Source organism: Myotis nattereri (assembly GCF_964212035.1).
Source record: "Myotis nattereri genome assembly, chromosome: X".
Classification (NCBI taxonomy): domain Eukaryota; kingdom Metazoa; phylum Chordata; class Mammalia; order Chiroptera; family Vespertilionidae; genus Myotis; species Myotis nattereri.
Window position 1 is genome coordinate 54,894,224 of NC_138078.1, and position 288,358 is coordinate 55,182,581.

Here is a 288,358-nt window from a genome sequence, read left to right on the forward strand (position 1 = left end):
TTGCTTTCAAATGGATCACATTTACTTTTTAAATTATACTTTTAGATGATCTAGTGGCATTTGATTCTTATTCTAAGCAGCATACATTCTCCCCTTTCCAAGAAGCAACTCCTAATATTCACTGAATAAGTACCTTTTTCTTCTCTTAGTGTATTGTTTTTTATGGAATTGACACCATTCTCATGTGCCGGGGTGTGCACACATCCCAGGCATATTCAATAAGATTGTGGCATTTCCTGCCTCACTAAGAAAAGTTTCTAGAATAAGCAGGTGTCCTGGCCTGATGGCTCACTTGGTTGGATGAGTCATCTTGTACATAAAAAGCTTGTGGGTTCAATTCCCAGTCAGGGCACATACCTGGGTTGCGTGTTCGATCTCCATTTGGGGCACCTATGGGAGGCAATGGATCCATGTTTCTCTCTCACGTCAATGTTTCTCTCTCTCTCTCTCTCTTCCTCCCATCCTCTTTCCCTTCCTCTCTCTCTCTAATATCCTTGGGTGAGAATATTTTTTTAAAAAAAGGCCCTGCTAGTGTTGTTCAGTAGTTGAGTGTTGACCTATGAACCAGAAGGTCATGGTTTGTTCCCAGTCAGAACATATGCCCCATTTGCAGGCTTTATCCCCAGTGTGGAGTGTGCAGGAGGCAGCTGATCGATGATTCTCTCTCATCATGGATGTTTCTATCTCTCCCTCTCCCTTCCGCTCTGAAATATCATATATATATATATATAAAATTTTTAAAATAAAAAATAAAAGGAATAAGCACATGACCCAGATAGTCATTAAGAATGAACTTTTTGTTGGAAATGCTAAGAAAATAAAATTTACTCATGATAATGGGGTTGCTGTGAAGAACCTGGAGCTTCCAGCTGATATCATGTACCAAAAGGAATAAAAAATTGCCTGACTGGTGTTGTTTGGTGGATTGAGCATTGTCCCATGGACCCAAGAGGCCCTGGGTTCGATCCTGGTCAGGGCACATGTTCAGGTTGCAGGCCCAATCCCCATTAGAAGGAAGCCCATCAATGTGTCTCTCTCATCGATGTTTCTATCTCTCTCCCCCTCTCTATTTAAAAATCAATAAAAACATATGTATTAAAAAATGAAAAGTTTCCCCATAAAAGGAAAGAAAAGCCAAAGATGGAAGGATCAAGACAAAACCTTCATGTCATTAACTGAGCACTTGAAGCAAACTCTACTACTGGATATTTTACTCATAAAGGTCCCTTGTAGGTGGACCATCTGATAAAGTTGTTGGTAAAGACAAGAAATAACTCTAACTAGCAAATTGCATGGTTCAGGTTATGGCTTTTTTTTTTTTCTATAAAGGGTCAGATAGTAAATATTTTAGTTTTTGTGAGTAATATGATCTGTGTGATAACTACTCAACTCTGTTGTTCTAATATGAAAATAGCCACAGACAACACATAAATGAGTGTAGCTGTGTTGCAATAATTTTATTTATGAACATTTTTTTTTAAAGTTACACTTCCTTTCTGTTATTTTAAAGTTGAAATGACCTCAGATGGTTAAACCTGTGGCTGCTTGCCTCAGGTCCCTATGCATCATATGGAAAGAGTTACCCATAAGGGAAAGAAAAGCCAAAGAGTGAAGTATTTTGCTGGTTACTACTTAAACAGTAGTTTCCCTTTTTCACCACTCAGGATTATGCTAGGAGGAGATACTCCCCTTAGCACATCAGGCAGAAAATCACATAGCCTACTTTATTTTACATCCACGCCTACTTTTACTATTCTTGGAGGTTGCTAAATTATCATTTTTAAATCATGTTATTTCTTGTGTTTACTGGCAAAATGTGTTTTTCTCAGCTTTCCCAATTCCAAATTCTCCTACAGTTCAGCAACACAAATTACTTTTAGAATCATATATGCCTTTTCAGCACAGTGTATATGCAGACATACAGATGAGCAGATTTGACTATACTTGAAAATTTCTCCAAGCCTAGCACTACCCTGAACTGCTTTGTCCTTTTGACATTTGACTAAATAACATGAACCTCTTTCCATTTTGACAGTGGAATTTCCTTCTTCCTGTCCTTCCCTCCTAGTCCTCATAACCATCATTTCTTTACTTTTACCATAGTACCAGTACCTTATCACAAAGCCCACCCCTTATATTCATTTCCCTTTCTTTCCTTCGAGTATCTTCTTCTAGCATAATCCTGAATGGTGAAAAAGAGAAACTACTGTTTAAGTAGTAACCAGCAAAATACCTCACTCTTGACATTAACTTAGTGGGCCTTTATAGATAATGTTTAAAAATTTTTAGTAACGCTTACAGCTTTTTTGTTTTTTGAAAGAAAAGAACTGGTACAGAATATTAATTTGATTTTAAGTCTAAGGTATGCCAGTCCCATAAACAAAATATGACATGTTATTTATTAATACCTAAGAAAGGCAGCTATATCATGTATGTCTTACCAGAAGGCTATTACAAAATATCTTAAGGTTCCAACTTTAATTATAATTTCTGCTTAGCAGATAAATTCTCTATACTATAAAAAAGTTATTTTTCTTTTGCTTAGTGATAGTGTTACAATTAATTTTTTAGTTACTTTTTTTCCTGGAGGGTAAACCAGCAAATTTGTAATTGAATTTACTGGGGTAACATTGATTAATAAAATGTTACAACTTGAATATTTTTTAAAATTTTTTATTGATTTTTAGAAAGAGGGGAAGTAGAGAGAGAGAGAAACATTGATGTGAGAGAGAAATCAATTGGCTGCCTCCCACACAGGCCCTGACCTGGGCTTGAACTCACAACCTGGGCATATTCCCTAAATGGGAATCGAACTGGCAACCCTTTGGTGCACAGGACAACACCCAACCAAATCACACCAGCTAGGCTTACAACTTAGTTTTAAAGTTCTTAAATAATCAAGCTTTTGAGTACAGCACAACTTTTTTTTTCATTTTGATAACACAAACTCCTCAGTAATGATAATGGTTTGATCAATGCCTCTTATACAACTAATTTCTTCCACCTTCATACATCCTAAATGCTTTGTTTATACTGCTATACTGCGTGACTATATCTGTTTCTCCAGTCTAATTGGGATGCAACTGTAGTGCAGCAGAAAGAGCAGTGAAGTTAATATCAAATACTTGGATTATAGTATTTGTTTTATAACTTAGCAGATGTGTGCCTTTAGTGTCCCAATGATCCCTGAATTATGACATGGAAGTATGAAATAGTTTGGGACAAGGATTGGAAACTCAAAAGATGTGTCTCTACATCATTTTAGTGGGTGTGAAGATAGAATATTTGAAATAAAAAATTTTGGACAAAAGGTCACCAGACCTTAAGAAATTATTTAAACGTCCTGAGATTCTGTTGTGCCATCTGTAAAATAGATACAATGATGCTTACCTCACAGGATTGTTTAAGGATTGATTGAAATACTGTATGTGAAAGAGTGTAGCTCAGTCTCTGGAAAATGTATGATGTTAATCCCCTTCCCCTCCACCATCACCCAAAAAATCTCCAAAATTCAAACATCTTTCAAGAAGCAGCCCAAAAGGCACTACTCTGCAAAGCCTATTCAAACAATTTCAGTCCTTTGGTTAATAGTACTGGGCTTTGGAATCAGAAGAGATCCACAAGTTTAAAGTCAGAACTGCCATTAATTAATAATTCCATGACATTGAAAAACTTATGTATTCTCTCTGCATCTAGGTTTTCCATCTGTAAAATGAGATGATCATGGTACATACTTCATAAGGTTATGAAGTATTAAATGAGAAATGTATATTCGAGTACCTAGCTTAGAAAGTCCTCTATAAGTATTACACAGTATGAATAGAAGTAGTAATAGAAAGTTTCTTTTCAGTAAAATGTGAATAAAAATACCTCTAGAGTGTGGCAACGTTCTTATGCGAAATTCTTTTAAACTATAATGCTGAACCAACGTAACTAATTGGTTTGTACCTTGAGATATTTGGGGCAAAGCTCAAACCCCACTTTTATGGAATATGCTTTCCCTACAGTGGGGGTTGGGAGTGGGCAATAATACTCACTATTAATTAGTAGAAAGTAAAACTAGAAGATAAGTCCTCCGGATACAAGCAGCAGAAGACCAAAGAGCAGTATTAAGATCAGCACTAGAAGACTGGACCTCCTTAATTCCCTGGCGTTCACCTCAACGCCCCTCTTTGCTTAGAGCTGCGCAAGCGTACACTGATTTGCTCTTTTCTCCATCGTGCCCCCGCCTCCAAACCCCATCCTGTCTACCATAATACGCAGGCGCATCTCCTCAAACCCGTTCCCTGCCATACACCTCTCTCTCTTCATTTCTTTCTCCCTGAACTTCCAGCATCTCAGCAAGTTCAAACTCTCCTGCGTGAGGGTGGCGGCGATCGAGAGGTCACGTGATGAGCATCTTGCTGCCCAACATGGCGGAATTCGACACCATCTCGGAACTGGAGGAGGAGGAAGAAGCAGCTACGTCCTCGGCCTCGTCGTCGCCGTCGTCGTCATCGTCTGTATCGGGGCTCGAGGATGACGAGGGAGATGAGGAGGAGGAAGAAGAGGAGGAAGAAGAGGAAGAGGAGAAGGAGCAAGAGGAGGAGACGCCGCCACCGCCTCGGGTAGTGAGCGAGGAGCACCTGCGGAGATATGCCCCCGACCCTGTACTGGTGCGGGGCGCCGGCCACATCACCGTGTAAGCGAGAGGGGGTTATGGGCTTTTTAAAGGCTGAGATATGGCGACAAATGAGAAGGTGATCAAGGGGCCAGTGGAGTAGGGGCTGCGGCGGGGCTTACTGAAGCATACATTTAGGAAATGACACCTGATGTAAATGGAGAAATCTGCGAGAGGGAGGTGTATAGGAAATGAGAATGCAAATGTGATGCACCAAAACCAGGTAAATAATGAGCATAGGACAGGGGAGTGAGGAGTTTGGGATCCAGAAGGTGAGTGTCCTTGCTTCTCTGTGTACGCTGGCAAGTGAATACTCTTTCAACTGCAGGATGTGTCAGATTATTTGCTGCTAAGATTGGTGTCTGGTGGAATACAGTGACTGCTGCGATATTTGACAAGACCTAGACTTGGTTTCTTCAAAACAGAAATATGACATAGAATTCCCACCCACCTACATAATCATCCATTCATTCTTCCTATCCAGTCCTTAAATGAATAAATAGTTATCCTTTCCATGTCTTGATCACTCTCACTCTCTTTCCCTAAATATCACACAATTAGAGGTTTGGGTTGAAAGAAAGCTATGAAAGAGGTTCAGGTTGAAAGGTAGCTATGAAAAGTAGAAAGAGTAATGGATTGAAAGTGAGGGCTCTTGGTTGTTAGTCCCAGCTTTGCTTCTTTCTAACCCTGTGACCTTGGTCAGGTTACTTACCTTTCTGGGCTTTTATTTCTCTGTCTGTAAAATTAGGGTTTTTGGATAGATGGTTTCTAAAAACTTTCAGCTCTGAGATAATTTAAGATACGTACTTGCAAGAGATTTTGTATGCCAGAACGTTAAATATGCAAACATTAAATATATATATGAAAATTAGTACCTCAGAAGCCTAGGATGATATTGTAAAAACTAATGCAAAATGACTTTTTTAATGAAATTTTAGGTAATATTTGAGAAAATAAAAAGGGGAACCTCATACCATAATAGTTGCAAAGTAAAAGGAAATGTTAATGCTTCTCTGGGCTTTGAAGACTTCATTCTCATTTTTATGTGCTTGGGTTGTAAATACTTGAAAGTTTGAGTACTGGGTCATGTTCATGCTCTTAACTATGCTATCTTATACTGCATTTTCAAATAGAGCTATTATTTATTTATTTTTTTTACTATCAAGTCATGCTGCCTCTAATTTTGATAATGGCTCCCCTAGCCTTTTTGATTTTCAACTGAGTTTATATTATCTGAAATCATATGTTATAACATACATATTATACCACCTCCCTCCATCATGTTAGCTTTTTTTTCTTAATCCTCACTCGAGGATATATTTTACTGTTTTGAGAGACAGACAGACAGACATAGATGAGAGAGAAACATCGATTGGTTGCGTCTTCCACAGGCCCCAACTAGGACAGAACCCGAAACCCAGGTATGTGCCCTGACCGGGAATCAAACCTACAACCTTTCGTTGCATAGGAGAACACGCCAACCAACTGGCCAGGGTCCATCATGTTAGCTTTTGATTTTAACAAGTTGAGTGTTTTCTTTGTAATATATTTCTGTGGTCTTTGCATGAAATGTATTAAGAAAGATTTTTAAATTCAGGATGAGTTTGGAGATATTTTTACACCTGCTTCTTGGTTAGGCAATTTTAATAGTTTCTCTTGGTCCAAGAATTTTATCAATAGACTACAATGGCCAGATGTCAGCTTTCTGCACTATTTTAATTTCATCCCTTTTATCACTAGGGAGACTTTTTTTTTTTTTACCCAAACTAATTATGGTGCAAAAGGTTACTTTCATGCAGATTATTTAACATGACTGAACAGAAAAAGGGTTTTTATTCCAGGCTATATTTTATATTCCAGAACTCCTCACCCTATTATTTTCTAAAGTTCAGAGAACAGACAGGAAGCAAGAAAACAGAATTTAAGTTCCCTGAAACTCACTTGTGGTTCCATTCTACCCTTCACACAATCATGGTGAAGTACTTACCAACCTATTTTTAATTAAAAGCAAAGCGCTGACACTTGCCATGTGGTGGTCCTTGTTATAGGTATAATATTCCTCCCAGTTTAAAGACTCTGGAATTAGGAGTATGAAATGGTGGTGTTGGTAGCAACTGTTGGTATTAATTAAAACCAAAACCTGAAAAGCAGCAAACCAGTTTTGAATTGCTAACCAATGCATATAGTTTGGAAAATTACTTTGTATTGTACACATTCTCTCAACATTTGACATCAAATGTCTGAGATTTGATAAAAGATTAAATGTTTAGGAGAACATTTTACTTGATCTGAGACTCTGGTCTGTCAATGGTAGGAAAACTTTTTTTAGTAGCTAAAGTAAGATCCTTAGGAAATAGTTAATTCTGAGACATCTAAAATATCAGGTTCTATTTAATTTTTTCTGGCATAGGAGTGTTAGAGTTGCCCTATATGAATGAAATATTTCTTATTCTGTCTCACCTCTTCTTTTTTCCATTCTCTGTCCAGTCATCTGTTTTGTAGAGGACTTAGCTTTTTTTTCCCAAAACTTAAATTTTGAGAACCATCACTTCAATCTCAGTATACTTTAAACCTAGCATTTCCCCTCCCAAGATTGGCTGTGCATTCCAGTTGCCCCGTTTCTGACCCTGATAACACCATTCTAATTTCCTGGGGTAATATTTCAAATTCTTAAGTCATTTTACCTTTTCATTCTTTTTGAATGCTCATCTGTCCCAAAATTATGTCATCATGCATTTTGAAATGTCTGTTAGATTTTTAAAATTTTATCCATTTCTACTGGCACCACTCTAGTTTGGGTTGCCATTATCTCCTGCTTGAATTATTGGCACAGACAGCCACCTCTCCCCACTCTAATCTATCCTGCATGCTTGTGCCAAACTAATTTTCTTAAAACATAGTTTAATTATGTCACTTTTTCCCCCTGCGGTAAAACCCGCATTGGATCTTAATTAGGTCTGAATTCCTGTGCTCACTTCTTCCAACCTCTGAGGTCAAGGAGTCTCTCTACTTGCCCAAAGCTCAACCCTCTACTTGTACCTTCCATAGCCTTCTCTCAGATAATGCTCCATCAGGCAGCCCCTGTCTCTCTAATACTCCTCTGCTTCTCTACTGGCTTAGCTTGTAAACATATTAAGAGAATAATTCTTTAAACACAAAATAAAACTAAAGCCTTCCTAGACCTATATTTCCCCTCTAGTTACTGTCTAGTCTCTCTTCCTTCCTTTTCCAAATTTCTTAAGTGTTGCTACATTCTCCATATCTATTTTCACCCCTCTATAATCTGGATTCTGCCACCATGACCACAGATGAACTGACCTTAAGATCACCATGATCCTCTTTTTTAAAAAAAATTCTTTATTGGTTAAGGTATTACAAATGTGTCTTCATCCCCCCATTAACCCCCAACCTCCCCCCCCCCACTCATGCTCTCATCCCCCTGTGATCCTTTCGTTGCTAAATTAGTGGGCATCTTTTATTCCCTTTCTGGTCCTCATGGCTGCATATGATAATTATAATGACTCCCTTTCTTGGAGGCTTCTACTCTGGGAGTCACAAGCACACAGGCCTTCAGAGGCAAGATAGGTCACAGACAATGATGCAGCATGAGTAGTGATGGGGCCTTACTTGAACTGGAAAGTATATGTTTTGCCTAAAGGTATTTAAATCCTGATTTAAAAAAATTTTTTTCCAGCCAAAGAAACCCCAGAAATTCCTTGGTCACTTCACTCTCCTTGTATTTTTGTGGCTAAATCTTACCTGTCTCATTCATGGGCCTCTCTTCCTCTCTTGCCCCTTGAATACCAGTACTACCCAGGGTTTTGTTATCAGCCTACTATTCTTCTCATTCTTTGTTCTCCTTAGATGATCTCATCTTGACTCTTCATGGTTTCAATTATCTGATGTCCCCCAAATATGTATCTCTGTACCAGACTCTGCTCAGACCGTTATCTGGTTTTTCTTACCTTATGACCCATCCTTATCTTAAATTCAACATACTCAATACAGAACTCATTCCACCCACACACACACTCACACCCCTGTCCCAGCCCCTCAAAAAATCTTACCTATTTCTGTATTCTCCATCTCAGTTAAATGTACCTCTATGATCTTGTTATTCATCCTTTGTTCCTCTTTCCCACTCACAATTTTCACAACTAAGCAATCAGCAAGTATTAACAATATATGACCCAAACTTTTATTATTCTCGTCCCTACCACCACTTCCCTGATTCAGGCCTTTTTCATCACACTAACTAGTTGTCTTGCCTTCATCTTTGTCACCTTCACATCCATCTCATCCTGTTGCTAGATTATGACACCACTTTCCTGCTTAAGACTATTATGTTGTTTTTCTTTTACCTACAGGATAGAATCTAAGCTCCATAATGTGACTATAGAACTGGACCCTGCCTATCTATCAGCCTCAACTCCTGACATTTCCCCTTACTGCTTATATTTTCCTGTTAACAGCATGCTATTTCTTATCTCTTTGTCTCTAAGAAGGGGCCTTCATCTGGTATTCTCACTTTAGCTCTCCATATGTCACCAACTCCTGAAAGTCTTCTCTACCCTCACTACATTATAAGCTGCAATGGCAGGAACAATTTCTGGTTCCCCCTTGAATCCTCAGTGTGTGCCCTAGAGTAGGCACTCAATAAAAGTGAGGTGAATGAGTATTGGTTCACTTCAGTAGCACTCAATATTGGTTCACTTTAGTAATATCATAGTGCATACTATATTATAGGCCCTCAACAAATACTAGTTAGTTGAATCATGCTATGGATAGTACCTGTGTTTCTGAGCGTAAGTATATATGTATACAATAATATCATCAGTGATGGGGATGGGGATATGGAATGGCTTTACCTCTGAAAGTTTTATTAAGCAAGCCCATGTGTCAGAATACCCATCTACTTGTATCTTCCTAATATATTGACATTTAGTTACTTTAACAAGATATTAATCTTTTAACATGTGATTAATTATAATTTTTTAAGAAGTAGTATGACTTAAACATACTAATTGTAACTCCAATTCTGAGGTGATGATCATAAATGGATATTTGGGGATCTTTTTCAAAATTTCCAAAAAGATATGGCTAAATTAGCACTCACTGATTTGAAGTTCTAGAAACAGAAATAATGAAGTGTTTCTTGAAAGTATTAAGTGTTTCAGAAATTTTATACATCTGAGTGGTATGATTTAGTATCTATTACTTTTCTTCTTGATATTTTTAGAATAACTATTTGTATCCAATATATTAAAATACAAGGAAAATTCTATCTCATGAGATTTTCTTTCCTAGTTGTAAACATTACCACATTCTTTATATTACGTAAAATATGTAAATACTTACCCTTGATGGTACCCCTGTGTAGAGGTTAGTAAAGATGATAGGTCACCAATTCTCAGGTATTTATAAAATTATCTCATTAAAATTAATCTAAAAGAGTTGAAGTTATTACATATAGAATTGAAAAAGGCCAAATTTGAAACACAGTGCATTTCCGCAAAAATTAGAGAGCACTACAAATATTAATAATTCTCAAATCAGTGAATGGAATGCCTTTTCTGTTAATAGATGTCTTTTGAGAAATTACAGTGATGCATTGTTAATTTGTGTTTGTATAAAGTAAATATTTTATAAAATTTTAGGCTTTGAGAATACGGAAGCTATGGTAACACCTACCATTTTACAGTGTGGCAAGACATGATTGTTTCCATCTAAAAGATTAAAGAAATTTAACAATATATTTTTTAAATCTTTTTGAATTGTGTGGCATAAATTTTACTTTTCCTTGGTATAATAAATAAAGTTCAATGCACATGCTCTAGAACAGCCGTGGGCAAACTATGGCCCGCGGGCTGGATCTGGCCCGTTTGAAATGAATAAAACTAAAAATAAAAAAGACCGTACCCTTTTATGTAATGATGTTTACTTTGAATTTATATTAGTTCACACAAACACTCCATCCATGCTTTTGTTCCGGCCTTCCGGTCCAGTTTAAGAACCCATTGTGGCCCTCGAGTCCGAGTCAAAAAGTTTGCCCACCCCTGCTCTAGAATCAGAGTTACTATAAGTGCATAGTTTTCTAGTTAAATCATGTTTCTTGTTAGCAGAATTTTACTACGCTTTGATTTGTTTTCCTAAAAAACCTGAGCACATGAACTTCAATTTGTGCAAGGTTTTCAAAGGCTGATATATAGCCATTTTCAAAAAGATTATAAACAGGGGTATAGGGAAGGAGGGAAGAGGGAAAAGCATCTAAGAGGACCCATCCTTCTTTGCCTTCCTCTAAAGAATTGTCCAAGAAATTAAAATTTGAGCCCAGCCACCATGGCTCAGTGGTTCAACATTGACCTATGAACCAGGAAGTCACAGTTCGATTCTTGGTCAGGGCATAAGCCCAGGTTGTGGGCTTGATCCCCAGTGTGGGATGTGCAGGAGGCAGCCAATCAATGATTCTCTCTCGTCATTGATATTTCTATCTCTCTCTCCCTCTCCCTTCCTCTCTGAAATCAATAAAAATATATGTTTTAAAAATTTGAAGCATTGAAGGCATTTGACAAATAAAATACAATCATTAGGAACCACCAGCTGGGTCCATCTCAAACACATAGTAGGCTCTATATTTAATGAAGCCAATAAAATGACAGCATGAGCAGTTCCCAAGTACCTATTTCTTAATGCTAAAGAACCCTATAACTGATCATTAATGGGTAGATGAGCTTCTCTAACCATGAGATGGACTCACGGTTCTTAATGGTTTGTTTATGAAACAGGTGAGGTTTTTATTCAGCAGCAGCCATTTCAACATTTTTTAATAGCTGCTAAGTGAAATGTTGTGCTTAAGGTTATTTCAGTTAAGTAGTCTTTTAAAGTGCTGAGACTCTAATAGAGAAAGTTATGGAAGAAATCTCTAGTAGGCAAGAACAGGACTGCTACTACCTTTTAGCTAAAATTGTGAAAGTATATTGGGCCTAGTTTGCCTATAAATATACCATTTTGAAGTAGATGTATGTAGGGCATAAAACAGTGTTTTAAGAAGCAAAATGCTGCTTTCCTTACTATTTCTAATATACTTTTTATATTTTAGAAAAATGAATTCCTTTCTATATTAGAATAGAAACATAGTAATTTGAATATAGCAAGTATTTCTTGAGAACTTGAGCACTGAGCTAAGCACTGTGGAGAATACAGAAAAACAAAGTACAGACCTTGCTTTAAAAAGCTAACAGGAGCCCTAGCCAGTTTTGCTCAGTGGATAGAGAATCAGCTCACGGACTGAAGGGTCCCAGGTTAGATTCCCATCAAGGGCACATACCTCAGTTGCATGCTCGATCCCATCCCTGGCCCCAGTCAGGGCATGTGCAGGAGGCAACCAGTTGATGTTTCTCTCTCACATTGATGTTTCTCTCTCTCCCTCCCTTCTACTCTCTCTAAAAATCAATGGAAAAAAGTATCCTCAGGTGAGGATTAACAAAAAAAGCTAACAGAAAAATTGCCTTTAAGATATTTTTAAGAAATAAAAAGAAATTAATTAACTGTTGAATTGTATAGTACACATAAGTGACTTTGAGTGTTCAGAAAAAGGGGGAATCCATTAAAACTTGAGCATTCAAGGCATTGGCACTTGACTTGAGCCTTGAAGTCTGAATAGGATTTAAACTAGAGAGAAGAAGCAAGAAGAACCACATGAGCAAAGACAAGAGCCAACATAGCAGTGGCACTGGAAATGGAGGAATCATTATTGAATGATTTCACTTGGAACCACCTGAATAAAAGTAATGCAAAAACCAAACTAGAAGGAAGGTGCAAAACCTATACCAAAGTCTAGGTTAAAGAGTGTCAGTGTGCCATTGATAGAGATGAGGAATTTAAAAAGGGCAAGTAGTTTCCAATAAAAGATAACATTTAATTTTAGACATGTTTGACTTGTGGTATTATTATTTTGCAGCAAGATATCCAAATGGAAATTTTCAGTGTTCAATTAGAGATGAGGGACTAGAACAGGTTGGAAAATATAAAACTAGCAATATAGATTTGATTGTTATCAACATAGAAGGAATTGTCAAAGCTATTAAATATAGATAAATTGGTATACTTTCCTTAGAAAGAAAAGCAGATAATTAAAAGCTAAATTTTGGGGGAAAGCAAGAGTGTTAGAGGAAAGGGAAAGAATGGAAGAGTGTTAGGAAGGGTGTGATCAACAGTGTCACAAGCTGCAAAGTCAAAGGGGAACGTTCTGAGAAGAGGACACTGAATTTGGCAATAAAGAAGAAAAGATGAACTGGAAACTGGAAAGGAAAGTTCATTTGTCTTGTGATAAATGCAAAGAGAGAATAACAAAACTAAGAATTTTTTAAATAATAGAAATAATCCACACATTTTGGGGGTTATATATGTCTATATCCTCTACATACTTGATATCTAGTAAAAGAATGGCAGCTGGAAAAAGTTAAAATGACAGCAATCTAATGGAGGTAGGAACATGTTATTGACATTGCATCTAAAAGGCATTTAGCTCAACAATAAAGATTTTTTAAACAATAAAAGACATTTAGACAAGATATGGAAATAGAGCTCTACTTTAAAATGTATCATGTCTACTTTCTAAAATGAAACCTGTATATATTCCACAATATGAATTTACTCTTTGTGGAATAAAAAGTTAAATTATATCTTTTTGACTAGTGATAAAGTCACTATTTAGCTACATCTGATTTAAATGAAATGTTTTTTGCTCTACTAAATATTTGTCATGTTATTGATTTCTGAGTTAGTAGATAATTGAAAATATATATTTAATAGTAAAATGTCAGTTTCTCAAACAGCATCTGAAAGTTGCTATAAAAACAGAGTGTACTATCTTGTTTTTAAGTTTGGCTATGCTCCTATGTCTATGTATAGATTTAAAGGGAATGTTATTATGAGAATGTTATGTTCTCATTATATGTTGTACTGACACCTGGAAAAGTAATGAAGTATTTTTTTAAATAAAGTTAAATTCTGTTTTCACTTGCTAACTAATTTTCTCCACTGTTTTAAAATACAGAATTTATTGTTGTAAAATACATTGTAAACATACAGGTATAGTATATTTATGCACAGATATGTGCCTTGCTACTAGATATGTGCTAGTAGAGTCCTTGTGTTTGATTGGCTTGTGTCCTTGAAAATAAGCTATTACCATAATAATATGAGGAGAATATAATATTCTCACATAGAGTTTTAATAGGACATTGGATTCTTAACGTCTTTTAAGTGACCCTACGACCAAAGTGCCATAAATCAGTTAAATCAAAAAGTATAGTAGGTTATTATTCAAAAAACTTTTATTAAACATCTATAAAATAACATTATGCTACTAAACATAATGGAAGATAGCAATATAAATAAACAGTAGTTTCTGTTTTCTAGGAGCAAAAACAACGAAAAGATTGGCATTTGAATTTTGGTTCACCCCTTAGTATTTATATAACGTTGGGCAAGTCATTTAATTCATTACTTTTTGAAAAAAAAAATATTTCTGAGTGTCAGCTTCCTTATCTGTAAAGCCAGGATAACAATACCTCTCCTGTAGAGTTGTATAGTCTAGAAATAGTAGTCTATTTACCTAGCATAGTATCTAGCTCATGGTAAGTTCATAGTTACCAGTAACTTTCTATTATTGCCTACTTCTTAAAGGGTTCTCTATAAATATTAGTATCTCTTCCTTTTTGCTTACACCCATCAATCACTAACAAAAATTGTGGCCACTATGATATATCACTAACATGCAGGAAGTAACCTTTGTTATATCTTCTGAAATCAAAAAGTAGGTGAACCAAGGCCTATAAATTTCATTTTGACTTCCTAGTACAGATTTCAGTGAGCATACTTAAAGAGAGTCAAGAGCTTTCAAGGCTGGGATCTGTTTTCTTTTTCTTTTTTTTTAAATATATTTTATTTATTTTATTGATTCTTTACAGAGAGGAAGGGAAAGAGATAGAGAGTCAGAAACATCGATGAGAGAGAAACATTGATCAGCCGCCTCCTGCACATCCCCCACCGGGGATGTGCCCGCAACCCAGGCACATGCCCTTGACGGGAATCGAACCTGGGACCTTCCAGTCCGCAGGCTGACACTCTATCCACTGAGCCAAACCAGTTCCGGCAGGATCTGTTTTCTTAAATGGGTTGAACATATACATAAAAGCCATTCATTAGGATCAACCTTTGAGTTTCTGAATAGTAACTGATTATAAGTTGTCAAAGTCTATGGCCAAAGGTTTTCTTAGTTTTTATTAGGAACGTTTTCATATATACACAAAAGTAGAAAGAATAGTAAAATCCACTCTCCCATACATCCATCAGCCAATCCCAACAACTATCAACTAAAATGTTATTTTTGTGTTTTTTAAAATATATTTTTATTGATTTCAGAGATGACGGGAGAGGGAGAGAGAGACAGAAGCATCAATGATGAGAGAGAATCATCAATCGGCTGCCTCCTGCATCCTTCCTCCTGGGGATTGAGCATGCAACCCAGGCATGTGTCCTGACCAGGAATCAAACTGTGACATCCCAGTTCGTAGGTTGATGCTAAACCACTGAGCCACACCAGCTGGGCTAAAATGGGTTTTAACAGAACCATTTCAGTAAAAAATTATATTTCCAGCTCTTTATCAGTGTTTCTCTAAATCATTATTTTTAATCCCATATCATGAATCTAGTTAGTTTATTAATAGTCAAATATTTATTTTCTATAAATATAAAATTTTTTTAAGACATGTTTTAAAATCACAACATCCAAAGAAAAATGCATGGCTTTTTTTTTTTTTAATGGGAGAGAGTTAAATATGCTGGTAGAATATATTTTGTTCTGTCTTTGTTTTTAAGGTTTGGCTTGAGCAACAAGTTTGATACTGAATTTCCCTCCATTCTAACAGGGAAGGTAAGTGAGAGTTTGCTTTGAACTTTCCAATTCTTAAAACATTGTTTTATGATGTATTTAGTGTTATGAAAAATGTTTGACTCACTGGCAATGAAATCTCATAGTAAGAGGCCTGGGTACTTGGAGGCTGTGCCATTAGTGACTGAAGGCTATGCCTATGACCAGTTATTTTGTTCATTGTCCATTAATGCCAGCCATCATTTACTTATTTGTTCAGTTTTTACAGTTTTGCTGTTTTTCTCAGCCCTGGTAGCTATAACTGTTTTCATTTAGGTCAGTAATTTCCCATGTGTTTGTGTGTGTGTGTGTGCATGCGTGCGTGCGTGTGTGTGTGTGTGTGTGTTTTGTTGTTGTTGTAAGCGGCAGGAACGATACTGGGTGTTAGACTGATGGGGTCAGAACTGACCTGGGTTCAACAACCTCGGTACTTGAGTTCTGGCTAGGAAAGAATTCAGAGCCAAGATTCAAATGAACACTCAGTGAACATTTATTTGGTAAATGGTGGAGGTAGAAAGAGTAATTCCTAGAATAAATGGGCTTAAGAAACAAGTTATAGAGGTAAAGCAAGGGCCCTTGGATCTTGGGAATAAGGAAGGAAATGGCGACATGTGTGTGGGAGAAGGAAGGGGAGAGAAAGGGAAGGAGAAGGGAAAGGGAAAGGCACTGCTGTGCTTTCAGGAGGGAGGGAAGAAAGAAGGGAGAGTGTGCTGGGTCCTCCATCCTAAGGGTTTTAAGGGTGAAGATTTGGGGGGAGGTCCTAGGGCAGTGATGGTGAATCTATGACACGTGTGTCAGTGGTGACACACGAACTCATTTTTTTTTGGTTGATTTTTCTTTGTTAAATGGCATTTAAATATATAAAATAAATATCAAAAATATAAATCTTTGTTTTACTATGGTTGCAAATATCAAAAATTTTCTATATGTGACACGGCACCAGAGTTAAGTTAGGGTTTTTCAAAATGCTGACAAGCCAAGCTCAAAAGGTTCGCCATCACTGTCCTAGGGGAAGATCTTAATAGAATATTTAGCATCTTTCCAGGTGTGTCCTTTCAGGGTCTAAGTCTCCACTGATTGATTGGTTGATGCCAGGGCAGGGGGTCATTATCCAATACAGCTGGTCCTGAGGTCATCCATGGGGTCACTGGTCTTGTTTTGTTGTTTTTCTGGGCCTGGAGCTGAAATACAACTGAGATCTAAATGTTATCTCTAGGGAGGAAAGGTCAGGGGGTCCAAACCACTTGACCAGTGATATGCTAGGGGAGGAAAAGTCACCCTGGGGGCTAGGTCCCACCCTACAATTGTCCTTTGCTAGGCCCCTGGGCTTTCCACCCTGATGACTTGTACCTAGCCCATCGTCCTTGCTCTGCTCATGTCTGTCTAACTGCCTACCACACTTTCAGGCATTTCTTTTTATTTACTGGTGTGTTTTTTCCAATGCAAATCAATTCCATAAAATGAGAAGTTACTATGAATCAAAGCATAAATACACAAACAATATATAATCAAAAATAGATGTACAGCATCTACTCTAATAAAAGAGAAACATGCAAATTGGTGTCACTCGGCTACATCTACCAGCCAATCAGGGCGACTATACAAATTAACCCAACAAAGATGGTGGCGGCCATGGAGCTGGAGGCTTGGGTTGCCCCCAGCGATGGAAGAAGCCAAGCTTCCTGCCCACCCTGGCCGCCGCTCAAGGAGTGGCTGGGGGCCTGGGTTGCCAGGGGTGACCCAGGCTTCCAGCCTGCCCTGGCCGCTGCTCAAGGGAGAGAACAACACACAGGCATGGCCAGGAACCTGAGAGATCAACACAGAGGGTCGCTTGCTCCGAGCCTCCGATGCAGCTGGGGGCAGGCCCCCAGCAGGGACACACACACACACACACACACACACACAGGGGCACCTGCTCCGAGCCTCTGCTGCCAGACTGTGGCTTAGGCCAGCTCCCCTAAGCCATCAGTAGGACATCCACTGAGGGCTACTGGACTGTGAGAGGGGGCAGGCTGGGCTGAGGGACCCCCAACCCCCAGTGCACGAATTTTGTGCACTGGGCCTCTAGTTTAGGTATAAAACAAAGGGGAATGTTCATTCACACATGGAAACTTGAGATATTTGGATATGGTGTTGTTAAGTAGGTTTCCAAAGATGGAAAAAAATTACTATGGTTATCAACACTACTGTGGCCCTATTAGATACTGGAACATCTAAACATCAGTGTGTGACCATGCAAAACAAGACTTTAGAGAATGTCTATTTTCAAAACAGTTTCTGTGCATTGAGGCAATTGTGAAAATATTTACTTTCCAGAATCAAGCCCACATTAGGCTTAGGATCATGTTCTAACTATATAAAAATATTGACCAATAAAAGAAAGTGTTCCAAATGTGGCTATTCTGATTCATAGTTTTTTTTTAAAGTATGTACAGAAAGTATAAAAGTTTTTTTGAATTTAGTGTAACTAAGCTTCCAGTCTTTTTTTTTTTTTATTGATGCTATTGGGGTGACATTGGTTAATAAAATTATATAGGTTTCAGGGTTATAATTCTATAATACATCATCTGCATATTTTATTGTGTGTTCACCAACCCCAAATCTCCTTCCATTACCATTTATCCCCCCTTTACCCTCTTCTACCTCCTGTCACCCCCCTTTCCCTCTGGTAATCACCATACTGTTATCTGTGTATAAGAGGTTGTTTTCCTTTGTTTAATCCCTTCACCTTTTTCACCCAGCCCACTATGATTTCATTTATATGTGAAATCTGGTGAACAAAATAAACTAACAAAATATAAACATATTCATAGAGAACAGACTGACAGTTGTCAGAGGTAAAAAGGGGGTTGGCGACTGAGTGAAAAAGCTTCACATATTTGCCTTTTTAATTTTAAGATTTGTCGATTTTACCTTCAAAACAAATCATTTCTTAAATTGTAAAAAGTATTCAATATATGCAGAAATAAAAAGAATTTTGAAATTAGTTGAGGTTCATGTACTTCAACTCTTTGGAATTAGTTTAGCAAAATGAATCTGGTACTCTTGTTGAATAGGGGAGTGGTAAGTATATAAGCAAAATTTACTCATTATAGTTGAATTTGGAGTATATTCCAATACATCATTGACAGATTCTGGAATGAGATGGGGAAGGAGGGAAAAAAGACCTATAAATATTGGTACATATCAATTACTACATAAAAAGTCAAATGCAATGTCAAATCAAAGAGTTCAGTGCCTGAGAGAATAGTGATAAGTTAACAATATAAAACTTTATCTAGAGTTACATGGACATTAAATTAGTATTGTGAAACAATACATTGAGGATTTATAGGAATACCTGGAAATTCCTACTAATGTACATATAAATAGAACCATGGAAACTTTTTACATTACCCATTTTATGGCCTTATAGCTTTAATGAACCAATTGAAATCTGACTCTGTTCCAAATCCCATCCCTTATCTCTAGATAAAATAAAATCTGTCCATTTTCAAAATAGAATTTTGTGTGTTCATACTTAAGCCACATTTAAGGAAATCACCTCTGAACTAATTTTGGATGTGTCTCTTCATCTTGTACATGAAACTGCTACAGATTTAATATCAACATTCATCATCTAGTCAGACCCTGTACATGTTCTTTATATCAATCAAATATGGGATCCTCAACATTTTCTATGTCAATAAAATTAGGTGTGGAATTATCAGATTCAATGAAGACCTGTTTTTTCTCTGTCACACTGGATGTCTAGATTCTATTTAGATTGGGTTTGGAAGATGGAGAAGTATAGACGTTTCTTGGCCTGAATCTTTTAACAATAGAGGTGTAGAGATAGAACTAGATTGCTGAGAGGCTGGCTATTGACTGCAAAGCACTGCCACTTGCCTTAGTGGTGGTACTCAATGGATTTGGAGTAGTTAAGGTTTTGTGGGAGGGATTACTGGAAGGTGATAAAGCAATTGTTTGATTTGAATAAATCTGCATGGGTAGGAGCAACACCAGAAGCAGCAGCCCCAGTTGAAGCCTGGCTACATCACTTTGCCCATGTCCTCTCTGTCAGTGTGTGGCTGCATCTCACTTTGGATGTGGAGTGGGTGGGGAACCTGCGGCTCCAGGCAGGAGCAGGCAAGGTTTAATATCCGATGTTTTGAACAAAGTTACCATTTTTCAACATTGCATCACTCTTTTTTAAGCTATCTTGTGATCTGATTTTGTTATATATCAAAAGCATCAAATTTTTGGTTATTTTTATACCATTTAGATAGTTTGAATTTCTAAACTTGGATTCTGCAATAAATTATCTTTCTGTTCCCTCATTCTCTATATTGAGTAGTTTCTTCCAATATGGAGATACATTAGTCAGAGAGTTCCTTACAGCAGTAATGCTAACTTTTCAGCCCAAAGGCTAAGTCTCTGACTAAGGCAAAAGATTATTTACACATTTTTGTTACTTGAGAAATGTAGATGAAGAAAGAGGAAAGCTGTTATATTATAAAATACTTAATAATTTCCAAGTGGTTAAGAAGTGAGTGATTGGGGCCAAAATGTTGATTTGGGGTTAAAAATAAGTTAACTTTTTGTAGTTAGAAACCCATAATTTAATATCATTTTGTTTAATTTTACTATTAGAATAATGCTATTTCTTAGTATAAATTTTGGTCATACTTTAAAATTATTTCATTCTCCAAAGAGCTTTAATATGCTATTTTAGTGTTAATTTTTCTCCTATTGTAATTGAGAAAAACAAGGTTCAAGTCACTATGTATAGTGTGTATAGTAAAGGGGAGAAATAAGCATATTAATAATTATAAGAAGTAATTCTAGAAGGATACACATGAAAATAATACAAGTGATAACTTTCATGGGAGAAGAAATGAAATGAATGGAAGCAAGGATAAAGATGAAACTATTTTCTAAATATCACTTATTATTGAAAAATTGATAATAGCAATTAAAAGTGGAGGCGGAGTAAGTGCAAGTTCACAGACATGCTCCCAGGACCAATTTGTGATTATAACTAAAATTAAAAAAAAACTCACCCTGAATAATCAGCTGAAGACTAGCTGGAGACAACCCTGATAACCAAGGACAGAAAGTGGAGACCACATAGAGACCGGTAGGAAGTGTGGAGGCGTGAAATGGCTGGCCAGGCTTCCACAGACAACCGCTGAAATTCTGGAGAGATATTTCAGCTGTAGGGAGTTGTCACTGAGAACTCTGGGGTCTAATCCCTAAGCTGTACCTCTACCTCCCAGCACAGAGCACCAGAACTGAAAAAGGTGCCCTCATAACATCTGACTGTGAAAACCAGCAGGGTTGCTGTCTGCCAGGGAGAGATGGCTGGAAGTGCAAGCACCCTCTTAAAGGGCCAATGCACAACACTCACCTTGGTCTCTAGCAGAAGGAGGACAAAGTGACCTGGAATTGTATAAACATAAGCCAGGGCTGGGGGATCTGGGGTTAGAACTTGGAAGGCAGACACCCCAGTTTCCTGTGCTGCGTCATTCCCTCATGTTACACAGGGCATCTCTCAAGCAAACCTTTGCTATTCTGCAGTTTTGGCCAGGGAGGAAGACAGTTGACCACATTATTGGAAAAATCCCTTGTTCCACCCTGTGGAGTATCTGAGACTGAGAATAAGAGTTAGCCTCCAGGCAGAAACAATCGCCCCAACCTGTTGAAAAACCTCTTGCTCAACCAGTGGAAGACTGATTGAGGCTATTCCAGACTGAATCTAATCAGTCTGCAGCCAGAGGCAGGTTTCTGGGGGCTTTGAACCTTTGCCTGATCTAATTAGTCGGAAACAGCAGTTTGGATCCCCACCAAAGAAACCATCCTGGACTGCTCAGGGAGGCAAAAGCCAGTGGGATACCAAGTGCCTGCAGCTGACACCTGCAGGATCAGCTTCATGGGAGAAGGGAGTATAGCTCAGAACAGTGTCAATCAAGGTATGAGACACAATGCAGATTCTGACCACTGGACTGCTAAGGGATTCAACCTCTCAGACCTCAATCAGGTCACCCAGGGCCAGAAAGAGAAAGGGACTCACATTCAGCTGCACTAGAGAAGCTTCCAGGAGGCCCCGGATAAACATACCAAGGGACCAAATTCAACATTAGAGCGAAATCCAACAAGCCCCACAAATAGCAGACCCAAAGCACCCATATAACAGCTGGCATGACCACATTGGGATTGAATCTCACTGGCAGCAAGTCAGAGGGTAGATCCTTCCTACAAATGGGATATCAACACTCAAGGCCCAACTATAATAGAAGAGCACAAACAATGCACCCAAAGGTCATTCCTAGAGCATCCAGCTCAGCTGGACAAAGATACTACACCACCGGACTCCTCAGGACACTTTCTGCATAAGGCCATCCCACAAAGACTGGGAGGCATAACAATTCTATTTAATACATAGAAGCAAATACAAAGCGACAGGTAAAATGAGGAGTCAAAGAAACAACCCCCAAATGAGAGAAAAGAAGGAATTTCCAGAAAAAGAACTAAATGAGATGGAGGCAAGCAACCTATCAGACATAGAGTTCAAAGCAATGGTTACATAGATGTTTAAGGAACTTAGTATAAATTACAATAACATGAAAAGGGAAATCAAAGCCATGAACAAGAACCAGACAGAAATGAAGAATGATATATCTGACACCAAAGAACACACTGGAAGGGATTAAAAGTAAACTGGATTAAGCAAAGGATCGAATCAGCAATTTGGAAGACAAGGTAGAAATAAATACTCAATTAGAGCAGCAAATCAGAAAAAGAATTAGAAAGCAGAAAAATAGCTTAAGGGAGTGCTGGGACAACATGAAAAGTAATGACATCTGCATTGTGGGAATACTAAAAAGGGAAGAGGGTGAGCAAGGAACAGAGAAGCTGTTTAAAGAAATAGTGACAGAAAACTTTCCCAACCTGGTGAAGGAAAATGTCACACAAGTTGAGGAGGCACAGAGAGTTGTAATGAACCCAAAGAGACCCACAAATAGACACATCATGATTAAAATGGCAAATATTAAAGACAAAGAAAGAATCTTAAATTTAGCACGAGAGAGACAGAAAATTATCCAAAAAGGAATTCCCATTAAAATGTCAGCTGACTTTTCAATAGAAATACTTCAGGCCTAGAGGGAGTAGCATAAAGTACGCAAAGTAATTAAAAGCAAGACCCTAAATCCAAGACTACTGTAGCCAGTGAAAATATCATTTAAAATTGAAGGTGAAATAAAAAGCTTTCCAGACAAAAAGAAGGTTAAAGGAGTACATTACCACCAATGCAAGAAATGTTACAGGGCCTGCTTTAAGAAAAAGAAAGAGAGAGATAGAGAGAGGATCATAGGCACAAAGAAAATGAAAATGGCAACAAATAAATACCTATAATAATAACCTTAGCCCTAGCTGGTTTGGCTCAGTGGATAATGTTTTGGCCTGGGGACTGAAGGGTTCCAGGTTCCATTCTAGGCAAAAGCACATGCCTGGGTTGTGGGCTTGATCCCCAGTAGGGGTTGTGCAGGAGGCAGCCAAGCAATGATCCTCTTGCATCATTTATGCTTCTATCTCTCTCTCCGTCTCCCTTCCTCTCTGAATCAATAAAAATATATTAAAAAATAATAATGATAACAACCTTAAATATAAATGGATTAAATGCTCCAGTCAAAACACATAGAGTGACTGAATAGATAAGAAAACATGACCCATATATATGCTGTCTATAAGAGACACACCTGAAAACAAAAGATATACACAGACTGAGAGTGATGAGAAGGAAAATATATATTTCATGCAAATGGAAAAGAAACAAAAGCCGGAGTAGCAATACTTATATCAGGGAAAATAGACTCCAAAACAAAGGCCATAACAAGAGACAAAGAAGGCCACTTCATAATACTAAATGGAATGATACAACAAGAAAATATAACCCTTGAAAACATATATGCACCCAATATTGGAGCATCCAAGTACATAAAAAAACTCTTGATGGACTTTAAGGGAGATATCAACAGCCATACAGTCATAGTAGGGGACTTTAACACCCACTGACATTACTGGATAGATCTTCCAGACAAAAAAAAATGAACAAAGAAACAGAGGCCTTAAATGACACACTAGACCAGATGGATCTAACTGATATTTACACAACATTTCACCCCAAAGCAACAGAATATATATTCTTCTCCAGGTCATATGAAACATTCTCAAAGATAGACCACATGTTAGGGCATAAAACAAGTCTATACAAATTCATGAAGATTGATATGATACCAAGCATTTTCTCAGATCACAATGGCATGAAGTTAGAAATCAACTACAATAAAAAAAAAAACCTCAAAAATGCTCAAATACATGGAGGCTAAATAGCATGTTATTACACAATGCAAGAAATTTAAAACTTCCTGGAAACAACTGAAAATGAACACACAACTACCCAAAACCTATGGGATAAGGTGAAAGCAATCCTGAGAGGTAAGTTGATAGCACTACAAACCTATATCAAGAAACCAGAAAAAGGACTAATAAACTAACTCAGTGGTTCTCAACCTTCCTAATGCTGCAACCCTTTAATACAGTTCCTCATGTTGTGGTGACCCCCAATTTCATTGTTACAAATTGAACATAATTAAAGCATAGTTATTAATCACAAAAACAATATGTAATTATATATGTGTTTTCCAATGGTCTTAGGCGACCCCTGTGAAAGGGTTGTTCGACCCCCAAAGGAGTTGTGACCCACAGGTTGAGAACTGCTGATCTAACCCTACAACTAAATGACTTAGAGAACAGCAGGAAAAGCCCATAGGAAGTAGAAGGAAGGAAATAATAAAGATCAGAGTGGAAATAAATGACATATAGACTAAAAAAAAAGTTTGGTCAATGAACCCCAGAACTGATTCTTTGAAAAGATAAACAAGATTGATGAACCCCTAGACAAACTCATCAAGAAACAAAGAGAAAGGAACCAAATAAACAAAATAGAAAATGAAAGAAGCAATATAACAATGGATACCACAGAAATACAAAAGGTTGTAAGGAAATACTATCCTATCTAATAAAAGAGAAACATGGTAATTGGCGTACGACCGCTACCCTTCTCATTGGCTAATCAGGGCGATATGCAAATTAACTGCCAGCCAAGATGGTGGCCGGCAGCCAGGCAGCTTGAAACTAACATGAGGCTTGCTTGCCTCAGTGACAGAAGAAACCAACGTTCCCCGCCTGCAGCTGCAGGCCTCTGAGCCTGCAGTTTCAAACATTGTAACAAATTAGAAGTTAAACAAAACCTCAGAAACCTGCTTTCAGTGAGCCGAGCTGGGATCTCAGAGCTGGAGTTGATACAGAGTTTCGATTGTAGAACCGAAACAAACCAGATACCTGCTTTCAGGAGTGGAGGCCTAAGAACTGGGGCCTCAGAGCTAAAGCTGGCCCAGAATTAAAAAAAGAAAAAAAGGAGCGGTTGGGAGCTTCCGTCACCCACCAGCCTGAAAACAGCCCTCAGCCCCTCCCCCAGACTGGCCAGGCACCCCAGTGGGGACCCCCACCCTGAAGGGTGTGTGACCAGCTGCAAAGAGCAATCATCCCCTCATTCAGGCTGGCCAGGCACCCCAGTGGGGACCCACACCCTGATCCAGGACACCCTTCAGGGCAAACCAGCCGGCCCCTACCCATGCACCAGGCCTCTGTTCTATATAGTAAAAGGGTAATATGCCTCCCAGCACTGGGATCAGCGGAGCCGTGAGGCCTCCCAGCTCCGGGATCAGCGTGACAGGGGGCAGCGCCCAAACCCCCTGATCACCCTGCGGCTCTGTGTGTGACAGGGGGCGGGGCCACAACCTCCCTATCCGTCCTGCTCTGTTCCTGACAGGGGAAGGCGCCCCAAACCCCTGATAGGCCCTGCTCTGTGCCTGATGGGGGGAGCTCCCCAACCCCCTGATCGCCCTGCGGCTCTGTGTGTGACAGGGTGTGGTGCCCCAACCCCCACACCCCACAGGCCCTGCTCTGTGTGTGACGGGGTAGAGCCATAACCTCCCCATTGGCCCTGCCCTGAGAGTGAGAGTGGCGGTGCCCCAACCCCCTGATCGGCCCTGCTCTGTGGGTGATAGAGGGTGGTGCCCCAACTCCCCCCCCCCCCCGCCACAGGCCCTGCTCTGTGTGTGATGGGGTAGAGCCATAATCTCCCCATCGGCCCTGCCCTGAGTGTGACAGTGGTGGCGCCCCAACCCCCTGATCGGCCCTGCTCTGTGGGTGATAGAGGGCGGCGCCCCAACCCCCAGATCTGCCCTGCTCTGTGTGTGACAGGGGGGAGCTCCTCAACCCCCTGATGGGCCCTGCTCTGTGTGTGACAGGGGGGAGCTCCCCAACCCCCTGATGGGCCCTGCTCTGTGCATGACAGGGGGGAGCTCCCCAACCCCCTGATGGGCCCTGCTCTGTGTGTGACAGGGCGGAGCTCCTCAACCCCCTGATGGACCCTGCTCTGTGTGTGACAGGGGGGAGCTCCCCAACCCCCTGATGGGCCCTGCTCTGTGCGTGACAGGGGACAGCGCCCCAACCCCCCTGATGGGCCCTGCTCTGTGCATGACAGGGGGTGGTGCCCCAACCTCCCCATCGACCCTGCCTTGAGTGTGACAGGGGCCGGTGCCCCAACCTCTCAATCTGCCCTGCTCTGTGCATGACAAGGGGTGGCGCCCCAACTCCCCAATCGGCCCTGCTCTGAGCCCGACCAGGGTCTGCGCCTAGGGATTGGGCCTGCCCTCTGCCACCTGGGAGCAGGCCTAAGCCAGCAGGTTGTTATCTCCCGAGGGGTCCCAGACTGCGAGAGGGCACAGGCCGGGCTGAGGGACTCCCCTTTCCCCCCGAGTGCACAATTTTTTGTGCACCGGGCCTCTAGTTAATAATATATGCCACAAACTGGACAACCTGGGCTAAAAGGACAAATTACTAGAAACATACAATCTTCCAAATCTCAATCAGGAAGAATCAGAAAACCTGAATAGACCAATAAGAACTGATGAAACTGAAGCAGTAATTAAAAGACTTCCAGCAAACAAAAGTCTTGACTGCATGGATTTACAGGTGAATTTTATCAAACATTCAAAGAAGAACTAACACCTATTCTCCTCAAACTATTCCTAAAAATTCAAGAGGAAGGAATACTTCCAAGCTCTTTTTAAGAAGCCAGCATTATCCTCATTTCAAAACCAGATAAAGAAACTACAAAAAAAAATTACAGGCAATATCCCTGATGAACACAGATGCTAAAATCCTAAATAAAATATTAGCAAATTGGATTCAGCAATTTATGAAAAAGATCATACACCATGATCAAATGAGATTTATTCCAGAGATGCAAGGCTTCTACAATATTCACAAATCAATAAATGTGATACATCACACAAGTTGAAAGATGAAAATCACATGATCATATCAATAGATGCAGAAAAAGCATTCATCAAACCCAGCACCCCTTTTTGATAAAAATCCTCAACAAAGTGGGAATAGAGGGATGGGACCTCAACATAATAAACCTACAACCAACATAATACTCAGTGGGCAAAAACTAAAAGCCTTTCCCTTAAGAACAGGAAAAAAGACAAAGATGTCCACTTTCACCACTCCTATTCAACATAATACTGGAAGTCCTAGCCACAGCAATCAGACAAGAAGAAGAGATAAAAAGCATCCAAATTGGAAAGGAGGAAGGAAAACTATCAGTATTCACAGATGGCATGATATTATATATAGAAAACCCTAAAGACTCCACCAAAAAAGCTACTAAACTTAATAAATGAATTCAGCAAGGTAGGAGGATACAAAATCAACATCTACAAGTCAATGTCATTTTTATACACCAATAATGAACTCTTAGGAAGAGAAACTAAACAAACAATCTCATTTATCTTTGCAACAACAATGCAAATAAGATACCTAGGAATAAACTTAACCAAGGAGGTAAAAGACCTGTACTTGGACAACTTTAGGGCATTGAAGAAAGTAGTAGAGGAAACTACAAACAAATGGAAGTTTTTACCATGTTCATGGATTGGAAGAATTTACATCATTAAAATGTCTATACTAGCCAAGGAAATCTACAGATTCAATGCAATTCCTATTAAAACACCAATGGCATACTTCACAGAGCTAGAACAAATACTCCAAGAATTTATATGGAACCATGAAAAACGCCGAATAGCTGAAGCAATCTTGAGAAAGAAGAACAAAGTAGGAGGGATCACAATACTAGATATAAAACTATACTACAAAGCCATTGTAACCAAAACATCCTGGTACTGGCAGAAGAACAGGCATATAGACCAATGGATCAGAAAAGAGACCCCAGAAATGGACCCAAGCCATTACACTCAATATTTGACAAAGGAGGCAAGAACATACAATGGAGTAAAGATAGTCTCTTCAATAAATGTTGCTGGGAAAACTAGACCTACATATGCAATAGGATGAAACTAGACCAGGGGTGGGCAAACTTTTTGACTCGAGGGCCCCAATGGGTTCTTAAACTGGACCGGAGGGCCGAAACAAAAGCATGGATGGAGTGTTTGTGTGAACTAATATAAATTCAAAGTAAACATCATTACATAAAAGGGTACGGTCTTTTTTTTTTTTAGTTTTATTCATTTAAACCCAGGTACATGCCCTTGACCAGAATCGAACCTGGGACCTTTCAGTCTGCAGGCCTACGCTCTATCCACTGAGCCAAACCGGTTTCGGCTAGTTTTATTCATTTCAAACGGGCCGGATCCGGCCCGCGGGCCATAGTTTGCCCACGGCTGAACTAGTCCACCAATTTACACCATACACTATAATAAACTCAAAGTTGATAAAATATTTTAATGTAAGTCATGAAACTATAAAAATCTTAGAGAAGATAGGCAGTCAAGTGTCAGACATCTCACATAGCAGTATGTTTACTGATACATCTCCTAGGGCAGTGGTCGGCAAACTGTGGCTCACGAGCCACATGTGGCTCTTTGGCCCCTTGAGTGTGGCTCTTCCACAAAATACTGACTTCTGCACATGGGCCACGAAGTTTCAGTCGCACTATATGTGGGCACCCGCACGTGGCATTGTGTGGAAGAGCCACACTCAAGGGGCCAAAGAGCAGCATGTGGCTCATGAGCCGCAGTTTGCCGACCACTGTCCTAGGGCAAAGGAAACTAAGGAGAAAACAAACAAATGGGACTACATAAATAAAAAGCTTCTGCACAGGCTCTAGCTGGTTTGGCTCATTGGATAGAGCATCAGCTTGTGGACTGAAGGGCCGGGCCCCAGTTCGAGTGCCCTCAAGGGCACATGCCTGGGTTGTAGGCTCAATCCCCAGTAGGGGGCATGCGGGAGGCAGCCGATCAACGATTCTCTCTCATCGTTGATGTTTCTATCTCTCTCCCTCCCCCTTCCTCTCTGAAATCAATTAAAAAATATATATATATATATTTAAAAATGTAATAATCCTATGTAATAAAGAGCTAATATGCAAAGGGTCATCATGCCCTCATGCTGCCACACCATAACAGCTCAGACACTCAACACTGGAGAGACAGGAATGGGGACCAGCCAGGAACAAATGAGCTCATGATAGAGGAATGGGGACCAGCCAAGCTGCACACCCCACGGTCCTGGGCGCCAGCAGCTGCACCTGCTCTTGCAGCCTGGGAGAGGGACAAGCTACCCGCCCCTTGGTCCCTGGCACCAGCGGATGGGACTGCAGCCCAGGAGAGGGAAAAGCTGCCCGCCCCACAGTCCTGGGTGCTAGCGCATGTGGCTGTGGTCTGGGAGAGGGACAAGCCATTCACCCCATCATCCCGGGCACCTGCGGCTGTGGCCCTGGTGAAGCTGCCTGCCCACAGTTCCCTGTGGCTGCGGCCAGCCCGGGCAAAGCCGGCTTGGGTCCTGTGTGCTTCTGACCGGCTGGAGGAGGGAATCCTGTGTCCCGGGTGCGGGGAGAGGCAGAGGTGGTTAGGGACGATCAGGCCAGCAGGGAAGCAGTTAAGGGTGATCAGGCAGGCAGGCAGAGATGATTAGGGGTGATCAGGCAGGCAGAGGTGGTTAGGGGCAGCAATCAGGCAGGCAGGCAGGCAAGCAGTTAGGAGCCAGCGGTTCCGGATTGCAAGAGGCAGTCAGACATCCTCCAAGGGGTCCTGGATTGGAGAGGCTGTGGGCCGGGCTGAGGGACCCCCCCCCCATGCACAAATTTTGTGCACCGGGCCTCTAGTCTATATATATAAAAGCCTAAGCAACCTTTACGACCGAACAAGTGGAACAACCAGTTGACCAGTCACTATGATGCGCACTGACCACCAAGGGTAAGATGCTCAACACAAGAACTGCCCCCTGGTGGTCAGTGCACTCCCACAGCCAACATCCTATGGCTAGCCAACCTTCCCCGGCCGGCAAACCTCCCGCGGTCCCTCCCTTTGCCCCTTCCCTATCCAACAGGCCCCCTCTGGCAGGCCCCATCCGGCGGCTGGCAGGTCCCCAAGCCCCAGCCAACAGCCAGCAGGCCCCAGCTGGCTCGGCCCCTATCGGGACTGGGCAAGATGGTCCTGATAGGCCCTGATCACCAGCCAGGCCTTGGGACCCCACCCATGCACAAATTCTGTGCACCAGGCCTCTAGTAATAAAATAAATAAAAAGCTTCTGCACAGCAAAAGAAACCACCATCAAAATGAAAATGGAATTTATGAATGGAAGAACATATTTGCCAATGATACAACTAATAAGGGGTTAATATCAAAGTATATAAAGTACTTGTACAACTCAACAAAAGAAAGAAAAACAAAGCAATTAAAAAATGGGCCAAAGACCTGAATAGACATTTCTCTGAAGAGAACATTCAAATGGCCAAGAAACACATAAAAAAATGCTCAGTCACTGATCATCACAGAAATGCAAATTCAAACCACAATGGGATATCACCTCACACCTGTCAGAACGCCTATCATCAACAAATCAACAAACAACAAGTGCTGGCGAGGATGTGGAGAAAAGGGAACACTAGTTCACTGCTGGTTGGAATGCATATTGGTGCAGCCACTATGGAATACACTATGGAGTTTCCTCAAAAAATTAAAACCTGAACTTCCATTTGACCCAGCAATCCCACTTCTGGGAATATATCCTAAAAGCCCTCAAAACACTAATCAGAAAGAATATATACACCCCTATGTCTGTCAGCATTATTTACAATAGCAAAGTTTTGGAAACATCTCAAGTGCCTATCAGTAGATGAATGGATAAAAAAGCTATGGTATATTTACACTATGGAATACTATGCAGCTATAAAAAGGGATCTCTTACCCTTTGGGACAGCATACATGGATTTGGAGAGTATTATGCTAAGCAATATAAGCCAGTCAGAGAAAAACAAGTATCATTATTTGTGGAATCTAATGAACAAAATGAATTGACCAACAAAATAAGACTCAAAGCATAGAGGCTTTGAATAGACTGACATATCTCAATGTGGGTTTGGGGGGATAAGAACAGATAAAACAAACATGGACAATAGTGTAGTGAAGACTTAGAGTGTTGGGTAGGTGCTGGGAGGAGGGGGGAGAACAGGGGTAAATGGGAGATATCTGTAATACTATCACCAATAAAAATATATTTATAAAAATAAATATCTTTTAGTATCAGTTTGATTTTTGAACTGTGTGACTATATTGCCTATTTTTAAACCTTAATATACTTTTCTTAAATTTTTATTGAAAATACCAGGTGACATTGGTTAATATAATTATATAGTTTTCAAGTGACAGTTCTGTAGTACATCATCTGTATATTATATTGGGTGTTCACCACCCAAAGTCCCACCTTTACCCTCTTCTGCCTCCCCCCACCCTCCTTTCCCTCTGGTAAACCTTAATTTATTTTTAATTTATCCTCTCAAACCAAACTCTTCAGGAATGAGATAAAACACTTATACTAATATTGGCTTCTCTTTGTCATGATAAATTTTCCATCAGCTTACTCTCTACACTTTTCCTATTCCCATTCTTCTCCCCAGCCTCATTTGGGTGTTGGGGGGCAGAAAAACACAGCAGACCTATTTCTTTTTTCAAGGATTACCACTGCAATCATAATAAATTCTTTGTAATTTAACCCTAAAAAGTGTGTGTTTTTTGTTTTTATTTATTTTTATTTAAATTTTTTGTTGTTGACACTATTGCAGAGAACTCCCATTTTCTCCCTTTTGCCCTCCTCCACTCAGCCTTCATTGGCCATCACTCCACTATTGTCTGTCTATCTGGAAAATGCATGTATGTTTTTTAACTAATCCCTTCACCTTCCTTTATCCGGTCCCCCTCAACCACCTCCCCTCTGACATTTGTAAGTCTGTTCCATGTATCCATGCCTCTGGTTCTATTTAGTTCATCAGTTTATTTTGTTCATTATATTCCACATATTAGTGAGATCATATGGTATTTGACTTTCTCTGACTGGCTTATTTCACTTAGCATAATAATTTCTAGGTCCAAACATGATGTTGCAAAATTTAAGCGCTCCTTCTTTTTACAGACATGTAGTATTCTATTGTGTTCACATACCACTGCCTTTTTTTTTTACAGCTTTTTTATCCACTCATCTACTGCCGGGCACTCAGCCTATTTTCAGATCTGGCTATTGTAAATAACCCTACTATGAATGTAGGGGTGCATATTATCATTTTGATTGGCGATTAGGGATTGTTAGGATATATACTGAGGAGTGGGATCATTGGGTAAAAAGGCAGTTCCATTTTTTATTTTTTCAAGAAACTCCATGCTGTTTTCCACAGTGGTTGCATCAGTCTGTATTTCCACCAACAGTGACGAGCATTCCTTTTCTCCACATCCTCACCAACACTTGTTGTTTGTTGATTTATTGATGATAGTCAGTCTGACAGGTGTGAGGTAATATCTCATTGTGGTGTTAACTTGCATTGCTCTGATGATTAGTGACACTTAGCATCCTTTCATATTTCTGTTGGTCATCTGTACGTCCTCTTTGTAGAAGTGTCTATTCAAGGTCCTTGGCCCATTTTTTAATTGGATTGTTTATCTTCTTGGTGTTGCGTTGTATAAGTTCTTTATATATTTTGGAGATTAACCCGAAATCAAATGAATCATTGGCGAATATGTTTGCCCATACAATGGGTTCCCTTTTCATTTTGTTGATGGTTTCTTTTGTTCTACAGAAGCTTTTTTAAAATATATTTTTATTGACAGGAAGGGAAAGGGAGAGAGAGATAGAAACATCAATGATGAGAGAGAACCACCAATTGGCTGCCTCCTGCACGCCACTCATTAGGGATCTAGCCCACAACCTGGGCATGTGCCCCAACTGAGAATTGATTGAAATGTAACCTCCTGGCCCATAGGTTGATGCTCAACCACGGAGCCACACTGGTCAGGCTGTGCAAAAGCTTTTTAGTTTGATATAGTACCATTTGTTTATTTATCTTTTAAAAATATATTTTATTGATTTTTTACAGAGAGGAAAGGAGAGGGATAGAGAGTTAGAAACGTCCATGAGAGAGAAACATTGATCAGCTGCCTCCTGCACACTCCCTACTGGGGATGTGCCCACAACCAAGGTACATGCTCTTGACCAGAATCGAACCTGGGACTCTTTAGTCCACAGGCCGACACTCTAGCCCAGGGGTGGGCAAACTTTTTGACTCGAGGGCCACAATGGGTTCTTAAACTGGACCGGAGGGCCGGAACAAAAGCATGGATGGAGTGTTTGTGTGAACTAATATAAATTCAAAGTAAACATCATTACATAAAAGGGCACGGTCTTTTTTTTTTTAGTTTTATTCATTTCAAATGGGCCGGATCCGGCCCGCGGGCCGTAGTTTGCCCACGGCTGCTCTAGCCACTGAGCCAAACTGGTCAGGGCACCATTTGTTTATTTTTTCCTGTGTTTCTCTTGCCCTCAGAGACATACTGGCAAAAATATTGCTCCGAGAGATGTCTGAGATTTTATTCCGTTTTCTTCTAGGAATTTTATGGCTCTGTGACTTACATTTAAGTATTTTATAGATTTTTCAGTTTATTCTTGTGTTTGGTGTAAGTTGATGGTCTAGCTTCCTTTTTTTGCATGTTGCTGTCCATTTTTTCTGGAAACATTTCAATCTTGTTTACCTTTATAAAGAACCAAGTCTTGGTTTTATTGATCTTTTGTATTGTTCTTTTAGTCTCTATATCATTTAAAAGGAAAGCAATAAAAAAGAAGACACAGCCCTAACTGGTTTAGCTCAGTGGATAGAGTGTCTGCCTGTGGACTGAAGGGTCCCAGGTTCGATTCCGGTCAAGGGTATGTATCTTGTTTGCAGGCACATACCCAGCAGGAGGCTGTTGATCGATGTTTCTAACCCTCTATCCTTCTCCCTTCCTCTCTGTGAAAAATCAATAAAATATATTTTTTTAAAAAGAAGACACAAAAAATTATGAAACGGTTAAAAGGAGAGAAAGATAAAGTGAAAGAACGAAAATAAATAAAAGAGTAAGAAAAAGGAGTCAAATAAGAGATATGAGAAATACCAGGGACTCCAACATGGCTCCTAGCAGGACCAGAGTGAGGGTGAGCGTGAATGAGGAAGTGAGTGAGAGGGTGAGTATATCGATGTGGGTGCATGTGTGTTCATATGTGTGGGAGGGGTGGGTGTCAGGTTGTACACAGGAATCTCAGGGGCAGGTGATTCAAGCTCTCCTGGCTGGGGAGCCACTACTACTGCCAGAGCCATTCCCTGGACATGGCTCTGGCTTGGAGACTGTGCCATCTTAAAAGTTTTATAAGGTCCTTCTTGGGATGAGGCTACGGGGAGCAGCAGCTGCGAGGCACCCAGCCTTGCTACCACCCAAACTTGCCGCAGCCAGTCTGAACCCATGCGCACCCTGTCCCAAACCCCGTGCATGGCCAAGGACACTGTTTGGACCTGCACGACCACCACTGACTCAACAAGACTCTCAACACTGCTGTGGATTTACCTATGGCTGTCCCTACTGTGCTGCCACAACTGCTCTGCTCCACTGCCAGGGCTCTGAGGAAGGAACTGTGCTAAAATCGGGAAGATGGATGTAGTCTCCTCTTCCTTTGACCTACTATAACTGAGGACCTGAGGATACTGAAGAGGCTGCATATCTGTAGGAACTCATTCTGGTGAGTAGAAAGGGGACTGGACAGTAGGACAAGGAAGGAGGGTCAATCCTGCCCACCTGAACACAGGGGAGGTGCTCTCTTTTCCTCCGGCAAAACAGCTGTTTCTGACCCAACCTGCAGCGACCTGAAGTAAGGGGGAACAGCTTGGGGCTGGAAATCTGTGCCCCTGAAGGTGGCGGTGAGGAGTAGCCAGCAAGCCAGGCAGAGCTAAGGCAGTGGAAGGAGAGGAAGTGCCTGCTCACCCCCACAAGCTACTGGCACCACTCCCCACACTAGTCTGATCAAATGATCCTGGCTAACACCAGGATATCCCTGCAGAGGCCAGCTCAGTCAGGGAAGGGAGAACAGCTCAGAACAGAGTCACTTTAGGCATGAGACTCAAGTAGACCCAGCCTCTGGGCTAAGGAAGCCATACCCGCTGGACTACTAGGGACTTCAACCTATAGGGCCTCAATTAGGTTGTCTAGGGCCAAAAAGGGACAATGGTTCACATTGCCTTCCTTGCACCAGAGAAGCTCCTAGGAGGCCCAGGATAGACACACCACACCAAAAAACCAGATTCAACAACAGCAAAATCCAGTGAGCTCCACAAATAACAGATTCTAAGATTTTTGAGTTTGTGAGTGTATATGATTTTGGTTTTAGGTGTGTGTGTGTGTGTGTGTGTGTGTGTGTGTGTGTGTAGTGCCTCTTGTTTTGTTTTTGTTGTCTGTTTGCCCTCTTTTTTCTCTTTTTTTGTTGCATATCTTTATTTTTTCTTTTGATTCTATTATCTTTTTGTCTCATTTTTTTGTCATTTGATTTCATTTTTCTCTTCTCTATTCTTTTTCCATTTAACTTTTCTTATCTATATATTAATATATCTATTATTTTTTTAATATTTTTTATTGATTAAGATATTACATATGTGTCCTTGTCCCCACGTTACCCTCTACCCCCACCCCCCCGCTCATGCCCTCACCCCCCCGTTGTCCGTGTCCATTGGTTAGGCCTATATGCTTGCATATAAGTCCTTTGGTTGATCCTTCCCCTTTGCCCCCACCCTCCCCTACCTTCCCTCCAAGGCCCGACAGTCCAATCAAGGCCTCTCCGTCTCTGGATCAGTCCTTGTTCATCAGTTTATGTTGTTCATTATATTCCACAAATAAGTGAGATCTTGTGGTATTTATCCGCTCTCCAGTTCCATCGATGCTGTGGCAAATGGTAAGAGTTCCTTTTTCTTCTTCCTCTTCTTAAAGAATACCTTTCAGCATTTCATATAATGTTGGTTTGGTGGTGATGAACTCCTTTAGCTTTTTCTTATCCGTGAAGCTCTTTATCTGACCTTCCATTCTGAATGATAGCTTTGCTGGATAAAGTAATCTTGGTTGCAGGTTCTTGCTATTCATCTCTTTGAATATTTCTTGCCACTCTCTTCGGGCCTGCATGGTTTCTGTTGAGAAATCAGCTGACAGTCGGATGGGTACTCCCTTGTAGGTAACTGACTGTCTTTCTCTTGCTGCTTTTAAGATTCTCTCTTTATCTTTTGCTCTTGGCATTTTAATTATGATGTGTCTTGGTGTGGTCCTCTTTGGATTCCTTTTGTTTGGGGTTCTCTGTGCTTCCTGGACTTGTAAGTCCATTTCTTTCACAAGGTGGGGGAAGTTTTCTGTCATTATTTCTTCAAATAGGTTTTCAATATCTTGCCCTCTCTCTCCTTCTGGTACCCCTATAATTCTGATGTTGGTACGCTTGAAGTTGTCCCAGAGTTTCCTTACACTATCTTCATATTTTTTGAGTCTCTTTTCTTTTTTCTTTTTCGGTTGGGTATTTTTTGTTTCTTTGCATTTCAAATCTTTGACTTGATTCTTGGGATCCTCTTGTCTGCTGTTGGATCTCTGTAAATTATTCTTTATTTCAGTCAGTGTATGCTTAATTTCTAGTTGGTCCTTTTTCATGTCCTCCATGGTCTCACTATACTCCTTGAGGGATTCATTAAATTTATCGGCGGTTTCCATAAAATTCTTGACAAACCTTATAAACGTGGCCTTGAACTCTATATCCAGTCGTCTGCCCTCCTCCATTTCTGCCAATTGTGACCTGTTTCTTTGTCTCCGCATTTTGGCTGCTTCCCTGTGTTGATAGAGTGGCCTGCGCTCCAGGTGTCCTGTAGGTCCCAGTGGCTCAGCCTCCCCAGTTACCTGGGGTGGACACTCTTGGTGCACTCTTGGCGCCTTGGTTGTTGTAGGATCACTGGGAGGAATTGACCTCCAGGCCAATTGGCTGTGGGAAGCAGCTGTGTCTGAAGTGGGAGAATGGACCCCCTCTGACCACTGGGTACAGTGGCTCCTGGATCTAAGGAGGTGCTAATTCAGCCCCTGCCTGAGGCCACACAGCAGGAACCACGAAGAGGCTCAGCTGTGAAGCAATGCAAGCCGCTGCGGGGCCTTGGGCCTTCTCTTGGAAGTTCCGGGTCTGCTTGGCTGGGCTGTAGTTAGGTACATTCACATGCAAAAGCCTCTGCTGCAGCCTGGGTGGGGCGGGGCCTCAGGGAGTCAAAAGGGAGGAGAAAGACGCTATGGCTGATTCTCCGCGCCCGGAGTCGCGCGTTTCAGTGTCCCGGTAACGGCTGCAAGCACCTCTGAGGGAAATCCACCCTCAAGTTCGCCCGCTGCCGCCTGACAGACCAGCCTCTGCCCGTATGAGTCCTGGGTCCCCAGAGACTTCCCGGAACCAGAGTTCAGAGCAGTCGGGAGCTTGTGATTCAAAAAGACAGCCGCGTCCTCAGATGCCACCCCCTTTCCGCGCACGCGAGCCACCGCCATACCTCTGCACTCAGCCTCTGCAGCTCCTCTGGCTCTCAGCGTGCTTTTCTTTTCTTCTAGTTGTAGAAATTACACTCAGCCAGCCTTCCTGTTGTTTTGGACGATGTTTGCTCCGTCCTTTGGGATAATTTTCAATTGTTGTGTGGGGCGACTATTTCCCGGTGTTTATCTATGCCGCCATCTTAGTTTTCCATTAATATATCTATTATTATTACATTTTAAATTCATTATTATTGTTTCATTTAATTTCAGTTTCCTTCTCTTTTTCATTGCTATACTAATTAATATTTTAGCTTCTTTCTTGCTCCCATATTGCCAGTTTTCTTTTTCCCCCCTTATTCTTTATATGCCTTCTAAGTCATTGGTCTCATGTATTTTAGTATTTTTTTTTTTAGTTTGTCTTTCCTTTGCTTTCTCTTCTTTTTCCTTAGACTTTACTGCTGTTGTTTGCATAGTTTGATTTTTGTGGTGTTTTTTGTTTGGTCCTATTGTGTCTTGTTCTGTTCTGTCAGCACCTGTAATGATGAGGTGAAATGATGAGGTTGGGGCTGAGCTTCACTGTCAGTAACTCAGAAGGAAGATCCCTCTCACAAATTGGATATCACTGATCAGGGGAGCCCAAATAATGCACAAAAGGGGCAATCATAGAGCATCCAGCTCAGGAGATCAAATAGACCACCATTGGACCCCTCAAGACACTTTCTACATAAGGTCATCACACAAAGAATGGGAAACAGTTCTATCTAATACATAGAAACAAATACAGAGACAGCTAAAAATGGGCAAAAAAACAAGCCCCAAATGAAAGGAAATGAGGGGTGTTCAGAAAAAGAACTAAATTAAATGGAAGCAAGCAACCTATCAGATGTAGAGTTCAAAGCAATGATGATAAAGACAGTTAAGAAACCTAATGCAGGTACGTGCTGCCAGACTCTGTAGGTACGTACCCTTCTGCAGAAATAAAGATATTTGCCTTGGTATCTGGCTCCCAAGTATGTTTTGTGTTCTACCAGGGCCCCTGATTTGGGGGGGGGGGGGGACTCGCTTGATTTCTAACAATTTGGGGGCTCATCTGGGATTCTGTTTGTCGCAAAGGGGACATTAGAACTGTCTCCTGGGCATACCCCACTGCCACGTTGCAGTGGCCTCAGTGAGGAGGAAAAGCCATTACCTACTGGCCAACTATGAGCTCGGGATCGAGAGTCAGCCAGCAACACAGGAAGGGCCCAAGCAAGCAAGAACCGCCGCAATCAGATTAAAGGGCCTCCTAGCTCAAAGCCCTCCTCTTGAGTTTCTGGTTCACTGCCACCTGACTGGGAGACTACATTTGTTCTAATCAAGACTTGGAAGACAAACAAGTTGGAACCCTCCTGGGAAGGACCACACCTTGTCTTGCTTACTGCTGTTCGGATTGTAGAATGAAGTTTGACCTATCACACACAGGTTAAGGGTGGACTACCAGCTTCTCCAGGTGGAGACACTCCAACTTGGATGGCTATTCCAGGGCATAGCCCCTTGAAATTAACAAAAAAAACCTGTGAGTTGTCTTAATAACCATCATGTACTGGGTTGTCTGGAAAATTACAGGGGCTTACAATGTGGGCTGAGGAAATGTGTACAATCCAGATCATGCTTACCCAGTTAAGTTATTGATTAATGTAATTAAGGGAGATAATCCCATAATCCTTCAATTGGATGCCTGCCAAATTACATTATGTGGAGATCTAAACCATCATAGGCAGCTACAGGCCTGCTCCATTTACATGTGTCCTGATACTTCACTGGGAGTGAATGGTGCATCCCCTTATCCTACCTGGAATGATGTATGGTGGACCATCCAATACCAGAGCTGGATGGCTATACCACGACCAGCAGATAAAAAGTTGTCACCTAAAGGCTAGAATCATCTGTATAGAGGTACTCCTCCCAATGCTTACCAGAATTTACAGTGTAATCCCTTGCTCTAACTATAGATAACTTGAATGACTTGGATATTCAGCCTTTAGGCCAAGAGATTGGCTAGGACTAGGTTTAAGAGGAGATGTCACAGGATAAGATCCCCTAGGAAAGTTTGCCCTGAGACTGGTAGCCCCACCCAAGGAAATTGACACTGCCGCCATCATAAAAATAGATAAGGAAATGAATGCCTGGGTGGAATGGATTAAATATTCTGCATGTGCCCTAAATAAAAGTGACTGTTACACTCGCATGGCAGGAAGGCTAGAGTCTCAAGTGGTCCCATTTCCATTCGGATGGACTTCAGACAGTAACAGGGTGAAATGTATGCTTGCCCTGTATCAGGAGGAAACTGCCTGGGGAAATTCTTCCTGTAAGACTCTCTCCCTGTTGTTCCCATCCAACAGAGGTAAAAAGCAAGGATCCCCAAAATGATCCGACCCTCGTCCCCTGATGTAAACTATACCTCCCACGTCTCAATGTGGGAGAGACAGTACTCGGAGGTTATGGTAAACGGCTGAGTATCCTCAGAAGCCAATCATTCTGTGCTGTCGATACCCTGTGCTGATGTCTGGTGGTATTGTGGGAGACCATAAATTGTGGCCTTGCCCAGCAATTGCAGTGGAACTTGCATTCTGACGCAATTGGCTATCCCTTTCACTTTGCCATATTGTAAACCTTTTTCAATGGACAGACAGAAGAGAGGGAGTCCAGGGGGCTCCTTTGATCCCCATCTTTAAACAGATTCCATTGGGGTTTCAAGCAGAGTGCCAAATAAGTTTCAGATTGCTACAGGATTTGAATCTGTCCTTTTCTGGTAGTCTACTATAAACAAGAATGTGGATTGGATTATCCTATATAATAAAAGGATAATATGAACATTGACCCTAACAGTGGAACAACCAGAACGACCACTCAACCAGTCACTATGAGGCGCATTGACCACCTCTCGGTCCCTTTCCCTGACTGGCAGGCTCCAATCACCAAAGGCAAGTAGGGAACTGGGGGTGGGGGGGGGGAAGCGGGTGGCACCAGCCCAAGGCCCCAGCCCCGCCAGTCACCCCACACACAGAGGGCAACCCATGGTGGGGGTAGGGCCAGCAAGCGGGCGGGAACGGCCAAACTCTCAGTCCCTTCCCCCGACCATCAGGCTCTGATCACCAATGGCAAGTGGGGAACTAGGGTTGGTGGCAGTGGGGGGTGGGGCCAGTGAGCAGGTGGAACAGCTGACCTCTCAGTTCCTCCCCCCAGCTGTCAGGCTCTGATCGGAGAACTGGGGTGGGTGATGGCAGCAGGTTAGGAGTTACAGTGATGGGATGTTATATCATCCCATGTATGAAAGGTCTTATCCAAGTGTTAATTGAAACCATATTGACCAAACAGCAAAATAATCTTCTCCTAGACGCTGCAGAGCAGGAAAGTCAATGAATGTTAGCCGACTTTGAAGAGTTAAATAAGAAAAGGGGGGAATTGTGAGAATAAACAAGAAATCTATTCTGTCAAAGGGAGTTTAGGCAACCTCCATTTTGGCTCGAGTGACTTGGCAGCTACCATTTTGGCTCATACGACTTGCAATTCCCCTGCGGGCCACCATTGTGAAATGGAAAAGGTCAACTCCTTCCTTTAAATTAGCCAATCACGCAAGAGTGTGAGCCTAAGCTCTTCCAATCAAGAGTGAAGAACAGATCACGTGCATCAGGCATAAAAGCCTGAGCGGAATGCCTGTTCAGTATACGTGCTGCCAGACTCTGTGTTGGTATGTACCCTTCTGCAGAAATAAAGATATTTGCCTTGCAAAAAAAGATAATGGACACCATAAACAAGAACCAGACAGGAATGAAGAATAATATGTCTGACGTTAAGAACACACTGGAAGAAATTAAATGTAAATTGGCTAAAGCAGAGGACTGAGTCAGTGATTTGGAAGTAAATATAGAAATAAATATCTAATTAGAGTAACAAATAGAAAAACAATTAAAAAGCAGGAGGATAGCTTAAGGGAGCTCTGGGAAAACACAAACGCAACATCTGCCTCATAGGAATACGAGAAGGGAAAGAATGTGAGCAAGGAACAGAGAACCTGTTTGAAGAAATAGTGACAGACAACTTCCCCAACCTGATGAAGGAAAAAGTCACACAAATTCAGGAGGCACAGGGACTCCCAATCAAGATGAACCAAAGGAACCCAGCCAGCGTGACAAAGCGGTTAAGCGTTGACCTATGAACCAGGAGGTAATGGCTCAATTTCTGATCAGGGACAATGCCCGGGTTGCAGGCTTGATCCCAATGAGGGGTGTGCAATCAATGATTTTCTCTCATCATTAATGTTTCTGTCTCACTCTCCTTCTCCCTTCCTCTCTCTGAAATCAATAAAAGTATTTTTAATGGCAAATGTTAAAGACAAAGGAAGAACCTTAAAGGCAGCAAGAGTGAGACAGAAAATTACCTAAAGAGGAGTTCCCATTTAAATGTCATTAGACTTCTCAATAGAAACACTTAAGGCCAAAAGAGAATGGCATGAAGTATTCAAAGTAATGAAAAGCAAAGGCCTGAAGCCAAGACTACTCTATCCACATAGGCTATCATTTAAAATTGAAGGTGAAATAAAAAGCTTTCCATACAAAAGAAAAGCTTAAAGGAGTACATTACCACCAAATCAGCAATGCAAGAAATGTTCATGGGACTGCTTTAGGAAGAAGAAAAGGAGAGAGAGAATAATAGGAATAAAGAAAATTAAAATGGCAATAAATAAATATCTGTCATTAATAACCTTAAATGTAAATGGATTAAATGCTTCAAAAGACACAGGGTGACTGAATGGATAAGAAAACATGACCCAAATATATACTGTATATATGAGCCACCTCAAAACAACAGTAACACAAACTGTAAGTGAGAGGATGGAAAAAATATTCCACACAAATGGAAAGGAAAACAAAGCTGGGGTAGCAATACTGATATCTGACAAATAGACTTCAAAACAAATGGGAATGATTCAACAAGAGAATATAAACCTTGTAAGCATATGCACCCAATACAGGAGCACCCAAATATATGAAAAAAATCTTGATGGACTTTAAGGGAGACATCAACAGCCATACAGTCATAGTAGGGGACTTTAACACCCACTGACATTACTGGATAGATCTTCCAGACAAAAAATGAACAAAGAAACACAGGCCTTAAATGACACACTAGATCAGATGGATCTAACTGATATTTATAAAACATTTCACCCCAAAGCAACAGAATATACATTCTTCTCCAGGTCATATGAAACATTCTCAAAGATAGACCACATGTTAAGGCACAAAACAAGTCTATACAAATTTAAGAAGATTGATATACCATGCATCTTCTCAGATCAAATGGCATGAAGTTAGAAATCAACTACAATAAAAAAAAATCAAAAACGCTCAAATACATGGAGGCTAAATAGCATGTTATTAAGCAATGAATGGGTTACCAATGAGATCAAGCAAGAAATTTAAAACTTCATGGAAACAAATGAAAATGAACACACAACCACCCAAAACCTATGGAACACAGCGAAAGCAGTCCTGAGAGGGAAGTTCATGTCATTACAGGCCTACTCCAAGAAACAAGAAAAAGCACCAGTAAACTATCTAATCCTACAACTAAACACATTGGAAAAAGAAGAGTAAGAAATGCCCAGAGGAAATAGAAGGAAGGACATAATAAATATAAGAATGGAAGTAAATGACATTGAGACTAAAAAACAGTCAAAATATCAATAAATCCAATAGCTGATTCTTTGAAAATATAAACAAGATTGGTTGTGCCAAGCCAGCACAACCATGGGTGAACCTGAGAGGGAGCGGTGAAGGATTTCGAAAAGACAGACAAGTGAAAAACGTTGGGCCTGGGTAAGACACTGCTCTCTGACACAGGTTCAGACCATAAGGTCAAGCTTACAGCTATAGCCTTTGGCTATAATTTTGCTGGGACTTACACATGGCTTTGCCACAAGAAGATCATGCCCTCTCATTAGTCCCAGGCTTGAACCTGTCCAAACGCTGTAACCACTCTCCACATCTCCCCATTTTTTCTGTTTTTAAACATTTCCATTTACATCATCAAAAGCTCTAGGCAAATTATGCAGCATAACCAAAACTCTGGCTATTAACAAAACAATAAACACAGTAATGTTAATGTAATGCAGCAACAAGAGAGAACAAAACTCTGGCTATTAATAAAACAGCAACAATAAGAGAAACCAAACTACAGACATGTTAACATTTTCAGGATATCTTACTCAGAGTCCTCAGATTTGGCTGCACAAGACTTTACAGAAAACTGGCAGCTCGCCAACGCTAGCATAATCAGAAACATAGCTTCCACTTCTTGCTTTTTTAACATCTGCTGGGCCTCAGTTGCTAGCTTCTTCAGCTGAACCCATGTTGGCACCTCGATCCCTTGTGTGTAGCCTTCATTATGTTCTTCTGAGCCACAACTTTCAGTCTTTTGAATGGAGGAACAAAGAGCTTCTCTGGGTCCATTGCGGTGATGCACATAATGCTCTGGCACCCAAATTGGCCACACTGCTCTCTCTAGAAAGATACAAACATCCTCTTCTCCACATCATTACTGGACCTGGCAAAACCATTGTCTGGTTTGTGCATCCTTCCACCAGGCCAACTCGGCGGAGGCTATTGCACTGGAGGTCTGATGCCCTTTGGTTGCCATACAACCCTCTGCAACATAATTCAAAAGATTTAACAGATAATATCCTTCTCCCCCTTTTTGTTTTTGTAGAGAGTAAATATTTGTGTCACCTCAGGGCCCTTGAGATGTCACAAAGCTGTCTCTCAGTTAACTTCCCAAAATACCACACCTGGAAAAGCTGTCAAACATACCCAATTTAAAAATTTTTTTTCTTTTTCTTCTCATGCCTTGCCCCAGGCGGGGAAAACAATGGCCTGTTAACTGAACCCGCAAAACCCCATGAGGTCCAGTGCCCATGAGCAAACAAATTATCTGTACTTTCCTCTACTTCTAGTCTTACACTTAATCTGTATCTTATTTTCTATCTTCTACTTAATCTATATCTTATTTTCTATCTTCTACTTTACTATTTAATCTATCTTCTATTTTTCTACTTAATCTGTATCTTTTCATCTTATTTTCTATCTTCTTTATTCTATTTTCTACCATTTATTTTCTACTGCTTGTTTTCTACCACTTATTTTCTCTACCGCTTATTTTCTCTGCCGCTTATTTTCTCTACTGCTTATTTTCTCTACCGCTTATTCTCTACCGCCTATTCTCTACCACTTATTCTCTACCACTTATTTTCTCTACTGCTTATTTGCTACCACTTATTTCTATCACTTATTTTCTCTACCGCTTATTTTCTCTATTTCTTATCTTTGCTACCAGGATTTCCATTTTTTGCTTTACAGTTCCTAACAAAACATAAGAAATTTAAAAAATACTTCAGTAACCATTGTCTTAGGGATCCCCATCCTGAGATCCTGAATTTCCTATGTTTTACAACCAGCAACTACCAAACCTCGCTCCCTACCTTACTTTTGCTTTCTGCACTTACTTTTGTTTTCTGAGTGCACTTCACTGGAGCCTCCTTTCACCTTCCAATTGTAGTTCCCCTGTATTCAGGCCCCACATAGGGCACCATATGTGCCGAGCAGGCACGGCCATGGGTAAACCTCAGAGGGGGCTGTGAAGGATTTAGAAAAGACAGACCAGAGAAAAAAGTTGGGTCTGGGTGGGACACTGCTCTCTGAAGGGGAGACAGCACCATGGCCTGCAAGACAAGTCTTTATTTTATAGCCATTTTCCATGAGGCAAAGTAAGGGCGTGATTACAGCGTTCTTGTGGGTTTCAAGTCTACTCAATTACATGCACCTGATCAAGCTTTGCTTACTTGCTGCACCTCCCACGGCCCATATCACTCAGCCATGTAGGACCACAGGTGTGGACCATAAGGTCAAGCTTAAAACTATAACCTTTGACTATAATTGTGCTGGGACTTGCACATGGCTTTGCCATGAGAGGATCGTGCCCTCTCATTAGTCCCAGGCTAGAACATGTCCAAATGCTTTAGCCGCTCTCCACAATTGGTGAACCCCTAGCCAGACTCATTGAGAAATGAGAGAGTACCCAAATAAATAAAATCAGAAACCAAAAGGGTGAAGTAACTACTGACACCACAGAAATACAAAAGATTGTAATCAAATGCTATGAACAACTATATGCCAACAAACTGAATAACCTGGGTGAAATGGACAAATTCCTAGAAACATACAACCTTCCAAAACTCAATCAGGAAGAATCAGAAAACATGAGTAGGCCAATAATAACTGATGAAAATGAAGCAGTAATTTAAAAACTCCCGACAAACAGAAGTCCTGGACTGGATGGATTTACAGGAGAGTTTTACCAAACACTCAAAGAAGAACTAACACCTATCTTCCTCAAACTATTCCAAAATATTCAAGAAGAAGGAACACTTCTAAACTCTTTTTACAAAACTAGATAAAGACACTACAAAGCAAGAAAATTACAGGCCAATATCATGAATTAAAATACAATCTAAAATCCTCAACAAAATATCCTTAAGAAAATCTGATCCAGCAATATAGGAAAAACACCATACACTATTATGAAGCAGGTTTTATTCTGGGGATGCAAGGCTGGAACAATACTTGCAAATCAATAACCTGATACATCACACACAAAATGAAAGATAAAAATCACATGATCATATCAACAGATGCAGAAAAGGCATTTGACAAATCCAGAACCCCTTTTTGATAAAAACTCTCTGTAAAGTGGGAATAGAGGTATCATACCTCAACATAACAAAGGCCATATATAACAAACCTACAGCCAACAACATACTCAATGAGCAAAACCTAAAAGTGTTTCCCTTAAGAACAGAAACAAGGAGAAACCCAGATAGCGGCATAGGTTAATGCCGGAGTTTGCTGCCTTGAACAACCACTTCAAAAATACAACTAAAAGACGGAACGGACATCATCCAGAACCACAGGAAGGCTGGCTGAGTGGAAGTTCTACAACTAGGAGGAAAGAGAATAGCATACCGAGACTCAGAGGAGGCGCAGTGCTGAAGTAAAATACTAAGGTGCGGAGTGCATGCGGAGCGGGCTGGCGGTGGAGGGCGCGGTTGTCTGTTTCAATCGGGAGGGAGTCTCAAACTCTGAGCTCCAGATCCGGGCAAGTCTCTAGAGACGCAGACTCAACGGGACTGTCTGGCTTTGGTCGGAACTCGAAGGCAACTTTCTCTCCGAGGTTTGCAGCGGTTGCTGGGACTCTGAGAGGCAGAGCCCCTGGGGACGGGACTGAGAGCAGCCATAACTGCTCACTCCCCCTGCCCGGTAGTTCCCCCGGGACCCGCCCCGCCCAAGCCCTGCACAGAGGCATTTGCGGGATAACCTTAGGCAAAGGCTAGATTAGCACCACCCTAGAGATCCAGCACAGATGTTCTCCCACTGCAGACACAGCTGATTCTCATAGCCAATTGGCCTGGAGGTCAAATCACCCCCAGTATTACCGACAACAATCAAAGCTTAACTACAACAAGACTGCGCACAAAGACCACAAGGGGGTGCACCAAGAAAGCATAAAAAATGCGGAGACAAAGAAACATGACAGAAATGGAGGATATAGAGCTCAAAACCGCACTTTTAAAGTCTTTCAATAATTTGCTAGAAACTGCCAATAAACTTAATGAGATCTACAAGAAATCAAATGAGATGCTCGATGTTGTGATAAAGAACCAACTAGAAATTAAGCATATACTGACTGAAATAACGAATATTATACAGACTCCCAATAGCAGACCAGAGGAGCGCAAGAATCAAGGCAAAGATTTGAAAAGCGAAGAAGCAAAAAACACCCAACCGGAAAAGCAAAATGAAAAAAGAATCTGAAAATATGAAGACAGTGTAAGGAGCCTCTGGGACAGCTTCAAGTGTACCAACATCAGAATTATAGGGGTACCAGAAGATGAGAGAGAGCTAGTTATTGAAAACCTATTTGAAGAAATAATGACAGAAAACTTCCCCTACCTGGTGAAAGAAATAGACTTACAAGTCCAGGAAGTGCAGAGAACCCCAAACAAAAGAAATACAAAGAAGACCACACCAAGACACATCATAATTAAAATGCCAAGAGCAAAAGACAAGGAGAGAATCTTAAAAGTAGCAAGAGAAAGAAACTCAGTTACCTACAAGGGAATACCCATATGACTGTCAGCTGATTTCTCAACAGAAACTTTGCAGGCCAGAAGAGAGTGGCAAGAAATATTCAAAGTGATGAATACCAAGAACCTGCAACCAAGATTACTTTATCCAGCAAAGCTATCATTCAGAATTGAAGGTCAGATAAAGAACTTCACAGATAAGGAAAAGCTAAAGGAGTTCATCACCACCAAACCAGGATTATATGAAATGCTGAAAGGTATCCTTTAAGAAGAGAAAGAGGAAGAAAAAGGTAAAGATACAAATTATGAACAACAAATATGCATATATCAACAAGTGAATCTAAGAATCAAGTGAATAAATAATCTGATGTACTGAATGAACTGGTGATTATAATAGAATCAGGGACATGGAAAGGGAATGGACTGACTATTCTTGGGGGGAAAGGGGTGTGGGAGATGCAGGAAGAGACTGGACAAAAATCGTGCACCTATGGATGAGGACCATGGGTGGGGAGTGAGGGGGGAGGGTGGGGTGGGAACTGGTAGGAGGGGACTTATGGGGGGGAAAAAGAGGAACAAATGTAATTATCTGAACAATAAAGATTTAATTTCAAAAAAAAAAAAGAACAGAAACAAGATAAGGATGTCCGCTTTCACTACTCTTACTCAACATAGTACTGGAAGGTCTAGTAAGGGTGATCAGACAAGAAGAAATAAAAGGCATCCAAATTGGAAAGGAGGAAATAAAACTGACATTTTTCATAGATGATATGATATTGTATATGGAAAACTCTAAAGACTCCCCCAGCAAACTATTAGACTTAATAAATGAATTCGACAATATAGCAGGATACAAAATCAGCATCCAGAAATTGATGGCACTTTTATACATCAACAATGAACTTTCATAAAGAGATACTAGACATCCAGCTTCTCTCTCCTCAGATCCCAAGCTGTAAGGGAGTAGCATGAATGGCCACCTCTTCAGAAACATGGCATCCCTTTCCCTTGCACCTGTCAACATCTTCAAGGCTGCTGCTGATGAAGGGAGAGCAGAGACAGCTTGTCTGTTTTTCTTTATTGGTGCCATCACTATTGGAGACTTGTAAAGAGCACCTTGAGACCCAAAGGCATGGACAAAATTATGTTAAGCAGTGGACAAGATGCCTCTCTTATGATGACCAATGATGGTGCAACTATTCTAAAAAGCATTGGTGTTGATAATCCAGCAGCTAAAGTTTTAGTTGATATATCAAGGATTTGGGATGATGAAGTTGGTGATGGGATTACCTCTGTTGCTGTTTTATCAAAATTCCTAAGGGTAGCAGAATCTTTAATTTCTAAAAAGATTCATCCTCAGACCATCATTGCCGGTTGGAGAGAAGTCACAAAGGCATCAAGGCAGGCTCTGTTGAATTCTGCAGTTGACCGTGGTTCTGATGAAGGTAAATTCCGTCAAGATTTAATGAACATTTTAGGAACAATATTATCTTCAGAACTTCTTACTTATCACAAAGATCACTTTGCTAAGTTATCTGTCAAAGCTGTTCTCAGATTGAAAGGTTCTGGTGATCTGGAGGCAATTCACGTCATCAAGAAGGTAGGAAGAAATCTGGTGGATTCTTAATTAGATGAAGGCTTTCTGTTGGATAAAAAAAATTGGAGTATCCCTGACCGGTTTGGCTCAGTGGATAGAGCATTAGCCTGGGGACTGAAGGGTCCCAGGTTTGATTCCAGTCAAGGGCATGTACCTTGGTTGAGGGCACATCCCTGGTGGGGAGTGTGCAGGAGGCAGCTGATCGATGTTTCTCTCTCATCTATGTTTCTAACTCTCTATCCCTCTCCCTTCCTCTCTGTAAAAGAATCAATAAAAATATTTTAAAATATTGGAATAAATCAACCAAAGTGAATTGAAATGCTAAAATTCTTATTGCAAATACTGGTATAGATTCAGACAAAATAAAGATATTTGATTCCCATGTAAGAGTTGATTCTACAGCAAAGGTTCCTGAAATAGAAAAAGCAGAAAAGGAAAAATTGAAGGAGAAAGTTGAATGTATTCTTAAGCATGGGATAAGTTGCTTTATTAACAGGCAGTTAATTTATAATTATCCTGAGCAGCTTTTTGGTGTTGCTGACTATTGAACATGCAGATTTTGCAGGTGTATAACGCCTGGCTCTTGTCACAAGTGGTAAAATTGCCTCTACCTTTGACCACCCAGAACTAGTGAAGCTTGGAAGTTTCAAGCTTATTGAGGAAGTCATGATTAGAGAAGACACATTCATTCACTTTTCTGGGGTAGCCCTTGGTGAGGCTTGCACTATTGTTCTTCTTGGTGCCACTCAACAAATTTTAGATGAAGCAGAAAGATCTTTGCATGATGCTTTTTGTGTCCTTGCACAAACTGTGAAGGATTCTAGAACAGCTTATGGAGGAGGCTATTCTGAGATGCTGATGGCTCATGCTGTGTCACAGCGAGAATGTTGCCTACTATTATAGCTGACAATGCAGACTATGACAGTGCAGATGTGGTGGTACAGCTCTGAGCTGCCCATAGTGAAGGCAGTACAAATGCTGGACTGGATATGATGGAAGGTACTATTGGTGATATCGCAATACTGGGCATAACAGAAAGTTTCCAAGTGAAGCAGCAAGTTCTTCTGAGTGCAGTTGAAGCAGCACAGGTGATTCTGCATGTGGATAACATCATCAAAGCAGCACCAAGGAAATGTGTCCCTGATCACCACCCTTGATAAGCATTCCTGTATACTGTTATGCTCTGGCCTAATTCATAGCAAAGTTGTTTGAAAGACGTCAATTTCTTAAAGAAGATTGTGGAATCAAATTTTATCTGTGGTTCTTATGTCCTTAAGATTAGACATTTAGCTGACCTTTTATTTTAACATGGGTCTAATTTATTTGCTGTTCATTTCCCATAAAATTCAGTTGTTTTTCAAGTCAATTTCTCATATTTTGCATAAAAATAAAAACTTGAACAATTAAAAAAAAAGAAACTAAAATATCAATCCATTTTGCCATTGCAAAAAAGAATAATAAGATACCTAGGAATAAACTTAACCAAGGAGGTAAAAGACCTGAACTCGGAAAGCTATTGGACATTGAAAAAATTAATAAAGAAAGATACCAAAAAATGTAAGAGTATACCATGTACATGGAAGACTTAACATTATTAAAATGTCCATAATACCCATGCCTATCTATAGGGTCAATAAAATCCCTATTAAAATGTCAACAGCAATACAAAGTAATGCAATGCAAGGGACTGAATCCAAGAATACTATACTCAGGGGAGAAACCAAGATGGCGGCATAGGTAAACACCGGAAATTGCTGCCTCCCACAACAACTTCAAAAATACAACGAAAAGACAAAACGGACATCATCCAGAACTACAGGAAGGCTGGCTGAGTGGAAATTCTACAACTAGAAGGAAAAAGAAAAGCACATGCAGACTCAAAGGAGGTGTGGAAGTAAAGTGCAGACATACAGAGGCTCAAGCACACGCGGAAAGGGGCTGCCACCTGAGGACATGGCTGTCTTTTTAAATCGGGAGGGAGTCACAATCTCCTGACTGCTCTGAACTCCGGTTCCGGGAAGTCTCTGGGGACCCAGGACTCATACGGGGAGAAACTGGACTGTCTGGCAGCAGGCAGAACTCGGAACTTGAGGGCGGCTTTCCCTCAGAGGTGCTTGCAGCAATTACCTGAACACTGAGACGTGGGGCCCCTTAGGGCAGGGCTGAGGATCCGCCATAGCTGCTTGCTCCGCCCTTTGATTCCCTGAGACCCCGCCCCACCCAGAGCTGAGGATCCGCCATAGCTGCTTGCTCCACCCTGGCTGCAGCAGAGGCTTTTGCATATGAATGCCCTGGCACTTTGCAACCTGAAAATTACCTAACAAATTGCAGCTGGGGCAGACAGACTCAGAACTTCCAAGAGAGGGCCCAAGGCCCCATAGAAGCTTGCATTGCTTCACAGCTGGGCCTCATCTGGGCACCTCCAAGCTCCAAAAAAGGAAGGGGAATCTGCATTTCTCTTCGTAGCTCCTGCTGGGTAACCTCAGGCAGAGGCTAAATTAGCACCTCCTTAGATCCAAGAGCCAGTTTACCCAGTGGTCAGAGTGGGACCATCCAGATTACAACTCCTCAGATCCATAGGGGACACACTCATGGGGAAGACTCAGTGAGCACCAAAGCCCCACTGAAGCAAGTCTTTCCCCAGAAGGGTGTCTTCAGCACAGTTCTCCCACTGCAGACACAGGTGATTCTCACTGCCAATTGGCCTGGAGGTCAATTCCTCCCAGTGATGCCAACAACAATCAAGGTTTAACTACAACAAGACTGTGCACAAAGCCCACAAAGGGGTGCACCAAGAGTGTCCACCTCAGGTAACTGGGGAGGCTGAGCCACTGGGCCCTACAGGACACCTAGCACACAAAACCACTCTACCAACACAGGGAAGTATAAAAATGTGGAGACAAAGAAACAGGTCACAAATGACAGAAATGGAGGAATGCAAACTACTGGATATAGAGTTCAAGACCACGTTTATAAGGTTTTTCATGAATTTTATGGAAACCGCCGATAAATTTAGTGAGACCCTGGCGGATATGAAAAAAGACCAACTAGAAATTAAGCATACACTGACTGAAATAAAGAATAATATACAGAGATCCAACAGCAGACAAGAGGATCCCAAGAATCAAGTCAAAGATTTGAAATACGAAGAAACAAAAAATACCCAACCGAAAAAGAAAAAAGAAAAAAGAATCCAAAAATATGAAGATAGTGTAAGGAGCCTCTGGGACAACTTCAAGCGTACCAACATCAGAATTATAGGGGTACCAGAAGAAGAGAGAGACAAGATATTGAAAACCTATTTGAAGAAATAATGACAGAAAATTTCCCCTACCTGGTGAAAGAAATAGACTTACAAGTCCAGGAAGTGCAGAGAACCCCAAACAAAAGGAATTCAAAGAGGACCCCATCAAGACACATCATAATTAAAATGCCAAGAGCAAAAGACAAAGAGAGAATCTTAAAAGCAGCAAGAGAAAGAAAGTCAGTTACCTACAAGGGAATACCCATATGACTGTCAGCTGATTTCTCAACAGAAACTTTGCAGGCCAGAAGAGAGTGGCAAGAAATATTCAAAGTGATGAATAGCAAGAACCTGCAACCAAGATTACTTTATCCAGCAAAGCTATCATTCAGAATTGAAGGTCAGATAAAGAGCTTCACAGATAAGAAAAAGCTAAAGAAGTTCATCACCACCAAACCAGCATTATATGAAATGCTGAAAGGTATTCTTTAAGAAGAGGAAGAAGAAAAAGGAACTCTTACCATTTACCACAGCATGGATGGGACTGGAGAGCATTATGTGAAGTGAAATAAGCCAGTCAGAGAAGGGTAAACACCACATGATCTCACTCATTTGTGGAATATAATGAACAACATAAACTGATGAACAAGGACTGATCCAGATACAGAGTCATTGATTGGACTGTCAGGCCTTGGAGGGAAGGTAGGGGAGGGTGGGGGGTAAGGGGGAAAGATCAACTGAAGGTCTTATATGCAAACATATAGGCCTAACCAATGGACACGGACAACGGGGTGGTGAGGGCATGAGCCGGGGATGGGCAGGGGGTAGGGGGTAACGTGGGGATAAGGACACATATGTAATATCTTAATCAATTATATATATATATATATATATATATATATATATATATATATATAGAGAGAGAGAGAGAGAGAGAGAGAGAGAGAGAGAGTATTATACTCAGCAAGGCTATCATTCAAAATTGAAGGTGAAATCAGGAGCTTAATAGAAAGAAAAAGGCTAAGGGAGTTTATTACCACCAAACCAGCAATGGAAGAAATGCTAAAGGGACTGATATAAAAAGAAGATAGAAATGGAAGCAGGAACACAGGCATAAAAAATTAAAATGGCCGAAACCGGTTTGGCTCAGTGGATAGAGCGTCGGCTTGTGGACTGAAAGGTCCCAGGTTCGATTCTGGTCAAGGGCATGTACCTGGGTTGCGGGCACATCCCCAGTAGGAGATGTGCAGGAGGCAGCTGATCGATGTTTCTCTCTCATCGATGTTTCTAACTCTCTATCTCTCTCCCTTCCTCTCTGTAAAAAATCAATAAAATATATTCAAAAAAAATTAAAATGACAACAGACAAGTACCACAATAATAACCTTAAACATAAATGGACTAAATGCTCCATTCAAAAGACATAGGGTAGCTGAATGGATAAGAAAACATGATCCATATATTTGCTATCTACAAGAGATCCACCTCAGAACAAAGGACACACAGACTGATAGTGAAGTGATAGAAAAAAAATTTTCAAGCAAATAGAAAGGAAAAAAAAAAAAAAAGCTGGAGTATCAATACTTATATCTGACAAAATAGACCTCAAAGTAAAGGCCATAACAAAAGATAAAGATGGCCACTTCATAATATTAAAGGGAGCAATTCAACAAAAGGATATAAGTTGGTAAACATACATGCACCTAATATAAGAGCACCCAAATACATAAAACAACTTCTGGAAGATATAAAGGGAGAAATTGACAGCAATACAATCATAGTAGGGGACTTTAATACCTCATTGACACCACTGGATAAATCCTCTAAACAAAAAATCAGGAAAGAAACAACAATCCTAAATGAATCACTAGATCAGATGGACTTAATTTACATCTTCAGAACATTTCACCCCAAAGCTAAAGAATTTATATTCTTCTAAAGAGAAGCACCAGTAAACTATCTAATCCTATGCCACCCACCCCCAGTTCCCCACATGACATTTTCAAAGATAGACCACATATTGGATCACAGGCAAAGTCTCTTCAAATTCAGGAAGATAGAAATCTTATCAAGCATCTTCTCACATCACAATGGCATAAAATTAGAAATCAACTATAATGAAAACAATAAAAAAAATCAAGCAATTGGAGGCTATATGGCATGCTGTTACACAATGACTGGGAAAAAAAGATGGCGGTTGGCAGGATGAGGATGAGGGATAGGAAGCGAGTAATTGAGGGGATGAAAGGAGAGTGTGTGGATGTGTGTGGTGTGTGTGTGAGTGAGTGAAGGACAGTTAAATCCAGCAGGAGCAACAGAGGCTGGCAGACCAGGCTCTCTTGGACAGGGAGAGACTACCACTGCTGCAGGCACTCCCTGAATTGCAGCACTCAGCATGGATCCCACATTATCATGAAGGGGAGAGCGGCCTATTCTAGGAACTCATCAGTACCACCACCCAGACAGGCCTTGGACACTGCCCAGCAGCCACTCCAGCCAAAATCCTGATGCCCCACCCACAGACCCGCGGACCCTGGGACTTCCACCTCCAAAGTTGCACCACTCCCACAGCAGTAAGTGCAACACCCCCCTCCCCAGCAGCAGAACTCCAGACACCACATTCAAGCACTTCCAACATTCGCATGTTTCCAACATTCACCCATTTCCAGCGCGCAGACTTCCAGGGCACACCACTCCATAGACAGCTCTTGGAATGCCACTGTGAACTCCTGCTGGGTAGGATTTTGAACAGAGAAGGGTATGCTGCCCCACAGTAGAAATTCTGAATTCCCTCTTCCTGAATAACTTCCCACAGACAACCCAGCTACGCATCTTTAGGTCCAGGGCCCCTCAGAGTGAGTTAGAATTCTGTGCCAGCAAATGCACTGCCACAGTCGTGCATTTCCAATGAACAGGCACCCAGAGCCCATCTACACACAGGACGCTTGTGGGAGCCTCTGCAAGCCCGTGCTAGGTGCGATCTTGGACAAACAGGGACACACTCCTCCCGGCAGTAGAAATTCTGAATTCACTCACCCTGGATACCTATCCACAGATGCCTCAATTACGTAGCTTCAGTGCCAGGGCCCTTCAGAGTGCTTCAATACACCACGCTGGAAAACGCACTGCTGATACCCCTGTGAGCCGCCACTGGGAGCACGTGCCTATCCAACACAGGTGCAGCAGCAAAAACTCAATCTTCCCACCCCACAGCTACAGAACTCAGGACACTACAGTTGCATGCTTTTTCAGTGCTACTGTGAGTCCCTGCTGGGCATGCGCGATTTCAACCAAGGGCCTAAGACAGCAAAAATTGGGACACCCCCCTCCATGACTGCTGCTGACTTCTAGACACTGCAGATGCTCATTTCCAACTAACAGGCCTACATCAAGAGAACCCAAATAGCACAAGAAGGTAGCTACGCTAAACTACCAAGCCCAGGAAACCTGAGAGATCACATCAGTACCACCATCCCCAAAAGAACCTGGGTAGCAAAGCAATCGGATCTACAATTAAAACATTACAGATAAACGTGGAAGAAACCCTAACAAGATTGGCTCAGTAGATAGAGCATCGACCTGTGGACTGAAGGGTCCCGGGTTCGATTCTAGTCAAGGGCATGTACCTTGGTTGCAGGCACATCCCCAGTAGGGAGTGTGCAAGAGGCAGCTGATCAATGTTTCTCTCTCATCGATGTTTCTAACTCTCTATCCCTCTCCCTTCCTCTATGTAAAAAATTAATAAAATATATATCTTTTTAAAAAATTGGAAGACAAAAAAGCAATCCCCAAAGAAAAGAAAAATAAGAATCATCAGAAAGGGAGTTAAATGAAACAGGCTAGCAACATATCAGAGAAAGAATTCAGAGTAGTGGTTAAAGCAGTGATGACGAACCCTTTGAACTTGGCATGTCAAAATTTTGAAAAACCATAACTTAACTCTGGTGCCATGTCACATATAGAAATATTCATAATTTTTTTTGGATATTTACAACCATAGTAAAAAAAAAATTATATTTTTATATTTATTTTATATATTTAAATGCCATTTAACAAAGAAAAATCAACCAAAAAATATGTATAAAATGAACAAAAACAGAAAAACAATGTACATTTATGAAAAAATAATAATAAAAAAATGATAAATGGTACGAAAACTAGAAATTAGTGACTTTTTGGTGCTGAAGTTGGTCTGCTAATTCTTCGATTGCAGGTTCATACTTGGTGCACTTCAAGGCCAAGCAAGCGCCACTAACTTTATCTGTTAGCCGGTTTCTTTTGTTCGTTTTAATATTATTTAATGCTGAGAACAAAGTCTCACAAAAATATGTTGATGAAAAAATTGTTAGCAAAGCCATCGCTAGATTTTTTATGTCACTAAAAGTGTCAGGTACTCTGTTCCAAGCACTCAAAATTTCTTGTTCATAGTTGCACTCTTCTTCATTATTCAAATGATTTCGTTCCAGATTTTCAAGTTTTGACCTTAAGTCGACAAACACATGAGTCCAAATGCTACCTTGAAAATCTGCAAGTTGCATCTCTAAATCATCAATTTGCATCCATTGGAAATCCTTTAATTCCAAAGTACTGTAAACAACTACTTCCAGATACTTAATTATTTTAATGGTCTGTTCTAGGCTTCTAAATTGGTGAATCTTTCACTGAACTGTTCAAATAACGAGTTTGCTATATTCTGGTACATAAGTATGGACTCCATTATACTCATTGTAGTGGCCTTCTCGAAATACTTTTTTATCCGAGGAAAATACTTATAAGTTTTAGTTTCAATATCTCGCTTGAAAATTTTAAGTTTACTTTCAAAAGATTTGATGTATCCAAACATAACGTCAATACTTTTGCCAAAACCTTGTAATTTTAAGTTCAGTTCATTCATATGAACAGAGAGACCTGTAAAAAACATCAAATTGCTGACCCACTTATGATTATTGATCTGAGGAAATTTTGCCAGATCCCTATTCTCAATAAATACCATAATTTCTTCAAAGCACTCCACAAATCACTCAAGTAATTTACCTCGACTCAGCCATCTCACATTATTGAACATCAGTAGTCCACTGTAGGTTGAATCAACTTCCTGTAAAAGTGCAGAAAATTCTCGTTTGTGAAGGGGTCGAGAAGCTATAAAATTCACAATTTTTGTTACAACTGACATTAAATCATTCAATTCTGAGAATCCCAATTTCTCACACAACACCTCCTGATGGATAATGCAATGAAAAGGTAAAAGTGGATATCTAATAGCTTCCATAAACAATTTCAGGAATCCCACATTTTTTCCCACCATATTTGGTGCCCCATCTCTCGTGACTGACACAATTTTAGAGATATCAATGTTTAGGTCACTGAATGTTTTTATAACAACCTTACATATTTCATTTCCTGATGTACTTATTGGCACTGATTCTAACTTTATCAACTCTTCTCTCATTCTGAGACAATCAGAATATCTAGCAATAATGGCCAACCGAGCATTTGATGTGACATCAGTAGTTTCATCAAGAGAAATTGAAAAATATTTACAACTATTTAAGTCTTTTTTTAATTGCTGTTGTACGTTTTTGTTAAGATATATTATTCTGTCTTTGATAGTATTTCTACTGAGTGGTAACTCAGAAATTCTTTTAATAATATCATCTTTATTTTTCATATCATGAAATAGAGCTGGTTCACATCTTAGAAATGTTTCCTTAATAAATTCTCCATCACTGAGGGCTTTTCCATGCTGAGCTATGGAGTGAGCAATACAGTAACTTGCTGATGTTAAATTTGTAGAGCATCTTACAAATTTAATGATGGAATTTGATTGACTTTTATAGAGGTATAGCTGCCTAGAAATGCATTCCTTCCTTTCATCGATACTTTTTTTCAAGAGCTGACAATGATTAGTTTCAAAATGTCTCTTTACATTCCACATTCTGCTTACTACCATTTCATTACACAGTATGCACAATGATCTGTTGTTTCTGTCGACAATCCCGTACATCTTGGTCCATATGTCTTCAAAGGGTCGGCTGCTGCTACTTCCACTTCCTTTATCATTCAATATTGCTTTTTTATTTTGTGATTCTCCATCACAAGGCTGCAAAAATAAACAAATATAAATCACGGTGTTTTTTTATAAAAGGTTGATAGGTTTCTTACCTATTAACTTTTTGTAGTGTTGTTGCACTGACTCCTGGTGCAAAACAATTCAAAGATAGTATGTATAACCAACAAATATATGGTGCTGTAATCAATTATCCAACACGCAGAATGTCTCATCAAGCACTGTTGCACTCTATATCTTTTTCTTCTAACCCTCCCACTCCTGTCTCCTAACGAACATGGCAATCAAGTGTGTCCATTTGCCGAACGCACAGGAAGCTTAACTGAGGCACATGTTGACAATAACGAAGCCATTTCCAGAATTGGGCATTTTGTCACTCGAGTAAAAATGAAATGTCGTAAGTAAACATTAATCTCTTTACAGTGCAGTTCTTAACCTTTTTATATTAATGTCAATATTGGAACAATTTATCTTGGATGTTTTCACTATGTATCTTTGCTACGCAACACTGATGTATATGCTTACATCAGGTTTTAGAATTGCATGATTGATCACAAGTAACGTGAGTAATAATATTACTCAAGTGATGCCCAACTCTGGCCATTGCAAGAGACAAATATTTGAATTATGCAATTTTTTGTCTCTGTCAATGCATGTCATCTAAAATGAGTTCGTGTGTCACCTCTGACAAGCGTCTCATAGGTTCGCCATCACTGGGTTAAAGTATGCTCAAAAAGCTGGATGACAAATACACACAACTCAATGAGAATTATAAGGAGCTGAATGAGAATGTCACCAGCATGAAAGGAAACCAAGAGTAGATGGAGAATGAAATAGTTGCAATAAAGAACACAATGGAAGGCTTAACCAGTAGACTACAAGAGGCTGAGGACCGCATCAGCGAATTAGAAGACATGTTAGGAAAAATCACACAAACACAGGAGCAACTGGAAAGAAGATTTAAAAAGCAAGAGGAGAGCCTAAGGGAGCTTTGGGACAACACAAAATGAAACAACATTCACATAATGGGAGTACCAGAAGGAGAGGAAGAGAAGCAAGGAATAGAAAACCTGTGTGAAGAAATAATGACAGAAAACTTCCCTGACATTGGCAAGACAAAAACTATGCAAGTGCAAGAAGCACATAGAGTGCCAAACAAGATGAACCCCAAAAGACTGATACCAAGACAATCATAATTAAATTGGCATACACCACCGACAAAGTAAGAATCTTAAAGGCTGCCAGAGAGAAACCGAAAGTTACTTACAAGGGCGCTCCTATTAGAATATCAACTGATATTTCAACAGAAACACACCAGGCAAGAATGGAATGGAATAAAATATACAAAGTGATGCAAAGCAAGGGAATGAATCCAAGAATACTATACCCAACAAGGCTATCATTCAAAATTGAAGGTGAAACAAGGAACTTCACAGACAAAAAAGGGGCTAAGAGAGTTTATTACTACCAAGCCAGCAATGCAACAAATGCTAAAGGGACTGCTGTAAAAAGAAGAAAGAGAAAGACAAGAAGAAACACAAACATTAAGAATAAAAATAACAACAAACAAGTACTTATCAATAATATCATTAAACATAAATGGATTAAATGCACCAGTCAAAGGACGTAGGGTAGCTGAATGGATAAGAAAACAGGACCCATATATTTGCTGTCTGCAAGAGACCCACCTCAGAACAAAGGATTCACACAGACTGAGAGTGAAGGGATGGAAAAAATTTTTCAGGCACATGGAAATGAGAAGAAAGCTGGGGTTGCAATACTTATATCTAACAAAATAGACCTCAAAGTAAAGGCCATAACAAGAGATAAGGAAGGACACTACATAATACTAAAGGGAGCAAATCAACAAGAATATATAACTCTGGTAAACCCAATACAGGAGCACCCAAATATATAAAACAACTTCTGGAATATATCAAGTGTGAGATCGATAGCAATACAGTCATAGTAGGGGACTCTAATAACCCAGTGACAACACTGGATAAATCCTCTGAACAAAAAAATCAGCTAAGAAATAGCAATCCTAAATGATTCACTAGATCAGATGGACTTAATTGACATCTTCAGAATATTTCACTCCAAAGCTACAGAACATACATTCTTCTCTAGTGCACAAGGGACATTTTCAAAGATAGAGCACATATTAGGAAACAGGCAAAGTCTCCTCAAATTCAAGAGAATAGAAATCATAACAAGCGTCTTCTCAGATCACAATGGCAGAAAACTAGAAATCAACTACAATAAAAACAATGAAAAAAATGAAACACTTGGAGGCTAAACAGCATGCTATTAAACAATGATTGGGTTACCAAGGAGATCAAAGAAGAAATAAAAAGCATCCTGGAAACAAATGACAGTGAAAACACAACAATCCAAAATCTATGGGAAACAATGAAAGCAGTCCTGAGAAGGAAGTTCATAGCTCTACAGGCTCACCTCAAAAAACAAGAAAAACTGGCAATAAGTGATCTAACCCTACAATTCAAAGAGTTAGAAAAAGAGAAACAAGAAAAGCCCACAGTATCCAGAAGGAAGGAAATAGTAAACATCAGAGCAGAAATAAACAACATGGAGACCAAAAAAAAAAAAAATACAAAATATCTATGTAAACAAGAGCTGGTTCTTTGAAAGGATAAATAAGATTGATAAACCTCTAGCCAGGCTCACCATGAAGCAAAGAGAGAGGACCCAAATACACAAAATTAGAAATGAAAGAGGTGAAGGAACAACTGATCCTACTGATATACAAAGGAATGTAAAAAGATACTATGAACAACTCTACTCCAAAAATACTGGACAACCTCAATAAAATGGACACATTCCTAGAAAAATACAAGCTTCCAAAACTCAATCAGGAAGAATCAAAACCCGGGAATAGTCCGATAACTGCTGATGAAATTGAAAGAGTAATCAAAAACCTTCCAGCAAACAAAAGCCCTGGACCAGATGCCTTCAAAGGGGAATTTTACCAAATATTCAAAGAAGAATTAAAACCAATCCTTCTCAGACTATTAAAAAAAATTCACGAGGCAGGCACACTTCTAAGCTCTTTCTATGAAGCCAGCATTACCCTAATCCCAGAAGCAGATAAAGACACCACAAAGAAAGAGAGTTACAGGCCAATATCCCTGATGAACATAGATGCTAAAATCCTCAACAAAATTCCTGTTAACTGGATCCAGCATTACATTATAAAAATTATACACCATGGCCAAGTGGGATTTATTCTAGGGATGCAAGGCTGGTACAATATCTGCAAATCAATAAATGTGATACATCACAGAAACAAACTGAGAGATAAAAACTACATAATCATATCAGTTGATGCAGAAAAGGCATTTGACAAAGTCCAGCACCCTTTTCTGATAAAAACACTCAGCAAAGTGGGAATAGAAGGATCATACCTGAACATAATAAAAGCTTATATGACAAACCTACAGCCAACATTATACTCCATGGGCAAAAACTAAAACCATTTCCCTTAAGAACAGGAACAAGACAGGGATCCCCGCTTTCACCACTCCTGTTCAACATAGTACTAGAAATACTAGCCATTGCGATCAGACAAGAAGAATAAATAAAAGGCATCCAAATTGGAAAAGAAGAAGTAAAATTGTCATTATTTGCAGATGACATGATACTGTACATAGAAAACCCTAAAGACTCCATCAAAAAACTTTTAGACTTAATAAACGAATTTGTAGCCTGACACAAAATTAATGCCATGAAATCTATGGCATTTTTATACACCAATAGTGAACTTACAGAAAGAGAAATTACAAAAACAATCCCATTTACCATTGCACAAAAAAATTAAGATACCTAGGAATAAACTTAAATAAGGAGGTAAAAGACTTGTGCTCATAAAAGTATAAGACGTTGAAAAAAGAGAGCGCGGAAGGCATAAATAGATGGAAGAACATACCGTGTGCATGGATTGGTAGAATCAACATCATTAAAATGTCCATAAAAAAAAAAAACTAAGATGGCGGCATAGGGAAACACCGAAATTGCTGCCTCCTACAACAACTTCGAAACACAATAAAAAGACAAAACGGACATCATCCAGAACTTACAGGAAGGCTGGCGGAGTGGAAATTCTACAACTAGAAGGAAAGAGAAAAGCACATTGAGGGTCAGGAGCTGCGGAAGTAAAGTGCAAAGGTACGGAGGCTCGAGAGTGCGCGGAAAGGGGCTGGTACCTGAGGACGAGGCTGTCTTTTTGAATCGGGAGGGAGTCACAAGCTCCCGACTGCTCTGAACTCCGGTTCCGGGAAGTCTCTGGGGACCCAGGACTCATACAGGGAGAAACTGGACTGTCTGGCAGCGGGCAGAACTCGGAACTTGAGGGCAACTTTCCCTCAGAGGTGCTTGCAGCAATTAAATTATCAGGACACTGAGACGCATGCAGCCCCTTAGGGCAGGGCTGAGAATCCCATAGTTCCTTGCTCTGCCCTTTGATTCCCTGAGACACTGCCCCACCCAGGTTGCGGCAGAGGCTTTTGCATATGAATGCCCTGGCCCTTTGCAACCTGAAAATTACCTAACAAACTGCAGCTGGGCCACAGACACAGAACTTCCAAGAGAAGGCCCAAGGCCCCACAGCAGCTTGCATTGCTTCACAGCTAGGCCTCATCAGGGCACCTCCAAACTACAAAAAAGGAAGGGGGATCTGCAGTTCTCTTCATAGGTCCTGCTGGGTAACCTCCAAGAGCCAGTGTACCCAGTGGTCAGAGTGGGACCATCCAGATTACAACTCCTCAGATCCATAAGGGACACACTCAGGGGGCAGACTCAGTGAGCACCAAAACCCCACTGAAGCAAGTCTTGCCGCAGAAGGGTGTCTTCAGCACAGAAGTTCTCCCACTGCAGACACAGCTGATTCTCACTGCCAATTGGCCTGGAGGTCAATTCCTCCCAGTGATCCTACAACATTCAAGGCATAACTACAACAAGACTGTGCACAAAGCCCACAAGGGGGTGCACCAAGAATGTCCACCTCAGGTAACTGGGGAGGCTGAGCCACTGGGCCCTACAGGACACCTAGCACACAAAACCACTTTACCAACACAGGGAAGCATAAAAAATGCGGAGACAAAGAAACAGGTCACAAATGACAGAAATGGAGGAAAGCAAACTACTGGATATAGAGTTCAATACCACGTTTATAAGGTTTTTCAAGAATTTTATGGAAACCGCCGATAAATTTAGGGAGACCCTCAAGAAATCTAGTGAGACCCTCGAGGTTATGAAAAAGGACCAACTAGAAATTAAGCATACACTGACTGAAATAAAGAATAATATACAGAGATCCAACAGCAGACAAGAGGATCCCAAGAATCAAGTCAAAGATTTGAAATACAAAGAAACAAAAAATACCCAACTGAAAAAGAAAAAAGAAAAATATTCCAAAAATATGAAGATAGTGTAAGGAGCCTCTGGGACAACTTCAAGCGTATCAACATCAGAATTATAGGGGTACCAGAAGAAGAGAGAGTGCAAGATATTGAAAACCTATTTGAAGAAATAATGACAGAAAACTTCCCCTACCTGGTGAAAGAAATAGACTTACAAGTCCAGGAAGCGCAGAGAACCCCAAACAAAAGGAATCCAAAGAGGACCACACCAAGACACATCATAATTAAAATGCCAAGAGCAAAAGACAAAGAGAGAATCTTAAAAGCAGCAAGAGAAAGAAAGTCAGTTACCTACAAGGGAGTACCCATCCGACTGTCAGCTGATTTCTCAACAGAAACCATGCAGGCCAGAAGAGAGTGGCAAGAAATATTCAAAGTGATGAATAGCAAGAACCTACAACCAAGATTACTTTATCCAGCAAAGCTATCATTCAGAATAGAAGGTCAGATAAAGAGCTTCACAGATAAGAAAAAGCTAAAGGAGTTCATTACCACCAAACCAGCATTATATGAAATGCTGAAAGGTATTCTTTAAGAAGAGGAAGAAGAAAAAGGAACTCTTACCATTTGCCCCAGCATGGATGGAACTGGAGAGCGGATAAATACCACATGATCTCACTCATTTGTGGAATATAATGAACAACATAAACTGATGAACATGGACTGATCCAGAGATGGAGAGGCATTGATTGAACTGTCTGGCCTTGGAGGGAAGGTAGGGGATGGTGGGGGTAAGGGGGAAAGATCAACCAAAGGACTTATATGCAAGCATATAGGCCTAACCAATGGACACGGACAATGGGGGGGAAGGGGAGGAGGGCATGAGTGGGGGTGTGGGGGGTAGGGGGTAACGTGGGGATAAGGACACATATGTAATATCTTAATCAATAAAAAATATATTTAAAAAAATAAAAATATAAAATGTCCATACTACCCAAAGCAATCTACAAATTCAATGCACTCCCCATTAAAATACCAATGGCATATTTCACAGATCTAGAATGAACTCTCCAAAAATTCATCTGGAATAAAAAAATAAAAATAGAATAGATGCAGTGATACTGAGAAAGAAGAACAAAGTAGGGATCTCAATACCATATATCAAGATTATTACAAAGCCACTGTTCTCAAAACGGCCTCGTACTGGCACAACAGACATATAGACCAATGGAATAGAATAGAGAACCCAGAAATCTACCCAAACCACTATGCTCAATTAATATTTGACAAAGGAGGCTTGCCAATGTACAATGGAGTCAGGACAGTCCCTTCAATAAATGGTGCTGGGAAATTTGGTCAGACACATGCAAAAAAAAAAAAAAAAGAAAGAAAGAAACTAGACCACCAACTTACACCATATACAAAAATAAATTCAAAATGGATAAAGGACTTAAAAGTAAGATGGGAAACCATAGAAATACTAGATTAATCCACAGGCAGCAAGATCTGAGATATATGCCAAAGAAATATCTTCATCAACATAGCTCATAGGGCAGGGGTGGGCAACCCCTGGCACATGTGCCAAAAATGGCACTCCAGTAACTTTTGCTGGCACTCGAAATCCTCTCTTATAATCTTCCGTTTACAATTTTTGTGAACATTTGAATGACTTAAATGTTAAATTACAAGGAACTGGCAAGGTACTTGATGTTATGTTTGGTTACATAAAGGCTTTTGAAAAGAAACTGGAAGTCTTTAATAGGGATGTGGATGGTGAGAGATTTAAATATTTCCCAAAGCTCAAGAGGCACATCAGAGACCTCCCAAACTATGACAGAACAGACTGTCGAAGCCTTCAAAAGCTGTTTTTAAACATCATCGAGTCAACTATTGAGTAGTTCTTCTCAAGATTTGTGAAATTCAGAGAACTGGAAGAGACAGCAAAATTCATGAGGTTTCCAGACAGCATGCAACTGGAGGAACTAAACTTACAAATGTTTTCATGTATAGACATGGCTGACTTTGAAATGCAGTTGATTGAATTTCAGAGTATCTCAATTTAGAAGCAGAAATTTATTGACCTTAGAGTTGATTTGGAAAACATTGAAAAAAAAGCAATTACAGACAGGAGTACCAGAGAGAAATGTCGAAAATGAATTATTGAGGACTTAGAAAAGCATTCCAGAAACTTTTTTTTGTTTAAAAAACTTTGCAACAGCATTACTCTCCATGTTTTCATCCACATACGCTTGTGAATCTTTGTTCTCAGTAATGAATTTTGTTAAGTCTCGTAATAGGAGTAGCCTGACAGATGAAAGTAGTAGCTCGTGCATATCTCTGAAGGTCAAGAAATATAAACCTGATGTAAAACCTCTGTCATCAGTGATGCAGCAGCAAAAGTTTCACTGATAATATCAAACGGAGCCATAAAGTTTTCTGTCGGACTATCAGTGTACATGTATACATTAAAAAACAAATGTAGCCCCAACCTGTGTTGCTCAGTGGATAGAGCATCAGCCTGCGGACCGAAGGGTCCCAGGTTCGATTCTGGTCAAAGGCATGTACCTTGGTTGTGGGCACATCCCCGGTGGGGGGCGTGCAGGAGGCAGTTGATCAATGTTTCTCTCTCATCAATGCTTCTAACTCCCTATCCCTCTCCCTTCCTCTCTGTAAAAAATCAATAAAATATATATTTTTTTAAAAAATAAATGTATTTTTCATCATCATATACTGTGTTTTTGTCGCTTGAATGAATTTTATTATTTCTTCAAGGTTCTTCACATACGTACACCTTAAGAGATATCAAGTAGGTGTAACATGTTCTCAAAAAATTAGGGTTGGCTCCCAGAAGAATTTTGAGTCAGAGATTTTGCTGGTTTTGGCATGCACTCACAAAAAGGTTGCCCACCCCTGTCCTAGGGCAGTGGAACCTGAAGGAGAAATAAACAAATGGCATTACATCAAAATAAAAAGCTTCTGCACCTCAAAAGAAACCATTAACAAAACAACAAGAAAACCCACTGCATGGGAGAACATATTTGCCAATGATATCTCCAATAAGGGCTTAATCTCCAACATTTTCAAGGAACTCATGCAACTTAACAAAAGTTAGACAAACAACCCAATCAAAAAATGGGCAATGGATCTAAATAGACACTTTTTGAAAGAAGACATAAGGAAGGCCAAGAGACATATGAAAACATGCTCAAAGTCGCTAATCACCCAAGGGATGCAAATTAAAATGACAATGAGGTGCCATCTCACACCTGTCAGAATGGCTATCATCAACAAATCAACAATGACAAATGCTGACGAGGATGTGGAGAAAAAGGAACACTCGTGCACTGCTGGTGGGAATGCAGACTGCAGCAGCCACTGTGGAAAACTGTATAGAGTTTCCTCAAAAAACTAAAAATGGAACTTCCATTTGACCCAGTGATCCCACTTCTAGGAATATATCCCAAGAAACCAGAAATGCCAATCAGAAAGGGTATATGCACCTCTATGTTCATAGCAGCACAATTTACAATAGCTAAGATTTCAAATAAACCTAAGGGCCCATCAGAAGATGAGTGGATTAAAAAATTTTGCACATCTATGCAATGGAACACTCTCTCACAGTAAAAAGGAAGGAAATCCTACCATTTGCAACAGCATGGATGGAGCTGGAGAACATTATGCTAAGTGAAATAAGTAAGTCAGAGAAAGAGAAATATCACATGATGTCACTCATTTGTGGACTATAATGAACAACATAAACCAATGAACAAAAACAGAGGTAGAGACAGAGAAGCATTGATCAGATGCTCACACCTTAGAGGGAAGGTCCAGGAGTGTGGGGGTAAAGGGGAGAGATCAACCAAAGGACTTGTATGCATGCATATATGTATAAGGGATGGACACAGACAACAGGGAGTGAGGGTGAGGGCAAGACTGGGAGGATGAGGGGACAATGGGGGGATAAGGACACATTTGTAATGCCTTAATCAAAAAACAAAAACAAAACAATGACTGGGTTACCAAAGAGATCAGAGAAGAAATAAAAAGCATTCTGGAAACAAATGACAATGAAAATACAACAATCCAAAATCTATGGGACACAGTGAAAGCAGTCCTGAGAGGGAAGTTCATAGCTCTACAGGCCTACTTCAATACCAAGAAAACCTGGTAACAAATTATCTAACCCTACAACTTAAAGTATTAGAAAGAGAGCAACAAGAAAAGCTCAGTGTAAGCAGAAGGCTGAAAATAATAAAGATCAGAGTGGAAATGAATGACATGGAGACAAAAAAAATAAATAAAAATTCAAAAGATTAATAAAACTAAGAGCTGGTCCTTTCAAAGGATAAACAAGATTGATGAACCTCTAGCCAGGCTCACCAAAAAACAAAAAGAGAAGACACAAATAAACAAAATCAGAAATGAAAGAGGTGAAGTAACATCTGACCCTACAGACATAGAAAGGATTGTAAGAAAATACTACAAACAACTCTACTCCAACAAAGTGGGCAATGTAGACAAAATGGGCATATTCATAGAAAAATACAGTCCTCCAAAACTCAAACAGGAAGAATAAGAAAAACCTAAATAGGCTGATAACTACCAATGAAATTGAAGCAGTAATCAAAAACTTCCATCAAACAAAAGCCCAGGTCTGGACAACTTCACAGGAATTTTTCCAAACATTCAAAGAAGAACAAAAACCTATCCTCCTCAAACTATTCTAAAAAATTCAAGAGAAAGTACACTTCCAAGCTCTTTCTATGAGGCCAGCATTACCCTAATCCCAAAACCAGTTAAAGACACTTCAAAGAATGAGAATTACAGACCAATATCTCAGATGAATATAGAAGCTAAAATCTTCAACGGAATTCTAGCATATCAGATCCAGCAATGAATCAGAAAGATCATACCCCATGACCAAGTAGCATTCATTCTGGGGATGCAAGGCTGGTATAATAGCTACAAATCAATAAATGTTATATATCCCATAAACAAATTGAGAGGCAAAAATCATATAATCATATCAATTGATGCAGAAAAAAAGCATTCGACAAAATCCAATACCCTTTCTTGATAAAAACTCTCAGCAAAGTGGGAATAGATACTTCAACATAATAAAAGCCATATATGACAAACCCACAGTCAACATCATACTCAAGGGACAAAATTGAAAACCATTTCTCCTAAAAATAGGAACAAGATAGGGTAGCCCACTTTCACCACTCCTGTTCAATATAGTACTGGAAGTGCTAGCCATAGCAGTCAGACAAGAAGAAGAAATAAAAGGCATCCAAATTGAAAAAGAAGTAAAACTGCCATTATTCTCAGATGATATGATATTGTACATAGAAAATGCTAATGATCCCAACCAAAACTACTAGACTTAATAAATGAATTTGGCAATGTAGCAAGATACAAAATTAACACCCATAAATCCATGGCTTTTTTTATACACCAATAATGAACTCATAGAAAGATAAATTAAACAACCCCATTTACCATTGCAACAAAAATGTTAAGATACCTAGGAATAAACTTAACTAATGAAGTAACATACCTGTACTCTGGAAACTACAGGACATTGAAGAAAGAGATAGAGGAAGACATAAACAAAGGGAAGAATGTACCGTGTTTGTGGGTTGTTAGAATAGACATCATTAAAATGTCCATACTACCCAAAGCAATCTACAGATTGAATGCAATCCCCATTAAAATACCATTGGCATATTTCACAGACCTAGAACAAACTCTCCAAAAATTCATATGTAATTTAAAAAAGACCCCAAATGGCCACAGCAATCCTGAGAAAGAGCAAAGTTGGAGGGATCTCAATATCACATATCAAGCTATGTTACAAAGACACTGTTCTCAAAACTGCCTGGTACTGGCACAACAACAGACATATAGACCAATGGAACAGAACAGAGAACCCAGAAATCATCCCAAGTCATTATGCTAAATTAATATTTGACATAGGAGTCAAGAGCATACAATGGAGTCAAGACAGTCTCTTCAATAAATGGTGTTGGAAAATTGGACAGATACATGCAAAAAATGAAACTAGTCACCGCACATAAACTCAAAATGGATAAAGGACTTAAACATAAGACAGGAAACCATAAAAATCTTAGAAGAATCCATAGGCAGCAAAAAACAGACATATGCTATAGCAATGTCTCTACCAATAGGGCAATGGAAACTAAGTAGAAAATAAACAAATGGGACCACATGAAAAAAAAAAGTTTCTGCACAGCAAAAGAAGCCATCAACAAAATAACAAGAGAGCCCACTGCATGGGAGAACATATTTGCCAATGTTATCACCGATAAGGGTTCAATCTCCAACATTTACGGGAACTCATACAACTTGACAAAACGAAGATAACAACCCAATCAAAAAATAGGCAAAGGATCTAAATAGGTACTTTTCAAAAGAGGACATACAGAAGGCCAAGAGACATATGAAAACATGCTCAAAGTCACTAATCACCTGAGATATGCAAATCAAAATGACAATGAGGTACCATATCACATCTGTCAGAATCGCTATCATCAACAAATCAACAAACAAGTGCTGGAGAGGATGTGGAGAAAAAGGAACCCTCTTGCACTGCTGGTGGGAATGCAGACTGCAGCAGCCACTGTGGAAAACTGTATGGAGTTTCCTCAAAAAATTAAAAATTTAACTTCCTTTTGACCCAGTAATCCTACTTCTAGGAATATAGCCCAAGAAATCAGAAGTTCCAATCAGAAAGTATATATGCCCCCCTATGGTCACAGCAGCACAATTTACAATAGCTAACATTTGGAAACAGCCTAAGTGACCATCAGCAGATGAGTGGATTAAAAAATGGTGGTACATGTACACCAAGCATGTCAAACGGAAAGGCTAACATGGGCCAAATAAACAAGGTTTAAGTTTATGTGGGCTGCAAAAAAACAAAAGCTTCAATTTTCATAGAATGTAGGTTTATTTCAATAGAAACATGCTGAATACAAAGGGCTGAAATAAAACAAAAATCATTAACATAAAATAATAGAACATTTAAATAAAATTAATATTTTTTCTTGAACGTTAACTTATCAGACACTGATTAACTGCACAAATTATTACATGTAACACAAATAGACCCTTTTTTCTTGTTCTCTAAAAGTGAAATATTTCCTGTTCTGCACACCAAACAAGACTAATGATGTGGCAATCAACTGCTAAAATATTCGCTGCTAGTGTTAGTGAAGAAAAATGGTGCCCCTGCATGTAAGGCTCGTATGGGAAATGAATGCAATACGATTATATTAATCAGTCATTAGCAAAGGTTGTAGTTCATTTTTAATAATTATGTATAACAGGATCTTGTAAAAATTAAGCTATGAAATTTTTATTAAAACATTTCTTACATACCGTTATATTGGCTGGGCCGCAAAATTTTTTGTTGTGGGTTGCATGCTGCCAGCTGGCCACAAGTTTGACATGCTTGATCTACACGATGGAATACTACACTGCTGTAAAAAAGTAGGAACTCTTACCATTTGCAACAGCATGGATGGACCTAGAGAGCATTATGGTAAATGAAATAAGCTTGTCGGATAAAGGTAAATATCACATGATCTCACTCATTTGTGGAATATACTGAACAACACAAACTGATGAACAAAAACAGATCCAGAGACATAGAAGCATCTAACAGATTGTCCAACCTCAGAGGGAAGGTTGGGGGTGGAGGGTAAGAGATCAACCAAAGGACTTGTATGCATGCATATAAGCCTAACCCAGTGGTCGGCAAACTGCGGTTCAGGAGCCACATGCGGCTCTTTGGCCCCTTGAGTGTGGCTCTTCCACAAAATACCACATGCGGGCACGCACATACAGTGCGATTGAAACTTCTTGGCCCATGCACAGAAGTCAGTATTTTGTGGAAGAGCCACACTCAAAGGGCCAAAGAGCCACATGTGGCTAGCGAGCCACAGTTTGCTGACCACTGGATTAACCCATGGACACAGACAGTAGGGGGGTGAGGGCATGTGCTGATGGATGGAAACAGATGGGGAGAGTTCAATGGGGGGAAAAGGATACATATGTAATACTTTAAACAATAAAGAATTTAAATTAAAAAATAAATACTAACAGCATACTTCACAGAACTATAACAAACTCTCCAAAACAGACATATAAACCAATGAAACTGAACAGAGAACTACATTAAAATAAAAAGCTTCTGCACAACAAAAGAAACCACCATCAAAATGAAAAGGAAACCCACTATATGGGAGAACATTTTTGGCAATGATACATCTGTTAAGGGGTTAATCTCCAAAATATATAAAGTACTCATACAGCCCAATAAAAGGAAGACAAACAATCCTATTAATAAATGGGCACATGACCTGAGTATACTTTTCTCCTAAGAGCACATACAAATAGCCAAGAAACATGGAAAAAATGTTCAGAATGGCTATCATCAAAACAAAAAAAATATCAAACAACAAGGTTAGGATGCAGAGAAAAGGAAGCACTATGTCACTGCTGGTTGGAATGCTGATTGGTGCAGCTACTATTGAATACAGTATGTATTTTATTCAAAAAATTAAAAATAGAAATTCTGTTTGACCCAACAATCCCACTCTGGGAATATATCACAAAACCCAGAAATACCAATCAGAAAGAATGTATTCACTCTTATGTCCATAGCAGCATTATTTACAATAGCTAAGCTCTGAAAACAGCCCAAATCCTCATCTGTAGATGAATGGATAAAAAAGCTGTTCAAAATTTACACAGTGTGATACTATGCAGCTGTAAAAAATAGCGATCTGTTACCCTTTGGGACAGCATGGACTTACCTGGAGATTATTATGCTAAGTGAAAAAAATCCAGTCAGAGAAAGAAAAATATCGCATGATCTCACTTATTTGTAAGAATCTAATGAACAAAACAAATTAACCAATAAAATAAGACTTGAAGCATGGGGGCATGGAATAGAGTGACATAACTCCATGTGGGGGTGTGAAGACGAAGAAAGATAAATCAAAGTACTTATATACTTACTAAAGGCCTGGTGCACAAATTCGTGTACTGGTGAGGGCTGATCGGGGCTGGGCCGGCTGGGGGAAGGGGCCGTGGGCTGTTGGCTGGCTAGCCCCATCCCCAATAGGGGTGTGGGGCCAATCAGGGCCACAGTGTGTGTCAAAGCAACCAGTCATTCTGGTCATTCCAGCGTTCTGGTCACTTGGCTTTTATATGTATAGACTAGAGGCCCTGTGCATGAAATTTGTGCACAGGTGGGGGGTTCCTCAGTCCGGCCTGCATCCTCTCCAATCTGGGACCCCTCAGGGGATGTCTGACTGCCAGTTTAGGCCCGATCCCTAGGACATCCCTCTCGCAATCAGGACCGCTAGTTCCTAACTGCTCACCTGCCTGCCTGCCTGATCGCCCTAACCCCTCTGCCTGCCTGCCTGATCACCCCTAACCCCTCTGTCTGCCTGCCTGATCACCCCTAACCGCCTCTGCCTGCTGGCCTGATCATCCCTACCTTACCCCCCTGCCAGCCTGATCGACCCTAACTTGCCCCCCTACCTGCCTAATCACCCCTAACTTGCCCTCCTGCCTGCCTGATCACCCCTAACTTGGTCCCCTGACAGCCTGATTATCCCTAAATGCCTCTGCCTCAGCCCCCAGTCTGGCCTCCTTCTGTGAGAGGCCACCTTGCAGGTCATGGGAAGGCAGCACCCCCATTATCCTGCTGCTGCTGCTCCTGCCACTGTCAGCCTGAGCCTCGGCCCTCGCAGCCGCTGCCGCTTTGTCAGGAAGGACGTCCAGAAGACGTCCACTCTAATTAACATATTACCCTTTTATTAGTATAGATTTGGGGACTATTACAACCACGCAGAACTTAAAGAAAACACATGGCCCTGGCCAATTTGGCTTAATGGAGAACGCATTGGCCTGTGGACTGAAGGGTCCCAGGTTCGATTCCAATCAGGGGCACATGCCTGGGTTGCGGGCTCAATCCCCAGTAGGGGGCTTGTGGGGGTCAGCTGATCAGTGGTTCTTATCATTGATGTTTCTATCTCTCCCTCTCCCTTCCTCTCTGAAATCAATAAAAAAATATTTTTTAAAAAAGAAAACATGATCTTCACTTTGGGCTTTCTCATTTAACAATATCCTTTGTGCAGTATTTTAACTTCCCTCAACTTTCCTTTACTCACCCTTAAAATGCAATCTATTTTGGGAAAAATGATCAGGAAAGTGATTTTAATGGGTAGAAGTTTTTTTTTTTTTTTTTGAGGGGATGGGGTCATGAAAATATTTAAAAATTGAGCATGGTGATGGTTGCACCACTCTGAATTTACTTTAAAAAACCAGTTCATTGTACACTTTAGGTGACATGTACAGTATATGAATTATATCTCAACAAAGCTGTTCTCTTATTTTTAAATAAAGACCAGTCTTATAATCAATTGCAGATGTTTTCAGAGGCCCCCCAGGATTTGCTTACCGCATCCCAAACCACAGCTGCGACTCTCAGTTGCCTCCAGTCCTGGCAGATATGGATGGTATAGTTTGCGAGGGAGAAGGTGGCCAGAGGCTTTTGGAATTTCTGCAGCCCCATTCCCATGGTCTCCTTATAGGGCACCAGGGCCATTTCCAATGTGCCAGCTCCTTGCTTCCTTTAACCTGTTGAGCAAAAGAATCCTGCATGTTCTGGCCAGAAAGTGCATTCTCTCTTAGGTGGCCCAAATGCTTTTTTTAAGGTCGTTTTATGGATTCAAAAGAATAAACAGAGATGTGGACAGCTTTTGTCAAATTCCTTTTACATGGTTCTTCCAGTCTCATGGGAAGTGAGATGTTGCTCTGAATTCATCCCAAAGGATGTCTTTGGACAAAAGTACCCAGAACGGCACAACTCCTGCAGGATGCCCTACACACTTTGCTGTCAGGACTCAGGTGGGCTTGAGGGTGAGCAAGGCTGCAGTGCCAGCACAGGACCCTGGAAAAGGTAGTGTTTTCTACACTACCCAGGCCTGCGTGGATTGCAGTTGCACCCACCAAGGTGGGCAGGGTGTTTCTGCTGTTTTGCTTTGGTCTGGCTTCCACCCCCTCAGCCACCAACCCGCGCCTGCACTAAGTTTGTGAATGGCTCCATGGTCCTACTTTTTGGTGGATGGTGGACGCACTTCCACCTCCTGGAGACTGGCAGTTAGACACTGGCAGCTTCCTAGTCACTCACAGGGAGAGCGTGGCCCTAGGTCAGTGATGGCGAACCTATGTCAGAGGTGACGCGCGAACTCATTTTTTTGGTTGATTTTTCTTTGTTAAATGGCATTTAAATATATAAAATAAATATCAAAAATATAAGTCTTTGTTTCACTATGGTTGCAAATATCAAAAAATTTCTATATGTGACACGGCACCAGAGTTAAGTTAGGGTTTTTCAAAGTGCTGACACGCCGAACTCAAAAGGTTCGTCATCACTGCCCTAGGTCCAGAACAGACTCGAGCGTCCGTCTGTAGCTAAGAGGCCTCCCCAGGTTCCCCCAAACCTGTCACTGCCCACCCCTCTACAGTGCCCACAGGTGTGCACTTCCTTCCTGTAGGCCCCAGAGCTCCAGGAATCAGGGTGGAGATGGGAGGTGGCAGACAGATCTGCAGGGCCCTTGGGGACCCCCAGCTAAGCGGGCCGCCCACCCACCCTGGGGTGCTGGGAACTGCCTAGAGAAGGGCCAAGGACACGCCAGGCTGCCCTCAGCTGCCTGAGCCTGGGCCCTTTGCAGCCACTCACGGCTGCCCTCACAGATGCTGTGGCTTTGTCCGGAAGGACGTCAGGAAGGTCATCTGGAAGACATCTGCCCTAATTAGCATATTAACCTTTTATTAGTATAGATATGCATAGCCAATAGACACAAAGAATCAGGTGGTGAAGACCTGGGGTGGTGGGTAGAGGTGGAGCAGAGTTAAGTAAAGAAGGGAAATTGGGAGACATCTGTAATACTGTCAACAATAAAATGACATTTTAAAAAGATATGAAAGAAATGAGAGAAAATAACAATAATAATACCAAAGCAATAAAAAAGAATAATGAAAAAAATACCTAAAAAATACCAACACAGTGAAGTTCATCCAGGCAGATTTTAGTGCCTGCTAGGTTTTCCCTTGGGATCCTTTCCCTATGTTTTCTGATGCTATTTTGTACACTGATTTCGGGCCTCTTAGGAGGTACATTTGTGCTAGCCAATTTCAGAAGCTTTCCTTGTTTGGCTCGCTGCACTGTGTTTGAAAGTTCGAGAGATCCACAGGGAAATAGTCTGGATACACAGCCATCATTGGCCAGGTGGAATCCCTCATAGGCGTGCTGGTGGGGTGTGTTGGAAGCCAAGAGATTCTATCAGCATTCTTGTGAGAGGAAAGCAGCACCAGCCAGGTTCCAGGGAATGCGAAGGGAATGGCCCTGCCCAAAGCTAGCCAGTGATGCTCCCTGAGACTGCTGTCTCAGCAGGGTCGAGATGAACTGTGGGGTGTGCTGGATACCAGAGGGTGGTTTGAGCCGGAATCCTTAGGGTGGGGCAAAATGTATCCTGGGTTTTTTGTCTTTCCCCAAGGCTTCCGCTTTTGGGAGTGGCTTGTGACTTTCAGGGTGGGGTGGGGGGATGGCTTTAGCAATATCAGCAGGGATTAGTCAGCACAGATATCCTGGCTGCAGCCCTACAACCTCTCTCCCCAGTGACTCCTACTCTTGATACCCTTCAGGCAACTCCAGTCCACATTGCCGTCTTCCTGCCAAAGCCCAGGGTGAATGACTGAGAACTAAAATAGTGTGCTCTAGCCCTTCAAAAAAATGTAGCTTTATCTCAGGCAGGCTTGGCCTCTCCCTGGTGGATAGAAGCCCTGTCACCTTTCACCACTGGATGCTGTGTGAGCAGCTATTCCTGGCTCTGGCGCTCTGGGCTGGAGAGCCCAGCCTGGGTTTTAGGCCTCACTCCTCTCAGGGAATCACCTACAGCTGAGATATCCCTCCACCCACCAGGGGAGTGAGAGCTGGACCCTGCCCTTCCTTCCCAGTTTCAAGGTGGTTTCTACCCTTCATTGTTTAAAAATCTCCTCTTCAACTAGTCTTCTGTTAGTAATTCAGGGTGAATGTTCCCTAATTCAGTTTTATTTTCAAGTTTAGTTCTGTGAGGAGGTGCGAGAAAGATCCACTTACTCTGCTGCTGTCTTGAAAAACTTCTAAAAGGTATTTTATACTTTACTAGAGGTCCAGTGCATGAAGTTCGTGCACAGGGGGTGGGGGGTGATCCCCTCAGCCCAGCCTGCACCCTCTCCAATCCGGGACCCCTCGGGGGATGTCCGATTGCTGGTTTAGGCCCAATCCCCAGGACATCCCTCTCATAATCTGGGACCACTGGCTCCTAACTGCTCACCTGCCTGCCTGATCACCCCTAACCGCCTCTGCCTGCCAGCCTGATTGCCCCTAACTGACCCCCCCTGCTGGCCTGGTCACCCCCAACTGCCCCTCCCCACTAACCTGGTTGCCCTCAACTGCCCCACACACCAGCCTGGTCACGCCTAACTGCCTCCCCCTGGCCTGGTTGCCCCTTACTGCCCCCTTCTGGTGGCCTGGTTGCCCCTTACTGCCCCCCCCTGCCAGCCTGGTCACCCCCAACTGCCCCCCTGCTGGTCTGGTCACCCCCAACTGTTGCCCTCTGCTGGCCTGGTTGCCCCCAACTGCCCACCCCACTGGCCTGATCACCCCTTACTGCCCCCCCCTCCAGCCTGGTCACCCCTTACTGCCCCCCTGCTGGCCTGGTCACCCCCAACTGCCCCCCCCACTGGCCATGTCGCCCCCAACTGCCCCCCCCCGCCGCTGGCCTCATCGCTCCACGCAGCCTGCTGTTTAGTCATTTGGTCATCCCTCACTAACTCCCCTGCTGGCCTGGTCACCCCACACAGCCTGCTGTTCAGTCGTTTGATTGTCCCTCAAAAACTCCCCTGCCGGCCTGATCGCCTCATGCAGCCTGCTGTTCAGTCCTTTGGTCGTCCCTCACTAACCCCCCTGCCGGCCTTGTTGCCCCATGCAGCCTGCTGTTTGGTCGTTAATGTTACTGTGATGGCGTCCCGAACAATTTGCATATTCCTCTCTTATTAGTATAGATTTGCTTCATTCTCCCCCTAAAACATGGGAACTAGCTTGAGACGGTACAGAGTAATTAAACAAGCTTTCAAATTAGATCTGGGTAGGAATAGAAAGTCTGTAACTCACTGGCTTTGTGAGATTAGGCAAGCTACTTCTCTGAGTCTCAGTTATGTGAAAAGTAGTAATGATGATAGTACTTAATTTCTTGTGTGAAGATTAAATGAGAGAGTATATATAAAATTTGTACTATATGGTCAGGTACTTATTAGCTTCCCAATGTAAGTTTGTGGTTGTTCATGACCACTGTACATCCATATATTTCAGTTTCACCCAGATTGTTTAACCCATTTTCTCTATTCACCAGCTTTTAATTTTTTTATTTAATATATTCGTATTGATTTCAGAGAGGAAAGGAAAGTGAGAAATAGAAACATCAATGATGAGAGAGAATCATTGATAAGCTGCCTTCTGCACGCCCCCCACTGAGGATTGACCCTAAAATCCTGACATGTACCCTGACCGGGAATCAAACCGTGACATCCTGGTTCATAGGTCGATGCTCAACCACTGAGCCATGCTGGCCAGGCCACCAGATTTTAATTTTTAATTGCTTTTACTACTTTTATATTCTTCATCTGAGTAATGGTTCATTCTCTGATCCCACCAATAATTTGTCCTCTTGACCTTAGATCTTTTATATCTCTCCTAAGAGGTGACAAATCATTGCATATAACAATAAGCAGGTAGAGATAGTCCCTGGCTAATTTAACATTAGAAAATACACTGAGTGGCCAGATTATTATGACCACCCCATCAGTACTTCATTGGGCCACTTTTTGCCTTCAATGCTGCGGCGATTCTTCTTGGCATTTGCTGGGGTCCGACCCCAGCTGGTCCAGGGGTCCCCAAAGGTGTGGACAGAGTCGGCGAAGAAGGAATCCTGTTCCACGAGATGTTGAAAGGTGATGGCGCGGAATCTGACACCATGCCTGATGAATAGCACTGTCCAGTTCTGTGAGATTTGATGGTTGTGGAACCAGCTGCCTGATGGCTCTTTTAACTTTGTCCCACAAATGCTCAATTGGATTGAGATCTGGTGATTGTGGCGGCCACCTAAGCAAGGTAAAGTCTCCCTCATGTTCTTGAAACCACTCCTGCACAATACAAGCACCGTGGCATGGTGCATTGTCTTGGAAGAAGCCATCTCCATTGGGATACGCCATCAACATGATAGGATGAACTTGATCATCAACGATACTTAGGTATGTTGTACTATTCAAACGTTGTTCCACACGAATTAAAGGGCCCAAATCATGCCAGGAAAATATGCCCCAAACCATTACACTGCCCCCAACAGCTTGAAGGGTTGTACTTATGCATGTGGTGTGCATGCTTTCATGCTGTTTCCGCCAAATTCTCTGCCATCTGCATGATGCAACTGGAAACGTGATTCATTGGACCACATGACTTTTTTCCAATGTTCGACTGTCCAATCCTTGTGTTCCTGTGAGAATTGGAGACGTTTTATCTTGGTAACTGTAGACAACAAAGGTGTTCAAACAGGCCTTCATCTGTTTTGCTGATACTTGCTCCATGGCTCTGAGCACCAACAATCATACCATGTTCAAAGGCTGTTAAATCGCATTGTTTACCCATATCTTCAGAAAAAACTCACTTCTACTGTCATGGTAAACAACCTGATTCCCTATTTGTAATGGTCTGGCTCTCTAGCAACTTCGGCAAGAAATTATAGCTAATTTGCCTACAAACGTCAGGTGGTCATAATAATTTGGCCACTCAGTGTATGTGACCATATAACTTTCAGGATACAAAAAGCCCTTTGGTGTGAGATTTTGGCCTCATTGTCGTACCTTCCTATACTGATCATTTAGAATAATTCACTTGAAGCAGCAGTCAGGCTTGGAATTGTTTTATATGAATTAATCATAAATGTCTTCTTCAATTGAAAGAAATTGCTATGATAAAAGCTTCTTAAATGATAATATGTTTGTGGAAAGGTGGCAAATTCAATATTAAAATTAAAGAGAATGTGAATTAAAACCTTTCCCATGGAAAACGTGTTCTTTTTGTTTTCCTTTGCCAGTGGAAATGGGGTCCTTGTGGTGTTGCAAGTAAAGCATTTCAGGAATCAAGCAGTGTAATTATAAGGTTTATTAAAGCTGGAGGAAACACAAATGACTGTCCCAGGTTCATCCTGCTGTGGAAAAAGTCAATTCTTGTCTTCGTCAGGCCCAGAAATAGTGTCAGTGTCCAGAAATTCTGTGCCATTGGTTCAGTCCAGTTCAGTCCTTGTCCTCATCCAGCTAGCATTGTCTATGTTCCTAGCTGCACTCCAGCTGGATAGCACTGCATTTGTGGTACCCGGGCTGTGCTTGGAGTCCACACCACTGAGAACGCAAGAACAAAAAGGATGAGTGTGTGTTACTGGGAGAGAGAGGAGAAAGAGAGAGAGAGAGAGAGAGAGAGAGAGAGAGAGAGAGAGAGAGAAGAGAGCGAGCTTTGTTAAGTTTGGATTATATTCAGGCTTGGGAAGAACCAGGCTCTCCTTCAAACTAACCAATCAGTTTCCCAATTCTACATAGGCTGGTGCTAGATCTTCCTTAACCAGTCCATTTGCTAGATCTTGCAGGGTTCTGTGTCCCTTATCCAGTCGGATCCCTTTCTTAGGCCAGAATCTTCCCTTATAGTTACCATCTTGGCTCCCACTGCACATGCCTCAAAGTGGAAGTACCTCTCCCTGTGCTGTGTTGGCTTTTACTGGCATGTGCTCAGTAGAGTAATTTCCCCTTTACTATTTATTTCTTCCCCTCCTAGTCTGGGTGAGTGGATCGGTTATACCCTGGGGAGATTGAAAGCCAATTCTTTTTCCCTATGGGGGTAAGGGGTGTTAATCCCCTTGATGAGGCAATGTTGCAATCCTCTGGGGTGCCTAATAATGCTGCAGTTTCCTAGCAAAGCAGGCTTATTTATCCGATTCAGCTCCCTAGTTTATTATGCTAAAGAATGTCTGATTTTTTTTTGTTCATTTCCTTTATTAATATCTAGCTACCTACTCTAACACCTTGATGCTGTTGTCTGGGCAGTTAAATCCAGCTTTATTCTGGTTAATTTTTTTTAAAGTTTGAATTACAAGTTTAAAAAATTCTAGAAAAAATAAATAATCAAAAAAGTGTGTCAGGAAAAAAGATGGCGGCTGGCAGGACGGAAGTGAGTGAGTGAGGGGATAAAAGGAGAGTGTGTGAATGTGTGTATTGTGTTTGTGAGTGAGGGAGGGATAGTTAAATCCGGCAGGAGCAGCAGAGGCTGGCAGACCAGGATCTCTGAGACAGGGAGAGACTACCACTGCTGCGGACACTCCCCGGATTGCTGGACACGGGCACGGGGCCCACGCCATCTTAAAATGGAAAGTGGCTTCTTTTAGGAACTCATCAGCACAACCACCCAGACAGGCCTTGGTCACTGCCCACGACCTGGCAGCCACTCCAGCCAAAATCCTTCAGCCACACCCGCAGACTCTCAGACCCTGGGATCTCCACCTCCAAAGGTGCACCTCGCCCACAGCAGTAAGTGCAACTTCCCCCTCCCCAGCAGCAGACCTCCGCCATCGCATTCCCATGTCTCCAGCGTGCAGGTCTCTGAGGCACACCACTCCATAAACTTCTCTTGGGAGTCACTGTGAGGCCCAGCTGGGTGTGATTTTGTTCAGACACAGGCGCACTGCCCCCCAGTAGAAATTCTGAATTCCGTCTGCCTGAATAACTGCCCCCACACACCCAGCTGCACAATTTTAGCACCAGGGCCCTTCAGTGCCAGGGCCCCTCAGATTGCGTCAGAGCTCAGAGCCAGGCAAACGCACTACCACAGTTGCTCATTCCCCCTGAGCCCATCTATCCACAGGGCACTTTGGGAAGCCGCAGTGAACCTCCACTGGATCCAATCACTGACAAATAGGGATGCACTCCCCTGGGCAGCAGAAATTCTGAATTCACCCATCCTGGATACCTGCCCAACGACGCCTCAATTAAGCATGCCAGGGCCCTTCAGAGTGCTTCAGTGTGCCTGCGCTAGCAAACTCACTGTGGGTGCTCCTGTGTGCCACCACTGGAAACACGCATCTGTCCACCACAGGTGCATCAGCAAAAACTGAGTTTCCCCACCCCACAGCTGCAGAACTCTGGACACTACAGTTGCATGCTTTCCAGCGTGCAGGTCTCCCAAGACCACCACTCCACAGGCAGCCCTGGGGCCCCACTGTAAGCCCCCTGGACACGCACTTAAACAAACAGGAGTGCATTGCTGGGCTGTACAAACACTGAATTCCCTCTTCTGGGATACCTGCGCACAGACACTGCAATCCAGTGACTTCAGTGCCAGGGCCCTTCAGAGTGTATCAGTACACCCTGCTGGCAAACACACCACAGGTGTCCCTGTGAACTGCCGCTGGGATCGCGTGTATCCAACCACGGTGGCAGCACCAAAAGCTGAGTCTTCCCACCCCACAACTACAGAACTCTGGACACCACAGTCAACCTTTCTAGAACGTGGGCATCCTGAGCCCCACCACCCCAACAGACGGTTCCTGGGTGCCACTGTGAGTCCCCGCTGTGCACGCATGATTTCAACCAAGGGTGCAAGACAGCAAAAATTGGGACACCCCCTCAACGGCTGGTGAGTTCTAGATACCTCAGTTGCGCCTTTCCAGCTCGCAGGCCTACAACAAGAGAACCCAAATAGCTCAAGTAGGGAACTACACTAGACTGCCAAGCCAAGGAGACCTGAGAGGTCACACCAGTAGCAACATACCCTAAAGAAACTGGGTAGCAAAGCAATCAGAGCTACAACTAAAACATTACAGCAAAACATGGAAAGATAAAAAAGCAATCCACAAAGGAAAGAAAAATAAGGATCACCAGAAAGGGAGTTAAATGAAATTGAGGCTACTAACTTATCAGAGAAAGAATTCAGAGTATTGGTTATAAGGATGCTCAAACAGCTGGATGACAAATACACACAACTCAATGAGAATTATAAGGAGCTGAATGAGAATGACACCAACATGAAAAGGAACCAGGAGGAAATGAAGAACAACTTAGCTGCAATAAAGAACACAATGGAAGGCTTAAAGAGCAGACTAGAAGAGACTGAGGACCACATCAGCGAATTAGAAGACAAGGTAGGAAAAAAACACACACACAAAGGAGCAACAGGAAAGAAGATTTAAAAAGCAAGAGGAGAGCCCAAGGGAGCTTTGGGACAACACAAAACGACACATTTATTTAATAGGGATACCAGAAGGAGAGGAAGAGAAGCAAGGAATAGAAAACCTGTGTGAAGAAATAATGACAGAAAACTTCCTCGATATTGGCAAGAAAAAAACTACACAAGTCCAAGAAGCACATAGAGTACCAAACAAGATGAACCCCAAAAGACTGATACCAAGACACATCATAATTAAATTGGCAAACACCAACGACAAAGTACGAATCTTAAAAGCTGCCAGAGAGAAACAGAAAGTTACATACAAGGGATCTCCCATTAGAATATCAGCTGACTTCTCAACAGAAACAAACCAGGCAAGAACGGAATGGAATGAAATATACAAAGTGATGCAAAGCAAGGGAATGAATCCAAGAATACTATACCCAGCAAGGCTATCATTCAAAATTGAAGGTGGAATCAGGAGCTTCACAGACAAAAAACGGCTAAGAGAGTTTATTACCACTGAGCCAGCAATGCAAGAAATGCTAAAGGGACTGCTGTAAAAAAAGAAGAAACAGAAAGACAAGAAGAAACACAAACATTAAGAATAAAAATGACCACAAACAAGTACTTATCAATAATATCAATTAACATAAATGGATTAAATGCACCAGTCAAAGGACGTAGGGTAGCTGAATGGATAAGAAAACATGACCCATATATTTACTCTCTGCAAGAGACCCACCTCAGAACAAAGGATTCACACAGACTGAGAGTGAAGGGATGGAAAAAAAAAATTCAGGCACATGAAAATGAGAAAAAAGCTGGGGTTGTGATACTTATATCTGACAAAAGAGACCACAAAGTGAAGGCCATAACAAGAGATAAGGAAGGACACTACATAATACTACAGGGAGCAATTCAGCAAGAAGATATAACCCTGGTAAACATATATGCACCCAATACAGGAGCACCCAAATACATAAAACAGCTTCTGGAAGATATAAAGGGAGAGATCAATAGCAATACAGTCATAGTAGGGGACTTTAATACCCCACTGACAACACTGGATAAATCCTCTGAACAAAAAATCAGCAAAGAAACAGCAATCCTAAATGACTCACTAGATCAGATGGACTTAATTGACATCTTCAGAATATTTCACTCCAAAGCTACAAAATATACATTCTTCTCCAGTGCACATTGGACATTTTCAAAAATAGACCACATATTAGGACACAGGCAAATTCTCTTCAAATTTAAGAGAATAGAAATCATAACAAGCATCTTCTCAGATCAAAATGACATAAAACTAGAAATCAACTACAATAAAAACATTGAAAAAAAATAAAACACTTGGCAGCTAAATAGCATGCTATTAAAAAATGACTGGGTTACCAGAGAAATCAAAGAAGATATAAAAAGCATCCTGGAAACAAATGACAATGAAAACACAACAATCCAAAATCTGTGGGACACAATGAAAGCAGTCCTGAGAGGGAAGTTCATAGCTCTACAAGCCTACCTCAAAAAAAAAAAAAAACAACAAGAAAAATTGGTAATAAATGATCTAACTCTACAACTCAAAGAGTTAGAAAGAGAGCAACAAGAAAAGCCCACAGTATCCAGAAGGAAGGAAATAATAAAGATCAAAGCAGAAATAAATGACATAGAGACCAAAAAAAAAAAAATACAAAAGATCAATGAAACCAAGAGCTGGTTCTTTGAAAGGATTAAGGATTAACAAGATTGATTAACCTCTCCCCAGGCTCACCAAGAAACAAAGAGAGTGGACCCAAATAAACAAAATCAGAAATGAAAGAGGTGAAGTTACAACTGATCCTACTGATATACAAAGGATTGTCAAAAAATACTACGAACAACTCTACTCCAACAAACTGGAAAACCTCGACGAAATGGACACATTCCTAGAAAAATACAAGCTTCCAAAACTCAATCAGGAAGAATAAAAAAACCTGAATAGGCCAATAACTACTGATGAAATTCAAACAGTAATCAAAAAGCTTCCACCAAACAAAAGCCCTGGATCAGATGGCTTTACAGGGGAGTTTTACCGAACATTCAAAGAAGAACTTAAGCCAATCCTTCTCAGACTATTCCAAAAAATTCAAGAGGAACGTACACTTCCAAATTCTTTCTATGAAGCCAGCATTACCCTAATCCCAAAACCAGATAAAGACACCACGATGAAAGAGAATTACAGGCCAATATCCCTGATGAACATAGATGCTAAAATCCTCAACAAAATTCTAGCAAACCTGATCCAGCATTACATTAGAAAGATCATACACCATGGCCAAGTGGGATTTATTCCAGGAAAGCAAGGCTGGTGCAATATCTGCAAATCAATAAACGTGATACATCACATAAAGAAATTGAGAGACAAAAATTACATAATCATATCGATTGATGCAGAAAAGGCATTTGACAAAGTCCAATGTCCTTTTCTGATAAAAACGCTCAGCAAAGTGGGAATAGAGGAATCATACCTCAACATAATAAAAGTCTTATATGACAAACCTACAGCCAACATCATACTCAATGGGCAAAAACTAAAAGCACACACAGAGGGAGTGCTCGGCCCCTCCAGGAGGGCGGGCATGACACCCAGGCCAGGCTTTTCTTCTATTTTATGTCTGTCTTTCATTTATTTCTCAATCCCGATAGTGCCTCCTAGATTGCATGGACCGGTTTAAGTCTCCTTCTTCGTGCGGGTACGGGAAGAAGACAGCCCCAGGAATCGACTTAAAGCCTCCAGTGAAGTAGAATCCGTAGACCTTCCAAACTGCCACCTGATTAAAGGCATCGAAGCTGGCGCTAAAGATATTGACATCCTTCCTAATGGTCTGGCGTTCCTAAGTGGGGGTCTAAAATATCCAGGACTCCACAGCTTTGCACCAGACAAGCCTGGAGGAATACTAATGATGGATCTAAAAGACAAAAACCCGAGGGCATTGGAATTAAGAATTAGCTGTGGGTTTAATTTGGCTTCGTTTAATCCACATGGTATCAGCACTTTCATAGACAGCGATGACACGGTTTATCTCTTTGTTGTAAACCACCCAGAATTCAAGAATACAGTGGGAATTTTTAAATTTCAAGAAGAAGATAGTTCTCTTTTGCATCTAAAAACAGTCAAGCATGAGCTTCTTCCAAGTGTGAATGATATCATAGCTGTTGGACCTGCACATTTCTATGCCACCAATGACCACTATTTCTCTGATCCTTTCTTAAAGTATTTGGAAACATACTTGAACTTACACTGGACAAATGTTGTTTACTATAGTCCAAATGAAGTTAAACTGGTAGCAGAAGGATTTGACTCAGCTAATGGAATCAACATTTCACCTGATAAAAAGTACATCTATGTAGCTGATATATTGGCTCATGAAATTCATGTTTTGGAAAAACAGCATAATATGAATTTAACTCAAGTGAAGGTACTCAAGTTGGATACACTGGTGGATAATTTATCTATTGATCCTCCCTCGGGGGACATCTTGGTAGGCTGTCATCCAAATGGCCAGAAGCTCTTCATTTATGACCCGGACAATCCTCCTTCCTCACAGGTTCTCTGCATCCAGAATATTCTCTCAGAGAAGCCTACAGTGACCATAGTTTATGCCAACAATGGATCCGTTCTCCAGGGAAGCTCTATGGCCTCCGTATACGATAGGAAGCTGCTCATAGGCACTTTGTACCACAGAGCCCTGTATTGTGAGCTCTAACGTGGACTTTGGGTATCCAAGTGTGCTCACTTCTCTTAACAATTAGTTTTCAATGAATGGCTCATTCTGAGGGAATTTAACTAGTAAAGCTGAGCCAGGATGTATGACGTGTATAGTTCATTTTATTTCAGGCATGAAAGGCCCCTTCAGTCCTTGTTGCACTTTTACCATAAAGGAAAATGAACAGGTTTTTGGTGTTTTTTTTTTAAAATGCCAAGTAAAGGAGAGAGAAGAAAGCCGCTTTCAGTAAAATGAATATACTTTGCACAAAATAAGCCTCACCTCCTTCTTCCAACTGCCAGAGCATGAATTCCACTGAATCAGGGTAGATCCCATTTCCTTAAAATGTGAGTGACCCCTGCTCTAACAGTATGACCCCTGTGACTGTTTGGAACTACTGATAGGTAACGTAATTATAAAAAAAAAAAACAACAACAAAAAACTAAAACCATTTGCCTTAAGAACAGAATCAAGACAGGGATGCCCACTTTCACCACTCCTATTCAACATAGTGCTGGAAGTGCTAGCCAAAGCGATCAGACAAGAAGAAGAAATAAAAGACATCCAAATTGGAAAAGAAGAAATAAAATAGTAAAATTGTCATTATTTGCAGATGACATGATACTGTACTTAGGAAACCCTAAAGACTCCATCAAAAAATTATTAGACCTAATAAATAAATTTGACAATGTAGTAGGATACAAAATTAATGCCAAGAAATCTATGCCATTTTTATACACCAATAGTGAACTTACAGAAAGAGAAATTTAAAAAAAATATCCTATTTACCATTGCACCAAAAAAATTAAGATACCTAGGAATAAACTTAACTAAGGAGGTAAAAGGCCTCTACTCAGAGAACTACAGGACATTGAAAAAAGAGATAGAGGAAGACATAAACAGATGGAAGAACATACTGTGTTCATGGATTGGTAGAATCAACATCATTAAAATATCCATACTACCCAAAGCAATCTATAGATTCAATGCACTTCCCATTAAAATACCAACAGCATATTTTACACATCTAGAAAGAACTCTCCAAAAATTCATCTGGAATAAAAACAAAACAAAACAAAACAAAAAAAACCCTGAATAGCTGCTGTGATCCTGAGACAGAAGAACAAAGTAAGAGGGATCTCAATACCAGATATCAAGCTGTATTACAAAGCCACTGTTCTCAAAACTGCCTGGTCCTGGCACAACAACAGACATATAGACCAATGGAATAGAATAGAGAACCCAGAAACCTATCCAAACCACTATGCTCAATTAATATTTGACAAAGGAAGCAAGAATATACAATGGAGTCAAGACAGTCTCTTCAGTAAATGGTCCTTGGAAATTCGGTCAGACACATGCAGAAAAATGAAACTAGATCACCAACTAACACCATACACAAAAATAAACTCAAAATGGATAAAGGACTTAAACGTAAGATGGGAAACCATAAAAATATTAGAGGAATCCACAGGTAGCAAAATCTCAGATATATGCTGAAGGAATGTCTTCACTGACACAGCTCCTAGGGCAATGGAAACTAAAGGGAAAATAAACAAATGGGACTACATCAAAATAAAAAGCTTCTGCACAGCAAAAGAAACCATCAACAAAACAACGAGAAAACCCACTGCATGGGAGAACATATTTGCCAATGATATCTCTGATAAAGGTTTAATCTCCAACATTTATAGGGAACTCATAAAACTTAACAAAAGGAAGATAAACAACCCAATGAAAAAGTGGGCAATGGACCTAAATAGACACTTTTTGAAAGAGGACATACATAAGGCTGAGAGACATATGAAAACATGCTCAAAGTCACTAATTATCCAAGAGATGCAAATCAAAACGACAATGAGGTACCATCTCACACCTGTCAGAATGGCTATCATCAACAAATAACAAATGCTGGCGAGGATGCAGAGAAAAAGGAACCCTCGTTCACTGCTGGTGGGAATGCAAACTGGTGCAGCCACTGTGGAGAACAGTATGGGGTTTCCTCAAAAAACTAAAAATGGAACTTCCATTTGACCCAGTGATCCCACTTCTAGGAATATATCCCAAGAAACCAGAAACACCAATCAGAAAGGATATATGCATCTCTATGTTCATAGCAGGACAATTTACAATAGCTAAGATTTGGAATCAGCCTAAGTGCTCATCAGCAGATGAATATATTAAAAAAAACTTTGGCACATCTACACAATGGAATAATATGCTGTTGTAAAAAGGAAGGAACTCCTACCATTTACAACAGCATGGATGGAGCTGGAGAGCATTATGCTAATGAGATAAGTCAGTCAGAGAAAGATAAATATCACATGATCTCTCTCATTTGTGGATTATAATGAACAACATAAACCGATGAACAAAAACAGATGTAGAGACAGAGAAGCATCCATCAGATGCTCAAAACTCAGAGGGAATGTAGGGGAGGGTGGGGGTGAGGGGGAGAGATCAGCCAAAGGACTTGTATGCATGCATATAAGCATAAGCGATGGATGTGGACAACAGGGGGTGAGGGTGAGGGCAGGATTGGGGGGATGAGGGGACATTGGGGGGATAAGGACACATATGTAATATCTTAATCAATAAAGGGGGGAAAAGAATTGAAAAATATTCTAAAAAAAAGTGTATCATAGAAGTGTTCCCAGGCATAAGAATTATGTTTTTGAAATAGGCCAGTTGTATGTGCATGAGGAATTCAGAATATTTCTTCACACCTCTTCATTTCTTTCCAAGCCTTCTAAAATTAAAAACTGTGCCATCCCCAAAATACAGTTTTTAAACTAGAGGAGTAAGAATTTCAAGCTATTGTTGTATGCTTGCACATAGCTTGAATGATCTGGACATGAGCTATGCTTAAAGATATCCATTCTTTTCACATGACCATTTTTTATGGCACATATTGTAATGATTTTATATTTTATCCTAGTGTGCATTATTTAAAGTGCACAAAATTTCTCATATATTGGATAAGGCATTAATGATACTCTGATGTTATTCTTAGTTTAGTGCTTGGTGATGAAAAAAAATACCAAAAGGAATTCTGAAAGTCTGATTTTTAATATATTTTTATTGATTTCAGAGTGGAAGGGAGAGGGAGAGAGATGATGAGAGAGAATCATTGATTGCCTGCCTCCTGCACATCTCCCACTGGGGATTAAGCCTGCAACCCGGGTATGTACCCCTGCCCATAATCGAACCCAGGACCCTTCAGTCCACAATCCAATGCTCTATCCACTGAGCCAAACCAGTTAGAGCATGAAGGTCTGATTTTTAAAAGTTACATGTTGGTAACATTAGCTTTATTCATTTTCTCTTTAATGAGATAATTTTTCTCCAGTAGGCACTATTTCATTTGTGTAGGTTATTTTGGATTAAATCCTTCTATAACTGGTGGGGGGCGGGGGGGGGGGGAGGGTAGCTGAGAAGAATTTACATTTTTCAGAAAATAAATTAAAAGAAAAAAGTCTGAGTTCCAGATTTACCAGACTGTGTAAAAATATGTAAAATGAATAAATGCAGTAGCTAAACTAGAAAAATCTACCTTTTAGAAAATCTGTCTTCCAGCATGAATGGGATTCTACATTGCTTTTATGCCTCAACTAAGCAAAATCGCATAGAGTGCATTCTGAAACCTAAAAAACCATTTTGACAAGCTTTGTGGTTCAATATCAATTTTGTGCTTGTTATGTGTTAATGCTTTAAATATAAATAAAACATAAACTTTTATATTAAGTGCCAAAAGATTGTTTCCACCATTTCACTAAAGATAAGTCCTCCTGTCATGTTAGGACATTGTCAAGCAGGTATATATGCACAGATTCTGTTGACCAGAAAATGAAAGATCTTTGGGATTTTTAGAAAAGAAATAAAAGCTCCTGATCCTCAGCTTGAAACAATTAAATGGTGTTATGGGAAGATTAGTGTGCAGTATTAGGAACCATAAGCCATAATATTGACCTTTACTTTTGTGATGCAAAAAGTAAATTGACTGATAGGGTTGTGTCCCCCAGGAATGAAGGAAACAATCACTTCTGCTGGGTTTTACTTAGATTTTCTTCTGTTTGCAGTGTCCCTTGTATCCTGTTATAAAATATTATGACCCTTTTCCCACCTTTATGATGTGGTTTTCTGTTTTCTTTGCAAGAAGATCAAAAAGAATTAAATGTGACTTTACATCTTGCCATTTGGCTAGAAAATGAAGTGCATCCATATATCCTTTATTACTAGAGATACTCAATTATATGGAAGTAAATAAGTAATATTTTATGAACTCTGATTCCACACAGTTAACAGTTTTTTCACATTGTTGGATTTAGTAGTTAACCAGTTCTCATTTCCTATACTTTTATATCTGTTTTATTATTTTTATTGTTACTAAATAGATACTTTTCAAAAACAATCCTGTCCTCTTTTTTTAAGTCAAAATGCAGATTTGTTTATTGTTTGAAATTTTAGTAAGTTATTTTTAATATATTTATTTTATGACTTTAAAAAAATCTGATGGTTGAGATGAAAAATGGCAGCAAAGTAGGAGGATGCTGCACAGACATGCTCCCAGGAACAAGCTGGAATTACAACTGAAATACAGAAAGGTTTCCTGAATAATCAATGGAAAACTCACAGAAGAGAACCTGATACCCAAGGACCAAAGGTGGAGACCTCATAGAGACTGGTAGGAGGGGCAGAGGTGAAAAAGTACTGGCCAGGTACCCACAGAATTCGGGCAACTGAAGTCCCGGAAAGAAATCTAAGCTGTGGGAGGTGCCACTGAGAACTCTGAGATCTAATCCCAAAGCTGGGCTCCCCAGCGGAGAGCACCAAACTGAGGAGGGTACCCACATAACATCTAGCTGTGAAAAGCAGTGGGGTGCTGTCTACCAGGGAGTGGCAGCTGAAAGTTTGGGCACCCTCTTAAAGGGCCAACACACAAAAATTCCCTGTGGAGCCACCCACCTTGTGCTCTGGCAGAGGGAGTGTAAAGTGGACTGGAGCTGTGAGAGCAGAACCCAGGACTGAAGACTCGGGGGATAGAGCTAAGAAGATAAACACCCCAAGTTTTCTGGGCTGAGTCATGCCCTCACACAGCAGAGAACATTTTTCCCACACAGACATTTGCCTTGCCTGGGGGGAAGACAGCTGACACACCCTATTGGAAAACACCTTTCCCTGAGGCCACTTAAGAGATTAAAAGTAGCAATTAGCCTCCAGGCAGAAGCAACTGCCCCACCCTGTTGAAAAAACTTTTGCCACACCTGAGGACGATTGCCTGGGGGCCAATTCAAGTCGAAATCCTAGTAGTCTGTAGACCAGGGGTTCTCAACCTGCGACCCCTTTGGGGGTTGAATGACCCTTTCACAGGGGTCGCCTAAGACCATCAGAAAACACATATATAATTACATATTGTTTTTGTGATTAATCACTGTGTTTTAATTATGTTCCATTTGTAACAATGAAAATACATCCTGCATATCAGATATTTACATTACGATTCATAACAGTAGCAAAATTACAGTTATGAAGTAGCAACGAAAATAATTTTATGGTTGGGGGTCACCACAACATGAGGAACTGTATTAAAGGGTCATGGCATTAGCAAGGTTGAGAACCACTGTTATAGACAGAGGCATTCTCTGGAGGTTTTGAGTCTTTGCCTGATCCAATTAGTCAGAAACAGCCTTTAACACTGTCCTACACTAAAGATTGAGAGGTGTAGAGGATTTACCTAATACATAGTCACAAACCCAAACAGACAACAAAAATGAGGAGACAAACAACCCCCAAATGAAAGAATTAGCCAATTCTCCAGAAGAAGAGATAAATGAAGCAGAGATAAGAAATTTATCTGAAACAGAGTTCAAAGTAATAATGTTAAAAATGCTGAACAATATGAGAAAAGATATAGTAACTATGAAAAAAGAACAGTCTGAGATAAAGAATGACATAACACAAATAAAGAACACATTGGAAGGAATACAAAGCAGATTAGGAGAAGCTGAGGATCAAATCAGTGAATTAGAAGACAGAGTTGAAAATATCACACAATTAGAGAACCAAAAAGAAAAATAAAATTAAAAAACAGGAGGACAGCTTAAGGGAGCTGTGGAACAATGTGAAACGTAACAATATTAGAATACAAGGTGTGCCTAAAGAGGCAGAAAGGGAGAAAGGAGTAGAGAAGGTGTTGAAGAAATAATGGTAGAAAACTTCCCTAACCTGGTAAAGGAAAACGTCACACCAGTTCAGGAGGCACAGAGAACCCCAAACAAGAAGAACACAAACAGACCCACCCCCAGATACATCAAAATTAAAATGCCAAACATTAAAGACAAAGAGAGAATCTTAAAGGCAGCAAGAGAAAAGAAAACTGTTACCTACAACGGAGTTCCCATAAGGCTGACACCTGATTTCTCATCAGAAACTCTACAGGTCAGAAGGGAATGGTATGAAGTACTCAAGGTAATGGAAAGGAAGGATCTGAGACCAAGATTACTATATCCAGCAAGGCTATCATTCAAAATAGACAGTCAAATAAAGAGCTTCCCAGACAAAAAAAAAAAAAAAAGGCTAAAGGAGTTCATCACCACCAGGCCAGCATTACAAAAAATGCTAAAGGGATTGCTGTAAGGGATTGCTGAGAAGAAGAAACAGAGAGAGAAACTTAGCCATACAGAATTAAAGTGGCTATAAATAAGTACCTCTCAATAATAACACTAAATGTAAATGGATTAAATGCTCCAATCAAAAGGTGTAGGGTAGCTGAATGGATACAAAAACATGACCCAACTATACGCTGTCTACAAGAGGCCCACCTCAGAACAAAAGACACACAAAGGATGAAAGTGAAGGGGTAGAAAAAAATATTCTATGCAAATGGAAAAGAAAATAAAGTTGGAGTAGCAATATTCATATCCAACAAAATAGACTATAAATGCATCATGCTAAGCAAAATAACCCAGTCGGAGAAAGATAAGTATCATATGATCTCACTCATTTGTGGAATATAATGAACAATATAAACTGATGAACAAAAATACAGCAAGAGAGGAAAAATATTCTAGAGTATAATAGAAGTAATCCTGTTATTTGCAGATTTTTAATATTTTTATATCACAACTTTTGTGATATCACACTGTGTTAGTACAGTTTGGGTAATATTATACCTAAAATCCTTTTATTCTTGAAATATTAATGTTTATTGCATGTAATATTATTATATGTAAGATCTTTTTTCTAGAATAATTGGTGTTTATTGCATGTAACATTATATTTAAAATTGGTTTTCTTGAGGTATTAATGTTTATTGCATGTAACATTATTATATTTAAAATAGTTTTTCTTGAAATAAAAAAAAAAAAATCTGATGATTGCCAGAATAGAGTAGGATGAAGAGGTGGGTGGAAAAGGTGAAGGGAAAGGTAATCGATAATGTGATAACTTTGCATGGTAACAGATGGTTACTAGACTTAATGTGGTTGGTGATCACATTGTAAAATATATGAATGTCGAATCGCTATGTTGTACACCTGAAACAAATATAATATTGTATGCCAACTATACTTAAAATTTTAAATATCCTAATACTCATTTTTAGTAACATGAGAATTCTACTTTTTAATTTGCCCATGGTAAAAGAGTATAAATTTAAACTAGCATGTGTTAAAAGTGGAAAGTATTGGTGAGGAAGAAGGAAAATTGCCACATTTTAGAAATGGTTTTATTAATTCATTTCCAGAAGCATGTAATGAAAGACAAATTTTATATACCTTAAATTTTACTTTTTTAAAAATATATTTTATTGATTTCAGAGAGAAATGGAGAGAGATAAAAAAAAAAAATCCATGATGCGAGAGAATCATCAATCAACTGCCTCCTTCATGCCCCACATAGAGGATCAAGCCTGAAAACTGGACATGTGCCATGACAGGGAATTGAACTGTGACCTCCTGGTTCATAGGTCAATGCTCAACCACTGAGCCACACCAGCTGGCCGGGCTAAAATTTTACTTTTTAAATAAAAATTTAAATTATAATTATAAGCCCTTAAATTTTAAACGGAAATGAGGCAGGATAGTAAGAAGTTAGAAAAGAAACCACGTGGACACATGGGGGGCTGCGGGTGCGCGGGAGGGAACCCCGGTCGCCACCGCCGCTGTCGCCGCTGCTGGGTGTGTGACCCCGCGCCTGTCCGAAGTAGCCTCACCCCAGGCGCCCACGCCTGGCGCCGAGTGCGCACATGGCGACTCAGGCGCACTCCCTCAGCTACGCGGGCTGCAACTTCTTGCGCCAGCGTCTGGTTCCATCGACTCTGAGCGGGCGCACGGTCAAAATCCGAAGGATCCGGGCCAGAGACGACAACCCGGGCCTCCGAGGTAAATGGGGACTGGCAGCGCGAGGGTGCGTGCGGGGGGGGGGGGGGGGGGGGTCCCGGGGAGACCGCGCTGATGTTCTGGGGGCCGGCGCGTGGGGAGCCTCAGGGTCCCGCGGGCGCTTTGGGGAGGGCGGGTGGCGGGTGGCAGGTCGCCCCCAGTCACGAACGAACCCGAGGCGGTGGGGAGGCGGGGTCGGGCCCGAGGGGTGAGCTCGGAGGGGTGAGCTCCGCCATGCACCGCGCTCCGCGTCTCCAGGGCGCTGGTTGTAAACAGGTACACGTTTTCCAGCATTACGTGTTGCAGCAAATCCCAGGGTTCGCTCCCTCTCGTGTCTTCAGTCCCTCTTGCTCTCTCCATACACGTCTCAAGGGAGAAAAACAGTTTGTTGGACCGAAATGTGGTGACTGGGCAGATGTCAAGATGGAGGGGGATTTGGAGCGAAGAGTACCACCGGTTGGTTTCGTGCTCTGTCCCAAAACGGGTCTCAGTGGCAGCTGCCCCCTTGGACAGCGGCTGTCCCTGTCGCCATGATTTCTCGCCTGCCCTCACACCTTCCCCTGCCCGTGGATTAAAGAATCTTTGAAAATGCAAAAAAAAAAAAAAAGAAGAAGTTAGAAAAATTATTTGGCAAGCAGAATGGGGAAACTGAGACAGCTGATTCAAGCTGGCCTCGTCCAGCACCCTGACTCACCTGCCTCCTTCTCCCTTGCACATCCACTCCCTTAAGCATTAAGCCCTCAAGACAATGAGGTTCTGATCAGCATCAAATAATCTTGGGAAAAAAGCATCTGGTCTGTTGACCACAGAGACAGGGTATGGTCATACTAGAGATAACATCTAGGCATCAGTTGTGTTTCAACTCCAGGCACAGCAAAAACAGATGAAGCAATGACATGGCTGACATCAGGACTAGATGCAATAACTAATGACTCCCTGCCATGGTGCCAACCAATCAGTAGATACCATAGCCCTGAAAGAACATACCTGGAAAGCTGGTGGATATTCTATTGAGATCCTCCCCTAAAATTCCCACCTTTAGAAAACAGATAAAAACCCTTAAGACAGGACCCAGTGCATGTTCTCTCTCTAAAACACTCCTTCACTTTCTTCAGGGGTGTATCTTTCCTTTATTTCTCCTGAACTGTAAGTGTCCCCATGAGACTTAAAACCAGGGGAGCAGCAGGCAGTGGCAGCTTATCCCTGGCTAATCACCTGAACCTGTCTCCAAGGGCCCTCTTTTGCCTCTGTAACTTGTTTTCTGAGTCCATGTATCCCAACTGACTCACTTCTTCTACCTCTGTGACTTTTTTTCTAAAAGAACAAGACAATTCTCTGAGCAGCCCACTTGAATCTTCTCCTGATTGTACTTTCACTTTGTATACTAAACTAGAGGCCTGGTGCACTAAATTTATGCATGGGGGGTCCCTCAGCCTGGCTTGCACCCTCTCCAATCCGAGACCCATCAGGGGATGTCTGACTGCATGGGATCAGGCCTAAACCAGCAGTCGGACATCCCTCTCACAATCCAGGATCACTGGCTCCTATCCACTCACCTGCCTGCCTGCCTGATTGCCCCTAACCACTCTACCTGCCTGCCTGATCACCCCCTAACTGGTTCCCTGCCAGCCTGGTCTTGCCAGATCTCACCCCTAACTACTTGCTCCCACACACAGGACCCTACTGCTTGCTATTCCGAGCCAGTCTGATCATTCCTAATCTCACCCCTAACTGCTTGCTCCCAGCACCCCTAACTGCTTGCTCCCCTGCTGGCCTGATCACCCCTAACCACCTCTGCCTCAGTCCCCACCACCGTGGCTTTGTAAGGGAGGAAGTCAGACGTCCAGAAGATGTCTAGTCATCCAGTCTAATTAGCATATCACTTTTTTATTAGTATAGATAAACTCTCTTGTGCTAGAATTTTTGGCTCTGAATTCTTTCTTTGCCAAACTCAAAAACCAAGAGCCAACATTGCCGATAACATAATGATAGAGGGGACGGAAGATGGCGGAGATATAGGCAGACGCGTCCCAGGTCGTCTCCTGGAGCAAATGGAGTGAGCAGCTGAAACTAATAACACCCACACCGAATTGGCGAAATTGCTCGGCTGGTGAGACGGTTTGCAGCCGGGAAGAGCAGAACTCCCCTGGAAAGGTAAAAAAAACCAGGGATTTGGGCAGGAAAGTTTGCCAGACCTCTGAGCCCAGAGAGTTGGAGGGAGATGTGTGGCAGAAAGCCGCGTCCCTTGGGACAGGCACAGCCCCTGATGGGGGGAAAGGAGAACTGCGGGATTCCTGGCGCCGCCGGGGGAATAGAGAGCTGGGTTCTGTGATCACAGAGGACTGAGCCTAAAGGTGGCAGCCTGAAGAGCTGACCAGACCATGCAGTCCCGGTAAGAGAAGAAGCTTACACAAACCAAGCCTTCCCCGTTTCCGTGGCCGGCGTTTGTTTGTTTGTTTACACAGAATCCTGTTCATGGGACATTTCGGATACAGATACTCACCTGTGCTGAAGAGAGGGAGAGTGTGCGGAGGAGTGGAATCTGGGGAGAGACTGAGGAGAGAAGGGGGGCCGGGAGAGGTGGCAGTGAATTGAGTGCTGAGACACCCCTGAGCCCAGGACTGGGGCAGCCATTCTCTCCAGAGAGTGAGACTCCTCCCCCCTGCCCACAGGCAAGGAGCACAGCCACACCCAGATTCCACCCTGTAGGAGATCAAGGATTAAAATAACCTGATCAGTCCCTGGGAGATAACAGGGTCTGGCCTATAGAGGGATTTTCAATCCCAGCAACAACACAGCGCCGGTAACTAACTATTACGCAGCCAGCTCTGGGCAGTGAACGTCCACTGGACAGAGAGGCCCTATAGCCTCAGAGGCCAACCCCAGAACACTGCCACCCAGAGGCTGACCCACAAAGTGACTCTTTGATAAACACAAAATAAGGCAGTCTGGGAAACAAATGCGGCTTGCTTTAAAATAAGGACTGTGGTTTACAAAACAGAGGAACAGTGTATCGCAGGGAAACTCAACACTCTCCTGAATACCTGGCAGGTCCAAGGCCAGCCACACTGAAGAATAGAAGAACCGAAGGACCTTCACTACTGCAATTTTTTTTTCTTTTTTCACCTTTTAACTAAGAAAACAATTTTTTTTTCTTCTTCTTTTTTTTTCTTCTTTTTCCATCACCTGATTTTACCCTTTTAATTACTACCTTCTTATTTTTAACCAGTATTATTACTGATACCATTTTACCATTTTTTAAAGTGCCATTTTATTTTCTCTTTATTTTATTTTGGGATTAGTGTTCTCCATTCTATTTTCATCATTATATTATTGGTTGTTTCTAGTTTGCATTCATCTCAAGGGAGCTGTTGCTGGAATTTGTTGGGATTAGTGGCTGTTCTATAGGAGTATTCTCCTCATGTAAAAAGTCTCTTCCCCTTTTCCACTTCATTCTCTCTTTTCGCTCTTTTTTTTTCTTTCTTTTCATTTCTCGCTTTGATTTTCCCCCCTCCTTTTTACCAATTTCATTTTTGCACTCCTTTTTTTGGTCCCTACTTTTCTTTTCTTTTTTCTCTTTTATCTTTTTCTCTTCCTTCTTCCTTATCCCCTAATTCTCTTAATTCGGGTGGTCACCTTTATTTGGGGTTATTAATATCGTGAATATATTTGTGTATAGTGCCTGGTACGTGGTGCCTTGTTGTGTTGTATTTTGTGCCTTTAAATCAACGCAGCAGATCCAAGCAACAGCAACCTCCTGAGCACCACACCCTCTGCTGAGGAACAGCAGCTGTACGTGAAACCTTGCCCCACCAGCCAGAAGAGCCACCACAGCTGTGAACAGCACCCACCAGAGGAGCTGCTGCCAACTGAAGAGCAGCTGCTACCGCAACTGCCCGAAGAGCAACCAAAGACCAAGGAGTCACTGCCACCAAGGGAGCAACCACTGAACGACTCAACGTCTAGATATGTCAGTGAGATCAAACATGGGTAGACAAAGAAACCCCCAAAGGAAAGAGAAGGAGGACTCTCCAGAAAAGCAGCTAAGTAATACAGAGGCATGCAACATGACAGAAAAAGAATTCAGAATAAGGGTCCTAGAGTGCATAAACCGGATGGAGGAAAAAATCGACAACTTATGCAAGAAGCAAGAAGAAACAGATGAAAAAATCGATAACATATAGAAGAAGCTAGAAGAAACAGATGAAAAAATCAACAACTTAAGTAAGACCCAAGAAGACATGAAGAGTGATATAGCTGTAATGAAAAACTCCATTGAAAGTATCAACAGTAGACTAGGAGAAGCGGAGGACCGAATTAGTGAATTAGAAGACAAGGAAGCAAAACACACCCAAAATGTACTGCAATTGGAGAAAAAAATTAAAAGACAGGAGGAGAGCCTAAGGGAGCTTTGGGACAACATGAAACGAAACAACATACGAATAATAGGGGTACCAGAACAACAGAAGGATGAACAAGGATTAGAGAACCTATTAGAAGAAATAATATCAGAAAACTTCCCTGAGGTGGGGAAGAAAAAAGTCACACAAGCCCAGAGAGTCCCAAACAAGGTGAACCCGAAAAGACCCACACCAAGACACATCATAATTACCATGGCAAATGTTCAGGACAAAGAGAGAATCTTACAGGCTGCAAGAGAGAAACGGAAAGTTACATACAAGGGATCTCCCATTAGATTGTCAAATGATTTCTCAACAGAAACACATCAGGCCAGAAAAGAATGGACGGAAATTTACAAAGTGATGCAAAGCAAAGGACTGAATCCAAGAATACTCTATCCAGCAAGGCTATCATTCAAAATTGAAGGGGAAATAAGAAGCTTCACAGACAAAAAAGGCTAAGGGAGTTTATCACCACCAAGCCAGCAATGCAAGGAATGCTAAAGGGACTGGTATAAAAAGAAGAAATAAAAAGCTCAGAAAGAAAACAGCCACACAAAAACAGAAATGGCTACAAACAAGTACCTTTCAATAATAACTTTAAATGTAAACGGACTAAATGCTCCAAACAAAAGACATCGAGTACCTGAATGGATAAAAAAACATGACCCATACATCTGCTGTCTACAAGAAACCCACCTCATTAGAAGGGACTCACACAGATTGAAAGTGAAAGGATGGAAAAATATCTTTCAGGCAAATGGAAAGGAAAAGAAAGCTGGGGTAGCAATACTTATATCGGACAAAGTAGACCTCAAAGTGAAGGCCATAACAAGAGATAAGGAAGGCCACTTCATAATACTAAAGGGATCAATACAACAAGAAGATATAACCCTGGTAAAAATATAAGCACCCAATGGGGGAGCACCCAAATTCATAAAAAAACTCCTGGAAGATATCAAAGGAGAGATCAACAACAATACAATCATAGTAGGGGACTTTAATACACCACTGACAGCACTGGATAAGTCTTCTAGACAAACAATCAGCAAAGATACAGCAATGCTAAATGACTCACTAGATCAGATAGGCTTAATAGACATCTTCAGAACACTTCATCCCAATGCCACGGAATATACATTCTACTCAAATGCTCATAAGACATATTCAAAAATAGACCATATATTGGGTCACAAGCAAAGTATCCCCAAATTCAAGAAGATTGAAATCATAAAAAGCGTCTTCGCAGACCACGATGGTATAATATTAGAAATAAACTACAATAAAAACAACCCAAAATACTCAAACACCTGGAAGCTGAATAGCATGCTATTAAATATTGATTGGGTTACCAATGAAATCAAAGAAGAAATTCAAAACATCCTGGAAACTAATGACAATGAAAACACAACAATACAAAACCTATGGGACACAATGAAAGCAGTCCTGAGAGGGAAGTTTATAGCTCTACAGGCCTATCTCAAAAAACAAGAAAAAATGGTAGTAAATCATCTAACTCTACAACTCAAAGAATTAGAAAGACAGCAACAAGAAAACCCCAGAGTGAGCAGAAGGAAGGAGATAATAAAGATTAGAGCACAAGTAAATGACATAGAGACCAAAAAAACAATACAGAAAATCAATGAAACCAAGAGCTGGTTCTTTGAAAGGATAAACAAGATTGACAAACCTCTAGCCAGACTCACCAAGAAGCAAAGAGAGAGGACCCAAATAAGCAAAATCAGAAACGATAGAGGCAAAATAACAACAGACCACACAGAAATACAAATGATTGTTAAAAAATACTATGGACAGCTCTACTCCAACAAACTAGACAACATGGAGGAAATGGACAAATTCCTAGAAAAATACAACATTCCAAAACTCAATCAGGAAGAATCTAAAAATCTCAATAGGCCAATAACTATGGAAGAAATTGAAGCAGTCATCAAAAAGCTTCCAGCAATCAAAAGCCCAGGACCAGATGGCTTCACAGGGGAGTTTTACCAAGCATTCAAGGAAGAACTTAAACCTATCCTCCTCAGACTACTACAAAAAATTCAAGAGGAAGGATCACTTCCAAGCTCATTCTATGAAGCCAGCATCACCCTAATACCAAAAGCAGGTAAAGACAGCACAATGAAAGAGAATTACAGACCAATATCCCTCATGAACATAGATGACAAAATCCTCAACAAAATCTTAGCAAATCGCATCCAGCAGTACATCAAAAAGATCATACACCATGACCAAGTAGGATTTATCCAGGGATGCAAGAATGGTACAATATCCGCAAATCAATAAACGTGATACATCACATAAACAAATTGAAAGAAAAAAACCACATGGTCATATCAATTGATGCAGAAAAATCATTTGACAAAATTCAACACCCATTTTTGATAAAAACTCTCAGCAAAGTGGGAGTAGAAGGATCATACCTCAACATAATAAAAGCCATATATGACAGGCCCACAGCCAACATCATACTCAATGGACAAAAACTAACACCATTTCCCCTAAGAACAGGAACAAGGCAGGGATGCCCCCTCTCACCACTCCTGTTCAACATAGTACTGGAAGTGTTAGCCACTGCAATTCGGCAAGAAGAAGAAATAAAAGGCATCCAAATTGGAAAAGAGGAAGTAAAACTGTCCTTATTTGCAGACGACATGATATTATACATACAAAACCCTAGAGACTCCATCAAAAAGCTCCTAGACTTAATACATGAATTTGGCAATGTAGCAGGATACAAAATTAACCCCAAGAAATCTGAGGCATTTCTATACACCAATAGTGAACTTTCAGAAAGAGAGATTATAAAAACAACCCCGTTTACCATCGCACCAAAAAAATTAGGCTACCTAGGAATAAACTTAACTAAAGAGGTAAAAGACCTCTACTCAGAAAACTACAGGACGTTGAAAAACGATATAGAGGAAGACATAAACAGATGGAAGAACATACCGTGTTCGTGGATTGGTAGAATCAACATCATTCAAATGTCCATACTACCCAAAGCAATCTATAAATTCAACGTGCTTCCCATTAAAATACCAACGGCATACTTCAGAGATCTAGAACGAACTCTCCAAAAATTCATCTGGAATAAAAAAAGACCCCGAATAGCTGCAGCAATCCTGAAAAAGACCAAAGTAGGTGGGATCTCAATACCAGATATCAAGATGTATTACAAAGCCACTGTTCTCAAAACTGCCTGGTACTGGCACAAGAATCGGCATATAGATCAATGAAATAGAATAGAGAGCCCAGAAATCGGCCCGAACCAATATGCTCAACTAATATTTGACTAAGGAGGCAAGAACATACAATGGTGCCAAGATAGTCTCTTCAATAAATGGTGTTGGGAAAATTGGACAGATATGTGCAACAAAATGAAACTAGACCACCAACTTTCACCATACACAAAAATAAACTCAACCTGGATAAAGGACTTAAATGTATGACAGGAAACCATAAAAATTCTAGAAGAATCCAAAGGCAACAAAATCTCAGACATATGCCGAAGCAATTTCTTCACTGATACAGCTCCTAGGGCACTTGAAACTAAAGAGAAAATGAACAAATGGGACTACATCAAAATAAAAAGCTTCTGCACAGCAAAAGAAACCATCGAGAAAACCCACTGTGTGGGAAAACATATTTTCCAATGTCATATCTGAAAAGGGACTAATCTCCAAAATTTATAGGGAACTCATACAACTTAACAAAAGGAAGATAAACAAGCCAATCAAAAAATGGGCAAAGGACCTAAATAGACACCTTTCAAAAGAGGACATTCAGAAAGCCAAGAGACATATGAAAACATGCTCAAAGTCACTAATCATCAGAGAGATGCAAATCAAAACAACAATGAGGTACCATCTCACACCTGTCAGACTGGCTATCATCAACAATTCAACAAACGACAAGTGCTGGAGTGGATGTGGCGAAAAAGGATCACTTGTGCACTGCTGGTGGGAATGCAGACTGGTGCAGCCACTATGGAAGACAGTATGGAGTTTCCTTAAAAAACTGAAAATGGAACTCCCATTTGACCCTGTGATCCCACTTCTAGGAATATATCCCAAGAAACCAGAAACACCAATCAGAAAGGATATATGCACCCCTATGTTCATAGCAGCACAATTCACCATAGCTAAGATCTGGAAACAGCCTAAGTGCCCATCAGTAGATGAATGGATTAGAAAACTGTGGTACATCTACACGATGGAATACTATGCTGCTCTATAAAGGAAGGAACTCCTACCATTTGCAACAGCATGGATGGAACTGGAGAGCATTATGCTAAGTGAAATAAGCCAGTCAATGAAGGAAAAATACCACATGATCTCACTCATTCATGGATAATAGAGACCATTATAAACTTTTGAACAATAATAGATACAGAGGCAGAGCTGCCTCAAACAGATTGTCAACCTGCAGCAGGAAGGCCGGGGAGGGTTGGGGGGCAGGAGGTAGTTGCGTAAGAGATCAACTAAAGGACTTGTAAGCATGCATATAAGCATAACCAATGGACATAAGACACTGGGGGATAGGGGAGGCTCGGGGACTGTCTAAGGCATGGGGATCAAATGGACACGTATGTAATACCCTTTGTAATACTTTAAGCAATAAATAAATAAATAAATAAAAATGCTCTCACTTGAAAAAATAATAAAATAAAATAAAATAAAATATGTGACTTTTCTAATCAACCACTTAGCCACACTATCATTGTGCCTTAATCTTCTAGCAGTTATATGGGCTTATAATCCATTGAAAATGGAAAGTAATTATTAGAATGCATTTAAGGGTGGGTTGATTTTTTTTATAATAAAAATATTCTGGCTTCTGAAAAAAAACAAAAAAACATAATGATTTAATAATTGTACGATTTACATTTTATATCAAAATTCATCACTATAAAAAATGTGGTGATATTTCTGGATGCACAGTTTTAGAGAACAGATAGTAATATTATGTTACAGATTAGAGATAAATATATCAATATATTTTTTGTTATTTAACTTGTATTTGGTTTCTCAGGCATTTACTAGGAAAAAAAAGAAGTTGAATATCACTGTTTGAAGGGGAGTTATGGGGGGAAAAAAGAGGAACAAATGTAATAATCTGAACAATAAAGATTTAATTAATAAAATAAATATCACTATTTGAGAGGTAAATCTTAGGATAGCAACTTGGTACCTTGTTTTTAAAAAGAACATCTTTTAGGAACATCTTGCTTCCTGGCATGCCATAAGTTTGGTTCAAATAAATGTAAATTCTTATAAAAATTGCTTTAAAATAAAATAAAAAGGATATCTTTTTTGCTCTGAAGAATTTAAGTACTGACGAGCATTGAATTTGACTTCAAAATGTAGCAGATTATCCTTTTGTTTATAATTAAATGTGTTGCAAAGCTGTTTGGGTGAAACTTCATGCAAAATCTCCAAATCTAGCCATAGATATGATTCACTGTCTTCCTTTTTCAAAGCATTACAGTCAGAAGGTTCTTTCTAATGTATAATTTCCATTTCCTGTGAGGTTATAAAACAAGACTATTATTCTCATTTTATATATCAGGGAAACTAAAACTCAGAAAAATTAAATGGATTTGCCTAGGATTTGTTATAGCCAATAAGTTACTAGAATTCAGATCTTGATTTATTGTCTAATATGTTTAGCCTGCTAGTGTTTATATTTTCAGTTATAATTTATGGTTATCTCAGTTTATTTTCATATTTACCTTGAAAATTTAGTCACTTAATTGTAATTCTTTTTACTCATTGCCAACCATCTAAATGGAGAACAAAATTAGTTTACTTTCCCCATGTTAATACAGTTTTGAGCCTCACAATTTCACAACTGTTGTTAGTTAATATATTTGGAAGAAAAATGACATGAATGGTTCTAATAAAACTAATATAATTACTTAATGTTTTAATCATGAGGTGCTGAGTTCTATGATCATGTATCTTTCTAACATCTGCTAATAGGTATATATTTTTAGTGTTGATTAAAAGACAAAAATGTAATTCATTGATTCCTCTAGTTTAATTTTTACTTAGAAGAATTGTAAAGGTTCATATTTTGATAACAGACATGCTAATTGGGGTTTTATTTTACAGCAGCTTCTTTTTCCTCACATTTTCATAAGTGTTACTTGCATAGCCAGGTGCTAGATTTTTCCCCCATAGATATTAACCTGCCAGCTTTCTAAATCAAAGGGAATAATTTTGTGATTCAGAAATATGATTTCACTGAAATCAAACCATATTTAGTATACTTTGAATTGTATAACCCCAAGCAGAATTTTCAATATAAATCTAATTATGCCTCTCATGCCTTTGAACTGACTTTGTTATGGTTTACAGAGAAACACAAGCAGCCACTTCCAGGAATGGAGGTAGTGATTAAAATATTACATTTGTATAATGACTTTCCAACTTTGAAAATTTACAGCAATCATGAGTCCATTTTATGCTGAATACTAAGACCAGTTCTTGAGTGTATTCACCTCATAGTCTTTTATAAATGTAGCTTTTACTTACAAATAATGGAAATAATGGCAAGTGTTAAAATTCTGTTGCAAATTTGCCAGGGAGGAAAGGTTTGACAGTTGTCTTTTTTTAAAATACATTTTTGTTGATTTCAGAGAGTAAGGAAGAGGGAGAAAGGGATAGAAACATCAATGATGAGAGAGAATCATAGATTGGCTGCTTCCTGCACACCCCACACTGGGGATCGAGCCTGCAAGCTGGGCATGTGCTCTGACCGGGAATCAAACCATGACCTCCTGGTTCATAGGTTGACACTCAACCACTGAGCCATGTCAGCTGGGGGACAGTTGTCTTTTTTAAAAGTAATCCAAGCCTGGCCAGTGTGGCTCAGTGGTTTGGTGTTGACCCCTGCACCAAGAGGTTGCTGGCTCAATCTCCAGTAAGGGGGCATGCAACAGGCAGTTGATCGAGGTTTCTATCTCTCCCTCCCTTCCTCTTTCTCTAAAAATCAATACAAATATTTCAATAAATAAATAAAAATAAAAGTAATCCAGGAATATTGCCAAAGTCTAATTTTAATTTCATTTCCTCTGGTAGTATATAGGTTCATATTATACTTCTTATCTTACTCAACTTCTGGTCAGAGTGACTGGAAACTATAAATCATATTGCCTTAATATTGAGAATATTTGGTAAGATGACTGCTTGATGGTTATTCTTTACCACCAATTTATTGTTGTCATTTTTTTGTTGGTAATATGAGAAGGTTGTTTTTAAACATCAGGATGAATTCTGTAAACATGAAATTATATATTTTTTCTTTCTAATGTCATCTAGGAATATGTAATATGTATTTATTGGGGAAAGTAAGGTGAGGGAGAGAGAAACATCAATGATAAGAGAGAATCATTGATCGGCTGGCTCCTGTACACCCCACACCGGGGATTGAGCCCCCAACCCAAGCATATGCCCTGACCGGGAATGAATATGACCTCCTGGTTCGTAGGTTGACATTCAACCACTGAGCCATGCCACAAGGGAGGAAATATATTTCCTTAAAGTACTTGTAATAAGACAAACATTTTCTTTAGGTTTAGAGATAAATAGTGGAAAGTTGCCCACAAACTGTTAAAGATTATGCTCTTGTTGTAGGTGGCCCCAGAAGAATTTAAGACCAGCATTGGCCGTGTGAATGGGTGTTTGAAAAAGGCTCTCCCAGTCAATGTGAAATGGCTGCTGTGTGGTTGTCTCTGCTGTTGTTGTACTCTGGGTTGCAGCCTGTGGCCTGTTATTTGTCTCAACAAAAGAGTGAGTAACCATTTTATTTTATAATAATGCTAAGAACTAATATTTTTAAACACTATGTGCCACATATGTTGCATGGTTTATTTAATTCTCATAACAATGCTATCCTCATTCCAGAGATAAACTCAGGGACAGAGAGATTAAATCATTTGTCCAGCCTTTATCAATACTTTATCACTTAATATGAATTCCATCATTTGAAATAAGTTCAATGTTAATGGAGTACTTAAGTAAATATCAATGTAACTAGGCTACTTATTCTTTTTACAAAACTCAAAGCTGTGATTTAAAGTGTATGCAATCTACATCTATATGGGAGAGATTCTTCTGATTTGAAGAAAGGCAGAAGTGAGAACAAACTACAAAGTTTGTGGGGGGCAAGAATCCTGCTTAGTTTGAAACAGGTTGAAACAGCATTCTAACATGGCATTACTAGTTATATCACAAATTTAAGTCTACTATCTTAATTTCATCTTCTTTAACATTTTATTATAGTCTTTGAATGCTTTCTCCACCCCCAGTCCCACCCACCCCCCCCCCGCCACAGTAGGAAGATATCTTTAAACTTTTTAATTTATGCCAGTGAGGAAAATTAATTCATTTTACCTAAATTTCTTTTTCCTGTACCACATTGATGATTTTATTTAAACTTTTAAATAATATGTAACCTGCTGAACCACATCCAAAAATCACAGAATCTTGCGAGAATATAATTAGTGGTGCAGTTGTTTCATAAAAGGCCAACAAATTCTGAAGAAGTAATTGTCTATTCCTTTCCATCTTTCTCCTGCCCTCCTTAATGTCTTATTTATTTATTTATTTATTTATTTATTTATTTATTTATTTTTAATCCTTACCTGAGGATGTTTTTCCCATTGATTTTTAGGGAAGGTGGGAGGGAGGGTGAGAGGGAGGGAGAGAGAGAGAGAAACATTGATGTGAGACAGAGACACACATCGACTGGTTGCCTCCCACACACGTCCTGACTGGGCAGAGGATCCAACCTACAACCTAGGTATTTGCCCTTGACTGGGAATCAAACTGGAGACCTTTTTGTGTGTGGGCCAATGTTCTAACTAGTGAGCAACACCAGCCAGGGCCTTAAAGTCTGCTTTTAAAAAAATAATAAAATACTGCCATCCCTATGACTTTTTTAATGGAAACATTAAACATTTTATTGATTCTCTTGGTAATTATCAGTAGGTCAGAGCTTTATTTTTTTAATATATTTTTATTGATTTCAGAGAGGAAGGGAAAGGGAGAGAGAGATAGAAACATCAATGATGAGAGAGAATCATTGATCAGTTGCCTCCTGCGCGCCCCACACTGGGGATCGAGCCCGCAATCCAGGCATTTGCCCTGACGGGGAATCGAACCATGACCTCCTGGTTCATAGGTCATTGCTCAACCACTGAGCCATGCTAGCTGAGATAGAAGCTTTACTTTAAATAGAGCTTTGTTTATTGTCAAAGCATGTACAGTATTTTCAAATGGCTTCCTATAAGTTAAAAAATGACAGCATACATTTATTTCCCAAATTGTCATATCTTCTAAAAGTTACAAATCAATAGCTCCTATCTATCCCCATTATTTTTAAAGCTTCAATGTGCATTTATTATATTTGTATTTTTCATCACACAAATATATTCAATTTCAATTACTTAAGAACAGATTTTTTTAAATATATTTTTTATTGATTAAGATATTACATATGTGTCCTTGTCCCCACGTTACCCTCTACCCCCACCCCCCCGCTCATGCCCTCACCCCCCCGTTGTCCTTGTCCATTGGTTAGGCCTATATGCTTGCATATAAGTCCTTTGGTTGATCTTTCCCCCTTACCCCTACCCTCCCCTACCTTCCCTCCAAGGCCCGACAGTCCAATCAATGACTCTCTGTATCTGGATCAGTCCTTGTTCATCAGTTTATGTTGTTCATTATATTCCACAAATGAGTGAGATCATGTGGTATTTATCTGCTCTCCAGTTCCATCCATGCTGTGGCAAATGGTAAGAGTTCCTTTTTCTTCTTCCTCTTCTTAAAGAATACCTTTCAGCATTTCATATAATGCTGGTTTGGTGGTGATGAACTCCTTTAGCTTTTTCTTACCTGTGAAGCTCTTTATCTGACCTTCCATTCTGAATGATAGCTTTGCTGGATAAAGTAATCTTGGTTGCAGGTTCTTGCTATTCATCACTTTGAATATTTCTTGCCACTCTCTTCTGGCCTGCAAAGTTTCTGTTGAGAAATCAGCTGACAGTCATATGGGTACTTCCTTGTAGGTAACTGACTGTCTTTCTCTTGCTGCTTTTAAGATTCTCTTTTTGTCTTTTGCTCTTGGCATTTTAATTATGATGTGTCTTGGTGTGGTCCTCTTTGGATTCCTTTTGTTTGGGGTTCTCTGCGCTTCCTGGACTTGTAAGTCCATTTCTTTCACCAGGTAGGGGAAGTTTTCTGTCATTATTTCTTCAAAAAGGTTTTCAATATCTTGCCCTCTTTCTCCTTCTGGTACCCCTATAATTCTGATGTTGGTACGCTTGAAGTTGTCCCAGAGATTCCTTACACTATCTTCATATTTTTGGAATCTCTTTTCTTTTTTCTTTTTCGGTTGGGTATTTTTTGTTTCTTTGTATTTCAAATCTTTGACTTGATTCTTGGGATCCTCTTGTCTGCTGTTGGATCTCTGTAAATTATTCTTTATTTCAGTCAGTGTATGCTCAATTTCTAGTTGGTCCTTTTTCATGTCCTCCATGGTCTCACTATACTTATTGAGGGATTCATTAAATTTATCGGCGGTTTCCATAAAATTCTTGAAAAACCTTATAAACGTGGCCTTGAACTCTATATCCAGTCGTTTGCTTTCCTCCATTTCTGCCATTTGTGACCTGTTTCTTTGTCTCCGCAATGGCTGCTTCCCTGTGTTGATAGAGTGGCCCTGCGCGCCAGGTGTCCTGTAGGGCCGAGTGGCTCAGCCTCCCCAGTTACCTGAGGTGGACACTCTTGGTGCACTCTTGGTGCCTTGGTTGTTGTAGGATCACTGGGAGGAATTGACCTCCAGGCCAATTGGCTGTGAGAATCAGCTGTGTCTGAAGTGGGAGAACTTCTGTGCTGAAGACACCCTTCTGCGGCAAGACTTGCTTCAGTGGGGCTTTGGTGCTCACTGAGTCTGCTCCCTGAGTGTGTCCCTTATGGATCTGGGGAGTTGCAATCTGGATGGTCCCCCTCTGACCACTGGTTACAGTGGCTCCTGGATCTAAGGAGGTGCTAATTCAGCCTCTGCCTGAGGCCACACAGCAGGAGCCACGAAGAGGCTCAGCTGTGAAGCAATGCAAGCCACTGCGGGGCCTTGGGCCTTCTCTTGGAAGTTCCGGGTCTGCCTGGCTCGGCTGCAGTTAGGTACATTCACATGCAAAAGCCTCTGCCGCAGCCTGGGTGGGGCAGGGTCTCAGGGAATCAAAGGGCGGAGCAAGCAACTATGGCTGATTCTCCTAAGGAGTCGCGCGTCTCAGTGACCCGGTAATTGCTGCAAGCACCTCTGAGGGAAAGCTGCACTCAAGTTCGCCCGCTGCCCAACAGTCCAGCTTCTCCTCGTATGAGTCCTGGGTCCCCAGAGACTTCCCGGAACCGGAGTTCAGAGCAGTCAGGAGCTTGTGATTCAAAAAAACAGCCGCGTCCTCAGGTGTCACCCCCTTTCCGCGCGCGCGAGCCTCCGTACCTCTGCACTTCACCTCCGCAGCTCCTCTGGCTCTCAGTGTGCTTTTCTTTCCTTCTAGTTGTAGAATTTACACTCAGCCAGCTTTCCTGTTGTTCTAGGTGATGTCCGCTCTGTCCTTTGTGGTATTTTTCAATTGTTGTGGGAGGTGGCAATTTCCCGGTGTTTATCTATGCCGCCATTTTAGTTTCTCCCAGATTTTTTTTGTTTAAATATTATCCACTATCTTTTTTTCTAGTGAACTGTTGACTCTTTGCCTGTATATTTATTTACACCTTCACCACAGAACCTGAAATAAAGAGAAGCAATTTCTTTAATTATGTGATTTTACTATGAGCACTTCTGATAATTATTTGATGGAAAATGAGATTGATATTGATGCTGTGATTTCTCCCTATTCCACATTACTTTGGTTCATAAAGAATTCACAATTGCAAAAAAAAAAAAAAGTTTATATTTGCAAACTGTCATCCTGTGGACCAAATTTAGCCAACTCTATTTTTTTAAACATTTGAATCAGTTGCCTTGCCAGCATTTAAAAATTGGAATATTTAAAATAAAATTTGAGACATCAAAGACAAACTATCTTGTAAAATCTAAAGATCTGACGGCATTGGAACCACATGACTGTATTTCAACAATTGACCCTAGATGAGTGGCAGCTGCTCCATTTTTTTTTCATTTTTTAAAAAATATATTTTTATTGATTTCAGAGTGGAAGGGAGAGGGAGAGAGAAACAGAAACATCAGTGATGAGAGAGAATCATTGATTGGTTGCCTCCTGCACACCCCACAATGGGAATTCAGCCCAAAACCTGCCCTGACTGGGAATCGAACCGAAACATGAGCTCTTGGTTCATAGATCGAAGCTCAACCACTGATTCATGCCGGTCGGGAAACTGCTCCCTTTAAATAGGACATGTGATCTCTGGTTTACCACAGAACCATCCAGCATTTACATTATCTGCCTCACTCTGTATACCTTATCATTATAGTGCTTGACTTTGTATACTAGACAATAAAACATTTATCACATGCTGATAACCTTTTGCAAGAGACACTGTCCGTTCTGGAGCCTCAGTTTCCAGAGGGATATAAAATCAGGATAATATTACTTACTTTTAAGATCGTTATGATGATAAAGAGATTTAAGGTGCCTTACTGCTTTTTCATCCACATGGAGAAATACAAAATAAAATACAACAATTTAAGAATCTTTATGCCTTCGCTGTTGCTTCGTTATCTGTAAACTAAGTTGTAAAGACTACCGATATTCAACCAGTGTGCCACAAGAATTTTTAAAACATGCAAATACCTATGTAGTCAGGGGCAATGACCTCTTTGCCCTTAGATTGTCAAAAAAATAAATAAATAACAACAGTCAACACAACAATAGCCGTCCAATGTGAATGAATCAGAATTTTAGCTATTTTTTTATCAGATCAGCAAAAATAAATGTTTTTTGGTGTGCTACAGAATTTTAGTAATTAGTTTATGTGTACCATGAAATGAAAAGGAAGAGGGTTGAAAATTACTGGTACAGACTATAATAGTTTAATTGGAAGATGATTAGTATTTGTATAGCCCAAATTCTTTAATTTCTCAAGTGTGGAAACTGAGATCCAGAGTGGTGAAGTGACTTTCCAAGTGTCACACAGTAAATGGCACAACCAGGAAAATATTCCCTTTTTCTTGCTTTGCTTTGTTTTTGCCTCTTATAATTCTGTATTCTCTTGACAACATCATGTTTCTTAGATCAAATTTCCTATTCCTAAAACAAACATTAGGATAAGTGGTATAATAAACAGTCAACACACTTAGTTTTAATTCTTTACTGGGGGTGGGCAAACTTTTTCTTATGAGACCAAATAGTTTAAAAAAAAAAAAAGGCCAAATAGTAAATACTTTTAGGCTTTGAGGGCCAGAGGTCTCTGTTGGAACTAGTCAACCGTGCTATTTTAGTGTGAAAGCAGCACTTAACAATATGTAAATAAGTGAGCATGGCTATGTTCCAGTAAAACTTTAGTTACAAAAACAGGCAGCAAGCAGATAGTGGACTATAGTTTGCCATCCTGCTCTAGCCATCTCTAATGAGGTATCTAGATTTATGTAAGTTATGTCTGTTTCTCCACAAGATAAAATGGAAATATGATTATTCTGCCCTGGGTCACAAGGTTATTACTATGTGAACTAATGATTGTAAAATGTTTCCAAGAAAAGAACTTCTATATATATTTAACAAAAACAACTGTTTTTCTTATTTATTTATTTATTTATTTATTTATTTATTTATTTATTTATTTATTTTTATTTTAGCTAGTATACTTCCTGGACATTTTTTCTAGCAACTTAGGTGGAAGAAAAGAAATACAGGTCAAGGTGCCTTGAGCTCCTCCTAGTCTCTCTTGGCTCTGATCAGATTCTATGACTACATGATATATGAAATGAAGGTTTTGCCCAGCTGGTGTGGCTCAGTGTAATCAGGAGATCATGGTTCAATTCCCAGTCAAGGCACATGCCCAGGTTTCGGGGTCGATCCCCAGTAGGGGGAGGCAGCCGATCAATGATTCTCTCTCATCATTGATGTTTCTATCTCTCTCTCCCTATCCATTCCTGTTCTTATATTTACTACTGTGATATTATAGTCAAATTTCAGTCCTCATCATGCCACCATCCTTAAATTTGACATAACTTTTTTTTTGTTTTTTGTTAATCCTCACCCAGGGTGTTTTTTTCCACTGATTTTTAGAGAGAGTAGAAGGGGAGAGAGAGAGAGAAAGAGAGAAACATCGATGTGAGAGAGATACATTGATTCGTTGCCTCCCCCACTAGCTCTGACAGGCTGGGGATCAAACCTACAACCCAGGTATATGCCCTTGACTGGGACTCAAACCCAAGACCCTTTTGTGCTCAGGCTGACACTCTAACCACTGAGAAACACTGGCCAGGGCTGAAATTACTTTTTACCCATTTTGCTATAATATTTGCTTTCAGTCTCACAACATGAATATATTCTTTTTCTTTTGTGATTTCTAGTTTCATTCCATTGTTATCAGAGAAGATACTTTGTGTGATTTTAATCTCTTCAAATTTCTTGAGACTTGTTTGGTGGCATAAAATGTGGTCTATCCTGGAGAAAACTCCATATACACTTAAGAATAATTTATATTATATTGTTGTGGGGTGTTCTGCATATATCTGTTAGGTCTAATTGATTGATACTGTTGTTCAAGCCCTATATTTCTTTATTGTTCTGTACAGTTATTATACCCATTATTGAAAGTGAAGTATTGAAATCTCTATTATGTATTTCTCCCTTCAGTTTTGTAAATTGTTGCTTCACATATTTTGCAGGAATTTAGTTAGTTATGTTTATAATAGATTTATGTTTTATCAATATATATTATCATGGAATTAATGTTTGTGTCTCTACCCTCCCCAGAATTCATGTTAAAACCCTCCACACACACACAAAATCTGTTGGTATTTGGAGGCAGATAGTACTTTGGCCTTTGCGAGCTAACTGAGTTTAGATGAAGTCATGAGGGTGGAGTCCCCTGACAGAATTAGTGCCTTTATAAGAAAGAAACAGAGAACTTGCTCTCTCTTTCTCCACCATGTGAGAATACAGCAGGAATACAGCTGCTGTAAGCCAGGAAGAGGGCTTTCACCAGAACCCAACCAACCATGCTCACAGTTAGATTTAAGACATTCCATCCTCCAGAATTGTAAGAAGTAGATGTCTGTTGTTTAAGTCACCTAGTCTATGACATTTTGACATACTGTCCATCTTTTTCTCTTGTAATTTTTTTTACTTAAAATCTATTTTGTCTGATATTTTTATAGCCACCCCAAATCTTTTTCTGGTTACTATTTAGATGGAATACATTTTTCCATTCTATCACTTTTAGCCTATTTGTGTATTGTAACTTAAATCAAGTCTCATGTAGACAGCATATATACAGAGGCAATATCATTTTTTAAAAATATATTTTTATTGATTTCAGAGAGGAAGGCAGAGATAGAAACATCAATAATGAGAGAGAATCATTGCTCAGCTGCCTCCTACACACCTCACACTGACGATGGAGCCCGAAACCCAGGCATGTGCCCTGACCGGGAATTGAAACATGACTTCCTGGTTCATAGGTCTATGTTCAACCACTGAGCCACATCGGTTATGCCCAACATCTTTTTCAATCTGTTCTCAAAATCTCCACTTTTTTTTTTTATTAAATCTTTATTGTTCAGATTATTACATTTGTTCCTCTTTTTTCCCCCCATAACTCCTCTCCTCCCAATTCCCACCCCACCCTCCGCCCTCACTCCCCACCCACTGTCCTAATCCATAGGTGCACGATTTTTGTCCAGTCTCTTCCCGCATCTCCCACAACCCTTTCCCCCCCAAGAATAGTCAGTCCATTCCCTTTCTATGTCCCTGATTCTATTATAATCACCAGTTCATTCTGTACATCAGATTATTTATTCACTTGATTCTTAGATTCACTTGTTGATAGATGCATATTTGTTGTTCATAATATGTATCTTTACCTTTTTTTTTCTTCTTCCTCTTCTTAAAGGATACCTTTCAGCATTTCATATAATACTGGTTTGGTGGTGATGAACTCCTTTAGCTTTTCCTTATCTGTGAAGCTCTTTATCTGACCTTCAATTCTGAATGATAGCTTTGCTGGATAAAGTAATCTTGGTTGTAGGTTCTTGGTATCCATCACTTTGAATATTTCTTGCCACTCTCTTCTGGCCTGCATGGTTTCTGTTGAGAAATCAGCTGACAGTCGTATGGGTATTCCCTTGTAGGTAACTGAGTTTCTTTCTCTTGCTGCTTTTAAGATTCTCTCTTTGTCTTTTGCTCTTGGCATTGTAATTATGATGTGTCTTGGTGTGGTCCTCTTTGGATTCCTTTTGTTTGGGGTTCTCTGCACTTCCTGGACCTGTAAGTCTATTTCTTTCACCAGGGAGGGGAAGTTTTCTGTCATTATTTCTTCAAATAGGTTTTCAATATCTTGGTCTCTCTCATCTTCTGACACCCCTATAATTCTGATGTTGGTACACTTGAAGCTGTCCCAGAGTCTCCTTACACTATCTTCGTATTTTCAGATTCTTTTTTCATTTTGCTTTTCTGGTTGGGTGTTTTTTGCTTCTTCGCTTTTCAAATCTTTGCCTTGATTCTTGCGCTCCTCTGGTCTGCTGTTGGGAGTCTGTATAATATTCGTTATTTCAGTCAGTGTATGCTTAATTTCTAGTTGGTTCTTTATCACAACATCGAGGGTCTCATTAGATTTCTTGAGGATCTCAATAACTTTTCGGCGGCTTCTAGACAGTTCTTGAGAGACCTTAAAAGTGTGGTTCTGAACTCAATATCCTCCATTGACAGTTTTGTCCTGTTTCTTTGTCTCCGCATTTTTTATGCTTTCTTGGTGCACCCCCTAGTGGTCTTTGTGCGCAGTCTTGTTGTAGTTAAGCCTTGATTGTTGTAGTTAATACTAGGGGGATTTGACCTCCATGCCAACTGGCTATGAGAATCAGCTGTGTCTGCAGTGGGAAAACTTCTGTCCTCTAGGGAGGTGCTAATCTAGCCTTTGCCTGAGGCTATCTGGCAAATGGCTCTGCGAAGGGCTTGGGTGGGGCAGGTCACAAGGGATCAACAGAGCGGGTGGAGGGAGCTGTTAAGGCTGCTCTCAGTCCTGTCCCCAGAGGCTCTGCCTCTCAGAGTCCCAGCAACCGCTGCAAACCTCAAAGAGAAAGCTGCCCTCGCGTTCCGACCGATGCCAGACAGTCCCGCTTCTCCCGTTTGAGTCTGGGTCCTTAGAGACTCGCCCAGAACTGGAGCTCAGAATCTGAGACTCCCTCCCGATTGAAAACTACAACCGCACCCTCAGCTACCAGCCCGCTCCGCACCTTTGTATTTTCCGCACTGAGCCTCCTCTGAGTCTCGTATGCTGTTCTCTTTCTTTCTAGTTGAAGGATTTCCCCTCAGCCAGTCTTCCTGTGGTTCTGGGCGATGTCTGTTCCGTCTTTTAGTTGTATTTGTGAAGTGGTTGTTCGAGGCAGCTAACTCCGGTGTTTACCTATGCCGCCATCTTGGTTTTCTCCCCTCCGTTTGTCTTTTGTTCAGTTGATGTGGCACCCATTTTCCTTCCTTTAAAATCTTTCCCATTGCTTGTAAACGATCAGAAATTGTTTGCTGAACAACGTTTAATCTTTCTGCAAGTTGTTTTTGAGTTTTATATGGATCTTCATCCAATACTGCTTGTAATTGTTGGTCTTCAAATTTTTTCAGTTGACCTGGACATTCTTTGTCTTTCATATAGAAATTATTACTTTTAAAGCATTTAAACCAGCGTTCACAAGTATCTTGAGATGGAGCATGTTCACCATAAGCTTCCCGGAGTATATGATAACTTTCAGCAGCACTTTTCTTCAAAATAAAAAAAAAAGGAATGAATTAAAACTACCCACAAATGCTCTTTTTTTTGGCATGAAAAATATCTATGTTAACACCTTCAGCAAGTTTGACATATGAAGTTTTGAAGCTTGCTGTCAATACAACAAAATAACATACATATCAAATCGCATATATATCAACATATGTGTAACTCCATCTAGTGAAAAAAAAAATACGCATTATTAACCGGTACACCTGGTAGTTTGCTATCCAGAGTTGCGATCCCTCCAACTTTGTACTTCTTTCTCAAGATTGCAGTAGCTGCTCAGGTCTTTATTGGTTCTATATACAGTTTTGGAATATTGGTCTTAATCTGTAAAGTATGCTATTTTAATAAGGATTGCATTGAATCTGTAGATTGATTTGGGTAGTATGGACATTTTAATAATGTTAATTCTTTCTATCCACGAACATGGTCTATGATTCCACTTATTTGTGTCATCTTCTATTTCTTTTTTCAATGCCCTATAGTTTTGCAAGTACAGGTCTTTTACCTCCTTCCTTAAGTATATTCTTAAATATATTATTTTTTTCATTGCAATGTTAAAGTGACTTTTTTAGTTTCTTTTTCTGAGAGTTCATTATTGGTGTATAAAAATGCTATCAATTTCTAGATGTTAATTTTATATCCTGCTACTTTGCCAAATTTGTTTACTAATGGTAGCCATTTGGGCAGGTGTGAGGTGATACCACAGTGTATTGGTGGAGTCTTTAGGGTTTTCTATGTGCACTATCATGTCATCTGTGAATAATGATAGTTTTACTTCCTCCTTTCCAATTTGGATGCCTTTTTCTCTTTCTTGTCTTATCACTGTGGCAAGTACTATGTTGAATAAGAGTGGTGAAAGTGGGCAACGCTGTCTTCTTCCTGTTTTTAAGGGAAATACTTTTAGTTTTTGCCCATTGATTATGATGTTAGCTGAGGGTTTGTCATCTATGGCCTTTATTATGTTCAGGTATGTTCCTTGTATTCCCAGTCTGCTGAGAGATTTTATCATAAATTTTTGCTGGATTTTACCAAATGCTTTTTCTGAATCTATTGATAGAATCACGTGATTTTTATCTTACATTTTGTTTATGTGGTGTATCACATTTATTGATTTGTGAATATTGTACCAACCTAGCACCCTGGAATATATCCCGCTTGATCATGATATATGATCTTTTTAATATATTGCTGGAGATGCTTTACTAATATTTTGTTGAGGATTTTAGCATCTACTAGTATGATCATCAGAGATATTGGCCTGTAATTTTCTTTCTTTGTAGTGTCTTTATCTGATATTGGAATTAGGATAATTCTGGACTCATAAAGAGCTTATAAGTCTTCCTTCCTCTTAAATTTTTTAAGATAGATCAAGAAGGATAGGTGTTAGTTCTTCTATTAATGTTTGGTAAAACTCACCTGTGAAGCCATGTGGTCCAAAACTTTTATTTGTTGGGAGTTTGTACATAACTGCTTCAATTTATTTAGTTGTTATTGGCCTAGTGGTCAGATCTGATTCTTCCTAATTGAGTTTTGGAAGATTGTATGTTTCTAGGAATTTGTCCATTTCACCCAAGTTGTCCATTTTGTTGGCATATAGATGCTCAAAGTATTTTCTTACAATCCTTTGTATTTCTGTGATGTCAGTTGTTACTTTGCCTCTTTCATTTCTGATTTTATTTATTTGGGTCCCCTCTCTTTGCTTCATTTTTTTTTTTAATTCTCACCCAAGGAGTGAGGATATTTTTTCCATTGATTTTTAGCAAAGAGCAGAAAGGGGAGAGTCAGAGAGGAGAGAGAAACATCAATTTGAGAGAGAGACATCAATTTGTTGCCTCCCACATGCACACTGATCTTCCTGTGGCGGGGATCAAGCTTGCAACCAAGGTATGTGACTTTGACTGGGAATCAAACCCACAACCCTCCAGTGTACTGGTTGATGTGCTAACCATTGAATTGCTTGTCAGGGCTCTCTCATTGTTTTTTGGTGTTTTTTTATGAGTCTGGCTAAAGATTCATCAATCTTGTTTATCTTTTCAAAGAATCAGCTCTTAGTTTCATTGATCTTTTGTATTGTTTTTTAAATTCTCTGTGTCTTTGTATTGTTTTTTAAATTCTCTGTGTCATTTATTTCTGCTCTGATCTTTATTTCCTTCCTTCTTCTTCTGGACTTTTGTTGTTGTTCTCTTTCTAATTTTTTTTAAAATATATTTTATTGATTTTTTACAGAGAGGAAGGGAGAGAGATAGAGAGTTAGAAACATCGATGAGAGAGAAACATCGATCAGCTGCCTCCTGCACATCTCCTACTGGGGATATGCCCACAACCCAGGAATATGCCCTTGACCGGAATCGAACCTGGGACCTTTCAGTCTGCAGGCCGACGCTCTATCCACTGAGCCAAACTGGTTTCGGCCTTTCTAATTGTTTTAATGTAGGGTTAAATCATTTTTCTGAGATTTTTCTTGCTTCTTTAGTTAGGCCTATAAAGTTATGAAATTCCCTGTCAGGACTGCTTTCACTGTGTCCTGTAGATTTGGGGTTGTTACGTGTTCATTTTCAATTGTTTCCAGGAAGTTTTTCTTCTTTGATATCATTGGTAACCCATTCATTGTTTAATAACATGCTATGTAGCCTCCATGTGTTTGAATGTTTTTGAGATTTTTATTGTAGTTGGTTTCTACTTTTTTTGCCCTTATGATCTGAGGAGATTCTTGATATTATTTCGATATTCTTGAACTTGTATAGACTTATTTTGTGTCCTGACATTTGGTCTATCTTTCAGATTATTCCATGTACACTTTTTTTGCTTTGAAGTGAAATACTCTGAAGATCCCAATTAAATCCATCTGATTTAGTGTGACATTTAAGGCTGCTGTTTCCTCGTTACTATTTTGTCTGAAAGTTCTATCCATTGATGTCAATGTGGTATTAAAATCCCCTACTATGACTGTACTGCTGCCAATCTATCCCTTTATATCTATCAAGATTTGATTTATATATTTAAGAGGATGCAAAAATGTTTACAAGGGTTAAATCATCTTGTTGGATTGAACTCTTTATCATTATCTAATGTCCTCCTTTTCCTCTTATTATAGAATTTTTAAAGTGTGTTCCGTGGGATATAAGTACTGCTACCTCAGCTTTTTTTAATTTCCATTTTTAAGATATGTTTTTTCCCATCTCTTTACTTTCAGTCTATGTGTATGCTTTGTTCTCAGGTGGGTCTTTTGTATACATCATATATATGGTTCTTGTTTTCTTATCCATTCTGTCACTTTATAATTTTCATTGGAGCATTTAATCTATGTACATTTAAAGTCATTATTGATAGGTACATATTTATTACCATTTTATTCTTTAAACCTATGTTCCTCTCTTCTTCTTAAAGAAGATCCACTAACATTTCATGTAATATTGGCTTGATGATCATGAACTCCATTAGCTTTTTCTTGTCTTAGAAACCATTTATTTCTCCTTCAGTTCTAAATGATAGGCTTACTTGGTTAGAATTGTCTTGGTTATAGGTCCTTGGTTTTCATCATTTTGAATATACCATGCCAATCCCTTCTGGCCTGAAATGTTTCTTTTGATAAATCAACTGACAGTCTTATGGGAGCTCTCTTGGAGATAAATAACTGTCTTTTTCTTGGTGCTTTTTTTTTTTTCCAATATGTTTTTATTGATTTCAAAGAGAAGAAGGGAGAGGAAGAGAGGGATAGAAACATCAATGATGAGAGAGAATCATTGACCAGCTTCTTCCTGCTCAACCCCTACTGGGGATCAAGCCTGCAACCTGGGTCTGTGCTCTGACAGGGAATCAAACCATGACCTCCTGGTTCATGGGTCAATGCTCAATCATTGAGCAACAGTGGCCCAGGCTCTCTTGATGCTTCTAAGATTCTCTCTTTGTCTTTAACTATTGCCATTTTATTTATGACTAGAGGCCTAGTGCACAAAATTTGTGCATGGATAGGGTCCCTAGGCCTGGCTGGCAATCAAGTCCGATTGGGGCCTTCCGTCCCCTGGCTGCCAGCTGCCGGCCAGGGCCTTCTTTCGTTCTGTGCTGCCCCCTGGTGGTCAGTGCACACCATAGCAAGCAGTCAAACTCCCAAGGGGACAATTTACATATTAGCCTTTTATTGTATAGTATGTTCTTTGGTTTCATCTTGTTTGGGACTCAGCATATTCTGAACTTGTGTATCTTTTTTTCTTTAGCAGGTTATGGAAGTTTTCAGTCATTATTTCTTCAAATAGGTTCTCAATCCCTTGATCTCTTTTCCTTCTGGTACTTTTATGATATAGATCAGCCGTGGGCAAACTACAGCCCGCGGGCCGGATCCAGCCCGTTTGAAATGAATAAAACTAAAAAAAAAAAAAAAAAAGACCATACCCTTTTATGTAATGATGTTTATTTTGAATTTATATTAGTTCACACAAACACTCCATCCATGCTTTTGTTCCGGCCCTCCGGTCCAGTTTAAGAACCCATTGTGGCCCTCGAGTCAAAAAGTTTTCCCACCCAATATAGATGTTGCCACCCTTGATGTTGTTTCAGATGTCCCTTAAAATATCCTCGTTTTTTAAATTTTTTTTTCTTTTTGCTGCTCTGATGGGCATTTTCTGCTACCTGGTCTTCCAAGTAGCTACTTTAGTTCTCTGGTTCGCTTAATCTATTTATTCCTTCTAGTATGTTCTTCATTTCAGTTATTTTAGTCTTCATTTCTGACTGGTTCCTTTTTATGTTTTCTGTATCCTTTTTTATCCTTGCTATCTCCTTGGTGAAGTTTTCGCTCAATTCCTTGTGCATCCTTTTAACCATTCTTTTGAACTCTGTATCTGGTAGATTTCTTGCCTCAATTTCATTTAGCTCTTTTTTTGGAGATTTCTTCAGCTCTTTCATTTGAGGCATGTTTCTTTGTTTTCCCATTTTGGCTGCTTCTCTTTTCTTGTTTCTATGTATTAAGTAGATCTGCTATATTTCTCGGTCTTGGTTGAGTGGCCTAATGTAGTAAGTGTCTTGTGGGGCCATCTCCCTGACCACCTGAGCCAGGACTGTTTCTTGTATAATTTATATGAGCCTTGATTGCTGTTGGCATGTCCATGGCTGCTATTGACTCTAAAGCTGGCTGGCTGTGCAGATTTGCCATGATCACAGAGTATGAGCAGCTGAGCAAGGTCTGATCGCACATTGCATAATTTGCCCCAGCACATTCCTGGTGCTGGCTGAGAGCTCCCTTTAGGAGTGGCACTTACAGAGTTTATCAGATGGTGCTCTGTTAGTTCTGTTGTGCTCTGTGAGCTCTGTTGTCTTCTGTGAAAGGACTCCAGTGCAGGTCAATATCAGATGCTTCTTGTGACCAGCTGGGGCTACCTATTATGAAATATAAAGCCAACTGCATTTGTTAGCTGCCTGTTCTTAGCCAGGGTGCATGTGAAGTGAGAAGGGCCAAACTGTGAACCTAGGCCTGCTGCTTCCTGTACCAAGCCTGCAGCAAATGGCCCAAGGCACCCCAAGACCCACTACTGCCTGCCAGCTTCCCATACATCTCAGCCACTGAAATAGCATCAGGTGGTACTTAGTGAGTCACCATGGTGGGGCAAGTGGTGTTTGCCAGGTTAAAACAGTTTCAGGCTTGGTGCCAGTGTTGGGTTTGAGGCCACTCAGCAAAAGTCTCAGAGTACACAAAAGCCAGCTGTCACCCACCTGGGGCATGTGGAACTTTGTGGTTGGGCAGTTTCAAGGAGCCTTCAGAATGGAGCTAGGAAAGTTCACCAGGCTAATGCAGATTAAGATATTGCTGTGTGGCGGGAGGGCTCAACACAAGAAAGTTAATGCCTGTTCACAGTGGAGGAAGATGGCTCTAGACATGAAGCCATACAACGTTTCTTCCTGTATATCTCACCCCCTCAAGAATCAGTGGAATTCCTCAAGCATTTTTTAAGAAATACTATAATGTGGGCCCAGAGTGGTTGCTACTGACAATGCCTCGGGTCTTGTGGGAATTGGGTAGGGTGGGGCCTTAGAGAGTCACCAGGGTAGAGCTAGTATAACTCACCAGGCTAATACCCAGTGGGGAGAGTCCTCAACCCAGGAAAAGATGCCTGTGGGTTGCACAGGAGGAGGATTCAATTCAGGGACATTGGCAGCTGTCCCTCTGGCCCTCATGTTAAAATCATACAACTTAGTATCTCTGTATGACTCTGGGGCCCTGCCGAGCTGCCATCTCTCTGCAGGAGCCCAGGGTGGATCCCTTCAAGCAAGTGTTTGTGTGCTGTCTTTTTAAGATGACACCTGGATTTTCACCAGCCTTCTGTCTCACCTGAATGGAAGGAATCCCCACTGATTTTCACAGCCATTTGTTATGTGGGCTCTTCTTGCCGGCATTGGTGTTCTGGGTTTAGGAGCCCTGTTTTGGGCTGAGACCCCCTCACTTTTCAGGGGGTCTGGGTTTTTCTTTGTGGAAAGATTTATAATTACTAATTCAATCTCTTTCTTTAACTATCTGAATTTGTTTAGAGAGATTCTTTCAAGTGCAAGGCCCCCACGGCTAACTCTAGCTGGTAGTGTTGCTGATCTGGCCCACTGTAAATGTGCTGAATACAATTGCTATTGGTTGTTAACTTACGTAGGTGAACAGGTAGAATAGTTTCTTGTGCTAGTGCTTTGGAAATCATTTCAAATATAGCCTTATATGTAAATTATATGTAAATAGTTTTAAAATGTAACAATGCCTATTAGCTTGTTTATCAGAAACATTATAAAACTCTTTAAATAAGAATTCAAATGCCTAGAAATATTTTATTTTAATGTTTTCAAAGGTTTTGAAAGCTTTTTTTACTCCCTACAAAATATATGCACTCCAAATGGAGAAACTCAACCTCTGTTCTTCTGTTTACTACAGTGCTGTTTCTCTATATTTTTCCCTCTAAATACAAGTTTTCTCACTGGCTGTTTTTAAGATTTTTTTTTCAGTGGAAATTCTGATATATGTTGGCTTGCTTTACTGAACCTGTCGACCTGGACTGACTACTGAATGCCAAGCATTGTGCTAGGAGTTCTGATAGAAAAATTTTCTGAGAGAAATCATATTAGCTTGGCATATTGCATGTATATTGAAAAAGTAACCTTGTGGAAAAATATATGAAAATGTAGATTACATTCATAAATAGACTTCTAGAAGTATTAGTAATGTTTCACAATAATTCAGTGAATGGACTCACAACACAGGGTAATTTGTATACATTTGCTTTTGAAATGCATATATTAAAATCTCACATATGCAAGTGTGTATGTGTATGTATATATGAAGGAGGGAGGGAATGCAATCTTATTATAATAACCACCTGAAATATTGCTCCTCTTTTGGAAGTTTCTGTCAATTACATTGTGGGGTTTTTTTCTAATTTCTAATAGAAAAACAAGAGGAGAAAATAATGGGATCTTACAAATAAGCAGAAAAATATAGATACACATAGTTTATAAAGTTCCCTAAGTCATCTTGTAACAAAGTCTTGATTTTTACTCTTAGACCAGAAGATCAATTCAGAAGTTATTAGAATGGGAAAATAACAGATTATATCACAAGGTAAGAAATTTAAGCAAATAAGTACCCTATTTATATACTTGTATTATTAAATTGAAAAAAAAATGAGAATTTTTCAGGCCACAAAAGAATGGATTAGAGAATTAATACTCAATTTTCAATGTATATTCTTTAACAGGTATTTTTAAATGCTATTTTTTTTTATCTTGTACTTACTCTTGGATTGTTTTCAGTGATTTATTCAAATGTATTGGTAATAATTAGTATAAATTGATAACAAAATTCTTAACAAACTGTACTTTCTTAGCTTGCTTTACACTGGAAGTTGACTAAAAGGAAATGTGAAACTAGCAATATGATGGAGTATGTAAGTATGCAGTTGTTTTTTAATTAAACTATTGTTGATCCCATCCTAATTGTTACATTTTACTACATTTACCATATGTCAAATCATCTTTCTACCTTTTTTCTCCTCAGGCTGAACTTTAATCAGTTAGAACATAGAGGTTTTCTCCACCTTCTTTAGCTTTGTAGCCAACATAAGATATCTTGAAAGCTAGCAGTTATTTAGAGCTTAGAAAAATCTCAGCTAGTGTGCTCAGGTGAAAATATTGCACACTGACCTGGCTGATGTGGCTCAGTTGGTTGGGCATTGTCCCATGCACCAAAAGGTTGCTGGTTCAATTCCCAGTCAGGGCACATGACCAGGTTGTGGGCTCGATCCCCTGTAGGGGGTGAGCAAGAGGCAGCTGATCAATGTTATGCTCTCACATCAGTGTTCCTCTCTTCTCCCTTCTTCTTTCTCCAAAAGTCAGTAAACTATTTTTTTTAAAAAGAAGCCTGGCCAGTGTGGCTCATTGGATAAACATAGACCCATGAAACCAGGAAGTCATGGTTTGATTCCTGGTCAGGGTACATGCCAAGGTTGTGGGCTCCATCCCCAGTAGGGGGCATGCAGAAGGCAGCTGATCAATGATTTTCGTTCATATTGATGTTTCTATCCCTCTCTCACTCTCCCTTCCTCTCTGTGAAATAAATAATATCATAGTTTTTTAAATAGTTAAAGTTTTTTCTAAAAAAAGCAATGATTGTTTTTTAAAAGAAGAAAATATTGCACAACTTTAATCTTTTAACATAGGTGCAAACCATTGCATATGGTGTTGGCTGCAGCTGTAATCTTGTTGAAGCCTGCTTAATATAGGAACTGATTTTTGGATTCATTTGCCTGCCTTTTTTTTTTCTTAGCTGACATTTTTTTTAGTAAAGAAACTGTAGTTTCTATATTTTTTACTGAAACCTAGGCAATCTTAATCATAAAACATAAATTCACATATAGCCAATGTGATAAATTCAACATCATTAACATTAAAAAGAATATGAAATTTATTCAAGTTTCAAGTTACTGATATGCAGTATATCCTATATAATAAAGCGGTAATATGCAAATTGACCATCATGCCCTCGCACAAGATGGCTGCCCTTATGTGGACACAAGATGGCCGGCAGGGGAGGGCAGTTGCAGGTGATCAGGCCTGCAGGGGAGGGCAGTTAGGGGAGACCAGGCCAGCAGGTGAGGGCAGTTGGGGGAGATAGGGCCAGCAGGAGAGGGCAGTTAGGAGCAGCTGGGCTGGCAGAAGAGGGCAGTTGGGGGGGACCAGGCCTGCAGGGGATGGCAGTTAGGGGTGACTAGGCCTGCAGGGGAGGAAGGGTAGTTGGGGGGGTACCAGGCTGGCAGGGGAAGGCAGTTGGGGATGACCAGGCAAGCAGGGGAGGGCAGTTAGGGGCAATCGGGCCAGCAGGGGAGCAGTTAGGCATAATCAGGCTGACAGGGGAGTGGTTATGGGGGGATCAGGCTGGCAGGCAGAAGCGGTTAGGGGCAATCAGGCAGGCAGGCAGGCAGGCGAGCAGTTGGAAGCCAGCAGACCTGGATTGTGAGAGGGATGTCTGAGGGGTCCCAGATTGGAGAGGGTGCGGGCTGGGCTGAGGGTTCCCCCTGCCCAGTGCACGAATTTCATGCACTAGGCCTCTAGTATTTCATAATAAACATTCCATTTCCATTGCCAAAATAAGGATTGTTATGGTATCTTTCTCCACTTTGAATAGTTTTTTGAGGGAAATGTACAAATGACCACAAATCTAAAATCTACTATTATACATTTACATATTAAATTTATGTAACTTTACAAATATCTTTGTAAATATCTTTTCATTATTATATTTTCAAACCTTTAATTAAAATGTTTTAATCCATTTAGATACTTTATTATTTTTTACAAACAACTTGTAAAAGATAGTAATACTCAAGCAAATAGCAGCTTTAATAGAAAAATATATAGATGTAATATAGATAAAGGTATTTTTCTAATCCATATAGCACAATTTTAATTTCTTCCACTTTGCTAAAAAAAAAAGGGGGGGGGTAAGATGTGGAAGGACATAATAATGTAATAGGGGTTACTTTTCTTCACCTAAACAAATAGTTATTTTAAATCAGGTAATAAAAACTGTTAGCTACAGTAAGTAATTATATTTGCCAATTTGATTTAATTTTCAATCTAACAAAAATATGTGGTAAATTCTTTTTATAACTGTTTTATATATTTCACTTATAAAATATAGTCCTGTGAAAAATGAGTATAACGTTTCTGGGATATATGTAAGATATAGTCAGTGAAAATTATTATGTCAAATATTCTTGTTTGTTTTTATTTTACAGGTAATACTAATAGAATTCTTACCAAAATATCCCATATTCCGACCTGACTGAGGAATTTTATTCAGTCACTTCTGTGTTACCTGTCATTTCCTACCCTTAGTGCCTTGTAGATGATTTTGGAATGAAGATGGTCTCCTTCTGTGTTCAATTTATTCTTTATAATGGTAGAATATTTTCCTCACTCTTTTGTGTTGGTTTAAGAAGAAAATTTGCACATCTTTTTTGTTGTTGTTGTTAAATGAGGCTTGTGTTTTGCACTCTCCATTTTTAAATAAATACACACATACATGTGTATATGTAGTTGCCATTAAAGGTAAAACATTAGTGCTGGCGTTTTAAAAAAAAAACCAAAAACTGTTCTAAGCATGCTGCCTTATAATTTTCCTACTTGCTGTTTCTAAATAGGCATCATTTTTCTAGGCTACTTTAATGCTCTGTAATCCCATATTAAACATACATAAATAAGCTATTGGTAGCTTTTAGCAATGGTTTTACTCTTTCCTGCTTGTAAAGGACATGCAATTAATAGCACTGGTTTTGTCCTGCACTTAGCTAAATTATCATTTATGTTAGTGGATAAAATATTTAAACTTCTAAAGACTTGTAAATATTGTCTCTTTGCATAATGTACAATGTGGTATGCCATGGTTTACAGAATTTAATATTGCTCTTACTGTATTGCCAACAATTCTGCATAGATTTTAATATGATTGAAGTTTGTAAGCATCCTTTGGAATGTACATACTGTTAACATGCTATTGTATGGCAAAGCCACAATAAGTATGTTAAAAATTTCAGCTGTAGAACAGGGTTGCCCTTTGTAATGAGTTGATTAAAATTAAAATAATTTGAGATATTCTGCCTTGCACCTAAAACCAAGAACCTGATTTTTTCCATTTAATTTAGTAGTTCCAGTTTTGTCCTCCATTTCCATCCCCAAAAGAATTCATTTGACATCTGACACATTTCACAGCCTCAGTATTCTCATTTATTTACCTTAATGTTTCATTTCCCTTGTTTGAAAATACACACCATTATGACTTATAAAGGAGTATTTCAAGATTTCAAATGGTTTAGATGGTGGGTAGATCCCCATGAATGCCACTGCTAACCCCTTTTTGGAGTTCTGATATTCTATTTTGGGAAAGAGAGAGCTAATTGAAAAGCTGTACCTAAAGTATATGTAGTGGCTGAATCATAACTGATAAAATATTCTTAATCTTAATTTTGAGTATCTTTTTTCAACATTTGGATATTATAAATAAGGAAAGACAAGTATTTAGACCAAAATATTTTACTTTATAAATTCACCCCATATATAGCCTTTTCAGTGGTATGTGCATATTTCGCCTCACAATTAAGATAAGTGAGAACACCACACTTTAATTCTTCTAGAATTTGAAAAAAAAAATTATATATATATTATTATATATTACATATATTATACATGTAATATATATATTACATATATTATATACATATATAAGAATTACATATATTATTTGTAATTCTTAGTGCTAAAAATAAAAATATCTGGGACTGAATAATATTTTATTTATTACCTTTTATTGCTTTTAGTAAAGTTTTTTAGGCAAGCATTTATCCCAGTGAAGAGAACAATCATATCTTCATACAAGGTCAAACATTTTAAAGCCACTTGTAAAATTTATGCCTACTTTGACATCCACAGTCTTATACCAGTAATAGAAGAGGGGGAAAAAGAAACCTTATTTGATATGTGACTATAATTTTTGCCCAAACACTTTTTCACCTCCCTCAGTAGAGCCCCATTACCATGCCACCCAGCCACCCAGAATCTAACTTTTCATATGTTGTGTGTGTCTGCAAATATCATGTTTCTATGCTGCACAACTGAAGGTGTATTTTTATAGACAAGGTGGAAACCTCTGAAAATGCATACCAAATGTCTTTTTTTATAGGTAAGGTCAGGGAAACATTTTATCTGTGGTTTATGTTCCGGTTAATATCATCAGATTTATTCTTCAAACTGTGACAGTTTAATACCAAAATTGATTTGAAAAATAATACAAAATTCCTAATTATCACTGATAGAATAATTACTTGTAAATGTCAATCCATAAAATCTCATTTCTTATATAAATTTAGCATTTAGCCATGTGATGGTCATTGTAACTTTTTCTACCATGTATAAATCACACTTGGTTTTACTCAAAGAACAGCAGAAAGTAGTGAATCGTTTCCATGATATAAATATTGAGACAGAAATAGAGTGCATCTGAAGGCCACAGAGTATAATTCAAGTTACAATAGTATTTGTTATAAAAACCATTTGTATAAACTTAATTTTAAAACCTACTCTAATTGCTTTTAAATGTGTTACTTTATTGATCATTATGCTGGTTGACTCATTTTATTTTCTTGAAACTATTCAGAAAATAACCAGTATTCTTTTTTACTTTCTTATATGACTGCTTTTTCAAGCTATTTGCATTTGGCTGGGGCTAATTTTCATTTGGGGTTTTAGAATGCTTTGGGGGAGGGATTATTTTCAATGAAATTGGCAACAGTGAATGCTGAAATGACAGAGCACACTAGTGGTCATTAATTCCTCCCCCTGGTCTTTTTTTCTTTATCCTCAAGATAGAATGTACTCAGATATTTTCATCAAGTTAGTAAAATATTTTTGTAAAAGTTGTTTTTTAATTGAAGAAAGTAATTTTTAATTTTTTTGCTACATAATAATCCTTTATTAAACTTGCTGTGGTCATTTCCAGAGAAAATAACATGTATTTGCCAAAGTATATAAATCTCACAAATCTTTAAGGTTACAAGTTAAAACTGGTTCCTCTCTAACTTACCTTTATGCAGCTCCATCCCCATTACACCTTTAAGCACTCGAATTGTAGATAAAATGAAATAAACTTTAAACCTTTTTCAACTATTCTTTGTTCCCTTTTAACCCTCATGTTAATTCAAGAAAGAGACCATTGTAGTCAACTGTTAGAAGTGGATGGGAAAGTGCCTTGTCTTTTTTGAAAAAAATTAGCATCTTATGTGAAAGGAGGAAGAATAGATGAATTGGTAGAAATTAGATTTAAAACTATCTTTTCAATTAAGTATATTTCACTAACACATTATATTTCTTCTACTTGTTTAAATCTGTTTAAAGCCTGTTTTTTTCTTTTCCCCTAATCATGTGATCCATTAGTGACAAAATATTACAGAACAAGACTGTCACAAAACTACTTTAATTCTAATGCTAGTGCAAGTGTAATTTAACATGGTTCTGGAACAACAATGGTCTTGGATTGAAGCCCCACCAAAACCCACTTAAGTATTGAATAGACATACTATTCATATTATTATGACCTATAAATACTGTCTGATCAATTGAACTGTATTAATACTTAGTACTCTACCATTTTTAATGAAATTTATTCTTGTTTTGTAATAATTGGAGTGAAGTTTCACAACATTTGTAAGTCTTTGAAAAAATAAGGTTTTTTTCAAATGTATGAGAGCTTTAAAAATTAATATTTTAATTTTGCTTACAAATCACTTACAAAATCAAACCTCAATAACTCACTACTACCTAAGGTTGTGGGTTCAATCCCTGATCAAGGCACAAACAAGAATCAACCAATGAATGCATAGATGGGTGGAACAAGGGATCAATATTTCTCTCTTTCTTACCCCCTCCCTCTAAAAATCAATCAATAAATAAAATATTTTTAAAAGGAACCTCACTGCTTGAATAATATTTCATTAGAATTTATTTTTATCTAGAAAAATATAGAAATTATATCTGTTTAATGGGAGCAGTTTCACATAGTGGAAATATTTTTTGCTAATTTGATTATAAGATGCTCAAATTTATTGAAATTAGATCCTCCTATGCCTATAAAATTCTACTTTAAAAATCCATTTTGCAACAATTGTCAAACTGTTTGGGTTCCTTTAAATGGTGAACTATAGGAAAATTTTCCACAGAAAAGAAATTGGTTTATTAACATTACCTTTTTATGTAATATGTGGTCTAAAAATAAGGTTGATGATGGCAACCTGAGAATATGTTTTCTTTTCTGTGGACTTCAGATTCGTACTATACGAGGAAATTATCTAATCTTATGGGCTCCTTAAAAGTCACTTAAATTACACGTCAATCTCTTTATCTGTAAAATCATGGGGTTGAGCCTAGAGCTAGACAGAAAATTAGAAATCACCTAATCATGTTCTTTGATTTTAGGAATCCTTAAGAAATTTTTACCGTACAGAATCTCAGAATGATTTTTCTTAAATCTACTACACTTTGTGAGTATTCCCAGAGTGCCTTGCACGCAGTAAGTTTGATTCACCAACTGGCTCCTAGCTGGTATGTATTCATATCACACAGACTTAAAGAACGTTATGCTTGCTAGACCTCAGCCCTATATGGTAATAAGAATTAATGTAGCCGAAACCGGTTTGGCTCAGTGGATAGAGCGTCGGCCTGCGGACTGAAAGGTCCCAGGTTCGATTCCGGTCAAGGGCATGTACCTTGGTTGCGGGCACATCCCCAGTGGGGAGTGTGCAGGAGGCAGCTGGTCGATGTTTCTCTCTCATCGATGTTTCTAACTATCTCTCTCCTTTCCTCTCTGTAAAAACTCAATAAAATATATTTTAAAAAAAAAAGAATTAATGTAATTTCTCTAGGAACTGAGGACAGGTCTGTAGTGTTTGCCTATGTGGAGTCTAACTACATAGTTGGTATCCAGACAAAAATTATAGCTGTAACAACAATGGAGATATGGGAGGACCTACTTTAACATTAATGTAAAAAGTTTCATATTCTATCCGTTATCTGTTTCAGTGACTTATTAAGCTCCACATCTTCAAAAAGATCAGTTGGAACAAATTGATAATATTAAATAGAAAGGAAAGTGGTATGAAATTCAAACCCAAGTCACTTCTGGTTGGTTCAGTTCTTAGCTCTGCTGCTTAATTCCTCTGTACCGTGTGTCCTCATTGTGTAAGTGGGGACAATATTCTTGTCCTACCTCACAGGGGAATTGAAGATTTTTTCATATATTAATGTGATTTTTGAAGTTGACTGGAAGATATACTGGACATCATAGTTTTGTATTTTTAAATAAATTGCTTTAAATCTGTTATGTTTTCTTTCTCAGTTAAACCCTGCAGAATGAGTGTTACAGTTAATCTGATTTTCAGTGGCAAATGTTGTTACCAGTCCCCTATGTGTTAACATGGGTAGTTGTGTTACGTTACGTTACGTTACGTTACGTTACGTTACGTTACGCTAATACTTGATTTAGGGAGGAAAAGTGGGTAGATATAAACCAGTAGTTCCCAACTTGGGGCAGATGAAGATAGCAGTAAAGGCATCTTTCAACCCTTTTCAATATTTCGAAAAGTATACTAGAGATCATATATTTGTTCATAATATTTTTTCTGCACAAGTCAACTAAGAAATTGAATTTCCATGCATTTTGCTTATATTTTTTTAATTCTATGTAACAGTAGTTAAGACACACTGATCAAAAGCTGTGGATGGCAGCAGAATAATAAAAAAATCAGAAAGCCTATTACATACAATTTAGTAAACAAAATACTTGAAAACATGGGAAGGAATAATAAAGGGATTCTTATGGTGAAATGTTGGGATCCACTTTGATAAAGTAACTAAGATTATTTGACCCTTTCCACAGACTGCTTACCCCATCCCTAAATAATGAAATGCTAGATTATGTGTGTTTGTGTTTTTGGCAAGATTGGACTATATAACTTCGGGTTAGAACTTGCCTTCAGTTTTGTTTGTTTGTTTCAGAATTATATAACTGAGCTAATTTATTTAGATGTGTATGTGAAGTATACATACACACACATAGAATTGCAAATGTGGAAAGTGTTATAATGTCATGTTCTAGCATCAGAGTAAAAATCATCTTCTGAGATTCAAAGTAGTTCTGCTCATAAATTCAATGTGATGAGTCAAGGCAATACTTTCTCAAAGTTCCTTTTATTCCTGCATATTTTCTTTGCATTTATCTTGGATTAATTTTCTATTTTTCTAGTAAGCAAATAGTATAAAATTGTTTTAATGGACTTTGAAACAAGGTATAAATGTTTGAAATTATATAATCTGTGAGCTAGTTTGCCATCCTTGGACTAACCACATATAAATGAGTCTCACCTGCAAAAACAAGAAATATTGGTAGCCAAAGCAGGCATTGATCAAAACATCTGTTTGAAAAATCTAGGATTTCTATTTTTTGGCAGAGGATTCCTATTGGGACAACTTTTTTAGAAAAGAATAGAAGTGGCTATGTCCATTCAAGCCAAGAACTTCCATGCATCTTATATTGTTACATAGCCTGTGGAATGAATTCATTTTTCTCCTTTGAGTTCTGGAGTAGCCCCCGCAAGAACTTAACCTATTTATGGCTGTGCCAAAATTAAGAATACCTGCCTCTCAGAAACTTTCGCTGCTGCTTCTGTCATCGTTCACTTGTCAGATATAAAATTTTATTATCTCAGGATGCAAAATTACAATAAAGTGCAAATCTATGTTAATGAATTGAATTGTGTGTTCTTTGCTGAATCTTCCTTTCTTCCTTCTCTTCCCTGTTTTCACCATTATAATTCTTCCTTTTAAAAAATTTATTTTGCATATTGCCCTTTTACACATTTGCTAGTGTTATGTCTGACCCTGTAAGTAATTCATGCTACATATTGTTTTGGGGAGCCTTTGTTGTGCCTAATTCTTGGCATTTGGCTAAGTAGGAATCTATATATATAAAACCCTAAGTGACCGGTCAACCGTTTGACCAGTAGCTATGGCGTGCATTGACCACTAGGGGGCAGACGCTCAATGCAGGAGCTGCCCCCTGGTGGTCAGTGCATTCCCACAGCGGGAGCACTGCTCAGTGACGGATCCGGTGCCAGACGCCAGGCTCACAGCTGGAATGCAGCTGGAGTGGAATGAGCCTCTCCTGCCTCCCCAGCAGCACTACCCAGCAGTGGCCATGGCAGGCGGCAGGCACATGCAGGCACAGCGGGGCCGGGATGAATCCCAGCCTGGACTTGGGCTCCCCTCTGACCACCATCCTACTCAAGCTGATTAACAAGTAATAATACTAGATTACTTAAACTTATGAGAAACTTGCAAGTTCAACAAAACAGCAAAATGTAACTAACAAAAAAACCTATTTAATATTCCCCACTATCTTTGGTAATTGTACTGAATATGTCAAAAAGACTTTAAATTCAAAATATTAAAGCAGAGATGATACACTAACCTACAGAGAAGTTTCATAATGTTTTGTTTCAAAATTCTTTTTTTTTTAAACTATACTATATGGGTGGAGCAAAAAAAAATTATACTTTTCATTGATAACTTCTTGGATGTGGAGTAGCATGTGTTGTATGGAAAATGCTTTTTATGGTATTTTATACTATTGAGGGCCAAAGCCACATGCCTTTAAATCTGCCATTAAATAATATCTAACACTTAATGAGATACTTCACTTACCTAAATGTATAAAATTCTCTGAGAAAAACCAGAATTCTCCCATTGTAGTTAACCATAAATCTGAGTTGTAATTCCTGTTCTGTCAACTGAGTGACCTCTAGGAAATATCAGGACACTCAGTGAGTGATTTTTATCCATTATACCCAAGGTAGGACGTTGGGTTAGATCAAGATTGCAAGCTAAGCTATAGCAAATCCTTAGACATGTCTTTTTGACACATTTTTCTCATATTTTAAATTAGTTGCATGAACTTAAAAGTAAGAGACTTCATATGTGAATAGTCAACTAGAGCTGAGTAGCAGCCTGTCCCTTTTATATGAAGCATTTATTTTCTGTTTTTCCATGGTTGTTACTATTCCCTCTTGTCTTCCCGAAACTCAGGTTGTATTGTTTTTCTTGTATAGTTTTTTTTCAAAAGCAAAATATTTCTCTTTCAAAATTGAGAAAAAGTACAGACCATAACACCTGCATATATTCTTTTTAAAAGTTTGGTGGGTTTGGAGAATGGAGACAGGATTTTGTGTGTGTGGGGAAGGGAAGTGTTTTCTTATAAATGACCTGTTTTATTCATTGATGGTATCTAGTGATTGTGGGCAATTGATATCACAGCCCCTGATCTAGATTATCATTAAAGCCACATTTGATTCTGACATTGTGAGTTTCCATGAGATGATTCTATAACATACGTGTATTTCAAATTGTTATTCTTTTGAAGGTCTGTATATGATGATGAATGGATGATGTTGATGAAACTGGCCAAGCTTCCAAATAGAATAGTGGAATCAAAATCTCTACCTACTGCCCTGGCCTGTTTTGCTCAGTGGCTAGAGCATCAGCCTGCAGACTGAAGGGCCTTGGGTTCAATTCTGGTCAAGGGCACATACTTCGGTTGTCGGCTCTTCCCTTGTCCAGGCCTTAGTTGGGACTCATGCAGGAGGCAATCAATTGATGTGCTTCTCCCACATTGATATTTCTCTCTGTCTTTCCCACTCTCTAAAAATCAATGGAAAAATATCCTCAAGTGAAGATGAGAAAAAAAAATCTCCACCTGGTGAAGATTTCTAGGCTGGTGTGGCTTATGTGGTTGGGCATTGACCTATGAACCAGGAGGTCAGGATTCCTGGTCAGGGCACATGCCTGAATTCCAGGCTCCATTTCCAGTAGGGGGCGTGCAGGAGGAGCCGATCAATGATTCTCTCTCATCATTGATGTTTCTATCTCTCCCTCTCCCTTCCTCTCTGAAATCAATAAAAATATATTTTAAAAAACTATGAAGAAATAGAAGTATGATGAAAAAATAAAAATCTCATAATCTCACCATCTTTATCATTTTAATTTTAAGTTGCATAACATTTGATGTATGTGTATAGTGCCTTTTTTTTAAGTTTTTAATTATATTGTATGCTGTGTGTATTTGCATATTTTCCCATATTGATATGTAATCTTTGAAATTTTATATAGTAGTACAATGTTTATGACAAAATTTAGTCATTTCCCACTGTTTGGTATTTAGTTTGTTTTCAATGTTTTTCTATTATGAATAATGTCTACATGAGCATATTCTTCTTTTTATAAAATTTGTTGGGATGACATCGGTTACTAAGATTATATAGGATTTAAGTTTACATTTCTATAATACATCATCTGTATACTGCATTGTGTGTTCACCACTCAAAATCAATTCTTCTGTCACCATATACTTGACTTTTTTTACCCTTTACTATCCCCCCAACACCTCTTCCTTCTGGTTACCATTATACTGCTCTCTGTGTCTAGAACTTTCTTTTTCTTGTTTGTTCATTTTTTACTATCAGTTTTATATCCTACTTATACGTGAAATCATATGGTTCTTAACTTTTTCTATCTTATTTATTTCACTTAGCATGATATTCTCAACGTTCATCTATGTTATGTTGCCTCAAATAGCAGTATTCCAAATCTTTTCTTATGGCTGAATAGTATTCCATAGTATTTATGTACCACATCTTCTTTATCCAACCCTCTATCAAAGGACACTTTGGGTGTCTCCAAATCTTAGCTACCGTGAATAGTGCTGCAGTGAACATAAGGGTGCATATATCTTTGCACATAAATGTTTTCAAATTTTTCTGGCAGATACCCAGAAGAGGGGTTGCTGGGTCATATGATAACTCTATTTTTTAAATTTATTTTTATTTTTAAATTCTTTATTGTTGAAAGTATTACACATGTCCCCCTTTTATGCTTAATTTTTGAGATACCTCCATACTGTTTTTCACAGTGCCTGTACCAGTTTACGTGCCCACCAGCAGTGAGTGAGGGTTCCTTTTTCTCCACAACCTCTCCAAAACTTGCTATTACTTGTCTTGTTGATAATAGCCATTCTAACAGGTGTGAGGTGGTATCTCATTGTAGTTTTCGTTTGCATTTCCCTATTAGCTAGTGAAGTTGAGAATCTTTACATATATCTGTTGGCCATTTGTATGTCTTTTTTGTTTTATTTTGTTTGTGTGTGTGTTTTGTTTTGTTTTGTTTTTTGTTCCTCACCCAAGGATATTTTTTAATTGATTTTAGAGAGGGAGAGGAAAATGTCGATGTGGGAGAGAAGCATCAATTAGTTGCCTCCCATAGTACACCCCAACTGGGGATCAAACCCTCAACCTAAGTAAGTGCCCTGACTGAGAATTGAACCCATGACCTTTTGGTGTATGGGACAATGCTCCAACCAATGGAGCCACACCAGCAGGACTATTTGTAAGTCTTCTTGGGAGAAGTGTCTATGCAGGTACTCTGCCCATTTTATTTTTTCTGTTCATCAGATTATTTATTCACTTGATTCTTAGATTCACTTGTTTATAGATGCATATTTGTTGTTCATAATTTGTATCTTTACCTTTTTCTTCTGCTTCCACTTCTTAAAGGATACCTTTCAGCATTTCATATAATCCTGGTTTGGTGGTGATGAACTCCTTTAGCTTTTCCTTATCTGTGAAGCTCTTTATCTGACCTTCAATTCTGAATGATAGCTTTGCTGGATAAAGTAATCTTGTTTGCAGGTTCTTGGTATCCATCACTTTGAATATTTCTTGCCACTCTCTTCTGGCCTGCAAAGTTTCTGTTGAGAAATCAGCTGACAGTTGTATGGGTATTCCCTTGTAGGTAACTGAGTTTCTTTCTCTTGCTGCTTTTAAGATTCTCTCTTTGTCTTTTGCTCTTGACATTTTAATTATGATGTGTCTTGGTGTGGTCCTCTTTGGATTCCTCCTGTTTGGGGTTCTCTGCGCTTCTTGAACCTGTAAGTCTATTTCTTTCACCAGGTGGGGGAAGTTTTCTGTCATTATTTCTTCAAATAGGTTTTCAATGTCTTGCTCTCTCTCATCTTCTGGCACCCCTATAATTCTGATGTTGGTACACTTGAAGCTCTCCCAGAGTCTCCTTACACTATCTTCGTATTTTTGCATTTTTTTTCATTTTGCTTTTCTGGTTGGGTGTTTTTTGCTTCTTCACACTTCAAATCTTTGACTTGATTCTTGCGCTCCTCTGGTCTGCTGTTGGGAGTCTGTATAATATTCATTATTTCAGTCCGTGTATGCTTAATTTCTAGTTGGTTCTTTATCACAACATCGAGGGTCTCATTAGATTTCTTGAGGATCTCACTACATTTATCGGCAGTTTCTAGAAAATTATTGAAAGACCTTAAAAGTGTGGTTTTGAGCTCTATATCTTCCATTTCTGACATTTGCATCCTTTTTCTTTGTCTCCGCAGTTTTTTATGTTTTCTTGGTGCACCCCCTAGTGGTCTTTGTGCGCAGTCTTGTTGTAGTTAAGCCTTGATTGTTGTAGGTAATACTAGAGGGGATTTGACCTCCAGGCCAAGTGGCTGTCCATTTTTTAATTGGATTGTTTGTTTAGTGTTGAGTTGTATGAGTTCTTTATATAGCTCAATATTAACCCCTTGTTGGGGCTGTTGTTTGCAAATAACTTCTCTCATTTCCTCGGTTGCCTTTTCTTTGGTTGCTGGATTATTTTGCAGAGCCAAAGCTGTTGTTTTTTAATAAACCTTTATTGTTGAAAGTATTATGTGTCCCTTTTTTTCCAGCACATTGACCCCCTTCAGCCCACCACTGCCCCCCGCCCCCTGCCCCATGCCCTCACCACCGTATTGTCTGCGTCCATGGGTTATGAATATATGCATACAAGGTTTTGGTTGATTACCTGCTATCCACCCACCCTCCCCCACCTTCCCTCCAAGATTTCCAACTCTGTTCCATACTTCCATGTCTCTGGATCTACTCCATTCATCCGTTTATTTTGTTAGATTAGACATATGAGTGAGATCATGTGATACTTGTCTTTCTCTGACTGACTTATTTCACTTAGCATGACACTCTCCAGGTTCCCCCATGCTGTCTCAAAGGGTAAGAGAACCTTTGGGTCTATTGCCAATTTTTTAATTGGATTGTTTATCTCCCTTCTGTTAAGTTGTATGGGTTCCTTATATGGTTTGGATATGAAACCTTTATCAGATGTATCATTGCCAAATATGTTCTCCCATACAGCGGCCTCCCTTTTTGTTTTGCTGTGCAGAAGCTTTTTATTTTGATGTAGTCCCATTTATTTTCTCCTAAGTTTCCTTTGTCCTAGGAGATGTATCCATAAACATATTGCTACAAGAGATGTCTGAGATTATGCTGCCTATGGTTTCTTCTAAGATTGTTATGGTTTCACATCTTAAATTTAAGTCTTTTATCCATTTTGAGTTTATTCTTGTGTACGGTGTAAGTTGGTGGTCTAGTTTCATTCTTTTGCATGTATCTGTCCAATTTTCCAACACCATTTATTGAAAAGACTGTCTTGCTCCATTGTATGCTCTTGCCTCCTTAGTCAAATATTTTTTATTTAAATTCTTTATTGTTTAAAGTATAAAATATGTCTCCCTTTTCCACCATTGACCTCAAAACTCTCCCACACACACACTCCCAGCACGTGTCCCCACCCCCCTGCTGTCTTTGTCCTTTGGTTATGCTTATATGCATGCATACAAGTCCTTTGGTTGATCTCTTACTCCCCCCACTTCTACCCTGCCCTGCCTTCCCTCAGAGGCTCCATCTGTTTGATGCTTCTATGTCCCTGTATCTATTTTAGTTCATCAGTTTATGTTGTTCACTATATTCAACAAATGCTTGAGATCATGTGATATTTATCTTTCTCCAATTGGCTTATTTTGCTTAGCATAATGCTCTCCAGGTCCATCCATGCCGTTGCAAATGGTAAGAGTTCTTTCTTTTTTTCACAGCAGCATAATATACCACTGTGTAGATGTACCATAGTTTTTTAATCCACTCATCTGCTGATGGGCACTTAGGCTGTTTCCAAGTCTTAGCTATTGTAAATTGTGCTGTTGTGAACATAGGGATGCATATATCCTTTCTGATTGGTGTTTCTAGTTTCTTGGGATATTTTCCTAGAAGTGGGATGACTGGGTCAAATGGGAGTTCCATTTTTAATTTTTTGAGGAAACTCCATACTGTTTTCCACAGTGGCTGCACCAGTCTGCATTCCCACCAGCAGTGCACAGGGTTCCTTTTTCTCCACATCCTCAACAGTATGTGTCTTTGTCAATTTGTTGATGATAGCCATTCTGACAAGTGGGAGATGGTACCTCATTGTCATTTTGATTTGCATCTCTCAAATAATTAGTGACTTTGTGCATGTTTTCATATGTCTCTTGGCTTTCAGTGTGTCCACTTTCAAAAAGTGTCTATTTAGGTCCTTTGCCCATTTTTTTTTATTGGATTGTTTATCTTTCTTTTTAAAAGTTATACGAGTTCCCTATAAATTTTGGAGATTAAACCCTTATCAAATGTAACATTGGCAAATATGTTCTCCCATACAGTGCCCTCCCTTTTCGTTTTGTTGATGGTTTCTTTTGCTGTGCAGAAGCTTTTTATTTTGATGTAGTCCCATTTGTTTATTTTCTCCTTAGTTTCCATTGCCCTAGGAGCTGTATTGGTAAAGATATTGCTACAACATATGTCTGATATTTTGCTGCCTATGGATGCTTCGAAAATTTTTATGGTTTCCCATCTTACATTTAAGGCCTTTATCCATTTTTAGTTTATTTTTGTGTATGGTGCCAGTTAGTTGTCTAGTTTCATCTTTTTGCATGTATCTGTCCAATTTTCCCAACACCATCTATTGAAGAGACTGTCTTGCCACCTTTGTCAAATATTTAGCCTAATGGCTTGGGTCGATTTCTGGGTTCTTTGTTCTATTCCATTGATCTAGATGCCTGTTCTTATGCCAGTATCAGGCTGTTTTGTTTACGGTGACTTTACAATATAACTTGAAAACTGGTATTATGATTCCTCCAACTTTGTTCTTCTTTCTGAAGATTGCTGGAGCTATTTCAGGTCCTTTTTGATTCCATATAAATTTTTGGACTACTAAGTCGGTGAATATGCCCTGGGTATTTTAATAGGGATTGCACTGAATAAGTAGATTGCTTTACGCAGTATGGACATTTTAATGATGTTGATTGTAAAAATCCATGAACACGGTATATTCTTCCACTTGTTTATATTTCCTTCTGTCTCTTTTTTCAACTTCTTGCAGTTTTCAGAAGACAGGTCTTTTACCTCCTTAGTTAAGTTTATTCCTAAGTATTTCATTTTTTCATTGCAGTGGTAACTGGGAGTTCATCATTGATACTGGCCTGTAATTCTCTTTCTTTGTAGTGTCTTTATCTGGTTTTGGAATTAGGATAATGCTGGCCTCATAAAAAGAGCTTAGGAGTATTCCTTCCTCTTGAATTTTTTGGAATAGTTAGAGGTGTATAGGTGTTAGTTCTTTGAATTTATGGTAAAACTCCCCTGTGAAGCCATCCATACTTGGGCTTTTCTTTTGCTGGGAGTTTTTTGATTAATGCTTCTATTTCCTCAGCTGTTACTAGCCTATTCAGGTTTTCTGATTCTTCCTGATTCAGTTTTGGGGGATTGTATTTTTCTAGGAATTTGTCCATTTCATCTACAATGTCCAGCTTCTTGGCATATCAGTGTTCATAGTATTTTTTTAGAATCCTTTTATATTTCTGTGGCGTCAGTGGTTACTTCTAAAAAAGCTTTCACTTCTTTTTTTTACATTTTGAACTTTTGAATTTACTACCATTCTACTGACAATTTTGCATTTTATTTTTTTACTGAATATTGGTTCAAAATATTTTTAGACACATAACATTTAAAACATTTGTTTTTCTTAATTAAAATTATTGAACACATTAAAGAGCTTTTGACAAACAAACACATGTGAAGCACAACAGAGATGATATTTACAAGATACTTTGGATTCTCTTCAGTGGTTTCCATGACAATATCAACATTTGCCTTAGTGCAATCACTGAGTGATTATGTTTGCCTTCAAATATTTTATGTAGTATAAAGTTGGCAACTCTGATTTAGAGCAAGTATACTCTTTACTTTTTTAATTTTTTATTAAGTTATTACATATGTGTCCTTATCCCCACGTTACTCCCCATCCCCCCCACTCATGCCTTCACCCCCCTGTTGTCTGTGTCCATTGGTTAGGCCTATATGCTTGCATATAAGTCCTTTGGTTGATCTATCCCCCTTACCCCCACCCTCCCCTACCTTCCCTCTGAGGTTTGACGGTCTGATTGATGCTTCTCTGTCTCTGGATCTGTTTTTGTTCATCAGTTTATGTTGTTCATTATATTCCATAAATGAGTGAGATCATGTGATATTTATCTCTCTCTGACTGGCTTAGCATAATGCTCTCCAGTTCCATCCATGCTGTTGCAAATGGTAAGAACTCCCCCTTTTTTTTTTTGTTTTACTGCAGCATAGTATTCCATTGTGTAGATGTACCACAGTTTTTTAATCCACCCATCTACTGATGGGCACTTAGGCTTATAAATGAATTCGGCAATAAAAGCTTTCATTTCTGATTTTATTTATTCGTGTCCTCTCTCTTCGCTTCTTGAGGAGTCTGGCTCATCAATCTTGTTTATCCTTTCAAAGAACCAGCTCTTGGTTTCATTGAATTTTTATTGTGTTTTTTTCTCTTTGTCATTTATTTCTGCTCTAATCTTTATTATTTCCTTCCTTCATTTATTGTTGATTTGTCTTGTGTTTTGATGTAGGCCTGTAGTGCTATGAACTTCCCTCTCAGGACTGCATTCTCTGTGTTCCAGAGATTTTGAGTTGTGTGTTCATTTTCACTTGTTCCCAGGAAGTTTTTTATTCTTTTCTTGCTCTTGTTCATAACCCATTCATTTAATGACATGCTATTTAGCCTCCATGTGTTCGAATGTTTTGGGGTGTTTTTACTGTAGTTAATTTCTAATTTCATTCCACTGTGATCTGAGAAGATGCTTGATATGATTTCAATCTTCTTGAACTTGTATATACTTGTTCTGTGTCCTAACATGTGGACTATCTTGTGGATGAGCCATGTGCACTTGAGAAGAATATACATTCTGCAGCTTTGGGGTGAAATTTTCTATAAATGTCATTTAAATTCATCTGATCTTGTGTGTCCTTTAGAGTCACTGTTTCCTTGTTGTTTTTTTTATCTGGAAGATCTCTCCAGTGAAGTCAGGGGGTGTTAAAGTCCCCTGCTATGACTGTATTGTTGTTGATCTCTCCCTTAAAGTCCTCTGGAAGTTTTTTTGTATATTTAGTTGCTTCTATATTGGGTGCATATATATTTACCATGGCTATACACTCTTGTTGGATTGATCCCTTTAGTATTAGGTAGTAACCTTTGTTGTCTCTTGTGATGGCCTTAATTTTGAAGACTATTTTGTCAGATATAAGTATTGGTACTCCAGCTTTTTTTTCTTTTCCATTTGCATGGAAAAATTGATGTTTCTATCTCTCCCTCTCTCTTCCTCCCTGAAATCAATAAAATATATTTTTTTAAAATAATGATGGTGTGGGATACAATTCCCCACTGTCAATTTTTCCATGGAAGATAAGGTTTGTCACCAAAATGTTTCATGAAACTAGAAAAATTCTGGATCCAGTCTAATTCATATGTAGGAAATTAAATTTTACATACAATTGACTAAACTAGATCTTAATAGCCATAACTATTAAAATACAACTTTCCCCTAAAATAGCCCTCATTTTTATTAAAGAACCAAAGTAAGACCAAATCATTTACTGCATTAAGTTCAGTTTTAATTTGGCCTGATTATTTGTATAAACACAACAGGAATAGCAATTGTCATATAACCTTTATAAACCTGCTTTGCTAGAATCTCACAAGAAATTTTCAGATTGAACTTAGCCTTTCAGGGCAAAGAAGCCAAGCCGCACAGTTGCCATCAGGCTTTGCCTACAATATATATAGGTTTGAGTAAATTCCTCAAGTTCTTTAGATCCCCAAAATGTCTTTCTTTGTCATCTATAAGGAAAGCAACCTTCGTCCCTTACCTGGAAAGACTGTCATGAACCATGTAAAGAAGCAAGGTACCAGGCCATTTTTCCAAGAGGCTTTTATTGGCTTCAAAGTCAATCTTCATTCCTTACAGCTTTTTTGCTGATATTGAGTCTATCCATGTCTCTCTCAAGCATGATATTACAGTCAAACTCTTGGTTAATAAAACCACAACTGGAAACTGATTTTGTGTGTCCTCCTATGAAGAAAACAGTTTCCTATTGGATTCATGCAAATAAACATATTGCCATGAAAATAATACTCATTAAGAGTTTTTAAATTCTGGAGGGATCAAGTAGGGAGAAAAATAGAAATGCTTTAATATTGCTTATCAAGGTACAATTTACCAAATTTCTCCAAGAAAACAAATGTTTCCTTATACTTGGAAAAAATAAAAATTAAGTATAAGAAAAATAATTTTTTTCATTTTATTTAGCCTCATAATTAATTCTTATTTATCCTGATCATTTACCAGTATTTCTATGAATGCAGTTCTTTCTTAGACTTTTATAAATTTTTATTTATTTTAAAGGTATGATCTGAATATTTATTCTCAGAAATTCATATTTTAGAATAAGTTAGAAGATGCAACATTTTGCAAATGCATCAGAGTAAAACAATAATTGTCACTAAATGACAAAAAATACTTTAAATGACATGGTTATAGATCTGATTATAATGCAATTGACAAAGAAATTTCCTTATTTTGTAACATCATTTTAAGATAATAGTTATAATTACAAATAAAAGTATATCAGACTAAGAAATTGATTAATTTGTTCCCCACTGTCATTTGTACCTCTGGTTCTTGTTGGGAAATTACAGTTGGGTTTGAAAAATCAAAGGGAGCTTCTGGCCTTTTCGTTTGTCATTAAAACTACCAATCCACATTACCATCTTTTTTTCATTCTTATTTCTTTTTTCTCATTTCTATTTCCCTTCTTGAGTATTCCTCCTCTGGTGTCTTTCTTCCTAAAATATGTATGTCTTGTTCTTTTTTTCACCTTTTTGTCACATCCTGAATTTTTTTCTCTTTTTGCTTCTTCTCTCCACAAAATCATTCTTCAATTTACTTTCACAGACCCTCTGTGACTTACAAAAACCCTCTGCAACTTCACATGAACCATCTGCAATGCATACAATCATTCTGTGACTTTCCTACTCCCTTTCAATTTGCTTCTTCTTAATTCTTTAAGAAATAAACATTAGAATGCCCTGCTTTCAATTTTTTATTACAAAAATCATATACTTTTTTCCAACTTAATTAGAATTCTTTATTCTTAGAAAACTTAATTTTTAGTGACAACTAAAGTAAGTAATTAGCATTCTTTTTTTAAATTAGCATTCTCTAGGTTGGCAAATTTATGAATACATTTCATAACTTTCAGAAACAGTTTTTTTTCCATTGGCAAATACACTTTAACTTTTAAGAGGCATAACAGAGATAACATCAATCCCTTTTGTAAGCACAGGCAAACACAAACAGTTTATGTTAACTTTATAAGACATCAGTTAAACAGTTTTTTAAAGGCTTTGAGTCACCAATACCTTTTTGTAAAAATATTTTTTATTGATTTCAGAAAGGAAGGGAGAGGGAGAAAGAAACATCAATGATGAGAGAATCATTGATCAGCTGCCTCTTTCATGCCCCCTACTAGGGATCAAGCCCACAACCCAGGCATGTATCCTTGACCAGTTTCAAACCCAGGACCCTTCAGTCCGCAGGCTGATACATTATCCACTGAGCCAAGCTGACCAGGGCCACATCAATTAAACTTAAATTACTCTTTTTTTTTTTTTGAGAGTGTGGAAGGAAATGGGAGAGATAAAGAGAGAGAAACATAAATGTGAGAAAGACACATCAATTGGTTGCCTCCTGTGGGGATTGATCCTGCAACCAAGGTATGTGCTCTTGGCCTGAATCGAGCCCGGGACTCTTTAGTCCACGGGCTGATGCTCTATCCACTGAGCTAACCGGCCAAGACTTAAATTACTTATTTTAATTCTTGGTAATTACTGTATCCCTTTAGTGTGCTCAAAAGTGAGCTGTTTAATTATCTAGTGTCCTTAGCAAATTCTAAGGAGGCTAGAGAAAGGTTGGGGAAAATATCAGGCCCCCCTCTTGAATTTAAAAGTGTCACATTCTTCCCTTAGTTAGGGCAGTGGTCTGAAGAGGAGCCGCACAGCAAATGAGAGAAAAAGACATGAGATAATTTTGCAATATTGGGGGACCAGGCGGCAAGTCCCGAAGGACTTCCACCACTGCTCAGGCTGCTCCAATCTTTTATTGATCTGGAGTAGCCCTTAGGGAAAGGAGGTTTCAATGACACACAGATCAGCAAACAATTTCCAGGAATAGACAAAGTATCTGATTAGCTCATCAATAGATTTCCGGGAGTAGGCAGAGTATCTGAATAACAATAATCAACAAGGATCTACATAAGTAGCTAAGGAATTAAGGGAACTAAGGTGGGGATGCTTCAACTATTATTACCTAAACTAACTGGGTGGTACACAGTTCTGACCTTTGCTAGAACTTCAAAGGTTACTAGCTTTTGGGGGGGTCTCTGTCTAAACTCAGCTAGTGAAGACAATGAATGGACTCCGGCACAGTGGCCCCTGCCACTTCCACAGCCTGAACAGGGTTTTGGGGTGACATTAATTTCCCCATTGTTCCCAGGACAGCAGAAGCTCCCCACCCTCCATGAGAAGGATTTAGAGAGTTAAAAGACATATCATTTGACAGAAGATGAAAGAGCATACAATGGAGTCAGGACAGTCACTTCAATAAATGGTGTTGGGGAAATTGTAAAAAAATGAAACTAGATCACCAACTTACACCATACACATGAATAAACTCAAACTGGATAAAAGACTTAAATGTAAGTCTTGAAACCATAAAAATCCAAGAAGAAATCATAGGCAGCAAAATCTCAGACATTTTTCATAGCAATATGTTTAGAGATATATCTCCTAAGACAACAGAATCTAAGGAGAAAATAAACAACTGGGACTACATTAAAATGCTTCTGCACAGCCAAAGAAACCATCAACAAAACGAAAAAGAGCCCACTGTATGGGAGAACATATTTGGCAATGATACATCTGATAAAGGGTTAACATCCAAAATATATAAGGAACTCATACAACTTAACAGAAGGTAGACAAACAGTCCAAGGGAAAAGGACCTAAATAGGCACTTCTCTAATGCAAAAATACAAATGGCCAAGAGGCATGAAAAAATACTCAGTCACTGATCAGCAGAGAGATGTAAATTAAAATGACAATGAGATATTACTTCACATCTGTTAGAATGGCTACCATCAACAAATCAACAAATCACAAAAGCTGGCAAGGATGTGGAAAAAGGGAATCCTAGCAAGCTGCTGCTGGGAATGTAGACTGGTGCAGAAAACAGTATGGAGTTTCTGTTGTGCCCAGATTTCAAGGTTCCCAAAAGCCCATCAGGGAGCCAGTGAGTCCGATGCAAAAGCAAAGAGTCCTTCATTTTGAACTAGTTCGGCTCCCCGACCACACTCACCGATACAACAACAGTAAGCCCAGTGGCCGAAAGAGAGCGAGGCCTGATGAGATTGTGGGTTTTATAGTACGGGCAGGGGAGGGGACTGTGGGCCCCGCCAATTGGCCAGGCGCGAGTCGGGTCTTGTTACACAGGATGTGGTCATATTGATGGCGTGCACTTCCCTTGATTATCATTGGTTAGTCCAGAGAAATCCTGGGCGTGGCCAGCAGAGTCCTGGGCTTCCGGGAAGAAGCCCCCGCTGAGCACATGGCTCTGCCCAAAAATGGAGGACCAAGGGCAAGATGGAGGGCGCAGTCCTCGCTCCCCCAAGGGCGAGCTGAGCCCGGGCTCCAGGGGCCAGTCCGGTTGCCGGCGGTCCAGCAGATCGACCAGTTCCAGCCCAGACAGGAAGTCCACATCCTCTGTCTCGTCCCCGGGGGCGCTGGTAATCGCCTCCTCCTCCATCTCCTCGGGTAAGGGCACACGGCCCGCCGCCGCCGCTACCGCTGCCGCATGGGTCCGGTCCGGGGGCGGCGGGCGGGTGGCCTGCGCCGGGCTCCTGCCGTGGGCTGGGGAGTCGGTGCCCGAGGCCGCCAGCAGCGTGGTCAGGCTGTGCCTCATGGGGCCCGGCGGCCGGCCCACGTAGGCCCCGCGATGACTCGCCCTTTCAGTTTCCTCAAAAAAATTAAATATGGAACTGCCATTTGACCCAGTGATCCCACTTCTAGGAATATATCCTAAGAAAACCAAAATACCAGTCAGAAAGAATGTATGCACCCATATGTTCATAGCAGCACAATTTGAAATAGCTAATATCTGGAAATAGCCCAAGTGCCCATCAGTAGATGAGTGGATAAAAAAGCTTTGGTACATTTATACCATGGAATACTATGCAGCAGTAAAAAAAAAAAAAAAAAGATGGCTCAACCTTTGAGACAGCATGGGGGAACCTGGAGTGTGTCATGCTAAGTGAAATAAGTCAGCCAGAGAGACAAGTATCATATGATAGCACTCATATGTGAAATCTAAGTGAAAAAATAAACTGGTGAATGGAGTGGATTGATTTAGAGACATCGAAGCATTGAACAGAGTATGGAACCTTGGAGGGAAGGTGTGGGAGGTTGGTGGGTGGGAGATAATCGACCAAGGACCTTATATTCATATATGCATTGTCCATGGACACAGAAATGGGGTGGTGAGGGCCTGGGGCAGTGATGGTCTGGGGGGGGGGGGCTGGAGGAGGTCAATGGAGGAAAAAAGGGGACATATGTTATACTTTCAACAATAAATAATTATATTTTTTAAAAGACATATATCATCACATTTTTCTTTTTGAGTTTTACTGTGCTTGAGGGAAGTGAGATCTTTTTCCCATCTTTGAACCATTAACTTGGATCTTTCTGAGTAGAATATTTATGATGTGACAATATAAAAGCTTGCATATAATAGATTTATCCTATTTATTAGACCTTTGGCAAAATAATTCTATGTTACAATAAAAGATCATCTTTTTATGGGTCATTGGTTCATAACTATAGGTAGACCAATTGGCCAGAATACTACCCAGGGGGCTACGATTGGGTACTGAAGCTAGGCTCCCCACCCCCATGCTTAAGAGTCAAGGATTACACAGAAAATAACAATCATACAAACAAGGAGCAGGCAACTATATAGCAGTATGATTCCCATTCAGATTTCTCTAAGCAATAATATCCCAAATTAAAAAAAGCAACTGTTAAGACTCTCTACAAGAAAAGCAAACAATACCCAAAAATTTATATACCACAACCAAAAGAGCACTCTAACCAAATCCCACACTTGGAAAGTGGGATTATCTTTTTTACTGAGCTATGCCTACTGCTGTGCAGCACCTATTGATTTCTAAATGAATCCCAAATGGTCTAAAGGAGCCAATTGGTGGGGCAGGGGCTCCTGGTCATGCACAATAAAAAGTTTACCTGGTTTGGGCTCAACAGCCCACCAACAACCTATTTTCCTCCCCCAGCTGGACGTAGCAGACAACCAGCACCAAGAGAGAGGAAAGGACAGTTCCCAAATAAAATCACTTGGCAGCTGCTAAGAACTCCAGGTACATTAAGCATTTTTCTACACTATTTTGCTTCTATATCTGCTTCTAATGCCTGTTTTTAACCACTATGCTATTCTGACATTGTAAATTGCCTATGTGTTTATATATATAAAAGCCTAAGAAACCACCTGACCATTCAACTGGTAGCTATGACGTGCACTGACTACCAGGGGGAAGATGCTCAACGCATAGGCATGGAAACATGAAACAGACTGATGAATCTCAGAGGGAAGGGGGGAGAGGGGAGGGTGGGAAAAGATTAACCAAAGATCTTATATGTACACTAGAGGCCCAGTGCACAGATTTGTGCACCGGTGGGGTCCCTAGGCCTGGCCTGCGGGGATCGGGCCGAAACTAGCAGTCCAACATCCCCCAAGGGGTCCTGGGTTGCGAGTGGGTGCAGGCCAGGCTGAGGGACCCCACCAGCGCACGAATCCGTGCACTGGGCCTCTAGTGTATAAAATAAAGAAATGTGTATATGTTTACATTCATAGGCAATGTATGATATACTGAGAAAAGACCCATGAATTCTACCTTGGTGGAGTTTTGAATGTTCAAAATGTTTAACATAAGCAGCAGTATACAATCACAATGAAAGAATTGAATTAGCATCTTTACTGGTACTTATCAGAAGTCATAGATTGTGAAATTACTCTTCATTAGAAACAAAAATGTTGTGACATCATATCTTCTTTCCAGCCTTTTCACATTACCTTACTTAATCCTGTTAGGTGTAATTATTCCTGTTTTACAAAAGAAACCAAGGGTAAAACAGTTCAACTACTTTCTTAAGATTATCTAGAAATAAATACCAGGCAGAAACCAGAAAGCATAAAGTCAGGTCTACAATAAAAATAATATAAATCCAGTGCTTCTTTTCCTAAATAATGACTGACTTCCAAGAATGGTAAGGCAGGTAAAGGGTGCCATTTTAAGGGAGTAAGAAACAACCATATAGGGACACAGAATATGCCATGAAGAGAAGCAGTAGATCAACATGGCCATTGAATCCTGTGGCTGATGTTTGGAAGAGGAAATAAGGCTGATGAAAGATGGGTTGGGGGATAACTACACACTGACACAAATTGTATTTGCTGATGCTTTTTATTGAACTATCAGAGCTCTGTAAATAATAGAATTTGAGAGCTGGTGGCCTCCTTCAAGGACAACTACTGGAGAACTGAGGATGGTGCTTCACATCCCTTAAATTGTAGGAGCAAGGACCCTCTATTCTATTCTTAGACACAAGGGAAGTCAGTTTAATCCTTCCAATTATTGTGGGCACCCCACCCCAATAAGCACCTCTAAGTACTTTGTATTAATTCCTCCCCTTAATTATCCCTATATATCCAGAGTAAGAGTGAAATACAGTTTCTAGGTATTATATCTCCCATGCATCTCTTAAAAGAATTGTGCAATATATATTAAGAGCTATACAGAATTCATACCCTTTCAAACAATTAATTTATATGAATATATATAAAGGAAATGATCAGATTCAGGTAAATATTTATGTATAAAGATGCTCAGGGGTTACATCAGATGAAGAACAGCATGAGAGATCCCTTTGATGCTCAATGCATGGCTCATTCCAAAGAAGGGAGGAGACAGGGATTCCAAAATGGCGGTGAAGTAAGTGGAAGCTACACTGGCATGCTCCCAGGACCAAACTGGAATTACAACTAAAATACAGAAAAACCCTCCTGAATAATCAACTGAAGACTAGCTGGAGAGAACCCTGATAACCAAGGATGGAAAGTGGAGACTACATAGAGACTGGTAGAAGTGTGGAGGAGTGAAAGGGTTGACAAGGCTCCCATAGACAACAGCTGAAGTTTGAGAAGGCTATTACAGCTATGGGGGGTTACAAGTTGGGCACCCTAGCCTAGAACACCAGAACTGAGAAAGGTGCCCACATAATACCTGACTGTGAAAAGCATCAGGGTTGCTATCTGCAACTGAGAGATAGCTGGAAATGTAGGCACCCTCTTAGTGGGACAAGACACAAAATTTCATGTGTAGCCACTCACCTTGGGCTCTGGCAGAGGGAGGGAAGAGTGGATGCAGCTGTGTGAGCAGAATCCAGTGTGAGGGCTTTGGGGTTAAACCACAGAAGGCATACACCCCGGTTTTCTGTGCTAAGTAATTCCCTTATGTGCAGAGGACATCTTTCTCTGGCAGAACTTTGCTATCCAGGAGGATTTTACCGAGGGAGAAAGAAGTTGTCCCACCTTATTGGAAAACCCTTTGCCCTACCCTGTTGAGTTTCTGAGGCCCATTAAGAGACTAAGAATAACAATCAGCATTCAGGATGAAGCAATTGCCCCACCCTGTTTGCAAACCTGTCACCCCATCCTGTTTTTGATAGCCTGAGGTTAATCAATATTTAATACAATCAGACTATAGGCAGAGGCAGGTCTCTGGAGGCTTTGAGTATTTGCCTGATCTAATTAGGGCCCAGGGCTAGAAAAAGAAGAGTTTGGTACATATCTAGGTCGTTTTCAAAGAAACACAACCCCAGCATACAGAGCCCCAAGATGTTGACTGCTGATTGCTTCAAACAGGGTACTCAGGGCCAGTCAGAAACAGCGTATAACACTGTACTGCACTAGAGATTGGAGGCATAGCAGATCTACCTAATACAAAGACACAAGCACAAACAGACAGCCAAAATGGGGAGACAAAAAAACAAGCCCCAAATGAAAATACAAGAGAATTCTCCAGAGAAAGAGTTAAATGAGATGTATATAAGAAATTTATCAGACATATAATTCAGAATGATGATGGCAAAGATGCTCAACATAATGAGAAAAAATACAGTAACTGTGAAGAATGATATAGAACTACTAAAGAACACAATGGAAGGAATACAAAGCAGATTAGGGGAAGCTGAGGCTTGGATCAGTGAATTAAAAGACACAGTAGAAAAACATTAATCAAAGAACCAAAAAGAAAAAATAATAATAAACTGGAAGACAACCTAAGGAAGCTGTGGGACAACATGAAAGGTAACAGTAATAATTGGAGAGCCAGGAGGGAAAGAAAGGGAGCAGAGGATAGAGAATGTATTTGAAGAAATAATGGCAGAAAACTTTCCTAATCTGGTGAAAGAAAAAGTCTAAAAAATTCAGGAGGCATAGAGAACCAAGCAAGAAAAACACAAACAGGCCCATGCCCAGACCCATCATAATTAAAATGCCAAAAATTAAAGACAAAGAGAGAATCTTAAAGGCAGCAAGAGAAAAGCAAACTGTTACCTAGAAAGGAGCTCCCATAAGGCTGTCAACTGATTTGTCATCAGAAACTCTACATGCCAGAAGGGAATGGCATGAAGTACTCAAGGTAATGAAAAGCAAGGATCTGAAACCAAGATTACTATATCCAGCAAGGCTGTTGTTCAAATTAGATGGTGAAATAAAGAGCTTCCCAGACAATAAAAGGCTAAAGGAGTTTGTCAACACCAAACCAGCACTTCAAGAAATGTGACAGGGACTGCTGTAATGAGAAGAAATAGTCAGAGAGAGAAACATAGGCATATAGAATTAAAATGGCAATAAATAAGTACCTTTCAATAATAACTTTAAATGTAAATGGATTAAATGCTCTAATAAAAAAACATAAGGTAGCTGAATGGATACAAAAACATGACCCAACTATATGCTGTCTACAAGAGACCCACCTCAAAACAAGACACATAGTACTAGAGTGAAGGGGTGGAATAAAAATTTCCATGCAAATGGAAATGAAAGAAAAGCTTGGGTGGCACTACTCATATTTGAGAAAATAGATTTCAAAATGAAGGTCATCACAAGAGACAATAAAAGTCACTACACAATACTAAAAGAATAGATATAACAAGAGGGTATAACCCTGGTAAACATATATGCACCCAATATAGGAGTACCTAAATATATATATTTTTTTTAAGTTCTGGAGGATATTTAGGGAGAGATAAACAGAAATCCAGTCAAGGTAGGGGACTTTAACACCCTGCTGACTTCACTAGATAGATCTTCCAGACTGAAATTAACAAGGAAACAGTGACTCTAAATGACACACTGGACCACATGGATTTAATTGACATTTTTAGAACATTTCACCCCAAAGCTACAGAATATATTCTTCTCAAGTACACATGGGTCATTTCAAAAAGACTGAAATCACATCAAGCATCTTCTCAGATCATAATGGAATGAAATCAGAAATCAACTACAGTCAAACCACTCAAAAAACAGTCTTAACTCATGGAGGGTAATTGACATGTTTTTCAACAAAGAATATGTTACCAATGAGATCAAGAAAGAAATCAAAAACTTCCTGAAAACAAATAAAAATGACCACACAACAACCCAAAATCTCTGGGAACAGCAAAAGAAGTCCTGAGAGGAAAATTCATACCATTACAGGCCTACAAAAAAAAGAAGAAAAGAAAAGGAAAAAAAAGAAAAGAAAAGAAAGAAAATGTAATGATAAACTATTTAACTGTACAACTTAAAGATTAGAAAAAGAACAACAATAAAAGCTGCAAGTATTATGTACACCATTTGGTTAATTACATGTTGATTTCTTCTTTGCAGTTAGCTAAACTTATCATGTTGGGTTAGGGTCAAGCTCCTCTGGTTAAAACTGCATCTGCAAAATGCTGTGCTACATTTTAACATTGAGCAAGAATAGCATTTATTAAGAACTGCCCAGACCTTCATACCATTGTCCTATCTGACAGCATGCAAGAATATTTTGGAGTGATGGAAATAGTCTATTGTCTTTATGTGTGACCAAATGACTGTATAAAGATTTAAAAAATTAATATAACTGTGCACCTAAAAAGGGCAAATTTTACTGAATATAAATTATGCCTTAATAAACTTGAATTAAAAAGAAGAAAAAAAGCTGAGAGTAAGTAGAAGGAGGAAATAATGAACATTAGAGCAGAAATAAATTACATAGAGACTATAAAAATACAAAAGATCAATGAAACCAAGAGGTGGTTCTTTGAAAGGATAAACAAGATTGATTAACCTTACCCAGGCTCATCAAGAAACAAATAAATGAAATCAGAAATGAAAGTGGTCCCAGTGTCACCCCAATAAATTAAATAAAAATAAATAAATAAATAAATTTTAAAATAAAAAAAAGAAACAAAAGTGGTGAAGTAACAACTGACACCACAGAAATACAAAAGATTGTAAGAAAATACTATGAGCAACTATATGCTGACAAGCTAGACACTGTGGATGATATGGAAAAATTCCTAGAAAAATACAATCTTGCAAAACTGAATCAGGAAAAATCAGAAAACCTGAATAGGTCAATAACAACTGAGGAAACTGAAGGAGTAGTCAAAACAACTCCCAGAAAACAAAAGTCCTGGTCTGGATGGCTTCACAGGGAAGATTTACCAAACATTCAAAGATTAACTAACACCTATACTCCTCAAATTATTCCCAAAAATCCAAGAGGAAGGAACACTTCCAAGCTGTTGTTATAAGGCTAGCATTATCCCAATTCCAAAGCCAGATAAAGACACTACAAAGAAAGAGAATTACAAGTCAATATCCCTGATGAACATAGATGCTAAAATCCTCAACAAAATATTAGCAAATCAGATCCAGCAATAGATTAAGAAGATCATACACCATGACAAGTGGGATTCATTCCAGATATGCAAGGCTGGTGCAGTATTCACAAACCAAAAAAGTGATCCATCACATAAACAAATTGAAAGACAAAAATCCCATGATGATATCAATAGGTGCAGAAAAAGCATTTGACAAAATCCAACACCCATTTTTTTTTTTAATATGGAACGCTTCACTAATTTGCATGTCATCCTTCCACAGGGGCCATGCTAATCTTCTCTGTATCGTTCCAATTTTAGTTTATGTGCTGCCAAAGCGAGCACCCATTTTTTGATTTAAAAAAAAAATCTCAGCAAAGTGGGATTAGAGGGATTATATATCACCATAATAAAAGCCATATATGGCAAACCTACAGCAAACATCATACTAATGGGCAAAATCTAAAACCATTTCCCCTAAGAACAAGAACAAGACAGGGATGTCCACTTTTACCATAATTATTCAACACTAGAGACCCGGTGCACAGATTCATGCACCAGTGGGGTCCCTCCGCCTGGCCTGCAGGGATTGGGCCAAAACTGCTTCTCTGACATCCCCCTAAGAGTCCCAGATTGCGAGAGGGTGTAGACCAGGCCGAGGGACCCCACTGGTGTGCTATTGGGGCCAGGGAAGGACCGTGGGAGGGCTCCAGTCTGTGTCTGGCCCATCTCAACCAATCCAGATTGGGGCCGATCAGGGCAGGTCAGGGAGGGACCGTGGGAGGGCTCCAGGGCATGTCCAGCCCATCATGCCCAGTCCTAATCAGCGGGACCTCAGTAACAAGCTAACCTACTGGTCGGAGCATCTGCCCCCTGGTGGTCAGTGTGCGTCATAACGACTGGTCAAATGGTCAAATGAACAGTCAAACACGTAGCATATTAGGAATTTATTATATAGGACCAGAGGCCTGGTGCATGACATTTGTGCACTGGTGGGGGGAGGGGGTCCCTCAGCCTGGCCTGCACCCTCTTGCAGTCTGGAACCCCTCGGGGGATGTCCACCTAAGCGAGGAGGCACACATCCCCCAAGAGGTCCTTAGTGCTGCCACAGAGGTGAGAGAGCTCCTGTCACCACCGCTGTGCTTGCCAGCCATGAGCCTGGCTTCTGGCTGAGCAGCACTCCCCCTATGGGAGCGCACTGACCACCAGGGGCAGCTCCTGCATTGAGCATCTGCACCCTGGTGGTCAGTGCATGTCATAGAGACCAGTCATTCTGCTGTTCAGTCGATTTGCATATTAGCTTTTTATTATATAGGACTAGAGGCCCAGTGCACAAAAATTTGTGAACTCGGGAGAGGGGTAGATTCCTCAGCCCAACCTGTGCCCTCTCACAGTCTGGGACCCCTCGGGGGATGACCATCTGCTGGCTGAGGCCTGCTCCCCATGGGATTGGGCCTAAGCTGGCAATCAGACATCCCTCTGGCAGCCCAGCAGCCATCAGGGGATGTCCACTTGCCAGTGGGGAGCAGACCTAAGCTGCAGTCGGACATCCTTAGCTCTGCTGAGGAAGCAAGAGAGGCTCCCACCACGGCTGTGCTGGCAGCCATCAGCCTGACTTGTGGCTGAGCAGAGCTCCTGCATATGAGAGCTCACTGACCACCAGAGGGCAGCTCCTGCATTGAGCGTCTACCCCCTGGTGGTCAGTGTGTGTCATAGTGACCAGTCATTCCCAGTCTTTCTGCTGTTAGGGTCAGTTTGCATATTACCCTTTTACTGTATAGGATAGAGGCCTGGTGCACTGGTGGGGGCCGGCTGGTTTGCCTTGAATGGCATCCCGGATCAGGGTGGGGGTCCCCACTGGGGTGCCTGGCCAGCCTGGATGAGGGCTGATGGCTGTTTATTAGCTTTGTATTATATAGGATAGTACTGGAAGTCCTAGCAATAGCAATCAGACAAGAAGAAAACATGACGGGCATCCATTGGAAAGAAGGTAATAAAACTCTCATTATTCACAGATGACATGATATTATACATTAAAAAAACATAAAGACTCCACCAAAAAACTACTAGATTTAATAAATGAATTCAGCAATAGAGCAACATACAAAATTAACCCACAGAAATCAATGGCATTTTTATACACCAATAATGAATTCTCAGAAGGAGAAACTAAACAAACAACCCCATTTACCACAGCAACAAATAAATTGTTATGTAGGAATAAACTTAACCGAGGAGTTAAAAGACTTGTACTCAGAAAACTACAGAACATTGAAAAAAGGGATAGAATAAGATATAAACAAGTAGAAGAATATGCTGTGTTCATGGACTGGTAGAATTAACATCATTAAATTGTCCGTAATACCCAAAGCAATCTACAGATTCAATGCAATCCCTCTTAAAATAACAATGGCATTTTTCACAGATCTAAAAAAAAAAAAAAATACTCCAAAAAATTATATGAAACCAAAAAAGACCCCGAATCACTGCAGCAAGATAGAAGAACAAAATTGGAGGGGTCACAATTGCAGATATAAAGTTATACTACAAAGCCACTGTAATTAAAACAGCCTGATACTTGCACAAAAACAGACATATAGATCAAAGGAACAGAACAGAGAACCCAGAAATTGACCCAAGCCATTACGCTCAATTAAATTTTACAAAGAAAGCAAGAGCCTACAATAAAATCAAGAGAGTTTCTTCAGTGAATGGTGTTGGAAACATTGGACAGACACATGCAAAAAAATGAAACTAGACCATCAACTTACACCATACACATGAATAAGCTCAAACTGGATAAAAGACTGAAATATGTCAGGAAACCATAAAAATCCTAGAAGAAACCATAGGCACCAAAATTTCAGACATCTCTCATTGCAATATATTTGCTGATACATCTCCTAGGGCAAAGGAAAGGAAGGAGGAAATAAACAAATGGGACTACCTCAAAATAAAAAACTTCTGCACATCCAAAGAAACCATCAACAAAATGAAAAGGGAGCCCACTGTGTGGGAAAACATATTTGTCAGTGATACACATAATAAAGGGTTAATATCCAAAATATAAGGATCTCATACAATTTAACAAAAGGAAGACCAACAATCCGATTAAAACGGGCAAAGGGGCCACGGTGGTGGCGGCAGCGGCAGTGGGTTCAGTTGCGCGTGGCGCACGGGGTGGGAGAGGAGCCCAGGCCAGGAACAGGCGCTGCCGCCAGCAACCATGGGGAACGTGTTGGCCTCTAGCTCACCGCCCGCAGGGCCACCGCCGCCGCCCCGCGCCCGCCCTCGTGGATCTGCCGCCTCCACCCTCTCCTCGGGGCTTCACACTGCCGCCGCTTGGGGGCGGCCTGGGTGCTGGGGCCGGCGCGGGTCGAGGTTCAGAACAGACTCCCAGGACTGCAGGACGATGGTGCAGGTTCGAGGAGTGCCACCGGAAGTGCAAGGAGCTGTTTCCTATTCAGATGGAAGGTGTCAAGCTCACAATCAACAAAGGGCAGAGTAACCATTTCCAGGTGAACCACACAGTAGCCCTCAGCACAATCGGGGAGTCCCAACTACCATTTCGGGGTCACGTACGTGGGGCAAAGCAGCTGAGTCCCATGGAGGCATTCCCCGTGTTGGTGAGTGGCATGGACAATAGTGGCAGCCTCAATGCTCAGGTCATTAACCAGCTGGGCCCCGGCCTCAGGTCCAAGATGGCCATCCAGACCCAGCAGTCTAAGTTCGTGAACTGGCAGGTGGACGGGGAGTACCGGTTCTGACTTCACAGCAGCCGTCACCCTCGGGAACCCAGACGTCCTGTGGGTTCAGGAATTCTCGTGGCCCACTACCTCCAGAACATCACGCCATGTCTGGCACTGGGCGGAGAGCTGGTCTACCACCGGCGGCCTGGGGAGGAGGGTACTGTCATGTCTCTAGCTGGGAAATACACATTGAACAACTGGTTGGCGACAGTAACGCTGGGCCAGGAGGGCATGCACGCGACATACTACCACAAAGCCAGTGACCAGCAGCAGGTAGGCGTGGAGTTTGAGGCCAGCACAAGGATGCAAGACACGAGCGTCTCCTTCGGGTAGCAGCTGGACTTGCCCAAGGCCAACCTCCTCTTCAAAGGTTCCGTGGACAGCAACTGGATCAGGGGCGCCACGCTGGAGAAGCAGCTCCAGCCCCTGACTCTGACACTGGCCCTCGGGGCCTTCCTGAATCACCGAAAAAAAAAGTTCCAGTGTGGCTTTGGCCTCACCATCAGCTGAGCCCCTCCTGGCTCCTGCCTCCCACTCCCTCCCTCCTTGAGATTCCCCCTGCTCTTCCCCGATAGAGGGGAGACCTAGCGCCCCTCCCTCGCCCTTCCCTCCCTCCTTGGTGGTGGGGGGGGGGGCAGCGGAAAGGAGGGGGCCATCACCCCAGCAGCTGAAGGGGGAATTCTAGAACCACGGGCGCTTCAGCATTCGGAGCACCGGGGGCTGTGTGCCCAGTGGACCTGGGGCCCAGAAGGGGTTCTGGAATCGAAGGGCACGCCAGATTCTGAGCACCAGGGGCAGAGGCTGCCAGACAACCTCAGAGAGGTGTTGGGGCATCGCCACCCCCCCCCCCCAAAGATCTTGGGGCCCCGCCCCAAGGGGGCAGCAAGAGGAGCTTCCCCATCCCAGGTCTGCCCTCCACCCACTTTCCCATCCACTCCTCTGTATAAATCATGTTTATAAGTTATGGAAGAACTGGGACATTTTACAGAAAAAAACAAAAACAAAAACAAAATAAAAACAGGCAAAGGACCTGAATAGATACTTCTCCGAACTGAATATACAGATGGCCAAGAAACATATGAAAAAATGCTCAAAGTCACTGATCATCAGAGAGATGCAAATTAAAATGACAGTGCGGTATCACCTCACACCTGTCAGAATGGCTACCATAAACAAATCAACAAATGACAAGTGCTGGTGAGAATGTGGTGAAAAGGGAACTCTTGTACACTGTTGGTGGAAATGTGGACTGGTGCAACCATTATGGAAAACATTATGGAGTTTCCTCAAAAAATTAAATATGTAATTGCTATTTTACCCAGTGCTCCCACTTCTAAAAATATATCCAATGAAACCTGAAACACCAATAAAAAAGAATGTATGCACCTCTATGTTCATAGAAGCACAATTTATAGTATCTAAGATCTGGAAATAGCACAAGTGCCCATCAGTAGATGAATGGATAAAAAAAATCTGTGGTACATTTATACCATGGAATACTATGCAGCAGTAAAAAAGAAGAATCACGCCAAAACCGGTTTGGCTCAGTGGATAGAGCATTGGCCTGCGGACTGAAGGGTCCCGGGTTGGATTCTGGTCAAGGGCATATACCTTGGTTGCGGGCATATCCCCAGTGGGAGGTGTGCAGGAGGCAGCTGGTCGATGTTTCTCTCTCATCGATGTTTCTAACTCTCTGTCCCTCTCCCTTCCTCTCTGTAAAAAAAAAAAATCAATAAAAATATTTTTTAAAAAAAAAAAAAGAAGAAGAATCTCTTACCCTTTGACACAGCGTGGAGGGACTTGGAGAGTATTATGCTAAGTGAAATAAGTCAGTCAGAGAAAGATAAGTATCACATGATCTCACTCATATGTGGAATCTAAGGAACAAAATAAACTGTTGAACAAAATAGATCCAGAGACATTGAAGCATGGATTCAAATGTGGAATCTTAAAGGGAATGTGAGGGTGGGTGCATGGGTGGGAAATGGTCAACCAAGGAACTTGTGTAGCCCATGGACTACATAGCCCAGGGACATAGACAACAGGGTGGTACAGGCCTTAGTTGACGGACATAATGGGTCAATGGAAGAAAAAATGGGACATATATATTACTTTCAACAATAAAGTTTTTTTTAAAATAAAAAAAAAGAAGGGAGGAATAAGATTGCCACTAGCACCCACTTCAGCTGGGAAGGCCAAAAAGATACTGAACATTCCTGCATGTGTGGTCAGTACAAGTGGCAGCTCAGTCCAATAACCTGGAAGGGGATGAAGCACAAAGTTACAGCCACAGTTGTCTGCCAGTTTTCCTGACAAAACAAAGCCCAAAACCTAGCTGCCTCCACATATGCTCCAAGAGTTAGCAGCAGGCCCCAGAAGAAGCTGTGGCAGTGAGTTTCAGTTTGCAGAGCACTTTATATGGAAACACAAGAATGGCTACTACAGAAATATTTTCTCTCTGAGTGATAGTAGCACCCTGTGTGCACTCCCATCGTCAAGTGGAGACACAAAGAGGAAAGATGCAAGGGTCTACCAGTCACCATTACAGAAAAAGCAAGAAAGAGATGGAGGAGCCAGTCTGCCCCAGCTTACTCCACCACCACCCATTGCAGTTGCACTGCAGGCATGTCTGGCTGTGAAGGAAAGTACTGGAATTTCATGGATTTTGTTTTACTTTGTTATTTTTTTAAATCCTCATGTGAGTCTATTTTTCATTGATTTTAGAGAGAATGGGAGGAAGAGAGAAAAAGAAACATTGATGTGAGAAACATTGTACCTGGACTGGGGATCAAACCCACAACCTAGGTATGTGCCCTGACTGGGAATTTAACCCATTATCTTATTGGTGTATGGGTGGGCACTCAAACAACAGAGCCACCAGGCCAGTCTGGAATTTTGTGGATTTTGAATGTCCACGCCCCACATTCTTTTATGGTGTTGGCCCCCTGAGAACGAGGTGACCTGAACACAGAGGAGATGCCACCTTTCCATGAAACACAGGACATTTTCCACCACCCCTTAGAGATCTAAAAAGCTAAAGCAGTTTGAGAAAACTAAAAAATTTATGATTCAGTGCCACCTATAAGAAAACAATAGAAACACATTAACAATCTAATAGAGAAGTGCCACTCTTACATAAATGCCTAGACAGAGAATGAATTCATCAAATATCATGAATAAACAAGTTAATGAGGCAGCTCAGAAAGAAAATTAAAAATCTTCAGAAAATAAACTTAAAGACAAGGAAATATGTTACTTAAATTACAGAAAATTCAAGATTACAATACTGAAAAAATAACTCAATGAGATGCAAAACTCAAGCAAGTTTAATAAAATCCGAAAAAACATAAGCAACAAACAAAATGAGTACTTTACCAAAGAAATTAAAACACTGAAAAATGAACCAAATAAAAATTCTGGAGATCAAAAACTCAATAAAACAGATAAATAAGTGAGCATAGGAAATAGAGCTGACCAGATGGAAGAAGTAATTAATGATTTTGAAGATAGAAATACAGAAATGATACAGAGGGGAGAAGAGCAATATTTGGGAGTAAAAAGGAAAGAATTCTACAAGTACAATCTGACTCCATCAGAAAGTTCATATAAAAAAAATAGTAATACTAGAAGGAGAGAGAGAAGGGAATGGAGAGCCTATTCAAACAAATAGGTGATGAGAATTTTCCAAACCTGTGGAAAGATCTATATCCTCAAATACAAGAAACAAACAGAACTCCTATTTACCTCAATCCAAAAGTCATTCTACAAGGCACATTATATTAAAACTGTCAAAGATTAATGACAAAGAAAGAATTCTCAAGGAAGCCAGGGAAAAGAAGAAAGTAACCTATAAAGGAAAGCCCATTAAATTATCACTAAATTCCCAATACAAACCCTACAAGCTAGGAGAGAGTGGAACCAAATATTCAAATCACTGAAAGAGAAATGAGTAGGCAAGAATAATATATCCAGCAAAGTTATATTTTGACTATAGAAGAGAAATAGACTTTTTCAGACACCCAGAAGCTGAGGGAATTTATCATCACAACACCTTCATTGCAGGAAATATTCAAGTGGGGGGGGAGGTTTCCTACCTGAAACAAAGAACAAAGAGTCACAAAACTATGACTAAGAGCACCAAGAACATTGCAACATAAATAGGAATAATTTGTGACAACAAAACATAAAATGAAAGGGGGTTTAGGTCTGAATTTACAAAGGAGTATGAAGATCATTCAAAAGAAAAAGGATTAATTTATATATGAACTTCCTTTTTCATAAACCATGCACTCAAAAATCCAAAACTGAGACACATAACTTAAAAAAAAAACACAACAGAAGAAACAAGGGGACAAGTATGGAATGCCACAAAACAAAAACAACAGACTGAAAAGCAAAGGAAAAAATGGGGGCACTGAGCTACCAGAAAAGAAAAGATAAAATGGCTACTAAAAAATTCTCATACATAATTAATCACCCTAAATGTAAATAAACTAAATTCAACAATAAGAAGGCACAGAGTAGGAGAGTGGATCAACAAACAAAACCCAACCATTTGTTTCCTTGAGACACATCTAAGCTGCAAAGACAAAGATAGACTCCAAGTGAAAGGGTAGAAAATTATTTTCCAAGAAAATAACATCCACAAAAAAAGCAGGTGTAACTATACCTATATCTGACAAAATAGATTTCAAGATAACAAGGGTAACAAGAGACAAAGATGAACATTTCATAACCACAAAGGGGACACGAAATCAAGAAGACATAGCACTTCTCAGTATATATGCATCCGATCAGGAAGCACCAAAATATATAAAGCAACTACTAACAGAAATAAAGGAAGAAACTGACAAAAACACACTTGTAGTAGGGTACCTAAATACCCATAAGCAGCTATGGGTAAATCATCGAAACAAAAAATCAATAAAGATATATCAGCCTAAATGACACATAATTAACATTTACACAGGCTTTCATGCAGAACATCAGACTATATATTCTTCTCCAGTGAACATGGAAGAATCTCAAGGATAGACTGTATGTTGGGACATAAAACTAACCTCAACAAATTCAAGAAGATTAAAATCATATCAAGCATTTTCTCCAACCACAAGGCTTTGAAATTAGTAATCACCTGCAAAAAGGAACTAAAAACCTCCCACAAATATATAAAGGTTAAAAAACATGCTTCTAAGATTTGCGTGGCCTTTGAAATATTAATTTACCTGTGGTGCTCTGGATGCATGAGGCTTCTTCTTTGGTGTAATGGTCACTGACCTTCTTATGTGAAGCAGGTAAAATCATTTGTCAGTGCAAAATGTGTTAGAACTTGATGAAATAAAGCTTTTTTAAAAATTAAAAAATGCTTCTAAAAAATGACTGGGTCAAAAAACAAACAGTGAAATCAAAAGATATATGGAGACAGATGAGAATGACAGTAGACATTGAAATTTTAGGATAGAGTAAAAGCAGTAATAAGAAATGTTTATATCATTACTGGCCTAACTCAAAAAAAACCACAAGAAAAATCTCAACTAAACAATCTGGCATTACATCTTCAAGTACCAGAAAAAGAACAAAAGCAACCCAAAGTCAGTAGAAGAAAGAAAATAATAAAAATTATAGCAGATTGAATAAAATAGATAAAAAAAACTATTTTAAAAAGCTCTGGTTCTTTTAAAAGATTAATAAAGTTGACAAAACTCTGGCTAGATTCACTAGGAGAAAAGCAAAAAATACTCAAACAAAAACAGAAATGAAAGAGAAGTTACCACAGACATTACAGAAATACATAGGATCATACTAGAATACTGTGAGAACCTATATGTCACCAAATTCAATAAACTAAAAGAATGTATAAGTTCCTAGGAATAAATGAAACTTCCTAGACTGAATCATGAGGAATTATAAAATCTAAATAAACTGATCAACAGTGAGGTTATTGAAGCACCCATCAGAAACCTCCCAAATATTCCAGAACCAGATGGCTTCATCAGTGAATCCTGTCAAACATTCAAAGAAAATTTGATACCTATCCTCAAACTGTTCCAGAAAACTGAAGAGAGGCAATTCTTCCTAAGATATTTTATCAGGCCAACTAAACCTGATACCAAAACCGGGCAAGGATAACACACACACACACACACACACAATATGTCTGATGAATAGAGATGCAAAATATTTTTAAATAATAGCAAATCAAATATAATAATACATTAAAAAAATAATACATCACAATCAAATGGGATTCATTCTAGGGGTCCAAGGATGGTTCAACATACACAAATCAATCAATGTGGAGAGAACCAAGATGGCAGTGTAGGTAATTGCAGGTACTTGCCACCTCCCAAAACCACATCAAAATTTGCTGGGGTCCAACCCCAGCAGGTCCAGGGGTCCCCAAAGGTGTGGACGGAGTCGGCAAAGAAGGAATGACATGGAGACAGCGTTCAGTTGATCAGCAGCCTAGCCAGGATCTCTAGCCAAGTTCTGGTCAGGATCTCCAGCGAAGTTCTGGTTAGGATCTCCAGCCAGGTTCTGTGTCCATGCTCTCTTGCTAGGTTCTCCAGCCAGGTTTTCCAGGTTCTCCAGCCAGGTTCTGTAGCCAGGTTCCCTCGCTAGGTTCTCCAGCCAGGTTCTGTCCAGGTTCTCCAGCCAGGTTCAGTCACCAGGTTCTAGTCAGGTTCTCTTGCCATGTTCTATCCAGGTTCTGTAGCCAGATTCTGTCTCTAGGTTCTTCAGCCAGGTTCTCTTGCTAGGTTCTGTCTCCAGTTTCTGTCCAGGATCTTTTGCCATGTTCTCTCCAGCAAAGTTCTTCTGTCTCTAGGTTCTGTGTCCAGTTTCTGTCCAGGATCTTTTGCCATGTTCTCTCGCTAGGTTCTGTCTCCAGTTTCTGTCCAGGATCTTTTGCTATGTTCTCTCCAGCGAAGTTCTTCTGTCTCTAGGTTCTGTGTAGGTTCTGTGTCTAGGTTCTGTATCTAGGTTCTGTATCCTGTTGTCTTGTTACATCTGTATTTATACCAGTTGATTCCGATCCTATCAATCTCTATTCCAAAGGTTAGGGCGTTTCTTATCTCCATTCCAGGAAGTAAAGATTATATAGCTTAAGCATGATTGTTCGTAGTTAAAGTGATTAATTACCCGCCTGGCACTTAGTTAAGGGGTTTTATTCCCTCCCTAACTTCAAGGGAAAATCCCTACCTGGGGAAACAACCTTTCTCAGAGAGGTGACCTTGGTTAAAACACATAGTGCCAAGAAGGTGAGCAAACATATTAAGAACAGGGAGAACCAAGATGGCGGCATAGGTTAACGCCGGAGTTTGCTGCCTTGAACAACTACTTCAAAAGTGAAACTAAAAGACGGAGCAGACATCACCCAGAACCACAGGAACGCTGGCTGAGTGGAAGTCCTATAACTAGGAGGAAAGAGAAACGCATACGGACACTCAGAGGAGGCTCGGTGCTGAAGTCAGGTTCTGAGGTGCGGAGTGCGCGGAGCGGGCTGGTGGTGGAGGGCGCAGTTGGCGTTTTCAATCGGGAGGGAGTCGCAGACTCTGAGCTCCAGATCCGGGCTAGTCTTTAGGGACTCAGATTCAAACGGGAGAAGCAGGACTGTCTGGCTTCAGTCAGAGCGAGTGCAGCTTTCTCTCCAAGGTTTGCAGTGGTCGCTGGGACTCAGAGAGGCAGAGCCCCTGGGGACAGGACTGAGAGCCACCATAACTGCTCTCTCCTGCCCACCCTGTTGATCCTGTTCGACCCGCCCTGCCCAAGCCCTGCACAGAGGCATTAGCCGGATAGCCTCAGGCAAACGCCAGATTAGCACCTCCCTAGAGGACAGAAGTTCTCCCACTACAGACACAGCTGATCCTCACAGCCACTTGGCCTGGAGGTCAAACCCTCAGTGGTATTAGCTACAACAATCAAGGCTTAACTCTAAGACTGTGCACAAAGACCACTAGGGGGTGCACCAAGAAAGCATAACAAAATGCAGAGACAAAGAAACAGGACAAAATTGTCAATGGAAGATATAGAGTTCAGAACCACACTTTTAAGGTCTCTCAAGAACTGTTTAGAAGCCGCCGATAAACTTAATGAGATCTACAAGAAAACTAATGAGACCCTCGATGTTATGTTGGGGAACCAACTAGAAATTAAGCATACACGGACTGAAACAACGAATATTATACAGACTCCCGACAGCAGACCAGAGGAGCGCAAGAATCAAGTCAATGATTTGAAATGCGAGGAAGCAAAAAACACCCAACCGGAGGGGCGGAATGAAAAAAGAATCCAAAAATGCGAGGATAGTATAAGGAGCCTCTGGGACAGCTTCAAGCGTACCAACATCAGAATTATAGGGGTTCCAGAAGATGAGAGAGAGCAAGATATTGAAAACCTATTTGAAGAAATAATGACAGAAAACTTCCCCCACCTGGTGAAAGAAATGGACTTACAGGTCCAAGAAGCGCGGAGAACCCCAAACAAAAGGAATCCAAAGAGGACCACACCAAGACACATCATAATTAAAATGCCAAGAGCAAAAGACAAAGAGAGAATCTTAAAAACAGCAAGAGAAAGAAACTCAGTTACCTACAAGGGAATACCCATACGACTGTCAGCTGATTTCTCAACAGAAACTTTGCAAGCCAGAAGGGAGTGGCAAGAAATATTCAAAGTGATGAATGCCAAGAACCTACAACCAAGATTACTTTATCCAGCAAAGCTATCATTCAGAATTGAAGGTCAGATAAAGAGCTTCACAGATAAGGAAAAGCTAAAGGAGTTCATCACCAACAAACCAGGATTATATGAAATGCTGAAAGGTATCCTTTAAGAAGAGGAAGAGGAAGAAAAAGGTAAAGATACAAATTATGAACAACAAATATGCATCTATCAACAAGTGAATCTAAGAATCAAGTGAATAAATAATCTGATGAACAGAATGAACTCTTGGTTGTAATAGAATCAGGGACATAGAAAGGGAATGGACTGACTATTCTTGGGGGGGAAAGGGGTGTGGGAGATGCGGGAAGCGACTGGACAGAAATCGTGCACCTATTGATGAGGACAGTGGGTGGAAAGTGAGGGCGGAGAGTGGGGCGGGAACTGGGAGGAGGGGAGTTATGGGGGGGGGGGGAAGAGGAACAAATGTAATAATCTGAACAATAAAGATTTAATTAAAAAAATAAATAAATAAATAAATAAATAAATAAATAAATAAGAAATGTGGCCAATGTAAAAAACAAAACAAACAAACAAAAAAAACCAAAAAAAAACATATTAAGAACAGTATGCCATGTATGCCAGGTCCCTTGAAACAGCAAGGATGGACCGGCTCCCGGCAAAAATTACAATTAAAATACATAGCAACCATCATTCAGAACAGACTGAAATCTGGCTGAATGGAAGTCCTACAACTAGAAAAGTAAGCGTCCTATATAATAAAACCTTAATATGCAAATCGACCAAATGGCGGAACGACCGGTCGCTATGACACACACTGACCACCAGGAGGCAGACATTCAACACAAGGCTGCCCCCTGATGGTCAGTGCAATCCCACAGGGGGGGCACTGCTGAGCCAGAAGCTGGGGTCATGGCTGGCGAACGCAGCAGCGGTGGCGGGAGCCTCTCCTGCCTACGTTGCAGGCAGGTGGTAAGGAGCGAGGGGTCCTGGACTGTAGGAGCCCTGGACGGTGAGAGGGATATCTGACTGCTGGCTTACACCTGATCCCCTGGGGATTGGACCTAAGCCAGCAGATGGATATCTCCCTAGGAGTCCCAGACTATGAGAGGGCACAGGCTGGACTAAGGGACACCCCCCCCTATGCATGATATTGTGCACCAGCCTCTAGTAAAGAATAAGGCTTGTGGAGACTGATAGAAGAGATGGAGGTGTTGAAATGACTGGTCCAACATCCATATGTGGCAATTTTTTAATCAGGAGAGATATCCTGGCTTTGGAGGCCTCCTGTGAGGAGCAAGGGGTCTCAGCCCCTCACCAGAACCTCATCCCAGGGTTCCAGAACTGGGAAGAGAAGTTTCCATAACTTTGGGCTGTAAAAACCAGCAAGGATTATGGCTGAGTGACAGAGGCTGCTGGAGACCCAGGCAGTTCCTGTTAAAGGGCTGGCACAGCCAGAACCGGTTTGGCTCAGTGGCTAGACCGTCGGCCTGAGGACTGAAAGGTCCCAGGTTCGATTCCGGTCAGGGGCATGTACTTTGGTTGCGGGCACATCCCCAGTGGGGAGCATGCAGGAGGCAGCTGATCGGTGTTTCTCTCTCATCGATGTTTCTGGCTCTCTATCCCTCTCCCTTCCTCTCTGTAAAAAATCAATAAAATGTATTTTTTTTTTTTTAAAAAAAAAAGGGCTCTCACAAGAACTTACACCATCTTGCTTCCTCTGAGTCCCAAGGCCAGATGGCAGCTTTGGGTGAATCCAAGGGTATACAGAGAAGATTTGGATTGTCTGGCATTTGGGCAGGAACTCAGGGTTGGCTTTCTCCCAGATGGGGTACTCGAAGGGGTCATTGTTCCTGTGCTGGGACCTTGCCCTTGGCAGAGCTGACTGGCAGCCATATCTGAGTTTCCATCAGCATGACACACACTGTTTGCTCCACCCTGGTGATTCCCTGAAACCCCACCCCATGCAATTTGCAGTCCCACCCAACCTGTCTGAAGTGCCTTTTCCATATGAATAGTCTGTCCTAGCTTAGGCTTAGGACTTTCCCAAAATATCTCAAATGAGCAAAAGCTGGTGTCAGCATGCCCCAAACCTATCAATATGAGGCACAAGACCCAGCAATAGCACCATCCTGCCTTGTGTCACAACTGGGCCTCTCCTGGGCACTTCCAAGCCCAATATAAGTAGAAGCCATCTGCAGATCTCTCTGTAAACTCCTGCAGGGTGGCTCCAGGCAGTGGCTGATTTTGCAGTTCCTGAGAGGCCCCAGAGCCAGTGCACCTGGTGGACAGTTTCAGATCATACCAAATAACAATTCTACACATCCACAAGTGACACACACAAGGGGCAGACTCAGTGAACACAAAAGCCCCACTGAAGCAAGTCCTGCTCCATAAGGGTGTCTCCTGCACAGCAGTTCTTCCATGGTAGTCACAGCTGGTTCACACAGCCAATTGGCCTGGAGGTCAATTCCTCCCAGTGAGACCAACAGCAATCAAGGCTCAACTACAACTAAACTGTGCACACAGCCCACACAGAGGCGCACCTAGAGATCCCAGCTCAGATGACTAGAGAGGCTGAGCCACTGGGCCCTATAGGACACCTATTACACAAGGCCACTCTACCAATTCCAGGAGACATAGAAACTCTACCCAATACATAGAAATAAACACAGGGAAGCAGCCAAAATGCAGAAACAAAGAAACATGTGACAAATGAAAGAAATGGAAGCAATAAACTACTGGATATAGAGTTCAAAGCAATGGCTATCAAGGAGATATATGTACTACTATTTGTAATACTTTAAACCAGTGGTTCTCAACTTTCTGGCCCTTTAAATACATTTCCTCATGTTGTGACCCAACCATAAAATTATTTTTGTTGCTACTTCATAACTGTAATGTTGCTATTGTTATGAATCGTAATGTAAATATCTGATATGAAGGAAGGTGTTAGGTGACCCCTGTGAAAGGGTCGTTTGACTGCCAAAGGGGTCGTGACCCAAAGGTTGAGAACCACTGCTTTAAACAATAAAATAAAATTTAAAAAAAAACAATGGTAATCAGGTTGCTTAAGGATCTTAATGAGAGCTTCAAGGGACTTAGTCAAACTTTCAAGGATCTTCATGAAAATTTCAAAGACCTGAAAAAGGACCAGTCAGAAATTAAGCATACACTAACTGAAATAAAGAATAATTTATAGGCATTCAACAGTGGAATAGAGGATTTCAAGAATCAAATGAATAATTTGGAATATGAGGAAGCAAAACACAGCCAATCAGAGGAGCAAAAAGAAAAAAAGAATCCAAAATTATGAAGATAGTATAAGGAGCCTCTGGGACAACTTCAAATGTACCAACATTTGCATTATTGAGATGCCAAAAGAAGACAAAGAGCAAATTTTGAAAACCTACTTGAAGAAATAATGACAGGAAACTTCCCTAAGCTGGTAAAGAAAAAAGCCACACAAGTTTAGGAAGCACAGGGGGAACCAATCAACATGAACCCAGGAAACCCACTCCAAGACACATCATAATGAAATTGCCAAGGGTTAAAGACAAAAAGAGAGTCTTAAAAGCAGCAAGAGAAAAGCAGTTAGTTACCTACAAGGGAGTGCGCATTTGACTGTCAGCGGACCTGAACAACCAACAGATATATGAAAACATGCTCAACTTCATCAGCTTTTACGAAAATGCAAATCAAAACTACAATGAGCCCTAGCTAGTTTTGTTCAGTGGTTAGAGCGTGGGCTTGCGGACTGAAGGGTCATGGGTTTGATTCCAGTCAAAGGCAAGGACCTTGGTTGCAGGCTCGATCCCTAGCCTCAGTTGGGGCACGATCGGGAGGTAACCAGTCACTGTGTCTAATATCTATGTTTCTCTCTTTCTGTCTCTCACACTCCCTTCCTTCTCTCTAGAAAAATTAATGGAAAAAATATCCTCTGGTGAGGATTAACAAAAACTACAATGAGATACCACCTCACACCTGTGAGAATAGCTATTATCAACAAGAGAAGTAATAACAAGTGTTGGAGAGGTTGTGGAGAAAAAGGACCCTCATACATGGCTGGTGGGAATGTAAACTGGTACAGCCACTATGGAAAGCAGTATGCAGGTTCCTCAAAAAATTAAGTATAGAGTTGCAATATGACCCAGCAACTACTCTTCTGGGTACCTACCTGAAATATTTGAAAACATTTATTTACAAAGATATATGCACCCCTATATTCATTGAAGCATTATTCACCATGGCCAAGACATGGAGACAACCAAAGTGTTCTTCCACAGATGATTGCTTAAAGAAGATATGGTACATATACACAATGGAATACTACTCAGCCATAAGAAAATATAAAATACTGCCATTTGCGACAACATGGAAGGACCTTGAGAATATCATGGTAAGCGAAATAAATAAGACAGAAAAAGCTAAGAGCCCTAAACTGTTTGGCTCAGTGGATAAAGTGTCGGCCTACAGACTGAAGAGTCCCAGGTTCGATTCTGGTCAAGGGCATGTACCTTGGTTGCGGGCACATCCCCAGTAGGGAGTGTGCAGGAGGCAGCTGATCAATGTTTCTCTCTCATCAATGTTTCTAACTCTCTATCCCTCTCCCTTCCTCTCTGTAAAAAATCAATAATATATATATATATATATATATATATATATATATATATATTAAAAAGCTAAGAACCATAAGATATCACTTACATGTGGGGTATAAAACTGAAACTCATAGACATGGACAACAATACTGTGGTTATCAGAGGGAAGGGGGTAGGGAAGTAGTAAAGGGTAAAGGGGGTGAAGTATATGGTGATGGAAGATGACTTCATTCTGGGTGGTGGGTGCACAATGCAATATACAGATCATGTATCATAAAAATGTGCACTTGAAACCTATATCATCTTATTAACCAATATCATCCCAATAAATTTAATTTTAAAAAATCATATTTGAAGAAAAACCCATCTGTACTCTGAGCCCCATTTTTTATATTTCTAACATCAATCTGATACTCTTTAAGGGCTTAATGAATAATCAATTAAACATGTTATAAAATCTTTGTCTTTCTGCTTGGCTTTTATCTCTGTCTCATGCTTGGCTTTTATTCATCTCCCTTTCAACATTATGTTTGCTCAAAGTGCTGGAAATAGTCAACAAATAAATCTGTGCTGGCACATGAGAATGGGAACTCTACTAGCCACCCCACTGAGTTTATCTGAGTGATGTTAGTGTTTGGCTTGGCATCTAAGACTAATGAGCATTGGTGTGTTCCAGGCATGAAATCAGAATTAAGACTGAATTGGGAGGAATGAATACCTGGTTAAAAGATAAAAAAAAAAAAAAATAATGTGCCCTGGCCAGTGCGGCTCAGTTGGTTAGAGGGTTACCCATACACTGAAAGGTTGTCAGTTTGATTTTTGATCAGGGCACATATCTAGGTTGTGGGTTCGATACCTGGTCAGGGAGTGTGTGGGAGGCAACCCATCTCTCTCTCTCTCTCTCGCTCTCTCTCTCTCTCTCTTCTACTATCTCTAAAATCAATAAGCATATTCTCAGGTGAGGGTCAAAAAAAAAGATAGAATGCCATACTGTAAGATTAAGGGAAATTGTTTGATCACTCAGAGCCGGCTTATGCTGACTCTGGAAGTTGTGATGAAGAGAGAAATGTGATGAAAACATACCATAAAAAATAGAGCAACTGACCCTGGCTCAGTTGGTTGAGCATTGTCCCATGCACCAAAGGGTAGCCAGTTTGATTCCTTGTCAGGGAACCTACCCAGATTGTGGGCTTGATCCCCAGGCAGTGCCGTGCAGGAGGCAACTGATCTATGTTTCACTCTCACATCAATGTTTCTCTCTCCCTCTGCCTCCCTCTTCCTCTCTCTCTAAAAAAATCAACCAAAAAAATCTTTTAAAAATATAACTAGAAGGATGTATGCTGTTGGATCTGAATAAGTCAGTGAGAGTGTTAACCAAAGACAATTCTCTATTTCCTCCTCAGATCAGTAATGGCTAACAGAGACAACCCATGTTCATATTTTCTTACTTTCTTTTTTTTAAATATATTTTATTGATTTTTTTTAATGTACTTATCCACACATTTCTCAAACTTTATTCAATAGAGCCACTAGAGCAGCCGTGGGCAAACTACGGCCCGCGGGCCAGATCCGGCCAGTTTGAAATGACTAAAACTATTGAAAAAAAAGACCGTACCCTTTTATGTAATGATGTTTACTTTGAATTTATATTAGTTCACACAAACATTCCATCCACGCTTTTGTTCCGGCCCTCCGGTCCAGTTTAAGAACCCATTGTGGCCCTCGAGTCAAAAAGTTTGCCCACCCCTGCACTAGAGTCATATCTATTAACCTGAAAAGTTAGCCACAATATACAGAAATACACATTGGAGCATTGTCAGCTATAAAAGAGTTGAGAAAATATTTTGGAGTGACGTTAGAATGTATCACACAACACTGCCTAGGGCAAAGACCATTGTGACATATAAAAAATTTCTCATTTGAATGGAGATTTATAATTTTAATGATCCTCAAGAAAATGATTTGCATTCCAAACCTGAGAGGAAAATATTCTTTCTCTTTTTCATAGGTAAGACAATAACCTCAGAAAAATTAATTAATGCAACCAAGATCCCTCAGCCTGTACACTGTTCATTCCTCCATAATACTAATGGGCAGACTACCACACATAGGATTGTTATATTCTGTTATGTAATGTGAAAGCTTTTTTTTATATATATATATTTTTTTTCTTTTGCTTACAGTATTACAAAGGGTATTACATATGTGTCCATTTTATCCGCCCTCCCTAGACAGTCCCCTAGCCTCCCCTGTCCCCCAATGTCTTATGTCCACTGGTTATGCTTATATGCATGCATACAAGTCCTTTAGTTGATCTCTTACCTCCCTACCTCTTGCCCCCCAACCCTCCCCGGCCTTCCCACTGCAGTTTGACAATCTGTTTGAGGCAGCTCTGCCTCTGTATCTACTATTGTTCAAAAGTTTATAATGGTCTCTATTATCCATGAATGAGTGAGATCATGTGGTATTTTTCCTTCATTGACTGGCTTATTTCACTTAGCATAATGCTCTCCAGTTCCATCCATGACGTTGCAAATGGTAAGAGTTCCTTCCTTTTTAGAGAAGCATAGTATTCCATCGTGTAGATGTACCACAGTTTTCTAATCCATTCATCTACTGATGGGCACTTAGGCTGCTTCCATATCTTAGCTATGGTGAATTGTGCTGCTATGAACATATGGGTGCATATATCCTTTCTGATTGGTGTTTCTGGTTTCTTGGGATATATTCCTAGAAGTGGGATCACAGGGTCAAATGGGAGTTCCATTTTCAGTTTTTTAAGGAAACTCCATACTGTCTTCCATAGTGGCTGCACCAGTCTGCATTCCCACCAGCAGTGCACGAGTGTTCCTTTTTCTCCACATCCTCTTCAGCACTTGTCGTTTGTTGATTTGTTGATGATAGCCAGTCTGACAGGTGTGAGATGGTACCTCATTGTTGTTTTGATTTGCATCTCTCGGATGATTAGTGACTTTGAGCATGTTTGCATATGTCTCTTGGCTTTCTGAATGTCCTCTTTTGAAAGGTGTCTATTTAGGTCCTTTGCCCATTTTTTGATTGGATTGCTTATCTTCCTTTTGTTAAGTTGTATGAGTTCCCTATAAATTTTGGAGATTAGGCCCTTATCAGATATGACATTGGCAAATATGTTTTCCCACACAGTGGGTTTTCTCGTTGTTTTGTTGATGGTTTCTTTTGCTGTGCAGAAGCTTTTTATTTTGATGTAGTCCCATTTGTTCATTTTCTCTTTAGTTTCAAGTGCCCTAGGAGCTGTATCAGTGAAGAAATTGCTTCGGCATATGTCTGAGATTTTGTTGCCTTTGGATTCTTCTAGAATTTTTATGGTTTCCTGTCGTATATTTAAGTCCTTTATCCATTTTGAGTTAATTTTTGTGTATGATGTAAGTTGGTGGTCTAGTTTCATTTTCTTGCATGCATCTGTCCAATTTTCCCAACACCATTTATTGAAGAGACTATCTTGGCTCCACTGTATGTTCTTGCCTCCTTTGTCAAATATTAATTGAGCATATTGGGTCGGGCCGATTTCTGGGCTCTCTATTCTATTTCATTGATCTATATGCCTATTCTTGTGCCAGTACCAGGCAGTTTTGAGAACAGTGGCTTTGTAATACAACTTGATATCTGGTATTGAGATCCCACCTACTTTGGTCTTTTTCAGGATTGCAGTAGCTATTCGGGGTCTTCTTTTATTCCAGATGAATTTTTGGAGAGTTCGTTCTAGATCTCTGAAGTATGCCGTTGGTATTTTAATGGGAAGTGCGTTGAATTTATAGATTGCTTTGGGTAGTATGGGCATTTTAATGATGTTGATTCTACCAATCCAAGAACACGGTATGTTCTTCCATCTGTTTATGTCTTCCTCTATATCTTTTTTCAACGTCCTGTAATTTTCTGAGTAGAGGTCTTTTACCTCTTTAGTTAAGTTTATTCCTAGGTAGCTTAGTTTTTTTGGTGTGATGGTAAACGGGATTGTTTTTATAATCTCTCTTTCTGAAAGTTCACTATTGGTGTATAGAAATGCCTCAGATTTCTTGGGGTTAATTTTGTATCCTTCTACATTGGCAAATTCATGTATTAAGTCTAGTAGCTTTTTGATGGAGTCTCTAGGGTTTTGTATGTATAATATCATGTTGTCTACAAATAAGGAGTTTTACTTCCTCTTTTCCAATTTGGATGCCTTTTATTTCTTCTTCTTGCCGAATTGCAATGGCTAACACTTCCAGTACTATGTTGAACAGGAGTGGTGAGAGGGGGCATCCCTGTCTTGTTCCTGTTCTTAGGGGAAATGGTGTTAGTTTTTGTCCATTGAGTATGATGTTGGCTGTGGGCCTGTCATATATGGCTTTTATTATGTTGAGGTATGATCCTTCTACTCCCACCTTGCTGAGAGCTTTTATCAAAAATGGGTGTTGAATTGTGTCAAATGCTTTTTCTGCATCAATTGATATGACTATATGGTTTTTTTCTTTCAATTTGTTTATGTGATGTATCACGTTTCTTGATTTGCGGATATGGTACCATCCTTGCATCCCTGGGCTAAATCCTACTTGGTCATGGTGTATGATCTTTCTGATGTACTGCTGGATCCGATTTGCTAAGATTTTGTTGAGGATTTTGGCATCTATGTTCATGAGGGATATTGGCCTGTAATTCTCTTTCATTGTGTTGTCTTTACCTGGTTTTGGTATTAGGGTGATGCTGGCTTCATAGAATGAGCTTGGAAGTGTTCCTTCCTCTTGAATTTTTTGTAGTAGTCTGAGGAGGATAGGTTTTAGTTCTTCCTTGAATGTTTGGTAAAACTCCCCTGTGAAGCCGTCTGGTCCTGGGCTTTTGTTTGCTGGAAGCTTTTTGATGACTGCTTCAATTTCTTCCATAGTTATTGGCCTGTTGAGATTTTTAGATTCTTCCTGATTGAGTTTTGGAATGTTGTATTTTTCTAGGAATTTGTCCATTTCCTCCAGGTTGTCTAGTTTGCTGGAGTAGAGCTGTCCACAGTATTTTTTAACAATCATTTGTATTTCTGTGGGTCTGTTGTTATTTCGCCTCTATCGTTTCTGATTTTGTTTATTTGGGTCCTCTCTCTTTGCTTCTTGGTGAGTCTGGCTAGAAGTTTGTCAATCCTGTTTATCCTTTCAAAGAACCAGCTCTTGGTTTCATTGATTTTCTGTATTGTTTTTTTGGTCTCTATGTCATTTATTTCTGCTCTAATCTTTATTATCTCCTTCCTTCTGGTCACTCTGGGGTTTTCTTGTTGCTCTCTTTCTAATTCTTTGAGTTGTAGAGCTAGCTGATTTACTACCATTTTTTCTTGTTTTTTGAGATAGGCCTGTAGAGCTATAAACTTCCCTCTCAGGACTGCTTTCATTGTGTCCCATAGGTTTTGGATTGTTGTGTTTTCATTGTCATTAGTTTCCAGGATGTTTTGAATTTCTTCTTTGATTTCATTGGTAACCCAATCAATATTTAATAGCATGCTATTCAGCTTCCAGGTGTTTGAGTATTTTGGGTTGTTTTTATTGTAGTTTATTTCTAATATTATGCCATCGTGGTCTGCGAAGATGCTTTTTATGATTTCAATCTTCTTGACTCTGGGGATACTTTGCTTGTGACCCAATATATGGTCTATTTTTGAATATGTCTTATGAGCATTTGAGTAGAATGTATATTCCCTGGCTTTGGGGTGAAGTGTTCTGAAGATGTCAATTAAGTCCATCTGATCTAGTGAGTCATTTAGGATTGCTGTATCTTTGCTGATTGTTTGTCTAGAGCAGCCGTGGGCAAACTATGGCCCGCGGGCCAGATCCGGCCAGTTTGAAATGAATAAAACTATTGAAAAAAAAGACCGTACCCTTTTATGTAATGATGTTTACTTTGAATTTATATTAGTTCACACAAACACTCCATCCATGCTTTTGTTCCGGCCCTCCGGTCCAGTTTAAGAACCCATTGTGGCCCTCGAGTCAAAAAGTTTGCCCACCACTGGTCTAGAGGGCTTATCCAGTGTTGTCAGTGGTGTATTAAATTCCCCTACTATGATTGTATTGTTGTTGATCTCTCCTTTGATATCTTCCAGGAGTTTTTTTATGAATTTGGTTGCTCCTACATTGGGTGCATATATGTTTACCAGGGTTATATCTTCTTGTTGTATTGATCCTTTTAGTATTATGAAGTGGCCTTCCTTATCTCTTGTTATGGCCTTCACTTTGAGGTCTATTTTGTCCGATATTAGTATTGCTACCCCAGCTTTCTTTTCCTTTACATTTGCCTGAAAGATATTTTTCCATCCTTTCACTTTCAGTCTGTATGAGTCCCTTCTAATGAGGTGGGTTTCTTGTAGACAGCAGATGTATGGGTCATGTTTTTTTATCCATTCAGCCACTCGATGTCTTTTGTTTGGAGCATTTAGTCCGTTTACATTTAAAGTTATTATTGAAAGGTACTTGTTTGTAGCCATTTCTGGTTTTGTGTGGCTGTTTTCTTTCTGAGCTTTTAATTTCTTATTTTTATACCAGTCCCTTTAGCATTCCTTGCATTGCTGGCTTGGTGGTGATAAACTCCCTTAGCCATTTTTTGTCTGTGAAGCTTCTTATTTCCCCTTCAAGTTTGAATGATAGCCTTGCTGGATAGAGTATTCTTGGATTCAGTCCTTTGCTTTGCATCACTTGGTAAATTCCCGTCCATTCTTTTCTGGCCTGATGTATTTCTGTTGAGAAATCATTTGACAATCTAATGGGAGATCCCTTGTATGTAACTTTCCGTCTCTCTCTTGCAGCCTGTAAGATTCTCTCTTTGTCCTGAACATTTGCCATGGTAATTATGATGTGTCTTGGTGTGGGTCTTTTCGGGTTCACCTTGTTTGTGACTCTCTGGGCTTGTGTGAGTTTTTTCTTCTCCACCTCAGGGAAGATTTCTGAAATTATTTCTTCTAATAGGTTTTCTAATCCTTGTTCATCTTTCTGTTGTTCTGGTACTCCTATTATTCATATGTTGTTTCGTTTCATTTTGTCCCAAAGCTCCCTTAGGCTCTCCTCCTGTCTTTTAATTTTTTTCTCCAATTGCAGTTCAGTTTGGGTGTGTTTTGCTTCCTTGTCTTCTAATTCACTAATTCGGTCCTCCGCTTCTCCTAGTCTACTGTTGATACTTTCAATGGAGTTTTTCATTGCAGCTATATCACTCTTCATTTCTTCTTGGGTCTTACTTAAGTTGTTGATTTTTTCATCTGTTTCTTCTAGCTTCTTCTATATGTTATCGATTTTTTCATCTGTTTCTTCTTGCTTCTTGCAGAGGTTGTCAATTTTTTCCTCCATCCGGTTTATGCACTCTAGGACCCTTATTCTGAATTCTTTTTCTGTCATGTTGCATGCCTCTGTATTACTTAGCTGCTTTTCTGGAGAGTCCTCTTTCTCTTTCCTTTGGGGGTTTCTTTGTCTACCCATGTTTGATCTCACTGACATATCTAGACGTTGAGCCATTCAGTGGTTGCTCCCTTGGTGGCAGTGACTCCTTGGTCTGTGGTTGCTATTCAGGCGGTTGCGGTAGCAGCTGCTCTTCAGTTGGCAGCAGCTCCTCTGGTGGGTGCTGTTCACAGCTGTGGTGGCTCTTCTGGCTGGTGGGGTGAGGTTTCACGTACACCTGCTATTCCTCAGCAGAGGGTGTGGTGCTCAGGAGGTTGCTGTAGCTTCGATCTGCTGCGTTGATTTAAAGGCCCAAAATACAACACAACAAGGCACCACGTACCAGGCACTATACACAAATATATTCACGATATCAATAACCCCAAATAAAGGTGACCACCCGAATTAAGAGAATTAGGCGATAAGGAAGAAGGAAGAGAAAAAGATAAACGAGAAAAAAGAAAAGAAAAGTAGGGACCAAAAAAAAGGAGTGCAAAAATGAAATTGGGAAAAAGAAGGGGGGAAAATAAAAGCGAGAAAAGAAAAGAAAAGAAAAAAAAAGAGCGAAAAGAGAGAATGAAGTGGAAGAGGGGAAGAGACTTTTTTATATGAGGAGAATACTCCTATAGAACAGCCACTAATCCCAACAAATTCCAGCAACAGCTCCCTGGAGATGAATGCAAACTAGAAACAACCAATAATATAACGATGAAAATAGAATGGAGAACACTAATCCCAAAATAAAATAAAGAGAAAATAAAATGGCACTTTAAAAAAAATGGTAAAATGGTAGCAGTAATAATACTGGTTAAAAATAAGAAGGTAGTAATTAAAAGGGTAAAATCAGGTGATGGAAATAGAAGAAAAAAAAGAAAAAGGAAGGAAAGAAAAAAAAAGAAAAAAATTGGTTTCTTAGTTAAAAGGTGAAAAAAGAAAAAAAAAATTGCAGTAGTGAAGGTCCTTCGGTTCTTCTGTTCTTCAGTGTGGCTCGCCTTAGACCTGCCAGGTATTCAGGAGAGTGTTGAGTTTCCCTGCGATACACTATTCCTCTGTGTTGTAAACCACAGTCCTTATTTTAAAGCAAGACTCATTTGTTTCCCAGACTGCCTTATTTTGTGTTTAGCAAAGAGTCAGTTTGTGGGTCAGCCTCTGGGTGGCAGTGTTCTGGGGTTGGCCTCTGAGGCTATAGGGCCTCTCTGTCCAGTGGAAGTTCACTGCCCAGAGCTGGCTGCGTAATAGTTAGTTACCAGCGCTGTGTTGTTGCTGGGATTGAAAATCCCTCTATAGGCCAGACCCTGTTAACTCCCAGGGACTGATCAGGTTATTTTAATCCTTGATCTCGTACAGGGTGGAATCTGGGTGTGGCTGTGCTCCTTGCCTGGGGTATGGGGGGAGGAGTCTCACTCTCTGGAGAGAATGGCTGCCCCAGTCCTGGGCTCAGGGGTGTCTCAGCAGTCAATTCGCTGCCACCTCTCCCGGCCCCCCTTCTCTCCTCAGTCTCTCCCCAGATTCCACTCCTCCGCACACTCTCCCTCTCTTCAGCACAGGTGAGTGTCTGTATCCGAAATGTCCCATGAACAGGATTCAGTGAAAACAAACAAACAAACACCGGCCGCGGAAACTGGGAAGGCTTGGTTTCTGTAAGCTTCTTCTCTTACCGGGACTGCATGGTCTGGTCAGCTCTTCAGGCTGCCCCCCTTAGGCTCAGTCCTCTGTGATCACAGAACCCAGCTCTCAATTCCCCCCCGGCGGCACCAGGAATCCCGCGGTTCTCCTTTCCCCTGTCAGGGGCTGTGCCTGTCCCAAGGGACCCGGCTGTCTGCCACGCAGTCTCCCTCTGACTCTTATTGATTTTTTTACAGAGAGGAAGAGAGAGAGACAGAGAGTTAGAAAAATCGATGAGAGAGAAACATCGACCAGCTGCCTCCTGCACATCTCCTACTGGGCATGTGCCCGCAACCAAGGTACATGCCCTTGACCGGAATCAAACCTTGGGACCTTTCAGTCCGCAGGGCAACGCTCTATCCACTGAGCCAAACCGGCTTTGGCATTTTCTTAGTTTCTTAATAGAAAAGATTGGCCATAAGACATTGGTAATAGTTTTCATGACTTGGACAATATTCTCTCTTAGAAAAATTACAAATATTTAAAAATTAAATAGTTCCTTAAGAAATGCCATCAACTGAGCCTATAACACATTCACAATCTACTTTAAAATTTCTGATTTCTAGGTATGTTGAGCTACAACAGAATGGAAAGCAGAACTAAAAATAAGAATTGAAGGAGATCATGGATCTGTAAGTAGATAAAGAATAGGTGGGCCTTGGAGGCTGCTGTGAGAGTTTGCATCAGAAATAGAGAAAAAGTGGTTTTGTGAAAAGAGCACTGAACTTGGAATCAGATTATATGGATTCAAATTCAAGCTCTGCATTTACTAACTTTGAGATCACCTAAATCCATTGATATATTTATGAAATGGGGAAAATATAATAATCTTTGCCTCATAGGACTATTGTGAATATCAGATGAGGTGGTGGATGTGGAATAGCTTTGAAAACTGTAAGTAAAGGAGAGTATTGTTGTTGTTGGGACATCTCCACACATACTAGCTTCCAGGGCACAACTAGAAAAGAAAGGATTCTCCTCCTTAGGGGAGCTATAGCCAGTGAACTTTTATACCTATTGGCCTCTTATTCATCCCCTTGGGATATCCAAAGTTTGTGTGAAAATGTACTGGTGTATAGTAGTAAAGATTACAATTAATTTTTCCATTTTTTTCCCCTCTAAACGTAGGCCATTAAAGGGACCTTGCTTGCTTTCTTCCTTTGAATCTTTTCCACTGACTTCCAACAAACTGACATAATAGTCTTAAGCAGATAATGCATTATTTTCTTCATATTCAGGTAACATTACCTTAGTGTTTTTCACTAGTTTTGAGAATGTAGCTCAAACACTCTTTTGTTCAGGTCTCCCCATGACCAGTAATAGATATTTGTGAGACTACTGACTAGAGTTGAGGGAGTAGTCTATGATAACAGAACAGGAACATGAAGGTTCTAAATTAATTGTCTTGGCATGATGTCCTAAACAACTCAATCTTGCACTTAAATGTTAAGCTTTCCAAAACATACAGAATGACAGTGTTAGTTATAGAAAAAAGATCTTCAAGGGCATCTACTCCAATACAAATGAGAAAGCAGAGTTCCAAAGTGGGGATGGACACATGTTTTTAATGGCAGAATTGGAGCTAAATCTAAAGTTGCCTGACTCCCACCTCAGAATTATTTATTCTGTTTTCTTTGGATCATCTTTTTTAAAAAAAAAAATTCTCGGGGAGAGAAAATGGCGGAGGTTTAGACAGACGTGTCGGTGCCTTGTCCCGGAGCAGATAAGGGCGGGCAGCTGAAACGGGTAGCATACAGCCTGAATAAGCAGAGGAGATTCAGCTGAGACAGTCTGCAGCCAGGAAAGACAGAGAAATCCTAGATAAAGGGAACGGTTAGAGGCTGAGGCTGAAACCTCTCCAGGTGCGCCGGCACAGCCGCGGAGACCGTGCCATCTTGGGTGACTGTCGCCGGCATCCAGAGACCAGCTACTAACCCGGCAACAACAGCTCTCAAGCAGCGCGACTACGTGAACTCAGAGGAACTCGGCTTCTCCCCACAGAAAGGTTAGACTTTCCCCAAAGGTGCGGTTTGCAGTTTAGGTTGGAGAGTGGAACGCGCGCAGGGGGGTGGGGGCTCTGCGCCCCACAAAGACCGCGGCCGTTGGAGCCAGCGTGACCCACGAGTGTGGAAGGGCACCCCCAGGGCTGCTGGCAGAAGGGAACGCTATAAATAAGCCCACAGTTGGACGGGACACAAACGGGCAGCCTCAGATTACGCCAGTTTGCCGGCTACTCGGTGCCAGGAGCCAGAGCGCGCGCAGAGACTTCGCGCAGATTTGGAAGGTGAAGCATTTCGAGTACGCACAACTTCCCAGGCTCTTAAATCTGTGCGTTTGATTGTTGAACCCAGTGCAAGGGACTACCCAGTTGGGGTCAGTCACAGAGCTTGTAAGGGAAGGCTGTTTTGGGGGAGCCTGGGAAACAGAGCGGGGAGTGACTACTGGAAAACCAGCTCTGGGCGGAGGACATTCCCAGACCAGCTTCCAGTACAATAGAGAACACCTGGTCAGAGAGGTCCTATACCCTCGGAGGTCAATCCCGACGCACTGCCACCCAGAGGCAGAGCCATGAACTGACTCTTCTGTAAATACAGATAAGGGCTGTCTCGCAAACCAATGTAGCCTGCCTTAAAATCAGGACTGTGGCTTACAACACAGAGGAACAGTGTATCAGAGGAAAATTCAACATTCTCCTGAATACCTGGTGTGCCAAAAAGAGGAGCAGAAGATCTGAAGCACCTTCATTACAGCCCATTTTTTTAAATTATTTTTTTTAATTATTGTTTCAGCTTTTAACTAAGAAACCATTTATTTTCTTTTTTCATCACCTGATATTTCCCTTTTAATTACTACATTTTTATTTTTAACCAGTACTATTACTGCTGCCATTTTACCATTTTTTTTTAAAGTGTCATTTTATTTTCTCTTTATTTTATTTTGGGACTAAGGTTCTCCATTCTATTTTCATCGTTCCTTTAGCATCATTTTCCTCTCCCTCAATTGTGCTGCTGTGCTAAAACTCTCTTCCCCACTTTTCCCCTTTTGCTGTCCTGTTTCTCTTTCCCTATTCCTGCTTTAGATTTTTCCTATTCTTCATACACCCTGTCTAAATTTCACCCTACTTATATATCCCTTTTCCAATCACCTGCTCTAAATCCTTATCCACCTCTCCCTTATCTTTCTTCACTATCCAAATTTTTTATTCTCTCCTTTTCTCTATTGTTCTGTTGTTGCTTGCTCGATTGTTGAGTATATTGTGTTTTTTTTTCTTTTCTTTTCTTTAAGGATTGTATGTGAGGTTGTTCTGCTTTTTCTTTTTCTTTTTCTTTTTCTGTCTCCCATTCCCCCTCCCCACCCCACCCCCGGCCAGTTATTTTTGTGCTTCTGCTTTCCCTTGCCTCACTTGATATTATTGGCTGTTTGTAGTTTGTATTCACTCCAGAGATCCGTTGCTGGAATTTGTTGGGGTTAGTGGCGGTTCTATCGGAGTTTTCTCCGCATATGAATAGTCTCCTCCCCTCTTCTACTTCATTCTATTTTTCTTTTTTTTTCTTTTTCTTCTTTTTTTTTCTCTTTTTTCTGTTTTTCTCTCTATCTTTTTCTCTTCTTTCTTCCTTACCCCCCAACTCTCTTAGCTTGGGTGGCCATCTTTATTTGGGGTTATTAATACCGTAATTCATTTGTGTTCAGTGCCTGGTACGTTGTGCCTTGTTGTGTTGTATTTTGTGCCTTTAAATCAACGCAGCAGATCCAAGCAACAGCGGCCTCCTGATCTCCACACGCTCTGTCTGAGGAACAGCTGCTGTGGGTGAAGCCTCCCTCCACCAGCCAGAAGAGCCACAACAGCTGTGAACAGCACCCATCAGAAGACCCGCTAACAACAGAGGAGCAGCTGCTACCACAACCGCCGAGGAGCAACCACAGCCCGAGGAGCCACTGCCACCTAGGGAGCAGCCACTGAACGACTCAATATCTATATACGTCAGTGAGATCAAACATGGGTAGACAAAGAAATCCCCAAAGGAAAGAAAAGGAGGACTCACCAGAAAAGCAGCTAAGTGATACAGAGGCATACAACATGACAGAAAAAGAATTCAGAATAAGGGTCCTAGAGTGCATACACCGGATGGAGGAAAAAATCGACAACTTATCCAAGAAGCAAGAAGAAACAGATGAAAAAATCGACAACTTAACTAAGACCCAAGAAGAAATGAAGTGCGATATAGCTGCAATAAAGAACACCATTGAAAGTATCAACAGTAGACTAGGAGAAGCGGAAGACCGAATTAGTGAATTAGAAGACAGGGAAGCAAAACACACCCAAACTGTACTTCAGTTGGAGAAAAAAATTAAAAGACAGGAGGAGAGCCTAAGGGAGCTTTGGGACAACATGAAACGAAACAACATACGAATAATAGGGGTGCCAGAACAACAGAAAGAGGAACAAGGATTAGAAAACCTATTGGAAGAAATAATATCAGAAAACTTCCCTGAGGTGGGGAAGAAAAAAGTCACACAAGCCGAGAGAGTCCCAAGCAAGGTGAACCCGAAAAGACCCACACCAAGACACATCATAATTACCATGGCAAATGTTCAGGACAAAGAGAGAATCTTACAGGCTGCAAGAGAGAGACGGAAAGTTACATACAAGGGATCTCCCATTAGATTATCAAATGATTTCTCAACAGAAACACATCAGGCCAGAAAAGAATGGACGGAAATTTACAAAGTGATGCAAAGCAAAGGACTGAATCCAAGAATACTCTATCCAGCAAGGCTATCATTCAAAATTGAAGGGGAAATAAGAAGCTTCACAGACAAAAAAAGGCTAAGGGAGTTTATCACCACCAAGCCAGCAATGCAAGAAATGCTAAAGGGACTGGTGTAAAAAGAAGAAATAAAAATCCCAGAAAGAAAACAGCCACACACACACAAAAAGAAATGGCTACAAACAAGTACCTTTCAATAATAACTTTAAATGTAAACGGGCTAAATGCTCCAACCAAAAGATATCGAGTGGCTGAATGGATAAAAAATCATGACCCATACATTTGCTGTCTACAAGAGACCCACCTCATTAGAAAGGACTCACACAGACTGAAAGTGAAGGGATGGAAAAATATCTTTCAGGCTAATGGAAAAGAAAAGAAAGCTGGGGTAGCAATACTTATATCGGACAAAATAGACCTCAAAGTGAAGGCCATAACAAGAGATACGGAAGGCCACTTCATAATACTAAAAGGATCAATACAACAAGAAGATATAACCCTGATAAACATATATGCACCCAATGCAGGAGCACCCAAATTCATAAAAAATCTTCTGGAAGATATCAAAGGAGAGATCGACAACAATACAATCATAGTAGGGGACTTTAATACACCACTGTCATCACTGGATAAGTCCTCTAGACAAACAATCAGCAAAGATACAGCAATACTAAATGACTCACTAGATCAGATGGACTTAATAAACATCTTCAGAACACTTCACCCCAGTGCCACGGAATATACATTCTACTCAAGTGCTCATGACACGTATTCAAAAATAGACCATATATTGGGTCACAAGCAAAGTATCCCCAAATTCAAGAAGATTGAAATCATAAAAAGCGTCTTCGCAGACCACGATGGCATAATATTAGAAATAAACTGCAATAAAAACAACCCAAAATACTCAAACACCTGGAAGCTGAATAGCATGCTATTAAATATTGATTGGGTTACCAATGAAATCAAAGAAGAAATTCAAAACATCCTGGAAACTAATGACAATGAAAACACAACAATCCAAAACCTATGGGACACAATGAAAGCAGTCCTGAGAGGGAAGTTTATAGCTCTACAGGCCTATCTCAAAAAACAAGAAAAAATGGTAGTAAATCAGCTAACTGTACAACTCAAAGAATTAGAAAGAGAGCAACAAGAAAACCCCAGAGTGAGCAGAAGGAAGGAGATAATAAAGATTAGAGCAGAAATAAATAACATAGAGACCAAAAAAATAATACAGAAAATCAATGAAACCAAGAGCTGGTTCTTCGAAAGGATAAACAAGATTGACAAACCTCTAGCCAGACTCACCAAGAAGCAAAGAGAGAGGACCCAAATAAACAAAATCAGAAATGAAAGAGGTGAAATAACAACAGACCCCACAGAAATACAAATGATTGTTAAAAAATACTATGGACAGCTCTACTCCAGCAAACTAGACAACCTGGAGGAAATGGACAAATTCCTAGAAAAATACAACATTCCAAAACTCAATCAGGAAGAATCTAAAAATCTCAACAGGCCAATAACTATGGAAGAAATTGAAGCAGTCATCAAAAAGCTTCCAGCAAACAAAAGCCCAGGACCAGACGGCTTCACAGGGGAGTTTTACCAAACATTCAAGGAAGAACTAAAACCTATCCTCCTCAGACTACTAAAAAAAATTCAAGAGGAAGGAACACTTCCAAGCTCATTCTATGAAGCCAGCATCACCCTAATACCAAAACCAGGTAAAAACAACACAATGAAAGAGAATTACAGGCCAATATCCCTCATGAACATAGATGCCAAAATCCTCAACAAAATCTTAGCAAATCGGATCCAGCAGTACATCAGAAAGATCATACATCATGACCAAGTAGGATTTATCCCAGGGATGCAAGGATGGTACAATATCCGCAAATCAATAAACGTGATACATCACATAAACAAATTGAAAGAAAAAAACCACATGGTCATATCAATTGATGCAGAAAAAGCATTTGACAAAATTCAACACCCATTTTTGATAAAAACTCTCAGCAAGGTGGGAGTAGGAGGATCATACCTCAACATAATAAAAGCCATATATGACAGGCCCACAGCCAACATCATTCTCAATGGACAAAAACTTACACCATTTCCCCTAAGAACAGGAACAAGACAGGGATGCCCCCTCTCACCACTCCTGTTCAACATAGTACTGGAAGTGTTAGCCATTGCAATTCGGCAAGAAGAAGAAATAAAAGGCATCCAAATTGGAAAAGAGGAAGTAAAACTGTCCTTATTTGCAGACGACATGATATTATACATACAAAACCCTAGAGACTCCATCAAAAAGCTACTAGACTTAATACATGAATTTGGCAATGTAGCAGGATACAAAATTAACCCCAAGAAATCTGAGGCATTTCTATACACCAATAGTGAACTTTCAGAAAGAGAGATTATAAAAACAATCCCGTTTACCATCGCACCAAAAAAACTAAGCTACCTAGGAATAAACTTAACTAAAGAGGTAAAAGACCTCTACTCAGAAAACTACAGGACGTTGAAAAAAGATATAGAGGAAGACATAAACAGATGGAAGAACATACCGTGTTCATGGATTGGTAGAATCAACATCATTAAAATGTCCATACTACCCAAAGCAATCTATAAATTCAATGCACTTCCCATTAAAATACCAACGGCATACTTCAGAGATCTAGAACGAACTCTCCAAAAATTCATCTGGAATAAAAAAAGACCCCGAATAGCTGCAGCAATCCTGAAAAAGAACAAAGTAGGTGGGATCTCAATACCAGATATCAAGTTGTATTACAAAGCCACTGTTCTCAAAACTGCCTGGTACTGGCACAAGAATAGGCATATAGATCAATGGAATAGAATAGAGAGCCCAGAAATCGGCCCGAACCAATATGCTCAATTAATATTTGACAAAGGAGGCAAGAACATACAATGGAGCCAAGATAGTCTCTTCAATAAATGGTGTTGGGAAAATTGGACAGATATATGCAAGAAAATGAAACTAGACCACCAACTTACACCATACACAAAAATAAACTCAAAATGGATAAAGGACTTAAATGTACGACAGGAAACCATAAAAATTCTAGAAGAATCCAAAGGCAACAAAATCTCAGACATATGCCGAAGCAATTTCTTCACTGATACAGCTCCTAGGGCACTTGAAACTAAAGAGAAAATGAACAAATGGGACTACATCAAAATAAAAAGCTTCTGCACAGCAAAAGAAACCATCAACAAAACAACGAGAAAACCCACTGTGTGGGAAAACATATTTGCCAATGTCATATCTGATAAGGGCCTAATCTCCAAAATCTATAGGGAACTCATACAACTTAACAAAAGGAAGATAAACAATCCAATCAAAAAATGGGCAAAGGACCTAAATAGACACCTTTCAAAAGAGGACATTCAGAAAGCCAAGAGACATATGAAAACATGCTCAAAGTCACTAATCATCCGAGAGATGCAAATCAAAACAACAATGAGGTACCATCTCACACCTGTCAGACTGGCTATCATCAACAAATCAGCAAACGACAAGTGCTGGAGAGGATGTGGAGAAAAAGGAACACTTGTGCACTGCTGGTGGGAATGCAGACTGGTGCAGCCACTATGGAAGACAGTATGGAGTTTCCTTAAAAAACTGAAAATGGAACTCCCATTTGACCCTGTGATCCCACTTCTAGGAATATATCCCAAGAAACCAGAACCACCAATCAGAAAAGATATATGCACCCCTATGTTCATAGCAGCACAATTCACCATAGCTAAGATCTGGAAACAGCCTAAGTGCCCATCAGTAGATGAATGGATTAGAAAACTGTGGTACATCTACACGATGGAATACTATGCTGCTCTAAAAAGGAAGGAACTCTTACCATTTGCAACGTCATGGATGGAACTGGAGAGCATTATGCTAAGTGAAATAAGCCAGTCAATGAAGGAAAAATACCACATGATCTCACTCATTCATGGATAATAGAGACCATTATAAACTTTTGAACAATAATAGATTCAGAGGCAGAGCTGCCTCAAACAGATTGTCAAACTGCAGTGGGAAGGCCGGGGAGGGTTGGGGGGCAGGAGGTAGGGGGGTAAGAGATCAACTAAAGGACTTGTATGCATGCGTATAAGCATAACCAATGGACATAAGACACTGGGGGATAGGGGAGGCTGGGGGACTGTCTAGGGCGGGGGGATAAAATGGACACATATGTAATACCCTTTGTAATACTTTAAGCAATAAAAATTTTTAAAAAAAAATAAAAAAAAAAAATTCTCACCTGCAGATATTTTTTTAAATTCATTTCAAAGAGAGAGGAAGGGGTGGGGAGAGAGGGGGAGAAAGAGAGATACATCAATGTGTGAGAGAAACATCAATCAGTTGCCTCCTCCACAGGCCCCAACCATGGATCAAAATTGCAACCTAGGTATGTGCTTTGACTGGGAATTGAATCACAACCTTTTTAGTGTATGGCACAAAGTTCAACAACTGAGCAATCCATCTGGGCTGTTATCTTTGCATTGTTAAGAACATGACACTCCTTTCTCTCCCCCCATCTCTAGATATCTGATTCCTGAATCAGGGCAATGCTCCAAGCAGCATTGTACAAAATTCAATAATTTAGGGATATCAGACAGCCATCAATAACTGGGCCTAAAAATTTAACTTTTCACTAGATATCATATTACTTACTTGTTTCATTACATTTTTAGAAGTGGCTATAACTATAATATGCTATCAATACCTTTCTCCTATATTTCATGGTCTATATTATGTTTAATAGCTGCAGAATAATTACACTAATCGATATCAGACTTTACTTGAGTTTAGTTGCTTCATTAAAAAAGTATAGTTTTGCAACGACCTTGTATGCATATATGCATAACCCATGGACACAGAAATAGGGTGGTGAAAGCCTGGGATAAGGAGGAAAGGGTGGGTAGGAAGGAGTCAATGGGGTAAAGGGGGACATACTTTCAACAATAAATAATTATTTTAAAGATAATAATAAAATAAAATAAAAAATTTTTCCTTAAAAAAATGAAGTTTTGTTTAAACCCTATTTCTTTCTCTAAACAAAATGACCTCAAAGATTCAAGTTTCAGTATTCTATAATTATAGGATGTAAACATTTCCCATTGGGAGCTTTTGGATAATTCCCAGTTTTCCACTAATAGAAAAATCAATGATGTTGCACAAAAATATCTTTTTATGTATCATCAAACATCTTAGGAGGTATCCTGGAAATAGGATTGCTAGATTAAAAGAGGGCTGACTTGGGGGCCAGGTGGTGAATGGGCTGGTGGTGCTCACTGCTGCTGCTGAGAGAAGGAGGAGGAGGATGAAGAGTTGGGCTTGTTTGTCTCCCACAGTTTCTCTCTTGCTGCTCTGATCCCCCCCCGCCCCCCTGCTCCGGCCCAGCCCAGAGCTGAGTGTGTCCCTCCTGGAGGAGGAGGAGGACCCAGTTCTTCCCCACAACGCCTCCTCCCTAAACCCCCTTTGCCTGGGGAAGAGGAGGAAAGAAACAGCCCCGAGAGAGAGAATGAGTGAGTGAGTGAGTGAGTGAGAGGAGAGGAGAGGTGGAGGAGGGGGAGGGAGAAGGGAACAACCTACCATCTTAACACACTAATATCTAAAAAGTGCAAGAGGCCTAGAGCAGCAGCAGCAGATTCTTCCCTCCCTCCCTCCCCATGAAGAAGAGTTCCCTCCTCCTCCTCCTCCTCCTCCTCCTCCTCCTCCTCCTCCTCCTCCTCCTCTTCCTCCTCCTCCTCCTCTTCCTCCTCCTGCTTCTCCTGTTCAGAGTTCCTGCCTCCAGCTGCCAGAGGGGACAGCCAGCCAGCAGCAGGAGGGGAGCAAGAGTACTGAAGGAGGGACAGTTTCCCCAAAATTGGACTTCTCAGAACCTTTAATAATCTAATGTGCATTGTGAATCTCCAAGAAGGGGATATGATAATGCAGCATTCTTGAATACTTCTAAAGACAGGGAGCCCACTACCTCATAAACTGCAGTGAGAAGAGGAGTTTGTTATTTTAAATGGAGGCTGAAGAAACTATAGAATTAGCAGACATAAGAGAAAGTGAAGAAGGTAGAGGATGAAGTTGCCGACTCTACAGGAAGCTCTTAAAGTGGAAATTCAGGTTCACCAGAAACTGGTTGCTCAAATGAAACAAGATCCACAGATATTTTATCTTTCCAATTAGAATTCTGATTTAAAAAAGCTGAGGAGGAAGCTGGTCTTGCAAGGCGTGTCAGGCCATAAAAACTGAACTATGCACTGCCCTGGGTGGGGGAGGAGGGAGGTCATTGTCACTGGCCCCAGGACAGATCATCAGATATGGCCTGGGGACTTCAACACCTGGGGCCCTTCCTGTAAGCCCACAAAGGGGGCAGAACCATATCTGCAAGACAAAGACCCCAGAAGGTTATAAAAAGTGAAGCCCTCTGCATGTTTCTTCACTCTGATTTGGAAATTATTTCCAGAGTCCGCTGGTGTAATTAAAATGGTGTCCCTCCACTTCTTTAAAGCGTTGCTTGGTTTTTCTTGGGTCCTCTGCAACATATGGTCTCCTGAATCAGGAAGCTAACCGTGTTTGGCTCTTGCCTCCAGTCAGTGGATGGGGTCTGAGGCCCGGGGGTGTGGGACGGGCCTCTGGAAGGTGCAAGCTGCTGATTTTAGCAGAATTGAACTGGGGGGGAACTCCAGGCACACCCAGACCTCAGCCTAGGACCCAGCCAGCATCTGGAGAAAGTGGGCGGACACCTCTGGACCTGTCGACAGAATCTGTAAAGTAGGGGCCCCAGTCAGTCAGGCCCACTCTAAGTGAGTGGAAGGGGGAGCTTGATCACCTCTCTAGAAGTCATAGGACTTCATCAGGGAATCAGGAATCAGGACTCTGGAGGTGAGTGAATTCAGATTCTATTAAGGAATTATGGGTTCACTCTTCTGTTTCTTTGTTTGTTTGTGTGGGACTAGCCAATTTGCTACCAAGAAGGGGGGCTGGAAGCAGCCTTAACTCCTCCAGTAGGTTCTCACCAAGATGTCGGTTGAGAATTCTTGTCTGGGGCGTGGGTGCTGGGAGTGCCCCCATGACCATCTGGGGATTTGGGCATTATCTGCTCAGCTACAGTGTGGGCTAGTCTGAGAGAGTGTGAGTACAGATGTTTGTCTGTCTTGATTAACTGGTCTGTGTGAAAGCAAAAGCTACTTTGATTTCCTGTTTGCTCATCTGGTTAAAACATTTGACTTGCTGGAAGCTAAACCCGTGATGGTCGGCAGGAGTCTCAAGCAGTGCTGTTGAGTTATTTTTCTCAGAGACATTTGCTCTCTATCACGGGAAGCATGAGGCCCCTTAGTGAGGATTTCTGTCTATATTTGTGTACTAGGAACTTTGGTTTGCTCTGTGATTTTGCTGTGTTAGGTTGAAATTTTGGAATTCTGGGGTAGATTTAAAGGTATTTGTGGCTTTTCTTGTTTAACTGGGACATTCAGGGGCTGGGCTCACAGCTCCGCAGGGCGGAGAGATTTTACAGGCCCTGCCCCCTGCCTGTGCTGAATTAAGGATATTTTCTTTTAGGAGACCCTCCAGACTTTTAGTAAAATTTCCCTGCATCCTTGTCATCCTCTGCCTTTTTTTCCAGGCCAACTAAGAGTCATTTTCCTCCACAGGAATTGTCTTCCTCTAACTCACAATAGGAAATAATACAAGCCAGTTTCATTTGGCTTGCTGGTTAAAAGAAGATAACGGGCCCTGGAATCTGTAAAAGTGGCCGAGGAATGAAGCTGGTCTTTCTACTGAAAGAGTTCGGTACCTGTTGCTGCTAGCAGAGGAGGGGCTGATATGCCCTTCCAGTGCACTCCCTTGGGAGAAGCCTGATTGTTCTCTGCCACAGGGGACAGGGGCCTGGTACCCAACCCACTGCCACAGGAGTGCTTTGTAATATGCAGGGCTGTTTCTAACTGCAACTCTGGCTGTTTTGGGCTGGCAACTTATAGTAGGACACTGTAACTAGTAAACAGGGCAAAGAAAAGAAGCTCTCCCTGGACCTTGGAGGAAGCCTTCAGGAGTTTGAGATTCTCCAAGAGAGGAGTCTGACTGAGGGACTGGCTGAGATCCTGTTCGGTTGGGAGGACCAGAGGCTGCATATTAAACTTGTAGACTGCAGTTTGCTAGACCGAGGTCCAAGCCCAGTTGTATAGGGGTTAAGCTGCCTGTGTACAGCAAAGCAACTTTCTCCCATGCCAGAATTCCTTTTGGGGAATTGGACAGACTGTGTTTGTGGCTAGAAAGGAACTGGCTGCCACACACAGCCCTGACAGTGGCCTGCAGAAAACAGTATAATAGACTTAGAAGATGCCTGCATCTTCATGGACATGGCTCCAGAGAGACAAGGATGTTGTGACTCTTACTATTCTAATTGCTACAGTTTGTCTCTGCCAGGTCACAAGTCCACCTCCTTCTGTGCCCAGGCCTCATCGTCCCTCTGACAGACAGCAAGGATCTCTTGGCTCTGAGAGAAACTTCTGACCCATCTCAGCATGGAAGTAATTACAGAAGAGCATTTCAAGCCCATTTTCCCTGAAAGAATTCAGACCCAGGATCCTTGAGGTAATATATTAGGCAGTAGGATAGACATGAGCAGAGCAAGGATGATGGGCCAACTGGCACTACCAGATGTGTATGTGAGACAAGGGGCATAGCCAAAGGGATCCTCACCCAAAGTCTTAGGCCTTGGAAAAGACCAGTAGCCTACTTGTCCAAGAGACTCGACCCTGTTGCATCCAGTTAGCCTGCTTGCCTCCGGGAGGTAGCAGCCACAGCTATGCGGTTGAGGCTTTGCTTGGAAGCACACCAGAGTGCTGGATGTCAAATGCTCAAGCCATCCAGTTTCAGGCTCTTCTGCTACCAGCCTCCTTCCTGATGATGACCTTGAGGAACCTCTACATAACTGTTTAGAGGTCGACGACTTTGTAAAGACAGCCCACCTGGGCTTCATTGAAACCCCACTGGCATTGACAGTGATGAGGTACTATTCATGGACAGGAGCAGTTCTGTCCAGGGAGGAATCAGGTATGCGGCGGTGGTGGTGGTTGCTTTGAACTGAACCATCTGATCTCAGGTGCTCACCCACAGGGCTTCAGCACAGAAGGCCGAGTTGATTGCCCTTATTCAGGCTCTCTGGTGGGCAGGAGAAGAATCAGTGACAATTTGTGCTGATGGCAGGTATGCGATTGCAACAGCTCACATGCGCAGTGCTGTTGCAGGGTGTGGAGACTCCACAGAGGCAAGAGGGAACCGAAGCGGCCCAGAAGTCTTCCCTGGAAACCAGTGGGGCTTCTACAGATCCTGGTGGGTAAAGGCTGAAATCAATAACTAATTTTTACTCAAGTTCTTACAGGCTTTACAGTCTACCCGGAAAGCAATCCAGAAGCACGTCGGAGACGTTCTGCCTTCCAACCTGGTGACTCTGTTTGGGTAAAGACTGTTATGCTCAGACTTCAAGATCCCCCAAAGGATATCACCAGGGGGTGCTGAGTCCGATGCAAAAGCATAGAGTCTTTATTCAAGCCCGGGGCTTTGTCCCTCTGCCTCCCCTACCTACGCAGGGATAGGGTGCGAGAGAGCCCGGAGCCCCAAGAGAACAAAGAATTTATAGGGCTTGGGCTTAGGGGGTGGGGGCACACTCTGACCACTGATTTGGCCGATTCTGGTTGGTTGAGTGAGGGCCGGGGGGGCTAGTGACGCAAGGGCAGGGTGCAGCTAGGGTCTGGTTACACAAAGACAGGGGGGTGTTCAGCATACTTTTGGCCTTGGGCTAGTTTCCCCCACTTTCCCATTGGCCGAGATAAGAGCAGGTTGAGTAACTGATACATTCTGCGGCTTTTTCTTGGAAGAGGGGTTAAGGACACAGCTATCAGTCCTGTTCTGTCCTTTCAAGACCACCCAAGGACTGACTCCTACCTGGAAGGGTTCACATACCGTCATCCTGACCATCATCCTGACCACCCCCACCACTCTCAAGGTTGCAGGACTGAACACCTGGATACCAGAAACACCCCCTGCGGATTCATTGCTCCACAAAGCTAAAAGAACTTGTGGGACAAGGGGGGTGGGGAATGAGGAGGAAACTGGACTTGCAGAACTAATTATCTAAATGCAGAGGCCATGGAACTGTGAACAATGCATTGCCCTGGAGCGGGGGAGGGTTGTTATGCTGGTGCCAGGAGGGACCATTGGATGTGGCCTTACCCCTGGGGGCCTTCCTGCAGGGCCAGGAAGGGGGCAGGGGGCATATCTGCAAGACAAAGACCCCAGTGGGATATATATAGACAGGCTCTCCGCATGTTTCTTCACTCTGATTTGGAAATTATTCCCGGAGTCCACTAGTGTTAATAAACGGGATCCCTCCCTTTCTTTAGGAAGTGTGCTTGGTATTTCTTCATCTTCTGTAACAGTACTAGTACTGTGACTCAGGGGAGCCTGTTTCCAAATCCTCAGCATGCCAATATGGAGGAAGCTTTCTCTTTATACCCTTTGGTTTCTTTGTCCCCCAAATATGGATCAGACTTCCAGACCTTTCATGGCCTTTACAAAAAGCCCCGCGTGTTGGGGTAGGGGATGTGAGACCACACCTAAAGGCCTGGCCTGGCACCAGTGATGATAACACCCTCTGAGGACTGTGTACTCTTCATGATTTATGGCCTCTGTAAAATGTGAGTATTTAGGTAAATAGGTATTGCAAGACCAGATAATTAAGGAAGGGGCAGTGAATTAATTATTGGCTAGCAAGTATGTGCATTAGGGATACTGATTAACTAGGTACAGAGTCAGGCTGCTAGCCTCCCTTCCCCTCCAAAAAAATATCTTATTTTCCTCATCAGATAGAGCGTTGGCCTGCAGACTGAACTGTCCCTGGTTTGATTGCAGTCAAGGGCACATGCCTGGGTTGCTTGCTCGATCCCCAGTAGGGAGCATGAAGGAGGCAGCCAACCAATGATTCTTTCTCATCAGTGATGTTTCTCTTTCCCTCTCCCTCTCCCTTTCTCTCTGAAATCAATAAAAATATATTTTAAAAAAAGTTATATTAGAATTTAGCTTTTAGTTAAAATTATTACATTAGCTCTTTAGAGACTCATAATTATACTGAAATATAGTCATGTCCTTGGGCCTGAAAAACTGCCTATAAAGCAAGTTTCAGGGAAGTGTATAAAGCATACTTTGTTTAAGATAATAAAAGAATGTAGCCTATAAAGCACAAAATGTCTAGCTTTTTTCTTGGGTTTAAGATAACATCACTAAGGAATCTTTAAAAAAAAAAAAGATAATATCACTGAATCACAATCCCAAGATATCTTGGAGAATTCTGTAAGCAGGAAAGACCACATGGCCACAGTCACAAAGACCCTGAGAGTATATTGCCAAGAACTCAATATATCAGATAAAGAACGTTGCAGAAGCTTGCATAGTAAGTGACCAATCAACACAGCCCAAGATCCTGAATCCCTTGCTTGTGATTACTCATGGTTTTTTGCCCTTAAAGCCATTGGAGAGTTTGGGCTTTTAAGTGATAGGTTCCCCATTCTGCTTGTGTGATGCCCTGCCATAAAGTGACTCTAAATCCTCTGCTGCAATTCTCAGTGTTCAGTGTTTGGCTCTGGTGTGTACCAGGCAGACAAACTCTTTTTCTGTTCAGTTATACCTGGTGCAGCACTCTGTCTGCCCCACTCCTAAGACACTTAATGAACAATTGCATATGTGCCTCTTAATATGGATACATTCTAAGAAATGCATCATTAGGCAATTTTGTTGTGAGTGTCATAGAGTTTACTTAGACAAATCTAAATGGTATAGCCTACTACACACATGGACATTATGGGAGGAAAACTAATTTTCCCTCTGTTCTTGACTGAGACATCCCTGTACTAAAGGACAGATTCAGAGAAGAACAAAGATTTAATAACATGTATACCTCCAGTATACATGAAGGAAGCCCAAGAAAACTGATTAACTCCCAGAAATGACCTTAAATGCCATCACCTTAAACACCATTTCCAGCTAAAGACAAAAGAAATTGTTGGGGGTCAAGTAGTCAGTTATGGGAAGTTATAGTAAACAAGGGTAAGGTAGTTATGCAGATTTAAATCACTTGTCTTCTTCATTGATAAGAGTTTCTGGAGATTAAGTCATCATCCTCTTCTTAAGACAAGGAGGGAGACTTTACAAATGGATATTTTTTTTTTACAAATGTAAACATCTCTTACAAAGGGTAACTTCTACTTAATTTTCAGAGCTTCTCCCAAGTCTGCTGTTTCTTAAAATTAACAAGCCTAAAATAATCCTTATTTCAAATAGACATATTTTGGGGCAACAAATTCTATTCCCTTACAGCTCCTAAGCTGCAAACCTGTACAACATGTTACTGTACTGAATACTGCAGGTAATTGTAGCACAACGGTATTTGTGTAATGTGTTGTACTACAGTGTAACTAGATGATAGGAATTTTTCAACTCCATTATAATCTTATGGGACCACAATTGGATATGAAGTCCATCTCAACAGTAAAGTTTTGTGCAGCTCATGACTGTAATACATGCTATTTCTCCATGTGTCTGTATTTCCTATTATGATCAAAACCTGATTTTTTTTTTTAAATCACAGTACAGATTTCAATGTTGTTCAAATGTCTCCATAGGAACACATGTTCTTGTCAGACCACAAATCCCAACTCCTGATTAGGAAAATAGGAATACCATAGTCTTGCTCCCATGCTTAAAACGTCATCAAAAGGAGGGGACCATGCTTTACATTTTTCTTTGCCCCTGAAGGTTTCTCTAGTACAGGATTGGGAACACAGTAGGCACTGTTATAGAATAGTAAGAAGCTAGGAAAATTCCAGGACAAGTGGAACAGGGAAACTAAGACAGATAGTTAAACAGCAGTTTACAGTCACCTAGTAAATTTTGAAAGGTGAACATGGTGGATGGTGCATGCAGATAGGCCAAATAGCCATCTCAGACAGTGATTTAAGTAAAATTGAATCTATTTAAGGGAAGGGGGTAAGGGATGGAATATCCAAAGGGAAGGTCTGCACAACACCAAACTAAGGGGACATTCGGTCAATGATGGCAGCCCCAAGAGCTGGAGTTTCATCTTTATATGTGGTCATGGTGTTAGGGACAAAAATAAAATATTCGGGCCCAGCCAGTGTTGCTCAGTGGTTGAGTATTGACCTATGAACCAGGAGGTCAAGATTCAATTCCCAGTCAGGGCACATGCCCAGGTTGCAAGCTGGATCCCCAGTAGGGGGCATGCAGGCAGTAGCCGATCAATGATTCTCTCATCATTAATGTTTATATATCTCTCTCCCTGTTCCTTCCTCTCTGAAATCAATAAAATTATTTTTAAAAATAAAATAAAATATTGGGGACTAGTTGCAATTATGAGAAATATTAATCATGATCTATTAACTATGATGGTTCTGATCTGATCAGAGAAAGCAAGTTCTAACCTGGCTGAGAGTTGTATGCCCTGGGACATGGGAGCTAATATAGGAATGCAGTCCACCCTTTGTATCCCCCAGCCCAATTGCCTATAACCATTATACCTTGTCTACTTTCCCATGCCTATAATTCCTACTTTACCATGTAATCTTTTCCCTTCTACCCAATATAAGCAACTGGCTTATGGGGGGCTGCAGAGCTGATTTTTGTGGATGACCTGCTGCTCTCCCGTACTGCCAGCAATATTGGAATAAACATTCATATATGATTCAACCCTAACTCTGTTTAAGTGAGTAAAGTAGTGACAGGCAGCCTGGACCCATTGCTTGTCCAGTTACATAATCTGACGACTCTGGTGGGACACAAGCAGGGAGTCCTCTTGGGTAAGTATCAAGGATCTTACTTGCTGCCCGGATTGGGGTTTCTGGGGGCTGAGGCCTGGACTCTTTTATCTGCAACCCTGCCAGGAATTTTCCTGTTTTGAGTACCAGCCACAGCCTTAGCAATCCCCATCAGCTCACCTAACCTTAAGTTGAATTGAGCGTTTTGTAACTCTGTAAAGGGGGGAAGTCAGTTGGCTCTTCTCCCTCTCAAGGCATCAGCCACTTTACTGTCGAGGATGGACTGTATATCCAATTGTGGTCCCATAAGATTATAATGGAGTTAAAAAATTCCTATCATCTAGTTACACTGTAGTACAACACGTTATACAATGTGTTGTAAATCACCGTCTGAGATGGCTATTTGGCCTACCTGCATGCACCATCCACCCTTTCAGGGGTGAACCTGATCAGCTCCTGGTTGCAAGCAGTCTGTCAAGGTCCTCGCCTTGTCTCTGCACCTGAGCCTGATCAGGTTAGGGTCAAGACAAGGCCCTGCATGGTGCAGGGCTTCGGTCTGGTGTTCCGTTTGGCGGTGCATGGTAAGCCACAAACAGTTGTCTGTTCTGTGCATTTGTTAATACTGTATATTAGGATGATTTTATCTTGGTGTAACTTTGCCTGTAATCTTGCTTAAATTGTTCAAAGGTGGGTGCTGGTGGCCCAATCCCAAAGGACACTCCATTGGGATGGATCTTGGGGAATTGGGCTGCTTACACTTATCCACCAATGAAAAAAAGGAAAAGGGTGTTTTATTACAATATTGCTGGGCCTCACTCTTCAATATCCTCTTAACTGGAGACAAGTGGAGATTAGTGTTTGGGAAAGCACAGTATGAAGATTTTGTCTGTGTGTTGTGTGTTCCTGTAAATATTGTATATAAGAATGTCTCTGTTGATTATTGTTTTATATCTTTTTGTTACTTGGTTTAATTTGTTTAAAGATGGGCATATCCAAGTTTGCTGGGGGAGCCCCAGCTGCTGTGGCAGGCTGAACTCCTAGCATGGATTGCGGAAACTTCCCAGGAGCTACTGAGAATTCTTAATTTAGAGTGCCCTTCCTGTTCTCCCTCTCAAGGCATCAGCCACCCAAAATGCTTAGCTAGTGAGAGTTTTGTCTGTCTGTAATATAAGTTTGATCAAAGATGTTCTTTGCTTATTTTCTTATTTATTGGGAACTTAGTCTACTTTTTATGGTTTTATGAACACAGGGAATCCTCTGTCTCTGCTGTTTGGGCTTTGCACCACTCAGGACCAAAGGTCATTTGCTGTTCTGGATAAGTGTAAAGTAAGATTCTAAGGCTAATTCCCAGTCCCTCCTTTTGGGAGTACTAATTTATTTACCTTAGAGGTTGTTTTTGTTTCTGTTTTGAAATAGGACAAGATATCTTCTTATATGCAAGATTTCATGTTGTTACAGTCTACTCAGAAAGAAAATTATGGAAATAAACCTTCTAAACCACCCAAGTTTTTCTCATAGAAGGGCCTGAGCTGCAGAAGTGCCCTCAGGCAGGGTCCACTCCCACTTTGTAAAGAAAAAAAAAGTGAACATAACACTTTTTAATATATATTCACCCAACCAGGGAGCACCAAAATATATTAAACAGCTACTCACAGAACTAAAGGGAGAAACAGATCAAAACACAATTATTGTTGGAGACCTTAATACTTCATTGACAGCTACAGACAGATGAACCAAACAGAAATCAATAAAGAAATATTGGCCTAGCCCAGCTGACCTGGCTCAGTGGTTGAGCATCAACCCATGAACCTGGAGGTCACGGTTTGATTCCAAGTCAGGGCATATGCCCGGGGTGCCAACTCAGTCCCCGGTGCGGGGCATGCAGGAGGCAGCAGATCAGTGATTCTCTCTCATCATTAATATCTCTCTCTCTCTCTCTCTCTCTCTCTCTCTCTCCTCCCTTCCTCTTTCAAATCAATAAAATTTTTTAAAAAATAAAAGAATTATCAGCCTTAAATAAAACACTAGACCTAATGGATATAATTTACATTTACAGAACATTTCATCCCATGTTAGATTATACATTCTTCTCCAGTGCACATGGAACATTCTCAGGATCGACCATATTTTGGGTCACAGCACTAGCATCAACAAATTAAAAAAGATAAAAATTATACCAAGAATATTCTGACAGTGATGCCTTGAAATTAGAAATCAACTACAAAAAGGAAATAAAGAAATCAACAAATACATGGAAATTAAACAACATACTACTAAAAAATGACTAGGTCAAAGAAGAAATAAAAGATGAGATCAAAAGATATATTGAGACAAATGAGAATGATAACAATATATCAAAACCTCTGAGATGCAGCAAAAGCAGTAATAAGAGGGAAGGTTATATCATCACAGGCCTATCTCAAGAAATAAGAGAAGTCGCAAGTTAATAGGCTAACATCACATCTTAAAATACTAGAAAAAGAACAAAAGCAGCCCAAAGTCAGCAAAAGAAAGGAAAGAAAAATTAGAGCAAAGTTAAACGAAATAGAGAACAAAAAGACTATACAAAATGTCAATAAAACAAAGACCTGGTTCTTTGAAAAGATTCATAAAATTGAAAAAAACCCTGGCTAGACTCACTAAGGAAAAAAAGGAAAAGACCCATATAAACAAAATCAGACATGAGAGAGGAGAAATCACCACAGACATCACAGATATACAAAGGATCATACTAGAATATTATGAAAGACTATATGCCACCAAATTCAATAACCTAGAAGAAATTTATAAGTTCCTAGCAATACATAACGTTTCTAGACTAAATCATGAAGAATTGAAAAATTTAAATAGACCGATTGGGAATAAGGAAATTGAAACAACCATCAAAAACCTCCCTAAAAAACAAAAATCCAGGTCCAGATGGCTTCACCACTGAATTCTACCAAACGTTCAAAGAAGAATTAAAACCTATCCTTTTCAAACTCTTCCAAAAAATTGAAGGAGAGGCAATACTTCCTAACACATTCTATGAGGCCAATATAACCCTGATACCAAAATCTGGCAAAGATAACACAAAAAAGAAAACTTCAGACCAATATCCCTGATGAATACAGGTGCAAAATACCTAAACAAAATACTAGCAAATCGAATAAAACAGTACATCCAAAAATAATGCATCACGTTCAAGTGGGATTCATTCTAGGGGCACAAGGATGGTTCAACATTCGAAAAGCAATCAACATAATACACCGCATTAACAAAAGAAACTCTTTCAATTTTTTGGAAGAGTTTGAAAAGGATAGGTTTTAATTCTTCTTTGAACGTTTGGTAGAATTCAGTGGTGAAGCCATCTGGACCTGGATTTTTGTTTTTTAGGGAGGTTTTTGATGGTTGTTTCAATTTCCTTATTCCCAATTGGTCTATTTAAATTTTTCAGTTCTTCATGATTTAGTCTAGAAAGGTTATATATTAAAAAAATATAATCTTATCAATAGATGCAGAAAAGGCATTTGATAAACTACAACATCCATTTATGATTACAACATTCAATAAAATAGGAATAGAAGGAAAGTACCTCAACATAATAAAGGACATATATAATAAACCCTCAGCTAATATCACACTCAATGGTGAAAAACTGAAAGATTTTCCCCTAAGATCAGGGACAAGACAAGGATGTCCACACTCACCACTCTTACTCAACATAATGCTGGAAATCCTTGCCAGAGCAATAAGGCAAGAGAAAAAAATGAAAGGCATCCAAATAGGGAAGAAAGAAGCCAAATGGTTACTTTTTGCAGATGACTTGATGCTGTATATAGAAAATCCTAAAGACTCTACCAAAAAACTATTAGAAGCAATAAACAAATACAGTCAAGTTGCAGGATACAAAATCAATGTGCAAAAATCTATTGCCTTCCTGTATACTAACAACAAAACTTCAGAAAAAAAATGAAAAAAAAATTTATTTTGCAATAGCAACCAAAAGAATAAAATGCATAGGAATAAACTTAACAAAGAATCTAAAAGACCTATATACTGAAAATTACAAAGCATTATTAAGAGATTGAAAAAGACACAACGAAATGAAAAAATATCCCATATTCATGGATTGGAAGAATCAACATAGTTAAAATAGCCACATTACCCAAAGCAATATGCATATTTAACGCATTCCCCATGAAAAAAACATTCTTTAAAAAATAGAATGAGAAATCATCAGATTTATATGGAACCACAAAAGACACCAAATAGCCAAAGCAATCCTGAGCAAAAAGAACGAAGCTGGAGGTATCACGCTACCTGGCTTCAAATTATACTACAGAGCTACAATAATCACAACAGAATGGCATTGGCAGACAGACACACAGATCAATGGAACAGAATAGAGATCTCAGCTATAAAAGCACACGTATATGGACAGATAATCAAGGAACCAGAAACACACATTGGAGTAAAGATAGTCTCTTCAATAAATTGTACTGGGAAAGCTGGAAAGCCACATGCAAACAAATGAAACTGGATTATAGTTTGTCTTCTTGTACAAAAATTAATTCAAAAGGGATCAAAGACCTAAACATAAGACCTGAAACAATAAGTTACATAGGAGAAAATATAGGTACCAAAATTATTGACCTAGGTCATAGAGAACACTCTATGGACTTGACACCAAAGGCAAGGGAGGTAAAGGCAAAAATAAATAAATAGGACTATATCAAACTGAAGAGGTCTTGCACAGCAAAAGAAATGGACAACAAAACAAACAGGCAGCCAACCAGATGAGAGATGATATTTGCAAACAGTACCTCTGACAAAGATCTAATATCCAAAATATATAAAGAATTCATAAAACTCAACACCAAACAAACAAACAATCCAATCAAAAAGTGGGCAGAAGACCTGGAAATGCACCTCTCCCAAAAAGACGTACAAACAGCCAATCTATATATATAAAAGGCTAGGAGACCAACCAGCAGACTGGCCAGAAGGTATGACAGGCACTGACCACCAAGGGACAGATGCTCAATGCAGGAGCTGCTGAGCAACAGCAACTTTGCAGGGTGCCCTTTTGCACTCCGGGACCCCTCCAGGTATGTCAGAGAGCCGGTTTCGGCCCGATCCCCCCAGACCAAGCCAAGGAACCCCACCTACCAGAGGGACCCCACTCACTCTGGAGATACCCTTGGAGCCACGGTGCTGCCCCAGGTGCAGCAGGCTGGGAGGGACCTCAGGATGTTGGCTCCAGGGAGCTTGTCTGGCCCCTCTAGCCCAGTTCCGCCCCGCTGGCCACCTTCTAATTAATTTCCTTTCAATGTGCACAAATTCGTGCACTGGGCCACTAGTAGATATATGAAAAGATGTTCAACCTAACTGGCAATTAGGGAAATGCAAATCAAAACTACAATGAGATATGACCTTACACCTGTTAGAGTGGCCATTATCAACAAGACAAACAATAACAAGTGTTGGAAAATCAACAAATGACAAGTACTGGTGAGGAAGCAGAGAAAAAGGAACCCTCGTGCACTGCTGGTGGGAATGCAGACTGGTGCAGCCTCTGAGGAAAACAGTAGGGAGTTTCCTCAAAAAAGTGAAAATGGAACTCCCATTTCCCAGTAATCCCACTTGTAGGAATATATCCCAAGAAATCAGAAACACCAATCAGAAAGGATATATGCATCCCGATGTTCATAGCAACACAATTTACAATAGCTAAGATTTGGAAACAGCCTAAGTGCCCATCAGCAGATGAGTGGAATAAAAAACGGTGGTACATCTACACAATGGAATACTACGCTCCTGTAAAAAAGAAGGAACTCTTACCATTTGCAACAGCATGGATGGACCTGGAGAGCATTATGTTAAGCAAAATAAGCGAGGCGGAGAAAGATAAATATCACATGATCTCACTTATTTATGGAATATAATGAACAACATAAACTGCTGCACAAAAATAGAGCCAGAGAAAAAAATATTTTAGAAATAAAAGAAGTAATCTTGCTATTTGCAGATTTTTAATATTTCCTACTTTTGTGCTACTATACTATATTAATACAATTTTGGTAATATTATTGTATTTAAAATTATTTTTCTTGCAATATTAATGTTTATTGCATGTAAATGGCTAATTATTTTGTATCTACAATCTGATAATAGATTTATTTGTATATTAAAAAAGTAAAAAATAAAATAACAATAATAAGTGTTGGAGAGGTTGTGGAAAACAGGGAGCCCTCATTCACTGCTTGTGAGAATGTAGATTAGTACAACCACTATGGAAATTAAGTCTGGCAATTCCTCAAAAAATGAAGAATAGAGCTACCATATAGCCCACCAATCCCACTCCTAGGTATATACCCCAAAAACTAGAAATCATATGTTTGCAAAGATATATGCACCCCTATGTTCATTGCAGCATTATTCATGGTGGCCAAGACATGGAAATAACAAAAATGTCCCGTGATAGACGACTGGATAAAGAAGATTTGGTAGCCCTAGCTGGTTATGCTTAGTGGATAGAGCATTGGCCGGACAACTGAAGGGTCCCAGCTTCAATTCCCATCAATGGCACATGCCCGGGTTGCAGTCTGTATCCCTAGTAGGGGGCGTGCAGTAGGCAGCCAATGAATGATTTTCTTTCAGAATTGATGTTTCAATCTCTCTCCCTCTCCCTTCCTATCTGAAATCAATACAAATATATTTTAAAAATAAATAAATAAATAAATAAATAAATAAATAAATAAGATGTGGTACATATACACAATGGAATACTACTCAGCCATAAGATAGGATAAAATAGCACTATTAGCAACAACACGGATGGACCTTGAGGACATTTTGCTAAGTTAAATAAATCAGACAGAAAAGCTAAGAACCATATGATTTCACTCATATGTGGGATATAAAACTGAAACTTATGAACAGAAATAGCAGAGTGGTAGTTGCCAGAGGGAAGGGGGTGGAGAGTCCTAATATGACATGACAGGATAAGATGTGATTTTGGATGGTAGGCACGTGGTGCAATATACAGATCTTGTAACATAGATACCCACACATGAAATCTATATGTTCTTGTTGACCAATGTCACCCCAATAAATTAAAAAAAAAAAACATGGGGGAGAAATCTTTGTCAGTCTGCTTGAAGCTGTATTTGTTATCTTTTCAATCTGTGTCTCATCTTGTATGAAGGGGGGCCAACTCTGGCTGCATTTCAACAAACCCAGAGGTACTGGGTGGTGGAAGTGAAGCATAGTAACCTCCATCTTGGGTAAAAACTGCTGTTTAAAATTTTAACCCTGCTATTCTGGTTTCTGTAAACATTTGCTTGCTTAAATAATAGGGAAAAAAAGACTACTCCCCATTCCAGAGAGGCCATAAACTATGCCCCAGACAGAGTTGTCAGTGCTAGCACCAGGCCAGGCCTTGAGATATGGTCTCACGGCCTGTCCCAGAAAACAGGACTTTTTCTTAGAAGGTCCAGAAGTCTCATTCTAAATTTGGGAGACAAAGAGCTGAAAAAAACGTATAAATAAGGGAGACTTCCACCATATTGGGTCCCAAATTTGAGAAGCAAGAGTTCCCCTGGGACCGCTAGCAAAAATGAAAAGGACTCCAAATAAATTTGGCGTATTGATTAAGGCGTCTTCTGAGTTACAATATAACAGAAGCTCATTTCGAGGTAACTCAAGGCATCCATTCATCTCATATACACCAGACTGAGCAAACCTTGACTTCATTCCTGCCAAGGGAATAATACTTTGGGTTTGAGATGTAGTGGAAAGTTTGGGTCACTCAACCTCTCTATTGTCTTGTCTGACTTGTGGCTGCTTGAACTTTAGAAAGATGTAAGAGTTAGAGAATTGTTAGATCTTGTAACTGTTTGTTCTTTTATGTAAACTGTCTAGTCATGGGACTTATATAACATAGCTCCGAGGTAAAATAAGTAATCACTTTGATTGATAAAGACCTTAGTAATGTGGGTAATTCCATCTTTGTACCCCAGGGTAGCTCTCTGGGCTGTATCTCACAGAACTGGAGTACATTTAGTTAAGAACCTATAAAATGCATGGTAAAATCTTACTAAAAAACAATCTAACATTTTTGTCCTAAGAATTCATCCTGGTAACTCAAGTTGGATAAAAAACATTGTCTAAATAAAACAAACATTGATGAGTTAAACAAGGGTTTTAGTATAGTATTGTCAAAGGCTGAATGGAGTCAATTGACTCCTGTTGGCCTCCTAACAGGAGCTTTTAGCAAAGAAAGTAAGGGTTTATTACTTGAGGAAGTGGCTCATACTTGGAATCACAGGAGAGCTAATGCCCCAAACAAGTTTGCTCTATTTACCCCACTGTGAAGAAATTTAAAAGCCAGAAAGAGATTACAATGAGAAATGTGACCAAATATAGCTTGAGGCAATAGTCAGGCTGGTTAAATCAAGATAAAGGTTCATAACAAAACCAGGGTTCCTTAGCTTAACCCCCACTGGAGACCAAAAACCTTTTTACTCAAGAGTAGCTAAAATGGTCAGGGATAGAAAAGAGAAATTTTGAGAACTCCTTGAGATGGATTTGAGAAAGGATATAGAAAGACTAGCAAACTCTGTTAATCAGTATCCTAGTGTATATTCTTAGTAGCCTATGATTAAGTCACTGCCCTTTCTTAACACTCTGGTCTTGCAAGACCTATTTCCTAATTACTACCAATTTACAAAGTAACAGCTTAACTAGAGGCACTACCCAGAGCAGGCATTTAGATACAATCTAACTTCCCCATTCTAACTGACTCAGGAGGGGCTGTGAAGCCCACCACAAAAACCTGGTAGTTAGGAAACATAGAAAACAAAGAAACCTAGGAATATATATATATGGGGCAATCTCACTATCACTTGTTCAGGCTTTGGATCTTTGTATCCCCTGAGCCAGCAGTGCTGCTGGATTAAAGGTCTCTCTTGATACGTCCGAGTGCTTAACTGTTTCCTTTTTCACACCAATTCCATAACATTCCTGCTTCCCTGAACCCAGAAGGTGTCACTTGCACTGGCTCTTGCGGCCACCTCTGACAAGAGCGGACTCTGGGGCACTCGGCCCTGGGCTCTGTGACCCTGGGAAGGTGTGCCATTCGCCAGTTCCTGGACTCCTGGGGCCCAGGGAGACTGCTGAACTTCTGTGATCCAGTGGACTCTCCTGAGGCAGGAAACACCTTTCTGGACCAGACGTCTGATGGGTGAATGTCCCTGGGGGAATCAGTCCCAGGTCAGACTGCTTAGGCAAATATTTGCCTCAGTTCAGAGACTTTTCATGGGTGGAAGTCAAAACTCCGACTGACTCTTGTGTGAATAAGTGTGAAAGCCCGTGCTCCACGGAGAAAACCTGTGGAGCCTGTGTGAGCCCCAAGCTGTGGTTCCGTGGTGACCTCATATGGCTAAGGGAGGCATCATCACCTCGGGGACTGAAGCAACTCGGTCTCTCCCTGCAGTGGAGATCTGGGTCCAGGGTTTATAGGGATCCTCCATCAAAGCTAAGAGACACCTAAGTCCTGGAGATCGGTGCGGCCGGCCGGGCGAAAGTTACCTCCTGTTTTTCTTGCGTCTCCATTCATTGGGTGGGGCTATGTTATGCCCAGATTTCAAGACCCCCCAAAGATCCACCAGGGAGCACCAAATCCGATGCAAAAGCAGAGAGTCTTTTATTCAAGCTCGCTTGTTCCCCCCTCCCCGCCCGCCTCCATTACTGGATGCAAGGGAGAGCCCCAAGTCCCAAGAGAACAAAGAATTTATAGGGCTTGGGGTTGGGAGGTGGGGGCACACTCTGACCACTGATTTGGCCGATTCTGGTTGGTTGAGTGAGGGCGGGGGGGGGGGGTAGGGGCTAGTGATGCAAGGGCAGGGTGCAGGGTCTGGTTACACAAAGACAGGGGGGTGTTCAGGATACTTTTGGCCTTGGGCTAGTTTCCCCTGTTTTCCCATTGGCTGAGATAAGGGCTGGCTGAGTAACTGATACATTCTGCGGCTTTTTCTTGGAAGAGGGGCTAAGGACACAGCTATCAGTCCTGTTCTGTCCTTTCAGCTACATACTTGCAACAAGGGAAATAGCTCTTCAACACCCACTGTCTTAGAATGTATGTTAAAAAAAATTAAGAAAGAATTTGTTGTGGACTATGGAGTAAAATAAGTTCCTTGGAAGTTAAAAAGAATGTGTGAAATAGACTGGCCGTGTTTTGGAGGATGACCACCAGAGGTCACATTGCATGTCCTCACAATTAGGAATGTTCACAAAATTATAACAGGAGACCCAGGTCATCCTGATCAGTTCCCTTACATTGATCAGTGGCTAGAAATAGCTCTGCACAAGCCTCCTTGGATCTGGCTCTGCGTGTGTAAGAAGGGACAGAGTAAGGTTTTAGTGGCAGGAGAACAGAAGCAGGCAAGAGAAAAGAAACAGGTCCCTCAGAAGGAAGCTCAGCCCTCTATTCTACAGTGTTACAGAAGAGCAAAGAAATAACAAGCACGCTTCCAAGAAAAAGGGAGGGATCCCGTTTATTAACACTAGCGAACTCCAGGAATAATTTCCAAATCAGAGTGAAGAAACATGCAGAGAAACTGTCTATATATATCCCCCCCCTGGGGTCTTTGTCTTGCAGATATGCCCCCTGCCCCCTTCCTGGCCCTGCAGGAAGGCCCCCAGGGGTCAGGCCACATCCTGGAGCCAGCATAACCACCACCACCACCACCACCACCCCACCCCACCCACCCCCCGCAGGGCAGTGCATTGTTTACAGTTTTTATGACCTGACATGCCTTGCAAGACCAGTTTCCTCCTCCTTCCCCCGCCCTCGACTTGTCCCAAAAGCTTCTTTTAGCCTTGTGGAGCAATGAATCCGCAGGGGGTGTTTCTGGTATTCAGGTGTTCAGTCCTGCAACCTTGAGAGCAGTGGGGGTGGTCAGGATGACTGTATGTGGTCCCCTCCAGGTAGGAGTCAGTCCTTGGGTGGTCTTTACCCAAACAGAGTCACCTGGTTGGAAGGCAGAACGTCTTAAGTAAAAATTAGTTATGGATTTCAGCCTTTACCCACCAGGATCTATAGAGGCCCCACTGGTTTCCAGGGCAGCCTTTCGGGTCGCTTTGGTTCCCTTGTAGTATGATAGCAATCATCTCAGGTAGAAACTGTAGTTTAACTCTAATCCTGCTGTTTGGCTTCTGTACTTATTTGCTTGCTAAAATAATATAAAAGTTATTTTGATTTTCTGAATTATATAAATCATCCCAATCGATTGAATACCTTATTTATTGTAATGTGTATACCCCATTGGTTGTGGTCATACTGGTTATCGAAGCACATTCTTCTGTACCTGGGGACCAGGACAGCACAATTACTCTAAATTGCCTCGATGGCTCTAGATAATGTTGTTCCTGTCAACTCAGTGGTCCCAAGACCCGATGGCTCCAAATAATGTGTTTCCGTTGATTCAGTGAACCAGAGACCCAAAACTATAATTAACATGCTTAAGTTTGCTTCTGTAAACTGCTTATTTTGCAAACTAGGTTCCTTATACCAAACCCTGGTATGCAATTGATACCGTTGTAATCTTTGCCTATATAAATCTGGTGGTGGGCCTGGAGAGGGCACTGCAAGATTTGGAGTGCATGGCCCCCTCGTAGTCCCGGATTGCAATAAATGTGACTCTTTAATTCGACTTCTTGAGGTGTCCTTCTGTGATTCGCAGGGTACATTACAGCACCCTCTTGCCTCTGTGGAGTCTCCACACCCTGCAACAGCACTCCGCATGTGAGCTGTTGCAATCGCATACCTGCCATTAGCACAAATTGTCACTGATTCTTCTCCTGCCCACCAGAGAGCCTGAATAAGGGCAATCAACTCGGCCTTCTGTGCTGAAGCCCTGTGGGTGAGCACCTGAGATCAGATGGTTCAGTTCAAAGCAACCACCACCACCGCCGCATACCTGATTCCTCCCTGGACAGAACTGCTCCTGTCCATGAATAGTACCTCATCACTGTCAATGCCAGTGGGGTTTCAATGAAGCCCAGGTGGGCTGTCTTTACAAAGTCGTCGACCTCTAAACAGTTATGTAGAGGTTCCTCAAGGTCATCATCAGGAAGGAGGCTGGTAGCAGAAGAGCCTGAAACTGGATGGCTTGAGCATTTGACATCCAGCACTCTGGTGTGCTTCCAAGCAAAGCCTCAACCGCATAGCTGTGGCTGCTACCTCCCGGAGGCAAGCAGGCTAACTGGATGCAACAGGGTCGAGTCTCTTGGACAAGTAGGCTACTGGTCTTTTCCAAGGCCTAAGACTTTGGGCGAGGATCCCTTTGGCTATGCCCCTTGTCTCACATACACATCTGGTAGTGCCAGTTGGCCCATCATCCTTGCTCTGCTCATGTCTATCCTACTGCCTAATACAGTAATGGCAAACCTTTTGAGCTCAGCGTGTTAGCATTTTGAAAAACCCTAACTTAATTCTGCTGCCATGTCACATATAGAAATTTTTTGATATTTGCAACCACAGTAAAACAAAGATTTATATTTTTGATACTTATTTTATGTATTTAAATGCCATTTAACAAAGAAAAATCAACCAAAAAAATGAGTTCGCGTGTCATAGGTTCGCTATCACTGGCCTAATATATTACTTCAAGGATCCTGGCTCTGAATTCTTTTAGGGAAAATGGATGTTGAATTGCTTCTGTAGCTGCTTTGTGCTGAGCAGGGACAGAGTTTTCTCTCAGAGCCAAGATATTCTTTCTGTCTGTCAGAAGGATGATGAGGCCTAGGCACAGAAGGAGGTGGGCTTGTGACCTGGTGGAGACAAACTGTAACAAATGGTCTGGTGGAAGGGAAAGAAAATATTTTACTTTTAATAACCACTATTGAAATAGAATTTTTCTCCTCAGAATTACCTCTATGTTTATTAAAAGAGCCAAGTTAAGACCAATTTTTCTATTGTAGTCAATTTGGCCTGATTGTTTGCATAAACACAACAAGAATGGTAACTGACTACCTTTGCCAAAATTTCATGATTGAATCTTAGTGTGCCCTGTAGGGCCAGGAAGCCAAGCCATCCAGCTGCCATCAGTCCTGCCTGCAGTATCTGCTGAGTTAGGTGAATCCCTCACCTGCAGTGGCTCTACCCAGGCCCATGCCCTAGGCTTTAAGGCCCATCTCAGTAGCCCTCCTACTCATCGCAGCTCAGAGTGTGTGGGGGTTCCACAGGGATGCAGAGGCATCCTTATTGCTCCCCTTCTACTCTGACCAACAACCAGTGATGGTAGGGCATGGCCCTGACACTCCAGCGCCAGCCATTTTCAGGGCTCTCAAGCAGGATACCAGGCTTTTTCCTTTTTTTTTTTTTTGTTACTAGTTACAGGGTCCTGCCACTCTTATTGGCTTCAAGTCTTCAGAGTTCAGACAAGGCTCTTTAAACATGATACTCCAGTCAAAGTTTTCAGTCAATAAAACCACTATTGGAAACCGGCTTTATTGAATTTATGCAAAGAAATGTATTGCCATGATTTATTAAGCATTGCCAAATTTTGGAGGAATTATATAAGGAGAAAAATATACTGACCTGTTTTAAGATCTTTTGATTTTCCTTGTCAGTCCTTTTCATGGACTCTTCAGAGTAATATACCTATCTTCAAATGGCAAGAAGAAATTTACAATGTGTCTATATTCAAATAGATAGTCACAGCTGTCCCTGTAGTAGGGCTCCCCTTATTTGACTTGTCCTCTCAGAACGGACTAAAGGAGCTTTATTTCTTTACAGGGTCTCACATGTCATAGGACCTCAAAGGGTCTGTAATTCCTGTAACAGAGGGCTAGTACTCACCACTTCACTACTTCCCTCTGTTCCAAACAGGCCTCTCCCACTTTCCTAAAATTGAGGTTTGTGCCACCCTTAACATGGGCATGGTCACACAGGCCTGCAAGACAGTATACAGGCTGCCAACTGTGTCTCAATAGAGACCAAAACCTGATGGGTATTCTTCTTTGCCCAGTTGGGCACCTGCCCTTTGGACAACTGCATTTAATCTGTAAGAGCTTCTGACAGCTAATCTTCTGCTACTAAACATGACACATGGTAGGGCTATATAAATATCTTAGGGAGGTGACTGAAGTCAATTCTTGACCTTGTCTCTGTGGAGCCATGTCCAAGAAGATGCAGGCATCATCTATGTCTATTATACTGTTTTCTGCAGGCCACTGTCAGGGCTGTGTGTGGTGGCCAGTTCCTTTCTAGCCACAAACACAGTCTGTCCAATTCCCCAAAAGGAATTCTGGCATGGGAGAAAGTTGCTTTGCTGTACACAGGCAGCTTAACCCCTATACAACTGGGCTTGGACCTCGGTCTAGCAAACTGCAGTCTACAAGTTTAATATGCAGCCTCTGGTCCTCCCAACCGAACAGGGTCTCAGCCAGTCCCTCAGTCAGACTCCTCTCTTGGAGAATCTCAAACTCCTGAAGGCTTCCTCCAAGGTCCAGGGAGAGCTTCTTTTCTTTGCCCTGTTTACTAGTTACAGTGTCCTACTATAAGTTGCCAGCCCAAAACAGCCAGAGTTGCAGTTAGAAACAGCCCTGCATATTACAAAGCACTCCTGTGGCAGTGGGTTGGGTACCAGGCCCCTGCCTTCATACCCATCCTCTGTGGCAGAACAGCAATCAGGCATCTCCCAAGGGAGTGCACTGGAAGGGCATATCAGCCCCTCCTCTGCTAGCAGCAACAGGTACTGAACCCTTTCAGTACAAAGACCAGCTTCATTCCTTGGCCACTTTTACGGATTCCAGGGCCCGTTGTCTTCTTTTAACCAGCAAGACAAATGAAACTGGCTTGTATTATTTCCTATTGTGAGTTAGAGGAAGACAATTCCTACAGAGGGGAGGAATAGGAGTTTCAGAGAAAACTACAGGCTGTCACTGTAGTAGCCCTCCCTCCCGGAGGCTGGGGTCCGACCTGTGGAGGAAAATGACTCTTAGTCGGCCTGGAAAAGAAGGCAGAGGATGACAAAGGTGCAGGGAAATTTTTCTAAAAGCCTGGAGGGTCTCCTGAAAGAAAATATCCTTAATTCAGCACAGGCAAGGGGCAGGGCCTGTAAAATCTCTCCGCCCTGCGGAGCTGTGAGCCTCGCCTCTGAATGTCCCAGTCAGACAAGAAAAGCCACAAATACCTTTAAATCTACCCCAGAATTCCAAAATTTCAACCTAACACAGCAAAATCACAGAGCAAACCAAAGTTCCTAGTACACAAATATAGACAGAAATCCTCACTAAGGGGCCTCATGCCTCCAGTGATAGAGAGCAAACGCCTCTAAGAAAAAGAACTCAACAGCACTGCTCGAGACTCATGCAGACCATCAAGGGTTTAGCTTCCAGCAAATCAAGCATTTTAACCAGATGAGCAAACAGGAAATCAAAGTAGCTTTTGCTTTCACACAGACCAGTTAATCACAGATAATTATGCCAAGACAGACAAACATCCGTAGTCACACTCTCTCAGTAGACTCGCCCAGATTGGAGCTGAACAGATAATGCCCAACTCCCCAGATGGTCATGGGGGCACTCCAAGCACCCACACCCCAGACCATAATTCTCGACCGACGTCTCGGTAAGAACCTACTGGAAGACTTAAGAATGCATCCAGTCCCCCTTCTTGGTAGCAAATTGACTAGTCCCACAAACAAACAAACAAAGAAACAGAAGAGTGAACCCATAATTCCTTAATAGAATCTGAATTCACTCACCTCCAGAGTCCTGATTCCTGATTACCTGACGAAGTCCTATGACAGTGATGGCGAACCTTTTGAGCTCAGCATGCCAGCATTTTGAAAAACCCTAACTTAACTCTGGAGTCTGCTAAGAAGGAATTATAATCTCCTTCAGTTACTTCCTTGTATCTTAATAGAACAGTAGAGTAGTGACCTTGGAATGGAGATAACAAAAGCCCTAACCTTTGGAATAGAATGGATGGGATTAAAATCAACTGGTATAAATACAGATGTAATAGGAGAGTAAAGAGAGAACCTGGCGGGAGAACCTGGCTATGCTGATCAACTCAACACTGCTGCCTCCGTGTCATTCCTTCTTCGCTGACTTCATCCACACCTTTGGGAACCCCTGGACCTACTGGGGCTGGACCCCAATATCTGGCGCCCAAACAGGCACTCCCCTAGGTAAGCCCCCCCACACTCAGGACAGATAGGACTGCACCGTAGGGTGCTGCAGACCCCCCTATAGAGGATAATTAGGGTAAGAGGGTGGATAGTACAGAACTTAGATTGAGAAGATGGGTCATACTGAGTCTAAAGAAAAAAGACTCTGTATTGATCTTTTAACACATATGCTTACTAGCAGAGGAGTTAAAGTTACTCCCAGTCAGACAGAGCAGTTTATACAAGAAGTATGTCCATGGCTTCCTGAGGAAGGAACTATTAATTTAGAAACTTGGACTAAAGTAGGAGAGCAATTAAAGACTTATTACAGATTCCATGGATCTGAGAAGGTCCCAGCAGATACCTTTTCCCTCTGGAATTTAATTCATGACACCTTGACACCAGAGGCAGAAAAGGTTAAACTTTCTCAAACTTTAAACAGTCCCTCATCCCCACCTAAAGAGGACACATCATTATTGTCTTCAGCTCAATCTTAGAGCAATTTAGCTATGCCTACTGATCGGAAGGAGAATAAATATCATAAACATGACCCTTGGTCCTTTCCAGTCAGTAGAGAGAAGAAAGGCCCTCCTATTCAAAACAGGCTCCCTAAATTAGAAAGGAAGCCTAAACCAGATCCTGCGGCTCCTATGAGCTCCATGTCTAAGTTTCAAAGGGCGATAAGAGAAGCTGAAGCTAGTGGAGATCTTGAATTCTCACTCTTCTTCCCAGTCATGTATGAGAGTGAGTGGGATGAAGGCCCCACCTGGGAGCCTATACCTTACAAAGTACTTAAAGAATTAAAATCGGCCTGCTCTGAATATGGACCTCTAGCTCCTTACACACAAACCTTGGTTGAGGCCCTAGCCAGTAAATGGATGACTCCTTATGATTGGTCACAGGTTTGTAAAGCCTGTCTCTCAGGAGGCAATTACTTATTATGGAAAACTGAATATTATGATCTTGCTAAGAGAGCTGTAGCCCCTAGCAAAAATTCCAGAGGAGGAATAACCCTAGACATGATATTAGGAGAAGGTGATTTTATCACGGCTCAGGAGCAAATGTATATGCCCAAAGAGGCATTTATTAAAGTAACCAGTTGTGCAGTAAATGCCTGGAAATCTCTACCTTGTACAGCAGGAAAGACAACCACCCTTACAGAGGTTAAACAGAAGGTCGAGGAACCGTATCAGGATTTCCTTTCTCGCCTCATACAGGCAGTCAAGCGAGTAATCACTAATGAAGAGGCAGCCGATATCCTAATCAAACAGCTGGCTTTTGAAAATGCTAATAATACCTGTCAGGCTTTATTAAGGCTGATTCAAAGAACAGGAACTATAAATGATTTTATAAAACAGTGTACCAGGAGAACCAAGATGGCGGCGTAAGGTACAGACCTGTGCATGCTGCCTCCCACAGCAACATGGAGACTACCAACTATAAGACAAACAGCTATCATTCAGAACCATGGGAAAGCTGTCCTAGTGGAAGTTCTACAACTGGGAGACTCAGGGTTCCCAAGAGCTTGGAGAAGATGGGACCCTACAAGAGGGAGGATGGGTCTTTTACTACCAGCCTTTTACCATAACTGATCTCCTGAACTGGAAACATCACACTCCTGCTTATTCTGAAAAACCTCAGGCCATGGTAGACCTTGAGTCAATTTTCCAGACCCATAAGCCCACCTGGTAGACTGCAAGCAGCTCCTCCTCATGCTCTTTAACACTGAGGAGCACATGAGAATAGTAAGGGAAGCTCGGAAATGGCTCCAGGCCCAGGCCCTGCGGCAGGGATATTAGACACAGACAGATGGGCCAGGGAGGACCTCCAAGATGAGGAACCCAGATGGGACCCGACTCAGAAGATGGAAGGGCCAAGCTAGAGAGATACCAACTGGCCTTCCTCCAGGGGCTCAGGGCCAGGGCCAAGAAGCCCACCAATACAGCCAAGATCTCCGAGGTCTTCCAGAAGCCTGATGAAAGTCCCGCAGCTTTCTATGAGAGACTATGTGAGGCATACCAGGTCTACACTCCTTTTGATCCTGAAGTCCCAGAATATCAAACTATGGTTAATGCGGCCTTTATAGGTCAAGCCCAACCTGACATAAGGAGAAAGCTATAGAAGCTTGAAGGATTTGCAAGAAAATAATACAACCGAGCTGCTAGAAATAGCAAAGTTTTCATCAACTGAGACAGGGCAGCTAAGAAAGAAGTGGAGGAGAGACTGAAAAAGAAAGCAACCTTGATAGCTGCAGCTATTAAGGAATCAACCTCCCAGACAGATAAGAAAGGGAAACAAGGACCTAGGCCAGGGGGAAGGAGGGCAAACCTGAAGCCAGACCAGTGTGCTTATTGTAAGGAATCTGGACACTGGAAGAATGAATGTCCAAAATGCCAGAAAGGGAAGTCAGGTCGTCCAACCCACCCAGCCACTACCGGCCAGAACTACCTGAAGCAGACCTTATTGGGCTGACTGCAGCAACTCCTACTAGGACAGACTGGTCTCTTTGCAGCTGGGCCCCCACAAGTCCATGGTCAGAATGAAAATTGGGGGGCAGACTATGGACTTTATGGTTGATACGGGAGCTGAGCACTCAGTAGTAATTCAGAAGGTAGCTTATCTCTCAGGAAAGGAGGTCACCATTATTGGAGCTACTGCGGACCAGACCTGTAGACTATTCTGCCACCTTCATTGATGCCAACTTGGTAGCCACCAAGTAATCCATGAATTTCTGTACTTGCCAGACTGTCCAGTGCCTCTAATGAGTAGAAACCTTTTAGCCAAAATGAGGATAGAGATCACCTTTGCCCCAGATGGCTTGGCACAGCTGCACCTAGGTGAGGAGACCTCTCCAATCATCCTGTCCTTAGCAGTGCCCAGGGAGGAAGAATGGAGACTTTATACTTCCCAATCAAAAAAACTCACCATTAGAGCCTGAATTAGGGGAAGAATTCCTGCTGGTCTGGGCAGAAGGAAATCTCCCTGGCCTGGCCAAGGACCATGCCCCAGTACTAATTGACTTAAAGCCTGGGGCACAGCCTATCAAAATCTGCCAATTTCCAATTCCAAGGGACGCACACCTAGGAATCCAGGTCCACTTAGACCAGCTGCTTCAGTAGGGACTTCTCAAATGGTGTCAGTCTCCATGGAACACCCCTCTCTTGCCTGTCAAAAAGCCTGGGACTAAGGATAACTGTCCAGTGCAGGACCTGCAGGCTGTTATAAGCCTGCATTGGGCGCTGCCAAACCCCTACACTCTTCTGGGACTCATTCCATCAGAGGCGGAATGGTTTACATGTCTAGATCTTAAAGATGCCTTTTTCTGCTTTCAGTTGGCACCCTCCAGTCAGCCGCTGTTTGCCTTTGAGTGGGGAAAACCCAACTACGGGGACCAAGGAGCAATTCACCTGGACCAGACTGCCACAAGGGTTCAAGAACTCCCGACTCTTTTTAGCAGAGCACTAGCATCTAATCTGTCCAAATTCCTAGGATAGGACTTGGGGTGTGTTCTACTCCAACATGTAGATGATCTCCTACTGAGTAACTCCATGTGAGCTCAGTGCTGGGATGGTACGCGAGCCCTTCTGAGACTCTTAACTGAAACAGGTGTCCAAGAAAAAGCACCAATCTGTCAGAGATAAGTCAAGTACCTAGGTTTCTGATTCACCCAAGGGAAATGAAGACTAGGGACTGAAAGGAATGCAGGCAGTATGTGCTATTCCAGTCCCCAGCATCCAGTGGCAGATTCGGGAATTCCTGGGAGCAGCAGGATTTTGTCACCAAAAAGAGGACTCAGTGTCAGAAGGAAACTGTCATGCAGACACAGCAGCCAAGCTGGCTGCTAAAGAACAAGTAGCACCATCACAGACCATGTTGGCCCCTGAATTATCTGAACTTCTGTAATACACTCCTCAGGAAGAGGAATGGGCCCGACAAGAAGGTAAGAAGATGAAGGAAGGTTGGTGGACACTCCCTTTGAGGACTTAAGAGGTAGATTTTACAGAAGTAGGACCTTGCAGAGGGAATAAATATCTTAGTTGTGTGGTTCTTTTGGCACTTTTTAAAAAAATATATTTTATTGATTTTTTACAGAGAGGAAGGGAGAGAGATAGAGAGTTAGAAACATCGATGAGAGAGAAACACCGATCAGCTGCCTCCTGCACACCCCCGACTGGGGATGTGCCCGCAACCAAGGTACATGCCCTTGACCAGAATCGAACCAGGGACCATTCAGTCCTCAGGCCGACGCTCTATCCACTGAGCCAAACTGGTTAGGGCTTTTTTGGCACTTTTTCAGGCTGGGTCGAGGCATATCCTACTCGCACAGAGAAGGCAAGAGAAGTCACTAAGGCATTCCTGAAGGACATAATCCTGCAGTATGGAATGCCTCTAACCATAGGATCAGATAATGGCCCAGCCTTTGTAGCCAAAGTGGTACAGCAAGTAGCTAAGGCCTTAGGAATTAAATGGAACATACATACAGCTTACAGAGCCTAGAGCTCAGGGAAAGTAGAATGCTAGAACTGGACTCTCAAATAGACTATTGCTAAGCTATGTCAAGGGACAACCTTACCCTCGACAGATATCTTGCCCCTTGTACTCCTGTGGGTACACTGTGCCCCGAGGGCCAGGGTAGGTTTTTCTCCCTTTGAAATTCTATATGGCAGACCCCCTCCCTTAATTAGGCCAAAGGGAGATTTAGGGGAAATTGGAAACTTAGAAATTCAGAAGCAATTACAAGAACTTGGGAAAACTATCTTTGAAGTCCACAGATGGGTTACTGACCAATTGCCCATCACTTTAGGAACAGTTGTGCATCCTCATAAGTCTGGAGACCAGGTTTGGGTAAAGGGTTGGAAAAAAGAGCCCCTTAAAGCCAACTTGGAAGGGACCCTATCCAGTCATACTAACCACCCCCACGGCTTTCAAGGTTGTAGGACTGAACACCTGGATCCACCACTCTTGGGTGAAGGCAGCCCACCAGCCGAGTGACATCCAGTCTGAGTAGAAGGTGATCTCTGACCAGAAACACCCCCTGCTGATCACCCTCAAGAAGACAGCAGACTTGACTGACCAACCTGTTCCAAGGAATTCATATGACACCCTGCTGAATTCCTCCTTACACTAATATTTCTTTCTTGTCTCCCCCTAAAAGTAATATGCTCTGGTATTTCTGGATAATCATTGTTTTTATCTTTCTTATAATTCTTATTTTGTCTTTTTATGAGTGCTGCTGGAACCCTTGACTAGTACCTGGAGGAGAACTCTTCTGCCTTTGCTGGGACACAGAAACACTTTAAATTACTACCTCTTCCACAACAAAGGAATTTATTGCTGTCCCTGGTTAAAATGAGGCTTATTCTGTTACTGTTACTAACTCTTTTACTCTTGACTAATCTCTGTGGAGGCCCGCTCCCAAGGGTTCCGCAGGGTAGAGGTGGCGTGGGATGAAAGCACCAGAGACCGGGGTTAGGAGGACTAGCACAAAGCACCAGCAAATTTATTTTTTACACACACTTTTTTATAGCTAAGCTGTGGCTAGTCATGCTTCATAGATCACTGCTAGGGCTTGGCCTATCATGGGGAAGTAGCAGATCGTTACAGACTGGACAAGACTGGGCAAGCTTTGTCTAGTTCCATCTATGTTTGACAGTTGCTATGACAAACAGTTGCTATGACAAAATGTCTGCTTGCCTATATCACAAGAACTGGGGTGCAAGCCAAGTTCATGTCCTTTACATGACTTGGAGTGGGGTCAGGCCTTTCCTGTAGCCCCATGGCCTCTTACAAATCTCAAGTCTACACTCTGCCTCTCAAGGATTTTCTAAGCCCTCACTATCTCTCTCAAACCCTCAACTTAACTCATCGTGTCTTCAGTCTGACCAACCCTGGGCTGGCTAAGGACTGCTGGCTCTGTCTTCCCCTCTCCTCAACAAGCTACATGGCAGCCCCCACCTCCCTGCACGCATGGTCTGATTATAACCTGTCCTTCCATTATAAGGTACATGGAGGACCACCATTCCAACTTATGCACCTCAGTGAACTCTATGACTTCCAAATCACAGAGATACAAAAGGAACACTTACAGGCAGGGCCATTCAGCTGCTCCAGACTTACTTAAATGATATAACACCACACCAATCCAACAAGGTTCCTATCCTTGGACCGGCAACCACTAACACTGCCTTAGCATTTCACTCACCCCCCTGCATCAGAAGAGAACACCCTTAAAGAAAGGCTTTGAGACATCTTGATCAACACCTCTGCAACTTTACTCTTGACCAAAGTGGGCCCTGCTTCTAATTGGGCTAACTATGTTGTCACCCAAACAGCTCCCTTTTGGAGCCCCATTCTATTTTCAGCAGGGCCCACCATCTTAGTGGCCTTCCCAACCACTGACACCTCTCAGTTCTGCTCAGGTTGACCCCGCACCTGCTCAAGGTTTCTCCCATGGCAGGATTGCACAATAAACTGACAGGCCTCATGCCATTGCCTCCCTTCCCACTGGCTTACACAGTCTAAATTCTGGGTAGAGACTGACAGAAAATTTATTTTCTTTGAAAACACTACCTCTGGGGCTACACAAAACAATCCCCAAAGCCCCTTTAAGCCCCTTACAAGGGGCAACCTTGGCAGGAACTCTGTCTGGGAATGGGAGAACAAGAAGCGCACACTCCTGTTTACCATTGAGAATACCTTCTGTCTGGAGACCCAGGGAACATTCTTCCTCTGTGGCACCAATACCTATCTCTGTCTACCTGCCAACTGGACTGGGACCTGTACTCTGGTTTACCTAGCACCCAAAATAGACATTGCCTCCAACAATCAGTCCTTTAAGGTTCCACTCACTGCCTATGCTCGAACCAGAAGGGCCATCACCCTCCTCCCTCTTCTTGCTGGACTAGGAATAGCTATAGACCTGGGCACTGGGATAGGGGGGTTGGCAACTTCACTTTTCTATTACCAAACCCTATCCAAAGACCTTGCAGACAGCTTAAAGGAAATAGCTCAGAGCATTATTGCAGTACAAGACCAGATAGATTCGCTGGCAGCGGTCACCCTAAAAAATCGAAGAGGACTAGACCTACTAACAGCAGAAAAGGGGGGGATTGTGTATGTTCCTTGAGGAGGAATGCTGTTTTTATGCCAACCAGTCCAGCATTGTAAGGGATGGGGCCCAGAAACTAGCTGATTGGGCCTCAAAAATAAAGGGATTATCAGAATCTTGGAGTTCCTGGAGTAATAAATGGAGGTGGGCCTCATGAGCACTCCCACTAGCAGGTCCCCTCCTAATGATACTCCTAGCTCTGCTGTTTGGCCCTTGTATACTCAATGTGCTGACATAGTTTGTCTCTTCTCCTTTAGAATCCTTTAAGTTCCAAATGGTACTACAAGCCAGGACCCTGCACTACTATGATCCTCTTGGGAAAGATGATGAAGACTCGGCATGCTGAACCCCCTTTATCTCAACGACCCCCTTCAGCCAGAAGCAGTTAGAGCGGTAGTCGTCCATACCCCAATTTCTGAGTCTTCTATTATCCCCAAGCCTTAAGGTTAGCTTGAGGATCAAGGGTGGAGAGGGGTGGGATGAGAAAGGATATAGAAAGACTAGCAACCTGACTCTGTTTGTTAATCAGTATCCTAGTGTATATTCTTGGTAGCCTATGATTAAGTCACTGCCCTTTCTTAACACTCTGGTCTTGCAAGACCTATTTTTCTAATTACTCCCAATTTACAAAGGGCCATAAACAAAGAATGTAACAGCTTAGCTAGAGGCACTACCCAGAGCAGGCATTTAGATACAATCTAACTTCCCCATTCTAACTGACTCAGGAGGGGCTGTGAAGCCCACCACAAAAACCTGGTAGTTAGGAAACATAGAAAACAAAGAAACCTAGGAATATATATATATGGGGCAATCTCACTATCACTTGTTCAGGCTTTGGATCTTTGTATCCCCTGAGCCAGCAGTGCTGCTGGATTAAAGGTCTCTCCTGATACCACCGAGTGCTTAACTGTTGCCTTTTTTGCGTCAATTCCATAACATATTCCTGAGTTGTGGTACAAAAATCCATTTGATGAAGACCTGACTCAATCTACAATTAGATGAAAGAATATGAAAATGTAAAGATTGATACAATTAGAAAAATTGGAACACTTAAACAGGCTTTATGTTAGAAAAAAAGTTATGACAACTTTAATTGACTGCATCTCTTTTACCTGATTGTATTGTAGAAATAGACATTGCGTCTTATTGGGGAACTGGGACATGAAGTGTGGGAAGCTGCCTATTGTCTTCTCTAGCAGAGAGGTGTAGACAAGGATCCTGGAATGCTGGTGACCCTTGAAGCCCTGGTAAAGGTCAAGGCTATGCACCCACTGTTTAGTTGAGACAATAGTAGCTGTAGCAACTTCCCCACCAGATAGCCATGTAAATCCTTACTGATAAGATAGTCTGCCTGTTACTGGAACTTGCCTGCCTAAGGGCTATAGGTGTATCCCAAACTGAATAAAAGGATGACAAGGCCTGAGCACAAGCGGAGTCCTTCCTCTTGGGAATGGCCCCCCCCCCACCCCCCCACCCCCGTCCTCCAATTTCCAAATTATTATTTCTTGTCTCATCTCTGTCATTTGCGTGGGGCCCCTCATCCAGAGCCTGAACCCTGAACCATGCAGGACGTGGGTCACTTCATGAAGGCTGTCAGTTCTCTCTCACAGGGAAACACGCTAGAATAGCGGTTCTCAACCTGTGGGTCGCGACCCCTTTGGGGATCGAAGGACCCTTTCACAGGGCTCACCTAAGACCATTGGAAAACACATATTTTCGATGGTCTTAGGAACCGAGACATCGCTCCTCTACCCGTCTCCAGGCAGGTCTGCCCACATACAGATACGCCCACATACGAGTACCCGGCATGATGACATCATCATGCCAACCCCATCACATACACCCCATACAAATACAGGTGTATGTGACAGGGTTGGTGCCATAATGTACTTATGCGGACCAGTCACACATGTGTAGAGAGCAGCTACTGTGTAGAAAGCAGCTGCTGTGTTGAAAGAAGCTACTGTGTTGAAAGCAGCAGTATTGGAGGTAAAACAACACTTCAGAAATTATAATTACTGGATAAATGTAAAATCATGTACTGTAAAATCATCAACTACTGCAAAAATATATATATATCTGTACCATGGGAACTTAATCTGGATGCTGATCAGTCATTTTTTATATTCAGCTGTGGTTGATGTGAATACTGCCCCTTTGTGATAGTAACAGGTATGTAAAAAAACAAAACAGAATGGTAAAACATAGGAAACTTTAATGAACTGTATTGACTGAACTATGCCATGTATTATCTTTTGTATTATTAAAGCTATTGTTATATATTATTTTCATTAGCAAACCGTCCCACGACAATGGATCGTGTAGAGAAGAATGTTAAGAAAAGAAAATATAGTGAGGATTTTTTACAGTATGGTTTTACCTCAATAATTACAGCAGGAATTGAGAAACCACAATGTGTTATTTGTTGTGAAGTTCTATCAGCCGAATCTATGAAGCCGAACAAACTAAAACGCCATTTTGATAGCAAGCAGCCGAGCTTTGCCAACAAGGATACCAACTATTTTAGAAGCAAAGCTAATGGACTCAAGAAAGCCAGACGTGACACTGGTGGCAAGTACCACAAACAAAACATAGCAGCCATTGAAGCTTCATATTTGGTGGCACTCAGAATCGCGAGAGCTATGAAACCTCACCCCATTGCTGAGGATTTACTGTTGCCAGTGGCCAAAGACATTGTTCGAGTTATGATCAGAGACTAATTTGCTACGAAATTGAGTGCAATTTCCTTCTCTAACAACACTCCACAGAAGAATAGATGACATGTCTGCTGATATTCTTGATCAGGTAATCCAGGAAATTAAATCTGCTCCACTTCCAATATTTAGTATCCAGCTCGATGAATCTACAGACATTGCAAACTGTTCACAGTAACTGGTTTATGTGAGGTATATTAACGATGACGACTTTAAAGATGAGTTTCTTTTTTGCAAACCTCTTTAAACGACAACTACTGCACGTGATGTATTTGACACAGTTGGTTCATTTCTGAAAGAGCATAAGATCTCTTGGGAAAAGGTTTGTGGTGTTTGCACAGATGGTGCTCCAGCTATGCTAGGATGTCGATCTGGATTTCAACCTTTGGTACAGAATGAGTCACCAAAAGTCGTCGGAACTCACGGTATGATTCATCGTCAAATATTAGCAACAAAGACGCTGCCACAAGAGTTACAAGAAGTAATGAAAAGCGTCATAAGTTGTGTCAATTTTGTAAAGGCGAGCACTTTAAACAGTCGACTGTTTTCACAACTGTGCAACGAGTTGGATGCGCTGAACAATGCTCTGCTATTTCACACTGAAGTGAGATGGTTGTCGAGAGGAAAAATTTTAAAATGTGTTTTTGAGCTTCATGATGAACTCAAAACGTTTTTTAATCAGGAAGCAAGACCGCAGTTCAAAGCACTTTTCAGCGATAAAAGTGAACTGCAGAAAATAGCTTACTTGGTTGACATCTTTACCATCTTGAATGAGTTAAATTTATCACTGCAAGTACCAAATGCAACATGCCTCGATTTGTCTGCAAAGACCCGATCATTCCAATTGTGTTGGGGTCTAGCCCCAGCAGGTCCAGGGGTTCCCAAAGGTGTGGACGGAGTTGGCAAAGAAGGAATGACATGGAGGCAGCAGTGTTCAGTTGATCAGCATAACCAGGTTCTCTAGCCAGGATCTCCAGCTAAGTTCTGTCCAGGTTCTCTTGCCATGTTCTCTTGCTAGGTTCTCCAGCCAGGTTCTGTCTCTTATTATCTTGTTACATCTGTATTTATACCAGTTTATTTTATTTTATTTTTTTAATTATTTTTTCAGGCTTAATTTACTTTATTTTTCTTGTATAAAATTATGTGGTGGCCACAGCAGGAGCCTGGGTCCTCTGCACAGAAACTCTGGTGTGGGTCTTGACAAGATGGTCAGTGAATTCCTGATAGGGAGACTTGGTGGACACAGTCTCTTTCCAGAGATCTGGGGTGAGATAGCTGTAGGTCTTAGAGATGGCATCAAAGGTGGCCTTGGCGAAGTTGCCCAGGGTGGCAGTGCAGCCCCTGGCCGAAGTGTAGCAGTCGTCAATACCAGCCATCATCAGCAACTTCTTAGGCACAGGGGCTGAGACAATGCCTGTACCCCTGGGGGCAGGGATGAGGCGCATCAGTACAGAGCCACAGCGGCCAGTCACCTTGCAAGGTACAGTGTGGGGCTTGCCAATCTTGTTTCCCCAGTAGCCTCGCTGCACGGCCACAATAGAGAGCTTGGCCAGGATGATGGCTCCATGGATGGCAGTGGTTACTTCCTTTGAGCACTTCACACCCAGACCGACATGTCCATTGTAGTCCCCAATGGCGACAAATGCCTTGAACCGGGTCCTCTGGCCAGCACGTGTCTGCTTTTGCACAGGCATGATCTTCAAGACTTCGTCCTTGAGGGATGTCCCCAAGAAAAAGTCAATGATCTCCGATTCCTTGATAGGCAAGGAGAACAGGTAGATTTCCTCTAGGGACTTGATTTTCATGTCCTTGACCAGGCAGCCCAGCTTGGTGACAGGGATCCACTCCTTGCCCTCGGCCTTGCCTCCACAAGCTCCGCGGCCCCGACCCCGGCCACGACCCCGGCCCTGGATGCTGCTGCCAAATCCTCCATGGAAGCCCCCTCGACCTCCTATTCTGGGGCCCCCGGGGCCTCCGGGCCCTCCCGCAGTACCGGTATCATCCGCCATTTGGTGTTTCGTCGGAAAAGAAGAAGCTATACCAGTTGATTTTAATTCTATCAATTTCTATTCCAAAGGTTAGGGCGTTTCTTATCTCCATTCCAGGGAATAAAGATTATGTAGCTTAAGCGTGATTGTTCGTAGTTAAAGTGATTAACTACCCGCCTGGCACTTAGTTAAGGGGTTTTATTCCCTCCCTAACTTCAGGGAAAAATCCCTACCTGGGGAAACAACCTTTCTTAGAGAGGTGACCTTGGTTAAAACACATAGCACCAAGAAGGGGAGCAAACATATTAAGAACAGTATGCCATATAAGCCAGGTCCCTTGAAACATATGCTGTGCAGATGTTTCTTCCCTGCAGCGACTGTGTCAAGCAGCAAGGATGGACCAGCTTCTGGCACAAATGAAACTTCAGCTTTGGCAAAAAAAATTGGATGAAAATAAAATTTACATGTTGCCTACCTTATCTGCTTTCTTTGAGGAACATGACATTGAACCACACAAAAGGATTACAATGATAATTTCTGTGAAAGAACACTTGCACATGCTTGCAGACGAAATTTCATCATACTTTCCAAATCTACCTGACACCCCAGTTGCACTTGCCAGAAGCCCATTCACAATCAAAGTTGAAGATGTTCCTGAGACAGCACAAGAGGAGTTCATTGAACTTATTAACAATGATGCAGCGAAAACTGATTTCTCTACAATGCCAGTTACGAAATTCTGGATCAAGTGTTTGCAGTCATATCCTGTTCTGTCTGAGACTGTGTTGCGCCTTCTTCTTGCATTTCCAACAACATATCTTTGTGAAACAGGGTTTTCCAGCTTGTTGGTTATCAAGTCTAAATACAGAAGTAGACTTGTTGTGGAAGATGATCTTCGTTGTGCTCTTGCAAAGACTGACCCAAGAATTTCTGATCTGGTGAGAAAGAAGCAATCTCAACCTTCTAACTGACGTTGGCTTTTTATGCGTACTGTCGCAAAATGTAGCAATGTAGTTTACTGTTGTTATATTAAGACTGTTACCCATGCTACACCATGCTTCAAGACAAAATTTCATTTATTTGTAATTAGAAATAAATATTTCACAATATATAATTACATATTGTTTTTGTGATTAATCAATATGCTTTAATTATGTTCAATTTAGAACAATGAATATACATCCTGCATATCAGATATTTACATTACGATTCATAACAGTAGCAAAATTACAGTTATGAAGTAGCAACAAAAATAATTTTATGGTTGGGGGTCACCACAACATGAGGAACTGTATTAAAGGGTCGCGGCATTAGGAAGGTTGAGAACCACTGCTCTAGAAGGTCTTATATCCCTCATGAATCCATGAAATTGTTTAATAATGCCAGAAATATTTATTGTTTTTCCCAGCTGAAACCTGATAAGATATGTGAAATAACTTAATAATTTTTTATCAGAAATTTGGTCAAATTGGAAACTAATGTCAGAGCTTAATAGGGATTTTTTTTTCTACTTTGAGTCCCCTCCTTAAGCTATAGCAAGAGCATACACCCAGAGGGGAAAAAAAGCAAATTAAAGATTATGTAGTTAGACTAGTAGGTCAACTAATGTCCATTAAGTTTCAACCCAAATTTTGAAAGCAGTTGTCCATATCTTGCACATCTTTGTGAAACCGGAAATGCAGCTCTAGAAACAGTTCAAGCCCACCTACCTTTATCATCCCCAATTCCTACGACTAAAGAAAAAAAAAAGGGAGATCGGGGTGTTTTTGAAAGCACAAACTGCTTCTATGATTCCAACACTGCCTTACCAGGGGAAAAATATGTATCTTAAGTGTTTTCTTCCCAAATATATTTTTTAAAAATCTGAGCCATCTGAGCAGATAAATTTAACTAATTTCAGCTGTTCTTTTCTACATTAGTGAGTTTTCCTTTATGGTGTCATTTCATGGCTAAAAGATCTGTGTCTCTCTGTGTATTTATGTGTTGTGGTATTTTCTATATCTGGATGGAACTGTTAATCTAAAAATTCTTTTATTGATTTTAGAGACAGGAAAGGAGAGAGAGAGAGAGAGAGAGAGAGAGAGAGAGAGAGAGAGAGAGAGATTGATCAGTTGCCTTCCTCATGTGCCCTGACTGGGGATCAAACTCAAAACCTGGGTATGTACCCTGAATGGGAATCAAAACCACAACCTTTTGGTGTATAAGACGACACTCCAACCAACTGAATCACACCAGCTAGACCTGGAATTGTTAATTTTTAAAAAGCTCGATTAAATTGGCTTAAACAGTTACGTGCTTATATGAGTGTTCTCAAAAATAAAACAGAAAGAAATATTCGTGAGTGACACCAGAGGAATGGCAGCCTGAGAGGTCCCTTTGGTCTCTCCCCTTGAAGTTCCAACAATTTGAACTGTTAAGGGCCATTAGAATACACTTGGCTTAATTTACATCAGCTGGGACTCGGGGGACAGTAGAGCCACTTCCTGAGGGCAGGACCAGTCAAAGACTGGAGCCACTCAGTCTGACTCTCCCGCCCAGTGTTAAGGGGATGGATCTCATGATGTCAAAGGCCCACCCAGATGTGATGTAACTTCCTGTAATTCGAGTATACAGTGGGACCTTGACTTATGAGTTTAATTCGTTCTGTGATGGAGCTCGTAACTCAAATTACTCGTATGTCAAATCAAAAAGTGAACGAGTGAGACATATGATGCTGGGCTGATGTTGTGGCATTCACTGTGACGTTCGCTGCACCAACTAGCGGTGGGGTATCTGAAGCTGGCTCGTAACCCGAATTTTAGCTCGCAACTCAAAGCAAAAATCGGCCGAGAGACAGCTGGTATCTCGAAAAACTCGTTAGTTGGGACACTCGTTAAGTCAAGGCCCCACTGTGTAATAAATCAGCTTTCGGAGCTGGCTCTCTCTGTATGCTCTGTCCCTCCAGAGGGCAGGCACCACACCCAGCCCAAGCTTTTAATCTATTTTATGTCTGTCTTTTATTATTCTTTAATCCTGAAAACGCCTCCTACTTGCACGAACCGGTTCAAGTCTCCCCCTCCTTGCCGGACATGGAGAGGAGGCCACAGCCCCAGCACGCCTGCCATATTGAACAGCTATAATAAACCAATAAAGAATTCGCTGCTCAATGCACAAACATGTCTGTGAAATCCGCACATTGAAACATCTGAAGGTGGGCAAGTGGGAGTTAGCTGGAAACGTGAAAAGGGAAAAGAGCTGAGATAGTGCAAGACACAGGAAGCCTGGAGCTCACTGTGGGGCTCAGTCTGGAAAGGGGAGGGATTAGATTACCTCTGGCACTGCCTTCAGATGAGAGAAGCAAAGAAATTCAGGGAGCATTCCTACCTGAGTGGGCAGAACAAGCTGCAGCTGAGCCCAGGGACTTGGACAGAAATAAAGCAGGGAGCTGCAGCCACAGTCGTCTGCCAATCAATTTTCCTGACAGAGAAACAAAGCCACAGAGCCTGTCCGCCTCCACTTACCCTCCCAGAGCCAGCAGCAGGCGCCAAAAGAATCTGTGGCAGTGTCATGTTGCAAATCACATTATCTACAAACCTGAGCGACAACTATATGTCCCCTTCGGAGAAGTGTCTATTTAGATCCTCTGCCCATTAAAAAAAAAGTCTTTCAATCCTTATCCAAGGATATGTTTTTATTGATTTTAGAGAGAGAGGAAGGGAGAGGAAAGGAGATATATTGATATGAGAGAGAAACGTTGATCAGCTGTCCCCATATGAACCCTATATGCAGCCAGAACAATCAGGCACACCCTGTGATTAATGTAAGGGTTAGGTCGAGACACAAATTGGAAAACTACAAGATTCTATCTGTCATTAACAAGAAAGCCAAGAAACAGAGGTACCAACCAGTCTACCCCAGCTCACCCCACTCCCACCCATCAAAGCTGCACTGTGAGCACATCTGCCTACAGGTGATACTACAAGATGGAAGAAAGAAATAGTGTTATCAAAGATAGGAACCTAGCCCGGCCGGTGTTATTCAGTGGTTGAGTGTCCACCTATGAACCAAGAAGTCACGGTTTGATTCACAGTCAGGGCACATGCCCAGGTTGCGGGCTTGAGATCCCCAGTGTGGGACTTGCAGGAGGCAGCTGATCAATGATTCTCTCTCATTATTGATGTTTCTATCTGTCTCCTCCCTTCCTCTCTGAAATCAATAAAAATACAGTAGGTCCTCAGGTTACATCAGAGATCTGTTCCTATGGCGCGATACAGTGGGGCCTTGACTTACGAGTTTAATTCGTTCTGAGACCGAGGTCGTTAAGGAGCTCATTAAGGAGCTCGTTAACTCAAATTACTCTATCAACTCAATGCAAAAAATCCGAGAGACAGCTGGTATCTCAAAAAACTCGTTAGTGGGGATACTCATAAGTCAAGGCCCCACTGTATAACCTGATTTTCGCCATAAGTCGGAACCCACCTACATAAGCACCTATGTCACTCACATGGAGCACATACACAGCAGTAATGAAGTGAAACAGTAAAAAAAAATTTAAAAGATAACAATTCCTGACCTTTACTTGTGGTAAATAAATAATAAAAAACATAAAGCACATATGTACATATGTCAAAATAACGGAATTTTTATAAATAAATGGGAGATGGCAACATAACCACGAAACAACGTATGTCGAGTCCGACGTAACCCGAGGACTGCCTGTATACTTTTTAAAAATTTAAAGGACCTGAACACTGGAAGAAAGAAGCAAGATAACTTAAAAAGGGGGAATCATAGGGGGAAAGTGTAAAGTAAACAAAAACAAGAGACAGAGCCCTGGCTGGGTAGCCTAGTGGGTTACAGCATAATTCCCAATACATCAATGTTGCAGGTTCGATCCCCGGTCAAGGAACATATAAGGAACAATGAATGAATGCATAAATAAGTGGAACAACAAATCCACGTCTCTCTCTTCCTCTCTCTTTTTAAAATCAATCAATAAATTAAAAAAAAAAAACAGCCCTTGCCGAGTGGTGCAATTGGTTGTACCATCATCCTGCACACCAAAAGGTTGGGGATTTGATTCCCAGTCACAGTGCATACTAACAGATGGAATACAACAATATGTCACAATTAATTGGGATTCATTCTAGGGGCACTAGAATGGCTCCACATACACAAATATATCAATGTGGTACACTGCATTAACAAAACAAAGGATGAAAGTATTATCTTATCAATAGATGCAGGAAAAGCATTTGATAATACACAACATCTGTTTATGATTAAAACACTCAATATAATAAAGGTCATATATGACAAACCCTCAAAGTTAATGTCACACTCAATGGTGAAAAACTGAAACCTTTTCCTCTAAGATCAGGAACAGGGAAAGGATGTTTATTCTCACCAATGCTATTTTAGATAGAACTGGAAGTCCTAGCCAGAGCAATCAGGTAAGAGAAAGAAATAAAAGGCATCCAAATTGGGAATGAAGAAGTAAAATAGTCACTTTTTGAAGATGACATTGATTATTATTATTGAAAATCCTAAAAATTCCACCAAAAAACTATTAGAAGCAATAAATAAATATAGTAAAGTTGCAGGATACAAAAACAATGTACAAAAATCCACTGCATTTTTACATACTATCTGTTACAGACAAAGGTGATCCTGAGTGGGGGGGTGAAAGGATTGAGAAAAGACAGGCAAGAGAATGAAAGCTGGGTCTCGGTGGGACGCTGCCTCCCTGATGAGGAGACAACTACAGCGCCCACAAGCCGTGTCTTTATTTTATAGCAGATGCCATGAGGCAAAGTAGGGGTCTGATCACATTGTTTACAGCATTCTCTTGAGTTTCAGCCCTACTCAACTACTGTTGTAATGTACCCCGCGAATCACAGAAGGACGCCTCAAGAAGTCGAATTAAAGAGTCACATTTATTGCAATCCGGGACTATGAGGGGCCATTCCCAAATCTCATAGCCATAAGATGGTGGCAAAACCAGACTTATATAGGCAAAAATCACAAAGGTATTGATTACATCCCAGGGTTTGGAATGTGGCACCTGGCTCCCAAAAAAGCAGATTACAGAAGCAGAATTAAGCATGTTAATTACAGTTTCGGGTCTCGGGGTCACTGAATTGACAGAAATACATTATCTAGAGTCCTTGGGTAACCTGGGATAAACTTAGGCATGTTATCTAAATTACAGTTTTGGGTCTCCGGATCACTGAGTTGATAGAAACACATTATCTAGAGCCCTTGGGTCTCCCGACCACTGAGTTGTCAGGACAATTTAGAGTAATTGTGCTGTCCTGGTCTCGGGACCACTGAGTCAGCTGGAACGCACCACCTGTGGCCACTAAAACAATTTTGGGTAATTGTGCTGTCCTGTTTCCCAGGTACAGTAGAATGTGCTCTCTAAGACCAGTATGATAACAATCAATGGAATAGTCATTCAATCAATAAGGCATTCAATCAAATGGGATGATTTATACAATTCAGAAAATCAAAATAACCTGACCGTTGTTAAACAAAGCAATTAGGTACCATACTTCACTACATGCACCTGAACTCTAGCACAAGGCACGTGGGGCCACGTGTTCAGACCATAGGTTCAAGCTTACAGCTATAGCTGTTGGCTATAACTGTGCTGGGAGGGCCCTGCCCTTCCAGCTGGGACTTGCACGTGGCAATCAGAGGACCCTGTCCTTTCATTAGTCCGAGGCTTGAACCTGGCCAAAACATTGTAGCCGCACCCCACACTAACAATAAAATTTTAGAAAAATAAATGAAAAAGAAAAACAACTTCTTTTGCAATTGCAGCAGCAACACAAAATATACCTAGGAATAAACATAACAGAGGTGGTGAAAAACTTATGTACTAAAAACTACAAACCATTCATTTAAAAGATTAGAAAGGACACAATGAAATGGTAAGATATTCCATGTTCATGAATGGGAATGTCCATATTACCCAAAGCAATATACAGATTTATTGCAATCCCCATTAAAATTTCAATCAGTGAAATTAGACCACCAACTTACACCATACACAAGAATAAACTCAAAATATATAAACTACTTAAATGTACTAGTAGGTCAAGAAATCATAAAAATCCCAGAAGAAAACGATAGGCAGTATAATCTCAGAACTCTGTCAGAGAAATGTTTGCTGATACATCTCTGAGGGCAAGGAAAAACAGGAAAAAATAAGTAAATGGGACAACATCAAAGTTAAAAGCTTCCTCGGAGCAAAAGAAACCATCTGAAAAATGAAAACGGAACCCACCATATGGAAGAATATATTCACTACTGATTCATTTTATAAGGAGATAATCTCCAAAATTTATAAAGAACTTATACAACTAAACACCAGGAAGACAAACAATCCAATTTAAAAATGGGCAAAGCTTGGCTGGTGAGGCTCCGTTGGTTGGAGCATTGTCCTATACACTGAAAAGTTGTGGGTTCAATTCCTGATCAGGGCACGTACCCAGGTTGTGGGTTTGATCCCAGGTCAGGGTGCATACGGGGACAGCTGATCAATGTTTCTCTCTCATATCAATATATCTCTCTTTTCCTCTCCCTTCCTCTCTTTCTAAAATCAATAAAAACATATCCTTAGGTAAGGATTGAAAGACATATTTTTTTTTAAAGAAAATGGCAGAGGATCTGAATAGACACTTCTCCAAAGAGGACATACAGATGGCAAACAGACAGATGAAAAGATGCTCAAGGTCACTAATTATCAGAGAGATGCAAATTAAAGCTACAATAAGGTATCACCTTACACCTGTCGGAGTGGCTACTATCAATAAATCAACAAATAACAAGAGCGGGAGAGGATATGAAGAAGTGGGAACCCTAGTGCACTTTTAGTGGGAATGCAGACTGGTGCAGCCACTGTGCTGTGGAAAACAGTATGGAGTTTCCTCAAAAAATTAAATATGGAACTGCATTTTGACCCAATGATCTCACTTCTGAGTATTATCCTAAGATTCCCAAAACACCAATCAGAAAGAATATATGCATTCCTATGTCCATAGCAGCATTATTTGCAATAGCTAAGATCTAGAAACAGCCCAAGTGCCATCAGTAGATGAGTGGATAAATAAGCTGTGGTATATTTACACCATGGAATACTACCTGGCTGTAAAAAAGAAGGAACTCTTTTTTTTTTTTTGAGTAGTGTAACATAATAAACATACCTTCCATAAATTTCTTCACAGTTAGACCAAAGAATAAAACCTCTGGCTAAATTAGAATTTACATTTCGCCTTAAATATTCCAAAATTCGTCCATGACAACTTTGGGATTTTAATCTTGCTTGATACTTTGAACCAAATTTCTAACTTTTTTTCCAAATTTCTAATTTTTGTTTTTCAACTATTTTTCTTGATCTTGCTCTCTGATTCCATGCATTCCAGAATATTCAATGGATTTGTAATAAATTTCCAAGATGGAATGAAATTTCTTGCTCATTGTTTGCCTGAAATCTTGTCTTGTGTCCATCTTATTAAACATAATATATGCTCCAAAACAGCCACAAATTGAGCTACCAAAATTCCTTTAAAGACCTTCTTTGCCAGTGGTTCCAAAGTGTGGGCCATCAGAACTGCATAGCAAAAGAAGGAACTCTTACACTTTGGGACCGCATGGATCAACCTAGAATTTATTATGCTAAGCAAAATGAGCCAGTCAGAGAAAGACAAATACCATATGATCCCACTAATATGTGGAATCTAATGAACAAAATAAACTGATGAACAAATAGAACCAGAGGAATGATACATGGAACAGGCTTAAAAATGTCAAAGGGAAAGAGGTTGAGGGGGACTGGATAAAGGAAGGTGAAGGGATTAGCTAAGGAACATATATGCATAGCCCATGGACACAGACAATAGTGTGGTGAGGACCAAGGTAAGTGGGGTGGGGTGGGTGGAGATGGGCAGAGGGGGAAAACAGGGGACATCTGCAATAGTGTCAACAATAAAAAAATTTAGTTTTAAAAAAGTGGTGAGAGTAGGCATCTTTATCTTGTTTCTGACTTCAGAGGAAAAGCTTTCAGGTTTCCATCATTGCGTATATTAGTGTGGACGAAGTGGGCCACATGCTAACCTGACAAGCTCAAGGAAGGCCTGCATGGCAGTTTTGCAAACTCAGAGACCCAAAGTAACCATAAAGGATGGTTTGAAATTAAACTTTAACTGAAAGCAGTTATGGTGGGTAGTTACATCCTAGGCTGGTATCTTCACTGACAAGGTCATCCTTTACCTTAGGAGCCTATCTCTCTTTTTGCATCTATAATAACACTAGAGGCCCAGGGCACAAATTTGTGCTTAGGTGGGGCCTCTCAGGGTGGCCTGCAGGGATCAGGCCAAAACCCACAGTTCAACACTGCCTGCAGCTCCTAACTGCCGCTCCTGCTCATCCGCTCATCCGCTCATCCCGGCCCCACTGCGCCTGCCTCGAGTTCTCACCCAATGAGTCCCGGATCAGGAGAGGCTCATGCTGCCCCAGCCATAAGCTCTGTGTCTGATGCCTTCCCAAGGGGAGTGGCCTGCGGGATTGGGCTGAAACAGGCTCTCTGACATCCCCCGAAGAGTCCCGGATTGGGAGAGGGCACAGGCCAGGCCAAGGGACCCCACCCGTGCACCATCAGGGCAGGAGAGAGACTGGGGGAGGGCTCCAGGGCATGTCCAGCCCCGACTCGTCCAGTCTTGATTAAGGCTGATCAGATTCGGCTGGCTTGGGGGGGACGTGGGAGGTTGGCCAGCCAGGTAGGGACCGAAAGAGGGCTCCAGGGTGTGTCTGGCCCATCTTGCTCAGTCCCAATCAGCCGGATCCCAGCAGCAAGCTAACCTACCAGTTGGAGCATCTGCCCCCTGGTGGTCAGTGCACGTCATAGCGAGCGGTTGAGTTGCCTTGGTATATCATTAGCATATTACACTTTGATTGGTTGAACAGTTGAAAGGTCACCGGACGACTGGACACTTAGCATATTAGGCTTTTATTATATAGGATACCCTTGAAATGTCTGGATAACTTTAACTTCCCTTTTTCTGGACCGCTTGGGGCACAACCTAATGTGCCTGTGCGCCAGGACAGATACCACAAATTCCTTCATTGTTATCATGTTAATTGTTCCTACACCAACTAAGTATGTGTCTATCATTTTACTTTTTTTTTTTTTAATATATTTTATTGATTTTTTACAGAGAGGAAGGGAGAGAGATAGAGAGTTAGAAACATCGATGAAAGAGAAACATCAATCAGCTGCTTCCTGCACATCCCCCACTGGGGATGTGCCCGCAACCCAGGTACATGCCCTTGACCGGAATCGAACCCGGGACCCCTCAGTCAGCAGGCTGACGCTCTATCCACTGAGCCAAACTGGTTTTCGGCTCATTTTACTTTTTATCCAATCTCAAGTGTTTCCCCGCTTTGCTTTCTCCTGCCTCTCTAATCTATCACCAATGGATTTCATGTAATGCACCTATGTCCCTTCCTTTGATTGCAATGTATAAATCAAGATGTAACCCGCCATTCTCCAGAGCATTATCTCAGCCCTTTAAGGTTCTGCTTCCCGGCATTTGTTGACAGTTTGGCTCAAATAAACTTACAAAAATTCTTTACAGGTTTGAACGTTTTTATGTTAACATTAGAAATCGGCTTGTAATATATAGCCTTTATTATCTTGAGGTATATTTTCTCTATACCTACTTTGTTGGAAGCTTTTATCACAAATAAATGCATATAATTTTTATTTTTTGTTTTGTTAATGTGTATTATGTTAACTGATTTGCAGTTATTGAATCCTTGTGTCTCTGGACTAAATCTCGTTTGATTATGATATAAGATCCTTTTAATATATTATTGAATTTGGTTTGCTAATATTGCATTGGTAATTTTTTCATCTATGTTCATAAGGGATATTGGCCTGTAATTTTCTTTTTTTGAAGTGTCTTTGTCTGGTTTTGGTATCAAGGTAATGCTGGTTTGTAGAATGGGTTTGAAAGCCTTTCTTTTTCTTCAATTTTTTTTTTAACAATTTGAGGAAGGTAAGCATTAACTCTTCCTTAAATGTATGGTAGAATTATCTGTAAGCTATCTGCTTCTGGACTTTTGTTTTGGGGCATTTCTAAATTGATGACTCAATTTTGTTACTAGTAATCAGTCTGTTCAGATTTTCTGTTTCACCAGATAGATTAAGTCTTGGAAGATTGTATGTTTCTAAGAATTTATTTATTTATTTTAGGTTATCCAATTTGTTGTCCTATAATTGTTTGTAGTATTCTCTCATAATCATTTGTATTTTTGTAATATTTGTTGAAATTCTTTTTTTTCAATTCTGATTTTATTTATTTGGACCCTCTCTCTTTTTTATTGATAAGTCTGACTTAAAGAAATCAATTTCATTTATCTTTTCAAAGAACCAATTCGTATTTTCATTGATCTTTTCCTATTTTTAGTCTCTATTTTATTTATTTATGACCTAATTTTTATTATTTTCTTTCTTCTAATAACTTTGGGATTTGTTTGTTCTTTTTCTAATTTCTTTAGGTCTAAGCTTAGTTTGTTTATTTGATATTTTTCTTATTTTTTTGAGGTAATCTTGTATCATGATAAACTTTCCTCTTAGAAATTATTTTCTGTTTTGCATAACATTTGGAACTATGTTTCCATTTTCATTTGTCTCAAGATATTTTTTTTTTAATTTCTTCTTTGAATTATTTGTTAACCCATAGGTTTAGTAGCATGTTCTTTAGCCTCCACATGTTTGTGGGGTTTTTTCCAGTTTTCTTCTTATAATTGATTTCTAGTTTCATACTGTTGTGATAAGAAAAGTTGCTTCATATTATTTTAGCCTTCTTAAATTTATTGAGACTTGTTTTGTGGCCTAACATGATTTATCCTGGAGAATGTTCCTTGTGCAATTCAAAAGAATGTGTATTCTGCTGTTTTTGGATAGATGTTTTACATAGATCAGTTAAGTCTATGTGGTCTCATGTGTCATTTAATGCAAATTTTTTGCCTATGGGTATCCAATTACTCCAGCATCATTTTGTTGAAAATAATATGCATGTTCCATTGAATTGCTTTTGTACTTCAGTTGCATAGACCTGTGTGGGTTTATTTCTGGGTTCTCTATTCTGTTCCATTGATCTATGTGTCTATTCATCCACCAGACTACACAGTCTTTATACTATACCTATATAATGAGTCTGGAAATTGGGTAGATTGATTCTTTCCATTTTACTTTTCTTTTTCAAAATTGTCTTATTACTCAATTTCATTTGCTTTTTCATATAAACTTTAGAATTAGCTTGTCTATATCAACAAAATATCTTACAGGGGTTTTTGAAAGAATTTTCATTAAAGCAATATATTAATTTGTGAAGCATTGAAATATTTACTATATTGAGTTTTCCAATCCATGGACACACATTTTCTCTCCATTTATTTGGATTTCTCTTGATTTCCTTCACTAGCATTTCCATTTTTAACAGATAAGTCTTGTACAACTTTATGAGGTATGTAACTATTTAATTTATAAGCACTTGTAAATGATATTGTACTTTTTCACTTTCCAAGTTTATTGAAAAGTACATAAAATGTAATTAAGCCGAAACCGGTTTGGCTCAGTGGATAGAGCGTCAGCCTGCGGACTGAAAGGTCCCAGGTTCGATTCCGGTCAAGGGCATGTACCTGGGTTGGGGGCACATCCCCAGTAGGAGATGTGCAGGAGGCAGCTGATCGATGTTTCTCTCTCATCGATGTTTCTAACTCTCTATCTCTCTCCCTTCCTCTCTGTAAAAAATCAATAAAATATATTTAAAAAAAAAAAAAAAAAAAAAAAAAAAAAAAAATGTAATTAAAATTTTATATGCTAATTTTGTATTTTACAACATTGGTTTAATAATTTTCTATTTCTAGGAGTTTTGGTGCAAATTCCTAGGAATTTTATGCATAAGACATTATAAATTTTTATTTCTACCTTTCTGCTCTGAATGCCTTTTATTTCCTTTTGTTGCCTTATTACACTGGCTAGCATTCCAAGTATTATGTTGAATGAACTTGGTAAGAGTAGGTTTCCATGCTTTGATTCTAAGTTCAAGCATTTTATCTTTCAACATTAAATTTGATGTTAACTGTGTTTTTCAGATACTTCTTAGTAAACTGAGGCAGTCCCACAGTATTCTTAGTTTTACTTGTTTTTTTAAAACATAAAAAGTGTGCCAGATTTTATCAAATGATTTTTTAAAATATGTTTTTATTAATTTTTAGAGAGGAAAGAAGAGGTAGAAAGAAGAACATCTATGAAAGGGAAACATTGGTCGGCTGCCTCCTGCACACCCCCTACTGGGGATTAAGCCCACAACCTGGGTATGTGCCCTAACTGGGAACCAAACCCACAACCTCTTGGTGCATGGGAGGATGCTCAACCAAATGACCCACACTGACCAGGGTATTAGAGCATTTTTTCATATGTCTCTTGGCCATCAGTATGTCCACTTTGGAGAAGTGTCTATTTAGGTCCTTTGCCCATTTTTTAATTGGATTGTTTGTCTTCCTTCTGTTAAGTTGTATGAGTTTCTTATATATTGTGGATATTAACCTTTTATCAGATGTATCATTGCAAAATATATTCTCCCATACAGTGGGCTCCATTTTCATTTTATTGATGTTTTCTTTTGCTGTGCAGAAGCTTTATATTTTGATGTAGTCCCGTTTGTTCTGCCAGCACTTCTGTCTGGCATAAAAAATGTCCCTCCAACTCTTACCTCAAAGCCAGACAATTCAGTTCCTCCATTTATGTCCCTGGCAACTTTCAAGCTGCTGCCCCAGCACTGAGGCTTAGAGCTAATGAATCCCAGTAAGTCCATGCATGGGCCTCTTAAGAGGAACATCTGTGACTCTAGCAGTCCTCCAGCTCACTCAGCCACAATCACCACTGGTTTTTCAGAGACAAAAGTTTGAGGTCTTCCCTTCCTGGCACTCAAACCCCAAGCTGTGGCCTGGTGTGGGATTGGGACCCCTAACTCCTCACAGATGGACCTCTATAGCTGAGATATCCCTCCTGATTTTTATTCACCACACGTGGGTGTGGGGGTAGCCCATCCCATGTCTCCAGTCACTCCTCGCAGTCTCGACATGGCTTCTTCCTTATAGCCTTAGTTATAGGACTTCTTTTCAGCTAGCTTTCAGGAAATTCTGAATGATGACTGTCCTGTAGTTTAATTGTAATTTTGCTATGGTTGTGGGAGAATGCAAGTACCACATTTACCTATGCCACCATCTTGACCAGAAGTCTGTAACTATCCATTTTGGCTTTAAATGTGACCTTTTTCACAGATTTCTCCTCTAACCACCCTTTCTAAAGTAAATACGCCCCCTTTCCTTCTTTATCAATTCATCTTATTTCCCTTTGATGTTCTTATCCAATGTACAGGGTGGAGCAAGAGTAGGTTTAGAGTTGTGAGTATGTGAAAGTTTATTTATTCTTGCATTATTTTTTTTTAGAGAGTACATTTATTAAAGCTGGGAATGGTAAAACAAGGAAGGGTTTAGGATAGAAGAAGCAACAGGGGAGAACCTAGGTGGGGCTGTTTTGGCTCTCTAGAAATGTTAGAGGAAGGAAATGAGACAAGATGGGGCTGCTATTGGCTCCCTGAAAAGTCAGACAGGTTCAGGAGCTTTGCTGTTTGCTGTTCTCCTAGTTACAAGTCCCATGGGGCCCCAGACTTAAAAAGCATTTGCTGAGAGAAGGCCACTGGTGCACACTCCTTGAAGTGTGCCTTATTACTTATTAATTATTGTATTATTTTCCATATGAACAAGTGTAAACCTACTTTTGCCCCACCCTGTTTAATTGTTTCTATTTTCTTGGTTATTGTCTGTCTCCTCCAATAGATTTTAAGTTACTTTGTCAGAGACAATGTCTGTTGGCGTTTTATTCAGTAGTGCCAAACACTCACTATTATTTAATAACTATTTGACAAATATTTGTTAAATATATTCCTCAGCCTCCTTCTGCTCTATTGAAATTTGATTATTTACAGGTGCTAATCCATCTAGTTTATTTTTTAATTAAATTTATTTCAGCAACATTGGTTAATATCATTATATAATTTTCAGGGGTACAAGATTATAATTGACATCTCTGTGCTCTTTTGCAAACTTACATCCCAAAGTCTAGTGTGCTTTTTTCCAATGCCATATATTTGATCCCCTTTACCTAACACTTTGCCCTCCTCCCACACATTTTGCCCTTTGGTAACAACCATTCTGTTTTCTATTCCATTATTTTAATTATGAATTTACTAATGGTACCTCGAAGGTTTACTGTGCCAAGCAGTGCCAAGACTATGGTTCGATGAACTTAGGTCCATCTCCTTCCCATTTCCACATTATGAACAAGTTCATGGTTGATCTGGTCTATGAGATGTAAGGTTATCATAATTGAGTTCTGGAATTTCTCTGATTTTCTTGGAAAGCAAAGTGGAAAATTTAGCAGTTGGCCTCAACAATACAACTAAGAATATTACATACATTGAAGAAAGTAGGATGAGGAAGGAAGGAGGGACATTTTTTTATAAGGTCATAACTAAAAGTTAGGTAAATAAACCAAGCATTTCAGTTTCTGTCCAGATGTTTTGTTACAGAAATCATTAACGTGTAAATTTGATATGTATGATATAGGGTAGAGAATTCAGCTTGCATTAAGTGAAATAACTTTCCCAATTCCTGATCTTGGAATCAGATTTGAAAATTCAAATGCACCCTTTTTTGCCATTTTTCTATAAAACAATGTGTTATTACTCCAACCTATAAGCCTTTCTAATTGCATATTTTTGGATTGAAACTCACTGATAATCAAGTGTTTTAATTCCATTTAAAAAGACTTGAGGAATGGAGGAAAGGGGTAAGGGTGGATGTTCACTCTCTTTTTATCAATTCTTACCTGAGGACATGCTGAGAGAGAATGAAAGAGAGGTGAGAAACATCAATCAGTTGGCTTGATCAGTTGCCTTTTGTACAGGATGACGACGATCAACCAACTGAGCCACTTCAGCAGGGCTGGATATTTACTCTTAACGCCAAACCACAGATTAGCTATAGCTAAAAGGCACTGGCAGCATTTGAAATAACTGAGAACATCTTACACTACACACTCTTATCATCTGAGAGGCACTTGAAGTTGAGTCTAGGCATTTTAGTTTGGGGCTCTTTTTATTTCTGAGGGACAAGAAATGATTGAAATTCAAAAGTAATTCAAACCCTAACCAGTTTGGCTCAGTGGATAGAGTGTCAGCCTGTGGACTGAAGATCCCAGGTTCGATTCCGGTCACGGGCATGTACCTTGGTTGCAGGCACATCCCCAGTGGGAGGTGTGCAGGAGGCAGCTGATTGATGTTTCTCTCTCATCGATGTTTCTAACTCTCTATTCCTCTCCCTTCCTCTCTGTAAAAAAATCAATAAAATATATATATTTTTAAAAAAGTAATTCAAGTGTGTTATTTTTTAAAATATATTTTTATTGATTTCAGAGAGGAAAAGGGAGAGATAGAAATATCAATGATGAAAGAGAACCATTGATTTGCTCCCTCCTTTGTTGTAATATACCCCACGAATCACAGAAGGACGCCTCAAGAAGTCGAATTAAAGAGTCACATTTATTGCAATCCGGGACTATGAGGGGGCATTCCCAAATCTCATAGCCATAAGATGGTGGCAAAACCAGACTTATATAGGCAAAAATCACAAAGGTATTGATTACATCCCAGGGTTTGGAATGTGGCACCTGGCTCCCAAAAAAGCAGATTACAGAAGCAGAATTAAGCATGTTAATTACAGTTTCGGGTCTCGGGGTCACTGAATTGACAGAAATACATTATCTAGAGTCCTTGGGTAACCTGGGATAAACTTAGGCATGTTATCTAAATTACAGTTTTGGGTCTCCGGATCACTGAGTTGATAGAAACACATTATCTAGAGCCCTTGGGTCTCCCGACCACTGAGTTGTCAGGACAATTTAGAGTAATTGTGCTGTCCTGGTCTCGGGACCACTGAGTCAGCTGGAACGCACCACCTGTGGCCACTAAAACAATTTTGGGTAATTGTGCTGTCCTGTTTCCCAGGTACAGTAGAATGTGCTCTCTAAGACCAGTATGATAACAATCAATGGAATAGTCATTCAATCGATAAGGCATTCAATTGAATGGGATGACTTATACAATTTAGAAAATCAAAGTAACCTGTCCATTGTTAAACAAAGCAAATAGGTACCATACTTCACCTTCACGCCCCACACTGGGGATCAAGCCCAAAACCCAGGCATATGCCCTGAGAGGGAATTGCTGTGACCTCTTGGTTCATAGGTCGACACTCAAGCATTGAGCCACGCCAGCCAGGCCCAAGTGCAGGGGTCCTCAAACTACGGCCCGCGGGCCACATGCAAATACAAATATTGTATTTGTTCCCGTTTTGTTTTTTTACTTCAAAATAAGATACGTGCAGTGTGCATAGGAATTTGTTCATAGTTTTTTTTTAAACTATAGTCCAGCCCTCCAATGGTCTGAGGGACAGTGAACTGGCCCCCTGTTTAAAAAGTTTGAGGACCCCTGCCCAAGTGTGTTATTAATCCATTGGTAACAAAAGTGGAAGACAAAAAAATGTTTTTATTGTTTACAGTATTACAGATGTCCCCCACTCTACTTCTTTTTCCCCCTCCACCCAGCCCCTGCCCCACCCAAGAACTTCACCACATTATTGTCTGTGTCCTTGGGCTATTCTTTGGTTAATCCCTTCTAGTCCCCTCCAAACCCCTCCCCTCTGAGATCTCTCAGTCTATCCCACGTATCCATGCCTCTGGTCCTATTTTGTTCATCAGTTTATTTTGTTCATTAGATTCCACATATAAGTGAGATTGTATGATATTTTCAAGACAAAAGATTTTTTTAAAGAGATGAAGCTCTTTTTTAAAAATATATTTTTATTGATTTCAGAAAGGAAGGGAGAGGGAGAGACACCGGCTAGGTACCATAGAATGTGAATTTGAAGAAAAGGCCTAATCAAAAATCTTTTGTCTTGCCTAGCCAGCATGACTCAGTGATTGAGCATCAAGATATGATCCAAAAGGTCAGAGTTCAATTCCCAGTCAGGGCACATGCCCGGGTTGTGGCTCAATCTCCAGAAGAGGGCATGCAGGAGGTAGCTGATCAATGATTATCTCACATCATTGATATTTCTATCCCTTTCTCCCTCTCCCTTCTTCTCTCTGAAATAAAAAAAAAAGTCTGTTGTATTATGGGTACTCCACATTCCTTCTGCTGTATTCAGAGTACCCAGATGAACCAAAAGTCACTAATAATATAGCTCAGGAATGGCACAGCTTAGAAAGAAAGAAAATAAATGTTGAGTATCTAAATGTGGGAGAGAGGAATGATTTGGAAATTTTCTGTTTTGTGATAATCATGCATATTATTCCCTGTATAAATGCAGAAAAATAGGTAGATGTCCAAGCTCTAGTTCCTATGAATATACTATGTTGCATAGCAAGAAGGAATTAAAGTTGTTAATCAGGTGACCTTGAATGAGGAGATTATCAGAGTAAGCTCAGTATAATCACAAGGGTCCTCATAAGTGAAAGAGAAAGGCAGGAGAGTCAGCATCAGGATGAGACAGCATAAGACTATGAGCCATTGTTAGATTTCATATAGAAGGCAGCTATAAATCAAGGGACATGGGTGGCCTCTAGAAGCAGAAAAAGGGAAGGAAACAGATTCATCCCCTAGAGCAGGGGTGGGGGGGTGGGGGGTGGGAAGCCGCCTATTGTGTTCACTAGCAGAGAGGTGTGGCCAAGGAGCCCAGAAGGCTGGTGACCCTTGAAGCCATGGTAAAGGTCAGAGCTATACACCCACTGTTTAGTCGAAACAATGGTAGCTGAAGCAACTTCCCCACCAGATAGTCATGTAAATCCTTACTGATAAAATAGTCTGCCTGTTACTGGAACGTGTCTGCCTAAGGGCTATGGGTGTCTCCCAAACTCAATAAGAGGATGGCAAGGCCTGAGCACAAGTGGAGTCCATCCTCTTGGGATGGGCTCTCGCCTGGCCCCCCAATTTCCAAATTATTATCTATTGTCTCATCTCTTTCATTTGTGTGTGGCCCCTCATCCAGAGCCCGAACCCTGAACCACGCAGGACGTGGGCGAACGTATACACATTTACACAGTGGGGAATGTCCAGAGGCGGTATCAAGCCTGAGAAGTCATTTGGGCTGGCCCTGCCAAGGCATTAAGGGTGAGTTAATTAAATGTTTGACCAAATACAGCAGGCTAATTTAAAAAAGATTTTTATTGCCGAAACTGGTTTGGCTCAGTGGATAGAGCGTCGGCCTGCGGACTGAAAGGTCCCGGGTTCGATTCCGGTCAAGGGCATGTACCTGGGTTGTGGGCACTTCCCCAGTGGAGGATGTGCAGGAGGCAGCTGATCGATGTTTCTCTCTCATCGATGTTTCTAACTCTCTATCTCTCTCTCTTCCTCTCTGTAAAAAATCAATAAAATATATTTTTTTTAAAAAAAGATTTTTATTGTTGAAAGTATTACATATGTCCCTTTCTTTCCCCCATTGACCCCTTCTAGCCTATCCCCACTGCAGGCCTTCACCACCCTATTGTCTGTGTCCATGGGTTATGCATATATGCATACAAGTTCTTTGGTTGATCTCTTCCCACCCCCCCACCCCACCCCCACCTTCCCTCTGAAATTCCAGTCTTTTCCATGCTTCTGTGTCTCTGTATCTATTTTGTACACGTTTATTTTGTTCAATAGATTCTACATATAAGTGAGATCATGTGATACTTGTCTTTCTCTGACTGGCTTATTTCCCTTAGCATAATACTCTATAGGTCTCTCCATGCTATCTCAAAGGATAAGAGTTCCTTATTTTTTACTGCTACATAGTATTCCATAGTGTAAATGTACCTCAACTTTTTTTATCCACTTGTCTACTGATGGGCACTTGGGCTGTTTCCAGATCTTAACTATTGTGAATTGTGTTGCTATGAACATAGGGGTGCATACATTCTTTCTGATTGGTGTTTCTGGCTTCTTAGGATATACTAGAGGCCCTGTGAACAGATTCATGCACTGGTGAGGGTCCCTCAACTTGGCCTGCACCCTCTCACAATCCAGGACCCCTCAGGAGCTATCAGAGAGCCGGTTTCGGCCTGATCCCCACAGGCCAGGCAGAGGGACCCCACCAGTGCATGAATCTGTGTAATGGGCCTCTAGTATGCATATAAGATCTTTCATTAATCTCTTCCCCCCCTCCCCCCGCCCCCGTTCCTTCTGGGATTCATCAATCTGTTCCATGTTTCCATGCCTGTGATTTCCACTCCTGCGTTGAACGTCTGCCCCTGGTGGTCAGTGCACATCATAGCTACCGGATGGTTGGCTAGTCAGCCAGTCGCTTAGGCTTTTATATACAGTAGGTGCTCGGGTTACGTTGGAGATCCATTCATATGGTGTGACGTAACCCAATTTTCGCCGTAAGTCGGAACCCACCTACATAAGCACCTACATCACTCACATGGAGCACATACATTACACAGCAGTAATGAAGTGAAACAGTAAAAAAAATTTAAAAGAAAGATAACAATTCCTGACCTTTACTTGTGGTAAATAAATAATAAAAAACATAAAGCACATATGTACATACATTGAAATGATGGAACTTTTTTTTTTATAAATAAATGGGAGATGGCAACGTAACCACGAAACGACGTATGTCAATCTGAGGTAACCTGAGGACTGTTTGTATATAGATTCAAATGGAAGTTCTATATTTAATTTTTTTTAAGGATACTCCATACCATTTTCCACAGTGGCTGCACAGTCTGCATTCCCACCAGCAATGTACTAGGGTTTCCTTTTCTCCACATCCTCACCAGCCGTTGTCATTTGTTGATTTGTTAATTATAGATAGCTATTCTGACAGGTGTGAAGTGATACTTCATTGCTTTTTTAATTTGCATCTCTCAGATGATTAGTGACTTTGAGTATTTTTTTTCATGTCTCTTGGCCTATCCCATTTCTTTTAAACACATTATCTTACTTCCATGAGTTTCCCTGACAGGTTTTATGTAGACTTCGTACTATAGTGGGTGAATTAGTGCCAATCCTTTTTTTTTAATATACTTTATTGATTTTTTACAGAGAGGAAGGGAGAGGGATAGAGAGTTAGAAACATCAATGAGAGAGAAACAAACATCAATCAGCTGCCTCGTGCACATCCCCTACTGGGGATATGCCCGCAACCAAGGTACATGCCCCCGACCAGAATCAAACCTGGGACCCTTCAGTCCGCAGGCTGACACTCTATCCACTGAGCCAAACCAGTTAGGGCACTAGTGCCAATTCTTATTTTCCAAAGCTGTTAAAATATTAACAAGGTAAACTTTTAGAGCTGACCTTTTTCCAAGACCAATCTATCCTTTCCTCCTGAGCAAATGCTTCATGGTACTTTTATTTTTTTGACATTCTCTTTTCCCTCTGGCCATTTGCCTGAAACTAAAGGCACTATTTCTCCGAGCACATCTTCCCCACTTATACTGCAAACCTTAGAGCAGGCCTAATGGAAGGTTATAAAGGTAAGGTTTCTCTGTATTCTTCCAGTGTCTTTTAATACCTTTTCTTTTCTTCTCATAGACTGAAGGCCTTCTGTTCCCAGCTTCTTCACAATCTTTCCAAATAGGATCTACTCTTAATAACTTATCCACTAGTGCTTAAATGATAAATTTTAACTTGCATGCCAACTCTAAATTATATATACACACACACAGGGTGGAGCAGAAGTAACTTTACAGTTGTTCATATGAAAAAATATAATAATTAATAAATAATAATACAACAATAAGCTTTTGCATACTCACAATTATAAATCTACTTTTGCCCAACCCTGTATATATGAGATTGTGGTGTTTCAGAGATATTAGACAATGGACAGAAACAGCATTTGGCAGGGTAAAATCTGCAAACACTAAGGTCAGAAAGGATCAGAATATAAGCAAGGGTCATAGAGGGGACTAAATGGCATTATTATCTGATTAATCAGCTTACCAGGTAAAAGACTCTCCTCCTATTCAAATAAACGTGTTTGGGAGCACCAGGTTGATAACAGGATCCTCCTGTGCCTTGCTATCCTAAATACTGCTGCCTTTTTTGTACCTTCCCTTAGAGTCTTATTTCCTCTAACACTGGTCATTCATCCAGCATCTTATTCCATAGATGGAAAGGTAAAAAACTTTGATGGAGAAAAAGTACACATGGATTGGCATTGAAAAGAGGGAGTTGAGCACTGTCACCAGCTCAATGTAAAAGACCCCAGAGAGCCCGGCCGGTGTGGCTCAGTGGTTGAGTGTCCTATGAACCAGAAAGTCATGGTTCAAATCCCAGTCAGGGCACATGCCCAGGTTTCAGGTTCAATCCCCAGTGTGGGGTGTGCAGGAGGCAGCTGATCAACGATTCTCTCTCATCATTGATGTTTCTATCTCCCTCTCCCTTCCTCTCTAACATATATATATATATATATTTTAAGAGACCCCAGAGAACTTCCTCTCCCCTTCCTCCATGTGAGGATACAACTAGAAGTTGGCAGCCTGCAACCCAGAGGACTCTCAACACAAATCCACCATGGTGGCATCCTGATCTCAGACTTCCAGACTCTAAAAGTGTGAGAAATAAATTACTTTTGCTTATAAGCAATGATAATAATTAAAAAGAATGGCATAAGATGGTACAACTGCCTAATTTAGCATAATCTTGGTATTGACTAGAAGGAGCTATTCTAGTTTTTTTCCCCACATGGCATATTTGTACACTACTTAATCTAGGGTCTGTTTATAGATCACTCAGACTTTTTGGTGGGGGGGGCGGCAATGCACTCTCATAGCAATGTAGGGAAAGGATAAGAGATAGAAGAGAAGAAATAAAGGGACTGATTCTAGACTAGCTTTGGAAGGGAAGTCATAACTGGTTGGGGGGTTTCTTTGTCTTTTGCTTAGTTAGCTTTTTCAGAATAGCTAATGGTATGATTATTGTATTTGGAGAACTGGTAATTAATCTAGTGCCTAATGGGGCTGTTGCTACTAGAGCTATTTTCTATAAATCCTGCAGAATTGTAGCAGACTTCCTTCTGAAAACTGTGGGGTTTACTATTTATTCTGGGTCTTCTCCAAAGTCAGCCTGCCATCCACAGTAACCAGTGGTCATTCACGTTTGGCTACAGTTCAGGTAAGTCCCATATATCCTGCTTCTCAACCCCTTAGCTGGCCATGGTTAGAGCCCTTATCTTAAAAATCCTAAATAGATGTCTAGTTACTACATAAAAAACAGGTAATAGCTTTTACAAAAAAATCTCTTCCATCAGTGTGTAGTTGAGCCAATATTAGTCAATTCCTTGTACATTCTTTTTTATTTTCTTCCCTTTGGAGGCAGCAGCTTATATGGGGAGGACAGCTCAAATCCATTTCTATATCTTTTTACTTCTTATAGTTCAAAGCTAACTTAATTCCTAGCTAAAACCCATTCTTTTTTTCTTCTTCTTCTTCTTCTTCTTTTTTTTTTTTTTTTTTTTTGATTTCAGAGAAGAAGGGAGAGGGCAAAATAGAAACATCAATGATGAGAGAGAATCACAGATATGCTGCCTCCTGCACACCCCCTACTGGGGGATCGAGCCTGCAACCCAGGCATATGGCCTGACCCATGACCTCTTGGTTCATAGGACTACAATCAACAACTGAGCCACACCAGCTGGACAAGACCCATTCTTTACAATGACTATTCAATCAAGAAAGAGGTGACAGTGAGAAGATGGATTTAAAACAATAAAATGGTATCCAAAGTATTCTGACAAATGCCTCTCATGGTCTTACTATCTCCTTGCAGACTAAGGTTTCAACTATCCTATGTCTACAAACTAAATACCATGGGTTATTTTACTAGACAAGGCTTACAGAATTTACTAAGCAGTCCCCTGATCTGCTTTGAGTTGAAATAGAATGTTATTCACATACGGAGTTTTATACCTCCATATGGAGCGGTATTAAAACTCCATACTTCAAACCCTGTCCTTGACATTTTTCGTAATTCTCTCACTTGAATAGAATCCATACCCTTGGAACCATGTAGTTGCAAACAGTAAAAATGGCAAGTTCTTCCTGATAGGCCCAAGATGACTACCTGCATAAAAATAACCTTAATATCATGGGCAAACTGCCACTTCTCCAAGGCTTTCTGGCCAATTCTTCAAAAAAACACTCCAAAAGAACCATGAAGCATTTGCTCAGGAGGAAAAGATAGATTGGTCTTGGGAAAAGGTCAGCTCTAAAAGTTTACCTTGTTAATATTTTAACAGCTTTGGAAAATAAGAAAGATTGCAGAAAGGAAAGGAGAGGGAGAGAGATAGAAGTATCAATGATGAGAGAATCATTGATTGGCTGCCTCCTGCAACCCCCACCCCCAACTGGGGATCAAGCCAGAAACCCAGGCATGTGCCCTGACTAGGAATTGAACCCTGACTTCCTTGTTCATAGGTTGATACTCAACCACTGAGCCATGCTAGCTGGGCCTCACCACTTCTTTAGATAAATGCTAACCACATGACTTCTACCCCCAAACCCCATAAGAAACCCATTTATAATGAGCCAGTGAGTCACCAAAAGGTAGTCTTGCCCAACTCAACCATATAGCTAGAAAATATAAAATCTAACATTAGCCCAGCCAGCGTGGCTCAGTGCTTGAGCTTCGACCTATGAATCATGAGGTCACGGTTAGATTCCTGGTCAGGGCACATGTCTGAGTTGCTGGCTGGATCCCCAGTGTGGGGTGTGCAGGAGGAAGCCAAGCAATGATTCTCTTTCATCATTGCTGTTTCTATCTATCTGTCTCTCTCAAGCTCTCCCTGTCCCCTCCTTTCTGAAATCAATAAAAAATATATATTTTTAAAAATCTAGCATTAATTTTCTTACTGTTTGACACACACTATTGTACTTACATGTATATTCTAATTTAAAGCCCACTACAACTCTATGAGATAGGTAACATCCCTATTTTACTGATAAAAAAAAAAGATGCAGTGAATTTGTATTCATAAAGTGGCAATAGGAAATTATAAAATCAGTCAATGATTCCCAAGGCTGCTATTGCAATTATAATCCATGCCCTTGCACATTCCATAAGATTATATTTCCTGATAAGCATGATGATATGTAGAGAATATATAGTAAGAAACAGTTTTGAAACTAAGTGATCTTAGATCTGGGTTCACCTCAACAATGTTTATACTGACACTTGAGCAAGTTCTACAAACTTCAGGTGCCACATCTACATCACGTACATTTATATACAGAATTATAATTACCCTATTGAGAATTACATAGCTAGCACTGCATGCACCAAAGCAAAATAAAGTCTGGTGGAATTTAACTGTAGTAAAACCGAACTATGCTTGAGGCTGCATAGTAATTGAAGAGCAATTTCTTAACCTCCAGCACTATTGTCAAATGTTTTCTGAGGGTGGGGGAGGGCACAATAGTTCATTGCCATAGATGCATCCCACACCTTTCTCTATTCTCATTATAATGCAGTTGGCCTTCCAGGGATATGGTCAAAATCAACTATGTAAAAATTCCAAAGAAAAGGGGAGAGGATTTATTTTAGGCCTGAGGGATATATCTAAATGGTTCTTGTAGATTATAAAGTGAAGTTCTCACAACCCAACCTACTTTTTACATTCCTCTTCCATATATTTTTTTCCCTAATTTTTCATCCTGCCTGCGAATTCTGCTTCCTCGCTGTTTCACAAAGTGACAGGAATCTACCTAAGTAGCAAACTATATGCAAGTCCCCTCAAATCCAGGTTCTTTTCTACCTTGCTTTACAATGCCCTACTCCTTTGATCTTCCCTTATGCATTCAAATGATGAGAACTTTCACTCCAATCAAGTTATGATTTTGATTTAGAGTACACGCAGAAAAGAAACCAGATTGGGTAAATGGAAAATCATTAGGAATGCTGGTAACTAGGTGAAAGACTATGGCAAATCTAGGAACTATTGGCAATAGTAACCCCTCATGAGATTGCTTTTACCAAGCTAAGGAAAACAATACAACTGAGGTTGAAGGTATGAGACTTAGTCATATGGTTGCCAGGCCATGTAAATGTCTTGGTGCTCCATCATTTGGTAGAATTCCTAGGAACTGTCTCAAGGTCCTTCAATTGTTTTTCCTTATCCCCTTTATCTTTTTTAGAAGTTGCACCTATAACTATCAGTTTTACTGCCCACTCATAGACAGCTAACAAAATGGCTCATTCAATATTAGACCCAACCTGTATTACACAACTTTCGAATTGAAATGGTGTTAGCTTTCCTAAGTCCAGTAGTCCCAAAGAAATCAGAGAAAAACTTCTCATGACCAAGAGTTAAGTAATAATCTGACAGGAGGCACAAATTAATCTGTGGGAGTGGCTTAGCATGGAAAAAATATAACTAGGAGCACTGATCACCCTATCTTTAACCCATAGAAAATACAAAAGCTGAAAGAGTACTATCAAATACTTTATTTTCTAAATATTCCTGCTGCCCTTTTTAAAATTGTTGTCTGATCTTTCCTCACTAAACAGAAAAATGGTGCTTGCCATTTCCTTTCCATTTCAGGATTGTTGTAGAATGAGCATCTTGAGGACCAAAGGTACCACAAACTAAACAGTAAGTATAAAATGATAAGACTGGAAGTCCACCCAAGGAAATAGAAGCTGCCACCAGTATAATTGCCAATAAAGGAATAGAAACTCTCGCCTATAAAGACTGCACTGAATCATATGACTATGAAGTCATCAATCTAACATTTGGGTCTTTAGTCTTTAGTCACTCAGAATTCTAGGAACACCAATAAATCCCTGCACGTAATGAGGCATTGGGGCTGTTCACTTCTTTAATTAGTCATTTCCTTCCTGTATACATCCTACTTGTCACAAACTTACAAATAGTTTTTCATGCCCTAGTCCCATCCTGACCTTTTCTCAAAATGTTTTTGCTTCTCACAGTTTATTTGGTTTGTGCTTCTTGATATTTCTGACCAAAGGAAATGAAACGAGAAATGAGACTGAAAGGGGGCAGAAATAGAATGTGGGGAACCAGCTAGTATTGTAAGAAATATTAATCATGCTCTATTAACCATTTTTTAAATGGCGAAGGCACTTCTACACTGGCTGGAGCTGACCTGGAGTTGAAGCCTTTTTCCCCAACCCCCATTTGGAGCTGCCTATTATCATGGAAAGATTAACAAAGATTTGTTTCAGAATGCCAGCCTTTTGAAGAAACCCAGCCCTTTTTGCATACCTGCAGGCCTTTGCAAATTGTCCATCTGGCACTCCCTTAGGCTATTTGCCCATGTAACCCCAGCCCTTGCATATCATTAAGCCCTTTGAAGACTCCTAGTCCATTTGCATCTCTGTAAACTGCCCTTTTGCCTACTTTTCCTTTGTGCTTTTGTTATATAAGCTACTGACTTAAGGTGAGCTGCAGAGCAGATTTCTGTGACTAAGCTGCTGCTCTCTCATACGGCTGGTGCCGGCAGTTTTGAAATAAATGCTCATATATAATTCAACCCTGTCTCTGCTTCATTGGCTCGAGTAGACAGGCAGCATGGACCCATTGTTTGTCCAGTTACATATTCCAGCAACCACGAAGGGATGTAAGCAAGGACTCCGCTGGGGTGAGTACCAGGGATCCCGCTTGCTGCCTGGACTGGGGACTCCTGGAGCTGAGGCCTGGACTCTTGTTTGCAGCGCTGCCAGGAATTTTCCTGTTTTGAGTCCCAGCCACAACCTCGACAATCCCTGTCATCTCACCGAACACGTAAGTGAATCAGGCGTTTTCGTAGGAGGAATCAAATGTGTTTGTATGGCACGAGAGGCAGTGGCTGCTTCTGCCTGGGCTTATATGTAAGGAATCATGTGCTGAGTGTACTGAGTGTACTGTGGTGGCAGGGAAGGCATTGTACTGCCTCTTATCTTCCTGAGCCTAATCAGCTCCAGTTGGCAAGGGACCTCCAGCAGTCCTTGGCTGGGTCTCCTATCCCTTGGCCTGATCCCCTCTGGGACTAGAGACATTGCTCTGCTGTGGTGTTTTGTTTTGTTTTATTATTTATGCAGGGCATTCTGTGATGTCTGTGGCTACAGACAAGGAGCTCGGTGTGAAGCTCATCTGTAGGTTGTGTGAGCCTATAAATATTATATGTAAGAATGTCTTTGTTGATTGTTGCTTCATGTCTCTTTGTTGTTTGGGTTAATTTAAGGATGGGGCACTTCCCGCTTTGCTGAGAGCCCAGCTGCTTGTGGGCAGGCTGAACCCCCATGGCAGGGACTGCAGGAACTTCAATGCATCAGCAGACAGAAATTCAGGGTTTGAATTTTGAGAGTTGTCTGTCTGTCTATAATGTAACTTTGGTTGCTGATGTTCTTTGCCAGTTTATAAACATAGGGAATCCTTTGTCTCTGCTGTGTGGGCTTTGTGCCACTCAGAACCAAAGGTCATTTTGCTGTGATGAGTTAATGTGAGATAAGATTCTCTAAGACTAACGCAGTCCATCCTTTCAAGAGTACACATTTATTTACTGTAGAATTTTTGTTTGCTTGTTTGTTTTCTGTTTTTAAGATCTCTGCTCATATGCAAGATTTCATGCTATCACAAAATTTATCAAGAAAATGCCTTGGGTATTAATAATTGGCTCTAGCATCTCAAAGTTGTTAAGACATAATAAAAGACATTTTAGATGTAACTAAAATGAAGGGTTTATGATAAAGCTTTTCAGTGATAATTATATATGCCTAAACATAGTTTTTCAAAGTTTTTGGTAACTTGAAACTTTGGAGTTTGCTGGGTTAAATAATAAAAATTAAATATCTAGGTATTTTGAAATAACAGGATACTCAAATATTAATTAATCTGAGTTTGCATACTTTAGGATTTTTATTATAGAGAATCAAGAAGATAGATTTGAATCTATTAATGAATCAGTCTTGTATTTTATTTCAAATATATCTCTTAAAAATGTGAGTGTATTGCTAATCTGAGAAATGTTATGTAATTTCTTATCACCTAAAATTTAAGGTTTCTAAGAGTTAAAAAATTCTAACTAATTGAAAATAAATTACATGTTTTTGGTAGTAGAAGACATGAGCTATAGACATGCAGTTTTGAAGGGAAAAGGAAATTAAGTTGTTCTAAAGCTAATTAATAATAAGATTTATAGAGTTAATAATATAAGTTATAGAAGGATTGTGAAGAAAAATCTTAAAAAGAAATTAGAGGTAATCTGAATAAATTTAATTAGGTAAATGAATCTAAAGTAAACAAATACAGAATTTGTTTAGTCTTTCTCCAGTCTGTTAAAAGGGAAAAAGTTTTTCCTGTATTTCTCTAGGAAGCAAAAGTTATATAAAGTATTGAAATAATTATATATTGTGTTTTTTATTTGTTTGTTTTTTTCCCCCCACTACCACAAATTATGCAGTAGAGTTTCCCACATTTGGGGAAATCGCAGGGGTCAGCACATCCGGAGTGCAATGGATAAGCCTCGCCCTGGGAAAACCACCTTCGTGATCATGGTATCTACCCTGCCAGGTAAGTATATATATATTGTGTTTTTCAATCAGGTACTTAATTACTTTTTAAAAAAAGGGGATCTTCTTAATTGTGGGAAGTAAAGTTTCGCTAGCCTATGTTTGTGTCATTTTGAATGAATAAATAGTCTAATACTGTTTCATAAAAATGATGATGATATATAATCTTTTGGTAAAATAAGTTTAACAATCTTCCCAGGATTTCAATTTTAAGAAACTTTTTTTGACCTAGAAATGGCTTTAGGTCATTCCAATAGGCCCTGGAATGCCTCAAGGATTTGTTTTCTCTCTTTATGAAGGGACATTTTATAGTTAAGGTACATGGGAAGCTTTGTCAAATTAAGAAGTAATAATTATGTTCTATTTATATATCATATCATAAGTAGATTTTGATATGCTTTCAGTTATAACTGTTAGTGAAAGTATTGTGGAATACTGTTTTTTACAGAAAGGACAGGATTCCATGTCTTTTGCAATATAATCAAATCCATAACTATGCCATTTTAAATTTCTTGTTATTTAGAGACAGTCGCTGTTTTGTTATAATGCATCTGGAAAGATGTGCATTTTCAGAGGAACCCATGGAAAGGACTCTGACCTTTTCAGATCATCTCCTCTGAACTGAATGAAATTTATTATAACTCTAGGAAGTATCTGAATTTATAGAAGTATTAACAGGAAAAATCAGGAGAAACAAAATTTGATTATGGGACTCAATGAACTGAAAATCTATATACTAATCTACACTAATAAAAGAGAAACATGCCCACCAGCCAATCAGGATGGATATGCAAATTAACCCAACAACAGTGGCGGTTAATTTGCATATACAGGCCCTGAGTGAAGACTGAAGGCTCCAGCCCCAGCGAAGACTGAAGACTGAAGAGGCTTGCTTTCTCAGCTGTGGCCAGAGCGAAGGCCTGGGTCCCTGGTGCCAGAGGAAAACTGGTGCCAACAGCCAGGGGAAGAAATGCAATGGGCCTCTAGTAATATATATATTTTTTAACTTTTGTGGAAAGTATTGCTGACTCTTAATCTTTTTGTTTTTCAGATATAAGGAAGCATTTTTAAAGCAACTTGGTTAATTATATTTTTCTCCCCATCTGATCCCTCCACAGAATTTGGCAATTCTTAATGAGTGAGTCATGGCAATGCATTTCTATGCATTAATTCAATAAGACCAGTTTCCAATTGTGGTTTTATTGACTAAGGACTTTGGAATGTCATGTGTAACATGTCTGGACTCTGGCTGTCACCAGAAAGCTTTAAGGAATGAACCCAATAAGAGCACCTTGGAGAAAGCCTGGTACCTTGATTGGTCACATGGTTCACAGCAGTCTTTCCAGGGAATGAACGAAGGTTACTTTCGTGAAAGCTGGCAAGGAAGGAACCTCAAGACATCATTGGGGACCTCAAGAACTTGAGGAATTCACCCAAGTATACAGGTATTATTGCAGGCAAGCCTGATGGCAGGTAAGTGGCTCAGCTTCTTTGCTCTGCGGGGCTAATTAAAGCTGGAACATAAGATTCCAGGAAAGCATATTTATATCTATATCTATATCTATATCTATTTAAAAGCCTATGTACTCAACTGTTATTCTTATTGTGTTCATGCAAATGATCAGGCCAAATTGAAAATAGACTTAATACAGTAAATAAATCGGCCTTAATTTGGCACTTTAATGAAAATGAGGGCAATTTTAGGGGGAGAAATTGTGTTTCAGTGGGGAATTATTAGAACTGAAATGTGTGTCAGGCAGGGGGGGTTTCCTTTCACCAGACTATTTATTGTAATTTTTGCTGTTCTAACTTTTGGCCAATAATACTGTTATAACACAGTGTCTACACCAGGTTACAAGCCCTATTTGAACTTAGAGAATACCACCTCCAGACATCATTGCCACCTCCTTCAGTGCCCAGGCCTCATTGTCCCTCTGACAGAGAGCAAGGATCTCTTAGCTCTGAGAAAAACCTTTGCCCCTCCTCAGCAGGAAGCAGTTTCAGAAGAGGCTCTGTGTCTCTTTCCCATGAAAGAATTCAGAGCCAAGATCCTTGAGGGGATGCAGTAGGCAGTTAGACAGACGTAAGCAGAGTAAAGACAATAGGCCAACTGGAGAAATGGACAGGATCCTGAGTCATGCATCTTGTCACTTCAACTGCTCTGAAGCTGGCAATGGAGGAACCTATGCAGGATGGACCTTTACACCTTGCCTAGTAGGAGTTGGAACACATATTGCTAATACATAGAATTATTCTATTCATTTGGGGAAAGTCACAAATGGGGACCTTTATATATTGGGACCCTTTGTCTGGGAAAAGGATGCAGGAATGTTTTCTTTAAATGTTGCTGCAGTAACTTGTAGTGGATGTCTTTTACTGGGTGTTCTAGTTATTGTCTTTAAGTATCTAATAATTAAAATATAAATTGTGCTCATAGTTCCTCCCTCCCTTATAGTAATGGACATACTAAGCTTCTGGCTAGTTAGTTTCTCATGTGTGGGGTACTGTTTATTCATATTGCTGCCAACAGCACCGGGGGCCTTGTTCCTTAGGATTACTGTCTTTATGTCTCAGAAACATCACAGGGCCCAAACCAAGAGACCTTCTCACACCCATGGCACTGGACTTCAATGATCTCCACCTGTGGAGCCCTGCTGAATATATTACTTTAACCATTTTTGTTATGCTGATAATGGTAGGCTTTCTTCATATAGAAGTGACCTGGCTGGCTTATAGCATGGAAAAAGCCCTGAATGCCACTTCCAGGGCTATACAGGGGATAAATCAAGAGCTGAGCCAGGTGAGGGAGGCAGTTCTAGAGAATCAGGTAGCAATACATTATTTGTTGTTGTGGCATAACCATAATTGTGAGGAATTTAAAGGAATATGCTATTTTAATCTTTCTGACAATTCTTAATTGATAAAAATTCCATAGATATGAGATAAACAGCAGTGGGGAAATGAGATAGAATGTGGGGGACCAGCTAGGATTGTAAGAAATATTTATCATGCTTTGTTAACCATTATTTATGGAGAAGGCACTTCTACCCAGGCTGGAGCTTATCTGGAGTTGCAGCCCTTGCCCCCCTCCCCCCATTTGGAGCTGTCTATTATCATGAAAAGATTAACAAAGATTTGTTACAGAAAACAGATACCAGTCCTTTGAAGATCCCCAGCCCTTTTGGCATACCTGCTTACCTGTTAATTGTCCATTTGGCACTCCCTTTGGCTATTTTCCCATGTAACCCCATCCCTTGCATATCACTAAGCCCTTTGAAGACCCCTAGTCCTTTTGCATCTGTACACTGCCCTTTTGCCTACTTTTCATTTGTGCTTTTGCTATACAAGCCACTGACTTATGGTGAGCTGCAGAGCAGATTTTTGTGGCTGAGCTGCTGCTCTCTGTACTGCTGGTGCCAGCAATTTTGGACTAAATGCTCATTATGTTTCAACCCTGTCTCTGCTTCATTGGCTTGAGTAGACAGGCAGCATGGACCCATTGTTTGTCTGATTATAAGACCACAAAAAATTTAATCACCCAAAGTAGTAAAAGGAAAAACAAAAGGATATAATGTGTGAAGAGACAATGAGGCAGAACTTGTCACATCAAAATACAAAGTTTTCAAAACATTAGCTTTTATTTGACATTAGAAAAAATACTCCCCAATTTATCTCAGTTGTTATGTGATGGCTTTAGATTGATTTTTGATGTCACCTTTGCTGAGCAAGATTTGTCAATCTTCAAACCACCCAAGGCTGAGATTCTGCATTTCCCATCTGTGCACAAGTCAAAGAATTTCTTTCATTTAATGGAGCATTTTGGCATATATTCCCTTTGAGGTTGAAGCGTGGAGATAAGTACATTCTTATAAAAATGGATTTGTTTACTACTTTATTTATGCCACAAAAACAGATGATGGTAGCATGTTCTCTTATTCTTGTTTTATCAGTAGTGGTAGTCTCAGGATGTCAGAAACCACAAAAGGCAGGCTTGTAGCTACTTTCTTCTTTGCACTTTTCAAATATGAAAACCCACCCCCAACTGAAGAAAAGAGTGTTACTGAGTCCAGCTGATACCACATATTAAAAGTCAAACATTACAGATGTATCTGATGTCAAAATTAAAATGTACAAAGCAAAAATCAGAAAAATCATCCCAAATTCTCAAATGTGCTACCTCCAGATTTTCTTCTCCATTTATGCATGTTATAAATGGCTTGCCATGTAAACTCAAGTATATATGCTTTTAAAGTATCATAAATTACAGTGAACTATGAAGTCCTCTTCCTTTACAGTGAAATTTGCCTTTAGATTTAACACTACTTTATGATGGAGGGTAAATTGATTTAATTGATAAATCACATAATTATGTAACTCAAGGCTTAATTGATAATATCATCATTCAGCCAAAGAAATGAATGAGGACAAAGCAATCCTCAAGTTAGACCCGGAGTTCATAAGACCAATCCAAAAAAAGGCAAGCTGCCCTTAGAAACAGGTTTGACCTTTTCTTTCACTCTTCCTCCTATCCCACCCTCTGTGAGTGATTTAAAAATAGAAAAGGTCAAAGCCCAGTGGGGCCTGGATTTAGAGGTTTCGGTTATTTATTTATTTATTTTTTGTATTTTTCCCTCAAATTTTTGCCAATTATTTCTCATTTTTATTACTCTTAAAATTTAAGCATGATAAATTGTTAAGCCACTTTCATTCACTGACCATATTCTACCATATATAAGTCCTTTCGTGACCCAGTTTTGATACTGAGAGGCGACTTCTAAAGTTTAAGTCAAAATCTGTTGTTAAAGAGAAATCATGTCTCCATCTTCAGTCTTGCTATGTACTATCTGGGGATTGTTCCTCAGATCTAGTTAGGCAGTGTATATTTGTCAGAATGTAAAGGATAAAGAATTGAAAATAGACAAAACTGTTAAATGTTTCAAAACCAATTGTGGCTTGAGTATGCATGGCTCCCCAAGGCTGGTATGATTGACACTGTGGTTTGGGAATTAGTTGTCATCCCTTCTTCTATTCAACAGTAGCCAATCATTTTTCATGAGCTAGGAAAAGGAAGTGTCTGTTATAAAGAGGATTCCTGGAACTTAAGGAGCTATCTCAGTGGAAAACCCTGCTTATTGTAGTGGCCAGAGTGATAGGAGAAATATGGAGTAGGAATTAAACCACACAATGTTACTCAGGGGCTAAGTCAACCCCTAACGAAAACAACCCAAAAGCAAAGTTTTTAAAATTTCTCTGGGAAAGCATACATTTTTCATGTCTCTTGGGCCAAGTGAGAACCTAGCAAGTACTTTATATAAAATAGGCACCCAAATATACTTGTAGAATGAATGAATAAATGAAAAAAAAGTGAATGAACAGTAACTTTTTATATTCTAGTCTCCAAGCTAGTTAAAAACAAGTGTCTTTTAGTTAAGATCTTTTTGTTTTGTTTAGAAATTAGCACATTGCAAATACACACTTCTGTTTAATGTTTTATCCCATTCCTTGTTTTTTATTGCTTCTTCAAGATAAAATGCTATTTCTTTTAGCATCATCTTCAATGTTTGTATGAATGAATAAGTAGGAAGCTCTCATTCCCATTCTACAAAACATGTCAAAGAGAAGGTGATCTATTTAATCATTCCTTCTCAGTGTTTTAATATCACAGCTGCTCAATGAAAGACCTGCAGTGATAAAATTTATTCTGGGTGTTTCAACCATAAGCTAGAGGACATGAAAGTGCAGTTTGGTCTTTGGAATCTCTTAATTTTCTCAGCACTTTATTCAGAGTGAATAAATGTTTATAGATAAAATCATTTTTATTGCTCAAGTGGCTTCCTGATTCTAAGCTAGGCCAATGAGCAAATATTTTTAAAACCAGTTGTTTCATCTTAATTCTTATCTTAAACTATAATAGAAGCAGAAACTTAAATTAATGAATTAAAGGACAAATCCTGAGCCCTTTTAACAGTCTTCTGGCTTCAATTTAGGTCACTGAGCATGTGAAGTTAAGACTATCCAGAACTAGGGAAAATATATTAAAAGGACCATGACTTTTTTTTCTTTAATCTCCAAGGCGAGTCAATGGGATTTCTGAGCCATACCTACTCGACTCATTAAATGAGCATAATACTTCCCAGAAAATAGGCACTCAAATATTTACTAAAAAATCCAAGATATTTTCATATCTGCAGCTATGATCTGTGTTCAATCTAAAGACCTTTAGACTAGGCCCATTTCACTGCTCTTATGCTCAGGACCTAGAATGATTTATTGCACACAAAATATGCTGTGCTTATCAAATGAAATCTAAAAGCACTGCTGAGCCATTTATTTTTACTTCTTAAATATCTTTAAGCCAGGCCAAGGTGGAGCTAATTCACCTCCATCTTTAGCATTCAGCATTTAAAAAACTGATGGAGAACAAGAGTAGCTTGCTTTTAAAAAAAAAAAAAAATTTCCATTTCTTTAATTAGGCGAGGGAGCAAGGAGCTTTTTGGTCTGGATTGTATCTTTCCATGTAGCTCAGCATTTAGCATACTGCTTTGCACAGTTCTATTTTCTCAATGTTTTTATCATTAAATAAGCCTAGCAGTAGTTAAGTACTTTTTAGTCTGGAGCTCACACCTATTACATTATTTCCTTCTATAAGCATCCCATGAGGATAAAATCGTATTTATATACTAGGGCATATGTAGTTTTAAGCCTCATAAAAAGTAATCATTCATCATTCATTAAGCCAACAGTTAATTCCTTATACCTATATAGAACACTAGGTTTTCTAAATTTACACATAGACCTCTGTTACAGATTCAATAATGAGGGTGATGAATTTTTGCATCACTAGTTATCATCTCTGGGGATGAGAATAAAAAATCAATATTCATAAAACAGATATTGCTTACATATGTATGGCAGTTTAAGACTTATAAATTGACTTCAGACATTATGTTCGGCTATCAAGGACACAAGAAAGATGTTTTATCTTCAGGTCCTTGGTGCCTAGCAAAAAGACTGGCATAGTAGACAATTATTACCCAGTCTTGCATTCATCATAAATTTAATCTTTTACGTATTATATTCAGATTGTTTAATAGTTAATACTTTAAATATTTCCAACTTTTTATAGTACTTTGCACCAAGTGAGAAAAATTAATAGTGACATTTATATGGTGCTTTAGAGTTCACAAAATACTAACATATGTATTGCCTTATTCTCAATTGTAGGCACAATAAAATTATAAATGTGTGTATCTCTTTAGTGCCTGTAACAGTGAGTTCACATAGTAGGCAACTGATATGCTTTCATTTAACAAGTATTCAAACCCTCAAGTTTGCATAACTATTTATACTACCACTCTCATAGTGGGTGAATTTTATAAAGAATGTTTATCTCACGAAAAATTTTATTCACAGAGAAAATACCTAATGTCATATTTATATAGCACTTTATAGTTTAGAAAGCTCAGTCTCATTCATTACATTTTCCTGTTATCTGGGAAAATATACTGGTAATAATAACTTGATATTATCAGTAAAGTCTTGATTGATTAAAATAAGCATTATCTAATTTCCTTACATATAAATAATGCACAATATAAACCTCCATCTAATTACTTGGGAGTTTTACCTTAGATTTCACAGAACCCAAAACAATAGTTGTCACATAAAAGGCAGTTAATATTCATTCATTCATTCATTCACTCATAACATTTAGCTCATTGATATTTAGTGCTTTAGTTTACAAACCACTTTAAAATGCATTTCTTATCTGAAAATTTTAATTCTATATTGAGATTGTTTCTTTCTGTTATCCGTAGTGTTTAGCAAGTTATCTGGCCCATTGTAAGTCATCAAAATAGCTTAATCCCTTGTGTTTGCTGTATATTTTACAGTTTAAAAGCAGTTTCTATGTGTTTTCTTTTCTGCTACTTGGAATACTGTATTTACTCAAAATCACCAAAGCAGCAGCAACACGGCTACAAATATATGAAATTTTCATTGATTAATCACTTAATTCCTAATATCTACATAGTATTACATACTGTTGATATGTAATCAATATTTATCAGCTCTGAAACTTAATACGTCTTTAAGCACTTTCATAGTTTAAAAGCATATTCACACATTTTTATTTAGGTCACCTGGATGTGATGATAATCATTGAGTCCTTAGTGCCTAGAACAGGACAGGCTCACACAAGGAAATTAATATTTTTCAGCATTTACATCAGGGGTAACTATGGCCCACAGACCAAATCTACTTGGTTAACATGATAAGAATAGTTTTCCTTTTTAAAGGACTGGCGGTAGGGGGAAGTGAAATGTAGAGACCATAGGCCTGCAAAGACTAAAATATTTACACTTTCCCCTTTACAGAAAGAGTGTGATGATCCCTGATGTACAAAATGCTTCAAAACTGACAGTGTACTTATAATACATATTAGCTGTGCATAGCTGGCAATACACTATTAATGAAAACACCTTATTTTCATATATATCTCAGTTATTTAAATTATCTTTCCTCATGATAAGGGGGAGAAAAAGGAGATTTAAACCTAATTACTTCCAAATTCTGTCATCTTTAAGCCCAGAGGTTGATATTAAAGCCTAGGGCAGGGTTGGTGTTGTCTACCAAATTATTAGGCCACTACTATGAGCAGGGAGTTCAGGCTGTCTCCTTGGGACATCACTCTGTTCCAGGACTATTCATTCTTTTTTCTAACCATCACTAGGAATCCCAAACCCCAGGAATCCTGTTCACTCAAGCTCAAAGAAATCATGTTACTGGCTGATCCTTCTCAGCAGGCTGGCACATCTGTGTATTTTCTATCTAAATGTTCACATTGGCCTGAGGCATCTCTTCACATTTTTTCTACATAGCCTGACACTTTCCTCTTCTCATCAGCCTAGAGCTTCTGAGGAAAAGGGAGGACTGAAATACAATTTCACTGATATGTCTCTCTCAAACGAGTGGAGGTGAAAAAAATAAAGTTTAAAAAAATACCTAAAACTTAATAAATGACTCAAAACTATAATAAAAAGAACCTTACACTGGCCCAGGCATAATATTGCCAATCTCAAGATAATAACAACATCAAAAAGGATATCACAAAATTAGTGGGCTTAAATGGAGATATAAAAACTGGAAAGTAAGAACTGAAAATATCCAAGGGTAGAGAGGATAGCAGAATAGAGGTTTAGGGTCCTCATATTGGGACTTCCTCTGGTCTTGGGGTTTCCAGCCTTCCTAGATTTAGGGTCATGGAACTCCAGCTTAATTCAGTCTTAAGATATCAGTCTCTCTTGGGCTTTCAAGTCCACATAGAGATGCTTGACTCCTGGATCTTTATGTGTGTGGGACACCTCATATCCTTGGGTCTTAAGTCTTCAAGCTAAGTTTTTTTTTTTTTTATCTCAGTTCTTGTGACTCAGGTCTCAGGCTTTCCATGTATCCCCACTCATAGGCTTGGTTCTTTCATCCTGGGTCTTCAGCCTTTTGTCTAACTCAAGACACAAGACTTGCATCCAACTCAGTTATCCTTCAAGGGCCACCTTCTTTAGGTACATAATGGCTCTAGAGCTTCTGATGGTCTCAAGGCTGAGGTTTCCATCTATCTTGGGACACAGGTTTTATACTTTAGTCCACAGGTCTCAATTCTGTCTTCTATGTTGGGAATTATATCCATTATGGGCCTTCCACCTTCTGTACATCTTAGGTCTTTGAATCCTTGGGCCTTCTACTAGTTTTGGATTTATCTCACAGGACGGCCTGGCATAAGGAACATCTCTGCAATGCTTATTTTGATAGTAGATACTCTGCACCTATTAGGAAGGGGTTAGGAAACCCCTTTGTCACAAACATGCGCACATGGATGTACACATACACATATACAAGAAAATACGCATGGAGAGAGGATTGCAAGAAATCAAAGGGGAAGACACAGACTCATGAAGAGGCTGAAGTACCCAAAGGTGGGTGGAGGGAAAAAGCAAAAGAACAAGAGAACAGAGAGAAGAAAGGTGAAATGGAAAGACACAAAGAACAAAGAGACACTGAGGCACATAGAGCAGGAAAAAGGAAAGAAAATGGCCCAAGAGAGGCAGAAAGGACATGTAGGAGAAACCCAAGATGAAGAGTAGAAACAGCAGAAAGGAGGCCAGAATCAGAAAAAGGTAAAATGTCAAACTAACAAAATGGGAGAGAATGATGAACAATCAAGAGTTCACAAAGAGGAAAAAAAGAGGTGGCCAAGACAAGGAATGAGCAAAAAGCATGAGACTCAGAGACACAATGGGAAGAACAGTGAAAGAAGAGCAAGAGCTAGGAAAACAAAGACAATTAGTAACAAATGAAAAAACGAGAGCCATCTAAGACAAAGCACAAATAACTCTTATGAACAAAAAAGAAAACGAGACAAAGATACACAGAGAAGAAACAAGCAAGAGGATCATGGAATTGGGTAAGAAACTTGAGAGAACAAAGACTAAAGACATTCAAGGAAAAAATAGATAAGCAAAGAAATACACACTTATGAGTGAAAGAGATAAGGCAAGGCAGACTTTTAGAAGTAGAAGAGACAAGATATAGTGAGGGGCACAACAACTATGAGAAACATCACAAAGAGAACAAAAGAAAACAAAAAAAGAACATTAATAACTACAATAAGCTATGATTAGTACCAATACTACTTATATCACTATTAACAATTATAATAACAACAACATGAGTGGCAGAGGATTTAAACAGAATGTGTGCCTTTTTAATATTCTACTACAACTGTTTATAAGAAATTCCAAAAGCCAAATGAGATGCCACAGATGAGTGAATATTAATATAAAGGGCGATTAAGAGGTCCTAGTCAATGCCCTCATTTTTTATCTTCATCCTTTCCTACCCCTTTAGAAAACTAACTTGATTTTCCCACCCATCACAATTATAACACTTGCTTTTCCTTTAACACTACTGCAAATACATTCTCTCACAAGATGATATAAGAAAAGGGGCCACCCTTTCAGCAACAAAACAAAAATTTTGTTTTAAGTTTCTATATGTTTAGGCCTCTAAGAGTGGCAAAGAATTTATGCAGTAAAGATAAAGAACAGATAAGGTGAGACTAACCTTAACACAACTGGTATAGACTAATTAATCATTAAGTTGCTTCAATGAACCCAGTTGGCAATACAGGCATAACTTACCTCATTTTATTGCACTTGGCTTTACAGTGCTTCACAGATGTTGCATTTTTTACAACATCCTCTACCAGCAACAAGCTAACAACTCATTTTATTGCTGTATTGTGGTTGTCTGAAACCAAATTGTAGTATCTCTGGGGTATGTCTTTGCAGGTTACTGGTCATTATCCCATCTCACATTCAGGCCCCTCCTGCACAAAAACCACCATAGCCCATTGCACAAAACCCTCCGACAAACAGCTATTAGCTCCAAACAGGTCCTCACATGATTACTACACCAACAACTTACTTTATTCTGCTATTCTAAAATGCTAGAGTGCCAGGCATGTTGATCTTCCTTTGTTGTGTTCAAATTTCTTGCTCTCTGGATTGCTTTTCAGAGGATGAACGATTTGGTAGATATAAAGGGAACAATCAGGAGCTACAAAAAATAGGGGGAAAATAACAAAGGAAACTGTATATATGCATAAAGAAGTATTAACTGAGTACTCACTAGAGTTATGGGAAGATTCAAATTATGAGTTATAGAAACTATCTCTACAGAGCTTAGAAATATATAAAGTTTAGGTCCTTAGAGGTAAAACTAATACAACTTCCTCATAGAATGGGAAACTATTCCATAAACAGGAAAATGTCTTGTCCTTTACAATCAGGACTTACTACACTTGGACCATCTCCCAACCTGCGGCCACCTAATCAATCAGCCTGTCTCACATCACCATTTTCACCCATCTCATACACAGTTACTTCCCAGGTGAGTTAGGAAGCTATTTTTACCAAAGCAGACACAGTTCATAATGATCAAAATAATTTCAGTGGAAATCTAAATGCAATGTATACTGAAACATTAAAGACAGTATCCTTATTGTGCTTTTAGGAACAGCTTACCCACCTCTGATGTGTGGAGGATGTCTTGAGACTTCACCTTCCTATCTGGGCCCAGGAAAAAATCTTGGTAGAACCTCCTGGCCTAGGGTTGTTGCCCAGTGGTAGTGAGCTATTCCCCTGGAGGATCCTCATGCCCCATCTCCACCTAGGGATCGTCAAAGGGAATAGGTCACTAACACTGCAAAGCAACAAGCCTATTCTTCTAAGGAAGGTCTGGAGAAGAGATAAAAGAAAAATAAATTACTGAAATGCAGTATACTGGGAAAGTCTGTCTCAAAGAACAACTAATAATTAGATTAAGTGATGTCTACCCTTTTTTTCCATGTGAATTGAGGGGTGGAGATTAAGAACTGTGGAGAGCTCTATATTCTAGCTACCAGCCTAGAGAAAAGCAAATGCTTCTACTACTCATTCCAGCTTTTCCCTTGAATTTTACCTCATCACAAAGAGGAATTTAGAGGTGAATTATTACCAAAATTCCCATAGTGTACTTTATTCTCCAGTCTCTACTAATGAGCAGTCTTCTGTATTGTGGATTATTAATGTTCTAGTGTTCTCACCATAAAATAAAGTGAAAGGACAAAAAATCAAGAGGTTGAAAATAGAAGGAACAGATAAAGCTTTCTCAACCAAAAGAGCTATCAAGCTACTTAGAAAAGCTCCAATATTGTCTGATCCTATGAGTTCTATAAGAACTCTTCTTCATATTCCCTCAGGCTTCTTTTATAAAGCACTCTTTTAATAACTGAACAATTTACCACAAAGTGTCTCTCTCACCTAGTTTTGGAGGATTCTTCTCTTTTAAAATATAGTTTTAGCCCTAGCCAGTTTGACTCAGTGGATAGAGCATCAGTCTGCAAACTGAAGGGTCCCAGGTTCGATCCCAGTGAAGGGCACATTCCCGGTTGTGGGCTCAATCCCCAGTAAGGGATGTGAAGGAGGCAGTCAATCAATGATTCTCTTTCATCGTTGATGTTTCTATCTCTCTCTCCCTCTTCCTTCCTCTCTGAAGTCAATATAGATCGATACTCAACCACTGAGCCATGCCAGTTGGGCAGGATTCCTCTCTTTTAATTCATTTTAGTCAGATGCTGGAGCACTACCAATGGAAACAATTGTTTTCTACTCAATCTACACGGGACATTTCTGGAACAGCTTACATAGATGGGACACCATCAGAGTCTCAGGATATTCAGAGAAACCAATAATCATTACAGTGATATAAAACGTCAATTGTGCTGGTGTGGTTCAGTGGTTGAGTGTCAACCAATCAACCAGAAGGTCACGGTTTGATTCCTGATCAGGGCATATGCCCAAGTTGAGGGCTCAATCCTCAGTAGGGGGCATACAGGAGGCAACCAATCAATGATTCTCATCATTGATGTTCTATTTCTCTCTCCCTCTCCTTTCCTCTCTGAAATCGATATATATATTTAGTTGTTATGACAACTAAGGAAATTACACAAAAGGAAAAACAAGGTGGAGAAGGCTAGGAATCTGGTAAATAGCTTAACACAGGACCTTGAGTCTCTTATTCTACCTTTTAGTAATTTCGAGTAATAAACCCTCAATTTCTTAAAATAATAAGGGAATGAGAGGGACAATGAAATTAGGTCTGCCAAAATAGGGCTATGACAGATCACGTTGGTACTACTCATTAACAAATCCTTAGCACTTAGTACCATCTGCCAAAGGAAAGTAGAAATAATTTTTGAGGCCTGTTCATCAGAAGGCATAGGATTATTCTCTCTCTCCTAAGTAGCTATGAGATTTTAAATGAAGCAATTTATTGCTTTGCATCTCTAATTCTTTATTTATAAAATGGGGACCAAGTATGCTTGCTGTTATAGATCTCACTGGAGCCTACTTCGGAAGGGCAAATGAAATAATACGCCAAATTCATTCTGTAAAGTCAAAATGTGTATATATATATATATATATATATATATATATATATATATTCTGTAGGATTTGAAACTGGCTCCTATTCTGTTTTAAAAAGGAGCTCTTGCAGGAAGTTAAAGTCCTTAAAACCAAAGACAGAATAACCACAACAAACTTCTCAAACTACCTTTTTTTTCAGGTGGTCTGCAAGCCATCCTTCAATTAGTTGGAGCTTGTCCAGATTCTCAAAAGAAAAGATGTACTGAATATGGAGCTTCTTAGAGTTTCTTGTAGTCCTCAGGTCTCACCTATCCAGAATGTCCTTGAAAAAAAAAAAAAAAAGGCCTCAGTAGGATAGGATACCAAAAACGGTTGAGAAAGTCTCAACAACATAGAAAAAAACCTAGGAAGCATGAACCTGAATCATTAGATATAAGTGTGTCCTGTCTCTCCTGTACAGTCTCCCTAAGGTCCTATTAATGGCAAGCACTGGTAGTATCACTGAAGGTTAGGCAAGTGTAAAAAAAAGAACTAAATGAAAATATGGGTCAAACCAATACCCACCTGTGGGTGACTAAATTTGTGGCTTAAAGGTCATGCTCTTGCTGAAAATACTTCAAGATGCAATGTAACAGAGAAACTGCTACTATTGCCTGGAGGTACAATTGCCTTCACTATTTTTAATATTTAGTTAGCTGTCTTTACTATAAGATAGGAGCTCACTGGGGCAGGTATAAGCCAGGTTTGCAATCTTGAAAGTACTTTGCATAGTGTGGTATGGTGTGGAAAGAATCAGATACGACTTCCAGATTTCTAATCAGGAATTGCCATATATTTATAAGAAACTTTCTATCAACATCAAACAAATTCTAATAGTAAGTGAAAGATCACTCACTCAACTCTATATTCTCTAGATAAAATGTCCAGTAAATCCAAACTGGTACTCTATGATGAACAGAATATAAACTATGTTCTCAATATGAACAGAACAAGCTTCAAAATCTTTTTGAAAATCCTTTCCCATCCTTATTTAACATAAGATTAGATACTTCATCCCCAAATACAGGTGTCCAATTATACATTATACATATTTACTGTGCTCCCTCCTGAAACCCCATTAATAATGGTAAATAGGCACTCCATCCGGAAACAATTTTTCCCCGAAGAACTTTTAAAATGAATCCAAGCCCAAATCCATTTATATTGTCTAGTTAAAATACATAAAAGGAAACAACTTTTCTGGTCTCTCCAGATCAATGTGGGAGACACATAGATTGGTTGCCTCCTTCATGCACCCCAACTGCCATTTGCAGTCCAGGGATTGAGCCTGCAGCCAAGGTACATGCCTTTGACCAGAATCAAACCCGAGACCCCCTTAGTCCAAGTGCTGATGCTTTATCCACTGAGATAAACTGGATAGGGCCAGAATACCTGTTTTTACAGCTACTAGAGATTTTATTTCAAACAATCAATTGAAAAACAACTTCAAAATTCACCTTTGGATGCTTTCTAGTGCAGACTTCAATCCACCTACAATTGACCCATCATTCCTAAGTAGGGGTTCAGAACTGGCTCAGAATTCATCCCTTTAAAACAAATTCCAATAAATAGTTATAGTTATATATTAACACTGAATGATCATTTGATTAGTAGCAATAAAAAATATCATAAGCATAGACCAGTGTTTCTCATATTGGGGTGATAATAACACTGGAGGTTTGTGGACCTCATGGATCCCCCACTACATAAATCATATAAAACATATATATATATATATACATATATATATATCTTTCACAAAGGTATATTGAACTAGGAAAACATGTTTACATTTCAAATAACTTTGTTAAGTCAGTGTTCCTCAAAACACATGTTCTTTATTATCTCAAAGAATTTTGTTCCTGTGGAACTTCAGTTTGAGAAACAATGACACAGACCATGCTTCCAAAAAGGCTCAGGAATATTTGTATATTACTCCCAGTCAGTCAGACAAATAATGTCTTTAGGCATTTAGCTTTGAGGAAATATGGATATGAATTAAAATGGGCAGTAAGAGAAGCCCAGCACATTATGATTCTTCTTGTTCTTGCTAGGATATATTGATATGAACAAAAAATGTTTCAAAGTTGATGTTAATATTTTTCAGCTGCATGTTTGTTTGTTTTATATCAGGGAGGCTAAGCTTTTTTGCTTATCAAGGTACCTGTTGAAAAAAGTCAAAGAGGAAGAAGGTATATTAACTTCATCATAAAGTAGGCAAGGTCATGGCTTTCTTATAAAAGTTATGCTTCTCCATTGCCCTCTTGCCAAACTAAAATGGCATCATTGCTACTCTCATCTGTTCTGGGGCAGAGATAGAATAAAAAGGTACAAAGAGCCAATATATCATATTTATATCCCCAATTCCCGAACCTTAAAAAGCTCAAACTTATGAGATTTAACAATCAACAATTTGGCATGTAGCCAAGCACAATGACTAAGCCTTATCTCTTTAATCAATTTCCATGCCTCCAAAGGAAGTAAAAACCAAATGGCATTAAATAAACCAACTGGACTACCCACATGGCTGCAATATTAATCATATCCTGAACCAAAGAGAAGAAGTAAACCCAACTTCTTCTTTAAATTTACCCTGTCAACTTCAAACCCTGGTGAGCTCCTTTTATAAAAGCTTAACATAATTCATACAAGACAGCACTTGATTATCATTTCCTAAAATTATTTCAAGTTTGCTTATATTAGCTCAACAATACTACCATCTATGGGATGAGATTATATATATAGAACTATATTATTTCTAACCCTCACTTAGGTGTAACCTAGCATAGGACCAGGTACACAATATTAATTCTTATAATTCTGTTGGTTCACTCATATGGTGAGACTACATTTGCAGATGAGGCGAGAATTGGTAAAGAGACTTAACAGGAAACCTCTGGGTAGTATCTAAGAGAAAACAGAACAGGGGAAAGATTACTTAGTAACTACAAAATAGTACTTACAGAATTCTAAAGAGCCAGAGACTCTTCTTACAGCTGTCCAAGGAGCTAGAAGTATAAACTGCACCCTGACCTGGGATGACCTTTTGACATCTTTCTTAGAGGAATAGTATTCTTTTTCAGTGATTACAAAGAACTGCTGTTGTGATGATTAGTTATTTGCTTCAGTAGTTCTTTATTAAATATTTCTCTGCCACCAAAACCTGTACAGTAGAGGCTAGGCTAATCATTTTTACCAGGCAGCGCACTGTCAAACAAGTTTATATCCGGAAGAATGGCTAGATCTTAGCTTACTATTCTTTTGATATAAAACAGGGAAACAGGTCCCATCATTTTTAAGTCGTCATTATGTAATAGATTAATCAAATAAGGTGAACTTTGGTTTTCAAAAGCACATCAGTATATGTTGTCTCATTTCATCCTTTTACAGTTATTATCTTCTTGAAATAAGTAGGGGCTGGTTGGTGTTCCAGATGAAGAAATTTAAGGATTAGGAAATTTAGGTAGTTTTTCTAAAAGAGAATGGTGGTAAAACCCAAATGGCATGGTTTTAGAATGGTGGTAGAGCTCAAAGATACTGGTCTTAAGAGTTCCATTCTCGAACTCCTTTAGTATAGCAAGAGTCACAGTGGTCTATCCACAGACCCACCACCCTTAGTAAAATGAGAGACACTGGTCATCAGGTACATGGTATAAATGGGTTTTTAACTTCAAAAGTTTAATGCCCAGTTTATCAATTCCACCTTGCAATCCAGATGTCTTTCTTAATAAAAAATAGCGATAACTTTTGGTTGTATCCTGGCAATTGACTCTGTAGAATAGCAATATACAAAGAGGAGAGATTCTCAGCCAGGCAACCTGCTTCGGAAGGAAAAATGCAGAGATAGTGTTAACCTTCCTTCCTGGGTAGACAACTTTCAACTGATATATATGTGTGTGTGTGTGTGTGTGTGTGTGTGTGTGTGTGTGTGTGCTAAAAATCCAGAATGTAAAGGGTGGCAATCCAGCTCCTTGGGCTTGCCTTGCCTTGAGCATTTTGCCCAGTAAAGCAGTAACAGAGGTGGGCAGAGATAACTCCTGTCCCAAGAATAGGACAGTAATTGGAATTCAGATTATTAACAAATGCAAGAAAAGGAGTGAAGGCCCATCCACCTAGTTCAGACCTGCTTTTGGTAAACAACACTGCACAAACACAACATCAAAGTGGTAGGGATGTCTTGAGCTGATGGGTTGGAAAATGGGACAATCAGTACTGTGTTGAGTAAAAACACAGAAGGGCCTTTGGGTAGTCAGCATTACTGAAAAGCAATGCAAAAGGGAAATGGAGGGTCCATGTCAGATGGGCAGGACCACGTAAAGTGCAACTGAAGCACCACAGCAATATAAACTGGGTAAACCAATGACATTTGGGATTGTTAACATTTAAGCCCAAGTGAAAGGGCCTTGCCCAGTCAACATTCCCCACCAGCAATTCAAAAGGGCGGGATGAGGTGGGGCGGGGTGGGGCAGAGCAGGGGCAGGGGCAGGAGGGATCACAATATTATCTAATGGCTGGATACAGGGACAACTGAAATTGTGATTATTAATGGTCCACAGAAGGGTCCAAGGACAGGCAAGAGGTAGGGAGAGGGAAGATAAGGGTAGGACCATGACTACTTGGAAATGTATGCCCTAGAGCATTGCAAAAGGAGTGGGAGTATGGGTTGCTCTTTGAAGGACAAGTTAAGGGCATACTGCAATGTTTACACTTTATGATGCCATGAGAAATTGGGGCTGGGAGTGCTTGCCTAATAAGATCAGGGAGGACAAACCCATTGCTAATTGCCATTGTGTCTATTAACATTTGCAGAAGTTTTGTGTGGTCAGCAGCCCCCGCAGTAATGCATAGGGGATATAATGGAATGGTATCCTATTCCAACAGAAGAGGTCATACATGATGTATACAAAGAAAGCATGGGGTCCTGTATAATAATTAGAATTTTGGATAAATGTTCGAGAGCTGAGGTCAGCAGTAATTCAAAGGCAGTGGTAAGGGCATAGAGCACAGCACCTTTCCTACTGCATAGGCCCACAGACAAATACAATTAATTATGCACATTAATAATCTCAATAGAAGAGCTCATTCATAGTTAATATGCCCCTAATACAAAGGGGGCAATGAGGAGATGCAATCCTACTCCAACAGAAGCAAGGACAATTGCAATTATGCACATTAAAGTGAAAAGGAGGGAGGGGCCCGTTGAATAGCATCTCCTTGCTCTAAAGCAAGGAGGGTACAGTCATTCTGATATAAGATTTACTTACAAAATTACATTGGTGCACATGAAACTTCCAAGTGAACAAATCTTTTGAGTAGTGGGCACTGTCTGATGCAAATGCTAAGGAAGTAGGTGATGCGCTTATCTAGTGCAGAGAACAGGAGAAAATGTAACTGCAGATATTAAAGGTCCAATGAGGGCTTTGGTTGATCAGCACTCTGCTGTACTGCAAAGGGAAGTTGGCGGGGCGGGGCAGGGAGGGGGGCTGTGTCTACTAATAAAGACAACAGATAATTTCAATATGTATAGTACCAGTCCACTAGAAGGGGCCTTGGAGAAAAAAATAGTATCCCCTGCAATAGTGCAAAGGAGGTACAATAGTCCTGGAAGTGATAGGGATATGGAAAACAGCAATTCTGCACATTAACTGTCCAAATGCAAAGGTCTCAATAGTAGGTGCTACCTACTAGAAGGCAAAGGAGGTTGGGGGTATGTTGTGTGTCAGTGTCCTAGTGTAGTGAACAAGAACCCAGACAAATGCAATTACGCACATTAATAGGCCAAGTAAAGGGGATTTAGGGTTCAGCAACTATGGTATACTGTCAATGGAGAGCAATAGGGTAGGATGAACCAAGTTGAAATTATGTACATTAATGTCCAAGGGATATGGTATAGTTAATTAAAACCTTGTACCTTGTACCAATATAAAAATCTTAAAGTAGTGGGCACTCCTTGCTAAAAGGCTAAGGGAATAAGGAGAGGGGTGTCCTTATCTGGTGTACAAGAACATGTACAAATGCAATTATGCACAATAAGCCATGAAAGGATACATTTTCATGTGATCAGTACCCTTGCTATACTATAATAAGGGTCTGAGAGGATATAGGATCTTATTCAAATGAGATGAGCCATGTGAAATTACACACATTAATGTCCCAGGTGTAAGGTTGTAATCAACTATAATTTCACACCTTGACTGTCCAAGTGTTAACAGTCTTGTGCAGAGGGCACTCAATGCTGAAAGGGAATAGGGAGAGGAGGTGTCATTGTCTAGTACAGAGAAACCCAGACAAGCACATTCACATTAACGAGGTAAGAAATGGGTCCTTCAGAGTCAGAATCCCTCTGGTATTTTAAAGAGCTTGAAATCAGGGGAAGGATTCTAATGTAATTATTATACACATTAACAGTTTGAGAAAGGGGCCTTAAGTGGACAGTACCCCACGCAGTAAAGCAAAGAGGGTGTGAAGAGTCAGGAACCCATCTTAATTCGAAAGATTATGGACAGCTAATTAAACATATCAACAGTCCCAAAAGAGAGCGTTAAGGTCAGTAACCTCTGCTTCCATAAGTGCAAGAGGTTGAAAAGGCACAGTTATGGACTACTGAGAGTGTGTACAAGATAAAAGTTGTGTACATTAACTGCATAAATGTGTAAGGTCTTTAGTAGTAGGCACCTCCTGCTAGAGTATAAATATGATGGGGAAGTGGCATTACCTGGTGTACAGGTACAGGAGCAAATGTAAGTATGCACATTAACAGTCCAGGAGAGTGAATCTTGGCTAGTCAGAAGCCCTTGCAGTAATATAAATGGGGCAATGAAATGGGATGCTGTTCTAACATAAGGCAAGTAACAGGTAATTAATACACCTTCTTGTAAAATGAAGAGGGTCAACCACTTCCATAAAAGACATAATTGTGGTCAACTACTATGACTCACTTTTAACTATATTAAGTACAAAGGTCCTTAGTAAAGGGCATCCACTGCTGAATATAAGGAAAATGAGTGAGGCCTATATCTACTGCAGAGGAGAAAGGATAAAAGCAATATTCCACATTAACAGTACAAAAGAAGGGGTTTTGGTGTTCAGATCCTCTTTTGTAAAATTTAATATATGTGACAGGACAAGACGCCCCTTCATAGTTCCAAGAACCTTATGTTGTAATGCAAATGAAGCAGGAGAAAAAGGAATCTTAGATTGACAAAAGGGACCACAGCTACAATTAGAACTTTATCTACAATGACTTCCAGATGATATAAAGAAACTGAAAAGTCATGTTCCTAAACTAACAAAAGGGACCACAATTGCATTTAACCACACTTACAGTCCCAAGAACTTTCTATGGTAATGCAAAAGATATTTAAGGGCCTGGATGGATCCCAGACTAAGGAAAGGGACTATAGCTGCCTTTAAGCACATTAAGCACAACAGTCACTGTTGTAATGCCAAGTGAGATGGGGGAGGGAGGGATGGGATCTTAGACAAGTAGAAGGGACAGTAGCCCCAAGGGCTTTTAACAGTTCCCAAATGCTCCTAGGTAATGAAAAGGGAAAAGGCAGGATGTGATCCTGGAATTACAGAAGGGACCACAACTTCAAATGAGCACACTGACAGTGCCAAATGCCCATCCAGGTATTGTAAAAGGGCTACGAGGTGGATTGGGAACCTAGACAAAAAGGACCACTGCTGCAATTAGGCAACTTCACAGAACCAAATATATGTCTAGTAAATGCAAACTGCCTAGGAGTGCATGGGAATCCTATAATTAAGCCCATTAACAGGCCTAAGTACCCTCTGCTATACTGCAAAGGGAGTGGGAGGAAATGGAAAGAGACAAAAAAGAAGGTGCCACAGCAACCAAATAAGCACATTTCAACAACAGATCTACTCTCAGGCAAAGCAGAGGAATGGGAGGATAAAAGTTACCAGAGTAACAGTTTCAAGGTCCTTCAGTTTTAATACAAAGTGAGGATAGATGGGTTCCATAGTGGCATTTAAGCACACTAACTGCCTCAAGGACCCTCTGTGTTTTTTCCCCCCTTAGAACCCTGTTTTAATTCATAGAGAGGATGGGTGAGTTGCAAAGTAAGATAAAGACAGTGCTGGCATTTAAGCACATTACATGCCCCAAGGATTGTTTTAATGCAAAGTGAGGATGGGTGGATTTCACACTAAAAGGCAGTAGTGGCATAATTTAAACACATTAACTTCCCCAAAGACCTTCTGCTTTAATGCAGTTAGGATGGATGGGTTCCACCTTAACTTTAGGGCAGTAGTGGCATTGAAGCACATTAACTGTCCAAGGACTCCGTTTTAAATCAAAGTAATTACGGGTTCTATGAGTGACATAAGGACACTAGTGGCATTTAAGCACATTAATTGCCCCAAAGACCCCCTGTTTCAATGAAAAGTGAGGATGAGTGGGTTCCATATTACCTAAGGACAGCTGTGGCATTTAAACATATTAACTGCCCCAGAGACTGTTTTAATACAAAGTGAGGATGGGTGGGTTCCACCGTAACATAAGAACAGAGGTGGAGTAAGGACCCTCTACTTTAATGCAAAGTCAGGACACATGGATTCTATACTGACATAAGCACAGTACTGGCATTTAAATTTAAGCACAATAATTACCAAGAACTCTGTTTTAAATCAAAATCAAAGTGAGTATGGGTTCTATACTGGCATTTATGCACAGTAACTGCTCCAAAAACCCCTTGTTCTAATGCAAAGTCGGGATGGGTGGGTTGCAAAGTAAGATAAGGAGAGTAGTGGTATTTAAGCATATTAACTATACCAAGAACCCTCTGCTGTAATGCAAAGTGAGGATGAGTGGGTTCTATATTAACCTAAGGACAGCTGTGGCTTTAAACACATTAACTGCCCCAGAGACAGTTTTAATACAAAGTGAGGATGGGTGGGTTCCACCTTAACATAAGGACAGAGGTGGAGTAAGGACCCTCTACTTTAATGCAAAGTGGGGATACATGGGTTCTATACTGACATAAGCACAGTACTGGCATTTAAATTTAAACACAATATCCAAGAACTCTGTTTTAAATCAAAATCAAAGTGAGTATGGGTTTATAAGGACAGTAGTGGCATTTATGCACATTAACTGCTCCAAAAACCCCTTATTTTAATGCAAAGTGAGGATGAGTGGGTTCCACACAAAAAGGCAGTAGTGCATTTAGCACATTAATTGCCCCAAGGACTGGGTTTTAAATCCAAGTCAAAGGGAGAATAGGTTCTATAGTAACATAAGGATGGCACTGCAATTTAAGCACATTAACTGCCTCAAGGATCCTGTTATAATGCAATGTGAGGATGGGTGGGTTCCACACAAAAGGCAGTAGTGCATTGAAGCACATTAACTGCCCCAAGGACTTGGTTTTAAATAAAAATCAAAGTAAGAATAGGTTCTACAGTAACATAAGGATGGCAGTGCAATTTAAGCACATTAACTGCCCCCAAGGACCCTGTTTTAATGCAGAGTGAGGATGGGGGGGTTCCATATTAACCTAAGGACAGCTGTGGCATTTAAACACATTAACTGCCCCAAGGACCCGGTTTTAGTGCAAAGTGAGGCTATGGGTTCTAGAGTGATATAAGCACTGTAGTTGCATTAAAGTACATCAACTGCCCCAAAGACCCTCTGCTTTAATGCAAAGTGAGGATCCATGGGTCCTATAGCGACACAGCACAGTGGTTGCACTTATGCACATTAACTGCCCCAAGAAACTTCTGTTTTAATTCAAATCAAGGATGGGTGGGTTGCAAAAGTAAGATAAGGACAATAGTGGCATTTAAGCATATTAACTGTACCAAGGAACCTCTGTTTTAATGCAAAGTGAGGATGAGTGGGTTCCACCTTAACACAAGCACAGCAGTGGTATAATGACCCTCTACTTTAATGCAAAGTGAGTTCTATAGTGACATAAGCACAGTACTGGCATTTAAATTTAAGCACATTAACTACCAAGAACTCTGTTTTCAATCAAAATCAAAGTGAGTATGGGTTCCATAGTGACATAAGGACAGTAGTGGCATTTATGCACATTAACTGCTCCCAAAACCCCTTGCTTTAATGCAAAGTGAGGATGAGTGGGTTCCACACTAAAAGGCAGTAGTGCATTTAAGCACATTAACTACCCAAGGACTCGGTTTTAAATCCAAGTCAAAGTGAGAATAGGTTCTATAGCAACATAAAGACAGCAGTGCAATTTAAGCACATTAACTGCCCCAAGGACCCTGTTTTAATGCAAAGTGAGGATGGGTGGGTTCCATATTAACATAAGGACAGCTGTGGCATTTAAACACAATAACTGCCCCAAGGACCTGGTTTTAATGAAAAGTGAGGCTATGGGTTCTAGAGTGACATAAGCACAGTAGTTGCATTTAAGTACATCAACTGCCCCAAAGATGCTCTGTTTTAATGCAAAGTGAGGTTGAGTGGGTTCCACCTTAACACAAGCACAGCAGTGGCATAATGACCCTCTAATGCAAAGTGAGGATACAGGAGTTCTATAGTGGCATAAGCACAGTACTGGCATTTAAATTTAAGCACATTAACTACCAAGAACTCTGTTTTCAATCAAAATCAAAGGGAGTATGGGTTCCATAGTGACATAAGGACAGTAGTGGCATTTATGCACATTAACTGCCCCCAAAACCCCTTGCTTTAATGCAAAGTGAGGATGAGTGGATTCCACACTAAAAGGCAGTAGTGCATTTAAGCACATTAACTACCCAAGGACTGGGTTTTAAATCCAAGTCAAAGTGAGAATAGGTTCTATTGCAACATAAAGACAGTATTGCAATTTAAGCACATTAACTGCCCCAAGGACCCTGTTTTAATGCAAAGTGAGGATGGGTGGGTTCCATATTAACCTAAGGACAGCTGTGGCATTAAAACACATTAACTGCCCCAAGGACCCTGTTTTAATGCAAAGTGAGGCTATGGGTTCTAGAGTGATATAAGCACTGTAGTTGCATTTAAGTACATCAACTGCCCCAAAGACCCTCGTATTTAACTCAAAGTGAGGATAGATGGGTCCTATAGTGACATAGCACAGTCGTTGCATTAAAGCACATTAACTGCCCCAAGAAACTTCTGTTTTAATTCAAATCAAGGATGGGTGGGTTGCAAAAGTAAGATAAGGACAGTAGTGGCATTTAAGCATATTAACTGTACCAAGGAACCTCTGCTTTAATGCAAAGTGTGGATGAGTGGGTTCCACCTTAACACAAGCACAGCAGTGGCATAATGACCCTCTACTTTAATGCAAAGTGAGTTCTATAGTGACATAAGCACAGTACTGGCATTTAAATTTAAGCACATTAACTACCAAGAACTCTGTTTTCAATCAAAATCAAAGTGAGTATGGGTTCCATAGTGACATAAGGACAGTAGTGGCATTTATGCACATTAACTGCTCCCAAAACCCCTTGCTTTAATGCAAAGTGAGGATGAGTGGATTCCACACTAAAAGGCAGTAGTGCATTTAAGCACTTTAACTACCCAAGGACTCGGTTTTAAATCCAAGTCAAAGTGAGAATAGGTTCTATAGCAACATAAAGACAGTGGTGCAATTTAAGCACATTAACTGCCCCAAGGACCCTGTTTTAATGCAAAGTAAGGATGGGTGGGTTCAATATTAACATAAGGGCAGATGTGGCATTTAAACACAATAACTGCCCCAAGGACCCTGTTTTAATGCAAAGTGAGGCTATGGGTTCTAGAGTGACATAAGCACAGTAGTTGCATTTAAGTACATCAACTGCCCCAAAGATGCTCTGTTTTAATGCAAAGTGAGGATGAGTGGGTTCCACACAAAAAGGCAGTAGTGCATTTAGCACATTAATTGCCCCAAGGACTGGGTTTTAAATCCAAGTCAAAGGGAGAATAGGTTCTATAGTAACATAAGGATGGCACTGCAATTTAAGCACATTAACTGCCTCAAGGACCCTGTTATAATGCAATGTGAGGATGGGTGGGTTCCACACAAAAGGCAGTAGTGCATTGAAGCACATTAACTGCCCCGAGGACTTGGTTTTAAATAAAAATCAAAGTAAGAATAGGTTCTACAGTAACATAAGGATGGCAGTGCAATTTAAGCACATTAACTGCCCCAAGGACCCTGTTTTAATGCAGAGTGAGGATGGGTGGGTTCCATATTAACCTAAGGACAGCTGTGGCATTTAAACACATTAACTGCCCAAGGACCCTGTTTTAATGCAAAGTGAGGCTATGGGTTCTAGAGTGATATAAGCACAGTAGTTGCATTTAAGTATATCAACTGCCCCAAAGACCCTCTGCTTTAATGCAAAGTGAGGATCGATGGGTCCTATAGTGACACAGCACAGTGGTTGCATTTATGCACATTAACTGCCCCGAGAAACTTCTGTTTTAATTAAAAGCGAGGATGGGTGGGTTGCAAAAGTAAGATAAGGACAGTAGTGGCATTTAAGCATATTAACTGGACCAAGGAGCCTCTGCTTTAATGCAAAGTGAGGATGAGTGGGTTCCACACTAAAAGGCAGTAGTGCATTTAAGCACATTAACTGCCCCAAGGACTCAGTTTTAAATAAAAATCAAAGTAAGAATAGGTTCTATAGTAACATAAGGATGGCAGTGCAATTTAAGCACATTAACTGCCTCAAGGAACCTGTTTTAATGCAAATGAGGATGGGTGGGTTCCATATTAACCTAAGGACAGCTGTGGCATTTAAACACATTAACTGCCCCAAGGACCCTGTTTTAATGCAAAGTGAGGCTATGGGTTCTAGAGTGATATATGCATAGTAGTTGCATTTAAGTATATCAACTGCCCCAAAGACCCTCGTATTTAACTCAAAGTGAGGATAGATGGGTCCTATAGTGACATAGCACAGTGGTTGCATTAAAGCACATTAACTGCCCCAAGAAACTTCTGTTTTAATTCAAATCAAGGATGGGTGGGTTGCAAAAGTAAGATAAGGACAGTAGTGGCATTTAAGCATATTAACTGTACCAAGGAACCTCTGCTTTAATGCAAAGTGTGGATGAGTGGGTTCCACCTTAACACAAGCACAGCAGTGGCATAATGACCCTCTACTTTAATGCAAAGTGAGGATGAGTGGATTCCACACTAAAAGGCAGTAGTGCATTTAAGCACATTAAGTACCCAAGGACTCGGTTTTAAATCCAATTCAAAGTGAGAATAGGTTCTATAGCAACATAAAGACAGTGGTGCAATTTAAGCACATTAACTGCCCCAAGGACCCTGTTTTAATGCAAAGTGAGGATGGGTGGGTTCAATATTAACATAAGGGCAGATGTGGCATTTAAACACAATAACTGCCCCAAGGACCCTGTTTTAATGCAAAGTGAGGCTATGGGTTCTAGAGTGACATAAGCACAGTAGTTGCATTTAAGTACATCAACTGCCCCAAAGATGCTCTGTTTTAATGCAAAGTGAGGATGAGTGGGTTCCACACAAAAAGGCAGTAGTGCACATAGCACATTAATTGCCCCAAGGACTGGGTTTTAAATCCAAGTCAAAGGGAGAATAGGTTCTATAGTAACATAAGAATGGCACTGCAATTTAAGCACATTAACTGCCTCAAGGACCCTGTTATAATGCAATGTGAGGATGGGTGGGTTCCACACAAAAGGCAGTAGTGCATTGAAGCACATTAACTGCCCCGAGGACTTGGTTTTAAATAAAAATCAAAGTAAGAATAGGTTCTACAGTAACATAAGGATGGCAGTGCAATTTAAGCACATTAACTGCCCCAAGGACCCTGTTTTAATGCAGAGTGAGGATGGGTGGGTTCCATATTAACCTAAGGACAGCTGTGGCATTTAAACACATTAACTGCCCAAGACCCTGTTTTAATGCAAAGTGAGGCTATGGGTTCTAGAGTGATATAAGCACAGTAGTTGCATTTAAGTATATCAACTGCCCCAAAGACCCTCTGCTTTAATGCAAAGTGAGGATCGATGGGTCCTATAGTGACACAGCACAGTGGTTGCATTTATGCACATTAACTGCCCCAAGAAAGTTCTATTTTAATTCAAATCGAGGATGGGTGGGTTCCACCTTAACATAAGGATAGCAGTGGCATTTATGCATATTTACTGCTCCAAGGACCCCTTGTTTTAATGCAAAGTGAGGATGAGTGGGTTCCACACTAACCTAAACACAGTAGTAGCATTTAAGTGCATTAAGTTGCCTCTAGGACTGTTTAAATGCAAAGTGAGAATATGTGAGTTCCAGCTTAACATAAGGACAGCAGTGGCATTTAAGTACATTAACTGCCCCCAGGACCACGTTTTAATCCATAGTGAAAATGAGTGGGTTCCACACTAAAAGGCCGTAGTGGCATTTAAATACATTAACTGCCCCAAGGACTGTTTTAATCAAAATCAAAGTGTGAACGGGTTCTATAATGACATAAGAACAGTAGTGGCATTTAAGCACATTAACTGCTCCAAGGACCCCATTTTAAAGCAAAGTGAGGCTATTTGGGTGCTATAGAGACATAAGCACAGTAGTTGCATTTAAGCTCAATAACTGCCCCAAGGACTTTGTTTGAAATCAAAATCAGTATGGGTTCTATAGTTACATAAGAACAGTTGTGGCATTTAAGCACATTAACTGCCTCTAGGACTGTTTTAATGCAAATTGAGGATATGTGAGTTCCACCTTAACATAAGGACAGCAGTGACATTTAAGCACATTAACTGCCTCTAGGGACCGTTTTAATGCAAAATGATGGGTGGATTCCACATTAACATAATGGCAAGAGGCATTTAAGCACATTAATTGCCCCAAGCACTCTGTTTTAAATCAAAATCAAAGTATGGGTTCTAGTGTGACATAAGAACAGTACTGGCATTTATGCACATTAACTGTCCCAAAGACCCCCTGTTTTAATGTAAAGTGAGGATAGATGGGTCCTATAGTGAAATAAGCACAATAGAGGCATTTAAACATTAACTGCCCCAAGGGCCCTCTCTTAAGGCCAAGTGAGGATGGATGGGTTGCAAAGTAAGATAAGGACAGTGGTAGCATTTAAGTACATTACCTACCTCTAAGACTGTTTTAATGCAAAGTGAGGATGGGTGGGTTCCACCTTAACAGAAGGGCAGCAGTGGTATTTAAGCATATTAACTGCCTCTCCCCACCCTCTGCTTTAATGCAAAGTGAGGATGAGTGGGTTCCACAATAAAAGGCAGTAGTGGCATTTAAATACATTAACTGCCCCAAGGACTCTGTTTTAATGCAATGTGAGGCTATGCGGGTTCTAGAGTGATATAAGCACAGTAGTTGCATTTAAGCACATGAACTGCCCCAAGGACCTTCTATTTTAATGCAAAGTGAGGATAGATGGGTTCTATAGTGAAATAAAGATAGCACTAGTTGCATTTAAGTTCATTAATCGCCCAATGACTGCTTTAATGCAAAGTGAGATTAGATGGGTTCTACAGTACCATAAGGACAGTAGTGCCATTTACGTACATCAACTGTCCCTTGTACTCTCTTCTATTTTAATGCAAATTGAGGATGGGTGTAATCTATAGTAACATAAAGATAGTAGTAGCAGTTAAGAACATTAACTGCCCCAAGGAGTCTGTTTTAATGCAAACTGAGGATCCCTGGGTTCCAAAGTAAGGTAAGAACAGTAGTGGCATATAAGCACATTAACTGTCTGAAGAATCCTCTGTGGTAATGCAGTTAG

General features: G+C 40.3%; 3 protein-coding genes and 2 pseudogenes across 7 annotated transcripts; 4 read left to right on the top strand and 1 right to left on the bottom strand.

Annotated features, from left to right (window-relative positions):
* Positions 1-4,391: 4,391 nt before the first annotated feature.
* Positions 4,392-184,008, top strand: CHIC1 (cysteine rich hydrophobic domain 1; the record flags this gene model as incomplete). Of its 3 annotated transcripts, XM_081080882.1 has the most annotated exons (7): positions 4,392-4,681; positions 15,545-15,599; positions 107,551-107,706; positions 125,399-125,455; positions 125,721-125,780; positions 150,606-150,689; positions 162,720-164,384. In XM_081080882.1, 6 exons carry the CDS (start codon positions 4,392-4,394, stop codon positions 150,678-150,680), a joined length of 693 nt encoding a protein of 230 aa, XP_080937008.1. In that variant the 3' UTR covers positions 150,681-150,689; positions 162,720-164,384. The 3 variants fall into 3 exon arrangements, with proteins under 3 accessions (XP_080937008.1, XP_080937010.1, XP_080937009.1); XM_081080884.1 differs by lacking the exons at positions 150,606-150,689; positions 162,720-164,384 and adding an exon at positions 182,925-184,008; XM_081080883.1 differs by lacking the exons at positions 150,606-150,689; positions 162,720-164,384 and adding an exon at positions 128,130-129,530.
* Positions 48,722-50,483, top strand: LOC308510835 (T-complex protein 1 subunit beta-like; annotated as a pseudogene). Its single transcript has 2 exons — positions 48,722-49,416; positions 49,647-50,483. The product of its transcript is annotated as a T-complex protein 1 subunit beta-like (transcript).
* On the top strand, positions 75,179-88,508 carry LOC308510964 (serum paraoxonase/arylesterase 2-like; the record flags this gene model as incomplete). The annotated part of the gene is made up of 2 exons (XM_081081004.1): positions 75,179-75,263; positions 86,084-88,508. The coding sequence occupies 2 exons, from the start codon at positions 75,179-75,181 to the stop codon at positions 87,112-87,114; spliced, it is 1,116 nt and encodes a 371-aa protein (XP_080937130.1). The 3' UTR covers positions 87,115-88,508.
* LOC308510833 (mitochondrial import receptor subunit TOM40 homolog) lies at positions 159,377-160,560 on the top strand (annotated as a pseudogene). Its single transcript has one exon. The product of its transcript is annotated as a mitochondrial import receptor subunit TOM40 homolog (transcript).
* Positions 184,009-228,108: 44,100 nt separating the features above from the next.
* Positions 228,109-228,978, bottom strand: LOC308536190 (small ribosomal subunit protein uS5-like; the record flags this gene model as incomplete). Its single annotated transcript, XM_081115273.1, has 1 exon — positions 228,109-228,978. The coding sequence occupies one exon, from the start codon at positions 228,976-228,978 to the stop codon at positions 228,109-228,111; it is 870 nt and encodes a 289-aa protein (XP_080971399.1).
* Positions 228,979-288,358: the final 59,380 nt, after the last annotated feature.